This window comes from Trachemys scripta, chromosome 11 (assembly GCF_013100865.1).
Source record: "Trachemys scripta elegans isolate TJP31775 chromosome 11, CAS_Tse_1.0, whole genome shotgun sequence".
Classification (NCBI taxonomy): Eukaryota; Metazoa; Chordata; order Testudines; family Emydidae; genus Trachemys; species Trachemys scripta.
The window spans coordinates 59,297,001-59,574,793 of NC_048308.1; the positions used below are offsets into that span (position 1 = coordinate 59,297,001).

General features: G+C 45.4%; 2 protein-coding genes across 8 annotated transcripts in view; both read left to right on the forward strand.

Annotated features, from left to right (window-relative positions):
* The window catches only part of PARD3B (par-3 family cell polarity regulator beta), a 647,317-nt gene extending 607,894 nt beyond the window's left edge, over positions 1-39,423 (forward strand). For both annotated transcript variants that reach the window (XM_034786262.1, XM_034786263.1), the window contains 2 exons: positions 3,685-3,764; positions 34,906-39,423. In XM_034786262.1, coding sequence (XP_034642153.1) covers positions 3,685-3,764; positions 34,906-35,266 — 441 coding nt within the window. In that variant the 3' untranslated portion in view covers positions 35,267-39,423. The remainder of the gene's footprint in view (positions 1-3,684; positions 3,765-34,905) is intronic.
* A 36,502-nt stretch (positions 39,424-75,925) lies between these two features.
* NRP2 (neuropilin 2) lies at positions 75,926-198,260 on the forward strand. Of its 6 annotated transcripts, none has more exons than XM_034786308.1 (17): positions 75,927-76,707; positions 95,752-95,929; positions 114,194-114,375; positions 120,408-120,638; positions 121,339-121,494; positions 124,384-124,553; positions 128,239-128,394; positions 138,562-138,706; positions 139,289-139,638; positions 141,546-141,690; positions 147,008-147,124; positions 149,467-149,619; positions 161,123-161,385; positions 163,087-163,183; positions 167,590-167,631; positions 192,521-192,589; positions 194,369-194,646. In XM_034786308.1, exons 1-17 carry the CDS (start codon positions 76,635-76,637, stop codon positions 194,476-194,478), a joined length of 2,637 nt encoding a protein of 878 aa, XP_034642199.1. In that variant the 5' UTR covers positions 75,927-76,634; the 3' UTR covers positions 194,479-194,646. The 6 variants fall into 6 exon arrangements, with proteins under 6 accessions (XP_034642198.1, XP_034642199.1, XP_034642201.1 ...); XM_034786310.1 differs by having other exon boundaries at positions 167,590-167,610; XM_034786304.1 differs by lacking the exon at positions 194,369-194,646 and adding an exon at positions 194,707-198,260 and having other exon boundaries at positions 75,928-76,707.
* Positions 198,261-277,793: the final 79,533 nt, after the last annotated feature.

Genomic DNA, 277,793 nt, shown 5'->3' on the forward strand with positions numbered 1-277,793 from the left:
ACCCTTGACTTGGGAATGGCGGAGGATAAGTGAGTTATAAAGGGAAGGGATCTCAATTTAAACCAGAAATGACTTAAATACATCTTTGACTGGATCTATGAATAAATCTATGACTGGGTTTGGACAGTACTTGCTTTTTAGGCAAAACAATGAATGATGCAATCTGAAGCTGGTATTGCATCATACATGATATGAATTGTATCATGTTATTCCTAGAAGTCATGGATGATGCAATCATAACGAAGCTTACATCACTCTGCTGAACAAATTGCCCTATATCAGCTCTAGAAATCATACAGTGTCATGCTCTCTTATTTGTCAGTGTTTGATTTTGCAAAGGGACACATTTCTGTTTAGCCAAAGTGAGCAGAGATGCCTCGTACTTGTGTGAACAGTGCAGATAACTTCTGCTATGTTTGTGGTGAAGTGACTTGTGCATCACAAAAGTGCAGTATAACCACTATGGTTAAGAAAGCCTATCACCTTTATTTTGGCTGCAAAATTGGAGATCAGGACAAGAGGTGGGCCCCACACATATGCTGCAACACTTGTGCAACAAATCTTCGCCAGTGCTTGAACAGGAAAAGGAAATCTATGCCTTTTGCAGTGCCGATGATTTGGAGAGAGCCAACAGATCATACCAGCAATTGTCACTTCTGCATGGTGCCTCCAGTTGGGAAAGGTGTGTCAAAGAAGAAAAAGTGGACTGTGCATTATCCAAACATTCCATCAGCTATACGCCCAGTACCCCACGGAGAAGGACTGCCGGTTCCTGATGCATCAGAATCATTCTCACTTGAGTGAGACGAGGAAGAGGATGAAACTTCTGGTCCTGAACCATCAATGTCACAGGACCCACATTTTCTCCCATCCTCCTCCTCTGAACCACACCTCATAACACAAGGTGAACTGAATGACCTTGTCAGGGATTTGGAACTACCCAAGAGTAAGGCAGAGCTGTTGGGCTCCAAACTACAGCAGTGGAATCTCCTGGCAGGTGATGTTAGGGTTTCCATGTTCCGTGACCGTCAAAAGGATCTTGTCCCATTCTTCTTCATGGAAGGTGATCTTGTAGCCTGCAACAACATCAATGGTGTGATGGCAGCCCTCAACATCGTTCACGATCCAGATGAGTGGAGACTGTTCATTGATTCATCGAAGACGAGTCTTAAAGCTGTTTTATTGCATAATGGCAAAGTTTTGCCATCAATTCCAGTTGGTCATGCAGTCCATATGAAGGTAACCTATGACAACATGAAACAACTTTTGAGGTGCATAAACTATGACCAACATCAGTAGCAGCTTTGTGGCGATTTGAAGGTTGTTGCTCTCTTGCTTGGTCTGCAGACTGGATACACAAAGTACTGCTGTTTTCTCTGCGAATGGGATAGTCGTGCAAGAGCTTCCCACTACATCAAGAAAGATTGGCCACTCCAACAGTCATTGGAGCCTGGGAGGAAAAGTGTTCAGCATCCACCACTTGTTGAATCAAGGAAGATTTTGTTACCACCCTTACACATCAAGCTGGGTCTGATGAAGAACTTCGTCAAGGCCATTGACAAAACACAAGCAGCTTTCAAGTACCTCCGTGGAAAATTTCCAAGGTTAAGTGAAGCTAAAATAAAGGAAGGTGTCTTTGTTGGTCCTCAGATTCGTGAACTTCTTCGAGATGATGCATTTGACCATGCACTGCGTGGCAAGGAAAAGACGGCATGGAAAGCCTTCCAGTTGGTGGCAATAAATTTTCTCGGAAACAACAAGGCAGACAACTACAGGTTGTTGGTGGAAAACCTCTTCGAGGCATACAAAAGCCTTGGTTGCAACATGTCACTAAAGATACATTTTTTGCAGATTTTTTTCCACCGAACTGTGGAGCAGTGAGCAACGAGCACGGCGAGCGATTTCACCAGGACATTGCAACAATAGAGAAACGCTATCAGGGCAAATGGAGCCCATCAATGCTTGCAGACTATTGCTGGACAGTGACAAGAGATGCTCCATTTAATGAATACAAGAGACAAGCCAAGAAGCGTCAAGTAGACACTGAATAGGAGTAAACTATGTACATAATAGTTTTTTGCCTTTTGTTTCATAATAAATTTTATTTATATAATCCTTTTGCTGATTTTTAAAGTGTTACATCAACAGGACAGGTGACATATTATAATGTAAAGCAACCATAAACACATGAAAAGACCTAGGTTTACAATTTATGATTAAAACTCTACTATCTACACAATATACATAGACGTAAAATGTAAAAACTTAACTGTCTTAGAAACAGTAGCCAATCAGTTGTTTTAATTGTCATATTTAAATTCAGCACATCAAAATACATAATAAATAGCACATTTTATCTCTGAAGCAGACGACTTCTCAAAAATTGTAGACCAGTGTAATACATCTGTTTACACTGGACTTGGTTTTTGTTATGGATCTCTCTAAGAGATATTTTACATGAAAACATTATATACAGGTGAATAAGCCTAATTAACTCACTGCACAAACTTTCCATCACGACAGATTTTAAATCTCTTTAGTGAAACTGATGCATTGTGCATAAATGCCAAGATTGACAGAAGGGTGCTCTCTAACCTGTAGAATGTGAAAAACATGTTACTTTTAGTTTGTGTTTCCTCTTTTTATAATCAGACATTTACAGAAAGCTGAGTGTGATTTATTCTTTTCTTCTTAATGAATTGTTAAGAAGTGTTTGAAAAGGCATTAAATCTTCCCTTCTGCCATGAATCTGTAAAAGGGGAAGAGGATTTTAAATGGCCTCACGGTATATTGCTTTATAAAACTGCTGATTCTAGCAGTGCCAGAATAGGACTACATACTAATGTAGGAAACACTGAATGCAGTCAGTGAGCCTTCTGCATTTCTGGAGGAAAAGACTAATAGCTACATTTGAACAAGGCTCTTAACACTTGGGCCATCAGCAGGCATTGAGTGAGTGAAATTGGGAAAACTCCTATGAGCTAAAAGCATCTAAGTTCAGCATTCTTCCCTTAGTTTGAGTCTTCCTGATAGGATTTCACACTCCAGCCAACTCGAGCTGCCATCTTGAAAACAAACCAAGTAGAGAACTGATGTTTTCACTGAGCGCATTAATGCTTCACTTCTGAAATGACACTAGAGCATGATAAATGCACCGACGTCCCTGTTGGATATTCAGCTTTACAACAGTGTTAGGGAAAGCTTCTAGATTTGTGTTGTGAGTGAAAGCAAAGATTGTTTATATCACCTTTTTTACTGTAGAAAACTTAACAGATGATAAACAGATCTGGAACTAGTATGTAAACTCATTCTTTCCTTTGAATAATGTGTGCATTACTCAGCAATATTAAAATGCTTTTATTTAATCAGGTTTATCTCCTGATTTTACTGAATTACAGGTGGGAGACTAACCAAAAACGTTTACAGTATCCCTGCTGGCCTACTGCCAAGGGAACCGCACTGAGGAAGGTACCTGTTCTAAACAGTCCTTTGATATGGAACCCTTTCTTGTTAGCAGTGATAAGATTAAGTATGGGATTTGTGGATTCTCTGAGCCTCTGCCTTTCTTTTGTTGATTTTGGCACCCTGCAGCATCATTTGTTCTCTGATTATCATTTTGAGATGCATTGTCAGTAACCAGGGTGTATAATTGATCTTCATCTCTAATTACTCTTCTCTCCACAGGTGCCTGGAAAAGGTCCAGATGGGAGTTCACACAATCTCCACTTTGAAGGGATGGAAAGGCAATATGCATCCTTACCCAGGTACATCATTGAGGCTTCCTCATGCACTGATTTTATCTGCATAGAACAGCCGTCTGGCTCTGAAATGAGAGATTATGTTGCAGTTTTGTCTCGCTGCCTTCTGCTGATGATTTAGTGCCATCTTTATAACTGTATTAATAATTTAGACAGTTGATTTAAAAAAAAATAAAGTCGTTCTCATTGAACATGTCAGCAAGAGTCATGATCCACAGGGGAAGAACATGACATTGAGGAAGCTTAGTGTGCTAGAGTTATAGCAGGTCTTAGCAGGGCATAACTGTGACAAAGTTTATAGTGCTAAAATCATAGCTGGCAATGACAGAGCATTGCTGTGAGGCGTTTGCACTGCAGCAGTGACAGCTCCTACAGTCCCACCATTGCTGGAAGGAAAATTTGACTAGCAATCCTGTTCCAGTATGGTAACTATATACTGTAATTCAACCCTATTGGAAATGAGAGAGAATTCTTAGGGGTTTGGGGGGCTTTTTTATGAATAATTTTAGTCTGGAATCAGCAGGGCATGACAAAGAGGAAACCTTTCAAAGATTACAATCCAGATTCTGTGGGAGTTATAATAGTAGAGTGTGAGAATTAGCAAACTAGAAAAAGAAATGAAGAAAGGTTAGAGCAGTGGGGAGAAAATGAAAATAGAGAATATTTATCCTCCAAGCATGCTAAGCAAGAAAGTGGCTCTTAGGTAGATATGTGGAGGAGCAAGTTTTCCTAAATGAGGGTGAGACAATCAACTAGTGCCACATTTCCTGGGGACCCCAAAGGGCATGGCACATCGGTGCTGGTATTTTTAGGAAATAAATGAATGTGCATTCTAGCTATATCTTTTCTTCTATTTTTTCCATTTGACTGTTTGTTTCTAAATGTGTTATTGCAAAGGCTGATTGACCTTAATGTAATATGACATACCACTATGAACTAGAATATAGAGAATAGCTCAATGCTTGAAAATAATGAGATCTCGCTAAGAAAAGCTGTTTCACAAACTTCAGCATTGTTGGACTTAAGTAAGAACTTTTTAATGCATGATGTGTTGTTTAAACCACAGAATGCATCTGTGGTTCAATGACTGCCTTTTATCAACTTGTATTGGTGGTTGTTTGCAGTGGTGGTCTAGTGATGTTGGTCCCAGGATATTAGACAGACAAGGTGGGTGAGTTAATATCTTTTATTGGACCAACTTCTGTTGGTGGAGGAATATGCTTTCAAGCTTCACAAAGCCTCAAAGGACCTGATGAAAAGTTCTTTGAAGCTTGAAACTGTGTCTCTTCCGTCAACAGAAGCCGGTCCAATAAAAGTCTCACCCACTTGTCTCTCATATACTGGGACCAACACTGCTGCAGCAACACAGCTTAACAGAGTGCTGTTTGATTCCCAGCAATGTTTTTTATATTTTTTCCTGTTCTCATTATCCATAATATATGTCCAATTCTTTTTTCTGAATCCTACTAAGTTCTTGTCCTCAGTTATCTTTTAGCAGCAAGTTCCACAGGTTAAATATATGTAGAGTTAAAAAAAATTGCCTTTTTATCAGTTTTAAAATTTACTGCCTTTCAGTTTTATTGATCATCCACTTGTTCTTGAATCACGAGAAAAACTTGAACAGTAATACCCAATATACCTTCTCTGCACCATTCATTGTTTTGCATTCCTCTTTCATGTCCTCTCTTATTCATCTGCTCTCCAAACTAAACAATCCTATTCTTTTCAATCTCTCTTAATATGGTAGTCTTCCTATGCCGCTAATCACTTTAATTACCCATCTCTGAATTCCCTCTTATTTCAGCTATATCTTTTTTTGAGATAGGATGACCAGAACTGATCACAGTGTTCCAGATATGAGCATACCATTCTTTTATATGACATTAGACTGTTTTCACTACTATTTTCCATCCTATTCTTTTTGCATCCTATGTCTTGTTTGCTTTTGTGAGTGCTGCTACATCCTTAGTAGGCAATTCCTGTGAGCTATTCACAATGACACCCAATTGTTTTTTTCCCAAGTAGTTCCATCTGATTCAACCCATTAATCTCCCCATGTTCTTCTCAAAACCTCAATTTCGGCTAGTGGAAACTAGACTCCACACCCTAAATCTCGACAGGGCTTGGAGGGTTTAGCTGGATAGGATGGGGAATTTAGGAAGTTATCAAGACTTTCTATAGCCTTTGGGGATCCGTGTAAAGAGGGAGTCACTTCTGCTCAGTGCCTGTCTAAGAAGATTAGGCTGTACCATGAGTCACACTGTACTTTAGTTGGGGTGTCTCATGGTTTTAGCACCCACACTGTCAGGGTTCATGCAATATCAGTAGTTTGCCTCCATAATGTTTCTATTATGGAGAGAGCAGAGCACTGGAGTGATGTGCTGTCGACTGCATGTGTTGTTCAGCAGACGGGCTGCTGTGTTCTGAACCAATTCTAAAGAGCTCTTGTAAGTTTACTTCTCTGAAACCACCATAGTAATCAAGCCCAGAGCTCATAAATGAGTGGGTGACCGGGGCAAAGTCTGAATCCAGCAGAAGAGACTGCAGTCTTCCTGGCAGCCGCTAATGGAAATGCGGATTTTTTGCAGAGCTGGCCATTTGAATATCTGGAAGTACAGAGGAGTCCGGGTGAAAACCAAGGCCGAGAACTCTGGAAATCTGCCTTCAAATTATTAATAATCTATTTTACATGGAAAGCACTCGGATACTATGAGGAATGGGCAGCAGTCCAAAACCCTAAGATAGATAGATGTCCTTATCAAGATGGCATGTTCTTCAATGTACTTCCCTCTCCCCATCGGTATCGCCTCCTTCTTTCCAGGGCTTAGCTTTTCTTCATCCAGTTCTCCATCCTGTTCTTCATCCAGTTGTTGAACTCAATCAAACCATTGGACACCTGTGGGAGGGTGCTGTTTCCGTCTGCTCTGGATGTGATGTATAGCTGAATGTTGTCCACACACTGCTGGCATTTTAGTCTATGCTGTTCACATTCTCCATTAGAGATCTCGCTCCGCTGCCCATCGCTGACTGCAGCCTGACTGGTCTGCAATAGGCTAGCGTTTTCCCCAAGCTCGTCATGGGAAGTACGATCAAACTGAGCATCTTGAACATTGTGGGAAATTTGTAAAAAATGTGGCTAGTCTGATCTAACGGTAAATTATCAAAATCCTTCTCACCTTCCTTTTATCAGCCAATCAATGCAAAAAGGTGTAATTGAATGTAAACAACTGGCTTTTAGGACTAGACAGGGGTGGTGGAATCGGGTTGCAGAGACCATTTCCTAACAAATTAAGCACATTTCTAATCTTACACAGTTTTATAAAAGTAAGTCTCTGTCACCAGCACGTGGGACTTACCTAAATTTGCCAAGCTTCAAAAGTCCCAGGGAGGAAGGGAGAACACTTCTGCAACAGAAAGGAGAGCATCCGGGCTTGGGCTGTGGCTGATTTCTCTTGGGAAAAAAATCAGCACAATAGCTGGAATAATGAGATGCCCATGCAATAAAACTGTTACTGCTACCTGGCAACAAGAAGGAGCCATGTTGGAGGGCATGAGAGATTGGAATGAACGAATGAATAGGAGAGCTTTGGCATCCCTCTGAAACGGGCAAGCGAGAACTAGGGTTACCATCACATTATTTTGAAAAATAAGCTGTACGTTCCCAGGGCGCCCGTTCAGCTCTGAAGGTGTGCGAGGCTACCTACAAAGAAGGCATGATTGTCACTGGTAGCATACCCAAGCTCTCCTGCTATATCTTTCATTAAAGTTCAAATCCCAGCTTTAAAACACCGTGGCACTTTGCCCTATGGCCTTATGTTTTCATTTCCCTTCCCTGTGGGTGCTGAGAAGTTTAACCAAAGCACAATGGATCAGATTCTTAGCTGGTGTAAATCAATGTAGCTTCACTGGCTCATGACCTCTATTTTATAGCAGAATTAGAGAAAACGCGGTTCTGTACGTGTGCTTTGCCTTGTCAACAAAAGAAGCAAAGAATTTAAAATATAGGGAGGTAATCCTGCTCCTATTGAACGCAGTGACAAAACCCTGCTGGCTTTGATGGGAGCAGGATCTGTTCTATGTAAGGTTATTTTTTAATTAAAAGTTGAAATACTTCTGTCTGTTTTAAAAAAAAAAAAAAAAAAAATAGGCAACAGCCTTAAAGGAAGCTTTAATATGTGACTAGCTTAATCAGTAGCCAACTGAGTTACGTGGTCAAGTTTTTATCGAAGCTAGTATCAGATTATGGGCTTTATTTGAAAACATCTAGAGAGAGGCAAATGTTATCTACTGAGTTATTGGTGTGTTACTATGGCAGGCTAGTGACAGGTCCCCGTCTCATACTGCACTGTGCTATATCATCTCCTGAAGGGAAGCAAAATGGTAAAGGCAGAACATAAAGCTTTGCAAGAAAGATACAGTTCTTGGCACTCAGTAGTTATGCAATGCCCCAGGGCTAAGGCTGAGTAGTGCTGAATGGTATTATTAAGCAATGTTAAATCCTCCCTCTTAGAAGGAAAAGGGCTTGATTCTTAGGCTCCTCAGGGTACTATTTGGGAAATAGGAGCATGGCTATAATATGAGGAGCTAGAAAAATATTTGTGGTCGTTTGTTTGTCTTCAGTAACTCACCTCTCTCTCACACACACATTTAGTTAAACCAGTGGACAAATATGAACTTGAAGCTGGTTTATTTGCTCACAGGTTTGTTTTTTTTCCACTTCAATTTCATTGCAGTCTGTCATAGTGTAAGCTATAATTTTGCTCATGGCAGCCCCAATTGGAGAAATATTGTGTCCTAAGCACGAAGAGTTATTCCGTTCTCCTAATGGATTCGATAGTAGGCTCTGACTAGTAACTGGGCTGACAGTCACTAAGACAGGCCCAGGGATTGGTGATGCTGTGATATATACCACAAATCTCAGTCCCCTTGCTAGTAAGAAATGCTGATGCCAAAAAAAGTCAATGTTTCAGTTCCTCTCATGATTCAAGAACAAGTGTTTGTGGCAAAAAGAGCATTAAAAAATAACTGTAAAGACTAAAAAATGAATTCAGATTGTATCGATCATTTCCATGGCCAAGGAGAAGAGGGCTGAGCAGAATGGAACTTTACATTCACAAGAGTGTTTAAGTTCAGTATAATATGTGCCATAAAGATGGGAAATCTATTAATGTATTAATTAAAGAAGTGGCAGCACAATGTCTTGCCATTGTCAGGAGACTCATGTTCAGGATCCACTCTGCAACTTGCACCTCCTAGGTCAGTAAATAAAAGGGTTATCGTAGATTCCAAGGCCAGACAGGACCATTGTGACCACCTAGTCTGACCTGCTTAATAACACAGGCCCCTAGAACCTTACCCAGTAGTTTCTGCATCAAGATCATAACTTCTGTTTGAGCTATGCATGGGTAGCCAAACTGTGGCTCACGAGCCACATGCAGCTCTTTACCATTAACGTGCGGCTCACTGAGCCCCCTATGCCACCCACCTCATTCTTCACCCACCACACTTGGGGAGGAGCTCAGGACCTCCACCTTGCAGCGGGGTAGTGTAGGGTAGGGACTTCTGCCCAGTGGGGAGGTGGGCCTTGGGGCTTGAGCCCCACAGCGCACCAGCCGGGCCTCATGGCTTCAGCAGGAGTGGGGCTGAAGCCCCAAGCCCCAGCAGGCATCTCTTGTGGGGCTGAAGCCCCAAGCCCCAGCAGATGTTCCCCAGCTCTCGAACTTCTGAAGATTGTCGTATGAAGCTTAGAGGGTCAGTAAGTTTGGCCATCCCGGAGCTATGGAATGTCTTCTACAAAGATATCTAGTCTTGATTTTAAGACTTCACTGATGGAGAATCCACCACTTCTCTAGATAAATTGTTCCACAGGTTATTCACCCTCGGGATTAAAAAATTGTGCCTTGTTTCTAGTCTGAATTTATCTAGCTTCAGTTTCCATTCATTGGATCTTGTTGTGCCTTTTTTGGCTAGATTAAAGAGCTGCCTACTGTCAGAAATCTCTGCTCAAGTAGGTGCTTGTACTCTGTGATCACTTCATCTCTTAACCTTCTCTTGGATAAATTAAAGAGGCTGAGCTGCTTACGTTTCTCACTAAAGGCATGAAGACAGCATTGTCAAAGGGGCTGGAGCCTTCCCTGCCGGACAGTTTGTGAGGCAGCATTGACAGTCATGTAGGCAAAAGCCATTTCCCACCATTCTGGGCAAAAGAAGAGTTTCCATAACAGTTGCCCTCATAAAGGAGGCTCTCAAAGAGACAAATAGGAGGCGTAGGTTCCTCACCAAGCTCTACTGGCTTCCTCATCAAGTTCACGCTAGTTGCCATCATTTCGAGATTGTGAAGTCTGCTTTTGCCTACAAGTCTGCTCTCATTTTACAGCTCCATTGTTTTTCCCTTGTGCACTGCAAATAACTCCCCACCTCGCCTGGCCCTTCATAACCTTCAACTCTCATCTCATCTGCTCTTCCATGCTGCCTTCATCTTCTGGAAATACCTCTCACTCCCACTGTAAGGCAACGACCCTCTTTCCATGCAAATAATTCCTTAAAATTCTTTTTTGAAACCTGCATCAGTATTAACCTGCTTCAGTAAAAATGTCACCTGCCAATTAAAAATGGCTCCCTTCTTGGATAGAACCGCCATCTGGCTCATCCAGTGCATTCTGTGTTTGATTTGTATTGTCTGTCCCATTTAAACTGTTCTCCTTGGGTACACAGCTAACCAAAAAATAATCACTCTGTCCTATGATATTATTCCTGTGATGGTCTACCTAGTTATCTTCTAAAAAAAGAAGAACAGGAGTACTTGTGGCACCTTAGAGACTAACAAATTTATTAGAGCATAAGCTTTCGTGGACTACAGCCCACTTCTTCGGATGCATATAGAATGGAACATATATTGAGGAGATATATATACACACATACAGAGAGCATAAACAGGTGGGAGTTGTCTTACCAACTCTGAGAGGCCAATTAATTAAGAGAAAAAAACTTTTGAAGTGATAATCAAGCTAGCCCAGTACAGACAGTTTGATAATAAGTGTGAGAGTACTTACAAGGGGAGATAGAGTCAATGTTTGTAATGGCTCAGCCATTCCCAGATCTTGGGAGACAGACCTGTCCTCGCTTACAGACAACCCCCCAACCTAAAGCAAATACTCACCAGCAACCACACATCACTGAACAAAACCACTAACCCAGGAACCTATCCTTGTAACAAACCCCGATGCCAGCTCTGTCCACATATCTATTCAAGTGACATCATCATAGGACCTAATCACATCAGCCATACCATCAGGGGCTCGTTCACCTGCACATCTACCAATGTGATATATGCCATCATGTGCCAGCAATGCCCCTCTGCCATGTACGTTGGCCAAACCGGACAGTCTCTACGCAAAAGAATTAATGGACACAAATCTGACATCAGGAATCAAAATACTCAAAAACCAGTGGGAGTGTAGGGTACACTTTAACCTGTCTGGTCATTCAGTGACAGACCTGCGGGTGGCTATATTACAACAGAAAAACTTCAAAAACAGACTCCAAAGAGAGACTGCAGAGCTAGAATTGATATGCAAACTAGACACAATCAACTCCGGTTTGAATAAGGACTGGGAATGGCTGAGCCATTACAAACATTGACTCTATCTCCCCTTGTAAGTACTCTCACACTTATTATCAAACTGTCTGTACTGGGCTAGCTTGATTATCACTTCAAAAGTTTTTTTTCTCTTAATTAATTGGCCTCTCAGAGTTGGAAAGACAACTCCCACCTGTTTATGCTCTCTGTATGTGTGTATATATATCTCCTCAATATATGTTCCATTCTATATGCATCCGAAGAAGTGGGCTGTAGTCCACGAAAGCTTATGCTCTAATAAATTTGTTAGTCTCTAAGGTGCCACAAGTACTCCTGTTCTTCTTTTTGCGGATACAGACTAACACAGCTGTTACTCTGAAACCTTTCTTATGTGCGAAACAGTGAGGAATAAGGCACCACCATGTGGTCACTCCAGCTGCAGTCCAGCATAAGGGTTGAGTGATGCAGGAAAAACTCTGCTGGCCCCTCTACTCCAGTGTAAACTTCCTTAGGGAAGAAATAAATCTTTTGATACTGAAAATATCTAAAATGATGGTTCTTCAGTATCTGGAGCCTTGAATCCTCCTGAGTTGGTACCAGCTACGTGTCAGTTTCCTGACTGTAATGTTTGTATGTACTTCCCCATTTGCTCCCAAAAGGGGGTTATTTCATAGCTAGGTTGATGCTTAGGAAAGTCCAGATCTCTCTCATTTCTTATATTATTCTCCGAGCTCTCAATGTTTTTCTTTTTTATTGTCACTCTCCCATCTGCCTCCTATTGCTTATTGCTGTGGGAATCATTGTTGTGCTGAGTTTCTTGACTGTGCTCAAATGTTTTGCTCAATACGCCACTCTCATTCTGCATACTTCTCTCTTCTGTCCTCATCTTGGCACACTGTCAACCATTGTTTCTCAATCAGGGAGCTTCTATTCATTGTATTCTATGTGGTGGTCTCATGAAGTCATCCTAATGTGATACTTGTCTGATCTCCACTCTGCCTAGCTCCTTCTCTATTACTTTTGTTTTCTGCCACATCAAATAGCAGTTTTACAATACAAAAGGGGGAAAAAAGATGACGATGATATGGTGGAACTTCTTGTAAGAATTAAAATGCTTTCAAAGTCAAGGAAAGGATACTTAACTGTGCTAATTAAATGTGAGTTTACAAAAATAACACTTAATTTTAGATTGGCATTTTAAATCTGCCTTTGGTAAAAAAAAGTACCCAATGATTAGTGGTTCATGGCAATTACAAAACGTGGCCCTTTTATTGAAAATACAGCAAAATCTTAAAATCTGATATCTTCCCATGCAATGATCTCATTATAAGTGAAATATGTGTAGGGTTTTAGTTGGTTTTAAAGTCCTGACAGGTGCGTTTTGAATCAGTTTTAATGGGAATATTGGTCTTCCCAAGGATCTCCAGGAAAAAAGTTGTCATAAAACAGCCAAGATGAAATACACGCAGAGAAAAAAAAGAGATTGTTCCTCCCTGATAGAGCACTAGCTTGGGAACTGAGCTGATGTGCTCATTTAAAGATTAGCTAAATCCAAAATCATAGTGGAGTCTAACTACCTTACTGTACTTACCACTGCCAGGTAATAAAACTGATTACTACAAAAACTGCCTAAAAGCCAGAGCTATCAAGAAAGTCATTATGCTTCGAGGAGGACAGAGTCTAAATCCTGAATGGAATTTCTCATACCAATGATCGTTCCATACATGTCAACCATTCAAAGCAGAAACGTGGAGATTCTCTCATTTCTGCATATTGGTACATGCAGCATTTTATGGTGAAATCGTGACCCAGTATCACACTGATAGCTTCAGTCTTATTTTGAAACACAGAGTCAAAATCTAATCCCAAAAAGTGCGTAGAGATCATAAACAAGTGTATTTACTATCTTAAATAAATAAAGCAGGCAGCGAAGTGGGAAGGTTGGTGTTTATTTTAAAGACATCTCACAAAATGGGCTTGCATCTAAGCAGACATGACTTCTCCAAAACTCTTGTCTAAAAGGAGGGGTTAAAGATTGTAAACAGGATCATAGTTACAAAAACCTTATCGTAGAATTTGAAAGTGAAGACGGTTTGTTTTTAGGTGTAATTTCAGCTTCCTTAAAAATAGAGTGGAACATTAGTTGAAATTAACAAGATGCTTCCTATCTAAGCCAAATTAGGTCTTTACTACTGAAAGGCATTCTTTAAGAAGTCAAGAAGGTCAAGGGTCAAGACATCAAGTCACGAAGTGCAGCTGTCAGGCCACCTCTGCAATTTCCATGGGAGTAACTAAAGAAAATTTAGCAAAGAAAATATCTACAGCAGCAGGGATATTTCTTACAAAAAAACAAAAACTAAAAAACAGATCTCCCAGAAGAATACTTTGGAGGTGGACAGGGGGGCTGACAGAGGTGGGTTTTGTCAGTTTTTCTAATAAAGCCTCTCAACTCCTCATAGCGAAGAGCCAGTTGATGCAATATGGAATGGTTTAAAAGTCAATTAATTTTTTGAAACTAAACAGCTGGCCTCGGTTGTAAGTAGATATTAGTTGGGATAAATAAATATTCTTTAAAGTGTCACGTGAACAAAAAGCATGAGTCTTGTAGAGAATTTAATGTATGTTGAGGCATAAGGGCCTCCTACTAAATATAAGGGTACTAAATTCTGCTAAAAAAATATTAGAGATCTAGAAAAAAGGCTGTCTCCAAGGAGAAGCATTTGAGTTAATATTATATTACACATAGTGAAATTATGGAGACATGGCCTCATTAACAGAAAAAGAAGCACTATTAGCCAGCCCTCCAATGAGTACAAGAACAAAACAAATTTTCAGCAACAAAACATTAATGAAAGAAATAAGTGTCAGTAAAAACGTTTTAGGTTGAGATGAAGGATCTGTGGAAAAAAGATAAGTGAATGCAAATTAAAAAGAGTAAGCTCAAATTAAAAAACAAAGAGTATGTCCCACAGAATACATCAACAGAGTGACATGCTGAGTGAAACCTGGGGAATGAGATGTGCTACGAAATGCAAATGTATCCTCTGCATTATCAACATTGATGTTGAAATCGCCCAGGAGACCAACAGATTGGGAAACTCAACTGGCTGGTTTATAAATAGAAGATCTGTATACATAGGGTGAAAACATAGCTGCTTAAGATGTATTATAAATGAAATCTGAAAAAGTGTAGACCTTGGATTTTTAAAGTGAGGAAATGGCACTTTGTTTTTCCTTGAGGTTCACTTAAAATAAGTTGAGGAAGAGACAACTCTTCCAGCCCAAGCTCTTGAGATTCACTTTCTCTATATAAATAGACCTGGAGGTAAGGTTGAGAGACAGGCCTTCACCAGTGAAAAGTGGCAGTAATACCCAATAGATACCGCCAGCAAAGGAGGAAGGAAAGAATCCATCAATACATAGCTCTGACACACAGAACGTAGTAGGTCCAGTTTTGTAGTTGGCTCCATCAATATTCTTCAGCAAGCTTCTAACAGCATAATCCATGAATGTCTTACCCCTTCTATCAAGTTTCAGCTAGACTCCAATAAACAAATAGCTGTTCAACCATTGTACTGTTGGTGTCCACTAGTAAGGCAAGCTGCTGTTGGTTTTTATAACCTCCGCCCGTCCCCTAGCCTTTATCCAATCTTTACAGGACAGATGTGGTAGTTTAATTATAGTAAAGAAGGTTTTATCACAGAGTTATGCTGTCATAGTATCAAGATGCTGGCTCTCATAATAAACATATAACGCGCCCTTAGCAACTATGCTATTATGGAACAGGAAAGAAGAAAATATGATAAGAAAATAGAAAGGTAAGTTTTTTGTGGGCCATCTTAATTGGACAGCTTACGAAATTTACAGGCCATGTAAACCTCAGCGACTGAAATATAGTTCTGGTTCATTAGCAAATATGCAGCACACATACTACAAGCACAAATGATACCACATACTAAGAAAGCAAAATAAAATGGAATGCCAGGAGGGATAAACCGAGCCATATAGAAGCAGTAGGGCCAGACTTCTTAACAAAAATGAAGTCAGTGGTCACTAGTGTTCTCAGTGAAACCATGGCCACCTTGTGTGGAGAGAGTTTCACAATATTAAAAAGCAACAGAGGGTCCTGTGGCACCTTTAAGACTAACAGAAGTATTGGAGCATAAGCTCCAATAAGCTTTCGTGGTGAATGCCCACTTCATCAGACCTAATTTGGGATTGAGAGAGATCACTGAAGAAGTTAATAGTAAAAGCAGTTGGTAGTGCAGCTGTTACCACACAGCTCATACAGGTGGCAGCCAGATTGCTTCCATTGCATGAGTGAGGGATGTATTTCTCTGAACAGTTTAGATATCGGCCTACTAAAAACATGTCAAGACAGTTTTCTAAATTTCATTTTTCATCCATCTTTCTCTTCTTCCATTTATCCATCCAAGGTTCTTTTATTGCACGCATCAGCATAGTATCCAAGTGTGATATTTTCTAAGGACCTGATAATGTCATACATTGAGTAATAGCAAGAAGTGACATTCAAGTCAATATGGGCATGAATTAATGGCAGTTGAAATCACTGGAAATATTCCCATTGACTTCAGCAGGTGTTGGGTCAGACCTAAATGCAATCATGGAACTCATGAATAAATTCCTTCATTTCTTCAACCACATGGTAAATTCCATAATAATGTGATTAAACTCTGGAGCTGTGGAATACACAGAATTTACTCATTTGATTTTCTTATCTATACTCTGCCCACCGACCCAGGACTGCTCCTAGCATTCCAACCTTTCAAATAGCAACTATTTTGGTTTTTTAAACAAAAGAACCTTCCACAGCATTCTATCTATCTTCTCCCCAAATATGAATCAAGTAAAACCTGGACTGGAAAATTATTGTGGTCCAAGCTCCTATCTAGGATTGGTAGTGTTCAGACCAGTAACACTATTGGAGGTTATGGTTAACATTAAGATCCCATATCTCCTGACAACTTGGAGCTAGTAACACCTGTTGTGTCCCATGATGCCATTAGAAAAATTTAAGTCCCTGCTTACCTGAAACGTGCAACATTCATTTCTAGCCCTGGAAAAATTTTGATTGTTTATATTTTATATATTATATATATATATAATATATATATATTAAAAGCTCAAGAAACAATCAAAATTTGTCAAGAGATATGGGATCTTAATATTAACCTTAACCTCCAATACTGTTACTGGTCTGAACATTACCAATCCTATATATATTTATATATATGTTTGGATTCATTCTTATATCATTTGATGCCTGTACAAAATGTTCTGCTGAAGGTTTTCTTTGTGGCATAAACAAAATTCAAGATGGTGTAAAATGGCACAAAGGTTTTATTCACCCTAATTTGGGAGGATTTGCATAACGCTCTTCTGGCTTCACCACAAGTAATGTTAATAAGTAATGTGCCCATGCCAATAAAAACTTTATACATGTGTGCATGTGAGTATATATAATACATATACCATTAGACTGGAGTTTTAAATAACTTTGGAAACAGTAAAGATATTAAAAGCTTAGCTGTGTCTTTAAGCCGTGTTAGTATCTTGTTGCACTTAAAATCTTTGTGCCACAGAGCAAAGTTTAAAATACAACTGTATATGATTAAGTAGGTGTTAACAAAATTCATACTTGCTACTGACTTTAATCTATATTAATGTGGGCCTCACTTTGCTAGCATACTGCTCCTTTTTGGTGTGTTAAAAAATGAGCAGGAAGTATCCCATTGTGGAAAATACTACTTTAAAAAGGGTTAATCCACTCTGATGAGACATTTAATGGAAAAAGGGAGAGAGAGCTCTGCTTCGAGAAGACTCAAATAAGCATTAATTTAAATGTTACAGCAATTGATAGAGAGGTGAGAAGTAATGTGAGCTAGGAGCCGTTCCTCTGGTCAGCATCCTCTGTGCACGAAGTAATTGATATCCCATACTCTTGCAACAGCTGAAAAAACAAAACAGAACATGGAAACATGTCCACTACATAATAGCCATAGGAAGTGAGAGAAGGCGGGTGTTACGCTTTATCGAAAGTGAATTACCTACCATTTTTGTTCCACTTCAGATGTAATTCGACAAAGAGAATGTGAAATGTGTCTTAGATTCTGTCAGACCAAGCTTTGGAAATTGACAGCCATGCATGGTGGAAGAGAGAAGAACTAGTGGTAGCAAGCCTGTGTAAAAATCCCCCATGTTAACAGTGGGCCTTGAGTCAGTGGGAGGTCCTCACGTATTTAATAGTAGAAGCTTTTTTCCTTTCAAGAAGAAAAATAGCCTTTGTTGTTGAGGTCAAAAAAGGTATTTTGCCGTGCAATCTACTGTAGGACGCAACAAAATCTGGCAAGCAAAAACAATCTCAGCGGGATTTCACAGCTGAAAATCCATGCGAATGACTTTTTACATGGATCAAGGTACCAGCACACTGTGTTCATATGACAATATTTCACCCTTTTGTTGAGACGGATTTGGCATTTTCATTATGAATTTTGACTCCATTTATTGAAAAACGGAGAAGCAATATATGCAAACAGAATGGTGTGTGCACGTTTACAAGACTGTATGAGTCTCAGTTAAAAAAAAAAAAAAAAACTCAGCCAATCAGGAGCAAATGTATTGTTATGCTGTACAACCAACAGCAAGTAATAATTCATACTGCAGATACAGCGCAAAACCAAAATAAAACTGTAGAAAATTAACCTCAGAATGTTCTAATGTAAGAAAAATTGACATTTACATAGTGCCTTTCATCTAACAATCCCAAAACAGTCAACATACTTTACAACTACATGTAAAGAGAATAAAATTTTCAGCATCGCTTCTTTGCGGTATTGTTGTAACCATGTTGGTTCAGGATATTAGAGAAACCTGAAGAAGAGCTCCGTGTAAGCTCAAAAGCTTGTCTCTTTCATCAATAGAAGTTGATCCAATAAAAGAAATCACTTAACACACCTTGCCTCTCCATCACTTATGTTACTAAGGCATTTCTGAAAATTGTATCCAGGGATCACTTTACCTGTGGCTATAATGCAGCCACCTATGGAGTGAAATGTGAAAGTTGTTTAAAAGTACATACTAATGCTACCCAATAGCTTGTGGCAGAAAGTGAAGAACAGTGGAGCTTATCCAATTGAAACTACAGGGAATTTTGAGTAGGTAGAATGTAATTACCCAATTGGAATTGAGCTAGAGCTAACAACTAGGATTTTTAGGCCCAGCAAAGTAATTAAGCATCTGCTTAACTTTGATATTTGGTAGGAATTGGGTGCCTACTTCTCTTAGGCTCCTTTGAAAATCCCAGCCTAAATGCACGCTAAGGCCCTTCATTTTCAGTTTTTATTGATTTTTACTGAAAAATTCCTGGGTTCTACAATGCTATTATTTGCTTTGTATTGATTTTCACCCAAAATTTGGAACACTCAAATACATGAAAATATTAATTTTGTTAAGAAAATCCAAGACATTACATTAGGTAGATGTGTTCATGTTAATAATAAGTTAGTCTAAGTGCAAATGTGAGGCCGTCTGTTAAAGTAAGGCAACGTAAAGGAAGACGTGTACACATGCATATGTGTATTTACAGTTCATGAAATAAACCACATTATTGAACTTCTTTTATTTTCAATACTCTTATTTTTTTTCTTTGTTGCTTTTTTTCTATCTCCCATCCTCCAATATTAACACAGTAAAATGTGATGTTAATTTTTTGCACTTTTTTTTTTTTACCATGTTTTAATTTTTGTAAGAAACACTGATAAATTCCCAGGAAATGTTAAAATAAAAACTGAAAAAAGGAGAGCCTGTTTGCGGACTATAAAACACACAGGAGGTGCAACGTGGCTGAATCAATGTTGCTTGCTGAAACTTAGCTTTTGCATCTCCTAGTTTTTTTGCAATTTGAACTGTGCCTCCTTAACATTGCATTAATGCAGTATTTTCGACTTAACATTGTAAACAATAATGAAACAAATTATTTGCTGAATTCTACAACTGTTTTTCTCAGCCACTTGTTAGCACTCTTAACACAGAATTTCTTTGATATTATTGGAGCGAGTATCAACCCTAATGTCATTTTAACGTAATTCTTTTGTGTGACGAGCTGGCTGCTCTCCCTTCTCTTTTGTTATCGAACATCTAAGGAAAGCTCTGTTAGTGAGAGATTACTCCAGTGGTTCCTTGGTCTTACAGAGATTTCATCAGAAATGTTTCTTCTTTTTTAATGGACAATGGAAAATGTTCGACTGTCCGTTATTACACTTCTTTGTACACAGTCTACAAATATAAATGGAAATTATAATTACATCTAGTGTTGGGTCACAATGGAAATCACTTTAATCCCAGTGTGGAGGTAGGAGGGGGAGAATCAATAAAAAACCCTTAACCCTGATCTTTTCTTCTTAGACATTTCATTTTGAGTTGCATCAGCTTGCACCAGTAGTGTTAAAAGTTTAAAGGACGACTTCTTCGGTACACAGAGAACCATTTTGCATCCTTAGAAAAGTAACGCTGTCTTGCCTTATTCCCATGTACAAAACATCAAGAGGATTCTTTTTAAGCGTTTATCAAGTGTTTCGTATTATGTAGAATGCTCCACATGTTCATCCTTCGCTTATTTCAAAAAAAAAAAAAAAAAAAAACGGGGGGGAGGCCATCAAACATTTAAACTTTTCTACTGGAAATAGCACTTACTATGTTTGTACTATAGAATGGTAGAAGATTAGGGTTGGAAGAGACCTCAAGAGGTCATTCTAGTCCAATCCCATGCTCAAAGCTGGACCAACACCAACTAGATCATCCCAGCCAGGCCTTTGTCAAGTCGGGCCTTAAAAACCTCTAAGGATGGAGATTCCACCACCTCCATTCCAGTGCTTCACCACCCTCCTAGTGAAATAGTGTTTCCTAATATCCAACCTAGACCTCCCCCACTGCAATTTGAGTCCAGTGCTTCTTGTTCTGTCATCTGCCACCACTGAGAATAGCCTAGCTCCATCCTCTTTGGAACCCCCCTTCAGGTAGTTGAAGGCTGCTGTAGATGGGTGTGAGCCAAAATCGCAGATCAGAACAGTCCTGAACTTTGGAAAAGTACAGACCTGGGTGTAAACATCACAGCCGGCACTTATTTCTATGATGGGCTTTGACAATTCCCAAAACTCAGACCTTTGAACTTTGGGGATGGATGCTCAATTCAGGATCTGAATTTTATCTTGGCTCATCTCAAGATCTTGCATTGAAAATCTTTAAAACTGAATTTTGATAACTTCCAATAGCATAGGCTCTGCACCAAGTGTTCTGTTGTTCTGCAGCTTTGGATCCACCTCTTACTGCAGAATTGTGTTCTAGAACCAATGGCTTCATTTTTTACAATTGTTTGTTTGGATTTTTAAAAATATTTTCTTTATGCTTTGAGGCATAAGCCAACAACTAACTGATGAGGTTGGGAAGAAGCTTCCTTATTTGGTGGGTTATGCCATAATTGTCCACAATGGAATTTTGTGAAACTTTCTCAGAAAGGTCTGATTCTGGCCACTGTCAGAGACAACATATTGAAATACATAGCCCACTGGTCTGATACCTGTGTTCCTAATTAGATACAACATCTACAGAATGTAATTAAGATCCATTCCGTGCAATATCCTGTTCCTTCCTGATTGCATGCAGAATTCAGAGTTCTCTTTGGACAATGAAAATTTATTTGAAAGTATGAAAATCATTTTATTCCAGTCTTTCTTTTCTTAGAAGAAAATAATCTAACAGAACTTTTCAATATGTACAATGGGTTTTCTTAGTAATCCAAACCTAGTACTTTGGGGGGTTCACTTTCTCCATTAGGTTGTTGATTTTGAGCCTTAACTACAGTACTTGCTGGGGACTCCCTGGATACAGATATTTCGTGAATTTATTTTGTTCTTCTATTCTTAATGTAATTTCCCTTTAAAAAGGCCTAATCCAAAATTTATTGAAGTCTTTGGACGAAACCGCAATTAATTTATGCCACCATGTTTCTCATTTCATTGCATTGTTGCCCTTCCTGCCTCTGTTGTATTCAGCCATGGTAAAGCATTCTTTCTGTTCTACCTCCCTCTGGGAAGCATCCTGATTCTTTTTACAAACATCCTGCACAAAGATACATTGCACTATATGGTCTAAAAATACATTGCACTGTGTTGTATCGAAGTGACCTTTGTTATTCATTAGTGAATCAGCAGCCTGGGGAACTGTGGCTTTCAATGAGCTATTTTAATAGGTCTTTATTGTCAGTGATGATTTCCTTGATTTAAATATACTGGAGCAAGGATAATTCTTTGATTGATTCATTATGTAAAATATTTGTTTCAGTGTTAGAATTTAATTCTTTACATACTAGTTGGCCAAATTGAGAGATTCCTTCTTTAAACCACTCTGAAATATCTTCCAGATTCTCAACAGGTTCCACTAAGGAGGTACTGTTTCTTCTATTTCCCTCACTTCTGGGCAAATCCTACCACTCCTGTTGGCAGGAGGTTCCCTTATGCAGTGGTTCAGGGGGTGCACATCTTATACATGAAATATATATCCAAGGTGGGCAAGGACTGGAGGATGTGTCTGGGACCAGTGCATTCACTCCTACACGTATTCATTGGCCTCTATTGCACCATGTGGACATGGCCCTCTGCAGTTCCCCTACACACACACACCCTGTGGAAATCCCCCTCTACCCCCCGCCCCCCGCACGCAGCCTAATACCTAGGAATATGCACTAAATTGTTTATGTGCATTTTACTCTTTTAAACAAGGAAATTAAATGCAGCAAAATGAAAAAAATACTTCCACAATGTTAATGTGGAGATTTTTAAGCACATAAAAGTCAGCAATTATGGTTTCCACATCTGTGAACAGGCCACATTGCTCATATATATCTAAAAGCATTAAAGTTAATGCCATGTATAGTAATAAAAATACTACATATGCACAAAGGGCTGAGTTACAGTTGCTTGTGGGAACTATATCTTGAATTTCCTGAATTTTGTGCAGTTAATGTCTCAACTTAACATCGCATTGATGTTTCTCTCTCTCTCTCTCTCTCTCTCTCACACACACACACACACACACACACACACACACACACACACACACACACACACACACACACACACACACACTGTATGTGTTGAGATGGCGTTTGAAGAATTAAATGGATTCACAGCAGTTTCTCACTTTTCAGTACAATATGCTTCCTGCTACTAGAATTGGGTTCATTAAACCTTCTTAATCTAATCAAATAAGCAGACCATCCTAGGCTGCCATTTTGGAGAATAGCAAGGACTTTGTAAACAAGTAAAACAATTGAATGGTAAGTTCACACTTCATCACATTGCTTAACAGCCTGATAACAGTTAATTACATACAGTATTTATAAAATGCATGCAAGAGACAGAGAATTTAGATAGAGATGGGGCACAAACACTCATTCCACAGAGCCATGGGTTAACCTCTCAGTAGCCATCTACAACAGGATTACAGCCTTCTAGTTCTGAATCCTGCCAGTATTACACATTTACTTTTAGCTAACTTTTTACAATACCTGCGGCCATATCTTGGCTCTTCCTCAACTGCAGTTATGCTGTGGAAAGGAATGGGGGGGAGACTGCTTAAGTACTCTACATCCTCAGTGATCTTCAGAACTCTGTTCTGTGGAGGTTTCCTGTTTCCCTAGAGGCATGGGGAAGGGTTGAGATGTGGAAGAGCTTGGATCCATGACTAGGCAGATCTATTGACCATTTCCCTTCCACAGAAGGTGGTGGTGTTTACACTGTCATTTTTCTTTAAATCATCTTGTGTACTGCACTGTCTCTAGTGTAAAAAGAGGGCTTCACCTGGTCTGATCTGAATTAGGCAAAATGGTGGTAAAAACCCCACGCCCTGCTCAGTTTTGAGCCAGAAAGGGGACAAATGGCAGAGACTCCCTGAAGTCCACTGCAGACTTTGCTATTGACTTTACATGGAAGATGCTAAGATACTACGGTGATGGGCAGCAATATAAAAAAAGGTAATTCTGTAGGCAATGTCAAACCTTTAGCTAGAGTATGTCCAATCTACAGTTGTTCCCCAGATGCAGCTGCACTTACGCTAGTGTAACAGTGGGAGATTTTAAGAATAAACCAGCATAAACACAGCTCAAATGTACCCCAGCTCCAAGGGTTATTGCAGCTATAATGTTGTTGTAGTAACCTCTAGGCAACGCTACAGCTACTCTATGCACCGTGTAGTATTCCTATGCACCATGCAGGATTCCTGTCCCCTCGGCCTGGGAGATTACCAGCTCACAAGTGTGCACGGGTTCCAGGATTTGACCCCTGTTATTTAGGGCCAAACTTGAGGAGCCCCACAACATTTGTAACCTTGCTTGTGGCTGCAAATTGAGTAGTTGTCAGGTATAATTACCTGATTTGCCTTCACAAATATGGAGATTTACACACTTTGTAAGTGCCTTAACTGCAGCTGTAAAATTATATGTTCAGTCACTTATCCTATTATAAACCTTTAGATTTATATTATATAAATTATTGCAGCTGATGTTTCCTGACTAGCTGAAGAGGGGGTGGTTAGTGGAGTATTAATGGAGCGCAGTATGTTGAGAAATCTATAGCCTACACCAGCAGTTCTCAAACTGTGGGTCAGGACCCCAAAGTTGCTACCCTGGTATAATGGGGTCACCAGGGCTCGCGTTAGACTTGCTGGAGTCCGGGGCGGAAGCTGACGCCTGAGCCGCACTGCCCAGGGTTGAAGCCCTAGGGCAGGGGTTGGCAACCTTTGAGAAGTGGTGTGCCAAGTCTTCATTAATTTATGGTTTTGCATGCTAGTAAAATGTTTCGCGTTCCAGACCGGCAGCGCAGACAGCAGATGGAACCCCAGACTGGCTGCGGGCTGAGCCGCTCAGCCCGTTGCCGGTCTGGGGCTCCTTCTGCCCCTGCCAGCCAGTGTCCATCCAGGCCGGCAGCGGGCTGAGCGGGGCCGGCCACTGGGACCCCGGTGGGCAATGGGCTGGCGGCCGGAACCCCAGACCAGCAGCGGGCTGAGCAGCTCATCCCGCTACTGGTCTGAGGTTCCATAATCCAGGTCAGCAGCGGGCTGAGGAGGCAGCAGCGTGCCACTAAAAATCAGCCCACGTGCCACAGGTTGCCGACCCCTGCCCTAGGGCTTCAGGTTACAGGCTCCCTGCCTGGAGCTGAAGCCCTTGGGCTTCAGATTTGGCCACCCCACTCAGGGTGGTGGGGCTTGGGTGGGTTCAAGCTTTGGTCCTCCCTTCTGGGGTTGTGTAGAAATTTTTGTTGTCAGAAGGGAGTCAGGGCGCAAGGAAGATTGAGAACCCCGGTCTACCAGCATATGTAAATGTGTGTAGAAGTAAATGTCTAGATTCAAACAAAATACAAATAGGGAATAAAGAATGAATTTACAGTTTCTTTGAGTTGTTTAGGAACAAATCACTAAATCAGAGGCTTGGAGACAATGCAGGTTGAAATAGCATCTAAAGAAAGACGACAAAAGCTTTTATGCAAAAGCAACTGTCAGCTTCCTTAGGACTTTTAGCTTTGGTTTTACTGCAAGGAAGAAAAAACAAAACAGGACGTCTCAGTGAATTTAACTGAATCCAGAAATAAAAAGAAATGAAGAGGAAAATAACCAGCTACCATTAATTCCAACTGTATATCTCCTTTATGTATTGAAGCATGATTTTACCACCCAGTTTGTACCATGGGAGGTAGAGCTGACAGCCGTACTCCATCATGGCAATGGGGGGAAAACTGCTAGGAATGCTTTAATTTAGATGAAGAATGATTTTTTTAAAAAATAAAAGCTTGGTAATAACATTAATAACCCATTCTTACAGGTTTTTACTAGCCTGCTGAAGATCAGACAGTATGTTCAGATCCCAGTGGCTGAATAGTGAAAACCTCAGCTTGGGTTGTTATTACTTCGAAAGACTCTTTTAATGACTTCTATTATTTGTTGAAAATCATTTTAACAACACAGCTGAATAATCACTGTGCTTTAAATTCATTTCATGTGACGAATGGAATGGAATTTGGTTTTAGTGTCTTTCAAAGCGCTGTGCAAAATGAGTTGGATACTGTAGTTCAGCGAGTGTACAGGCAAAAGGAGGAACTATTATATGTTCAGCAATAGCTCTCATGTGGCCCTGGACATTACACACAACCTGTGAGCTTTTTTTAAGAGAAGAAATTTTGAATGGGGCACTGGGATTAGGTTTTTTAGAACACCGTGGGACCTTTAATTTCCACCTTGGAAGCACTCAGAAAAGTAGCAGTACTGGGTAGGACACTGGACTAACCTGTGTTCTAGTCTTGGTTCTTCCACTGACTTGCTGGGTAACCTTGGTCAAGTTACCTTACGCCCTCTCTGCTTCTCTTTCCCCGTTACCCTTTGTCTGATTTGGCTAGCTAGATAGTAATCTTTTGGGGGCAGTCACTGTCTCTTACAGTGCCTAGCACAATGGGGTCCCAGTTTTAACTGGAAGCCTCTAGGAGCTCATGTAATACAAATAACATCAGCTAGAGAGACTTGGGTGTAACCTGGCTCACAGTAGTGGCAGTGTTGCACCTGTTCAGTATTTGTCATTCTTGGGTATGAGTCTAAATCTAAAGGTAGTATTCAGCGGGATCCTGAACTTACTTTTCTTTTGCCGGGTTCAGATGTGTGAGCCTGATTTTTTTTTCTTCTAAATATTGAGTGACTTTTAGTGTATTGAGCTGATATTACTGAAAATAACCCTCTTACACAGGCTTCATTTGTTTAAGGTTTGAAAATACAAGATTCCTCATATAAAAATGGATTTTTCTACACTCAGAATGTAACTTGATTCCCCCTCCGCCTCCCCCCCAGCCCTCCCCAGACACAAAATCTTCCCTTGGTTCACACCTGCCCACAGGTCATAAGACCCCCGTGTTACAATAGTCAAGACAAGTTGGATAGGATTCCCATTAGTGCATAACTCCCTTGATTGGTCAGAGAAGTTATTGCAGTGTGATGCAAGACAGTCTTACAAAAGGCTTTCGTCTCTATAGTGAGCTTTCAGCGCATGCTGATCTAGGAAACAAAAGGCCAAGGGAACCTGAAAATCTAATCCAGGCCTTTCACATGATAGCACATGGAGGTTCCCAGTGCAAGAGACACGACTGCCTAGTATTGAGACCGGGTTGCTTATGCTAAGAGGTTAATGACTCACAAGGCATTATGCAGTGTCGAATAATGAGTAACATTCGAAATGACATATGTGGTAACGACTCACCACGTAAGTTACCGATCTATTTAAGACCCCTGTAAGCTTGAAAAGATCACAGAATAGAAATGTCTTGCTCAACGGGCAATTCTTTATTCCATATACCCCACCAGAGGAGATGTTCCACGCTTGAGAGCATATGAACAAAAAAATGTAATGCGACCTAGGGAAGATTACCAGAGCAGTTGTCTTGTTTCCGTATCAGGTACTTATAAAATACCAACCACTGTGCTTGGAGTTTTTTAGGTTTTTAACCTAATTTCTTAATTATCATGGCTCCTGATATTTGTAGGCAGGGTTTTTTGCATGGGGGGGGGGGGAGGAGGAGGAGCTTTTGCGTGGAGGGTGGGATTTTCAAAAGTTGGCCTAATTCCTTCCACTGAAATCAATTGGAGTTTTACACTTGCTTTCAATAGGAGCAGAATTTAGCCAGTGCTGAGTATTTTGAGAAAATCCCTCCCTAAATTCTGATGTTGGCCAGACTAAAGCACAGTTCATTCCTATTTTCTATAAGAGGCTCAGTACAGTTGCCGTTACGGTGGTGCTCATATGTACAAAAGGAATCATTAAGCTCCCTAAGGAAAGCCTCACATCATGTGTTATTGTCATCTCATGGTAGACGTTTAAAACATTTTTTCAGGTTACTAAATTGCATTTTTTTAATTCTTTCTGTACCTCTTTTGACCTATGTGGAGAGTTGTCATCAGTAGCTAAATTCCCTGATTTGATCCCAGTTTTGAGAGGCACTGAGCACCTGATAAATATCTTCAACTCCTAATAAGTTCAGGCGTCCAGCACCTCTCAAAATGAGCCCCTATGCTGCTGCTTCTGTGGCGTCTGCATTACAGAAAGTTTGCAATCATGGCAGTCCATTCTGTATGATCCTCTGCTAGTCTCTTTATGGATGAATAGTCCTTTTAATCCACCCAGGATACCACATTGTCCATCCAAGACTTTATTTTTCTGCCTCATGTTCTTCTGCCATCAAGTTTCCCTTCCAGTGCCCATAAACATGCATCACCTGCTGAACCCCTTAAAATGTGTCCTGCAAACAGAAGCTATGTTTTCATAAGATCTCTGACTAGCATTTGCTGAGTTCGTCATCTCCAATACTTTTTATTGGCTAGAGGCTATCCATGATATGCTTTCAAAATGAAAAAGGCCTGATTTTCCAGTCACTTAAGGCTGGTCTACACACCATTTTTGTCCTGCTATAACCAGGAGTAGGCAACCTATGGCACGTGTGCCGAAGGCAGCATGCAAGCTGATTTTCAGTGGCACTCACACTGCCCGGGTCCTGGCCACCGGTCTGGGGAGCTCCGCATTTTAATTTAATTTTAAATGAAGCTTCTTAAACATTTTAAAAACTTTATTTACTTTACATACAACAATAGTTTAGTTATATATTATAGACTTATAGAAAGAGACCTTCTAAAAACGTTAAAATGTGTCCCTGACACGCGAAACCTTAAATTAGAGTGAATAAATGAAGACTCGGCACCCCACTTCTGAAAGGTTGCTGACCCCTGAACTATACCAATATGAAGAACAGGAGTACTTGTGGCACCTTATATACCAATATGAGCATCCTTATATGGTCTAACTGCACACATATTTGGGAATTAACTACTTTATACTGGTTTCTAAACTATATTCAAAACGTTAACTCTTTTGTTATAGTAGCACAAAAACTGTGCAGACAAGCTCTTACACTAGGATCAGTCAGGGGTAACTGTTGAAGTTAGAGGAGTTTCAACAGTGTAAAACTGCTGTGAACGGAGGATCAGGCCCTAGGTATCTGCTTCGTGTCTGTAATTTATCCCTGCTTGAATTCCCAGCAAACTGTGAGGGACCTCTCTGCCTTGCAATCCAAAGCAAACACAAGTAGCAAAAGTAGATGTTTTTCCATTTCCCCCCCAGTAATATAGGTCATGAAATGATCGTTATTTTTATGGGTCCGCAAATCCTATAGAAATCAAAGCTATGTAATATACATTGCAAAGTGTTCTGCTAATCCTGTCCAACCGCATTCGTGCCTTCACTGGGGATGAGGGGTCTGGTAACTGGAAACCTGACACTGAAGGAATTCCAAACAACAGTCCTCCAACTAAAAACAGCTCTCTCTGCATGGCATGTGCTACATGAGACACTAGGATTGTATTAGTTTACATTATCTGATTTTTTAGTTGTGCATTGTTGATAAAAGAACAGGAGGAGAAAGCACCTCCACCAGCTCTGCCCATAAATAATCTGTGTGGGGTGTGTTTGAGGTTAGTATGACATTGCTAGACATCTGCCTTCTGCTGAGAGGTACAACCATCTCTCACTGACAGCAGCAACAGAGCAATGCCTTGTGCTGCAGTTTCCTCCTTGTCATAGGATACAAAATTTGGTTTCATTCAGCTTTTTATATGCAAAAAACATGATCTTAATTGATAAAGGTTGGTTTGAAATGACACAGAAAATTTGTTTTAGGAGTAACCAGCCTGCAAATGAGAGACTTTAATGAAACTCAGAACCATGCAGTGACTTTTTTAAAAACCTGCAATTGACTTTTTAGGTATCGCACCCTGAATATTAAGCTGCTGACGTTTTTGGTGCTACTGCCTAGAACCAGCACTTCTTTCTCTATTAGGTGCCATGACTTTAAATATCAGAGAGCGAGACTACATAACCACTGAGCCAGGATTTTTAAAAATATAAGTCAGAAACAGTTTTATAAGATCCGCTCTCAGAAGAAACACTTTGTATATTTGTTGTAAGATTGTTTGCCTCATTTAATTCCTAGATCTGTTCTTGGTTTTTATCTTCTTCTTTAAATGTAGTTAGGGCCCTTATCACAGAGAACAGGCAGCACTCCATTGTGATGCATATATAGAGAATGCTTTGCTGACATCCTAGGACACAGACAGGACTCTGTTCTCTTTGGCCCTCTAATCACCCCCTTTGTTGCCTCATGCCATCACCCAGGATCTCTCTAAGGCTACATCTACACTACAGGGGGGGGTCGATTTAAGATACGCAAATTCAGCTACGCGAATAGCGTAGCTGAATTCGACGTATCGCAGCCGACTTACCCCGCTGTAGGGACGGCGGCAAAATCGACCTCTGCGGCTTCCCGTCGACGGCGCTTACTCCCACCTCCGCTGGTGGAGTAAGAGCGTCGATTCGGGGATTGATTGTCGTGTCCCAACGGGACGCGATAAATCGATCCCCGAGAGGTCGATTTCTACCCGCCGATTCAGGCGGGTAGTGTAGACCCAGCCTAAGTCTTGCATAGACTAAACAGTCATGGAAGAGGATGCAAAAGAGGCTGCAGCCAAGTATGAGTTTCCATTAGCTACAAAGTATGTGACTTCTTTGGGTGTATTTCAACAAGTACTTCCCCTCAGAGTAGGAGAAATTCTTTTTTCTGATAACTGGAGAACTACTGAAATGGGGACATCACAAGACCCAAGAGAGCAGAAGTTGAGCAAGTGAGAAGAGAAACAATTTGTAATCCATTTTTTATTGACGCCCATTTAACGTCAATCACTAATTGGAAAGAGGAAGATCTTCCTTAAAGAGTCTGCTCCTTTCAGTTAGGTTGTAAACAACCCTGAAAGCTCTCTGAGCTTCGTGGCAAAACCAGGGAATATCAGACTTGACATTCTTGATATTTCTAAGGTAAAAACAAGCAGGAAAAGAAAAAATGTTCAGGCCGCCTTTATCCATCAGCAAGAAGTAAAAAAGGGCACAAGCATAATATTTTAATCATCCTTTGCAGGTCACCTTTAAAACAAGGGTTATATTGGGCAATTTGGGCTCCTAATTACAGAAATGGATCAGAGTTCCTAACTGATCAGTGTCTTGAAGATCAACCAGCACAGCTCCGAACCAGTAGGTTAAGGTGGAAACAAGTTGGCAGGAAGTGTGGGGAAGTTTGCATTACTTCTATCTGTGCCATACCTCCTCTGTGGGGATGGGTATTTCCCATCATCACAATTCAATACACAGGCTTTTGGAAGGCACCTACCTCAGGTCACTATTTGGGGAGAGAGTTTTCACGCGGCTCTAATGGCTTTGATTCCTTCCTTGAAGTCAGTGCTCCCGCCTTCTCTCTTTCCACAACTTCCTTAACAAGAAGTATGTTAACGTAGCTGGTCCTGCATCTTCTGCTCCCAACTCCTGCACTGGGAAAAGGCAAAAGTGAGCCACTCAGTAAAAGGCTGAGCTACAAGATCAGCTCCTTCCCGTGCTGTTGTGTAAGTTCCCTATCTGCAGCCAGACATTGAGCCCACTGGCCCCCTAGGTCAAACAACTGACCAGAAAGCAAACAGCTGACGGTCAGAGCAGTTCATGCCCAGCGTGTCCTCTTAAAGGGCACGCTCCTAATCAGGCCCTTTGGAGTGGCTGGACCTGCTTGACCCAATTTGTGGGGTTTGGATGGGTCCCATGGGTCAGTGATTTTCCACTTCTAGTTGTTGGTCTGACCCACAAGCTGTGGGTCACTGGGGAGGTGTGAGCCAGCCTTCTGAACTCTGAACCCACCAGGAGCTAACAAAAACAGAGCGGGAGGGGGAAAGAATTTCATTAGGGCCTCTGCCGAGAGAAAATGCAGAGTTGTTTTGCTTCTACTCAGAAATGAACACCGTGTCCAAGGGGCTGCAATTGAAAAGGTGTTTGGTTTGGCTTATGGGTTGTTTTTTTTTTTTTTAAAGAAAAGTAATAACATACACAAGCAGACTGTATAAGGTCAGATGAAAATTGAGGTGCTTCAAAGTGGCAATGCATTCGCTCTCCGGAATCACCATTATTAGAAATTGCCCCCAAATCTCCCTTTATTCGTGTGAGTCCAGCTTTTCCTGGTGACGGCATTTCTGATGCTGCAGGTTGCCTTAGAAATACTGACTTTCTGTCCACTTAAAAAAATAATAAAAGGGACGTTCAGGGTTGGTCAAGCACCAGCCATTCTTTCCTTTTCTTCATCTTACAAATTCTTAGCTGCTGGTTAATGTGATGTGGGGACTGGGGGCTTCGAACCACACTCTGACTCCCTTTTAAAATCACTAATGCCAGCAGGCCTGGATTTGGGAGGAAATCATCCATAATAAACCAACAAGCATGAGGCAGGGGAGGGGAGAGAGTAATAGAAACATAGAGCTTAAGGCCGGTAGGGATCATGAGATGATCTAGAATGAATCATCAGGGAATAGTTCAGTTTCAACATCCAGGGCTTATTATAAATAGGAACAATGGCCTGGGTCATCCCCTCCCCTCCTTTCAGAAATACCCTGGGGAAGTGAGCTGGGCAAGGGGGGCTGACACATCCACAAGGACCCTTTGTTGAGTTTCCCTCAGCTCGTTCTCCTCAGGGGTCGCCAGCGGAGCAGAATTGCCAGGGCTCCCCCAGCCTTCCCTGCCCACAGAAACTCCCTTGAAGTGTTCGTGGCTTTGTATCCGAAGGGTGGCGGAAGCTGCAGAAGTATTAACACGCTGACTTTTCCGAAGCCTCTGTGTGAAGTGGAACCATGCCCGGCTCTACCCACTCCTTCCCCAGCCTGACCATCCTCCAGCTGCCAATCCCGACCCCATAGGCATAGCTGAGCCATTTGTACTCCACCCCCAGAAGAGGTGAAGAGGGGCCTGGAGAGGGAACGCTCTGCATGGGTAAAATTGGCCATCATACCTGATCCCAATATTTTTTCAGTGGAACCTGGTTTCTTCCTTCCCAAGTGTTACTCTAAAGGGTTCCACATCCCCAGCACACTCAACTCTCCTGAAAAGAAGCCATTCCCTATAGGCGCCGACTCCGTGGGTGCGCAGGAGCACCCACCAGCAGCCCCGCCAATCAGCTCCTACCCCTCCTTCCCAGTGCCTCCTGCCTGCCTTGATCAGCTATTCAGCAGGGTGCAGGAGGCACTGGGGGGAGGAGGAGTGGGGGCGAGGGTGGAACGAGGCGGGGGCTTGTGGGAAGGGGTGGAGTGGGGGTAGAGCCCCCTCCCAGAAACAGAGAAAGTCAGCGCCTATGCTCTACAGCCTCCTGCCCCTCCTCCACGCTGTGCGGACACGTAATGCTGCTCCTTTGCCACATCCAGACCCTGAAGAGTGAGGGTCTGTTGAGGTGCCACTGGTGATCACAGCAGCTTGTTCCAAGAGCAACTCTAACTGCAGCTTTAACAGAATCTGTTTTCCACCAATTACATTTGAAATACTTTAAAATCATAAATTCAGCTTTCCATTAAGGGCTCAATTCAAAGCTGCCCAGATTCCCACTGGACTTTGCATCTGTCCTAAGCACGTTTGCATTATTTTGATTTTTTTAAAACACGATTAGCAAAAATTCTGTCTAATGATAACAGCTAAGAAAAATTACATTAAAACATATGACCATTATCTTGACAAATATCCTTTTAAGCATTGCACGTCTCTCGAGTCTTGAAAAAGGAAACTAAAGCCAAGTATGACACACTAACATTTGTTCCCTTTGTTTTATTCCTTGACACACAACTGCTTCCTCTTTTAATTTCTCTTGCACATAAACACAAGCTTCCAGTTGCAAGATATGGTGTGGATGGCTCGTCCACCAGTCTTGTCATCGTTCCGGCCACCTCTGATAGAAACACACGGCGCAACCCTTTGGCTTGCTGTGGAAGTTAGACTTTGTTGCAAGGCCTATGTGTGAGAGTAGAGATACCAGTTGTCTGAACACATGTGGGTTAAGAGTCCTTTTAGTATCTCAGAGGGTGGTTTGAACCCCTTCAGCACTTTGCCTGGACTGTCTCATGAACAAAACAGGAGGGCCTGTCTTTTATAACGTTCTGTTTTTAAAGCAAAATGTCTCTGGGGACCGTAGGGTCCTAAAAGTCCAAGGCCTGGAATTCTTCCTTTCTCTCTTTCCATTTTAAACAGGAAACATTTGCACTAAGCGATTCCAGGGGGAGTGTTGTAGGTTCATTTCAAGGCAGATAATGTTTGTTCATTGCCTATGTCTGTGATTTACCCCATGGGCTTAAACGAGTGCAGCAGAAAACCACATGTTGTGTTTCACTTCATGCAAAACAATTTTCGATGGCATCTGGGAGGGGAGCCCCGGTTAAGAAATGAGAAGCATGCTTATAAAATCCCTGTGTGAACAAAAGAGAGAGTTTGGTGGAGGAAGTGAAAGTCATCAGCAAATTGGACACCTGATATCTTTTACAATAGAGATTTTTTTTTTAATAAATCCACAAAAATGTATTTCAACAACAGCTGATGAATGTAGTCCTGTGCCCCTAGGGCAGGTGTGTCTAATTTACATTTTCAGTCTTCTCTTTGGGTCAAAATCCTGCAGTTCCTTCAGCTTGTCCTCGGGCAAAAAATTCAGTGGGAGGTTTTGCCCTAGTGAAGTATAAGGACATTTGCAGTCACAACAGTAAAACTCCTAATTGTGCTGAACTGTTGTGGATGCTGCAGTGACATATCTATGCAGAACAATTATTTTTGCCATTTAGAAGTATCACATGTTAAACTATTCTAGGGAGAAATATCAATCCCTCATTAGTGTAAATCATGGCATTTAAGACACTGAAAGGTACAGAGGGGACTTTATAGCACATCCTCTGGGATTACATGTTCACATGTTGCTTTTCACATGCACCAGAGCTTGCCAAACCCTTATGGATGCAGACAAGTTACAGAGCAGACTTAACATCAGGCTCTCCAGCTCACAGGGGGGTTTTGAAACCTCACTGGCGGCTAGCCCATTAAACACAGATACTGTATCCTAACATCCCTGTTGTTTCTTCCAGGAGTTCCAAGATTTCCAACTATGGTGTTTTGAGAGTTTTACAGTCTGACATGTTAGAAGAAAAAAGTGGGCCAGGGCTGGGAGGTGTGATTATTTGTGCACATACGGCTTATGGGATTTGCAAAGCTGTAGCCCAAACTCATCTGTTTATCCTCAGGCTAGATAAGACACAGTCAAACACACACTGTTTGAAGGATCTTTGTTTCCATTATGACAAATGGATCAAAGGAGGCTGGCTTTGTGAGCTGCAGAGCTCTTCCTTTGTCAGTGGGCTGTGATGGGCGCAGGACCCTTGCGCCCAGTATCCTGTGAATTAGAAATACTGCATCATGTAGCTGGGAGGGTTTTTTTTACTCTCAAGTTCTGTTTTGACTCATCAGGTCAAGTTACTGCTGAGGTGGCGTTTCCTGTCCCACATTAAATGTAGAATTTTAACGACAGTGTGTTGCTGGCTTGGAATACTGCTTTATTTATCTAGATGTATTTTCTTCCTTCCCAGGTGTGGCCCAGCAGAACCAATGGAGTATTTAACAGGGCCCCGAGTGATATACAAAGAGCGAGATCTTCCATACTACCAAGGAGGGCAGCCTGCTGTCCACCCCTCTAAAGGAAACTACTCTCGTGCACAAGACATGAGGGCAGCAGAATTGCGGTATCCCCAGTATTACCCCGGCCAACAACTAACCACCCAGCACAAGGGACCCCTCCGCCAGGATGTCCCACCTTCACCTCCCCAACCACACAGAGTGCCAGCTTATAATGAAATGGGCCGAACAGGACAGCGTGGGAGCAGCCCGGATCAATACCAATATAGACATCAGGATTCCAGGCAGAAGAATCCCATGACTGCAGCTGTATAGCCTGAAACTGGACTTTGTCAACATGGGCTGGGATGGAGGATTCCTGACATTCCCTTTTTTACAGTTGGTCCTGGCAAGCTTAACAGCATGTAGGAATGGCACCTTAACTGGCATCATTCTTACTGTACCTGCCTCAGGATAGGCTCGTTTTCATAGGAATCTTGGGCCATATCAAATTAAGAGACTGTGTCTTTTAGGTACGTGCGTTGCCAGACATTCAAGTGTTTTTAACACCAGTTAAAAATAGAAAGTGATGGCTGAAAAGTAAGTGTAACTGTTAGTACAGCTCAGGGCTATTTACCACATCTGGCTACACACACACACACACACACAGCGAGCCCTCTGTACAAGACCAGTCGTGATACCACCAGAGTCCATTTTGGATCCACACCACAGGAGTATTATATCACAGAAGCCTTCTGGTGACCTGACACTGTGTTCAGGGCAGTGCTGCTCTTCTTGGGGTCAGAGAGTCTTGTGTAATCTAGTGCCGTGTGCAGTGGTGACTTTACCAATGACTTCCCTGCTGTCCCACTCCCACTCGGACCAGCAGTTTTATATTTTGAGAATGCCGTAGTCATTGGTTTTTAATCTTGCCTGTATCTTCCTCTTTCTGCTTGTTTGCTGGAGCATGCCTCTGGGAGCCCTCATTTTTGGTAGTTCTGCATCAAGCTTATCCTCTTTTCATATTGCAAATAACACAGTTGGGCTAAAATGAACTAAACTTCCTCAGCTGTACTTGGGCAGTTTAGAGAGTATTCATAGAACTGTCCTACAGGATCATTAGGGGATGAGGCAACCATCTGAAAAATGTCTCTGTCTGTTCCCATTTGTACGTATATTATGCAGTGCACAGCTCTTAAATGTAAGGCCTAGGGGCCAGGTGCGCAGCAGCTTTCAATGAGTGTAGCTTCCTTGACTTCAGTGGAGCTAATCCTATTTATACCTGCTGAGGATCTGGCCCGAGGTGTGAAGTACAGTAAGTGCTATTAAAGTTGTTACTCCATCACGTATTCAGATGGATCAAGGAGGGCAGAGCCTGTACTTGCCCCCACTCTAGTTAGGTTTGCATAAAGGTGTCTGCTGGCGTATCAGTTAATGAATTCTGAGCCTGCAGTTGTAAGCTTCTATCCTATTCTTCTGCTGTCACTATGGATGGCTCCTGCTGTTCGAATTGTCACCTGTTAATGCAGGGCCCGCTGCTGATCATGGCAAGGAAGCTCAGGCTCTGGCAGTGCCGGTACTGTGCGAAGTGCCAAACAATGCCAATTCGCCTGGCAATGCTCCGCACGGCAACTGGAAAAGGGAGGTGGGTGGGAGGCGTTAGGCTTTTAAAAGCAACAGGGGATGGAGAAGAGAATGAGGATAACAGAGGAGAGATTGCTTTAGAAACGTTGGGGGCGAAAAGAAAAGGAATGAGGAGAATGGTTTAAACAATTAAGGTTTTTTAAAACAATTAGGCAAGGAGAGACGCTGAGGTTGATGGAGAAAGAGAAGAGAAGGGGAAGGACAAGTGGGGCGGGAGGGGGAGAAGGTAGGAGAAGGACCTAGCTTCTTTCCCCCAGCTCTCTGCAGACATTAGCTCAGGGCTGCTCTGGCCTTAAGGAGGTAAATGATGCTCTGAGGCAGTTTGAAATGTGCCTCCCAGCCATGTGACTTCCCAACTCCACAGACATTTGCTGCGCAGTCTAACCGGGCTTCAGATGCTTGGATGCTTTGCTCAATGATTTGTCATGCTAAGCATTGCTTAGGGAACCACAGAGCCTGTAACTAGGAACACATTTTAAGTAGCTTCTGAGTGTCCATAATTCTTCAAGCCCTGCCTTTGGAAGCAACAGAAGCTCGTTTGGGCCCCTCTCCTCTGAGGGAGAGGTCTGGGACCTGGCCTGGCTGACGCCCTTTGGTATGCAGCAAATGCATCAGGATTCATTGCACAGGTCACCTCCCAGTTATAGATCACACGAAGGGTCCATTCATCTGGTGCATATCCCTTTATCAGGACTGGTAAGGATTCATTTGATCTCTAGAGACTGGCGCATGGTGTATCTGAGTCTCACACAGGTTTGCACAGCTGCATTCCAAGGGGCTCTTCCAACTACTAGATGCATTCCCATTCCACTGTAAACACTGTGTAGGGTACATGCCACACACAGCCTTGTACTGAACAAGCTTTCTGTACTGGGTGGTATACTCGGTTAATAAAGATTTGGCAGCCACAGGGTAGCTGCTAGTGACATGAACATCCACCTAAAGCGAAGTGAAAACAAATTAAAATACTTTCCTTTCCTCTTTTGAAATACAGCCCCAGATACATTTGATCCAGCTGTAAAGAAACTAATACGTTTGTGACAGTGGCTTGATCAAGCCAGACCACAATTAAGAACAGCTCTGAATATAAGCTACTGCCTTATCATTCATTATCTACTAACCCTTCAAATGCTCTGCAGCACAGCTTACAGAACTCATTTAGAGTATTTCACGAGCCAGGGCCAAATAAAAACAGGATGGAAACAGCTTCTGGGTTATTTATGGCCTTTGAAGGGCTTGCTCAATTGTGTCTCTGTAACCTGAAACCTCCCGTGGAGGCTCACATTGACTGCACTGGCACCGCTTGGTTTGGGCCGACAGATCAAACGAGCACCTTCCGAGTTGTTAATCTTACCCAACAGGTTACACAGACGAGACTTAACAAAAAGTAGTGGAGACTATTATAATCTATGGACACATCGTACACTGCTGGAAGCTATGAAGGAGAAAACTTCTGACCTTGCTGGGGGACAGGAGCAAAAGGTATTACAGACCATCTCATTAATCTGTGGTGCCGGTCTAGGAGAAAATTGCAATTTGCTGGTTTAATATCTTGTAGAGGTACGGTATTTGCAAAGCATGATATATAACTACTGTATATATAGTCTGCTTCTGTGCAATGTAAAATGTATGATTTTAGCACCATATTGTGGAAAATATGTACCGTGCAAATTTCACGAGGTGCTACAACTGACAGTTGAAAATACACCACTTGCAAAATCCAAAAGAGCCGTTCAGTAACAGGTTGCTCTTTTCCCCATATGTCCATATGTTTTGGAGTGTTACGTGTCTGAAATGCTCTTGACACATAGTTGCCTCACACTCCTTCATCAGAAATGTGCCAATCCAGCAAAAACCTTCCTGCCGTGCTCTGGGTTTGCCAGGAGCGCCCAGGTTGCTGCTGGAGCCGGAACATGGTACATTTGCACGGTGGCATGAGTCAAGATTAAACAAGAGCAACCTGCTTGCATGCCAGGAGGGCTGCTGTGACTCCCCAAGCTGCTGTGCTGGCTGAGTTGCATCATCGGTTTCTGATTCTGGTAAAGGGGCAGGTGGGCAGTGAAGGATTTAGAGACACAAATAGAAACGGGTGACTTGCTGAGTGACCGAGCACTAGTGATCCACTGACATTGGCCTGTGAGGAACCATTACCACTGTGATAACTACTATTATAAGGAGGCTCTGTGGGCACTCCTGCAAAGATGTCTTTGTGAAAAACGGAGGGGACCCAAGAATAAAAACAACCACTGTCCCTAAATAATGCCTGCAGCTCTGAACACCAGCTCACACAAACGTCCTAAACTAGAAATAGCTTCACATGCTGCCTAATTTTTGTACAGAGTGAAAGTGCTACCTCCTCCTCATCATCATCATCATCACAAGCAGCCTCAAAGATTTGCTTTTCAGACAGAGAGAGTTCTGCGTAAATCCCATTACTCTTCTGGGGTCTGATCCTTTCCACCGAATTGAAGTTGTTTATCTCCTCCCAGGGTGAGGCCCTATCCTGCAGTCTCGATTGCAGTTGTTTGCGAGAGTATTCTAACCTTACACGCACTGTCTGGAGAGCGCCGTTTACTATCAACATATAATAAACCAGGACGTTTTGTTTCTAAGTCACTTTTCTATTATTTCTTCGCTTTTTTATGATACTTGACTATGGTTGTGTGTGTTGAATAAAAAAATATAGTGAAATCAGTGGGGGGGAGGATTCAACACCAAATTTGAGAAAAAATTTTGGTACCATAAATGATTTTGCATTTTTTTGTTATATATAACTGTATAAATTTTACCTGTTTTATTTTGCATTAAAATAAAGGCTTTAAGACTACAAACTACCATCTATTTGCATATTGATTCTCTCACTTCTTTGCATTTCTGAAGGCATCATCTTTTTGGGTTGTGATCTGGCGTGGTCAGGATTAGTGGGAGAACTTCAAGGAAAACCCACCATTGCTGCAGAAAATGGTGATAATGACTCATTACACTTAAGTTGGATTCCCTCAGAGCCAGCTTTGAATCAGTGCTCCAGCTTTGTGGTACGGGATGCTCTGCTGTTGGACATTCCATGTTCCAGATGAGTTGTAAAACCAAGGTCCTGATCCCATGGCACCTTTCACAGAGATGTTAGCTTCTGTCACCTGCTGACTGACCCCTTTAAGAGGGGACAGGCTCCAGCGCACCTGTGACTGATTACCTGCTGCCCGGTTGGGCTTAAGAGAAGGCACCTGAGCCTTGTAGAGGAAGCTGTGGCAGAGGCTGCAGAAGAGTTGCAGCAAGCAGGAGGTGCCTGTAGGAGACCCTTGACTGGAGGAAGGGTTTTGAGGCTGGAAGCCAGACCTAGAAATCTGAGCTCCAGCTAGGAAGGGCTAGGAGTGGCTTCGTGAACAGCAGGCTGGGACGGAACAAGAGCTCTGGATGTGGTAGAAAACTCCAGAGAATGAACTTTGCAGATGTGGAGACAGCCTATATTTTGGAACCTTGGGTCTTGCTTTTGAACTGTTCCTGTAATTCAACCAGCCCCAGGCAGGGGTGATGTCAGCCATAAAAAAGTCTGTGTGGAGTTCCTAAGGGCCCAGAAGATGGGGAAACTCAGGCAGGGCTCGACAGGGGGCACATAAGAGATGGTCAACTCTGTTACAGCCATGACCAAATTCCAGTTTCGGCAGCTACATTTGGCCTACCTAAATTCCCCCCACCATTTCAATTCAAAGCAGAATTCATCATTTCCTGTTCTCAACTGAAGCGTAGTGGTGCTGTGTCTTATGTAACAGCTACCCCATTCCACCCCAGCTGAGGATGCATTTCAATGCGATGGGTGCAGTGCTTCCTTTACATACATTTCAGAACCCTTGAAACTCTGATGCAGGTGCTTAACTTGAAGTATGAGAATCGTCCTATTAAAGTCAATGGCAAACTACTTACATGCTCAACGTTATGCACACATGGAAGCATCAGGGCCATAGTTTGTATAGTACATTGGCATCTGTTCAGATGTAATAACGAAATTCTCCAAACCGAATATAAAGATGTTCAGTGTTTAGGAGGAAAGTCACTAGGCCAGGGAGCCACTAAAGATGTATCACTTCTATGAATAATGTTCTCTGTGTTGCTTCTAAGAAACATAGGAAATGGAGAAAGAGGACAATGAGACAGGGGAAATGAAGGACTGAAAATAGGAAGGGCTTACAAAATGGGGTATATCAAAAGTCATGACTGTTGTTTATTAAAAACATGTGCAACACTCAAGAAAATTCAGTACAAGTAAATGCAGATTGTCATGTATATCCATGTGGATGGAGTAAACACCCTATACAGGCCCTGAATGGGTTAATACAGGCCAGAGAGGCCAGTTATGTTATCTGGCTGCACCTGGAGAGAGTGTCAGGCTTAATCATCCTGAAGCCCAGATGGGCAGGAGCAGGCTCCTTAAAAGAGAAGAGGCCTGTAGCAGGACGGGTGCTGCAGTCACCCTCCAGAAATAGAGATGTGGTGAGAAGGAAGCCCCGGGGGGAGAATAAGCCCTGGGATCCTAGCCTAACTCGCAAACAGCTGAGAAAGTGTAAAGCAGCCCCTGAGATGGAGCAGGCCCTGGTGGTGCGCCCTGAAAGAAGGGCAGAATTTGGACTGCTAGGGAGCGAGAGTCCTGGGAGGTGTTCTGTGGAGGAACAGAATAGGGGGAACTGACAAGGCTTAGTAGGAAGGAGCCCAGGGAAACAGCAGCAAGGAATGGGAGTGTGCAGTCCTTGGCTGCTGGTGATACGGTCCCTGGGTTTGAACCCAGTATAGTGGGAGGGCCTGGGTTCCTCTTCCTCCGTGGCAAGATGGCATGAGTCCGGAGATGGGAACAAGGACATTGGAAAGCCCTGAGGTAAGGGTGTGAGGACCAGGGACCTGGATTTGGGGCCAAAGACCCTCTGGTGAGGACATTGGACTGTTTCATGTTGGGCTTTCTGTTATCCTGGAGGTGACTGACTAAATTGTGAGGTGGCCAGAGGGCTGAGTTTCAGGAAGAGACACAGACCACCGCAGCACCAGAGTGACCATCAGCAGGGGGAGAGAACTGCTTTGTCACACCTGGGCACAAAGAGATGCTCCTGTGGTGAGTGAACCTCTTCACACCAACACAGTCATCAAGCCACACTGAGTCAACTTTAGCACATATTAAATTCTAATCCATGCAGACACCAGGTTTGAAAGGGATCCGGCCAAAGAAGAGGGACCTTTCGCTAAAGCTGGATGAGTAGATAAAGTTTTGATGTCTTAATTCCTCCTTTGCTAATGATAACCAGAGAGCTCGCTAGAGATAGTTAGAAGGCAAGGTAAGAGCTGAAAACTCAGTAATCATGATTTCAAAATAGTTCTCTTGCTCCCTGGCTATTTGTTTTCCAAGGCTTCCCAACTGCAGCACTCTCCTCACCTGGGAACTGTGCTCCCAGGATGTCGAGCCGAGTGTCTGTCCTCCAATCACTGCTGCCCTTTGCATAAAGAGCTATGTGGCGTTTTAGCCAGGTGAGGCCCATCCATTTTAATGAACCGTGCAACTAAAACCTAGCACAGATCTTTATTCTAATACTAATAACATTATTTTCTGTCAAGCCTTTCAGTGTAGAGGATCCCAAATGGGTGTGTTTGTGGGTGTGGACTACTCACACAGCACTGCAATGCAGTCACCTCCAGGTAGGGTGACCAGATGTCCCGATTTTATAGGGACAGTCCCGATTTTTGGGTCTTTTTCTTATATAGGCTCCTATTACCCCCCACCCCCTGTCCCGATTTTTCACATTTGCTGTCTGGTCACCCTACCTCCAGGGTGGAATGTGACAACACTGTGGTGCAACACTGCATAACCTGCTTCAATGTACGAAGGACAACTTCAGCTGAGACTTGGGAGACTTTCAGGAAGCAAAGTGTAATTATCTAAGCTGGAATTTGGCAAGGGTTGATATAATGAATGATTACAAGTGGCCAGGAGCTCACCTTTCTGTCTTATCCAACACTCAGCAGTTCCAGAGCCTCGTGTTGAGGTTGCATGTGCTTTACTCTCCTTTGCAATGCTGTGATATAACGAAAGAAAAAATTCTGGGGCAGGAAGAATGTATTGGACTGTGCTGGGGGAAGGGGAACGTTGCTAGAGACGGCAAATGTGGCAGAATGGATTTATCCAAACACAAATTACTTGTGGGCAGCCAAGAAGTAAGCTGGGGGCTCCCAGGTAATCTGATGTCGCTGCCCAGGTAATTTTTGCATTTGCCTCAGAAGTTGCCTAGTGCCCACTGGAGCCATTCAGGTTAGGTACCTTTTTAAAGTACAAAATAACCATTGCCACTTTAAGAGGTGGAGGGGGTATAGAATGGAGTGGCAGAGCCAAGCTAGCTACCAGCTAGCTCTAAGCAATGGGTAATAAAGGAATTTGGCTGGGAGGGATAGTTCCTCTTATGGAAACGAAGTGCTTCTCTTCACCACATAATTATGCTGAGTCAGAACACATGCTCGGGGATTGGTGGTAACTAACTCAACATGGACTCTCATTGAGTAGTCACTGTAGACAGAGAGAATGCTGAATATAACTTGTATCAGCTGGTTGTGGGTCAAATTGGAACCAAGCGGCTGATTGGTCTCTCATAAGATCCTTCTCTCTTAGATGTGAGTCTGTATGATTTAAAGTGAGTCAAAGCTTCATCATCTCCGACCTGTCTAAATATCCCCAAGCAGCTCCTGGGAACAATGGTGTGATCACAGTGTTTAAGAGGAAAATAACTTTTGAATGGGCCTGAAAAGGAACTTGACAAGCCATCCACCCAAAAAGCCAATGCTGGCAGCGCTCGCAGCAGAAAACCTCGCACAGAGGGGCTCTAAGTGGAAACTGCCTTGCATCACTTTTCCAGAAGAACATCTGCATCTGAAAGAAAATAATATCTTGGGAAACATGTACAGTGGAGTAAAACTGCAAAATAAGACATTCAATTGAGAATTCTATATAAAACCCATGCCCTTTGCCTCCAGCAAGTAATGAATAAAAATGCTATAAAGAAGCAATGAACATTCAATGTTTTATATTTAAAATATGTTTTGTGAGGAAAACAATGCGCCATAGAAATGGGACTGAAAGGTTCTCAGAGATAATGCCAGAAACTGCAAGATGTTAACTGCATTGTCATATAAGTTTCAAGGTAGGATTTTAATTTTCTCATATGAATCATAGACACATAGTGAAAGCTGCCATTAAAATTCATTAGAAGAAACGTAAACTTACATTAAAATCTACCCCATTCTTCTCTGAATTCTTGGTCCTATTAGTATGAGCTGTCTGCCAGTCTGCCAAACCTTACCTACGCCGTGTGATTTAATCTAAGAGGTTCTGCGAAATTGGAGTTTTTCATGCATCACATCCTTGAATCCAAGGTAAAACAAAAACAAAACAAAACAAAAATACCCCACAAAACACTGCTCTAAATTGCAGCCTATATTTTAAAAACAGCAAGCTCATGTTTTAAGAGACTGGGTATGTCAGTGTTTTTCTGTGCATATGAAAGAACGGCAGGTTTGAAAAGGTGGCTTGAAAATAAAAGGGGAAACGTGTCTCTGCATATTTGTGCCTGTTCGCCCCAAATCTAATTGGCTTGTCCCAGCAATTTTCTCCATGACATAATGAACCCAGTTCAGGGATGTAAGATGCACATCTGGGGATCTGGCAAAATGGTGCCTAGTGCACTGATTTGGTATTGAGTGGTGTGTAAATGAGTGTGATCACACACCCAGCGCATGGCGGGGGGCCGTTTAGCAGCAAGAGGTAAAGATGAAGCAGACTTTCCCCATGCTGTGCGGACCCCTGCACTTCCACTGAGCACCGAATGGAGGTAAGGGACACGCATGCTCCACAAGCAGGGCCTGATTCTCTCTTGTGGGGTGGCTCGTGGACACTGCTTGAGTCATGTCAATGGGCCTCACAGGCAACATATCTTGCCACCATCCCTGCCTGGGGACATTCCCCTGGTAGCATAGGGCTGCTGCTCTGTGCTTGATTCTCTTGCCAGGTGCAGTGTGGATGAGGAGGAAGAGAGCAAGGATGGACTGCAGTGCACTCCAGCTACTCTCGCCTGGCAGATAGTGCCTGTGGGGCTATTATAGTCAGTGCAACCCTGAGGCTGCTCTACTATATAGCGGGGGTGGGAGGGAGCTGAACAGTTCCCTTACTGCCCTGGATAGGGCATATAAAGGCCTTTAAATGGAGGCACAGATCGCCATGACCCTGCTCAGTGCTAATCCAGCTGCCGTTTTGTATCTAAGGTGCAGAATATTAGAGAATGGGTCACTGTGAGCTTGCGCTCTCTCGTTCTGTAGGTCGCTGTGCACTTTCGTGCTCTCTCTCTTTCTGGGTCGCTGTGCGCTTGCGCGCTCTCACTCTGCGGGTCACTGCTAGATCTAAAGATGAAGCCATAATTGCTGAGATCACAGCTGTTTTGATTACACGAGATGATGGGGGAGGGGGGAGGGAGTCAATCACCTGCTGCGTTTTTTTAACTATTTATTTAGGAAGTTTTAGCAAGTTTACAAATCCTTCCCATGTAAATATCAGAAACAAAACAGCATCATTACAACTGTGAGCTTTTGTTCAAAGAGACATTACACAGGAGTATAGTCGGCGGATCTTTCTGCTTAACAGGGTGTCACCATATTACAGAGTAAGCATCATTGCAACACCTATAATAAGTTGTTTCTAGTGATTTTATTAAATTGACTGCAATTTCTGTATGCACATACTTAACAGACCAGGTATGTCGATCAAATGTTGTTAATCAAAAAAATTGGACAGGTTGCTGGCTTTCTTGCAGGTGAATATACTTTGTGTGAGTACTGAATAAAAGGTATCCAAAATATCTAAGTATTTATCTGTCCTCTATCTGTTTTGCTGGGTAATAATTGGTGTGTTAATTTTTCCATAACCACAACCTCCTCTATTTCTGTTGTGAACCATTCCTCAATGATAGGGCTATTTTTCTTTTTCCAGTGGGAGGCCACCAAAAGTCAAGCAGCTACTGGCCGATGAGAGATGAATTCTTCATTCCCTTTTATGTGACCATTTCCACTAGGATGTCCCAGGATGATTACCAACGGCTCATTTGGTAATAAAGATCCAACCATTTGTGATGTTTGGTGACAAATTGTATCCCCAAACTCTTGAATGACTGGACATGGCCACCATATATGCATAAAATCTTTCACACGATTTTTGCAACGTTTATACCCATTCAATCGCTCTGTATTTTTCAACTTGACAGTTGTGAGGTACCATTAAACAGTATCTTAAAGAAATTTTCTTTTATTGTGCTACAGACTGAGGTTGCTGGTCCTTTTTTCCGGATCAAATCCCATTCCTCTGGGGTAATTTGTTTATCCAGTGTGTCACCTTTTTGTTAGAAAAGCTGCCTGCAAAGATTGATATAAATTAGTTGTAATTGTTTTGTTTCCTAATTGACCAAATGCCATCACTTCTATTAAGTTAGGTTTCTGTATAAAACAGGTTTTCTAGAAAGTCGAAAAACATAATGTCTAACTTGAACATACTTGTACCGGGGAGAGTGGGCCAGTTAAAGTTAGTTAGAAGTTTCTTTTGAGAATAGCTGGCCAACCGGTGGACTGCATGGCTCTCCCAATCTTTGAACCTCTCTGGTTTGCGATTTGGAGTAAGATCTGGGTGACATTGGCAAGGGAAAAGAACTGATCTTGTCTCTAGTTCTATCCCAGACTCAGAGAGTAGGCTTTGCTAAAGGATTTGTGTAAATTTCTGTGGGGGCGTGATTTTTTTTTTTTAATTAATCCATGGTAGCCTAGTGATGCCACAATTTTCTTGTTCAATGAAGACCTGGCGTTTGGCTGAGTAATAGGGCCCCCAATCTGTTACTGCTTTGAGCTGGCTGGCTTGATAGACATGCTGCATTTTTAATTAATATAATTAGGAAGGCCTCTGAATAATGGACAGCTTGACATGGAGCCAGATCCTGCAGGCCAGTTATTAACCTGTGTGCTTTGCAGGTTCACTACTGTCTATACCCTTGTAACTCCTGTCACTGACGTCCATGCGCAGCGGGGGTGAAATTCCACCGCTCTGATTTGGTACCATTTTACACCCAGTGGCACGCGGCTAAATGACAACGCAAGATGCAGGGCAATGGAGTATCCAGCCCTACGCCTTCCAAGGAGGAATGATGGCAAGGTGCCAAGCTCCTCGGTTAATAAACCCGCCTTTCGTTCTCAGCGCTCCTGTACTTCTGTGTTGTTGTTTGTAAATCAGACCCGCTAAGTCGAAACAGAAAATGAAGGATTTGTGTTTTCACTGCACCTTTTGTCCTGGGATCTGAGTGGCTTTACAGCACTGATGAATTAGGCCCTGATCCAAAGCCCATGGAAGACAATGAGAGTCTTGCCACTGACTCCAGTGGGCTTTGTGTGACTCGCTGGCCAGTGGGTTACACGACGTCCCCACTCCGTGCCCGGTCCCCAGGGATGTGAGTCAGGTACAGCCCCCAGCTTCCATAGAAACTCTAGAGTTCCGGGTGTCAGCCAGCAGCCACCACCTCAATGGGGATCAGGCTTTTAAGCCTAAGAACAACCCTGTGAGGAGGGAGCTGCCGTGTCCATTTTACAGACCAGGACATTGGTGATGCTGAGAGATTAATGCCAATATATTGTCAGAGGTGCTGAGCCCCCACAGACTTCACCCAGCATTGTGGGTACTCAGCACTGCTGAAAAACCAGGCCCAAAGTGTCTCAGGCGGAGCACTCAGCATCAAAGACTCTCTTTGAAAGCCCATCAGCACCACGCCTGGTCAGTGGCAAAGCCAACAATGGAGCTGAGGCTCCCTTTGGTGTGAGGCCACGAGGATCCCGGCTTCTGCCTCAGAACAGAGCCACATCTATTACAAATCAAGCACATCTCTTTAAAGCAGACCAACCTCTGTCATGCAGCAGTTTTGCCGCCCTGTAATTGTTAGTATTCATTTCGTGCCAACAATGTGCCCTGCGCTGTGCCGGCAGCAGGGAAAGAATGGGAAATCCTGCTGTATTTGGCTGGGGTGTTTATCCCTGACTCGTAATGACACTGCTCTGACAGGGATGGATGTGGGCTTTGCAGAGAGATGGGGGAGGGAGGCAGGGGCTGAGGTTCTACGGCATTTGCCAGGCTGGCGATTCTGATCCTGGGGGTGTCTGTACGGAGTGAGTCAAGCATATGTAAAGTGGGTGTGCCTTTGTTGTGGTGCACATGAGTCTTGCATGTGTTTTATGTCATGCACGTTTGTGACTGTATTGAGAGGACGGTTCTATTTGATGGCCATGCTGGGTGTGGGCTCTGTTCACATCTACCCCTTCTCGGAGCGCTCTCAAATGAAGATGTTTCAGCTTGTTCTCATGGTCTGATGACTAGTGTGACACTGTGGGAGTGTAAACACAGGAAAAGAACAAGACAAAAAAACACCCACAAAAATTTCAGGCTGGTGTTGTGCAGCCAGGATATTTCTCTTCCTAACAGGATATGGGATCTCAAGAAAATATATGTGCTTGTTCTGTGGGTTTTTTTTTCTTTTCTTTTCGGAAAGATGAGCTGGAAAATAAAACTCCAGAAAACAAATGAAACTAGACCATGCAGCATCAGACCCTTGCAGCTGTAGGCCTGTGGCTGACCCAGCTCAGATAAGTGAACATTTCTGGGGCTGAACAGTGATGCATGTATAAGGTTTCTGACAATCTCCCACCCTCACCCACACTGTTGGCACACGGAGCCACTATAGGGCAGCACTGAGGGTGCACGGCTACTTGTGGTGATGGGTTCTTACCCCACCATGTCAGCTGACACAGTGATAAAAAATGTCAACAGCCTGGCCAGCGCTCTTACCACTGCTATCCCTGGTGGAGCTGCACCAGGTGACGGTGGGAAACTTCCGCAAGTTTACCAGTGTAGAGTGGGTCCTTGTTTACTACCGTAATCTCAGATTGTCCCAGAACAAAAAAAAAAAAAAAAAAACATCCCACCCCTCACCCCAGTGACCTGTTAAATCCCAGCAGGTAGGAGAAGGGAAAACAAGGAAGAGTTTGCAGAAAGGGTGTTTATTAAAATCAGAGCCAGTAGCTGACCATGGGAAATCTTGCTTCCTTGTTCTCATGCACACACGCCCTTCCCTAGGGCATCAGGGAAGTGTCGCTGCCTTCACCCAGAGGGTAGGAGGACTGGAACTCAGCAAACATCCTGTCTTCCGTAGGGAGAAGAGCAAGAGATGGCAGGAAAAGCCTCACACCCTGCCACTGGGTTATGAATACTGACTGCCCTACAGAGAGGCCGTGCGCTGGCGGGGGGGAGAGAAGCCAAACTCGTGGTATTTCTGCCCTGGTTGGAAGGAAGGAGTCCTGGGACTCAGTTCCCAGGGGGGTTCCAGCCCAGTATTGATTTTGCAAAGAGGCTCAGGTAGTGTGAGTGAGCTCTGGATAAACCCCAAGTGTCTGATTCCTCACTGCTAGCTTGCATTGGAGTCTCACCAGTGTGACACTTGGGAGAATCAGGCCCTCAGCTTATTACCCAAACGCCTGAGCTGCAGCCACCACCAGTCTCTCGCTGGACAGTCTGGCTTCTGCTGAATGGGAGTTGCTAGAGAACTAAGGGTACGTCTACACTTACCTCCGGGTCCGGTGGCAGGCAATCGATGATCTGGGATCGATTTATCGCATCTGGTCTAGACATGATAAATCGATCCCGGAAGTGCTCGCTGTCGATGCTGGTACTCCAGCTCGGCGAGAGGAGTACGCGACATCGACGGGGGAGCCTCCCTCTGCGTCTGGACCCGCGGTAAGTTCGGACTAAGGTACTTCGAATTCAGCTACGTTAATAACGTAGCTGAATTTACATACCTTAGTCTGAAGTGGGGGGTTAGTGTGGACCAGGCCTAACAGTGCTAGGGACTCTTTTAATAATTTTTTTTTTTAATTAATGAAGATATCCCATCTCCTAGAAATGTAAGGGACCCTGAAAGGTCATCGAGTCCAGCCCCCTGCTTTCACTAGACTAGCAGGACCAAGTACTGATTTTGCCCCAGTTCCCTAAATGGCCCCCTCAAGGATTGAACTCACAACCCTGGGTTTAGCAGGCCAGTGCTAATCCCTCCCCCGCAAACTTTTGAGTGAGTTCGTCCTTTTCCTTCATCTGGGATCAATTCCAGAAGCACATCACCTCCACCTAATACTAAACACTGCTTGAGCTCTGCGGCTTGTCCTTCTCGTGGAAGATGGTGATATATGGACCTTGTTACTGATGAACCTTCTTTCAACCAGCCTCGATCCCCAGTGAAATTCTCCCTGCATGTGCTAAAGCAAAGCACATCTGCTGATCAAGAATGACTGATGCCAGGTTTCCCAATCTCGTCTAGAGGTACAAAAAGCCAATATGGTGGTGGGGGTCCAGAGATGTATGGGGGAGACACAGCTGAAGGAGGGGTGGATTCCAGTCAGCTGAACCCAGACAAAGCCAGGAAGCTGATCCCACTCAGCCAGTTCAGGGAGAGCAAGATTTCCACAACAATAAACACATCTGATTACCAGGAAAACATGGTCTTTGAGCAGGGCCTTGCACACAAAGGGAGACTAGCTCCTGCGCCCTCTGAATGGGAAGTGGCCGCTGTGACAGAGCAGGAAAGAGAAGTGCGCTGTCTCTTAGAAACTTTGATCAGCCACTCTTAATTATGCAGGCTCCGAAAACTGATGGCAACAACAAGATTCCCACTGGGGAGAGTTGGAATGTCTCTCTCCCACCTACCAGGCTCTCCGCTCTGCCTCTTTGAAATCCCTCACTGCCACCGGCATGGGGTTCCAGCAGCTGGCCATTCAGCCACCTGCGAAGTTCCTTCCTTCCAGCCCCTCGCCAGTCTCAGCGAGCTCCCTTCTAATCCACTGCTGCAGGCAAACACCGTCAGGGTGGGACTCTGTTCCCCCCACACACACACAGGGCATCACAGAGTGCCTTGTGTTTCTGAAGTGTACTCATCTGGGTCTCCCTGCAAACAAGCCTGAGCAAAACAGGCCCTTTCATCCACTCAATATCCGTAGACCAGACCGTCAGACAGAGAGACTTCATAGTGCCAGGCGAAGTTTGATTCTAATTTGGTAACAGATTGCGGATGAGCAAAGGCGGCAAAGGGCAAGTAATGAGAGCATCTTCCAATTCCACCTCTCGCGGCGCTTCAGTCGTCTGTTCACAGTAACAGGCAGTCTGGTGTTTTCCTTCTTTTTTGGATCTCTCTGTTATTGTGTCTATTCGAAAAACAAGAGTCCCAGAGACGGGGTCCCCGCAGAGCTATAATATCGGCTCAGTCTGGTGAGAATCCTTTATTTAGCGGGACATTTCGAACGGCTCCTTCGCCTTGCGCGGTGGACTTGCCAATAGTTATGGAGAGGCCTCTGCTGCGGTGCCTGCATTTTGATGGATTAGTATAACCCTCCTCTTGGTTTGTATAAGGCTAATAATTATCCTGCGTGAGCACTTCACTGGGAAAGGATATCATTTGGCTGTTGTTGATAGATTTTGCATCTTTGCAACTTTCAGTGGTCTGCAGCCAGGGCCGGCTCCAGGCACCAGCTTGCCAAGCAGGTGCTTGGGGCGGCCACTCCGGAGAGGGGCAGCACGTCCAGCTATTCGGCGGCAATTCGGCGGACCATCCCTCACTCCCGTTTGGAGCGAAGGACCTCCCGCCGAATTGCTGCCGAAGATCGTGATCGCGGATTTTTTTTTTTTTTTTTTTGCGCCGCTTGGGGTGGCAAAAACCCTGGAACCGGCTCTGTCTGCAGCAGCTAACAACCAAAGCCTTCCTGCTGTAAATACCTATGCATGAGTAACTTTATACATGGGAGTAGTCCCATCTTACCCCAAGGGATTACTCGTGTGTGTAAAGATTTGCAGGATTAGGGCTCACATATATATTCCATCAGACTGCACTACAATAAACTGCAAAGGTGACCCTTCATGTAACTGTATTTGGCCCAGGGCATCATAGTATCTGAAAGTAATAACAATGCTTGACACTTAAAGTGCTGCTCATCTGAGGATTTCAAAGCACTTTACAAATGTAAATTAATGAATTAAACCTCACACACTTTTGTAAGAGAATTATACATTAGTGCACCTGGAATGGAAGTGGGCAAACAACATGGAAAAATGCACTGACGCTCCAAGGCAAATTCAGCTAAACCAAAAAAGATCACTGTTCTTCTGAGTAAGAGTGTTCACATGGGGAGTTATAGTGGTATAATTATATAGAGCTAGTAATGCCAGTAAGTTTTCCCATGTAGACAAACCTTGAAGGTCTTGTCTAGGTTATGTTTCACAGTTTCGATAATTAAATCTGAAAACATATATTAAAAATCAACTCCAGTCTTCACTTCTTATTCTGGGAGTTTGCTTTCTGAAGAACTCTCAGCTTGGATGAATTGCAGAACAGATGCAGTAGCTACAGTTTAACTGAAATGCAGCTTTTTGCTCTTGGCTTGGATGAGATGCAGAATAAGCCATTACAAAGTCATTTTTATTTGCAATTGTTTTTTAATCAGTTTCATTTTCTGGTCTCTGGTAGGAGCACAGAGCCGGTGAATGTTTGCAGCCATTGCTACTTGCACGATCCTGCTGACGCACATGCAGGGAAGAGGAATGGTAGACGTATTCGGTCTCCCCTCTGGTTGTCAGAAATAATCTGAACCGTTCAGTTGCTGGGGAATGATGCTGCTGCATGTGCTCACAAATGGAAAACAGAGCCTCACATCAGTGTAGGTAGGTAATCCACCTCCCCAAAAGCTGGTAGCAAGGTCAGTGGAAGAAAACGTGAATTAACCTAGCACTGTCTACATAGAGACTTAGGTTGGCTTAACTATGTCACTCAGGGGTGTGAATTTTTCATACCCCTGAATGACATAGTTAAGATAACTAGGGTTACCATACATCCTCTTTTTCCCAGACATGTCCGGCTTTTCGGCAGTCAAACCCCCGTCCGGGGGGAATTGCCAAAAAGCCGAACACGTCCGGGAAAATGGCGGCTCTGCTCCTCCCCTGACTCTTCGGCTCTGTTTAAGAGCCGAGCTGTCCGAGTGCTATGGGCTTCAGGCAGCCCCCTTGCCTTCAGACCCCGCACCGCCAGCCGGGCACTTCCCCTCCCGGGCTCCAGTTGCGCTGGGGAAGCGCCGGCCGGGGGCGCAGAGTCTGGGGGCTGCCTGGCAAACTGTGAAGCCGGTAGCGCTTGGGCAGCCCTTTCCGCGTGGCTGGGAGTGGGAGGGAGGAGGGGGTGGAGTTAGGGCGGGGAAGGGATGGAGTTGGGGTGGGGTTGGGGAAATGGGCGGGGCCAGGGCCCGTGGAGGGTCCTCTTTTTTTATTTATTAGATATGGTAACCCTAAGATAACCTACTTTTCTAGTGTAGACCAAGCCCTACTGCCATTTTCAGAGTACAGCAGAACCTCAGAGTTATGAACACCTCGGGAATGGAGGTGGTTCGTAACTCTGAAATGTTCGTAACTCTGAACAAAACGTTATGGTTCTTTCAAATGTTTACAACTGAACATTGATGTAATACAGCTTTGAAACTTTACTATGCAGAAGAAAAACGCTGCTTTCCTTTTATTTTTGTAGTAGTTTACATTTAACACTGTACTATACTGTATTTGTTTTGTTGTTGTTGTTTTTGTGTCTGCTGCTGCCTGATTACATACTGCTGGTTCCAAATGAGGTGTGTGGTTGACTGCTCAGTTCGTAACTCTGGTGTTCATAACTCTGAGGTTCGACTGTACTTGGCACTGTACAGTCCCTGCCCAAAGGACTTCACATCCTAAAATGCTCTTTGGTGGGTCTCATGACTTTTCAAGCCGTTTCTTAACTGAGGGCGAGGGTGACCCAGGAGGTGGGTGATGGAACAGGGGATGTGGTGAAAACAGGTTTCCTTGGTAAAGACTGAATGAAAGATAGGACCCTACCAAATTCATGGTCCATTTTGGTCAATTTTCACGGTCATAGGATTTGAAAAATTGCAAATTTCATGATTTCAGCTATTTAAATCTGAAATGTCATGGTGTTGTCATTGTAGGGGTCCTGACCCAAAAAAGGGAGTTGAGGGGAGTTCACAAGGTTATTGTAGGGGGGTTGCAGTGCTGCCACCCTTACTTCTGCGCTGCTGTTGGAGGCGGCGCTGCCTTCGGAGCTGGGCAACTGGAGAGCGTCAGCTGCTGGCCAGGCACCCAGCTCTGAAGGCAGAGTCGCTGCCAGCAGCAGCACAGAAGTAAGGGTGGCATGATATGATATTGCCACCCCTTTCTTCTGAGCTGCTGCTGGCAGGGTGCTGCCTAGGGTGACCAGATGTCCCGTTTTTAAAGGGACAGTCCCATTTTGGGGGATTTTTTTCTTATATAGGCACCTATTACCCCCCACTCCCTGTCCTGTTTTTTCACAGTTGCTATCTGGGCACCACAGTGCTGCCGGCCAACAGCCGCCACTCTCCAGCCACCCAGCTCTGAAGGCAGCGCAGAAATAAGGGTGGCAATACTGTAACCCCCTAAAATAACCTTGTGACCCTCCTGCAACTCCCTCTTGGGTCAGGACCCCCAATTTGAGAAATGCTGGTCTCTCCCATGAAATCTGTTCTAGAATAGGGTAAAAGCACCCAAAAGACCAGATCTCACGGGTGGGACACCAGATCTCACGGTCCGTGATGCATTTTTCAGGGCTGTGAATTTGGTAGGGCCCTAATGACAGAGGAACACAGGATTTTGGTGCTCTCCTGTCTCAGCTTTGAGATGTTAAATCAGACAGAGATCTACAGGGCTGTGGTTAATAGTGTGACTGAAAACCATTTCTCTAGCCTGATCCTAGTTAGAGGATACTCTGAACCTTGGACAATCCCAGGGGAATCCCCGGCTGGGGAGCTGTGTCTAGCCACAAAAAGGAAAAAGAGAGCGAAGATTTCCAGATACAGCCTGTCCCTGCTCAGTGTCATCTCTGTACATAAAAAAATGGGGGGGGGGGAGAGGGAGGAGCCTACAGCAATGCCCATTTGGCCTAGACCAGCCTACTGCATTGCTTTCCTAGGTTACATTCAAGGAATTATATATTTTCAGTAGGGTTAGTCAGAATTGTCTAGCACAGCAACATCAGCAGCCATTAATCCTCAGCAGTGACTGCTGCATAGAGGCAGAGCAGGCACTAAAAACATGGTTTCTGCCCCAATTACAATATTTCTAATAGATCATGGGGGAATTGCTTACACGTCACGTGGCCCTTGTACGGCCTGTGTTGATTGTTTACTGTTTATAATAGCGTAACTCCAACAACCAGCCCTGGGAAATCTGCACTCCACATTCTCCAAGAACCAGAAAAAATTGAAGCGGGAGTTAAAAAGAAAGAGTGTGTTGTGTCATCTCCTCAGCAACTGTGAGCTCTGAAAAGAGGAAATACAGAATGAATGGTTGTTTATCCGCAAAAGTAGAGGGCCCAATTCCCATCTGCTCTGCATCTCTGCTGTCATTTATATGAGTGCAAAGCAGGCAAAAAAAACCCACCACCTCCAAATTCTCCACTCACCCCAGTAGTAGTATTTTACATCCACTTGGCACAGTCTAACTGACTTCACTCGATACAAGGCAGTGGGGAGTCAGGCAAATAATGTGGAAGCAGCACGGGATTTAGATTTGGCAAAGGAAACTCTGATAGCTCAGATCTTATAAGAAGTTTGTGCCTCAAAGCAGCAAAATATATCCCCAATTTGAGTCTTGAAAAATTGTGGGAGAGAAATCAGAATAACAGCATCTTACAGGTATACAGTCAGTGCATTTCATCTCAAAGTAATTAACAACTCTAACAGAACTCTACAGAAGGATTGTTTACTCCATTTCTTTACTTCGATTGTAAGATCTTTGGGGGCATGGATTGTCTCTGTTAGATGTTTACACAGTGCCTGGCACACTCGGGCTCTGATCCGGGATTGGAGCATCCAGGTACTACCACAATACAAATAATAAATGATGATAAGATGCAGCTGCCTCTGGGGTGAAACATGGCAGATATTTAACAGTGCACAGCAACCCACTATAACACTTCATGACAAGAAGTGAAAAAACACAGAATCCACTTAAAACTGGTAGACAGAATGTAATGTGACCCAAGCTGGAATATGGCTAGCACACTGGAACTAACATCCCTGTTCCTATGAAAAGTGCCCAAAGATCCTTAATAACTACAAATAGTCAGGAGCTTAATTGTGTGTCTCATTGGCCAGATGACATTTCCAGTAGCAAGAGCTCCCTAACACAATGCATTCATTCAGTACAACACCCCGTGAGGGGCATTAGCATTATCCCCTTTTTTCCAGCTAAGGAAAGCAGAGAGGCTTGCTTAAAGTCACACACAGGCAATCTGGCCACAGCGTATAGGACTAAGTTAATGTCTCTTTAAATAATTTGTGAGCCCTCTAGTGACTCTCAGCATGTTCTAGGTTTAGAAGCCACCAGAACCTGGTCCCAGCTGAATGTAGGTAGGCCTTGTATGTTGGTATATATTTTGTTAACATGGTTATTTGGGAACCAGCTCTTTCTGTGTTGGGTCTTCAAGTTGCTTTTGTTGAATAACGAGCAAAAGAAATCAGTGACTCACAAGCTTGTGCCTTTAGCTGCTCCTTTCCTTGGAGTGGGGGGATGTTTACAGAGTTTACAGAGTGACAACGGACAAGTCTTTACTTCTCCTTTTTCTTTCTGGAAATCGCGATGGATGGATTTGTGTGGCGTTAGTTCCAGGACTCATGATTCTATGGAGAGGAAGGCATGAGAGCAGCAAAGTAAGGACAAATGGACTTCAAAAAAAGCAGACTTTAACAAACTCATGAAAAGTGGCACTGTAGGTAGGATCCCCTGGGAAGAAAATCTAAGGGATAATGGAGTTCAGGAGAGCTGGCAGTTTCTCACGGAGACAATATTTAAGGCACATCTGCAAGTTATTCAGATGTGAAGGAAAGAGAGGAAGAATAGTAAAGGCCAATGCAGCTGTATCGGGAGTTCTTTAATGATCTGAAAATCAAAAAAGAATCCTACAAAAAGTGGAAATATGGAGGAGTACAAAAGACTAGCACAAGCATACAGGACAAAATAAGAAAGAAAAAGGCACCAAATGAGTTAAAAGGCAGTAAGAAGAGGTTCTATAACTACATTAGGAGCTAAGGAAAGATGACGGAAAGTGTGTCTGTTAACTACTTGGTGGGGAAGAAGAGCTAATAACAGAGGTGGTTTTTAATGCAAATTTTGTTTGTCTTCACTGAAAAGAGAAACTGTGACTAAATGCTTAACACAATTAATATAAACAACAAGGAGGAAGGAACACAAGCCAGAGTAGGGAAGGAACAGGTTAAATCATATTTAGATAAGTTGATGTATTCAAGTTGGCAAGGCCTGACAAAACTCACCCTAGGGTACTTAAGGAACGAGCTGAAGCAATATCAGAACCATTAGTGATTATCTTTGAGAACTCAGGGAGGATGGGTGAGGTCCCAAAGGACTGGAAAAGGGCATATGTAGTACTTTGTCTTTAAAAAGGGGAACAGAGAGAACCTGTGGAATTATAGACCTGTCAGCCTAACTTCAATACCTGGAAAGATACAGGAACAAATTATTAAACAATCAATTTGAAAGCACCTAGAGGATAATAGGGTGATAAGTAACAGCCAATATGGATTTGTCAAGAACAAATCATGCCAGACCAACCTAATTTCTTTCTTTAGCAGGTTACTGGCCTAGTGGATAGGGGGAAGCAATAGACATGATATATCTTGATTTTATTAAGACTTTTGACGCAGTTCCACATGACATTCTCATGAGCAAACTAGGGAAATGGAATCTAGATGAAATTACTAAAAGGTGGATGCACAACTGGTTAAAAGACCATACTCAAAGAGTAGTTATCAATGGTTTGCTGTCAAAATGGGAGGGTGTACCTAGTGGGGTCCCTCAGCAGTCAGTCAGCAGCAGTCCCGGGTCCAATACTAGCCAAAATTTTCGTTAATGACTTGTGTCATGAAGTGGAGAATATGCTTATAAAATTTGCTGTGAGGGGTGACAAGCATTTAGGAGGCCTAGAATTCAAAACAACCTGGACAAACTAGAGAATTGGTCTGAAATCAACAAGATGAAATTCAATAAAGAGCAGTGCAAAGTACTACACTTAGGAAGAAAAATCAAATACAGCTACAAAATGGGGAATAACTGGCTAGGTAGTAGTACTGTTGAAAAGGATCTGAAGGTTATAGTGGATCACAAATTGAACACGAGTCAATGATGTGTCAACGATGTAGTTGCTAAAAAGGCTAATATCATCCTAGGTCCTAGGATGTGTTTAGCAGGAGTACTGTACATAAGACGCAGGAGGTAATTGACCTGAGCTACTAAGCACTGGTGAGGCCTCAGCTGGAGTATTGTGTCAGTTCTGGATGCTGTACTTTGACAGATGACAAACTGGAGACAGTCCAGAGGAGAGCAACAAGAATGATAAAAGGTTTAGAAAACTGGACCTATGAGAAAAGGTTAAAAAACTGGTTATGTTTAGAAAAGAAGAGAAAAGAAGACTGAGTGGGGACTTGATAGGAGTCTTCTAATATGTTAAGGGGAGTTATAAAGAGGACAGTGATCAATAGTTTTCCATATCTAGAGAAGGTAGGACAAGAAGTAATCAGCTTAATCTACAGTAAGGGAGATTTAGGTTAGATATTAAGAAAAACGTTTTATCTCTAAGGATAGTTAAGTACTGGAATAGGTTACCAAGGGAGGTTGTAGAATCTCCATCCTTGGAGGTGTTTATGAACAAGTTAGACAAATAGGGATGGCCTATGTTTATTTGGCCCTGCCTCAGCGTGGGTGGACGGACTAGATTAGAGGTTCTCAAACTGTGGTCCGCAGACCACCAGAGGTCCGCGAGCTCCATTCAGGTGGTCCGCGGATAGTTCCTGCTAAGGTGCACACTTGGGTGGCCACACACCTAATTAGTGGACCACGCCTGGAACCTGGAGAAGATGCACATGTAAGGTGAGGTGGCGGCCTTGGGGGGAGTAGGAGGTAGGTGGGAGGGGGCAGTGGGGTGAAGTATGGGGAATAGGGGGTAGGTGGGGGAGGAAGTGGGGGTAGGGGGAATTTGGGATGTGCAGGGCTGCAGCGGCCAGAGAAAAAGGTGACTTTCCCCAGCTCCAGGGCTGCAGCTGCCAGGGAGAGACGGCCCTTCTTCCCAGCCCCAGCTTGGGGGTTGCCACGGCGGGGCAGAGACTACTGATATTAAAATACGAGTTGTGTGCTTTTATTTGTAGAACAAAAACATGTTAATTATTATTTAGTTTTTTTTATATAGCCCTTTTATCCAAAGCGCTTTACAATAGTTAGCTAACGGTACAAACAACATTTGGAAAGATCATTAGGTGGTCCGCCAAGACCCTCAGCAATTTTCAAGTCGTCCTTGGAAAAAAAAAGTTGAGAACCACTGGACTAGATCACAGAATCATAGATTAGGATTAGAAGAGACCTCAGAAGGTCATCTAGTCCAACTCCCTGCACAAAGCAGGACCAACCAACTAAATCATCCCAGCCAGGGCTTTGTCAAGCCAGGCCTTAAAAACCTCTAAGAATGAAGATTCCACCACCTCCCTAGGTAACCCATTCCAGTGCTTCACCACCCTCCTAGTGAAATAGTGTTTCCTAATAGCAGGAGTGGTGCCAGGGTTTTTGCCGCCCTAGGTGGCAGCGCTCCTCCGCTGAGCATTCGGTGGCCGGGGTCCTTCTGCTCTGCGACTTTGGGGCACTTCAGCGGCAGGTCCTGGAGTGAGTGAAGGACCCACCGCCGAATTTCCGCCAAAGATCTGGAGCGGAAGGACCCACTGCCGCCGAATTTCCATCGAGGGTGGCAAAATGCCACCCTAGGCGACCACCTAGGGTCGCCTAGTGGAAGCCCCGGCCCTGCCTAATAGCCAACCTCGACCTCCCCCACTGCAACTTGAGCCCATTGCTCCTTGTTCTGTCATCTGCCACCACTGAGAACAGCCGAGCTCCATCCTCTCTGGAACCCCACTTCAGGTAGTTGAAGGCTGTTATCAAATCCCCCCTCATTCTTCTCTTCTGCAGACTAAATAACCCCCATTCCCTCAGCCTCTCCTTGTAAGTCATGTCCCCCAGCCCCCTAATCCTTTTTGTTGCCCTCTGCTGGACTCTCTCCAATGTATCCGTATCCTTTCTGTAGATGATCCCTTCCAGCCCTACATTTCAAAAATTCTGTTCTCTCAGAAGTTCTCTGGAGTCATGAGTCAGCAGCTAGGCATACTGAAGCATTTCTCTGCCTTTGAGGAGCCATTTTTCTTTTCTGGACCCTACTGGATTCCAAATAAGACTCCTCTGTCTCCTCTCCTAGCCTCACTCCCACCACCTTCCCCCTCTCACCTCCAGCACCCTGATTTGGATCCAATACACAATACCCTGAAATTCTGACTTCCATTTACATGTTGCACAGAAGTTCCTCCTTCCTGGAATCTCATTTCCCAATGATTGATAGAGGAGGGGAGGAATCTAAAATATACATTAACAAAGCAGAGATCCAGGAAGCAACTGGTTACACTGATTTTTAAAGTGAAAGTCCAGGTGCAATCTCTCCAGTGTGGATACTATCTGCCTTTCAACCAGATGTCTTCATGTAAAGCTCCTGCTGGCGTCCCGTTCCCTTTGTGTATCGGTGCACAGAGAACTAGAATGAGAGACAATATAAATTAATATCCATTGGAATGACAGCTGCTTGTGCCTCGCATAGCTCTGAACACGTGCCCTAGAAGTAGAGGGATTAGTAGTAGAGCTGGATATTTGTGCTTGATCAATTACAGAAAAACAACAAAGAGAACAGGAGTACTTGTGGCACCTTAGAGACTAACAAATTTATTAGAGCATAAGCTTTCGTGGGCTACAACCCACTTCTTCGGATGCATATAGAGTGAGACTATATGCATCCGAAGAAGTGGGTTGTAGCCCACGAAAGCTTATGCTCTAATAAATTTGTTAGTCTCTAAGGTGCCACAAGTACTCCTGTTCTTTTTGAGGATACAGACTAACACGGCTGCTACCCTGAAACATAACATTAGTTAGGTGCTCAGGGACTGAGGTGATAAGGATTATAAGTGCATAGAGAGAAACTTTAATTTTGAACTGTGAATACTGAATTCTCAAAAAGGCGGAAGATTACTTGTGGCACCTTAGAGACTAACAAATTTATTAGAGCATAAGCTTTCGTGGGCTACAACCCACTTCTTCGGATGCATATAGAGTGAAACTATATGCATCCGAAGAAGTGGGTTGTAGCCCACGAAAGCTTATGCTCTAATAAATTTGTTAGTCTCTAAGGTGCCACAAGTACTCCTGTTCTTTTTGAGGATACAAACTAACACGGCTGCTACCCTGAAAGAAAAACAACAGATTGTTTTTTCCCTACCAGGGCCGGGGTAATAGCATTTTCAATAGCCACAAACAATTTGGGACCGGACTTGCAGAGGGGGTGGGAACCAGTGGCTCCCAGCAAAGTCAGTGATTGCTGGGAATCCACAGGACCTCTGAAAATTAGTCCTGGGTTTATTCTACAAGCATCCTAATGCAGTAGAGCTGTAGATGCAAACACCCAAGGCTAGGCTTAGCTGATGCCTCATGATATCCAAGTAGATAACAATGCAAAACATTAGGCACTAGTACCTGTAGCCATAAGGAGTTGTTTCATTTTGTTTTGTCCCTAATTATCTTTTTTCTCCCAGTTAAGCAATAAGGTGCTTGTCAGATGAGTGTCCAATTAGTAGCTGTAATGAGTTACAGTAATATGACGATGACTTCAATTCCAATTCCTTAGCAACTGTAATTGCAGAAACAGATTGCGTTCCCCTTCCCCAAAGAAGTTGAGTTACATGTAGCAATATTTTTAATGGAAATACCAATGGGGTGAACAGTAATATTCAGCCAGTCAATGACCAAGCAATTGCATTTGTGCTGGCAACAGAGGACCCTCTAAACACTGCTCAGGTAATTCTTCCTCTCATTAGGAGCACAATAATTCATAGGCATAAATCTATAGGCATTTGCTTTATTGTTAAAACATCCATGGAAATAAAAAGAAATACATACAGCTTTCAAGTGGTACAGCATGTGCTAGTCATAAATCAATCCACAAGGGGGCTGGTTCAGCTCCCACTGAAGCCAGTGGGGATTTTGCCATTGACTTCAGTGGAAGCGGGCTAGGGTTTTAAGTCATTTTTTTTTTTTTTGGACTTATTTTAAGCTGGGACTTTGTTGCTGTGGGAAGCATTCAGTCCACAGATATATTTCAGTCCTAGGTTTGAACTCCGGTCTGTTCACCTTCCATGTGCTTACAATATGGGGCTTCTCACCGCTCCCCTGCTGTTTAACTCCACAATGCAGCCATCGGGCTGTAAGGGTGACGGCACCATTGTATCTATGCCATCAGACGCAGAACGGGGGCTGCAATGTGGAACCAATATGTGGAGGAGAATAAATAAGAATGCGGCGCCTTTACGGGATGCCTTCCACCTGAGAGCGTCAGAGACTTCTGAAGGGAGAAAGCCCCCCCATTCAAACTCAAAGGGACCACAGGGAAGAAATGCTTTTAACGTGAAAAGGGATTAGTGTGGTCTACTAAGGGGAGGTCAGGAGATTTATGTTCTGACCAGACAGTGCTAATAACTGTCTGCGTGGTGCATATAAGGATTCCATGCCTCAGTTTCCCCATCTCTAAAATGGCAGTATTACTATGACTGGCCCACCCTCCCAAACCACTCTGAGCCCTGCAGATGAAAGGCGCAATGGATGTTCCCACTGTCATTAATGAATGTCCTTGTACTGGTATTGGTTTTTGTTTGCCCCAGTGTGAAGGCCCCCTCATCCAGCCTTAGCCACTTTTTCTCCTCAGAGCGTTTACTCCCAGTCAGCTCCTTTCCACTGGGGCTCCTTCGTCCCGCCACCCCCGCCTGCCTTTCTCTCCTTGCTGTTCCTGCTCCTGCCTCCCAACCTCGGCCTGCTGCTCCAGCTGCCCACTCCTGCCATAACTCTCGTACTGCAGCTCTCTGCGATACCTCCTTCCCCCGGCGCCTCTCTAAGTCCCCTCTTGCATTATTCACCCACGACACCCTGCTCTGCTCTCGCTACCCTCCCAGCCCCCCTCCCAGCTGCTGCTGATTTACCACCACCACCCCCCAAACACACTTCCTAAATTTTCCACCACAACAAAAAACTCAGGAATGAGGCAATTAATATGTATTATTTCAATAGGAGAGTTAAAAACAAAGAGCTTATGCGACAACTTCCCAGTCAGAACTGCAGAGACTATTGTGAGGCAGAAAACCTATGAAATGGCAGCTGTAAAATATATTAAAAAGCCTTTATTCACTGCTATCACAATGGGGCAAAAGAGACTAAATACAGCTTTTCATTTGTTTAACTAAAAGCTGCCATTCCTCAGTCTCTCTGATGATAATAATCCCCACGGTTACCATCAAACTCGCACTCACTCACAAGACACTGAGTTTCATACTAACTTTGCTCGGTATCTCCTTGTTAGCGAGGTTCACAGAACCGCCCGCTCCAGACGCGGTCAGAGCGACCGAGTTCTGAACGCATTACAGCTGTGGCTGATGCATGGAATGTCTCACACTGAGAGATGAGGCACGAAGAAGACACTACAATTGTTATTATCTGTCTTATGGTAGCACGTGTGCTAGGCGCTGTACAGGCAATAGAATAAGAGACAGTCCCTGACAGGAGCCGCCCATCTAATAAAGACAGACAACAGGTGAGAGAGGAAGTAGTATTACCCCTAGTGTACAGATGGGGAACTGAGACACAGAGAGATTAAGGGTCCAATCCAGAGCTGATTGATTTCAATTGGATTGGGCCCCAGGTGACATGACCAAGTCACTCATGGAGTCTTGGCCATTAAACTCAGCTCTCCTGGTTCCCACCCCAGTGCCTTAGCTTTCTTCCTCTCAAGGTACCCTTTCTCCCTTAGTTGTAATTTTATTTTATTTTTGTTTACAAGTTCCAAGCGCTTACGGGCAACATTTTAAAATGTGGGCACCCAAAACTAGACCCCTAAATCCGCATTAAGACACTTAAATAAATGGCCTGAATTTCAGAGGGGCCGAGTGCCTGCAGTTCCCCTTGGAGTCAGCTTTAGGGACTTGGATTGGAAAACATTGGGCCTATGATAAAATAACATTAAAGGGGCGGCCTGCTTGTTCTGTGCTATAAAGAGAGACAGGCATGGTTCCCAATCCCAGCACCCCAGAGTACTGTGCATTGAGTCCAGTATGACATAGCTCTCGATGCCTGGGAGCCATATCATGCTATTGAGGGTTAAGCAGGCTTCACCATTAATCTCAATGAGAAGTTCTGCTGACAAATCGATGACGTAACATGGGCCTAGGTTTGGCATGTTAAGAGATGGTGCACGTTCACCTCTGGGGGTGAAGGAACCACTCAGCAGTGCTTAAGGAGCAGCACTGACTGGGAGCCACATAACATCCACCTTGACAAATGGGGGGTGATGTCTCAGGGCCTTCGAGTTGGGAGGCAGGAAAACAGGCAAAATGTGGGGCTGTGTCAGGGATGAAGTCTCTTTATGTGGGTGGGGCATAATATTCGGGGCCTGATTGAAGGGGCTTGCACTTGTCAGAGAAACTCTTACCAGGGGGACCTTTACTCTGAAACATCAGAGCTGTCTCATGTCAGACCCCAGCATGGAGTTGGTGTAACATGCAGGTTCAGGCTGCTGAGATCAGCCCCAAATGTGGGACCAAACTTTCCCAACACCAAATCCGTTTGCACCTCAGGGCCTCCTGTTCTCTGCCTGTGTCACACAGTAGCTGACTCTGCTGAGGGCAGTAATGCTTTGGTCTAACTCTGGTTGTTGGGTTTGGTGTGGGGGTGGCAGGGTGGTGTTTAGAGGCCTGTGCTATACAGGAGGTCAGATTAGATAATCTGATCATCCTATGACTTTGAAACTAACCGGTTCTTAGATTGTGAGGTTCTCAGGGCAGGGACCATCCCTCCTTGAGTAGCTGGAAAGTGCCTAGTGTGCTGTGGGTACCTCTACACAGGGGTAAAAGACCCACCGCAAAGCTGCATCTGGCCCGGATCAGCTGACTCACGCTTGCAGGGCTCAGGCTCCAGGATGGAAAAATCACTGTGTAGAGGTTCAGGCTCAGACTTATCTACACAGCAATTTTTTTCAGCTCTGGAGCCTGACCCCTGTGAGCCTGAATCAGTTGAAAAGATCCTAACATCATGGACCTTTCCAGACCACTCTGCATTAATGTTTGTGAACCTGCCACAGTGATCAACCAAGCCTTGCAACACTGTGGAGAAATATCCCTTTCTGTTTATAGACTTGAGGCCTGGTGGGGGGCAAATGGCAGGCACATAGATCCCATTAGTTGCCCGTGCATGCAAAGCTATCAATAACCTGAGCATTGGCAAGCCAGCCGCAGGTTTTTTATCCCTGTGTAGACGTACCCTGTGACACAACTATAAACTAATACAATTCTGTACTTTCCCCCTATTGTTGTTGTTTGTATTGTGGCCTCAGCTGAGATTAAGGCCCCCTATGTACTAGGCACTGCACATACATAACAAAAAGACTGCAAACTCCTGGGGCAGAGGCTATCTATGTAAATGTTGCAAGTATAATTGATGCACATGTCGCATAGTTTTTGGTTGGCTATTAGTTTCTATCTGGTCTATTTAGATTGTAAACTCTTTGGGATTGTCTTTTATTTGGTGTTGGTACGGTGCCTAGCACAATGAAATCCCAATCTTTATTGAGGCGCTACTGTAATACAAATAATAATAATATAGGGAGCAAATGAAATATTTTTTTCAAAAATCATATAAAGAAACCCAAACCTAAAAGATCGCTTTTCCTAATGGTCCAGAAGAGGGCATTATCTTCTAGAGGGGTGTATATGAATCTATTTGTAGCTGTGAGAACTATGTGACTGCATCACAAAGAGAATACACTGCAGAATGCGCATGAATATTAGAGCAGAGGAGAGGTCAAAAGCTAAAACATGATAAGAAAAGAAAAAGCATCTTTAAATATACACATGCATTTTCTTGCCAGGATCTATCAAACCAAGTGCCAAAATAATGGTAATGACATTTTGTTTATAAGAAAGAAGAAATTGCTTCTGGCTGAGACTTTGTTTGCCAAGTTTCAGGCAGGAGACCCTGTGATAATGGGGTTTAGGAATGCATGTGTTTTAAAGAGGTGTGATAATGGGATTGCTTGCAACCCCCCTGTAACACTGTTAGGGACCAGTCCTGCACCAGCACTTACTACCCATGTATAGTGCTTATGTCCATGAACAGCCCTGCTGAAGTCAATGGCACGGCTTATAATTAGTATTATTTATTATTTGTATTATTGTAGTACCTAGAGACCCCAGTCATGGACCCAGACCCCATTGTGCTAGGCTCTATACAAACACGGAACAAAAAGACAGTCCCAACCCCAAGGGGTTTACAGTCTAAGTATAAGACAAGGGACAACAGATGGAGACAGGCAGATGAGGGAACACAAGGAAACAATGAGATAATATTGGTCAGCATGATAGCACTGGTCTCTGCACACCAGCAGCTGAACTATTATCAAGTTTTTAGTAGGCAACACAGCAAAGGAGAGTTTTGAGGTGGGATTTGGAGGTGATTAAAGAGGTAGCTTTGCTTACAGTGATCGGCTCTATGCTTTGTAGTGTTTCAGGTCTGACCCCTATGAGTCTGACCCAAATCTCAATGACGTCAATGGACGACACCCGCTCTCCCCCCCCCCCACGTCCCCCCCGAAATCAATGGCCCTCGGATAAGGCCCTTAGTTTGTGACTGTAGTTGACTGGGTGCCCAATCCGACTCCTGTTCAATTCACTATGTGGAAGTTTTGCCATTGACACTATTGGGAGCAGAGTCCGGCCCTAGTTGTTCACAGGCAGGAGGGGATAAGGTGAGGCCCATCGAACACTGCAACGTGGCTACTGAACTTCATCAGCATCATGTTCCTATTATGCCTCTGGCGTTTAGGGCAGTAACGAAGCTCCTCCACTCCTGTCTGTTTCTGGCAAATCTTTCAACGGTTCCCCAGCTATGCCCCAGGTTTTTCAGCTCGGCTTCCACAGCTCTTCGCCATGTTGTTTTCGGGCAGCCTAGTTTTCGCTTGCCTTCAGGTGTCCATCTTATTGCTACTCTGGTGATGGAATCAGTTTCCATCCGAAGCACGTGACCGATCCATCTCCAACCCCTCCTGGCCATGATGGTGCTCAGATCCTCTTGGCTGCACTGTGTCAATAGATCTTGGTTTGAGATTGTTCTGAGCCAAAAGATATGGAGGATTTTTCTGAGGCAGGTTGTATGTAGTGACCTTACTCATCATTAAAACAGAGGTGCTGTCTGTGGAGACCACGGGTCCCAGCAGGCAATGCACCATCTTGGATCCACTCAAAGGCTGGATATGTGGGGCCCAATTCTCCTCTCAATCATGCTGGGGTAATTCTGACTTTGAGGGAGTTAGCTGCACCTGAGTTACAGTGGCGTAAGAAAGTCAAGGCCATGTCAAAGCCACAACACTTGGCAATGGAACTACTTGGTTGAGAGTCAGAGAGGAATCAGCAGTTGAGTCTCTGCAAGTCACCCTTCCCCATTACTGAGGAAAATCTCTGCTACATACACCATTTCCTGTAAATGAGGGCCTGATCCAAAGTCTGGTGACATTATTGGGAGCCTTGCCATTGACCTCAGTAGGCTTTAGATTAGTCCCGTAATGTGGTCCTTGGGCTCCTGGCAAGTTGCCTCTGCAGCCCTTGGTTGGGCAAACTCAGATGTCCCCTCTTTAAGGGAATTGGGGAATTCAGAATCCAGAAGGGAAACCCCACTCCCATCATCTGCAGAAAACAGTCCCCAGGGGATAAATATCACTTCCTGGCATCAGCTGCTGTACAGAGAAAGGGGAACTAAAGAAACCCTGTAACCACTTCAACTGTTCATCACAAAGAGATCAGGGGCAGCAGGAAAGTTCAGCTCCAGCCCCAAACTTCCCTATGGTTTGGTCTGGCCTGAGGTTTTGGTTCCATGACCACCCTAACCATCAGTGTAGCGCCAGGTCCTTGCTTGCTATTACAGTAGCTGCGGAGGGAGCCCCTACATCCCAGGCTCTGTGTTCCCTCTTCATTCCACTTTCCATGCAAACCATCAACTTACAATCATCCCACTGGGGGTTGTTGCTGCCTAATGCACCCACCCAGTGGGGAGCCCATCAAACATTAAAGCAGTGGATGGAGCCTTTAATGAAGTTAACCTGCTGAAACCAGGAGAGTGCATTTGGCTGAAGTACACCCGAAAGCCCTGGATTATACTGCAGCTGCTTCAAAAGAAATCCATTCCCTCCTTTCACAGTGCTGCTGTATTGAGAAATAATACGGCACCTTTATATTCACAGCCTAATTTAGTCAGCTTGCTGAAGTCTGAAAGCTTTTTTATTAACTCTGAAGATGCAGCTTTTTTCCTCTAGTATCACAAACCCTTCCCATGCACACCAGCTCAGAGCAGGCTTTGAACAGCCGGGCTCAGAGTAGAACCTCAGGGTTTAAAGTCCTCTCAGAGAGAGAGAGAGACATCTCCTAGAGCAAGGATGAATCATTTCCTCTGCTAATCCGATTATGTATTTTAACTCTATTAGTTCATTTTCTTTCTTCTCTTTCACATTTCTTTTTATTGGTTCATTTTCCTATTCCCTTGTTGTGGTTTTGACTATTCTCTTTTTCTTCATTTCCCTTTTCTGCTTTCTTCATGTTTTGCTCTCATTATATTTTTTCCCTTCTTTTTCCTCTTTCATGTCTTTCCTGACTTGCCTCCGTATTTCCTTAATTTCCTCCTTCGTCTCTTCTTTTCCTTTCCCCTTTGTTTTCTCTTGCTGTGTTCTTTTTTGGTCACAGCTGCCCCCTGATGGTTCCCAGGAACATTGCAGCTCAATGCTAAAGGAAAAACAGAGCAATGCCTAATATGGGTAATAATGATGAATGTGAATAGGGGTGGGAAATGCGTGAATTCAGTTTTAGTTTAAACACAATAAAGGCAGAGAAGCAAAAAGTAAGACTGTCCTCTCCAGACAAGTAACTTTGTTAATTACAAAGTGAGCAGAAGAGGAGGAGACTCAACCCCAACCCCACAGTCTGAAGTTTGACTGACATCTTAGTAAACTGTGTAGGAGTACATATTGGAAGGAAGACTGTGAACTAATGACTAAAGTGGGTGTGAGTTGACCCACCCTGAAGCATCTTCAGTAGCAAAAGGTCAACGTCCCCAGCCCTACCCTTTCAATCACTATTTTCAGACTCAAATTAGCAGCAATTGCACTGGCAATGAAACAATAACCAGATTGCTAACTATAGTTTGAAAGGTTATCCGCTTAGAAAAACTAGTTCACAAATTGAATTGGAGTTGGTCTCTATATAACTAGGAGTACAACTTCCCAGATGAGATTTTGACCCTATTTAAGTTCATACTCATAGGACATTTGGTTAATTATTATTTGTGGCCATAAATTGAGACAGACACAGATCTGATAGACAAATAGTAGTAATTAATGTTTTGCACTTGTATAGTGCTTTTCATCTGTGGACCTCAAAGTGCTTTACAAAGGTAGGGAAGCATTATTTTATAATGGGAGGATTGAGGCACAGACAGCTTAAGTTCCAGGCCTAATGTCACAGTGCATCAGTAAGAGAACGCAGGTCTCCTGACCCAGTCCTGTGCTCTAACTGCTAGGTTATGTGGCCCCAGAATCTTTGAATCATCTCTCTTTTGCTATTGGCACAATCTCTGTTTATATTCTCATGCAAGCCCAGGTATCATGAGATGGCAGGGGGCTGGACGCAATGATCTTTCAAGGTCCCTTCCAGTTATAGGAGATGGGATATCTCCATTAATTTATTTATTAATTTATTTATTTATTATCAGTTTTTAGTCTCAATTCTAACAGTGTTTCAGCCCTGCCATTTTGTTTGTTTGCTTTGCAAAATTGTCAAGTGTCTGATGGAAATATGTCCTGATATAAAGGTGGAAAGAACCTGTTTTGTCTCACTGCTCTGGGGCCCTGAGAGTGGTATAAAAATACATGACACACCTTTGATTAATTATTTAAATAAGGGTGAAGAGAGGTGTTAAGGTAAGGCTGAAGATTTCCTATCTTACTAGCACCTCCTGTTGGCCAGTTCACGGAGTAACATGGCATCAGTCAGGGTGAAAGCTGCTGCACCAATCAAAGAAAAAGTGATTGGATGGCTGCTATTGAAAAGATGGGATAATTAGGGGAAAGGGCAAAGCTAACGAGTGCCAGGGAAATCCTACCTATATTAGTCCTTAGGTCAGGAGCAGAAAAAACGAGGAAGAGTCAATATTTGAGGAAGCCAATGTTCTCGGCTACAGAGGAGTGGGAGGGAGAGAATTCCATTACATCTAAACTGTAACCAACACTTCGTCTGTGAAATTCTTTCAACCAAATCTAATGCAGATGGTGCAATAAATGATATATTAAAGTACAATTAAATTACATATTGTCTCATTTTCAGTGAGGTTTTGTGGCTGTTTCTTATAGTCAAATATGGAAAAAACGTTGCTATGCCCACTACGCCTGGTGAATACTTGCTGAGCCTTAAAACTCCAGGGAAATGGCATAACGAGCCTGATGCTAAGAAAGAGCCTTCTATGAGCAGAGCCTTCGGTGAAGTAAAGGGGGGGGTTCTACATGTTGGAGAGCTTGCAAAATCCAGCCCTAAATTTTGCACTGAGCCATGCTCACTGTTGTGAACAACTATTGGCAAGTGATACACAGGAGGGCAGACTAGATGGTCTGGGGTCCCTTCTAACCTTTAAATCCATGTTAGGACTAAACAGCTTCAGCTCAAAGTAGGTACCTTCAAAGGGCCTGGTCCCGTATTTTGCGGGAATCAATGGCAAAGCTCCCAGTGGCTTTTGGTCCAAAGCTAATATTTGACCCATCCCTGTCCTAACTCCAAACTGGTAGATGCCACCAACTTGGTTGTCTTCATCTCCTGAAGTCACATAAGAACGGCCATATTGGGTCAGACCAAAGGTCCATCCAGCCCAGTATCTTGTCTTCTGACAGTGGCCAATGCCAGGTGCCCCAGAGGGAATGAACAGAACAGGTAATCATCAAGTGACCCATCCCCTGTCACTCATTCCCAGCTTCTGGCAAACAGAAACTGGGGACACCATCCCTGCCCATCCTGGCTAATAGCCATTGATGGACCTATCCTCCATGAATTTATCTAGTTCTTTTTTGAACCTTGTTGTAGTCTTGGCCTTCACAACATCCTCTGCCAAGGAGTTCCACAGGTTGACTGTGCATTGTGTGAAAAAATACTTCCTTTTGTTTGTTTTAAACCTGCTACCTATTAATTTCATTTGGTGACCCCTAATTCTTGTGTTATGAGAAAGAGTAAATAACACTTCCTTGTTTACTTTCTCCACACCAGTAATGATTTTATAGACCTCTATCACAGTTGTCTTTTTTCCAAGCTGAAAAGCCCCAGTCTTATTAATCTCTCCTCATATGGCAGCCATTCCTTACCCCTAATCATTTGTGTAGCCTTTTTCTGAACCTTTTTCAATTCCAATTCCAATATATCTTTTTTGAGATGGAGTGACCACATTTGCACGCGATATTCCACATAGTGGAAAGTGGAGCTTAAAGGAATTACTACATTGGGCAATGCTGATTGGTATTCTAATTCTGCCTTTAGTAGAAATAGCACATTCTGGAGAGGATACTTCCAGGGATGATATTATTAAACCCTTGACAGCCCCCACTGGTGTGTAGTGTCCATGGAGAGGTACTGAAAAGTGATTGGGAGAAATCTCTAAGGAGCAGCAGGTAACTTCAGATTTGACCACTGATATTTTTTTACTTAAGTTTATCGTCTTCTCTTACCCCGTGGCAGAAGAGTGCTGCAACAGCAAAAACTCATTTACAAATGTAGCTTTCCCTTAGACTGTAAAGAACCCAATCAGACAACAACCCCTAGCCAGATAAAACACCCAATGAAATCAGTGGGAATTTTGCTCACATACTGTAACTCTGCAAGATCAGAACCAAAGCAAAGTCAGCTTTCTCTCTGATTAGGACTTGGTAACCTTTCCTTTTTCTATGCTCTTTTGATACACATCTCAAGAGAGGAATGATTCATTCTGTGGATTTTTGTAACACTCTGATATCTGTGTTATGGTTTGTGACAACTATTTATATACTAAAAATCACACTTTGCTAGTTTGCTAGTCATCTAACCATTAGCAAGTAGTAAATAATAGTCATATATTTTCAAACTGGAAATGCAATAAATACGGGAGCTAGTTCTGCTCCCGCTGAAGTAAATGGGAATCTTTTCATTGACTTCAATGGGAATTTGATCAGGGCTAAGATGAAGTCTCAAAATGAGGTATCAAAACACACAGATGAAACCAGCACTGCATAGCACTGAAGGTAACACTCATTATAGATGCCGTACCAAGTGGGCCCAATCCAGCACCCACTGGTGTCAATGGAAAGACTCTCAGGCCTGGACCTACAAAGGGACTTAGGCATCTCTCTCAGGCCTAATGACTATTTAAGTATTTATCCAAAATGGGCCAGAGAGAAAGCAAGAGAATGGCACTATAGGCCTGTGGTTAGGGCACCCCCCTGGGAGGTAGGAGACTGTGGGTCCAGTCCCCCTGCTCCAATCACTCTTCCATTATTTATCCACAGTGGAACAGCTTCAACAGGAGCAACTGAGGGAGCCCCACATCAGACTATCCTCTAGCTCAGTGGTTAGAGCAGCCTCCTGAGAGACCCCCTGTTTAAATTGCTTCTCCTGAACAGGCGGGGGTGGGGGTGGTGGAATTGAATGTGAGTCTTCTACATCCCAGATGAATGCTCTAACCACTGGGCAGTGACAACAGCTCTTCCTCTGGCTGGATTTCCAAGAGGACTCGACAGAGGGCAAGTCTACACTACAGTGCTACATTGGTGCAACTGTGATAGAGCGTCGCCTGCCAACATAGTGCCAGTGTGGACAGCACTTAAGCCAATGTAACTTACGTCGCTCAGGGGATCTCTTTCACACCCCTGAGTGCCATAAGTTGCATCGACTTAAGCAGTAGTGTACACCAGCCCTGAGTGGTCTTTGAGCATGTCTCCCAGATCGGGCCCCACAAGATAGGTGAGCAAACACCTATCTTCCCCAGGTTTGTGAATCGCTCTGGGGCTTAGGTGGCAGATAGGTGTCCGAACATCTAGTGAGAGGCAGCAGTGCACATACCCAGCGACAGGAACTTAGGCTCTGAGAGAACTTTCACGGCAAGAACATAGGCACTGAGTCAGTTTAGGCATGTATAGGGTTTGGCAGGAGTCTTGTGGATGGCATTGGAGCCTATAAGTGGGACTTTGGCGCCTAAACCTGAAAGTTAGGCACCTGTCATTTATGATCAGGGCCTCATTGATTTCCATGATAACGGAATCAGTCCCCATTTATGTATGTGTGTTCACATTGTATTGTAAAGATTCTATTGGCACGAATTGATAAAATTACATATAAATTATAAGCGGTGGAACTCAAGTAAATTATGCCCATCACCCTAAACAAATTCTGATGAAACTTTTATACCCCCCCACACACAGACGCACCCATTATGTAGTCCTGTGGCACCTTTAAGACTAACAGAAGTATTGGGAGCATAAGCTTTCGTGAGTAAGAACCTCACTGCATCTGAAGAAGTGAGGTTCTTACCCACGAAAGCTTATGCTCCCAATACTTCTGTTAGTCTTAAAGGTGCCACAGGACCCTCTGTTGTTTTTTACAGATTCAGACTAACACAGCTACACCTCTGATACTTGACATTATGTATTTTGTTTCTGTTGCCTTTTAGTGACCAACTTTTTTATAATTGGAGCATTTTGGTATTTTTCAGTCCACCTGCCTCAGGTAAACCGAGGTTTACCTTAAATTACCATATACAAACTTGTGAGTGTTAGGAAATATAGCCTAGACTGTTTAAATGACTCTATAAATAGCTTTTCTACATATCAGAGTGTCATGACTGTAGAGTTCACTCTTTGTCCTCTTAGCCTGAAATTCCAGCTCTCAGGGCTTGTCTACACTTTCAGCACTGCAACTGCACTCATGCAGCTGCACCACTGTAGCACCTATTCTTCTTCTTCTGTAGGCATAGGTACCCCACCTCCTCAAGAGGCAGTAGTTAAATAGACTTTTGTGGCATTCTTTTTTTTTTTTTTTTTTTTTTTTAAGATGACTTTAAAAGTTGCTCTGAAGTTTGGAATGTTAAAGTCCTGCTGCAGAGCAGGGAGATGAATGCAGGTGAAACAGTCAAAGGTGTGAAATAACAGCAGTTTAATGGTTGTAGAATGAATGGGATTCTTCATGTAGCTATCATTGCCACCTACGTGATATAATGTATATGGGATGAGGAAGAGATTTTTTATTTTCTCGGTTTTATTTAATTTGTATTATATACGGATGGCCTTAAGCATAGGCGAAGGAAGCAGTCACTTGGATTCTTATGTTATGGAAGCACTGGATTTTCCCCTCCAGCAGCAGATGTAGAGAGGAAGCAATTTGCCCTCAGAATTGCCCAGGGGCATAAGAAATTCTTGTCCTGATGCTTCCCCATCTGACATTTTTTCCGTGTCCTACTTTTGCATGGAGTCACACCAAAAGCCAGGCTAGCCCTGGTGTTGTGTCATTATTTTAATCATTTTGGCTATTTACAGCCTTTGTGATAATGCAGTAATGAATGTTTACTGAAGTAAGACAACTTGGAACCCACAAGCTCATCCTAAAATACAAGGTGCAGCCGATGTGTTTCAGAAACTGTTAGCCTGGGGCTCTATGTAAACATTTTTTCCCCATCTTGCTTTAAAAATAGTTAGTTCGCATAAATTGTCTGCTTCTTGGAACATTTGTGACTGTGCTACCATCAGGATAAAAGTTTCTTCACTTCTTCCTGTCTTCGTTTCTCCTCCTTTCCAACTGGCTTCTTTCTGGTTTTTTGCTTGTTTGTTTTCCCTTGCACTGACCATTTTATACCTAGCTAAAATCCCACAAAAATTTTTAATTCCAAAAAAGTATTTACACATCAGCATGTGTAGTTATTTTAAAAAAAATCTAACCATCAATTAATGCTTTCCTGATCATTATGAAAAATACGTATTTTAATTATGTGATTATTTAGCAGCCAGTGCAACATTTTTTTTCTTTCATGGTATAAGGAAAAGTATAATTAACTTCTGAGTGTTTTGGTTTGATTTAAATCAGAATGTCTGATGAATTCAAGGCTGCTGCACCGTTACCTTTCTTTGGACGTTGACCTAGCTTCATCTGTTCATCTGCTGCAGCATTGTATTGGGTGCCTGCTAACCTTGGGTATAGTTGAGGTTACATCAAAGCAGTCCCTGCATCTTCATATGCCCATATCTTTGTGAGGAATTCTCTTTTTGGGGACTAAACTTTGTCATGCTCGGTCTCAGCCTAGAGGCTCTGTATGTATTTATTTTGCTGGCGAGTTTGAGCAAAATCCTTTCAGCTATTTGAAGAATGGCGGTTAGGCCCTGATGGTCAGGGATGCAACCCCATGCTCTGGATGTCCCTAAGCCTCTCACTGCCAGGTGTTGGGACTGGAGGGCAGGGGACCGATCACTTGATAACTGCCCTGTTCGATTTATTCCCTCTGAAGCATCTAGCATTGGCCACGGGCGGGAGACTGGATGCTGGGCTCGATGGGCCATTAGTCTGACCCAGTGTGGCTGTTATGTTGTAGCTAGTATGGCTCCAGCCTGTAGCTGCTATTGGGAGGGAGGGGCGCATTGGGAGCCCAGGGGGTTGCTGGAGGAAGCTGTGATGTCCACTAGCTCCCAGGGGCCAGGTCCTGGTTAGCTAGTTAGTAGCTAGTTAGTTACTAACCTGGTTAGTAACCTCCCCCTCCCCCTTCCCCTTGAGTGGGGCTTGGGGTCAGTGAGGGGACCCAGGTGTGGCTCTTGGATGGGGCAAGTCTTAGGTCTGCTCCAGCCCTGTCGGGAGAGGAGGGGCGGTGCGGCTGGCGGCTGGCTGCGCGCTGGGTGCCCGCCGGGTGGCCGCTTTCCTGGGGAACACAGAAGGGGCGGGCCCTGGGCGAGCGTGTAATCGGATAGCTCTGCCTCTCCGCGCTGACATGCACGCGCGGCGGCCTGAAAAGGCTGCGAGGAGCCGGGAGGGAGGCACAGGCAGGCTCCCAGCGCTGCGCGCCTGAACCTCTCCAGAGAGAGACGCAGGCGGGAGCGGGGTGTGTGCGTGTGTGTGTGTGGGGCTAGGGAGACACGCGCGCACACACACCACTCGCGGCCCGGCCAGCGGCACGTGAACCCTCCGCCTCTCCCAGTGCCACTGCCCGGAGCCCCGGCCACAGCCACACAGGGCAGGGAAACCACGCGCCGCGGCGCCACCCTGCAGCCTCCAGCCCCGGGGCGGTGCGATGCCCCGGGCGAGTCATTTCTGCCGCTGGCTCTCGGGAAGTGGGGGCGATGGTACGTTGAAGGAAATGACCCGCTGAGGGACTGTGGCGATCACACACACACGCGCGTTTGCAGGCACGCGCGATTTGTAGACTAGATTTTGGGGGTGGAGGGGAAGCAGCAGCCGGCTTCCCTCGCTTCTGCATTAAAGGAGTTCCTGGGCTTCTGCTCCTGCTAGTGGGTTTGTACAAGGCAGCGGAGCGGGGGCAAGGCAGGACGCCAAGGCACGGAGGAGGAGGAGGAGGAGAAGCGAAAGACAACTCGGAACATTTGCCGAGGAAATTCTAAGGTGCGGGGTGAAGACCAGCGTGACTTCCAGTTCCCGAGGAAAGCCCCTAGCAAACCCAGCGGGGGAGAAAACCACCCTTTCCCCGCTAAACATGGATACATTGCCTCTCGTTTGGGGATTTTTAGCTCTGTCCTTGGCTGGATCCGGAGTGCTAGGCGAAGCAGGTAAGACACACAAAAGTTAATTTCCTCAGCTGTACATGTTAATCATTTGCCTTTGAAAGCAGGCAGGGGATGAGGCGTCCTCTCTTCCCGTTACACAATTCCACAGCAGGTTTGCTTAGCTAGAGCCAGGACTCTCTCCCCTTGCTGGAAACACAACTTTTCTCTCCCTGGATGCAGTGTGCTGAGATCTGGGTGTCTATGTTTTGAAACACACTCACACGGAGACAGGCTTTGGCTGTGTTCAGATGTCACATATGGAATAAATCAAAAGGTTTTTTTTACCAAAAAAAAAAAAAAAAACTACAAAGCCTTTGCATTACAGTATTCGGGAGATTTTTTTTTTTTTAATGTTTTGAAGCAGAACATATCTCCCTGGAGTTTTTTTCCCCAACCCAGCCAGAAAGGCATAAATAATTTATAGCCACTCGGTTGTAGATACATTTACCAAGTCTAATTAAATAAGGTTTGAATGGGCAAGGGAGGAAAGCAACCTACTTTTGCATCTGAAAAAGTTCGTATTTTTTTAAGACGGGGTGGCGGTTTCAAAAAACACCCCCATGGCTCTTAGCAGATCATTTCGTGCCTACTGTCTAATAAAATACACCGCTCTGTAGCAGCTGGGGATGCCCCCCTCCTCCCTTCAGTGTCTGTGTTTCCAGGGAAAGAGAAGCTAGTGCATATACATTTTTATTAATAAAACAAACAGCGCGGACCTCAGAGGTCTAAGGAGTCCTCTGAAGTGGTTAGAAACTTTTCTTGATGGAATTCGGTCCTAAGCAGTGGCCAAAAGAGAGAAAAAAAATGAGGGGTGTAGGGGGAGTGGAGAGAGGAGTGGAGGGATGAGGACAAACTGTGTTGAGATAAGGGAAACAAAGAGACTCTGATCAAATTCCAAATCCCCGGTTTAATTCGGACAAGCGGTAAATACATTTTGGGCTGCGCAGAACAGCCGTGGAGGGACTGGCGTGTGGCTGGCTAACTCCCTGCTCGCTGGCGAAGGGCACACTAAACCCATTCTGCTTAATTACTCCGCCGGAGATCTGACAGAGCCTTTTCCAGCTCATTAACCGCTGGGCAGGGAGTGAAACCCTGATAAGACAGATCGGGGGGGAGGGAGAACCCGCAAGAATAAATATACAAACCTCACATGTCCTACTGTTTAGCGTCGTTCTTAAAAGATGTGCAAGTCCTGGAAGCCGCTAGCTAACAGCCGGGAGGCGGGGTGAGCCGAGGCGAAGCTAGCATCATGCTCCCCCATGGCTCCGCGTGGAGGCACTCGCTATATGTCAGTGAACATCATTATTTCATTGAGAGCGGAGCCTTCGTGCCACCACAGGCTGCGGATCCTGTCACTTCTGATTCCCCCGGGCGTGTGCCGAGGCGGAAGGAGCCTCTCTCCTTCAGAACCAGTGCCTGGCGCTGGGAAGCCCGGACACCTCCTGGCACGTTATGTGGGGCGGTAAAGTCCGGCTAAGGTGACACCGGTGCCAGGGTTTTGCATTTGAAAGTGCAGCTCGGCGCCTGGTCGGGGCTGCAGGCCGGGGGGTGCCCCTGGCCTGTCACAGAGCTCAGCCGGGCAGAAATGCAGCGTGCAAGGCGCCCTGAGCGATGCACCTCACACAAACGCACCGAGGCCAGCTCGGACTGAGAAACCTCCGCGCCTGCCCCCGGGGGGCCGTGCACCGAAAGCAGCGGGGGCCCGGGGGCATCTCCCTCGGCTGGGGCCGGATCCTGCTGCCGGCGAAGCCAACGGGAAGCAGGATCGGGGCCGCAGCGGAGGGCGCCTTCCTCCCGTAGACGTGTTTGTGCTGCCACCTCCTACACCCAGCGTCCGCCTGCTGCCATGTCCCCCCTTCACCTCTCCCTCCCCGATCCGGGGCCAGGCGCGCCGCGGGGGAAGATCTAGCGCAATCGGCAGCGGGGGAGAAACTTTCAAGGGAAACCCTTTGAATGGGATTTACACTCAGACCAGCTCCGAGGGGGGGGGGGGGTCCAGCTAAAGCGTGTGCCGCACACACCCCAGCCTCTCCAATGCAGCGGCGGCGGTGCAGAAACAAGCGGGGATGGGAACTGAGCCACACACCCCGTCTCCTTCCTCCAGCGAGACAGGGCTTTCTGGTCGCTCCCTCCCTCCCCCGCCTCCAGCCGGCGGCGGCTGCGGCTCTCGTGTGCACGGGCAGCCTCGCTCCCACTTGGCATCGATCTGCTTGGGCCGGTGGAGCGGAGAGAAAGGCGGGGCGATCCGTACCAGTCCTGCCAGCACAGCGCTTCCCCCGCCTAAGCCGGAGGCGAGACCGCTCAGCCAGAGACGCCCATTGACTGGAGGGAACCTCTGCTCGCTTCCACCGCGCCCTGCCACCACCCCCTCCTGGTCCGGGCTCTCTGGAGGGGCTGCCTGCATTGGGGGGGGGGGTGCATATGTCTCTCCCCTCCCAGTCGGAGAGTGAGACTCTCTCATTCGCTCCACCAGAAGTGATTTCAGTTGCAACTGAGCCTGGGGGTGTTGTTGCTTTTCCCACGTGAGGAGGAAATGCTGCTGGCTAATGCTTCATTTCAGCTGCCTGATTCCTCCCTAAAACCAACAGCAGGTAATAGGGGAGATCAGAGCTGTGGTTAATTAAGCTCCCGTTTGCCAGAGCTGGGCTGAACTGCAGTTCTTCCCCGGCACCAAAGAACCTGAACCTAGTTTGGATCAGCACAGCAGTGACTGGTCTGTGGATGCATTAGTGTTGCCCCCTTAAGGGGAAGTGCCATGGTAGAGGAAACTAGATCATTTATACCAAAGGGATTGGACGCCGACAGCCCCGTTAGGTTTCTTTTGCTATTATTTAAGATTCTTTTTTTGGTGAATTTAGTGCTCATGAAAGGTAGGCGCCGGCTTTCACAGCCCTGGCCTGACCCAGGCAGAACACTTCTAAGGGAGAGTGTGTGGGAGTTCACAGTCCCTGCCCGTTCAGGCCTGGGCCTTTCTGAAGAGCTTGCCAATTAGCGCTGGTGATGATGTTTGATGTGGACATCTGTTCACTTAGGAACTAGGCTGACACTGTAAAGAAAATATGTGCTGCAGGGAGCGGGCACAAGTACTGAATCACACACACTTGCAGCGGTAGGACTAGAACATGGCCCTTCAGCTCCAGCTTGTCCGCTGAAAGGAATCCATAGCTGATTGTAGTAGTAGGTTCTTTCCCCTACCTCTGGACAAGCCATGAGAGGGCAAAACCACACCCACCCACTACTAGAGGGCAAATGTATTCATTCTTTTGCAACCCTCCCTACTAGAGGGCCCCCTCCCTCCAACTATAGGACCATCTAACTCAGGGGTTCTCAAACTTCATTGCACCGCGACCCCTTTCTGACAACAAAAATTACTACACAACCCCAGGAGGGGGGACTGAAGCCTGAGCCCACCCAACCCCACCACCCAAGATGGAGGGTGGGGGGGTCCAAAGCCAAAGCCTGAGCCCCGCTGCCCCTGGTGGTGATGGTGGTGGGGTCAAAGCTGAAGCCAGAAGGCCTCAGCCCCAGACAGAGGGCCTGTAAACTGAGCCTCACTGCCCAGGACTTGGGCTTCGGAGCCAGGTGGTTGGGCTTGGGCTTTGGCCCCAGCAAGTCTAAGCCAACCCTGGCGACCCCATTAAAACAGGGTCCCAACCCACTTTTGGGTCCCAACCCACAGTTTGAGAATGCCAGGTCTAACTCATACAGCATATGCCACCAAGCAGCTCAGATGATGCCGTGGTGGGGATTTTAGCAGTCTGCCCCTGACTGACTGAGTTCATCCCTGTCCTCGACATCTCTGTCAGAGCAGATTTATCCCTGGAATTTCATAACGCTCCTAAAGAAGACATTTATTGCCTTTGTTATGGACCAGATGACAGTTGTTTTTCTTAAAAAAAAGTCTCGTGAAGAAATCCACAGGCCCCTCCTGCACGTTCTCCTGCTTCGCCTCACCCTCTGCCCCACAAGACTTGCACTTCAAATTACAAAATGGGAAGACTTTGCTATCTGGGAGATTCAGTGGATGTTACTGGAATGATGCATACTTCACTCTCTCCTATGCCGGCACAGGCATGTGTGGGAAAAGGGTTTTTTCACAGTCTGAAAGGGGGCATTGTGCGGGACACCCTTATTTGATGAAACAAGTCTCAGTACTTTCCCTAGGAACTGAAATTAGAGGGGTGTTCGAATTTACAGGGGCATTGGAAAACAGCTAAATTGGCAACAACACACACAACTCTGATTCTGTTAGGTGTTGTGTGCCCTCATGTCCTTGAGTAGATACAGAATCAGGTTCCTAGAGGTGAAGGGCTCTGTATCCATTCCCATTCCCTGGTGCCATGCAGTTCAATAAAAATATTTGGGTGAGTGCCTTCCTCCTCCCCGCAATCCAGCCTCCGGTGCTGTTTGCGTTCGCAATGAAGTTCTCATCCTGTTTGACATGAGACTTTTTGTTGTCAAGGAAGTGGTTGTGATATCACAAATACTGGAATATGACATCATTGTGTAATCCAATAAGAGACAATAAACTGTGACAGGGCGCACACTCTGATTTATATTCAAGTAGTTTTAGTAATTAGCAAACATGGTAAGAAAAACATGTCAGAGGTGGATGGATTTATATTGGAAGTCTGGTGTATTTGAAAGCTTTCCCCCATTATGAGAGTCCCTCTTTAAGCTCCCCCAAGGGATGTAAATAGAGAGGGGAGAGATTTTTTAATAGACAATAATATGATAATCCACACAGAAAAAAACCTCTTCCAGTCATTTTTACTGTAAGAGATAAACACTGCAGCTGCCAATTTATTTGTAGTCAAGCAAAGACTAAGATAACTATGTAGGGAGTGGGTTGGAGACCCTGGAAAGATAAATCTGATGGTTGGACGTCTGTGTGTTTTTCATCTTCCCTCAGCTAGTTGCAAAACCAATCATATAAGAAAGTAAAGGTTTTGAGTGACCCAAGTACAGAGTGATTCAGATGATGTTTATGCAACTCTGAGCAATGCTCACTTGTAAAGACTTTCAAATATTTTCCTAAAAGCTGGTATTTTTAGAAATGACTTCTGTAATCTAGCAGAACCAACAACCCACTTGCATGCACACACGCGTGGGCGGCACACAAACTCTCATTGCTTTGCCTTTTAAATCCTGTTATGCTGTTAACTGAAAACTTACTGGGAGAGAGAGGATTTTTAGACTAGGAATCTGGCAGTTGCCAAGAGCTTCATTAAAACATACGAGTATGTGCTCAGTGAGGGACTATAACCCATGTCAAGGGGGTATTTGTTTTTCTAACTTTTTTCTGGCACAGAATTATCATTGTTTGTGGCGTCTGCTGTAGCAGGCAGACATGCTTTTCCCCAGAGGGCTCGAGGAGACACTTTCCATCTCCATCTCCCGGCTTTCCCTCCTCCCATTATTTACTCTTTGCTTTAGGTACATTGTGCCAGGCTAAGGGGGCTGAGATCAGAAAGCAAACTAGTTCCGTTCTGGGAAGCTGTGCTGGAGAAGAAGCTCTCCCCCACTTCAACAGTATGTCACTTTGCACAGGCCATTGGATTGGCTTCCTAACCGGATCTAGTGCAGTTGGGTTCCCGGACACAGTGGCCTTGTATCACGGATAGCCTTAGAGGAGAAAGCATCCTTCACAGGGTTTAGGAAGCTGTCAGGTTCAGATAAGGCTGGGATCCTATCCTGTGGGACCCCCAGTTGTATTAATAAGGAAAAATTAATTTTTAAGCTCTGGGACGGCTGCCAAATTATGTGACCTCTGACAGACCAGCTGTGCTGTATAAATACATCGTATGTATCTGAACACCGTGATCCGATCTGAAGTTGAAATATTGAAGTAAGCATTTAGCAGTTTTGGTGGGGGCCATTTGCAGCAGTGTGAGAGAAAACTGCAAGCTGCTAAACTCTCTTCCATTGTGATATGAAGTCGCAGAGGCAAGCCTCACATCTTGGGGTCTCCCGCTTGGGGTCTCTAATCCAGAAAGCAGGGAAAGATGACAGAATTTACACACTGGGGAGTGAGGGGGAGGCGTGAACAGCTCCAGTTTTACCCTCATCATACAAGAGCCCTTTGACACATTTCTAATTGAAACAAAGGGACAACTAGGTTATTTTCAAAATCCCTCTTCACACACTCCGGTTTAAACTGTGGTAGCGGCATACACACAGATCAGGGTTGTTGCTAGCACAGTTTTGCAGTGGTTTGGGCTACAGTGGCATGGTTTTAATCACAATCAGAATCAAATGGTCATCTCCCAGAAGTCAAAGTCACATCAAAGTCTCAAAGGGCCAAGTTGTTCTCCAGAGATAGACACAAGAACTGACTTCAGTGGGAGTTTTGTCTGAAGGAGGAGTTCAGGAATTGGTCCAGATTGATCAGCCTGTTCGGCTCCCCTCAAAAACAGGGACTCATCCCAGTAAGCCTTTATTCACACAAGTAGTCCAGCTGAATTCAATGGGACTGCTTACATAAGGGCATGTAGGACTGGGCCCCAATCCTGGCTGTTAAACAAAGACTTAGTGTTTAAAAAAAAATTCCAGGTGACCTTCTGTCATTTTGACTTCATCTACAAATTTTGTTTTGGGGAAAGGATTTTCCTTTGTGCCTTTAGTTTTTTTTTAAATAGTCTTTTAGAGCTGTTCCTTTTCCTAAGAGGGATGTAGAGGAAGTGATCCAAGTGTCGTGGGGAGGAATCGATCGTGATAAAGATTGCATTAGCTGGCATGCAAAGTGAACCCACATATTAATAGAAGAGGGTGGACAGCACTGGAACCTTTTATCTGAATTGCCCCTTTCCTCTCCAGACTTGATGGTTCAAGAAAAATTGGATCCAAAGCTTGAACCACCCATGTTTTGGGTCTTTTCTGATTTGCCCATTATGTAGGTAAGACAAAAGTGATAGCTCGTATACAGACACGCTGAGCTCTGAACCACTCTTGGTTTGGGTTTTGAAAACCTGGCCTTCTCTGGCCCACCTCTACATGATAGGACTAATAAGCCAATAGGCTTCCATGCCAATGCCATTCATTTTCAGTTTGCATGTGTTTCTTAGAGGGATCCCTCAGAACCTAGCCCTGGCCTGGAATTCTCTCTTCCAGAGTGGGGAGGGCGAGAGAGAACTGTAAAGAAACATGTTCATGTGCAAGCCACACCCACCCTTCCTTTCCTCCCTGACCACTGAATGTTTGCTCAGCAGGAAACAATGTATTTAAGACATTTTCCAGAATGTGTAATAACTTCTGCTCTGGTATGAAGGCTTAGCAGTAGCTGCATTTGAGAGAGCCCTCAGAAAGACAAAATAGCTTTTGCCCAGCAAGGCTCTTAAATAATACCATCTCCTCCTGTGTCTCCATAAAAGAACCACGATCTAATCCAGAAGAGTGGGGGAAGACGACAGCAGGGGGATTGTGTCCAGTGTGGCGGTGCACATTAGCATGCTACTGACATGCCTGTTGGACAGCACAGTGCCAAATGCTCAGTGTAAAGCCGTTTAACTTGCTCTGTAGCTTCAGCAGGTCCTCTGATAAGGATCCTTCTTGGAGAGCCTGGCCCCGTGAAGGGGAGGAAGGGAACGAAGGGAACGGTAGTTGACTGGATGGGGATTGCAACAATAAGTGTTGGATACAGAAGGCGTTATGAGGTGGGGGTGAGGGGGTAAGATGCAGGATCTCCTTCTTGGCATTGTAGTAATAATAATAATAATAAATAATTTCAGATTTATATAACACCTGTCATCAAAAGAGATCAAAGCTCTTTACACATGTATCCTAGGTGAATGCACGGTCCCTTCCTTAATTCATGAAAGTCAATTGCCTCTTAATCTTCTTCCACTATCCCCCCACCTGCCTTTTTGCAGGGGGAAGATGATCACAGTATTTTGCTTATTATGTGTTTTGTGGCTAAGTGGATAGGGGACCTGGGTTCTACTCCCAGTGCTGCTGTGTGACCCTGGGCAAGTCATTTCACTACTCTGTGCCTCAGTTTCCCCATCTGTAAAGCAGAGGTTATGATACCTCCTGTGCAAAGTGCTTTGAGATCTACAGATGAAAAGCACTCTGCAGGCCCTAGATATCATTATGAAACAGTAGTAGTCCTTTCTGCAATTTCAGTTGCTCGGAATTATAATACAAAAGCAAGTGGAAACAGACGCTGTTCCTTGTTGACCTGAAAGTTCTAATGTTGTTTGTTCCTCCACTCAAATGACTATTGGAGTAGCCATGAATTGTAATTCCAGACCTATCACCAATGGTTCCAGAATTACATTTGCAGTAAGGCCTGGAGAAGAGTGGACATAAATATAAACTAACACTATTAGATCAGTTGCCCTATTGGAATTGCATTTGTTTATGATATCAGATGACAAATAATGAGGTTAGTGCAGGTGGCATTATGTGAAATGGCTATGATGTGAAATCTCATCAAAGTAACATTTTTTAAAAATGAAATGAGAATTTTTAAAGGCTAGGGGTCAGATCCTCAACTATTGTAAATCAATCTAGCTGCATTGATTTACACCAGCTGAGGTTCTGGCCCTGTGATTTTTCAGGGAGTTTCTAGTTGTCCCAGTGTTAGGTTTCTATTTCAAGTTCCTCCCTGGATTAAGGTAGCAAGGAAGGGTGCAAAGATTGGAAATCTTTTAATTTGTCACTTTTAAAAAAAGTTAATATGATTTTTCCTTGTAGAAGTTCACTGGGAACAATTCCATTTGATCAGTTACCAGGAGGTCACCGTTCACTGCTGTCCAGTGCTAGGAAGTAAATATATTGTATCCCTTGCAGTTGCCTTAGGAAGTGGTCGAACGTCTGCATTCCTAGCCTGATGGATTGGCTCGTTTCTTTTTTGCTTAAGCCCAGACAGAGTTTTTATGAGGCTGTCTCGTGACAGGCTGAAGTCACTCTGAATAAAACAAAATCCTAGTTCAGATCACAGACAGAGCCCTTACAATCGGCTTAGCTGTGGCTCTAGCATGAAATTTAGTTAAACTCTGAGTGCAGCTTGGAGGGACTCAGATGAGACGGGATGGCATCTGGGGCACTTCCTGTTTTATAAAATCCTGAAAAGTGTGTGCGTGTGCTTAATCACTTGGTGATCATCTTACAGAAGGCGCTGTATAGCTAAATAAGTGTATTTACATGTGTGTGTATATCTGTATCTATTAAGTTGTTCAGGAAGCCTTTGAAACTTTATCCCACAACAGAAATCAAACCAATGTGACACCTCAGTTAAATATGACCTCCACTTTTGGGCTAAAATAGCTAACCTTATTAGCTCTCCCCTGTGCTATGTGTCTTTCCTTGACAGATCATTAAGCAATGTTTAAATCAGAGATACCACATTTGTGGTGTTTGATCCCTGTTCATATTCCTAGATTGGAAACTCCCTGGGGCAGGTTTCAGAGTAGCAGCCGTGTTAGTCTGTATCCGCAAAAAGAACAGGAGTCCTTGTGGCATCTTAGAGACTAACAAATTTATTTGAGCATAAGCTTTCGTGGGCTTTCGTGCATCTGAAGAAGTGAGCTGTAGCCCACAAAAGCTTATGCTCAAATAAATTTGTTAGTCTCTAAGGTGCCACAAGTACTCCTGTTCTTTTTCCCTGGGGCAAGGATTTTATCTTATGGTAGGGGTTCAAATAGCACTGTGATGTGGAACCCTATAAAAACCTGTATAGATACTTCAAAAGCCCTGTGGATGGTGGTAATAATAATGAATCCATCAAGATGTTAGAACTCTAGTTTTTCCTACCCAGGCAAAGGACTTAAGCACGTGCTTAAGTGCTTTACTGAATGGGGATGGTTTGCTGAATTGGGGCTGAAGGTCTGATCCTGGGAGGCGCTGAGCACCCTCAACTCTCATTCACGTCCCTGGGAGCTGAGGGCACTCTGCTCTTCACAAGGGGCACTCAGCCTGTGGCAGGATCCCTTCGTTACTGAGCTATACGTGGATATGTGCTGGCATGAAAAGGAGCCGTTAGGGCAAGGATTCTCACAACACATTTTTTGGTGGTCTCAGAGTGCAGCCACCAACTCTTGCTGATGGCCGCACTGACATTTTCCCCTATAATACATAATTAACTTTAGGAAAAACAAATAAATACACACAGATATACATCTAAATCATTGTCATTTATTTATGTGGGTGGTTTTTTGTGTGTGGCCTCAATAATAAAAATAATTCTGTGAAAAGTGATATTTGTATGTTCATTAATATTGCTTTTCCCACAGCACACTTTTTCTCAGGAAGCCCCAGGACAAATTAAGCCCTAAATCGGGAGTCAGAACGGGAGGTAGCAGGGACCAGGATGATGATGGAATGGATGTGGGGCCAGGAAGGCAGTGGGAGTCCAGGGGGATGGATAGGGAGCCTGGGGAGGCAGCAAGGGTCTGGGGCAATGGGGTGGGGGGAGCCTACATGGCCGGAGCCAAGGGTCAGCACCCGCTGCTGCATGGTCAGAGCCAGAGGCTGCACAGTTGAAGCCGGGGGTTGGAGCCCGCTGCCTCGTGGCTGGAGCCAGGGGTCAGTACCCAGGGCTGACTCCTGCTGCCACACAGCTGGAGCCCGGGACCTGAGCCAGGGGCCAGCGTCCAGAGCCAGGGGCTGGAGCCCAAAGCTGAGGCCACATGGCCAGAAAAGCCATGCAGCCAGGCTCCCAAAGTCCCGCCACTGGAGCCTGCCGCCTAACCACTGAGTGCCACCAAGATGGGTCGAGAATTCACCTTGCTCCTGCAGCGTTGTGCCCCACGTGTCTCCAGAGGTGGTGCAAGGCAGCAACAGGAAGGGAGGGAGGGGAAGAAGCCAATAGTTTGCTTCCCTTCCCATCACCACCCAGGAGGCTGTCATGGCTGCAGGTGGCCGCATTTGAGAAACACTGCTTTAGGGCATCTCTCCTTTGTGCTGAATTCCGAGGAGCAGAGATCTTTGGGCCTGTGAGGGAGGAGGGAGTGGAGCGCGGGCTGCAGTGTTCATGGCATTTAAAAAAAAGTACATAACGAATGCAGCTTGAGGGGATGGAGCCCTGACCACCAATAAGCAACCGCTGCTCATCCTCCCCTCCTGTCTCTTTGCCCTCGGACAGAGATCTCACAGCCTGCTTCGCGCATCCTTCTTTCTCCCTGGCTGTGGTTTCAGGGAATACTGGCTCTTTGATCTCATTTATTCCTAACTCAGATGTACTTGAGTGATACTCCTGACCCAGATAAAGCTCATTTGTTTTCTGTGGGCCAGATGACAGGCACAGTTTGTAGGGGTGGGCACCACGGAAACAGCCTACGGCTCCGTGCCTGGGCAGCCCTGATGTTTTGCAGATGCTCCCAATTTGGCTGCAAGGAGCTTTGACTCTCACTCTCCTTGGACTCTGACATTCAACAAACGGACTCAAAGGGTCTGCATGTCGCCCAGCTACTGGGAGCTCCTTAAATCAAGGCATTGGGACTTGGTAGGGAGGTACATAAACTTCATAGTTCATTCATGTCTGCTCAGAGTGTGTGTTGACATGGCTCTGGTTACGCCCCCAAAGTCCTGTCCCAGCATGCACTGGGCTCAGCCAAAGGATTCTCTGGGCAGCAGCCTCCTCTTTGGTGGTTCTAAAGTCCTGGTTGTGACTCTCCACAAAATGTTATCTAGTCTGGTCCTCACTCTTGTTGCAGGCAGAACTCCCACTACCTACCTGGTGCTGGAATGTCTCAGCTCTGTCTCCTTCCTTGAATGGGTATGAGAGCAGGAGCTGCTCCTATGTCATGTGCTATTTTTGCATGAATGCATCGTAACCAAATATGACCCTAGTGAATCAAAAAGATTTATTGGTGGTTTCTTGTTGGAAGCCACCAACTCTGAGCGGCTGCAGCATGTGTGTTTGTTTTGAAATGTACCTCTTTGGCCAGGGTAAGTTTAAGTTACATTTGGAGTTGGCCGTTGCTTTTTGCATCCAAGATCAGAGGATGCATTGAACCCTGCTCTTCTGATGTCAGCAAAATCTGGTGTGATTTAATTGGCAGAAAACTCACTCAGTGGGAGAACACCCTCTCTCTCAAGATTTCAGAGCGTTCGAAGGCGGCAGGACACTCTCATATCATCTCTTAGGCAGATCCCTGGGCCCAACCATCTGCTTTGATCCACTTGTGTAATGCTTGCCAGGCCAACTTCAAAGGGAGTGGTGTGCACATGCACGTGAGGGGCTGATCTTGGCCAGTGAATTTCAGCAAGGAGAGGTTTCTCCTAATTTTCCCATGGGGAGATGAGGGGAAATATGTTCTGCACCACAGAGTGGGCAAGGATCTCGGCTCTCCAAACCCAGCTGTGTGGGGAAACCTTGCAGTTCTCAGAACACCTTTGGAGGGCTGGAGCCTTTGTGCTGTGTCCAATGTTTTTATGTGATGCCTCAGGCCTTTGGTTCCCCACCATTACATTGCACAGTACTCAGGGAGCTGTATTACCATGGGCTTCCCATCAACCTTCCAGGGTCAGTCCCAGACTCCCAGTGTGGCGGAGGAAGCAGTGTAAGGTCATGCTGGAAAGATCTTACTCCCCTGGGGATCTGAGGGCGGATGATGCCCAGGAGAGCAGCTGCCCCCGCCCCAATCCAGAGCCATGGCAGCACTGTAGAGTTGGTTTAGAGAAGTTTCCCTGTGATTGAGGGCAGGGGAGGAGCAAGCCAGAGATCTGCTGCTTCCCCTGCTGACCCACCACCCTAGATCTAGCTCCCCTCCTCCAGCAAGCCTGGGAGGGAGCACAGGAGAGAGGTTTCCAAACAGCGCATTTAGCTACTGAGTGGCGGAACATACTGGGCCCCTAGCAGACCTGGCTAATATTTAACGTTTCATTTTAATTTTATTAAGTGAATTTAAGGCTGGTGAAAGCTTCCAGGGCATGCTGAAGACTGACGTCTTCTGTTTAATCCATACAACACACATAGCTTGTGCGGCAGCAGTTCCTGCTTCCTTCACCCTGCCCCAGCCCACGTGGCTCAAGTCCTGACCTGTGTGGACAGACCTGGGCTGGAAGTTCTGCTCAGGCCTTGTCCACACACAAACTTGCACCGGTTTAGTTAAACCAGCTTGAGTGGATTCTGTGATTTCGGTTTAAGAGTGTCTTATTTCTGTTTAGCTTAAGCCTGTGGGCTAGCTTGCCTTTATTATATTCACTACTTTGCATTATATTCTGCTTTGCATTATATTCAGCAGTAATGCAAGAAACCCACAGGCCTGTATTCTGTAAGACGTTAGCTTCAGCAAGTTAGCATAAGGCTTGAGGCCTCTGAAAGTTGAACAGATAAACTTTGCACAGATAAATGGCCCAACAGAAAACCCAAAGTATTTGGGGAGCTGATAATAGAGTTAAAGGGGAAGTTCTGACCACAGATACATGAGTCACCACAGAAGTGTCCTGGCAATGAACTGACGTACATAACAGGTACATGAGATACATCTAAGGCTAACCTGCTTACTTGCCTAGACATCTTTTCTTCTAAGTTTCTTATTTTCTTATGGGGTTGATTATTTGTTTTATAGGTTTATATTACAGTATATTTTGGTTGTAACACAAGGGACCTACAGGCTACATCCTGTATGTTGAGCTAAGGCAAAGTTCACATACATGTTTGGCCCTTTCACCTAGAGAGATGGTGATGAGCTAAAGCATAAGGTCCATATATGGCTGCAACCTTTAACATAGAGGATGCATTGAAATAGGTTGGTATGGGACACAGGCGCCGGCTTCTAATTTTCCCTGGGGTGCTCAACCCCCACTCAGTTCCAGGCCATCCCCACCACCCCACCCCTTTCCCTAAACCCCCCTCCTGCCCAGCCTCTTCCCACCCCCGCTCCACCCCTTTCCCCAAGATCCCACCTCCGCCCAGCCTCTTCCCGCCTCTGCTCCAACTCCACCCCGCCTCTTTCCGCCCCCTCCCCCAAGTGCACCCCCTCCCTGCTCCTCCCCCTCCCTCCCAGCACCTCCTGCACTCTGCAAAACATCTGATCTGCAGCGTTCAGGAGGCGCTGGGAGGGAGGGAGAGGAGTTGATCGGTGGGGGCTACTGGTGGGGGGCAGGGAGGGGAGCTGGCTGCCAGTGGGTGCTAAGCACAAGCTAATTTTTCTCTGTGGGTGCTCCAGCCCTGGCGCCTATGCATAGGGGGCTTCCTAAGTTCATGATGGATCACAACTTGGAATTTGGAAAGAACCAAAAAACCTGGTTAGGACAGAAATAACAAATGTGATACCTACCCACAAAAGGGCCATGGTAACGAATTGACGTATACGATAATAAGTTGAGATCATTGATATACTAACCTATAGGAAAAAGCCGCTTCGATATTAGTAAAGTGAGGAAATACAAATAAGGAAATAGGGAAAAATCCCCTACAGAATATGCATCAAACATAACGGCAGCGTAACATATTATAAAAGTGGCATCGCAGCCGAGAGGCAGTAGGAGAAGGAGATGTAGTCCTTGGGAGGTGCCAGAATGAGGCCACTGGTGATGAAGGGAAGGTGATGGTGATGAGGAAGGTGATGGCTAACACTTCAGGGGATGATGTGAGTATATGGACGTGCAGATCTACATTCTGTAGTATCTCTATCTACCTTACTGAGTTGGGGTGTTGTCACTGTGCTAAATGTATTCATAAACTATATTTATAAATAGAGAAGAGTTCCTATAGTGTGAGTGTTGCAACTGTGCACATCGGGGTTCCCAACTATATCATAATTTGAATAATACTGGGCCTGATCTTGGGGCAAGGACCTGTCAACCCTCAAAGTGATAACTGGGGATTCTTAAATAATCAATATAATTAATACATAATCTAAAGATCAGGCAACTTAATTGACTTAAGCTAAATTGAAACAAGCCTGATTTTTGCTGAAATGCAAACACCCACACAGCCTTTTGCACCAAGTAAGCTGAACTGGCTTAAAATGACACTGTTATTTCAATGCGGTATGTAAACTAGCCTTCAGTTTTCATGCACATCAGTACTTGGCCGCTCCGCTGGGGCTGCCAACAAGGGGTGACCATTCTGGTGGTGCATTTTTGTTGTGAGGGTATTTGTCCACTGGAAGCTGGACTGACACCAGCGCCAAATTGTCTAGCCCTCCTCCTACACCCCCCCAAGGAGCCATTAGATCATTTGGTCAGACAGGATTGCTTTATGAGGCCTCATCTAGCTGATGTAATATCTGCCGTCATAGTATCTAAGTGCTGATTATGGACCAGCTGCTGCTGTGGTGTATACCCTTTGCAACCCTGTTTATTTCAACGGGGCTGCTAAGGGAGGAATGCCACAGCAGCCTCTGGCCTGTTAGAGTAGCAGGTGACATGTTCCTGCAGGTGAGGTGTTCTAACAGTAACAAAGAGAAACACAGTTGTCGATCTCCCTAGTATCTATGGAGCTGAGAAATGCAGCTCCCCACCCCATCTGTTTGTTTGTTTCATTCAGTTCAATTACATTTTGTCTTTTAGACTGTAATCATAAAAGGAATTTGGGTGTAAAACCTTTGGGCCTGATTGTGATCTCACCTACCTGGTATAAATCAGGAGTATCTCCACTGAAGTCAGTGAAAATGCTCAGAGTCAAAACTGGTGGGAGATAAGAATCAAGCCCATGGGATCAGTCAGTCCCGCCCTGTCTACCTGGTATGGGTTTACACAGAAATGTGTGAACCCAAGATTTGGGGTGAAAGTAGATTTCTGCACCTCATTTTATCAGCCAAGAATAAAAGAAGAAAGGTCAGATTCTGATACCTATGTTCACATGGTGGATCTCCTTAATGCATGAGTTGTCTTATTGACTTTATTGGGACTGCCTCTGGAGTATTCATTCTGTTGTTCAGCATGAGTAAGGGTGCGAGAATCCTGTGACTAGTTGGTGATACCAGACTAGTGAGTAAGCATGTTGAAAAAGCTGGAGAGAGGATGATGATGTGTGGAAGGATTGAATTTGTTTTCATTGCTTCAAGACTTCACCCTTTCCAAGAAAAGCAGTCTGCAGCTTGAATATTTATCTTCATTAGCAGGGTGTACAAGTGTGCAAATGATGTGTGGATTTTTATGGGAGGGTGTGGAAGTGTGTACATGAGTGAAGTGTGAATCACACATATATATCTCGGCATCAACAGATAGTGCGCGCCGATGTGTCTGCCTATCTGTCTAAAATCCACACAGCCACATGTAGGTGCATGTGCTTCAGAAGAGAGGGAAAGAGATCTGCGCAAGAATGTGCGTTTGTAAATATTTTTGTATTGAGCAAGCTCTCTGTGGAACAAAACCAGATGTTTTTATGAGTCCTCAGCTCTTAACTGTTTTGATGTGCTTTTTTTTTTTTTAGGATTTTGTTTTATTTGGGGAAAGGGAAAGTCACAGCGATGCCCTTTAAGGTGCGAGGAGAAAGCTATTTTTAAGGAGGAATATGGTTTAGAACATCAACAAGTAGGAGGGGATAAAAATAGTCCTGTTTTGTGGCAAAGGAAGTGATTACTCCATTGTGGGAAGGACAGAGCACCCCTCCTCCTTTGAGGAGGCTTCCTGTCGCTATTGTTCACCGCTGGGTCTGCATGCAGCACAGGCTTTTTCTTTTTTCCAGGGAATTTGCAGGGAAGAGGCAGCGGGTTAAGTTGAAGTGATGTCTTAAGAACCATCCCACCTGGCTGCATGGTTCTCATTGCAGAAAGACCGGCACGGAGCAAGTCGATTGCTGGGCTGTGGTTTTCCTGCAAAGAGCTCTGGCAGAGGAGCATACAAATTGGAAAATCACACCCTCTGCAGCCTATAAGGCAGCTGCTGCTCCACGTTCAGACACCTTTAAGGCCAGATCCTCAGCTGGCGTAAATCAGAATAGTTCCATTGGCATCAATGGAGTTAGGCCGGTTTGCACCAGCTAAGGATCTTGGCCTTAAATCTTCCCAAAGGATAAGCCTATATTTCCAGTTGCACTGACTAACAAGATGTTACAAAACCTGTATGAGTGCTGTCCTGCAGTGTATGCAGTACACAGAGCACCCAGAGGAATGTAATTTAGTTTGCTTAAAGAGACGAGGGAGTAACTTTCAGAAGTGGGCTCATTTGTGATGGGCTAATTATCTCTGCCTTTGTGTAAGACCTGGTGTAATTGTTCATCTGTGCTAGAGATCAGGCTCCCTCCTGTGCTTTGTCAGTGAGTACAAGATTGTGCATCCCCCTTAAAGGAAACGGCCTGGCTCTGTTTTGTGATCTAATGCAGATTAGCACATCAGAGCTGGAACAAGTGGAGGAGGCATGGCTTTAGTGCAGTGCTGCACGCGTGCCCTTTCTTTCCCCTGTGCATTTGAACTCTAGACAAGCTGTTTGTTTGTCTAAGATGGAAATGGCGCAGACAATAATATTGCCAGGCTGGGGAATGGCTGAACTGCACCTGTAGCGAAGAAGATCCGGTCCTGATGGGTGGCTGCTGAGAGGTAATCTATAATTCACAAGGCCTTGCTGCTTCATGCAGATGGTGATATTGAAGCATGACTGATGCCAGCGGCGCAAAATCTCGGAGGCATTTCCTTCCGCCACCCCACCCCCCTTTTGTCTTATTCTTTCCTCCTGGTTTGCTGTGGCTCTTAAATTAAAACCTTCCCAAGGCTAAGTGCGCCTGGTGCTGAGGAATTTCAGCCTTTGCTCACAAACATCCCACATTTTCAGTGGCGGGTGGTACACTTCCCACATATGGCTTCACTGACAACTGAGGTCACTCAGTCTGTTAACAAGAGTGGGCTTGGGCTGGTTTATAGCTTGGGAATGAGTGGGGACACACATGCACTTGCGTCCACTAAGTCTATTTCATTGTTCTAGTCCAGGCTGGGTGTGGCAGGGAGGAGGAAGCCTGTCTCTGAACCAGGAATCAGGCTACAAGAGTGACTTAACTATTGTCTGAATAGTGTCTGCATCTGGGAAGGCGACACAAGCACTTTCCGTAGCCACTTGATGCTGTTGGCTTAGCATCATCTGGTTGGCAGCCCCCATTGGATTGCTATGGAGCAGCACGATTGGCTGAATGGAGCCAGCGGCGGCACACAGTGGTGGCAGTGATGGCCGCTCTGCTGGGATTGAGGGAATCAAGGAATGTAAACTATAGATGTCTATTGTAGAAAGATACTTTGTTAGGAATCTTAGTATGTTATCAATTGACTCTATGATGCAGATTTTCCTCCCAGCGAGTAATGAAATAATAAATCAGATTTGTGGTGTTCATAAGATTAAATGTTTTTTTGAAGATGAAATCGCCCTCTAGGGCCTGTTATAACCCAAAGCTGAAAGTGCTTCCTTTGCTCAACATGTAATTGTTACCAGGCTATTTCTGGGCCACAAAACCACCATTGTTGATTATTGGAGTCTGTAATTCCAACTGCTCCGTGGCTTGAAGTGTTTCAAGAGGAGAGAGACAAAACTGAGAGGAGAGATACTTAGAAGAGGGGAAGGAAGAAGGGAGTGGAAAGACTGTCTTGTGCTTTAAAGCACGGGGCAGGGAGTCAGGCGATTGGGGATCTATTCCTGTCTCTGTCACATACTTCCTGTATGAACTTGGGCAAGTCACTTAACCCTCTGTGCCTCAGTTTCCTTACCTGCAACGTTAGGATGATGCTACTTCCCTAAGTTGCAGGGGTATTTTGTGCATTTTCATCCAGCAATGTTTGTACAGTGCCTTTGTGGTTTCTATGGAAGAGTGCCATAGGAAGCTTGTAAAAGAGCCAATAGAGAGAGAAAATAAAGGCTGCTCCAAATGATCTGATATCTCACTGCCTCTTTTTTAATAAATCTGTAATTGCATAGGGAGGAGCGTTTATGGCTCTTTTCTGGTCTGTCTAAAATGTGGTATGTGTGTGTGTATCCGGGGGGGGGGGGGGGGGTTGCGGTATATAATAATCGCCTTCACTGTAAGCACCCAGTGATTAGCTTTGTAGTTGCAGACCGCACTGCCGTAAAGGCCTGTTAAACATTCTTTATCAGACAACCAAAGGCATAAATGTGAATGTTTTGAAGTTCATAGCCAGTTTCAGCCACTTGTTCTCTTGATTGTTTTTGCAGTTCAGTCGTGTGGGGGTCGTTTGAATTCAAAGGATGCTGGTTACATCACTTCACCAGAATACCCACAGGACTACCCCTCCCACCAGAACTGCGAGTGGGTCATTTACGCCCCGGAAGCAAATCAGAAGATTATCCTCAACTTCAACCCTCATTTTGAAATTGAGAAACATGACTGCAAGTAAGAGCCTTCCTCTTCTTCTTTACTAGATAATCTGCTCCTCCTCCTCTTCCTCTCTTAATCTAGAAATGTCAGGACCAAGCACTCCCGGAAACAGGAAACTGGGTGGTGGCCCCAGTCTCCAAAGCAGACCTCGTTATGTCACCCTCCTTCAGAGTAAGCAAAAGTCTGGCTTACCTTGTAGCAGGCTGTCACACTCAAAAGGAAAGGCTCTGAATCCCAGCCTTGGGTAGCGATCCTTGGCACATAGACGGTGTTGGGTTCTATTCCCTGCATCGCTGCTGATTCTGCCACACTTGGTGAATTGTGATTTTGAAGGAGAGACCAGGAAGCGGGATATCCAGGAAAATCAATTAGCAGCTAGTAAATAATTAACAGCATCAGTGGGCACCATTAAAGGTTGAATTAATGATGTGGTCTCTGTGGATTTATAATCGGTATGTGCCCTCCGGAGTCCATGACTAACTATTGAGATGTCTGAAATGTGGAAAAGTTTAGGGTCTCCTAAAATGGGGCTGATTCTGCAATCTTTCCACACACAGTATTTCCTTTGATTTATGAAAGCATCCACATATGAGACTCTAGGATCAGGCCCACTGACACAAAACAATCAGCAAAATCTTAGGTGAAGATTAAAAATTATGGCGCCAGATCCTCAGCCGGTGTAAATCAGCGTAGCTCCATTGATTTCAATGGAAGCACACTGCTTTACACCAGTTGAGGATGTGGCCCATTATATACACATGGGCCTTGATCCAACCAGTGCTGAAGTCGGTGAGTGTTGAGGGAATTCAGCACTTTTGCAGGATCAGGCCCATGTACAGTGTGGGGAGTGGGGCTGAACATGGACATAAAGGGACCCAGGTGATCTAAGCAAAATTGTGAGGGAGTGATCCTGGTTTTATTGTTGTGCGTTTAGGCAGAGCTGCTTAACTTACTGGCAGTTAAATGCAGTCACCCAAAACTCATGGTAATAAAATATTATAGTTCCACTGGAGTGTGACTCAGGAGACTTGGAGTCTATTTCTGGCTCTGCAACTGGCGTATTGGGTGACCTTGGGCAAGTCATTTCCCCTCTCTGGGTGCCAGTTTCCCCTTTTGTAAAATGGGTACTGATCTCCCTTGTAAAACACTTTGAGATCTACTGATGAAAACCCTGTAAGAGCTTGGTAATATTAGCTTTGAGTATATAGAGGGGAGTGTGCTATGGTAGTAGGAGTTAAGAGTCCTGGTTCTGACATTGGCTCGTTCTGTTGCCTTGGGCAAGTTAAGGCCAATATTGCAAAAGTGCTTCACTCCCACAGGCAGCCCCAGCTTTCAGAAGAACTGAGTATGTTGGAAGCTGAATGCTTTTGGAAATCTGGCCCTTTAGCAGTCTGTGGGAGCTGAGCTTTTTTTGAAAAGCTGTCCCCAGCTGCGGGTGTAAGCACTTGAAAATCTGACCCTGAAACTGTTGCCTCACGTCTTGCCTGTTTTCCCATCTATAAAATGGGGATAAGAATGCAGTTGTGGCAAGCACCACCAGCTGTCATTATTACAGCTAGTTATCCAAGTTCTTTTTCTTATTGTGTGTGAGCAATTTTGTTGCCTGAGAAGAAAGGTTGGTGTTGGTACTTTTGGTTGCATAAGGCTCTAGGTGGAGGGAGTTTTGTGAGCAGCAAGAGAATTTGCTGTCCGCAGTGGTCTCTGGTTAGAATCAATTCTTGAGGCAGAGTAGCTCCCTAGGAACTAGGGATCAGTGCTGGGCTGAGAGTGCTGAAGTTGGAGATTACCTGCATCTCTGTTCTAGGACTAGTGCATGTGTGTAATTAATGCAAGTTACACTTTTGGAATATGCCCACACCACTGATTCCGCCTCCTCCTTCTTTGAGCTGCAAGGGCCTGGATGCCTACTTCAGCTCCACAAGGGTGCAAGGCTGGTGTTAGAATGGGATATTGGTGTTGGAAGGGGCACTAAATATGTGTTAATTCCTGGGTAAGGCTCAGTCAGTGAGCTTTCTGAGATCACTGCAAAGAAGTTTCTCCCACGGTGCTGATTATTTTAATTATTTTCTCTTTTGCCAGGTTTTTTTTTTTTTTGGAGGCACATCTGTTCAGTCCCATATTTCTTTTTCTTTTTTTAAGCGTGTCCAGCCACATTGGGAAGTAACTGGGCCTTCCCCCTCACTCCCCCCATCATGAAAGGAATAATTTGGTGTAATTGAAGCCCTCGAAGGCCTTTCTCTCTCTCTGCTTCATCCCTGCTCCAAAGAAGCTCCTTAGTTTGGAAAGCACTTCAAAACAAAGAAAATTGGCCGTCTTCTGTTATTTTCTCCTCCTGTGTATTAGTCACAGCCAGGATCTTAATGCTTGTAGGGTGGGCGCTTTCTAAGATGAAGCTTGGAAAAAACAGGCCATTGTCTGTGCTGCCCTTCCGACGCAATAATGCAGCAGTAAAGCCGGGAGCAAAAGGGGAAAGGGAAAGAGAGATGCTCTCGTTAAGACCAGCCAAACTATTCGGAAATAATTGTAATAGCCCGTCTGCTCGCCATTTCTTCCTCTCAGCACTGCGAGTGCAGCTGCCGTTTTCCTACTGCTGCTCTTCAGTCCCATGCAGTGGGATTGGGTGTCTGCTATCTGAACCGGGAAGCGGTATCCAGTTTGAAAAGAGCATGCTGCTTTTGTGAAAGGTTGCCATTCTGTCACATTGCATTGCGTAAGCCCTGCAGTCCTGCACATGCCAAGTTTTATTTTGATCTCAGGAGAGACTTGAACCAGCCTCCCATAGATGAGAAATGAAGATTTTCTCTATAAGTGGCTGTTCTACCCCATCCTTCGTAATTGCCATTTCTCTGTTCAGTCTGTGCTGTTTGCTTGGAAAATCCAACTCAGAAGCTTCAGTGTTGCGTGAATCACTGCATTCTATAGCCACCTTTTCCAGTCACGTGTCCCTTCTCCAGCTACGTTTCTCCTTGGACCGTTAAAAGCCCCTTCCAGAGATTGTCTCCTGAAATCTACCATCCACTGCTCTGCTGAACTAATGGTGCTGAAGGATTAGACTGGGTAGAGCTGCCTTTGAATTCCAAGTCTTTTCTGTATAAACAAGGTGGAGGCAGATTCATTTCACATCATAGTGGAACAGTCTTGCTCCCACTACAAACAAAAGAACCTCTCATTCGAGTCATAACAGCTTAACCAGGAAAGCATTATCTAAAAATATACATACATAAAAAACAGCCCAGCATGTTTTTTCTGTCGACTTTTTCTGAACATGAAATGCAGTTGAATTATGAATAACCCAATGGACATGCTGTCTCTGGCTGTGATGATTTCACATACAGTATTGGCTTCAACAAGAGTACTTGTAGCCCCCTCTGGTGGTACCATGCCAAACAAGGCATATATCTCAAGAGAGTTTGGACCTTGTGAGAGGTGGCTGTTCAGAGAGCTGGCAGAATGAAAACCAAAGATGAGCCTGAGCCACAGAGTTTGGACCTTCCACCGAATTTGGATCCAAAGGAGTGGCCTCATCGTGAATGAAAACTGTTTTTAGAAAAAGGGTATGGTAGAAAGTACTATGGGAAATTCATGCACATTTACCCTGCTGTGAGGAGAACAGAACTTAAAGGGACAGTGCTCCCAGTCTTGTGCTGACCTGCCCATAATTTAACTCACCTTACACATATCTCATATTTTGTTTTAAAGCTACTCTGCTGCTCTTGGAAAATATCAGTTTCCCCAAAGCGGGGTAGCAGCATTGACTGATAGCCAAATTCTCTGCTGCTGATTAATTATTTGTATTACAGTAGCACCTAGTGTTCCCAACTAAGATCGGAACACCATGGTGCTTAGACTGTACCAACACAGAAGGAGAGACAGTCCCACCCCCAAAGAGTGGCTGCTCTAAATAGACAAGACACACAACCGGTGGGAGGGGAAAGAGAGGTGAAGTTTCTTGCCTAGGGTCATATAGTTCATCAGTCAGGAAGCCAAGAGTAGAACCCAGGGCTCATGACTCCTAGATCAACCAAAACACATCTCCTTTGCTACTAGACACCAATGATAACAACCATGCTGCTGTGTGTTCCATGGAAGCCGTGGGTGTTTGATGTGGGATAGGATCCCATTAGACGCATCAAGCTAGAGTCCAGTTAGCCTGCAAGGTCTTGTTGTGGTTGCATGAACCTCTCAGTATTTCTAGCAACCTGGGCACTGAAACAAGCAAACAAAAATATTCTGCTTTCCGGGCTGAGTCCTGTAGATTTAATATTCTGTGTGCTCACAAGAAAAGAGCAGGGCAGAGTCAATGCAAAGTGGGGGTGAGTGCCCACAAACCAAACCACAGCTTGCAACTATAATTTTAGGCCCAGCACCCTTGACCAAATCCCTTCACACAAGAACATAACATTGCAAGAAATCTTCCTTCCATCAGCAGAGGTTAAAGAGCAGACAAGACAGCAATTATAGGTGACTAATTAGTAAATGTTTTGAAAAAATATGCAGAATTAGCTCAATAGTAAACATTTTAGAAACAATGCCATTTCTTTCTGAATTGGGAAAATCCCTAGAAAATAGAAATATATGAATAATGTTAGAGAGAGATGTGTTTTGAGGGGACGTAGTAAGCAACCAAACTGTATCTTCTGTGAATGAAACAATGGGGAGAGTTCAACTTTAAGCATGAAGGGAAGAGAAATCGTAGAGGAAACATTCGTGAAGGCATTTGGTTGCTTGTAGGTTTATGGGCTGGACAAGCAGAAACAGTGTTTTGAGCTGGAGCTGTTCGGACATCAGCACTGTCTGCAGTGGAATCTGTGGTTAAACTGGGGCATACTGTAACCTAACTCTGCCACCATCCCAATCTCCATTCATAATCCCTGGGTAGGTGGGCGCATTTGCCAGAACAATCAACAGCAAATGAGTCAACCATGTTGACATTTAAACATTGCATTAGTCTTCAGAGTTAACAGCCACTGAATTGAATGGAACAGCCCACCTGACTCTTTGAGTTATTGTGGCCCGTTGACTGTCAACCGAAGCATACAGCCAGCTCTGAATCAGTTTGTGCTTGTGTTCTCAGTCATAAATCCTTAAAGGATAGTTTGAATTCTTCAGACACTGATGATGCAGAAGAAGTGCTGCTATGTTTATCCCACCACACTATTTTACCCAGCCTGCTGGGCGCAGGAAGGTCATGATTTGGTTATGTACAGTGTATCCCTGCTGGAACTGTTAGAAATTAAGGGCCAAATTGTGGCTTTAGACACTGACCCTGTGGGCCTCAGAGACATACATCTGAGTCACCGTTCTGCCCCTGTTTCATCCTGGCACCTGGGGGGTAGTGATTTACTGCTAGCCTATCTCCTCAATAAATTACTACTCACACTGCACTCGCTCAGCTTGTCTGGGTAGAGAGGAAGGGGACAGAGCCAAGGCACTGGTCACCTATTGCAAGGAGGGAGTAGGCAAATGAATAGCCCTGCTTATTCCTGTGTACCTGGACCCAAGATCCAGACAGCCCAATGGAAGAATAAGGGGGATTCCTGCTGCCCGACACAGTCACTCTCTAGCCTGACGGTATTTCTTCTGTATTTCCTCCTGTATCCTGTATTGACCGCACGTAATGAAAATCCAATGTAAAAGTAATGAAGCAGTCTAATTAAAACAAATGGACAATAACCACAAGGAGTGAAATACTAGTGGCTGTGGGTCAGCATGCTTGGGTTCTGTTGGTGGCAATGCTCCAGACTTGCTGTGTAGCCTTGAGAATATCACTTGTCTCGTCTTTTTATGTCAGTTTCTCCTTCTACAAAATGGGGATAATAATGCTTACACATTTCAGAGGATTGTTATGAGGATTAGTGAATTATTATTTGTGGAGAACTTTGAGGCTGTATGAAAGGTGCCATATGTATAAAAATGTATTCTTTAAGGGCCTGATACAAAGCCTACTGCTATCAGTATAAGCCTTTCCACTGACTTTTAGGGGCATTGGAGCTGTCCTTTAATGAGATTCCAGCTACCTTTGCTGCATGTAGTTTCTTAATTTATGTTATTCAGACATTTATTTATGTATGGGAGAAAGGAGGGGCCAGCAGCTAATATCTAGGACTGGGAGTTAAGAGATCTGGATTCTATTCCTGCCTGCTGCCTCCATCTTTGGCTTACTGTGTGGCCTGGGGCAAATCACATAGGGTGCTTTAGTTTCCCCATATGTAAAATGGGAGACACTATTTAACTCATAGCCCACTCCAAGCATAAGGAGAGGTGGAGTTCCTGCAATGGGGGAATTCTGTACAAAGGATACCATGTCATAACAACACACAGCATCAGGTCAGAATGCTAAGCACCAGACACATTGTTCATCTAAGAACAGAGGCCAAGAAGTCCTCTTCTGACCAGACATGAGTTTCACCATCAAGTGTGAAATCTGCAATAAACAAAGGCAGCAGAATGCAAAAGAGTCACTGGAACCACAGGAGATTTTTGATTTTCCAAGGTTGGCACTGATCTATTTGAATTAAAAGAGAGAGATTATCTCTTATTAGGAGACTAGCATTCAACATTTATTTGAAATGCAGCTGTTGCACAACACATCGAGTAGCAATGTAATAACACAGAGTGTAAATCAGTTTGTTTGCTGTGCAATTCCTGATGGGCTAATAATAGGTATGACCTACAGTTCATGACTAGCTCATTTTAGCCACACTGACATTTGTGATCATTTCCTGCCATGCGCCTTCCAGTTTCAGGCAGGTGGTCAAGGAGTGAGACATCTTTCTGTCTCTTTAATTATGGCAGCTTGGGGTACCCCGACCCCCCCATGCCCCCTCCTTCTTCTCCCTTTTCATCTGGAATCTGGAGATGTGAGGCTATAGTATAATAGAGTGTCAGAGGAAGTAATTGATTCCTCATACACACAGAGAATTCTCTTGCCTTTAGTGTCAATGGAGCTGAACCAAAGCCTTGGAGGGTGAGAAAGGCGTGTAATGCTCCCTGGCTGAGTTGTCAGGGCAAAACAGACATGCTGGGGGAGACTGAGTGAGAGAGTGAAACAAAGGATTGTTTTAATAGTAAAGGAAATAAATATCTCTGAACAAAGAAGTAGCAGGGCATTGTTTGTGGGGGGAGCAGGGAGATTTCAGTTGCCTAGATTGATAGATTATAGTCACCCTACTTCCAAATCGTTCCTCAATAAGAGGAAATATATCGATCCACTTCACATTCCCACCCACTGCTCCTTCTGCTTTTCCCCAAGTTTGTTCCTCTCAGGCCTTGCTTCCATTAGACTGTGTTATCACTCATGCAGAAGCTGTACTCACATGGTATGTGACTCGGCAGTAAAAATGCTTATCTCTAGTCTGCGCTAGTTCTTGGCCCAGTGCTAGAATCTGTGGAGCACTAACCATTGGGAATAGTGGGCAAGAACATTTCTAGTGCAGACACAACCTTTGAGGAAGTTGCAGTTTCGGCTATTCTGCTAAGGGTGGATTTCAACTGGCACAGGAGATCTACTTTCTACTGTAGGACTATTGAGAAGGGACACGCTTTCTCCCCACTGCAGGTCCTATCCTCATCCAGCTTCTTCTCCTGTGATACAGATCCCGGTGTTCTTGCCTGCTTTCTGGTGAATGGCCTGTATTTCTAGCTGGTGTGCAAAATTAACATTTGAAAATTGTACTCTAGCCAGGCCAAACTGCAGGATATTTACCAGACAAGTCAGGATGCTTTTAGCATCTGAGTCACCCTGGCTTGATCCATCCCTTCATTGCACTGTATCTAATTGGCTGGGATGTGCAGGTTTATATGCAAATTATCAAATACATGATGGTGCTCTAGGATATGGTGGAATACAGTAAGTAGCTTTCCTAATGTATAGACATTGTCAATTGCACAACCAGTCCAGCCCCTAAGAAGGAGGGAGAAAGAGTAGAACTTCAGTCCAGCCTTACTGTAACAGGGTTGCTTTTAAACTGAGCAATGTCTTCATAATTCCTCTGACAGAAAAGGAGCCAGAATATAAACTAGAGGAGAGTGAAAAACTACTGAGCAAAAGAAGTCAGCTTAGCAGACCAGCCATTGGAAGACCTTCCCATACCATCATTAAGGACAGGACTATTACAGGGAAGGTGGGAAACAAACTGCTAGGAGGATTAGGGTGAGCAGATCATTTTTGGGTTCTCATAGTTTTAGGTTAATGTGGCTGGTGCTATATTTGTTCCAAGAGTGAAACAAACAAAAGGCTGCGCAGTAAGCAACAAAGTGTGAATGGGTTCGAGGTAGTAGTGGGCCTGAGCGACAAACTTCCCACCTGACTCTGATTGTGAACTAGGTGAGGAATCAGGCCCAGGTCTGTGGCTGTGATATGACACCAACTTGGTCTGTCGCTGAGCTTCTGCCTTGTACTTTCCTTCAGTGAACCTTCTGCTACTTATTATTATCTCTTATTTATTATATTTCTTCTGCTAGTGAGCAAGCGCCAGTGAGTGGTGACAGTAAAATGAAATAGAAAACAAAGTCCAATTTTCTCCACAAATGGATTGTAGCAGAAGCAGGGAGGTGCAAATGGAGTTTCTCAAGTGTCTGTGTGACATGACGGGCTGTGAGTTGTTTCAATTCTATTACAATATTAACAAAGTAGAACAGTGTGGAAGCTGGGGGTGATCCTTGAAGTATTTAATCCATTTTATTCCTGTTTTCATTCTGATTTACTTTTTTTTTTTGGAATACTAAAGACTTCTTGCAACAAAAGAGCCCCGAAGCTAAAGATAGAAAGGTGAGGAATGTATAGAGATGGCTTTAGAGACAGAAATAAAATTAAACAGCCACGTGTAACTCCTGAATAACAGCCTGCAGAAAACCCCTAACGTGCACATTAGCACATCTTATTTTCTTCTATAATGAACAGTTTTCCAGATATGTCCCAGATGCAAGCTCTTCTCTCCTCCAACGCTCCTTTCGGCTGAGATCTGCCACAGGAATGCAGCCTGAAGAAGGGATGGTAACAAATGTGGGGGAAGTATTCAGAGTTCATTTTGGCGAGGGGCAGTGAATGGGAAGCTGGAACTAAATTCTCATCTGAGTCTAAACTTGCCAAAGAAGCAGTTTTAAAAATCTTTGATTCTCCTTTCTGCAAGGTATATTTGGCTGGATTTCACGTAATGTACAGTAATTGCTGGAAGAATCTCTACATCGGCACTGTTATCATGGCAGTGAAAAAAAACAAAGATTATAAATAGATGTTATTTGTGGTTTCCATTTATTTATTTATTTTTGTCTCTGAGGCATTTTGGAAGCAGTCTTCCAATCTGTTTTGGGTTATTCTCTCTCTTTCTACTGCCTGAACTGGATGGCTAGTTTTTCTCTCTTCTCAGAAGTTCTGGTCATTTGGGTTAGGAAGAGTTGAGAGAATAACCCAAAACAGAGTGGAAGAATTGTTTGTTCATAAAACCCCATAATACCATGTACACACCACACAACTCTAGGCCTGATTCTCCTCTCACTTACACCAGTTTTAAACCACTGTAACTTCATTGACTCCAGTGAAGTCACTTCTGATTTGCACATTAGATGAGGATCAGGCCCTTTGGGCTTTGCTACTCCACTGCCCTGCAATGAGAGCAAAGTGGGCATAAAACACTACCATTCTGAATTAGTAGCATTCTATGGCCATTGTGCACTGCATGAATGAGTATACAAGCGGCAGACTAGAATCACACCCTTTATGTCTACACGCCAATTTATAGATACAAATACCGATATACATCAGGCCTGGTTCTGCTCTCAGACCTATGTAAATTAGGAGTGACTCCACATAAATTGATGAATTACACCCATGTAAAACCAATGTAAGTCAAATCCATCTGCCATATTTATAATTAATGGCTATAGATAAAATCCCACTGGCAGCAAATATAAGTTCTTTGCTATGATGTCATCAGAAAGATTACTTTCATGCCTCTGACATCATGACCGTAAATATGCCATTTAAAAATCCCCTGCACCTTTTGCAACAGTTTGACTTGTGTTATTTGTATGCTGCTATTGCTTAAGATTCTATAATCCTCACGCTTCCAAAATCCTCTGTTTGATTTGAAAGCGGTTTATGGAAAAGCACAATGTTGGGTGGTGACATCAGAGCAACTGACAGAGCCAACCAGCATGCAGTTGACATTAATTCTGCCTGCTGCAAAACATCAGTGTTAGACTGAGTTGCTGGTTCACCTACCTCTTTCCCCACCTAATGCTGAACTGTTCCGTAACCATTTTTAATAAAACTATTGATTCTCAGCTCTGACATCATCACCATGAAATAGGATATTCTTAAAGCATGTTTAAAAACCACCCACAACTTTCGGAGGATTTTATAAAAGGGATATTGTGAACAGGACCGCCCAGAGGATTCAGGGAACCTGGGGTCTTCGGCGGCGGGGGACCCCGGGGCGGAAGGACCCCCCGCCGCTGAATTGCCACTGAAGACCCAGAGCAGAAGAAGCTCTGGGGGCCCGGAGCCCGCGAGAGTTTTCCGGGCCTCCCGGAGCAAATGAAGGACCCCACTCCAGGGGCCCTGAAAAACTCTCGTGGGGGCCCCTGTGGGGCCCGGGGCCTGGGGCAAATTGCCCCACTTGCCGGCCCGGCCCCCCCCCCGGGCGGCCCTGATTGTGAAAGAGGCAATTAAATTGGCTGGCAAAAGTTCTGGCTAAGCAGTCTGCCAATATACCTGCACTAGCTGGCAGTATATTAGCCCTTTCGGGCGAGAATTTGCAATATAATAGTGATTCACACACACACCCTTTCAATTTTTTCCTATTATGAGCACTTACAGTAGGACATGCTGTGCTAAACAGGACAAAGGAGTGAGTGCAGGGCTGGGAGGCCTAAATCAACATTGACCATTCCCAAATTTGAGAATGTTTGGATTTAATCTAAGTATCTATTTGTCTGTCTTTCTGTTGGTCTGTCTGTGTAGCCTAGACTAGTCTAATATAATGTAATCTGTTTAATCAAGTCTGGATCCTATTCCTGGCTCCATTGCAAACTTCCTGTGTGACCTTGGGCAAGTCACCAATCCTCTCGACTTTCCTACCTCCCAGGGTCTTCTGAGGATACATTCATTAATGTTTGCCAGGTGCTGAGATATTGCAGTCACGAGCACCATGGAAATGCTTCTACTATAAATAAAACTAATAATAAAATCTGGGGAAAGTTGAGATTATAACTTTGCGGCTAGTTCTCATCTCTAGATCACAAGCGTGGTTTCATGAGATAAACGGCAAATAGGGTCGGTTTTATCTAATCTCTCTCCTTTTTAAAAAGGTGAAAGTAAAAAATGTAGAGAAAATACCATCCGAGCTAAAGTTTTGCATGTGACTATTGCAGTTGGGAAACTAATGGTTTGAGCATTGGCCTGCTAAACCCAGGGTTGTGAGTTCAATCCTAGAGGGGGCCACTTAGGGATCTGGGGCAAAATCAGTACTTGGCCCTGCTAGTGAAGGCAGGGGGCTGGACTCGATGCTTTCAGGGTCCCTTCCAGTTCTATAATATAGCTATATCTCCATATATTATAATTCAGGCTTTTGTGGTAAGCACGGGGGTTACGCTGGGCAGTCATGAGGGTCTATAGACCCTCTGTTGCTTTTCATGAGGGTCTATGTGTTTTTCTTTGTCCTGCTTTAAGCTCTGCCTTCCATTCCCAGTGACTGCATCCCCTCCTCCTCCTGCTACCACTTGCTTACATGTCCCTGCAGTGTTATCTTACCATGTTTGAATGACTCTGGCCTCAGCAGCTAGGAGGATGTGGTTGACAGTAGGTTCGTTGATCTTTGCTTTTGCACTGAGCAGCATGAATTTAGGCTCTGCACTTTTGGCTGTGTTGCTCAGCATGGTAGCTGCAGGGTGAGTCTGCTGGAGAGCCCAGAGGTATCTGGTTACATTCTTGCTAGGTGTATACTGATGTTTCTGGACTTTGTCTCTTCCTGGGACCATGCCAGGGTGGAGGTGTATGTTGCCTCAGGTCGATTGTGAGGAGGAAGCACTGGTGTATCTACATCCCAAGGAGCAGCATAGCTCTTTGCCTGTCTGGGTGCCATTTTGGGGCCAAGCTGCAAGAAAGAACCGAGGTGCAAACCGGGGCAGCAGGACTTTGGTTGGTTTGTGATAGTCACACACTGATTCCACTTAGACTACTCCTGTGAGTGAGGCAAGCTGGATTCACTCCAGCATATGAACTGGTTGCCAGTGTAACCTTACAGTACTACAATACTAATGCCTGCAACCCCAAACCTGGCCTTCAGTGTTCTAAGGACTAACACCAAAGCTGCTTACAAACCGGAGAAAACACAGAGTAGCAAGATACTGAGCAATAGACAGGGCTGGCAATAAGAAAAAAGAAAGTAGTAGAGACATTAAAAGGCCTTATACTGAATTATAAAAACTCTCTTAACACCGGTAAAGCAAGGTCGCTTTCTGTTAAGAAAGAATCTTTAATAAATTGCAACACCATTTGTAAGTGATAGATGTTTTCTGGCTCACTTTGTTACACAATTTCAAGAAGAATAGCTAAGCATGTATTCCCTGCTCTCTCTGCTCTCTCCCCCCATTGCCTAGGTAGGCAGAAGCACTTCGACTTTCACTCCCTGCATCACAAAACACCCAATGATGTGTGTACAATGCTGAGAATAAACAAAACCCTGTGTTTGAGACTGTTTCAAGCCCAGTAACCCCCCTTCCTCCTTTAGCTGCTGTTGCAAGTAGTTGTTCCATTGGTGTAGACTGTGGTCTGCATCCATGTAAAAAAACATACTTAATCCCTTGACCACGTTTTCTTGTAATGGGTGTTGATTGCTGGGCCAACCGTTTGCATCGCTGTCTTGTTGGGGATTGGAATAGGAATTGGTTATGGTATTTGACAGTAGTTTCCTCTGTGCAGATATGACTTAGGAGTTCAGCTAACCAGTAAAATTGTGCCTTGTGTTGGGCTATGTTTACTTAACCAATGGAATTATAGTATTGCATATGAATGAAAACCAGCTGTTTTGTGATTGGCTGAGATAGTTCAAATGCCATCATGCCATTATGCTGCCCCACCCAACAATGAGCTGTTCCATAACCGTCTGGAAATGAAACTGTAAGTGCTGAAAAAGTCCAAAGGGTTCCACCCCCTCCAACCCCCAACACACTGGAAAAGGAACCAAGTTTGGAAATTGTGCTTAAACTTGATGTAAACAAAATTCTAGCAAAACCAGATTTTAACATGGTTTGGCCAGTGACCCCAGCATAACAGAAGTACATTTAACAACGTACTTGAGCTTGGGCCAGTGTGTGGGCAGAACCTAAGTGTGAAAGAAAATGAGCAGTCTCCATTGCGGAAGTTAGCCTAGATTCTCAATTTAGTATGTGAATTCTTGGAATGAACATATTTGCTCTTTCACTTTTAAGGAATCAAGCATGAAGTCTAACTTGCTCTTATAGTGCATTCTGGCAGAAGTAATCTCCTGGTGTGAATACTGTCCCACTTTGCAGATCTGTTTATGAGTACTGTAAAAACATAATGAGAATTTTGCCTGAGTAAGGACTGCAGGGTTTGGGCCAAGATTTTTAACAACAACAACAAAAATCCCTTATGTGTTTATATTAATTCCCCATTTGGCAAAAACGATCTCTCGACCTCCCGCAGACTTATTTAGTTGGTTGTAAGATTTGATTTATTAAGGATTAGTTTCATGAGGAGAAAACTCCTCTTTAAATGCTTGGATGAGGCCAAATGTTTTAATGTAGAGAGGAGCAATTATTCCCCAATGAATAACTCATTAGATGAATTTAGCCTTTTTTTTTTTCTATTTGCAAATTGTCTTTGAGCAGATTGCAAAATTCACGAGTTTTATTTGTTTTTTGAAATTATTCACTAATTCTTGGTCTACAGGATGTTATAGATCTTGTCATTTCATAATGTGTTGCTTGATTTCATAAGTCATGTATCTTTTCTTCTGGATACTGATTGGTTGATTTATGTCACGGAGACAGCATGAACTCACAATTCCTGCTGTGCTGTTGAGTTACATAAACGAGAGAACAGAAACGACGCGATTTGACTTACGGGGATGTAAACCAGCCTATTCAGCACAAATGGCAAATTTTATAATCAAATGTACAATTTGAAATTCACTTTTGATGAATTTTCAAGAATTCGTGCTAGTTAACTTGGGAGCACACAGATATTCACTGAATGTGAAAGGGCTGCAAAGGTGGTTAGAAAAAAAAAGTCTTTTGAATTTGAGTAGATATTCACTAGAAAAAAAAGGTCTCCTTTGATTGCTGGGCTCTGGTTGAAACAAACAGAGAAACAAAACCCTACCAAAACAAAGCATTGCTCGGCACATACAATTTTTCCCCTGGGGAGAGGATGAGAGAGAGAACAAACCACATGTAAGAGATGTTAATCATGTTGCTTAATGCGCTAATGGAAGCTGCTTAGATATCCCGTGTGAGGCCAGATCCTCGGCTGGTGTAAATCAGTGTAGCTCCATACACCAGCTGAGGTTCTAGCCCCATGCACACTCTTCTTTTGGTAGATCACTCTTTTTAAAGGAGGTTTAAAATGTGATTTGGTTTCTTTCACGCTGGCCAGCCAAATTGTGTTTGTCACCAAATTATAGGCTGGCTAGTTATTGCTAACTCAGTGCCTGGCCAAGTATAGATAGCACTTTAGCTTCAGGCATTTTTCAGTTGGAGTCCAGCCTGATTAACTCCCTGAAAGGAGTGAGACCTGGCCTATCCGGACTGCGGTCCTTTCTGAGCAGCACATTTAGTTCTGGGGTTGTTGCTTAATGATGTATGTGTGTCTTGCAGAACAGGAATGAGTCACATGAGAATCCTTCTGTGTCCAACAAGCTACTTCTGCTTTCAACTCTCAGTTTCCAAATAGAGGATCTTGTGACGAAGTGGAAAGTAAGAAGCCTGGCAGTGTGTAACATTTCTGCGTTCTCCTGTCCCCCGGAGGAGAAGATGCATAGCATGTTGTTTTCACAGGTTGATGCTAAGCAAATAAACAGAGAAAGAAAGATGGGTAGTTTTCTGTAAATAATGGTAGGCTGGTCAGAGACTAAACACAGAAAGGAGAGAGAAAGTGTGTAAAGATTGCATGATGTTCATGTAAAAACTACTTATCTGCCACACAGAGATACCAATGCTACCCTGCCACTAGACATGCGGCAAGAGGAACACTCCAAGGGCTTTAGTGGGAGTTTTAGATTCAGATGAGAATTTCACAGTGGGCTTTTATCTCTAATGGGCCATACTAAAACCAGAATTATTATTTATTTGTAGCACCTAAGAGCCCTAGTCGTGGACCAGGACTCCATTGTGCCAGGCTCTGTACAAACACTGAACAGAGAGACAGTCCCTGCCCCCAAAAGCTTACAATGTAAGTGTAAGAGAAGAAAAACAGGTGGATACAGACAGACAGGGGAATGCAAAGAAACAATAAGATTAAATTGGTCATTATATAATAGACAGAGTGGTCTTGGCACACTGGTAAGGATCCAACACCATTAAGCTTTGGATGATTTGAAATCTGGCTGTAGATCTGAATTCTCAGAAACAACAAGGAGTCCGGTGGATAGTAGACTAACTATCTGGATACAGACTAACGGCTATCCCCGATCTGAATTCTATGACTTGGGCCCATCTCTAATAGCCTTGAGGGTTTCATTTCTCTCTCTCTCTCTCTCTCTATATATATATACTTAGCATGGTGTCTGCCCAAGTGCTGATCACAGCAAGGTTCTGTATGTGATTAATTAGACCTCGTTATCAGCAGTCACTTTTATGTTGCTTCTCTCAGCAGTGTGTGCGCCTGATGATGATGATGTGAATTACAGAGTGCAGTTTCCAAACTTTGGCACCCACACTGAGCGCCCAAATGCCTCATCTGGGCTTACAAATGTCCAGTTAGGCATGTCAAATAGAATTTGGGCATCTATGATGCCAAACAGCACCAGGATACAGGCTGCAGGTGCTTAATTTAGGCATAAATTTGCAATTCGTTCCCCAATATTTGCATTTAGGGTTTCACCCAGTGCTTTAGGAGGAGTTGGTAGAGTAATGATAATAATACGGAGCTCTTATCTAGCACTTTTGATCCATAGTCCTCAAAGCGCTTTACAAAGATAAATATCATTATCCTGGATTTACAGATGAGGAAACTGAGGCACCGAGCAGTGACATCACCTGACAGGCCAGAGGCAGAGCCAGGAGTAGAACCCGAGTCCTAGGGCAGAGCTCTGATCACTAGGCCACACTGCCTCTATTTGTTATAATGTCACATTTGGTATGATATATATGTTGAACTAAATGGTTACATGGCCATGTTGTTTGAGCATTTACTGCTTGTCTAACTTTTGTACGCCTACAGCTACATACTATTTGATGGGCGTGTAATAAATCAACATATAAATAAATATATATATATTTCCTTCCAGTTACTTCAATTACTGGTTAATTAGAGCTTCTATTTAATTGGATCAAAACCTAAAGAAATAAATAATTGTGGTAAAAATAACCCAAATTCCACCCTTTATTCGGATCAGTTTAAAGAGGTAGCAGATTATTCAATCCGTATCCTTGGGATATTCTGTTTAATTAATACAGGAGGGTAAACATTCTGAATGAAATCAAAGAAGGAGCACCAGGAAGTCCCTTCTGATGACAAAAGATGGCTAAAATGAAAAGATGTGTTGTTCAGCCACTGTTATCCATGTTGTTACAGATGGCTTTCAACTACTAAATTTAGGGGGTCAGGTCCTAAACTGGTGTAAACTGACATACATCTGTTGATGGCAGTTGAGGATCTCCTTCCGGATATGGACCCAAATTGCTCAAGTTCTGAAGGTGTTTGGATCTGGAGTTTTGTCTTGGGCCCATCTCTGCCTTCTGTGGACTGAGCTGGTGGTGTGTGTGTGTGTGTGTGTGTGTGTGTGTTAACTAATCCTTAAATTGTTACATGAACTTCCTTTGAAACCAACAGGGGATGCGTGTAAAGACTTCAGGGTTAGGCACAAGATTTCTCCACCCCTACTTGATGGTCATATGGATAATGCCATAACCCACTTAAGTCAATCAAAGTGAGAGGTATGGAAAACTGTGTATAGAGAGTGTTAAAATGGAAACTCTTACCAAGTAGGCTAGAGGAATAATCATGGGTCTGGGGGTTAAGAGTGTTTTATTCCTGTCTTTGTCACTGCCCTCCTGTGTGCCCTTGGGTAAGTCATCTAGGGAGGGATTGTCAAATCCCTTGGGATTTATGCTCCTAAATCACTTAGGTGCATTTGAAAATCCCATCGTTACCTCTCTGGCAAGTGTGAAATAGGGATAATGATAGTAACGTACCTACTGTGCAGGAGTGCTTGGAGAGTGAATGATCATTTGGACAGAGAGCGATATCTGAGAGCTGAATATAAATAACAAATAATACAACTTACTAGAGAGAACAAGGGAAGGAATTGAGGGAAAGGAAACACACAAGCTAGTTATGGAATGGGAGGTAGGTCTAGGAGCAAAGTTTCAGTAGAGGGAGGTGTTTGTTATAATTAAGATTGCTTATTATTTGTATCGTGGGTAGCACCTAGAGGCCTCAGTCCCATTGTGCCAGGGGCTGTTCAGACTATAACAAAGAGATGACCCAGGCCCCAATGTTTAAGATGAAAGACAACAGGTGGATACAGCAAACTGCTGGGAGACAAGGAAGCAGTGAGGCCATTATGAACAGTGGAATAAGCAGTGATCACCGCACACCAGCTGTCTAAGAATTGTCAAGTGTTTTGTAGGCATCATGAGACAGTGCCTTTTAAGAAGAGATGTAAAGGAGGATAATGGCCTGGAAGATTTTTATAGGGTGCTTCTCCTTCGCATAAGTGGTAGCACGGGAGACTGCATGATGATCGCTTGTCTGAAAATTTGGCAAATGGGCAATCAAGGGTGACATTGTGGGCAAAGTGGAGGTGAGAGTTTACACCTGTCTAGCGGATTGGAGATCCTAGGTAGGACAGGCATAAGCCATAAAGGGCCTAAAAGGTGAAGACAAGTAGCTTGTGCTTACTGCAGTGGAAATGGAGAGATGCAAGCAAGGGGGTGATATGGTCGAAGCACGCAGCCTGGTAGATGCTTCTGTGAAGTATGTAAGCACGTATAGGGTGGGAAGAAGGACGCATTGTGTTTGTGCTATACATTCTGTAACATGACCCTGTTTGTCATGTGTCTCTTCTGTCTCCCTTTTCACTCCTTGGACAGATATGACTTTATCGAGATACGGGACGGAGACAGCGAGTCGGCAGACCTGCTGGGCAAACACTGTGGGAACATCGCTCCTCCGACCATCATCTCCTCAGGCTCCTCTCTCTACATTAAGTTCACCTCGGACTACGCACGGCAAGGCGCTGGCTTCTCTTTGCGCTATGAGATCTACAAGACAGGTCAGTGTCAAAAGCAGACTTCGGACTGGCAGACCTACAGCACCTATCTTCCCAGCAGTTGACACGGGGATCATCACAGGGCAAATCCCATAAGCCACATTTTCAGTAGGGTTTTTAGCATGTGCTCAGTACAAAGGGTATTATTTTTTGGCAAGTCTGTTTCATCACATTTCCAAGAAGGTAAAGATTTTAGTGGTGCGTTATAGTGCTTTTTGATTCGTATCTTGGCATGAAAAGCAGGTTTCCTCATTAAATTCTCTTGCATTCCAGAACTACAAACAGTCTATCTTTTCTTCATGGCATGTAAGCGCTTGTTAAGTCAGGGCTAAGTGAAGATTGTCCCTCCTTTAGAACTGTGTAGAGCTCCTGTGGATATACAACTTCAGCACTGATCAATGACTCTTGTTTTCTCTTTCTGGAAGGCAAGGGTTTTTGTAACGGGTGGACTTCTCGTTTAAAGGGGCTGCTGCCTGCAGTGTCAGCAGGGGAGTCAGACAGGCGGCTGTTGAATTCAGTATAACAGGAACTATTCATAATTCTGTTTTATACAAAACTATTCTGGAAGAAAGTAAAGGCTGCTCAAAAGGCCTTTTTATATTAGCTCTGTCTAAATATTTGTCAGAACTGTATGCATGAGAACAAGTAGTCTCAAGAAAATACGAAACTCTGTTTGTGTGTGCACACGCATGAGTATGTGTGTGAGAGAGAGAGAGGAGAGATTGAGGGGTTGTACATACTTCCACTTATGTCGGTATAACTTATGTCGCTCAGGGGTGTGAATAATGTCTTCCCCTCCTGCTCTGCCCCCCGTGCAATATAGCCGGTGTGGACAGCGCTATGTCGGTAGGATTGCTTCTCCCACGGACATAGCTACCACCTCTCACGGAGATGGCTTACGTCGATGGGAGAGCGCTCTCCCATCGGCATAAAGCGTCTTCTCTAGACACGCTACAGCGGCGCAGCTGCATACAGAAGCCCTGAGAGAGAGAGAAAGAGAGAGCTTGTGTGCACATGAACGGCATAAGTATGTTTTGCACAAGGATACCCGAAGCTATCTGTCATAGGACCAGGCCCTCTGCCCACATTCCATTGCTAGAGTAGTGGAAGAAAACACACGACTGTCACATCATCAGCAGAATATGAAACAAATACATGAATATACTGGAGAATCAAAAATAGACGCAGCTTTGTTTGTTTCTTTTTCAGAATCTTAATACAAGCACATAAGTATTTAGTGTTTTTGAGCACAGTTATATATTATTTAGAGACAGATGCTTGTAAATACACAGAGACATACTCACATACAGACTCGGGTGCTGATGACGGGCTGCCTGGGGATGGGAATACAAATGAAATAGGACTTCCTGATTTTAATTTAGAAGGGGAGAGGGTGGATTAAAAAAATCTATCAGTGTATCTATCTATTCCTGGGGTGACTCGTTAAAATGGAGAATCGTTATGAGGGTGTGGCCATGTAAAGCCTCTGGCACACAGTTGAGCAGTTCTTTTTCCATCCAGTAGAGGGCAGTGGTGCACATACACACCAGCCAGTTCATGACATGATTGTCTCACTTAATGGTTGAACATTGATTAATCCTGAAGGGGTTAGTTAACCCATCAGGACTGGCAGTTTTCGTGGGATTTGCTGAGGGAATAGTGGACACTGAGGCAGGGATCAGGATGAGTCTTTGTACAGGTGGAAAGATAGTTGACTCAAACCAGGGCTGTCTTGCCTCTTCCTACCCATAACCCTTAATCCTATCCCAGTCCCTCCTGTGTGCCTTGTCCCACTTGCCCTTGCTGCCAGTCCCAGGCCCTGACTTTTATGTCATGAAGCAGGACTGGGAGTAGTCCAGGATGCAGCAGTGGCCAGGATGAGGCTGAGCTGACACAAAACCAGGCAGTGACGCTGTGCCGAGAGGCCGGCTGGCAGGGAGGTACAACGGGCAGGGAGTGAGAAGCACTCTGTCCATTGAGTACGAACCAGGAAGGGGCTAACGTCATGGGAAAAGACCATCGGAGGAAGAGGAAGTAAGGGCTGCGTCACAGAGGCAGAAGGAGTAGGAGGAAGGCAGGCACTGAGTTTTCTCATTTCCTGTCCCTCAGCTTGGATTCCCTAGACAAATATACTTCCCTTCAGGTAGAAGACCTCGGGCTGGGGCTTCATCAAGTACAGGCCTCCTTGTTGGTACTGAGTGCTGTTAAAATGCTCACTGTCCTCTCTGAAGAGGGCTTTTGGCTTGAAACCACTCTAGACAAAATTCAAAACATAAGCAAGGTTTCAGTTCCTGGAGGGTGGGAGGCACTGAAGCCAGTTGTTTACCCAATCTCAGAGTGCACACAGCCCACCTAGAGAGATCAGTGTCCCCTGAAACCATCTTTAGGGGTAGGAGGGTCTCTGGCCTCAGATCTGTGGGGTAAACAAATCCTGCCTTTTGTGTGTAGACAAATAAATAGGGCGGATGGATCAGCACTAAGGTTTAGTCGGAACTGGTGATTAGCCTGAAGTTCCACTGGCTTTAAAGGGCATCCAATTAAGATACTCCATGTCACTCACTCACTCACACACACACACACACACACACACACACACACACACACACACACACACACACACACACACACACACACAAAATTAAGAGAGGCACTTGGCATATAAACAGCTGCTTCCTAATGGTTAAGTCCCCTGGTTTTGTATTGGTCAGTTTTGCTGTGACACCCCAAAAGATGACATCCAGGTCACAATTTTCAAACATGTCTAATGAGTTTGAGCACCCTACTCAAGCAATACAGCTTAACAGAGCCTGAATTTCAGAAAATGCTGAGCACACCCGTCCTCTGAAAATCAGGCCTCATTAAGGGTGTCTCAAGTTTGGCCCCCAGAATCATTACGCTTTTGAAAAGTTTGGCCCCATGACACCCCCTCATACTAAGGAAACTCTGCTGCCAGGTACATCCCAGGTTAGTTCTTATTTCTTTTACTACCTGGTAGAGTTTTCAAAGCTCCTTTTTATTATTAAAAATGGAAGAAGAATAAATTAAGCACACTTTGAAAACTATTCCAAAAAAAGAAAAACAACCCACTCCCCTTTATGCAGGAGTTCATGTATATAGCCATGATATTGATGCCTTCCAGGAGAGATGAGTCCAAACCAACACCCTCTCGCCAAATGCCACTATACTTTGGGAGAGATCAGATCTGAACTTCATGGCTCCAGCCATCCCTACCTCTGGGGCGTGACAGTGAGAGCAGTTGGACAAGCCTGTTTTTAAGGGCATGTCTACACTGCCCACGTTACAGCGTGGCAACGCGGCCACACTGTGACGTGGGCAGCGTAGTCACACTTTATCGCCGGGGGAGAACTCTCCTGGCAATAAAAAATAACTACCCGGAACAAGGGGTAGTAGCTTTATCACCGGGAGTGCGGCTCCTGGCGATAAAGCACTGTCTATACTGGCGCTTTTCAGCACTAAAACGTTTGTTGCTTCTGGGTGTGTTTTTTCACACCCTTGACCGAGAAAGTTGCAGCTCTGTAAAGTGCCAGTTAGACAAGCCCTAAGTGGTTTCCTTTTAGTTGTTTATGTGCTGAATTGTTCCCTCAGCCTGGTGAGTGGGAGCATTTAGCACATATTGCTGAAGTAAACATGATTTCCATTTATAATTTGCAGGTTACCTGTAAAGCCAGTCATTGTTTGCTGGTTACAGTCAAGCTATTGACAAAGATACTAACCACTACAAGCGACCCAAATGAGGAAATCGTTGCTATCTAACAGTATCACAGTTACATTTCTGTACAGTCCCTAGGGGACATTTCCTGACAGTCAACATCTGGTTTATTGAATATTTCTGTGCTTTCCTCCTTGGCTTGGAGTGTGTATTAGTCTCTTCATAAATCTGGCTGCCTTTTTATTTGATCAGGAGTAAATACATTCTTATTCTTGTTCATTGTGTTGTCTTGCGATTTGTGCTTGGCCTCTTCTATTTCCCTCTGCATTATCACACCAGAGAAGCTGGCTGCTCTCCTATAGTCAGTTAAGAAATTCCTCTCAATGTTACTCCACCTAGGGGTACTACAGTACCAGTGGTCCAGCTGTTATCTCAAGTTGCTCTCCTAACTTGCGTAGGCTAGTGCAGATCTTAATAACAAGGTCCAATTGGTCCCAAGAAGACTTGCACCAACTCGGTGAGTGGGAGCAGTGAGTTTATAGAGAAGTGCAGCATCCCTATAAAACAAAAGTCAAAGCCTTAGTGAATGTTAACCCTCTGTTACAGTCATGGAGATAAAGGCCTCTGTAACACCCTCTTTGCCCCTCCGATGGCCCACAGGCTGGAGATTTCCATTGTCAATTGTCCAGCCTCTAAAGAACAGTGGTTTTAAAGCAGCCATGGTATGAATAGGACACAACCTCCTCTTCTCCCCCACCACCCTGAGGCACCTTGAGCAGGCTGTGGTACGAGGGAGGCCAGCGTCAAGGTCAGCAATAAATAAGTGGCAACATTGTCTGCCCTGTTGGCAATCAGAAAGTCTTCCTCAAGAATAGAAATAACTAACATTTCTGGTGCAGACAGCTGAATAAGAGAGAAAGAGCGCTCTGTTCCTCCTGTCAACAGAATCTCTCTCACACACGCATGTGCGCGCACACACACACACACCAGTCCTCCGACCCCCGAAATCTTTCAGCAGCCACTGTCTGGAGACATAGGCTGGACCAGCCATTCATACGCTCTACAGCTAAGGTCCTAGGCTTTGGGTGAAGTTGCGGAGAGGTTGCTCTGCTAATTGCCACTCCAATGGAAAATAAAATACATAATAGCGATAATGAATCATTGATCATTTATACTTCGCTAGCAATTGCCCATGTGAGGATTTCAGAATGCTTTATAAGCAGTACTGAAGTAAGCCTCACAGCAGCATTGTTTCTAGGTAAACATTAGTATCCCTATTTTGCTGATAGGGAAACTGAGGTACAGAAAGGTTAAGTGACTTGCCCAAAGCCTTGCAGGAAGTCTGTGCCACAGCTGAGAAAATAACCCAGATCTCATGACTCTCAAGAGGAAATTTTAGCTCAGATACCGCAGTGATGGGTGCTAGTGCTAAGTTCTAAGATAGATAAGCAGACAGACACAAAATCAGTAAGTCAGGGAGATCTCTTTTAAAAATTAGACAATTCCTTGGCCCTGCCAGATTCCATTCCTTTCTCCTTCCTCCCTTTGTCAGTCACCCTCCCTGATTGTGGGTCATGATTCCCTCAATTAGTTCCCCAAATATAGCCCTAGAGAGCTAGATCTTTAGTCTGGCCATATATGTGTTTTACTCTTTATGCCCATTTCTCCCCCTGCCTCCCCACAATATGCTGGGGGAACCGGTATATTATTTACACTAACCCAATTGCAGTCTGCTGAGTTGACCCCAAACATGCTGAGTCCAGGTCCATTTTTGGTGATGGTGTGTCACAAGAATGGTTGCATCTTGGTTGCATTCATGTCACAGTGCCAGCTAAGAAGACCCTGTGCTCCAAGAGCCCATCGGTAGACTGTAGGAATGGGGTGAAAAAGAACAGCAAACTCTTCCTCATGCCTGACCCACTACTGCTGATCGTGCTGTTGCCTCAGAGCATAACCCCTGTACTGCTGGCATGGTGACATTATAACATTGTGTTGCAACAGGTGTTGGCACATTGCAGTGCAGCTTGGGCTTCCAACCTTTTGGGCTTTCCTATTCCCTTAATACCATTTTCAGAGTATTTGCAGCGGGATTAGCTATCGATTCTGAGTGAGGTTTTCAAAGCAGTCTAGGCACACGTCTACAGTGAACGTGAGATGTTCAGTCCAAAGCCCGTCGGAATTATTTAAAAAGCTCACCCTCTGTCTTTATGAAATGTACAAAGCTCTTGTATCCCAAGAAGTTGCTAGCAAAAATCTTGACAACGCTCTGGATACAGAGTGAATATTGCCAAGCGCACAAGGAGGCGAGAGCTGTCAATGTCAGCCATGTTGTTGTTAGTTACGTCCACTTTTTCTACCCCTGCAGGCTCTGAAGACTGTTCTAGAAACTTCACCAGCTCCAATGGCACTATTGAGTCCCCAGGATTCCCTGATAAGTATCCCCACAACTTGGACTGCACTTTCACCATCATGGCCAAGCCAAAGATGGAAATCATCCTTCAGTTTCTGACCTTTGACCTGGAGCATGACCCCTTGCAGGTCGGAGAGGGAGATTGCAAGTATGATTGGCTGGACATCTGGGATGGCATTCCTCAAGGTAAGCACTGGGGCGATGTATCACCAAGGCTTTTCTCTATGTCTGACTAGTCTCCCATTAACCAGCTGTAATGATGAGTCTGGAAAATTCCATAGCGGGGCATGACTTGTTGGTATTCTGCAGCACTAACAAATGCAAAATATTGTTGGCCTTTTCTCAGCTGTTAGGATTTGCATCATCACCATATTTATCTGTATTTATCCATATTTATCCAATACTGGGTTTGTCCCCATGGAGTGTCAACATAGACTTCATATTACTGATGAACCTACACTTTTAATTTTCTAATTCTATCATTGGATCATTTGAGTTAGAGATGAAAAAGATCTATTGATCACTGAGTCCATCTCCCTGCAAGTACAGAATAACATCTGTCCTATAGAGGATGTATCAGATGTGTTATATAGTACATGCAGTAGAAATGCAGATAGATGGACACACAAATGTGCACTAGAAATTCGGAGAGGTGAACAAACTGATATTACACTTGATCTACCTCTGTTCTTGTAAAAATATAAGTGATAGAAACTAAACAATCAAAATGCCTTCATTTCATCCGGATTGGTTCTGTAGGGTTGATTATTACTCGCTTTCCACTACCAATGTATTCTTGCCAAGTAGTGCTGACTTGTCAGGTTAGATAAAGACTAACGAGTCCAACCAAAAGGCTGGAGCTACTTTGCTGCTCTTTCTTTTGCAGTTGGCCCTTTGATAGGCAGGTACTGTGGCACTAGGACACCTTCTGAGATCCGCTCAGCTACTGGTATTCTCTCGCTTACCTTCCATACTGATCTGGCAGTGGCTAAAGATGGCTTCTCTGCCCGCTACTACTTGGTCCAGCAGGAGATCCCGGAAAGTAAGTTGGAAATTTTACAGTCAAGCCTGTTGGTGGGACTCATGCAGTCATGTGGGATTTTTATTGAATTTCTGGGAGTGTTTCCATCATTCAGTGTGTCGGTGTATGCAAGCATTTGTATGAGTGAGCCAGGATGAGGGTTTTCAAGAGGTTGTTTTCCCAGACAGCCGTACAGAGAGAAAGGAAACTATGTATATTTTAGCTTCTGCATGGAAACTATAGTTACTGATTGTGACGGGTTGGACCCCCATTCTGGGACGCCACCTGATATACAGGTATTTCACTGAGCCTTCCCTGCACAATCAGCCTGCGTTCCCTCTCCCTGCTTTGAGGATTAGGCTGTCTGACCTCTTGCAGCACACACACAGGTAGGTCCACACCCCACTGCAGACACAGACTGAAGTCAGCTCTGTGTGAGAGGACTCCCCCAGCACTCACGTGCACACCCCTTTTGGGAGAGAAACCCAAAATAATACTGTCTTGCATTGTATAGAAAAATCTGCCCAGTGCAAGCTCATAAAAATCCACCCTCTTCCTCAATCTGAAGAGAGATGTGCACACTTTTTGCCCCCCCCAGTTAGAAATGGCATAAACTGGGTTTTATTATAAACAAGAAATAAGTTTATTAACTACCAAAGGTGGATTTTAAGTGAATATAAGAGATAACAGACAGAACAAAGCAGATTACTAAGCAAATGAAACCAAACACGCAAACTAAGCTAATTTCACTAAAGAAATTGGTTACAAACAATATTTCTCACCCTAGATATTGTTGCAGGCAGATTACAGAAAGTCTTGAAAGGCAGCTGCACTGGTCTCCCACTTGAGACCTCAGGTATTATTACTCACAAGCTAGACGCCCTCCCAGCTTGGGCTCAACTCTTCCCCCCACAGTTCAGTTCTTGCTTCCAGGTCTTTTTACAGTGTCTCTTTTGGTGGGGAGGCAGAGGAGAACCCATGATAATGTCACTCCCCTGCCTTATATAGCTCTAGTGTAAGGCGGGAACCCTTTGTCTTCAGTGGAACCCACTGGCATTCCAAAAGAGGAGGAGGGGTATCCAGGGCCAGGTGACTTGGACTCATGTCTCTGCAAAGCTGTGGCAGCCATTGCTCGTAAGCTGTCTCCAGCCTCCACAGGAAGACTAAGCCCTTTCACAGTCCATTGTCTCTGCTAATGGCCCCTGAGCCCTGTCTGGCTTTTCCATTGTTGTACCTCAAGGGCTGGTTGGGGGTGACACCCAAAATAAGACATTTGAAATACAGATACATAGTTAATATTCTCAACTTCAGATTCAGAAATGATACAGGCATACAAATTGGATAATCACATTCAGTAAATCATAACCTTCCCAATGATATCTCACATGAGCCATCTTGCATAAAGTGTATCTTAGTTATGTCAGATTCATATCATAAGCATATCTTTTTATTTTTCTTCGTGGCATCCTCCACCTAAGACCCTGGTCAAAACCTTTCTGTAGTGTGATGCCATGTTACAACCGAAAATAGTTTCAGGACACCCCTCTCAAAAGTTTCAAGGCCCCCCCCCCACCCCCCAAAAAAAGAAAGAAAGGGAGGCTGGCTGTTGAGAACCCATGACCTAGAGCAGTTTAGAAGTTTAGAATACTGGACATGCACAGTCAGGGTCTGCTCTGCTAAGGACATTTGCATTATGGCTGCCTTTGTGCAGTAGTCTTGCGTTCAATATATCTCAGTTAGGAATGCCTCAGCTAGGGTTGCATGAGTTAAGGATGCCTCAGTTAAGGACACTTCAGTTTTTCATTTTTCCCCCCTCCCCCCCCTGTTTTTGTCCCCTTTTTATTCTCTTCTTTAAAAAAACAAGGACATTAAATGTACACGCTAATGGTCAAGTTTGAAAAATCAAGGGGACTAAAGTTAGAAAATGAAGAAGGTTAGCGTCAAATCCTGCTCTCACTCGCGCTGGTGTAAATTGAGACTTTAATGGCACCACTTAGAGCATAATTTGGCCCAGTTTCTAGTGCAGCGTTAACTCAGCCGTGTTCAACATATGGGACGTTAGTAGAGCTATATCAGTTTACACCAGCTTAGGGTCTGGCCCATGTAGTACTTGCTACTGATGTGTTCTTTGTGGAATGTATCTTACTGTTTCTTAGGAAACATATGCCGTAAAATATACAAGACATGACCCATGGCTGAGTTAATGTGGATTTAAAAGCCTTAAAAGTGAGGAAATTCAAAAAGTTGAATTCTAGATTTCTCACTCTTAATGGTAGCGACCTTTTAAGCCAGTCTACCCTATGCAGCCACCTATGGACCCATACTTTCCCATAGGGCAACACATACCTACACATAGACATCTTTCAAACCTGCGCACCATTCTTGATCACTCATGTATGTTCCCATCTGTCTCTGGCATCTGTGGGATATGGCAGAGAGTGCATTCCTTGGTGTATTACTTTCCTGCTTTCCCAGCTTTGGCTAGAATTCACCTCTTGGCTTCAAGAGGTTATAAGTTGCCAAGCAGCTTCACAATCAGGTAGGGGGCTTGGCACACCTTGAAAAGAGACTGGGGGAGTCGTAAACAGGGTATGGCCAGGGGGAGAGTTGTGGGTCTGCAAAGGTGGAAGAACCCTATTATAGAGGGGAAAGGATTTGGACTGAGCCCCCCACATGTGTTAATTTACAGAGGGTCTTGCAAACCTAAGGCCAGTCCTGTACTTAATGTTGAATAGTTTTTTGCATTGGATGTGTGCACCGATATTTCTATATAAATCCGATCATCATCGTGACAGACATATGGGTTTGATCTAGGATGCTGGGGAGTAATTCATGGCTTACTTCCAGCTGGGAGTGAAAGATACAGAATTTGTAATTGTCTGTGTGTTTGTGTGTGCGCGTCTGCTCCAGACTTCCAGTGCAACGTTCCTTTGGGGATGGAATCTGGCAGAATCTCCAATGAACAGATCAGTGCCTCCTCCACCTACTCGGATGGAAGGTGGACCCCACAGCAGAGCCGGCTCAACAGTGATGACAACGGATGGACCCCCAACCTGGATTCCAACAAGGAGTTCCTCCAGGTTCGTACAGGTCCCCGTGACAGGAAGAGGAAATCATCGAGGATAAATATTAGATCTTGATTTTATTAAGGCATTTGACACAGTCCCACATGACAAACTAAGCAAACTAGGGAAATGTGGACTAAATGAAAATACCATAAGGTGGGCACAAGTGCGTGAAGGATTGTATTCAAAGAGTAATTATCAATGGTTCACTCTCAAACTAGGAGGAAAGGTTTCAAAGGGGTAGCCGTGTTAGTCTCTATCAGTAAAAACAACGAGGAGTCCTTGTGGCACCTTAGAGACTAACAAATTCATTTGGGCATAAGCTTTTGTGGGCTATAAGTGGGTTATAGCCCATGAAAACTGGGAGGATGTATCTACTGGGGATGCACAAGGGTCTGTCCTGCATCCGGAACTAGTCAACATTTTCATTAATGACTTGAAACATGGAGTGGAGAGTACGCTTATAAAATTTTCTGGGAGGGATAGCAAGCATTTTGGAGGACAGGATTAGAATTTAAAACTACCTTGACAAATTGGAGAATTGGTCTGAAATCAACAAGATGAAATTCAGTAAAGACAAGTGCAAAGTACTACACTTAAGAAGGCAAAATAAAATGCACAACTACAAAATGGGGAATAACTAGATAGGCAGTGGTATTGCTTAAAAGGATCTGGGGTTAATAGTCATAAATTGAATATGACCCAACAATGTGATACAGTTGTGAAAAAGTCTAATATCTTTCTGGGGTGTATTAACTGGAGGGTCGTATGTAGGATATGGGAGGTAATTGTCCTGCTCCACTGCAGTATTGTGTCCAGTTTTGGGCTCCACACTTTAAGAAAGATGTGGACAAATTGGAGAGAGTCCAGAGGAGAGCAACAAAATGATAAAAGGTTTAGAAAACCTGACCTATGAGGAAAGATTTAACAAAAATGGATTTGTTTAGTCTTCAGAAAAGAAGACGGGGAGGGGACCTGATAAGAGCCTTCAAATATGTTAAGGGCTGCTATAAAGAGGACAGTGATCAATAGTTTTCCATGCCTGCAGAAGGTAGGACAAGAAGTAATCAGCTTAATCTGCAGTAAGGGAGATTTAGGTTAGATATTAGGAAAAACTTTTTATCTCTAAGGATAGTTAAGTACCGGAATAGGTTACCAAACGAGGTTGTAGAACAGGGTTAGGCAACCTATGGCATGCATGCCGAAGGCGGCACACGAGCTGATTTTCAGTGGCACTCACACTGCCCGGGTCCTGGCCACCGGTCCGGGGGGCTCTGCATTTTAATTTAATTTAATTTTAAATGAAGCTTCTTAAACATTTTAAAATCCTTATTTACTTTACATACAACAATAGTTTAGTTATATATTATAGGCTTATAGAAAGAGACCTTCTAAAAACGTTACAATGTATTACTGGCATGCGAAACCCTAAATTAGAGTGAATAAATGAAGACTCGGCACACCACTTCTGAAAGGTTGCCGACCCCGTTGTAGAATCTCCATCCTTGGAGGTTTTTAAGAACAGGTCAGACAGACATCTTGCTGGGATGGTCTGTGTTTACTTGGTTTTACCTGGCCTTGCTGCATCATGGGGGGGGGGGCTGGTCTAGATGACCTCTCAAGATCCCTTCCAGCCCTACATGTCTATGATTCTATGATTAATGTGCTGTGGAGATGGGGAATTGGGGCTATAATACTGGGCTTAGCAACAGTTTTGTGTTGCCAGGCAGCTGCTGCAGTGTGCAGTATTGAACTGACCTCCAGATCACTTTTGTCAAAAGCATGGTCTGCTAGAGGCCCAGCCAGCATTGTCCTCTGAGCAAGTGCTGAAAGGGCTCACTGGCACTGGCAGGCACTGCTGTGCGGGCCTGGTAGCCAGCACTGGCAGAGTGACGCTGTGAGAAAGCATCTCTGCTGGACGCCAAGCCAGCATTGGCAAAGCCCCACCATTGCACTCCAAACCTTCAGCTTTCCTCCCTCCCCCACTTTGAGCCACATTTGAGTGTCCTGCTGTTAAACTGACCCTTGAACATAATAAGGCTTGTGGGCTCTTTTATTGCCTTTGTGACATGCAGAGAGTCAGCGGTGGCTGAGCTGCTGTTTAGGGATGTCAGGATGACTCTGCCTTTGTGAAAGGAGCCAGCCCTGCTGCTGGCCCATTAACATTCCTGCACAAGTCCTGATTTGACCTTATGCCCCCTGAACCTCCATGGACTTTCGAGAGAGCTGAGAGAGAGAGAGAGAGAGAGTCTCCTGCTACTTACAAGGACCATTGACTCTGCAGCCACCCTGATGGCTGGAATCTTAAAAAAATGTTGTGAATGTGCAGCTAGAATAATATTGATTGTGCTGGAGATGTAGTGAGCATTGTCAGTGTGGATTTCAATTCGGGACTTCAGAGCAAAGGCTTTCCTTAGGCCCTTCGTTAGAAACACATTGTCTCTCCACAAAGGGTTTCTGAGGGGCTATAGCGCAGATGGTGCTTGCTAATGGGCATTAAGAACTGTAGGTACGGAAGTGTCATTGCCTGAAGCAGATGTCCAAGGGCTTGTCTACACTACTGCGCGGGTTCGATCTAAGATACGCAACTTCAGCTATGTGAATAGCGTAGCTGAAGTCGACGTACTTAGATCTACTTACCGCTGTGTCTGTAAATCGACAGCTGATGCTCTCCCATCTACTCCGCTTGAGCACCTCATTCTGGTGGAGTCGATGGGAGAGTGTTCAGTGATTGATTTATCGTGTCTATACTAGACGCGATAAATCGACACCCGCTGGATCGATCGCTGCCCGCCGAGCTAGCGGGTAGTGTAGACAAGCCCTAAGGCTACATTCATGGCAGTGCTAGCAAGCCAGATTGCGTGATCTTTTTTAACCCACATAACTAAAATAAACATTAAAAACATTGAAAACTGCTGCTCTTGCTAATTGGCCATCATGACTTTATTTTACATGGGAAAGCTCTGTCCGGTGGCTTCTGTCCCATTTAAAAGGACACAAGCATTCAATTTTAGTGATGATCCTGTTGTCTGGTCTGAGGGGAGACTTTGTACTTTAATTTATGGCCAAACTTCAAAGTCCTTAATCAGTTTCACCCAGTCTTCACACTAGCTAAATTCCTGCTGAGGTCAAACCCTGCTTTTTTCCCATTGAAATCAATGGGAGTTTACTTAAAGACTGAGTACAAACTGCAAAAGGGCATCAAGATTTTGCCCCTTGTGATCAATCACACATTCGTACACAGTCACTTGGCCTGTTTCATACTTAAACAGACAGAGACACTTGCAACATACTTTCCCCTCGCTTTCCCCCGAAAGTATAAAATTGCTTGAAAACTGCAGAGCATGAAACATTTTTTCTCTGTGGCATGTTCTTCGGTTAAGTGGTCTGAAAATCAGCCCTGGGACAGTACTGCTGAGTTTACAAACCAGTGTGACCCTTGTTGCACAGAACTCTCAAGCAATGCAGTGGCAAAACCCACAGCTGTGTCTACAGGCTCTAACAAAGGCAAATGGGATATTAGATCCGCTGCTGGTATAAATCAACAAAGCTCCAATCGAGCCAGGCTGGTTTGCACCCTCTGAGCAACTGGCCCTTAGTTTTTAAAAATGAGGGGATGATCCCGTCTATCGTGGGACGGATGGTAGTCACCATTTTCTTCCTTGTCCTCCTTTCCCTTCTCTCCTCACCTCCCGATCAGGTGGACCTTCGTTTCCTGACCATGTTGACGGCCATTGCTACCCAGGGTGCCATCTCCAGAGAAACGCAGAATGGCTACTATGTCCGCTCCTACAAGCTGGAGGTCAGCACCAATGGCGAGGACTGGATGATGTACCGGCATGGTAAAAACCATAAGGTAAATGCATTGTCCCTTAACAGCTGCACCCGTGGGAGCCTTGCCATCAGCGGAGGAGCGGGAGGGAAAAGGCGAGAATACATTTTACGGACTTAGGGATTTATTTTGCAAGGCCTGTTTTGCTGCCGCTGCTTGGTCGGGTCTGACAGGCTGCGTGGAGAGGCCTTCCCCAGAAATGATCTTTCTCATCGATAGAGCGATCACTGTTCCTTAGAAAACCTGGCTGCTGTTGAGTCTTGCTCAGTAGAGAGAGCCTGCAGTATGTTCTTTGACTGCAAATGAAGGAGAAAATGCTTTTCACAGCCCGTGTTTTGCCATACAAGATTCATTGAGAATTTATGGCTGCAGCCCCATCCCCATGCTGGGTTAACAATCACAAAACCACATGAAACTGCAATTCAGGAGTTATTGAGGCCTGGAAATGAAAGGGCAGAAATCCTAGGAGGGGATCACTATGTCCCGGAGAATAAAGCGAACAATAAATAACGAGGGGCAATTCAGTTTGTCAGGCACACGGGATCTGCAGTAGCAATCACAGTTGGCAGTGCTGCTTGTGCCTGCTGTAGCCGCAGCTCCTGGAGGTGTGTAGTGGGGTGGGGAGGTGGATTGTGTGTAATATGGATGTTTGACCCTTGGAGATCTTTGAGCCTCCAGATGCACCATGAATGCACAATGAAGGGAACGCTCGTGTGGTGCTGTGTTTTTGAGAGTGGGTAGGGGAACAGCTGACTGCACAGAGTGCAGCTGTATATAAAACAGACGTGGCTTTAGGAAGGTGCGGCACTGTAATTTGCCTGGGCTGTGCAGGTGCCCTTTAATTAAAGGAACTTCTGAAATGCCCCTGAAAGCATTGGCACTGAAGTTGGCTGCTGTGTTGGCGTCCCCTAGTGGACCGTGTACATAGGCACTATACAGTGCGTGGAACAGGAGCAGTTATGCCACAAACAAGAATTTCGTCTGCACAATCTGTTCTGTTACATTAACTGCTGAGGGTTGGGCACAAAACTGAGATGAAGGTGAAGTGAGTTCGCTGGGACTTTATTTATTTCTTTTTCATTTTCCTGAGTGAGGCTTTCAGCCCTCCATTGGCAGAGGGCGTGAAACCCTTTGGCTCAACTTTGCAGCCATTCGTCCAAACATTTTCTTTCCTCTGTGTCCTCGTGGTTTCACCTACCCCACAAGTGTCTTTCAGTGTGTGTCTCAGGTTCAAACTAACTGTCTAAGGTGCTTATTTGATCCCCATTACCATTGTATTTGAGCACCTCACACTGACGTATTTGTCCCCAGAACAACCCTGGTGAGGCACGGAGGGGAAACTGAGGCAGAGAGAGGCTAAGTGACTTGCCCAGGTCACACAGAAAGTCTGTGGCAGAGCAGGGAATTGAATGCAGGTCTCCTGTGTCCTATGATAATGCCCTAACCATTGACCGACCCGTCCTCTCAAAGCTCACTGCAAATCAACTAGCACCCCTTGGATTCACACTGAAAGCATGAAACTCCACATTTTCTGAAGATGGGCCTGACCCAGACTCCCAGATCCAAACACCTTTGGGCAAATTGGCTCTGGAGCTGCACGTGGCGGCTAGGGCCCATCTCTTAAATGTCACATCATCAGGGCTGGTGCTACCATTAAGGCAAACTAGGTGGTTGCCTAGGGCGCCAAGATTTGGGGGCGCCAAAAAGCGGTGCCCCCAATTTTTTTTAAAGCGTTCCTACGCCCCCTCCCCGAGCGCGCGGTCGCCACTCCACTTCTCCCGCCTTCCAGGCTTGCAGCGCCAATCAGCTTTTTGGCACCGCAAGCCTGGGAGGGGAGGAGAATTAGAGCGGGGGTGGCATGCTCGGGAAGGAGGCGGAGCAGAGGTGAGCTGGGGTGGGGAGCTGCCGCACGGCTCCCCGGGGGGGAGCTGCCGTGGGGGGGACGCCTCAGGGCAGAAGTGGGGGAGCTGCCACGGGGGGGGGGGGGGGGGGGCGGCCGCGGGGGGGGGGGGGGGGCGCAAGGTGGAAGTTTCGCCCAGGGCATGAAACTTCCTTGCACCGGCCCTGCACAGCATTCCAGTACAAAATTATCCGGCGTCTGTGGCTGCCTCCCAGCTGGGCCCAGGTTATCTCTGAAGGCTCCTAGGCCTTAGCAGACCTCTTGATGAGCGTTGGCTGAGTTTCCAGACTGCAACAAAACATACAATCAGAGGAATTTGAAGTTTCATTGGGACCATTTTTGCGCAGCATACAGAGAATGGGCAAAACTATGGTTAGAAAGATGTGCTCTGAAAAAACAAGTTGGTCAGGCTGGTGTTTAAATTGCCATTTGCAGGAATTTGCAAGTCAGGGTCAGTTTCAGTGTGAAGCAGATTTAGATAGTGATTTTTGTCACCTCTGAATTTATCCTTCCCTGCCACAGGACTCTGTAGACATGAAACCAGATCCTCAGCTGGTGTCAATTAGGGCAGCTGGGTTGACTTCAATGGAGCTAAGTTGTTCTACACCGGCTGGAGATCTAGTCCACAAAGCGTGAGATCCGTCAGCCCAGATCCTCCGCTGGGGTCACTCGGTGCAGTTCACGGCAGTCAGTGGAGCTGTACTCATTGACACCAGCTGAAGATCTGGCCCCTTTGTATGTAGAAAGACCAGCTCAGCTACACAACCTCCTTCAAGCCCATTCTCTGCCTTAGTTTTTAAATATAAATCTCTCCCTCTTTACTCCTTTATGCTCATTCCAGTCTCTCTCCCTCTCCCTTGTGCTGGACTCAATTTAGCAGACACCTCCTGAGGCTGGTGGAGAAGTAATTGCTTTTTGGTGACCTGCCTAGCCTGAAATGAGGGGGACTGGTTTGTTCCCCTCCCCTTTAAACGTTCAGCCTCCAGCAGCTGAACAGTAGCAGGATGAGTGCGGAACCATCTGATCGGACTGTACATCCCTGAGCCCTGTAGCACAGCTCTGTGCCTGGAGCACGAGCGAGCTGCCCGTGCTTCCCGTTTAACGTTAATCACTGCTGGTCTTTCATCAGGAAACCTCCCAGATGTCTGTATTTAATGTGCAGATTCCACACTGTTCCTGGTGCGTCAGTGCAGCTCTCCGCACAGTTCAAAGTGAAATAGTTGAGCGAACCGTGCCAAACAGATTTGTCAAGTCTGCCGCAGTTTGATTTGATGCCACGAGGAGTGGGGAGGGGCGGGGGACTTGATATTCCTGTGTATACACGTATAGATGGATCAGCCCATCTCCCTCTTGCCTGTGTAAGGTGGGCAGGGAGCCAAGTTTAACTGGCGCTACCCGCGAGTCGGCTAACATCTACATCTTCCTCCGAGAGAGATACAAAAGAGGAGAAGGAGTGAGCATAGGAGGGGTGGATGGCAGATAATGTTCTCTCCAGAAAGTGGAGGGCAGGTATGACCTCCCCTCCAGTGCTTATGGTGCCAAGGAAGAGGAAAGGGTGGGTAGATGTGGTGTTTACTGCAGAATTTGAAGGCTAGACTTCAATTCCCTGGCTGCTGTCAGCGTTGATACAGTGTACCAAAGGCAAGGGAACAGGAAAAAAGGAGAATAAATTGGAGGAAAACAAGATTAATGAGAGCTCAAGGCAGTGGGGGACGACTGTTGTTGTCTTGCAGAGTGCTAATATATTTGGGGGAGAGGGAAGGGAGGGTAGCCAAATTGCAGACATGCTGCCGGAATGAGATCAGGACTAATCAGAGTCTTTCTGTTTCCACTCCTGTCCACCAACCTGCCTCCTCAGCCCAGCTGCTCCCAGTCAACAGGTGAGGGAGGCTGTGTTGTGCAGAGGAAAGCGATTACAGCTTAGTCTGGGGCATTGCAGGCATGCTTCTCTCCAGATTTAGCCTAGAAAATTGTACACATAGGCAATACGTCCACAGTCATCTACATGAATATGGAACAGACGTGCCTGTTATACATTAGTCCATTAGTGTCTCTCTCTCGTACACACACACACACACGTATGAGACATGGGCCCAGGGAGGAAAATATGGATGCGAATTTCCAACGCTCCCAAATACATGGTTTATCTCTGTAACAGAGAGAAGGGGCAGAGTTGGGGGCTTCCTCTCTGCCATGCACACACACTGTGTATAATTACACCACAGAACAGAGAATCAATGGACCCAATGGGCCATATTTCTAAGTGCAGTATAGTGTCCATTTACACCAGTCCCTTGTTAGGCATTTTTTTAAGATGTAACAAAAAGAACTTGAACTCTCACTTTGGACATCTGGGTGGAAGCTCAGTCTTGTGGCTTCTTTATCTAGAGAGCTGCAGGGAAGATCTAGCCCTCAGCCCACACTCTCCTCTGCACTAAAGTACCTGTCTCCCAAATCCTGACTTGCTTTCTCTGTTTGTGCAGACGAAACAAGGATCACTTCGGATTTGTCCATATTTGGAAAATTAGGACTTAGAATTTGCCCCTGGATCTGCACCTGTGGAGAACTACAGGTCCCAGCTCTCCTAGCATAGCTACAATCCTATGCTTATGGGGCCCAATTCATCCTTTGTAGCATACCAGTAGCTCCCATTGCCCTTGGGTACCAGCTGACTCTTTGATCCAGGATTGGTGTAGTATATAGGATCCTATACACCTCTACCCCGATATAACACGGCCTGATACAACATGAATTCGGATATAACGCGGTAAAGCAGCGTTCCAGGGCGGGCGGGGCTGCGCACTCCGGCGGATCAAAGCTAGTTCGATATAACTCGGTTTCACCTCTAGCACGGTAAGATTTTTTGGCTCCCTAGGACAGCGTTATATCGGGGTAGAGGTGTATTATATCTTTAATGGGAATAACTTTTGATCCAGTAAAGGGCACACTCAAATGCAGAGATTCCGCCCCAGCGATGGCTCTCTGCCCAGTCTACACAGAGCCCAGTCTTGCATGCATTCCTCAGGCAATGCTCCCATGGCAGGCAATGGGAGTGAAGTGTAGAGGCTGAGGTGCACTGTCTGGCTGCAGGAGCATTTCTCTCCCCTCCCCCCCACTTCGCTGTTCCTGGATTTAATAAATGCAGAACTATCCATCTCCTCTTTTCCAGGATCCTCACGCCACCAAGCTGCCCTGCTCCTCATTTCAAGTCCTCCCTATCTGGCAAGAAAAATAATCTCCCCGACTTTTCTCCTTCATGCTTCTCTGTCTCAAATCCTGAAACCCTAATCCCGTTAACGCGCTCTGTTCCAGGCCTCTGTCTCCATGGGGTAACCTAATCCTGCCGTAAATCTAGTCCGTGCAGAGAGAGAGACACACGCAGCTGGGGGAGGAGCGGCTGCTATTCCCACCCCCACCCTAGAAAACACAAAACCTGTCTCTGGAATGTCCCAAGAAATTGCATGATGACAAAAACAGCACTAAAAATAAATAAGGCAAGAGACTGTCCCCAGCCATAAACTGCTTTTTGGATTTAATGGTGCTTTTCTCACCTTTGCTTCACTTCTGACTTGGCAGCTGGCAGGATTCCCACACCCGCTGGAACTAATGCAGCTTAAAAAAATCCCCTAGCCGACAAGGGGAAGTTTTAAAGTGAAGAGTGTCCTGGGTATGATTTACAAGTGGAGGCAGGAGGTGGAAAACCCACCCTGGCATCCTCCAGCCCCGGCTTCCTCCCCTTTCCCTGTGTTTCTGCAGCAAATTAATTAAGCGAGTCAGCTCTCATTGATTATCAATTTAATTTTACATGTAGACCTGTTGGCTGGACTAAAACGGAAGTAAAAATAAAAGTGTAGGGAGGGGACAGGCAGGCCTTTGATGCTGCAGTGAAAGTGTGCCGCCTTGGTCGCTGCTTAGAAGATGCTTTTAATTTGTTAATGGTTTTTACATTTGTCTTCCAACTCTGCCACCCTTGTGTGTGTACTTTCATTGATCACAGCCAGCTCCTTGGATTGTGTAAATCATTGCAGATCCATATAAGTCAATGGATCTACCTGGATTTACACCAGCTCTGGATCTGGCGCGTCATGTGTGTTGAGTGGCTTGCGATGTACAAAAGGTAGGGAGACAATGTGCTGTTCTCATTGTGTAACAAAACATATCTGCTTCCTTGGAGCGCTGGGTTTCACCAGTTCTCCTGCTGGTCCTTCCTGGGCTATGAAAGTGAACTCCGGGCATGATTCAAAGCTACTGAAATCAATAGAAATCTTTCCCTGGATCTCAAGGGGCTTTGGATCAGACTTTTAGTTAAAACAAATTCGATCAACAATAGATTTCTCACCAACAGGTCAGCATCCAGCAGCTCAAAAGAAGGAAGGGGGCCAAGGTTTCCAGAAGGGATCAGGGATGGTGGGTGTCTCAATTTGGGGAGGGGGCGTTCCAGTTGAGACACCTTAAGGGGCCTGATTTTCTGAAAGTGCTGAGCACCCACCCTCTGAAAATCTGGCCCCTTAAAGGTGTTCCACGCTGGACACCCAAACCCCCCAAATGCAGGCCATGTGCGGGTCTGAGGCTGATCCCGTCAATGCCGACGATAGGAAAATTAGAGGTAACGTGTAGCAATGCAATCAGCTTCAAAAGGGGTTGAGTGTTTAGGGGACTGGCAAAAAACATCTCCTCGAGTAACGCAAAGTAAGTAACCTTGGAGCAAATAGCCAAAGTTAAGGGATCTGATCAGGGCAAGGATCTGGGACTTAGGGCAGGTCTACACTAACCCCCCAATTCGAACTAAGGTACGCAACATCAGCTACGTGAATAACGTAGCTGAAGTTCAAAGTACCTTAGTTCGAACTTACCTCAGTCCAGATGCGGCAGGCAGGCTCCCTCGTCGACTTCGCAGTACTCCTCTCGCTGAGCTGTCGACGGCGAGCACTTCCGGGTTCGACTTATCTCGTCCAGACAAGACGCGATAAGTCGAACCCAGAAGTTCGATTTGCTTGCCGCCGAACTACCGGGTAGTGTAGACCTACCCTTATTATGGAAAAAACATTAAAACTGTCAGCCCAGAGCAGAGGTACAGTAATAAAGGCGCGGGAGATGCTAGGGCCAGGTCTGCACTACAGAGACTAGAGCAGCATAGCTCTGGTGCGGTAGCTGTGCCGGCATAACCACTTAACACAGACTCCGCCCACACCAACAGAAGGGATTTTTCCATCACTGTAGGGACACCACCTCCCCAAGCAATGAGAGCGAGGTTAACCAAGCTGCCTCTACACCTGGGGGTAGGTCTCCCCCGGGTGCCATAGCTACGTCGACCTCAGTGTTAAGTGTAGACCAGGCCTCGGTCCTATAGTATATAAGAGGTGGTATTGTTACTGATTAAAGCGCTTAAAAGACATACCGCAAGTGCTGCCTCCTGTCTGCTCTGTTTAGTATTAATCTCTGCACAGTACCAAAGGGAGGATGCAGCAAAGGCAACAAAGATGCCATCTGGCTTTAAAAAACAAATTGGGGTCACTTCGGGCCTGCACATCCTTACCAGCCGCTCCTATTGATGGGAGTTGCACATAACTCATAACCAAGGTCCGGATTCAGCACAGTTCTTGCATGCGTGCCTAACTTGAAGCACATGCTGAAGTGCTTCCCTGAATCGGGTTCTGTCTGGGGAAGAAACGTGGCCCTAAGTTCTGAAGCCAAATGTAAGGGCAAGGGACTCGTCTCATTAGAAACAGGAGGAGGATTTCAGGCAACCTAAGAGATGTTTTCAGCATTACAAAAGAGACTGATAAAGTTATAAGGCCCAATACTGGAATTTATTTCATGGGTGTAAATCCAGAGTCACTCTGCTGAAGTCCATGGCACCCTATACTGAAGTAAATTCAGAATTAGGCCCATGTTTTTCATACTGCAAAGGGAGTTCAAAAATTAGGTAACATAAACCAGGAAACAAGCCAGAATGGGAGTAATCAGCAAATGGGCCAGAGTGGGGGTAATCCTCAAATGGAATAAATTATCAGGAAAGGTGCCTGAAACGAGGAGAATAAATACATCTAAAAGAGAGACGTAGATGTGTTTGGAGAAGGACGGGATTGATGCACAGGGTGAAAAAGCAAGAAACTGGGATTATATTTAAACCAAATAAAAGGTGGTTACATTAGAGCCGGATAAACATTTCCCGTTCTCCTGTCTTATGTTCTTAGGTGATTTGCTGCACATCAGCTTTTCAGGTGACATAAAGCTTGAGCCTTTGGTTTAGGGTGGAAATATATCCTCTCACTCAGAGTGTGGGCCTTCTCTCTCTCTCTCTCTGTCTCACACACACACTGAGCCTTCTCTCTCTCTCTCTCTGTCTCACACACACACTGAGCCTTCTCTCTCTCACACATACACACATACAGCCTTCTCTCTCTCTCACACACACACACAGCCTTCTCTCTCTCTCTCTCTCTCTCTCTCTCACACACACACACACACACACACACACCCTTCTCTCTCTCACACACACACACACACTCTCTCTCTCTTTCTCACACACACACACACTGAGCCTTCTCTCTCTCTCTCACACACACAGAGCCTTCTCTCTCTCACACACACACTTTCTCTCTCTCTCTCTCTCACACACACACACACACACTGAGCCTTCTCTTTCTCTCTCTCTCTCTCTCTCTCACACACACACACACACACACACACACACACACACACACATACTCACTCACTCACAACAGCCACCATTTGTCTAGCCCTCCTGCTGGAAAAAGGGTGTTTGGTGACTGCTGAGCAAGGAAAGGATGGGACGTGGGGGTCGGACAGGGATAAAATAGGATATTAAAAACCTATAAACCATGCTGTGTTGCTAAACAGTACCAGCATGATCTATAGTCTCTGGATTAGCATTTCTGTTGAAGTTCATATCTACTCCAAATCCCAATTATCAACCAGATTTGCAGACAGAGCCTTGCACAGCCCCCATCTCCTCACCACCCCATAACTAATGCCGTAACTTCCTAGAGGCAGGATCCCAGCACTTTGCATGGAGCGCAGAGTTCAGGTTGCGGCGCTGTGAACACTGACAGCAGCCGTCACGGGTTTGGTGCTGAATTACTCTCTCCCTGCTGTAACAATCTCCATGCCCCAGTGTGTTGGATTCCAGGAGAGCTGCATTAATGTGTCCTGTCTGCAGGCTTTTAAAAAAATATGTCAGTGGGAGCCTTGCTCCTGTTCAAGGCAACGGGCCAGGTTACAGCCTCACTTGCTTTTCTCCGAATCGCAGGGATCTATGGTTGAATTATTTAACTCTTGCCTCTGACAGAGGTGAGCCAGTGCCAGGCATTTTCTTTCTCCTCCCTCCTGGTTTACTCTCAGATAAACTTCATGGAAGCTCTTGTGCTTAGCAAAGCATATGCAGGGTAGGAGAGAGCATAAAGCGTAGCCAGCGTTGCAGTGTCTATGCAGTTCCTGGCTTGCAACAGATGATGCGCTAACCCTGAAAGCCTGGCATGCTCAGAAAGGAGAGCATCAGCTTCTCTCTGGAAGTAATGACTTCAGCGCCCCAGGGTGGGCAGTTGTAGGGCACAGAGAACCCGTTTAAAACTGCACTCAAGTTGGATGTTTCCTTTTTCACTTGTTCCACCCGATGGCACTGAAAACTAAGACAGACCCACGAGTATACCGTATAATGGAAGAGCGAGCCAGCGAGAAAAAACGCCACATGGTAGTTATTGATTATGGCCATCTGGTAAGACAGTAGCTTGTTTGTACCATGCTGGATCACAGACTGCCCCTGAAAGCTTTCTTTTACGTGAGTGGCACGGGTGGTCATTGATTATAAAGAGGCAGCCACAGCGTGGTCCTAAATAAAGATGCTTCGAACTTGCACACTGATGTTCTCTGTAGATCTCGGTACACGTCACAAAGATGGGAAAGGGCTATTATCTCCACTTTAGAAATGAGGAAACTCAGGCACAGAAAAGTTAAGGTCAAAATTGGCCTTTTATTTTATTTATTCAGGTTTTTAGGGCCAAACATCCACTGGTCCAGATGAAGCCAATGGGAAAGGACGCCCAACTGGGCACCCAAAATCAGAGGCCATTTTTGGCCTAAGCGACTTCCCCAAGGTCACACAATGAATCAATGGCAGCGCACCCTGCCCACTCCAGCCAGTCCAGCTCCCTGTGCACTGCTCCTCAAAGCTTCCTGCTGGTCGGGCACTATCCCATCTTAGAAAGCTTTTGCTTTGGGTGATTATTTTGCTTAGCCAAGGACATCCTGATATTTTCTCCCCATTGCAGGTATTTCAAGCTAACACCGATGTCACTGAAGTGGTCCTGAACAAGATCCACGCTCCGGTGCTGACTCGGTTTGTCCGGATCCGTCCCCAAGTCTGGCACAATGGGATTGCTCTCAGACTTGAGCTCTATGGCTGCCGCATCACAGGTTAGGAGATTTCTAGTTCTTTCCCTTCTTCCTCCCCCCTCCTGTTCCTCTTGCCTGTGTGAGCCTCTCCTATGTAAAGCAGAGCAAAGGACATTAATTCTTCAATACTCCTTCGGGACAGGTCACAGACACACCCTGCCCCTTATTCTGCCTGCCTTAGCCTCCTCAGGGGCAGTGCCGAAGTCCTGGCCTTGCAGAGGGAGGACACACCCAGACTTTTTGACAGGACATACCTTTTGTAAAGGAAGCTGTGATCATATGATCAGCAGCCAGGACTCTGCTGTGAAAGAGATGTTTTTAACAGACTCAGAAGTAGATGTGGGTGAGAAGCCAGCAATTGGAGGCAGGGGATGATTTGCACAGAGCTTCCAAAAATGAGGATGTTCTGAACGTCCGTTGAGAGGTTCCTGCAGCCTCTGAGGGCGGCAATAAAGGGAATTACAGCTGGTGTAAGTGTTTTGACATTTCAGTACCTAGCAGTTAAGTGCAGTGGGACGTTGCCCTGTTAGCATAACGCTGACACACTTCAATGTGTTATTGTATGGTTTCCCTCTCTCCCCTGCTCCTTTTCTCTCCACGCAGATTCACCGTGCTCCAACATGCTGGGGATGCTTTCCGGCCTTATCTCAGACTCCCAGATCTCTGCCTCCTCAATCAGAGGGTACGACTGGTCCCCTAGCATGGCGCGGCTGGTCAGCAGCCGCTCTGGATGGTTCCCACGAATCCCCCAAGCCCAGCCAGGGGAAGAGTGGCTGCAGGTGGACCTGGGAGTCCCTAAGAATGTGAAAGGAGTGGTTATCCAAGGGGCCCGAGGAGGAGACAGCATCACCATGGTAGAGGCTCGATCCTTCGTGAAGAAGTTTAAAGTGGCCTACAGCATGAATGGCAAGGACTGGGAGTATATACAGGACACCAAAACCATGCAACCCAAGGTAGGGCCCGTCTATCGGAATAAGACCTTTGAGGACGATAATACTGGTTTGGATAGCTCCACATCCAGCTTTGCCCCACTCACTGTCCCTGCTGGCCTGTTTTTCTTCACAGTGGGGTTGGTTAGTCCTCAGAGCAAGCACAGCATGCAAGGGCTGTGGTGGTGTGGGGATTGGGCCATCAGCCCCAGGCTTTCACGACATTATCCCCATATTATTGCACTCCATACCTGCTCTGCCTGGGGAAGGTCTGATTCCCTTCATCTCTTGCACCAGCCACTGAGAATGGAGAGCTCTTTCTGGAGCTCCCATCCAGTGCCTGGTAGGAGCAGGCAGAGCTGCTGGTACATCAGGAGGAACCTTCCCCTCCAGGAGGTGTGACCATCACCCATGCGATCCTCCCAGCTCCTACAAGTAGGAGGATGAAGGAACCCATTGGATAGTGTGTGGTTTCCCTGCAGAGAGGCTAAATACACCTTTTAAAGGAAGATGCCTTCTAGGTGTTACTTAGGATACGTCTTCACTACCCGCCGTATCGGCGGGTAGCAATCAATTTATCCGGGATCGATATATCGCGTCTCGTTAAGACGCAATATATCGATCCCCGAACGCGCTCCCCGTTGCCTCCGGAACTCCACCGGAGCGAGCGGCAGTAGCGCAGTCGACGGGGGAGCCACGGCCGTCAATCCCGCGCCGTGTGGACCCCAGGTAATTCGATCTAAGATACTTCGACTTCAGCTACACTATTCACGTAGCTGAAGTTGCGTATCTTAGATCGATTCGCCCCTACCCCCCAGTGTAGACCAGCCCTTACCCTCTGAGACAAGAAGGTGATGTAGGACACATGATGTTCTCCACCTTTTCTATACCACAAATCTCTTTTTGCCTATTGGGACAATCCTGGAACCTCCCTTTCCCATCTACGTGGGACTCCCACTGCCCCCAGATGTAGCACTTACGGGACAGGCAGGATGATTGTGATCCCCCTGCTCTAAAGAATTAAGTCATTGGATTCTAGTGAACTTCTTCGTGCATGTGTGTGTGAATGTTTCTCATCTTGAAGGCTTGAAAGCGTTGAACTTTTTGCAACACTAACAATCCCAATCCCACAAATGAGTTTTGCAGGACTAGCTGCGACAATAAACTTAAATTTGATCCCAATACACAGGCAACCGAAAGGGGAGATGTCTGCAATGCTTGTTCAGTAGCCACTGCTTAGACACGGGAAAAATGAGAATTCAAATGATCCCAGACAATAGCCTCTCTATAAAAGCCAGGGACAAAATGTGATGTCATTTATGCTGGAAGCCAGTGGAGTAACGCCAGCCTTGCACCAGCGTGTAGCTTGGATGGGAATCTGGCATGGGCGATTTAAAGTTTGGGCCGAGGCATGTGGTATGGTTTCATTAGAAACAGACTCTGTGGTTCTCTTGAGACTGAGTTGGGGACAGCATATGTTCACTCACAGAACTACAAATTGGAAATAAGACCCAGAGTAGTACAGCCAAAACTGTCTGTTTCAGGTAACACAGGACATTGCCAGATCTGCGCTGTCTAGGCTGAACCTGAGCTACCTTCTAATGCAAGAGTGTTTTAACCTCTTGTTTTCCTGCACTTCCTTCCCCATTTTCATACTTCGTCCCTGATCTGTCATACATGCATGGACTGTAGGATAGCCCCAAGTCTGGAAATCCTCCTCATGCTTCTGTAGCTTACTGCTACAGATACCTTGTTGTATCTACTGTGCTTCAAGTTCTTTTGCTTTATGACAATGGACAGTGATTTTGGACTGTGGAACAAAAGGTTCAAATGAACATGAACTAGTAATTGGTTTGCCAGAATGCTTCATGTTCCAGGTTTGTTGGTGGATAATAGACATGATGCATAGAGTAGCTTCTCTCTCTTTGCAGCTTTTTGAAGGTAACATGCATTATGACATCCCTGAAGTCCGAAGGTTTGACCCTGTTCCTGCACAGTACATCCGGGTTCACCCAGAACGGTGGTCTCCAGCAGGGATTGGGATGCGTTTGGAGGTGTTGGGCTGCGATTGGACAGGTATGAACCTTGCTTTCATTTCTATACCTGGTCAGTAGGACATGGTGCTATTTCTTGAAATAATAAAGTAGGTGGGATATAGTTATTTCTGTCTCCCTACATTCCCACAGGAGGTGGTGTTCTAATTCTGCAACCTCAGCAGAAGTGAACCTGAGCTGTGAAGCTACAATTTAGAGCATGATCCAAATCCAAACTTTTCCATACTAAAATGTGGTCAGATTTGGTGCTCCGCTTGAGACCAGATCTAGTTGCAAAGTTTGGACCCAGATTCAAGCTATCCCAAAGTTTTGCAGGATTCAGATGTGGGGTTTGGGCGCAGGCCTGTCTCTGATTCTCATTTACTATCTAAAGGGCGATCATTTCCCATTTTTAATGTTAATAATTATACTACATACGTGTTTAGAGGCCCTAACCAAGATCAAGGCCTTGTGCTAGTCATTGTACAGACATGTAGAAAGAAACAGTCTCTCTCCTGAAGATACAGGAGATACAGCAAGGTGCAGAGTGACTATACAAGGTCACAGAGCAGGTCATTGCCAGAGGCAGGAATATAGCCATGGTGACTTGATTCCCAGCCCAGTGTCCTGTCTGCTAGATCTCTGCTAAGGAATTTTTTCTCTGCCGTGGAGTACCACAGAAATCCTGATGCTGATGCATCTTGAGACAGTTCTAGAACTTGTAGGACAGAGGTGGGCAAACTACGGCCCGTAGGCCACATCCGGCCCGTGGGACTGTCTTGCCTGGCCCCTGAGCTCCCGGCCGGGGAAGTTAGCCCCTGCTCCCCGCCCTCCCGCAGCCTCACCTCGCTTCGCCGCGCCACCAGTGCTCTGGCCTGCCGCTCCTGCCGGGCAGCACAGGCGGCGGGGCTGGCTCCAGCTGGGTGGCGAGGCTGCAAGCTCCAGCTGCTCTGAACAGCATGGTAAGGGGGCAGGGCGGGGGGGGGAATGGATAAGGGGCAGGGAGTCCCCGGGGGGCAGTCAGGGGACAGGGAGCAGGGGGGGTTGGATAGGGGGTGGGGTCCCAGGGGGTGGTTAGGGGCAGGGGTCCCGGGAGGGGGCAGTCAGGGGACAAGGAGCAGGAGGGGTTGGATGGGTCAGGGGTTCTGAGGGGGGCAGTCAGGGGGCAGGAAGTGGGAGGGGGCGGATAGGTGGCGGAGGCCAGGCTGTTTGGGGAGGCACAGCCTTCCCTACCCAGCCCTCCATACAGTTTTGCAACCCAATGTGGTCCTCGGGCCAAAAAGTTTGCCCACCCCTGTTCTAGGACCAGGGAACCAAAAGTTTATCCACCTCATTTTCATAACTGGAGCAGCTGCTCTTGCCTTGAATGCAGACGTATGGCCCATGAAACCTGCAGAACAAATTCACAGAGGTCATGGGGAGTTGTGCTTGATGCTGTCCCTTTGGGCTAGAGGAATATCCCTGTGTTTTTCGGGTTTTTCTAAATAATACAATGATCTGTTTAAATCTGGATCTGGTCTCCAGATGTCAGTGATAAAGAGGTATGATTTCCATGTAAAACAACATCTGTATGAGGCATTTTCTTGTAAGAATTCCTGCTCCAAGAAGCTTAAATGACGTATAGCCCACTGCTAGCCTTTCACTGGGTTTTTACTACCCCTTTCTTCTATTATGTATACAAAATATGTTACGATCATTTACCAGCAAATTATAAAACAAACAAAAAACAGTAAGGGTGAAATCTTGCCTCCATAGAAATCAATGGCAAAAGGTCCCATTGAGTTCAGTGGGGCCAGGGTCTCACCCTAAATTATTTAACTTTAAATCAAGACAGGATATCTTTCTAAAAGATAAGTAATAGGACAAACTGAAATTCCAGGCTTGATGCGGACACCTCATGCTGAAGTTTTATGGCCTGTGATATGCAGTGGTCAAACCACATAGTCATAATGGTCCCTTCTGGCCTTAAGATCTATGACATTTTGAAAACATTGATTCGTAGCCTGCGGCAGGTTTTCAGCAGAGCAACCTCCCTTTTGGCAGGTATAAATTGCACCCTCAGTTGAATTGTGGAGGCAGATCTGAGTACTTTTGTCTTTGCCTGTTATATATTTAGTAAGGTGACCAGATGTCCCGAATTTACAGGGACAGTCCCGATATTCAGGGCTTTGTCTTATATAGGCGCCTGTTACCCCCCACTCCCTGTCCTGATTTTTCACATTTGCTGTCTGGTCACCCTAGTACTTAGACATCCACATACTCAGACGTGCTCTGGCGATTCATTTTGTGTGTACAAATTTTTTAGATGTAACCCCCAGGTCAGCATGTGTTGCGTGTCGCCCTCTGTGCCTGATCCACAGTGGATGTGAGTCTGTTACAGCATCCAGCTAGAGCCTGGCTCTTTGAGGCAAGCTGTAGAGATTCTTGCTTTTAACTAGGGAGATCCCTGCTCCAATCCCTGGTGTGTCCGTCAAGATAGCAGGCTCAGACAGCCACAGTTTATACCCAGAAAAGAGAGAACAGGCCTTAGAGTAGCTGAAGATGTACTCATTCTGGGCCAGATTTTCTCCTCTGCTCCATCACTTGTGTGCTGCTCTGGCAGTGCCAAGGGAACAGGGACTGGTGCAATCCCCGTTGAGACCTCCCCTAGCACGGAGGAGTCAACAATGGGTGTAGAGTCAGCAGAGCAAGCTTCTATGCCTCCTTCCCTCTACAGCTTTCTGCTATCCCCAGATGACAGACAGTCCCTTGGGGACCATTGCCAGCTAGTGTAGCTTAGAGCAGCCCCCAGGCTACTCTAACCCGTGCTAAGTCAGGCAGAGAATTGACTCCATGATGTATCTCCCACCTTCCCCCACAGCTCACTCTGTTGCAGCAAAGAATCCAGACCATACTCTACAGTGCAGCTGTCTCAATCCTTTCTGCTTTTTGTGTAAGTTCACCTGCATGGCTCTGTCCACAGTGAGCTTTGAACTTGTGCTAGCAACAACCTTGTTAAAAAAGGATCGTCAAGCACAGTTTTTCCAAGTAATGTCCTTGACCATCATTTCCCAACATGACTGTGTAGTCCTTTGTAGTTTGCAACTTTTAAAAGGAAAAACTGCTGGCCACAAATGCGCTTAACTTAATTTATTTACAAGAATTCATCGCTGTAACGGTAACATGGTTTGTAATTCTGGAAGTGTGGGAGCAAACCTTGTTACAATTGCTTTTTCAAGCAATCTGGGGAGCAGAGAGTACTGGGGTTTCATGTAAACTACAAAACCCAACCGGTTACAATGAGGCAATCCCTCGGTGTGACTAACGGCTTGTCTACACAAACAATTAGAGTGTGAGAAGGTGGGGTGTGAATCCACGCTGCGCTACCCTGCCTCGGTCTGGCTATCCATGTGCACTCTGCTGATCCTTGGAGCTAGTCCTATTTCAAAGAGGACTAGATCAAAGTGCTCTAACAGCTGTCAGCAGGGTGCACATGGTTAGTCTGCAGCAAGGTAGCGTGGGGTAGATTCACCCCCCCTGCTTGCTGCAACCTACTCGTTCGTGTAGCTGAGCCTTAAGACATGGCTCTGTTCAGTAGGTGAGACCCAAACATGTTACCGAGCTGTGCTTAAGTCTGGCTGTGAAGCCCAAGGCTGTAGCACTTGCTTGGGAACAAGGTCAGGAGCGTGGTTAAAACACAACGAGTGAAAATGTTTTCAAATAGGGTTACACATTGTAGAGTGGACCCTGCCCAACTGCCACTGTTTCTATCAATATCTAGTGACTTTATCCGATTCAAACAGGTAACTAATAGCAACTAGGGTCAAAAATGGGTTGTTGGCAGGTAGCTAAAAAAAAGCTGAAGTGACCGGTCAGCAACTGGCTCATATCAAAGACGTGCTAACATTTTTCCTCTGAAGACTGGAGATTGATGAACATGAGCTTGTGATTGCTCTTCTCTCCTTTGAAGTTCCACACATCTGGTTTCAGTTGCCCAACAACTCTGCACCATGATCAGCAGGTACCTCTCGCCGCACGGACACTGCCCGGTGGAAGAGAGACCTTCTCCTTCTCACTACATTTCACACCCCACGTTGGCCCCACGATTTTCATTATCTCGTCTCACCATCTTGTCATGCTCCACCATAGTCACTGATTCTCAGGGTACACAGTGCTGGGCAGTGGAACGATACCAATTGACAACAGCCGAGCATCTGGACTGCATATAGTACTTTGCCTTTCAAGGTCCTTTCCCATTGTCACATTCCTACTATAAATCTCAAAGCCCAAGAACAGCAACAACAAAAACACATACCAAGTGGAAGTAACTTGCAGCTTTTGACGTGTTGCCTTCAGCTGATGGTTTTTTGTTTTTTTTTTTTAATGACCGTTTTTGTGCCTTGCTGCTTGCAATTTGCTTCTCGGTAACATTTTGCAGTTTTACGGGGTAGTAACAAATTTGGACTTAAATATTAGGAGGCTTTGAGGTTGTTCAGTATTTTACCGTGAATAAAAGGCAGCTGAAAGGAAAAAAGGAACCCAAGAGTTTATGTGCAATATGTTCAATCACAGAAGCTGGGAAGCAGTGTATGGAAACTATTCAATGTATTTAGCCATTTCCTTCAGCTCCTGGCTTTATTAAATAATATCCTGAAGGGTGCCGATAAAGAATCCTAATCACATGTAATAGAGCAAAGAAACCTTTTTAAAACTGGGAAGAATGCTGGACTCTGCTGACTGCTCTACTCCCCATGTAAATGGAGAGGAAGATGGAACTTAATGTCATGTACCATTGATCTTAATATCTTCTTGCTTAAATTTCCTTGCCACCTGCTTTTAGGTAGGTTCCCAGAGTCTATATGGAGGAGAGGGAAATAGGACAGAGCCACTTTAAATTGTCAGGAAGATGGAGCATGAAACCAGATGCTTTCTGCTTTGAGCCAGAGCGTGCTAGGGATTCTCTGGGTCCATTTGTGGTTACATCATTTGTGGTGTCGAGTGACTTGTTTTTATAAAACTGGCACAATTGGTGGGAATATGTTTTTATGTAGTTATGTCTTTATGAAAGAAAGGAATGTGCTGCCTGGGATCTCTGTTATCCAGCGTAACAACAAACCTGCTGGAGCTAGTATATACATACATAGTAAAAAAACAGCCTGTCGGTTTAAAGGCGATCCTTATCCTACAGGGTCCACAGCTCAGAGAATTCCGTATTTCCACTTCGGGTGTAAAAGAAGCCTCACAAGTGATTCAAGCCATGCTGATATTTCTTGCCCTCTGGTGATAAGATTCAGAAAGAAGAGTTCTGTTTGGTTTCCTCTGTTGGGCTCTCTGAGGATGAGGCTCATTATCACCTGTTCTCCTTCATTGTCTTTATGCAGATGTAAAACCCACTTCAGAGACACTGAAGCCCACCTTGAAGAGTGAGGAGACCACGTCTCCATTCCCTACTGATGAGGAGACAACAGAGTGTGGTGATGGCTGTGGAGAAGGTGATGGTACGTACCAGACCCAGGCACCCTTAGCGCAGTAAATGATTGGTTAACAGTTAAGTGAACACTCTTGTCTTTCCATTGGCTCCTACCCAGTGGGACTCAGTCCTGGAAACCTGTAGAATGATAGTACTCCTAAGACTCAGGATCAAAGTCTGATCTGTTATACCAGGGAAGGATAATACAGTGAGGGAGAAAGGAAGGATAATACAGTGGTAAGGACACTAGCCTGGGACTTGGGCGATCTGGGTTCAATTCCCTGCTCTACCACAGATTCCCTGTGGTCTCTCCATGCCTCAGTTTCCCATCTGTAACATGGGGATAGTAGCACTGCCCTACCTCAAACACGTGTTGAGAGGATAAAAGCATTAAAGGTTGTGGGATGCTCATATACTATGTTAAAGGGACCACATAAGCACCATAAATATGTAGGGCACTGAATTCAATGGGCTTACTCCGTTGTAATTGGAAGCAGAGTTTGACCCTTAGAGTTGAGGGTTTGGATAAGTACCCTACAGCATGGACATTTATTCAGACCTCATGATTTGGCAAACTTTGACTAGAAATTGCATCAGAAGAGGCTTCCAGGTGAGATTTCTGCCAGTGTTTTGACCCATCAGCTTTAAGGCCTGGATGGAAACATAAAAGGGGAACCTAATGAGATCTTGAAAACAAGTTAACAATTTCACACCGTTCATAATGATTCAGTTCTAGAAATGTGAGCCGCAGCACAAAGGGCCTGATCCTCACTGCACCAGTGTTACACCTGTTGAACTCCTCTGACGTCAGTGGAGTGACTTTGGAATTCAGGATGCCATTTTTCGTTAAAGCCACAGAAATCAGGAGTGCCATGCAGTGCAGTGTGAGACGTACTTTCTACCCTGGTGATACGTTTTAACGTGTGGAGCCAGTACCCAAGATGGTCCCCTTCATATTTTGCTGTGATTTTCATCCTCCAACTTCACAAGCAGTGAGGCATATTTCTCTGGACCATCAGATTTATGAGACTTCAACAGAAAGAGTCCTTCTCCCTGGGGAGCTAGATTAGGTTGCAATAAAAGGAGCCAGGTCCACACTGCTTTATTCTAACCTGGGACTGGGTAGGGAATGGCTCTTTCCACCGCACAGCAGTGTTCACCTGATGGCTATTGCCTGGGTCACTGAGCTCTTGCTGACTGTCATTAACTTTGGGGGCGTGATGATGTAAAATTTCCTCTTCGTTCAGGAAAGCTACAAACAAGCCTTTGCTATATTTGGCCCCTCCACTGGTGCTTCCCAGTCAGGAGCGTATCCTCTGACATTCTCAGCGTGCTGCTTTAGAACCTAAGTCCCTTCTTCTAGCCTTCATGCAGTGACTGCCCTGCTCAGATGGCATTGCAGCCTCTTCTCTCCGAGACTAAGCCTCCTCCGGGACGTTCATTGTGCTATAGCGGTGTCCATACGGGATGTTGCTGCACAGCAAGTTGGCATGCTGTAGAGTCACACACTGGCTTGCCACACGGTGTTAGACATGGCCTGAGCTTCAAGCCTCCTCTGACACCTGCCCCTGTGGCCCAAGAGCTATCCCTGTCCAAAGTTCTGCTACTGAGGGCTCTGTTCACTTCATATAATAATGCTTTGAGCTGAGAATGAAATCTGTCCAGAGGTTTCAAAGCACTATGCAAAGGTAGGCAAGCATTGTCCTCATTTTATAGATGGGAAAACTGAGAGGTTAAGTGACTTGCTCAGGGTCACAAAGTGAGTCAGTGGTGGAGCTGGGAATAGAACCTAGCTCTCTTAACTCGGATTATTCCACTAGACCACTGCTGCCCCATAGCTGCATAGGTAGCATTTTCATTAGTGGATGGTGACCCAGGGGTGACCATTCATAATTCCAGGCATCCTGTTCTCTTCTGGCACGAATGCTTAGATCTATCACTCGATAGCTGGGCTTTTGAGGCACTTGAAATTCTTCTTTTTTTGGAGCCAGAGTGGAACTACACTGCACCACAAGGGCACTTGGGAAACATTCGTCTCTGACATTTAAGAAGGAATTTAATATTTGGCCACTCCAGGGGATGAAGAGAAGGTGCTGATTAGAGCCTGGAAGCATTTGGTGCCTGCATTTATATTTGCTTAGTTTGGTGGATTAGCTGAAGGACTTGATGTGAGCATTTTGATGATGCAGAATTTAAGGCTGATCCTCAGAGCTGACGAAACATGAGATAGGTTGAAAGCATCCGTGAGAGAGAGATTTCATGCTTTCTTCAGTATTTATGACTTGCCAGCTATTTTAGTTTTTAAATAGCATCCCTCTATTGCAGGTTGTTCTTTAATCAAATTTTATTTTGTTATGTTCCTTTTATAAGATGCTCAGCTTCCTGTAGGATTCAATTGCAACTTTGACCTCCCTGAAGACCTGTGTGGTTGGTCTAATGACCCTGAAACAGATTATACGTGGTCTTTCCATTCTAGAAGCACCTGGTTCAGCAATTCAGGACCAAGCACTGGGTCCTTACCTGGTAAGCCATTTCATACATTATAAGGGGAAAGGGGGAAAGGCTATGGCATTTTCTCCATGGAAAAGATTATTGCAATGCTGCTTAACAGTGGTAGAGATTCTGGAGAAGTGGAGGTTTTCCTTTGTTAATTCTTTGGATATTCTGCTTTGTGGTCCGATAACCATGTCACTGAATTACACTAACTCTCCACTAGAGATGGGCTTGAACCAAGCAGCTTGGTGCTGAATCTCCTCCCCCACCCTATATAGGGAAGTTTGGACTTGCATCAAAAACCTGATCCAGTTTCCTCACGGGGGCCCATCAGTACTCCCCACCGTGTGTTTCCCTTCTTGCTATGGGCACACACATCATAATAAGTCCATGGCTGGACAGAGCTTGACTTCAGCTATTCTGCACCCTGTGGTTGCATGGGATAGACTTAAGTCATCTGTCGGGATTGAACTTGCCAGGACCTAAAGATACAAAAAATTCTGCTTAAGTTTTACTCTTGATCCGTTCCAGCATAGGCCTGTGTTGTGGGAACAGAGGATTTGGTGTTCTAACTAGAGCTGAGGGAGCCTTGCAGGGCTTAGCTGAAGAGAGTTTTGCTAAGATTTGTTTGCAGAGATTGGAATGAGACAACCCCTGCAAGTTTGCTTGGAGGCAGAAGTTCCCTATCCCTGTATCTTGGAACCAGACCTGGGACCTGTGCCATCTTCTTACCTGAGATGACATTGGAGGAGTGTTGTTGGGGGTACAAAGCAGGTTCACCAGCTTCCAAATAACTTGAACCTATGTTCACTTAATTTTGATGAACATGGACTGAGTTTTGTGCAGGAAATTCAAAGGTCCCACTGAGTCAGCTTGAGGTTCAGATGAATATTTCACGCAGCTTTACTTCCGTTCCAGATGCCACATGGAGGCACAAGGACTTTAATGCCTGTATCTAAAGAGCATGAGGATTTGATGGATCGAGTTGACCCCTCCCATTAGCTCTTACCAATAGATTTGAGTGTTGAAACCAAAACATTCAACCTGTCAGCCACATGACAGAGGCACTGGCCAGAGTGACAGTTCTAACAGCCAACTAGAAGACAGCATAGGGAGCACCTGGCAGGCAAAGCCAAAGAGGAATGCATATATATATATGAAATACATTGACCGATGAGAGTCCACTACACCTCTACAGACACCTCACTCTTAAACACACACATGCGTGCACACACACTTTTACTTATACACACACACGCACACTTTTTCCCATTGATCAATGGGGCGCCCAGATCTCTTACAACCCCCATCAGCGCTGTATTAAGCACAGGCTCTCTGGACATCTGACAGATTCTTTGGCTTGACACAGGTTACAGTGTGAAAAACGGAGAAACACATTTTCATATTTTGAGTGTTTATCTCTTCAGCCTTTGAGTGCTTGAGAAGATTAATATCTGAAGATCACTGGGGCCTCAGGCAACAGGAGAGAACACTTACCGCCAGTCCCAGGCTTAATAACCCTCCCCATCTCATTCGCTGTAATAATGTTTAATTAATGTAATAAGCCTCCTGCAAGTAGGAAAAAAAATTACTTATTTTTATAACTCAGACTCAATTTTTCATTTCATTTCCTCTCCCCCGAGTCTTCCTACAATTAATTGCCCTTTTTTTCCTTAAAAGACTCGTGTGTGTTTGTTTAGGGACAATCTGGGATGAGTGATGCTCCTGCAGAGGATATGGCCTTCTCTGTGTGTCTGCAACATTAGTGGAGTTTTCTTCCTCTGTCCTTCAGTTTCTTACCCTGCCTCTCTTTTTCTCTGCTACTTCTGAATTGCAGGTCCCTCTAGTCCTTAGGGCCTGTTCCCCAGCCCACTGAAGCCGGTGGGAGTCTTTCCGTTGATTTAGTGAGCTTTGCAGCTGGCCACCACAGAGAGATTTCTCTGAGTAGTTGTTGTTTGCATTACAGTGGCAGCTAGAGTGTAGCGGTGGCCAGGTTGGTCCCAGGATACTAGAGAGACAAGGTGGGTGTTGTCTCTCCAGTAGAGCCTAGAGTCCCCCACGCAGTTTGGAGCACCATTGTGCTAGATCCTCTACAGACACATAGGACAAGAGAGTCCCTGCCCTGAAGAGCTTACAGTCTAAACAGACAGGACAGACAGGGAGGAAACAGAGGCATCGAGGGAGGAAGTGATTTGCCCAAGATCACACAGCAGATCAGTGGCAGAGCTTCGAATAGAGCCTAGGTCTCTTTCTGAGCCTGGAATGCTTCATGACGACAAAGGCTGCTGAAAGGCGAGCTGGCTCCCCAAAGTGGTGCTGGCCCCTTCTCCTCCCTCTGCCGCCACTCTCACCTGAAGCATCGAGTCCGTGAGAAGAGCTAGTGGCTTTAGAATCACAGCTGGCCTTGCCACGTTGCTCAGTTACACCCTGTTGTTTTGAGAAGAAAGTCAGACACGATCATGTATGAGCCCGGCTGGCTGTGAGCGTGTCTAGCTTTTCACTGCATTGAAGAAATATAAAGGGATTTATACAAAAAAGGACCATTGGGTCTAACTTTGTTCCCACTTTAAGAAATTAGGAAGGAAAACACAACACAAAGGGAAACAACTATTTGCTTTTTCCAGCTTTAAAAAGAGACCTGTAATGTTAAAAAGAGCCTCTTGTAGCCTGCTGACTGGGAGCAGAATAACTATATTGTTAGTTCACGCTCCTTCATTCCTCTGATGGTTTTCTAGTCACCCCCTCCGGCATTTTGCTTCTACTTATAAAACTCATCATCAGATACCAGGCAAGAAAGGATGAAAAGTCCTTTCTGTTCAGGGTGGTCTTTCCTTCTGAACCCCTGCTCCTACAAAGGGTGAGCAGTTGGGTGAAGGAGAGAAGCTGAGCTTAGTTTAGGGGCAGGGCACATGCTAATGAGGGGTTCAGAGTTGTTGGAGATCCTTAAAATTTTAAGGTGCTGAACTGGAACATTTGGCTCTCCCATGATAGAAAGAAATGTACTGTGCCTTTAAGAGGTATTTGGAATGTGTTTCTGTTTCTTCTTCAGATGGCAAAACAAAAAAATTAAATTAGAAGGAGGGGCCCTGGCTGAGTGAGCATGGGAAGGAGGAAGTGGCCGTGCCGAAATATCATCTGAAAGGCATTTAAAGTCTGTTGAAAAACAGGCTCAGATTCCTTAGATATCTTCCCATTTCATTGTGTGTGTGTGTGCTCACAATTATTTCTCTTCTTTAGCCTGGGTAATGGCTCCTCGAGACTGCCAAGACATCCTCTGCTTTCATTCCACTAGTTTTATTTCCAAGATACTCTCACAGGCACCTTGGAGTTTCTTTTATCAGCACCATGTTCCTTGTGCTTTAAGCGACATGGATTGTCTCTATTTCATTCCTTAAAACCTCCTATGACAAATTCAGCTATCCCTATTGGTGAAAGTGGAGCCAAGCTGCTCAACTCAGCAGAAGCCTGTTCTTACTCCAGCTGCTATTTGCCTTTTTGTGGGGCAAAGGAACCCAGTTTCTTCCACAGTCGTGCCCCGAAGAGGGATTGCAATTTTTTCTCTATGGATTTTCACATGCTTCCCAGATTTCCCCCGTTAGCTGCCTTGATGGAATTTATCACAATTTGCAACAAGATCAGGTTTCAATGAGGTTCTGGTCCTACTCCCCCAGAAGTCAATGGCAAAACGCCCATTGGTGTCAGCGGAGCAGGATCCAGGCCCTGAGAGACCTGAAGATAAACCCACTTATTCCAGTTGTTAAGCTGAGTGTCTTGAGACGGATAGGTGCTGACGAGCCCTGCCAAAGTCATCATCTTCACTGACTGCCAGGAGTCTGAAAAGACACTGGGCATCATATTTCCAACTGGTATAAATCGGTCTTGTTCCATTGCCATCAGCGGAATACACCAGCTGAGAATCTGGACCACGGATGTTTAGACTTTTTTACGGTTGTTAAGGAAATGATTAGAAGATGTTACAAGAACACTGTCAGTTTAGAAATCCTAGGGCTGCATCGTCCCTCCCAGGGCCGGCTTTAGGCCAATTCCACCAATTCCCCCGAATCGGGCCCTGCACCTAAGAGGGCCCCGCGCCCTGTGGCAGAGCCGCCAGGGTGGGGGCAAGTGGCTGAGAATCCCTTCCCTGGCTAGAGGCTCCTTTTTAATTTTTACTCACCTGGCAGCGCTCTGGGTCTTCGGCAGCACTTCGGCGGCGGGTCCTTCACTCGCTCCGGGTCTTCGGCAGCACTTCAGCGGCAGGTCCTTCAGTGCCACCAAAGACCCGGAGCGAGTGAAGGACCCACCGCCGAAGACTAGGAGCGCCGCCCGGTGAGTACAAGCCCCACGTGTTTGTTTACGTGGTTTTTATTTTTTTTAGTCATCCCTGCTGGGGCCCCATCAAAACTGTTCGAATAGGGCCCCGCACTTCCTAAAGCCGGCCCCCTGGTCCCTCCCTTATACGTCCACTCCTATCTAGCCAAGTGAGCAAAGGTTTTTCAGACCTACGTATGGGAAATAAGCACCTGTATGAATCCACCATTGCTAACCACACCTGTGACTCTACAAAACTAAAATTTTACAATGTATCTTTCCCCCTATTGTTGTACTTTCTCTGAGACTGAGCCATGAAATCAATGGAGAGAATTTCACTGTATTTTTTGGTCTGTAGCCTGCTTCACTTTGGGGGGCAGAAGTGCTGCCGTACTTGGGTTGCAGACCCAGCAGGGGAAGGTTTATTTGTTTAAAAATGTTTCCAATGGGGAAATGTTTGCATTGCTCTGAGGTTTTGCAAGAGCTCATTTTGTAAAAATAACACACATATTGGGCCATACTTAAGCTGCTAGTGACCCTTTTACCATCCTTGTGTTATTCCTCTGGAGTTTTTAAGGGCTAATTTTTTATCGCAGTCCATGAGAATTTAGGCACTCGGACCCCAATCCTGCCCCACTGAATCAATAAAAGCCAGGACGGGTCCCAGTGAGGTTCGGGGCAGAATTTGCAGTGTTACGTCCTGCTCAGTGTCACTAAGGGTGACACAGTTTAACCCTTTGAGGCCAAGCCCCATCGCTTTGAAGTCAGTGGGAGTTTTGCCATTGATTCAGTTGGAGCCGAGTGAGCCGTCCAGTCCTAACTTCCGTGAATACACCTTGATCCTTGCGAGCTTTGCCAACACCCCAGCTAAGAAGGAGGTAAGTTGCACCGCCCAAAGAACAGACCCCGAACCACATAGTGAGTTACAGTGTGATTGCTGATTCTTCCCTTGCTCCCAGCCCTACACCTGGTGCTGATCCCTTCACCTGGTGCACCAACGAAGCTGCTCAAGCCACTCCCCACGCCCATGCACAAGAGGAGAGCAGCAGCCCGGCAATGGTGGTTCTTCGGCCCCTCCCTTCCCCCTGTGATGCAGGTAGCCTGAGCCAGGGAGAAAGGGAGTCCTTATGGCCCTTACCCCCCTGCACTGCAGCACAGCCAGTGCTGTGTCCACACTCTGTCCTTGAAGGCCTGGCAGAACTCCCGTTAACTTCAGTGACGGTAGTACTTGGCCCTAGGCTTATCCACAGAGGCCAGTCTTCCTTTCGTGGCGTATACATGGACGTTTGCATTCCTTTGCTGGTGTTTGGCTCCACGTACAAACACCCACATATTGCCTGTAAAACTGGGCGGGAGTATTCTTTGGAAAGCAAAGAGGATTTTTTAAAATGTTAGGTAGTGGACTGGCTCGCCCCATGAATTCATGAAAATGGCTCAACGGCGAGTGACTCCCAGGGCCAGGTTTTGAAACGTGTGCGTGCCCAACATGGGTCAACAAAAACGGATGCCCGGATTGTGCATGGCATGTCTTTATTTGTGGGTTGATGGCTTTCGTTGTGCATGCATAAAAGTGTGTAGGCACACAGATCGGTGTGTGGGAGCCTGGGCACACGCACATCCAATTCATACAAAAGTGCGACGTTTCCATTGGTTTGTAGGTGATCCTCATACAAATACTGAGAACATTTATCATAAACATCTGGCTCTAACTACTACTTGAGCGTCTGAGGGACTGAGCACCCACCACCAGAATTCATATGGCCCTCATCACCATATTGGAGAACCCCACAATCAGTATGAATTTTTAGCATACCAACACCCTGCGAGGTAGGGGAGGATTTCACAGATGGAGAGCTAAGTACAGGGTCACACAGCAGGTCAGTAGCATAGCTCGGAATTGAACCTCAGATCAGTGCCCCGTCCACTGGACCATTTACTGCAAGCTTGGAAGAGCAGGAGCTAGCTATAGATACATAGATACAGATGGACTTGGTAGTTGTGAATATGACCTAGTGATGGAAATCACAGACAACAAAGCTCTGCAGCTAGCAGCAGGACATGAAGACCTAAAGGAGTGGGAGAATGTATTTGCTTTAGCCAATATGAGGCAGGTGTTGGTGAGGTGCGGTGCTTTCACTGAAAGTCCCAGAGGAATTAGCTTGGTAATAATTATCAGTGCAGTGACTTGTGAAAGAGGTCTAGGTGAATGCAAAGATCCTGCATAAGAGTAGCAGTTGTAAGTCAACAATGTCCAGTGAAGAGGAAACTCTATGACCTTTGACTGAGAATTGTGGTAATTGATTGTCTATATCCGACCCAATGTGTTCTGTTGGAACACCTCCAGATGTGCTGCTGTGACCAGTCATTGTATCTGTTTTTCTTGGGAGCCAATTGTTGTGTATTCAGGAACCAAGTACAGATAGATTGACCTTGTGAGATAAACTGCTGTACCAACTCATGATTTAAGCATGACCTGAGCTGTGAGACTTCATCTCCTGCTGCACCTAATACTCTCTCAGATGGCTCGCTAGTAGGAGGGGAAGGTGCTTGCCAAAAGAAGTGTGTGTTGGCCAGATGGTTTGTTTGGATTTCCAGATGGTTTGTTTGGAGGATCAGTCTTCTGATTGATCTGGGGCTCACTAAGGTGCACATATAATTGATTATGCTGTTGTCTGGTCGGTGACGGTTGCATGTTCACGCTGCTCTTGCTCTACTAAATCCAGATGCATCCATAAATCTCCATGGGAAGTGACAGAAGGACCGATTGCAGAAACAGCAGTAGGCTAACATGCCTGAACATATTTGTCCTGCGAGCTGGCCTTTTGAACCTCTGATCCCAGTTCTGTGGGAGCCTTATCGACTGTGTCATTAGCAAGAACAGATGCTTTGAATCAAAGATCCAGGGAAGTGGCTGAAGTGCATTTTTTGATCCTGAAAGGATTGATCAAATCTTCTGTATAGTCTTTCTTCAAATGTTTTAGCAACACAAGAGATTTTCTTTCAGGTGTCTTCTCTGCGCTGCAAGCCTTCCATTAACTGTGTCAAAAATATCAACTACTGGAACAGCAAGGCTCAGACATGCTGAGTCAGCAATTAGCTCTGCGGTGGCCTTGTTTAGTTGGTCTCAGCATGTTCACAAGGCTTTTCATTAAGGTCCCTCCAGCCATTAGAATGACCCACTAGCTTCATGTTCAAATGGCATAGCAAGTAATGTCTGCCTTTGCTCAACTAGTCTCTCTAAACTGCATTATAAAGCACAAAAACACATCCCAACAAAACCCGCTGTCCGCTGCAGGGGAGCAGTTGGTGGAATTGCCCAAAGAATGAGCACACCTGTGAATCATACTACTTGGTATTGTTCAGATAGGTCAAGGCAGCACTTTATCACTCCAAAAAGAGATCAGCCGAGAGTCCTTATAAACACAGGGAACTTAGAGTTTCAGCAGGCTGCTACATCTCTGAAAGAGGTTGTGTTGAGGCGATATTGGATTGTTTTTGGCAGCATTTCAGAAGATTCTTTGATTACACACACTGCTGGAAATGGGAAGAGTTAACAGGTCAGATCAGCCCTGCTATATAAGTAGACACAATTCTACTGAAGTCAACATATTTTCTCCAGAGCTGGATTTAGCCCAGGCGGTTTTCCTGGCCCAGCGGTGGCGTGATGCACAGCCAGATCAATGTGTGCATGTGCACAAAGCAAGGTGCCGGTGCCATGTTTTCTTCAACTGTGTAATTTGTGCAACCTCCTGGTTTTTTCAGAGCCTTTGACCGTCTTCAAGACCTTCAGTGAGAGCTAGGGTTGCTCAGCACCTCACTCGATGAGGCCACTTTTATTTAGATGCCTAAATGAGGATTGACTCTAGCTTTGGGAAGCTAGGTATACAGAGGCCACATTTAGGATCGAGGCCCCATTGTGCTAGGTGCTGTACAAACGCATAGGAAGACATCCCTACCCCAAACAGCTTACAGTTCAAGGCACCAGTTCAGCAATTGGATCCACCAGACAGCCCCTGGTACCAGACAGCGCCCCGTTGACTTGACTGGATCTCTCCAGGGACACAAGGATCTCATGGCAGGATCAAAGTCTAAGAAGTCAAGCAACACATGGAGGATGATGATACAGTCAAATATACTCCATTTTCAGAAAGTGCTAAAAACTCAGAAATCCAAGTGGTGTTTTTTATTCATGACGGGGTGACTTGCCTGGGAAGCAGTTTTAACTTCAAGATAATTATACTGTTGCTGTTTGTTTTTTTCTTTTGAGGATATTTTTTTGGTTGGTTGGTTGGTTTTGTTTTTCTTTTGAAAAGACTGGTGGTGAATTACAGAAAGAGAATTTGAATTCTGGAGACCTTGGCGACTGATTATATCTTATCACTGCTTATGCGTGAAGTACAGCTTGTTCTCTTTGCTTCCTCCACTTGTTTATCTCTTGCATCTTCTCCTCCTCCACCACCACTCTGTAGTGAATCACTAGTCCCCTCCTCCATTAGAGAACAGCATGGTACTTTTTCAAATGATTTTCATTCAGCTGGGACTTGGCAAACACTCTTTGATCTTTTCTTTGCTGATGTTTGCATTAAAGTGGACAAAGTAGACAAATTCATGTGAAGTCATTGGAATTTCTCAAGGAATGAATGTGTCTCTGTTACTTTTTGATCATATGTCCAGGAAGTACACAAAAGTTTGGTATTTTGGTCAGACAAAATTTGACTTTAACTTCATTTAGCTGTTACAATCAATTTTCTACTGTTGCTGCATGGGTTTTTTTGGGTGGGAGGGGAGGGATCTGCCTTTTGGTGTTTTGAAACCTGAGTTCAGTCAATCAACAGGTCTCTGTTTTAAGTTCTGGAGATGCATTTGGTCTGATTTTCAAATTGCTCAGTGTTGAACTAATTCTTCTGTTGATATTGGTGGTAAAACTTCAATGGGAGCAGACTTAGGCCAATTAAGAGCTTTTCAAAATCCCACCCCATCAAGGTCAAAGGAGCTAAGACAGCAGAAGTGCAGTAGGGAGAGGAAACTACACATCACTAAGCCTGGTGGTATCCGTGTCAGAGTGAAGGAAAGGAGAAAAGGGCTGCCACATGTATGCTAATGACAAATACCAGCTATAGAGTTCATTTTTGTATTGGATAGGCAGAAGAACTGGCACATAAAGTACAGTAATAGCCGCAATAACTTTCCTTCTAAATTCAATGTATTTCAGAATTCCAGGGCTTCCTCATATTGTATTACAGGAGTAGCGCATAGAGGGGACCACATGGTTCTTTTGTGGAATTTATTTTAATGCCATGGGTTAGATAAAGATATCGAGTAGTCTAGATCAACCCAGCCAAGTGCCATGCTAAAGGCCTTTTGCTGCTACATGCATTTCCGAGTCCCGTTACATCTGTGGACTTCGTCGGTGTGATCAGATGTGGTTGGCCTTTATAAGTACTGCTATCTGTTCCTCCTCCCTAGGGATTGTTATATGGTTATAGTCTGAAAAGTGACTTGTGTGTTTTAAAAAAGCATCACTGTACTCAACACACCTGTTCCTGGTGTTTAATGCTGTCTGAGTCATATTTGCTTATTTTTCTTACAAAAACAAGTTTGATCTCTTATTTGCACTTCAGGGCCAATCCAGCTACAGCATGGAAAAACGGAGAGCTGGGTTTATTCTGCCTCACGTATCATCAACAAAATTGTCAGCTAGGTTTTGATTGCAAAGTACTTACCGCTGGTGATGAAAAGAGTCACAAAGAACACAGCTTGATAAGCTTGATATCCAGATAGTAAGATGCGTTTGCAATGCTGGCAGTTAGAAAAATCAACTTCAAGCTTGTAAGCTAAGCAAATTTCAGGCAGAATAAATATGAACCCCCCCACAGTGTCATTATTATAGAATCATTTTTTCTGACGATAACTGCACTGAAACTTGTCCTAATTACGTCAATCTTTGGCTTATGCTTTCCAGTGTCATTATTGGTATCCTACTGCACTATGGCTGCTGGTGAAAAAGACATCTCCCTTACTGCTCAGGCTTTTTATTTATACAGTGGGTATTTCTCTTTCAAACACTAAACTCCACAGAAGTACTGAGTGTATGCTTGGTACAGCCCAGGTTTTCTAACTCCCAGTAATATCTCTTGATTTATCTGGATTGTTTGCAATGTTGCCCTTGGCAGGGCTAGTTTTGTCTCAGTCCCTGTAAAATCCTGATCTTGTCACAGAATTCTTTTCTCTAGAATGTTTCTGTCACTATTGGTTTTCACTTCACAGACATACGTCTCAGATTTCCCAACAGCAGGAACAAAGTTTTCAGTTTATTTGTTATTCCAGTCTCTCCCTCCCAACAGCTACCACCCTGTGTATCTCCCCTCCATGAAACGGTGCTGAATGAATGTGCAGCAGTGTTTTTGTTTGTTTTTAAAATGAGAAACACCTCAGGATTGCCCTAAGTATTGCCCAGGGTATTTTGTTGGGATCCCTGTTGTGAATCCTCTGAGGCTATGTTCTGAGCTAGTTCATGCTGGACGTACAGCAAGAATGGACACACTTATTCTTTCTGCCCATTTTTTGATTCAGCACCAGTAGAAATTAAGCCCAGTATTCATGTTCCAAATAAAAAGGAAATCCCAGTTTGGGGATATGTTTGAATCTGAATATGAAGTTCACCTGGCTCTATACAGCAAATGACTCGCTAAACAATTGTGTGTGAGTTTCAATTACTATATGATACTCAAAAAGGGTGCCCCTTAATGTCCACAGTGTAGGTTCTAAGGACCAGCATACTCCATGAAGCAAAATATGAGTTGATGTCCTTTAGAAGAACCAAGACATGAAGCATCACACAAAGAATGTATTGTGGGCTCCGTTTTCAAACCTGAATACCTAAGTTAGAGCACCCAACTTTGCCCGTGGGTACTCAAATCAACATGGGCACCCAAAGACCCATTTAGGGCTCTTGTTCCCATTTGAGCATCCAGGTATAGATCCAAGTGCCGTAACTTAACTACCTGGGTTTGAAAATTGGTCCAACTAACAGGTGGAAAAGTAATCAACCCTCTGGGACAACAACGTTGGGTTCCTATTGGAGAACTTCTCCTCTGGATGAGAACTATGAAGTGCCCTCAGCTGTGCTTGCTATCCTCTCCAACTGAGAACTGGAAGGTGTAACATTCATTACAAATGCTAAGAGGTGATCTGATCAGGTTTTACTTCTTTTCTCCTTGAACAGAGAGTAAAAGCTACTTGCGGCCGCAGAGCAGTGGAGGGAGAGAGGAACAGCACACCCGGCTCCTCAGCCCCATGATCTACTTGCCCAGGAGTGCTGTCTGCATGGTGTTCCAGTACCAAGCATCGGGCGGGAGTGGGATAATGCTGCAGGTGTGGCGGGAAGCGAGCCAGGAGAAAAAGCTGTTGTGGATCATCTCGGAAGACCAAGGGGATGAGTGGAAAGAGGGACGGATCATTCTGCCAAGCTACGATATGGCCTATCGAGTAAGATGATAAAGGGCCATTTGTTCTGAGCTTCCAGTGGCTTTTAGTGATAGTTATGTCAATATTTCAAAGGGCTGTGCCCATTCATCATTAGGGAACGTTGTCGAGCGGAGCAGTTTTCATTGTATTTCTTATGTTGCTATAGTAACTAAATAACACTCTATTTGTTATTCAGAATGTGCCTGTCTTTATACACAGACTTAGGTCTTTGTTCATCCTGTTGCCTTTTATATTCCTGAAATCTCCCCTTTTACAAATATTTTCCTCCCTTTTCTTTTAGATGATTATCAGGTAATCTGACAAGAGACACAAAGCCCGAAGGAGCAAACACAAACAAATCCTGCCAGCAGAAAGGTGGGGAGGTGGGAGGGAGGGAGCCCACTTTGAAAAAGTGAATGAAAAAAAAGCAAACACCACTTTCCTGACATTGGCTCCAAGTCGGGGTGTTGCGGATGGGGGAGGGTGAAATAAGGTCTGTGTGCATCTTGAGACCAGAAGGCATTCAAGGCAAGCAAACTTAAGTGCCCGATCCTGCCTCCATTGTGTCAGTGGGAAGAGGATCGGGCCCACATAGATATGACCCATGTGCCCAGTCCTGCAAAATCTCTTCAAAACTGCCAGCACCCCATTGTGAAGTTAATGAAAGGGTTTGCAGAACAGCGTATCAATCTCTTCTCCAGCCAAAGAGCAGCTACGGTTGGCTGGTAAGGCAAGCCAAAACTCAGCCAGCTAGCCAGAGAACATGTGCTGCCTATTCTTACTTATTATTGAGTCACTGTGCTCAGCATTGTCCAAAACAGAAGGGAAAACATGGTCCCCGCCCTGTGGAACTTAGGGTCTGACCCTGCAGTCTCGACTCCTGCAAAACTCCCAGTTGAGGTCAGGAGGGGTTTTGCTTCTGTGAGGACTGCAGGATTGGGCTTCAAGTTATCAGTGAAAAGGAAGCAGTGGCTACAAACATGAAGCAAAGGTCTTTGCGCCGGTGTCCCTGGAGATGAGTTGCTGGTTTGTGTGCGTTCCTTTGGCTTTTTAATAAAATACCAGTGCACGCAATGTGCTTACAGATAGGGTACTTGGCATTTGGATAGTACTTTGCATGTTAAAAATGATGTACAGCCATTAACTAACTGAATATTACTTAAATAATGCAGGTATTTTCACTCAGCATTTTTCACAACTAACTATTATCACTTTAAACTTACTCCAGGTATTAAACCTCTTTTTTATCATGTCCTGTGTCCAGTATTAACTCAGTCAGCTGGCACCTCAGCTGGTATAAATCCATGTTGCTCCATTGACTTCACTGGAACTATGCTGATTCAGTCCTGCTGAGCCCAGGATAACCAATGAAACCCCAAGTCCATCGCCGTGTTTTGTAGTCCCAGAAAAATGCGTTTTATTCAAATAAACTGCGAGTTGGGAATCCAGCTGTCAATTGATGGGCCAAATGATGAACTCCCTGAATTTTTACTCAGTCCCTACTCAGACAGAACTCTCACTGCCAATGGAAGTTTTGCCGCAGTGAGGACTGGTAAAACCGGGTAAGGATGCCAACATTTGGCCCCTGGCCATTAGCTTCTCAGGTGTGACTGAAAAGTGGGGAGCACATTTTCAGCTCTTTCTCCCAGGGGAACGAGGACTGCGTGCACTGCTTGGGAGTGGAAGCCTAACGGTGACATTTCTGTTCTTATTTGCTCGTAGATTGTGTTCGACGGTGTTATACGCAAAGGAGATTCGGGAGAAATTGCCATTGATGACATCCGGATTGGCTCCGATATCTCCCTAGAGAATTGTATGGGTATGTAAACATCTGTCTCGCAGACTTATAGATTTTTAGGGCCAGAATGGATCTTTGTGACATCTAGTCTGACCTCCAGCATAACGCAGCTCATGGAATTACACCCGGTGATTCTGGTATCCTCTCGGCTGCACATAATGAGACAAGGAATCACTGTTGCATGCAGCAAAAGTAGTCCAGTTCATGAGAGCCTTTGTTTCTAGGATTCTGCCAAGGGACTGGAACTCTTCTCCTGCCTGAGCTATAGTGATTTTCTGGATTTCAATAAAGCTACTCTTTGCATCTGAAGGAAATCAGGGAAAATAAGTCCCTAGGGAACATAGGTACTGGTGTCAAAGGCATCAAGGGGAATATATATGTCTACAGAGGAGGGCTGAAACAATAGGTGGGGTTATTAAAGAATACTCTGTATAAAAAGGACATACACAAAATTTAAAAGGAAAGTGCTAGACACAGGAAACCAGCTGCCAGTCAGCATTACATGCTTGGAGGGGCTGATGGGTTCAATAGGAGTCTTTTCTAATGAGAAATAAATAGCAGAGGGGTTTTATAGCAGTGTTAACACAATAATGAAAGAGGAGCTTGTGCTAGAATTCATCATTTCCCAGTCCAGGGCAAAAGTCAGGTAGACAGGTTCATTAAACATGAAAGCTACATAAGCTTTAAAAACGTTTATTAGAGGAATGGTAATTCAACCGTTTATCCATCTAGCCTACCCATCCCTCTATTGTATTTAGATAATGGCAGTCCCCAGATAATGAACATGGGATAGAGTCTGCCAAGATGTCCCGGCAGGGTCTGGCCCTAGAGGAGCAGTGGGTGGAGTTGGACTACGTAAAATATCTAATTAGCAGGGTCTGTGTTGGCAGATGTCCATGGGAGTGGGCCTCCTATTCTGTACAGCGGCAGGAGAAGAGCTTGGCTGTTACACACCTCCTAAAGGGCCACACCCAACCGGACTGAAATCAGAGTCTTTCCATTGGAGCTGGCCGTAGCCCAAGGTGGACTTAAAAAGGTTCACATCAGCAAGATGTCTCTGCACAGGTTGCCAGGGGCCTCCTAAATTCAGCAAGATAGGGCACTAGGATGAGCGAGAAAATGAACCACACATGACAGTTGTTAGTCACGTTGCTTAATGCACCACTGGAAGGCTTAGATACTGCGGTGATGAGGGCAGTACAAGAACCTGAATAGAATAGAATAGAATAGAATAGAATAGAATAGAATAGAGGTCAACTGCTTGTCCTGGAGTGGTTCTGAGCTCCGTGGGTCCAAGTTTCTTTGAAGCTTTGAACTCTATTGACCGCTTGCCCTCGTGCCAGAAGAGCTAATGTTGCATGTGAAAAATTCTGTGCTGGCATTTGACAAACATGGCCTGGCGTCCATAGCATAAGAAAGAAACACGAATGATGAATAATGCTAATATCTTTTCTTTTCTAGCTTTTTTAAAATACTCAAACTTGCCTGATTAGCTAACATTTTGCTTTTATCTACATGTAAGAAAAGCTTTAAGTGTTAAAACAAAGCCCTTTGTAAGTCATACAGGTCCAAAAAATGTTAGACACTAGCTCTAAAAATTGCTTCAAACTGCTACATAGATTTACTTGTATCTTTTCAGGAACTTAAATCTGGACCTATGAACCTAATAGTAAATGGTGATATTTTGGTTTTGATCATGCCTGACAAAGGGATTTTTAAATGGTTTTAACTGAAAAATGTAACGCTATTTCAGCTGTAAGGTCACTTCTGAAGCCACCATAGTAATACGAAACAATATGCGCATACCACATTCCCTCTTTGTCAGCACCATAAAAATAACTGACAAGGGTAACAGGCTACTGTTTTTAAAATGTAATCCTGGGAAGTAATCGGATTCCTTTTTAGCCTGAAAAGAACTCTAACTCTCAATAATTTTTTCCTTTCGAAAACCTGTCACTAGTGTTCTGAACTTGAGCGATGATTTCACAGTGCTCTATACAGCCACAGCCTGGTTCTGTGACTCACAGGCGTAATGCAGAAGTAATCTAAAAATACTCAGAAGTCTATTACTTTTGAGAGCAAGTAATCACTAATAAGCACTGATTATTGCTTTTCAGATCCAGTAATTTGTAACAGATCACTTCTTCAAAGTAACTGCAAAAATCACACTCCTTTGTTTATTGGTATTGTAAGACAGAGGGATGCATGGCTAGCCAGAAGTGACGTGGCCTGTGAAAATTGAAACTAGAGATGGGCTGGAACCCAGACCCCAGATCCAAACACCGCCCACCTTTCAGGGTGTTTTGGAATCTGAACACTGATTCAGATTGGGATTTGGTAGCAGGCTCCTATTTCTATGATGAGTGAATCCCTGAATTCAAACACTTCTGAACTTGGGGCATATTGTACCCTGAAGTCTGGATCTAAATCCAACTTTTTAGCTCAGGCCAATCTCAGACTGCCTATGATGGCATGTGGCCCATGGGTAATGGCCAGTAGCAAAAATTCCCAATGGCTGGAGACGGGACACTAGATGGGAGGGCTCTGAGTTACTACAGAGAATTCTTTCCCAGGTATCTGCCTGGTAGATCTTGCCTACATGCTTGGGGTCTAACTGATCACCATATTTGGGGTTGGGAAGGAATTTTGCTCCAGGTCAGATTGGCAGAGACCCTGAGGTTGTTTTTTTTGCCTTCCCCTGCAGCATGGGGCCCAAGTCATTTGCAGGTTTAAACTAGTGTAAATGGTGGATTCTCTGTAACTTGAAGTCTTTAAACCATGATTTGAGGACTCAGTAACTCAGCCAGACGTGAGGGGTTGATTTCAGGAGTGGGTGGGTGAGGTTCTGTGGCCTGCAATGTGCAGGAGGTGAGACGAGATGATCATGATGGTCTCTTCTGGCCTTAAAGTCTATAAGTCTATGGAAGAGGGGCCTCTGCAATATTGTGAAATCCACACCCCTGCTTCCATTGAGGGGTTCCTGTGAGTTATCGCAGTGTTTCCTAGATAGGGTTACCACCTTTTAAATGCAAAAAAACCCCTATCCCCCCTGGCCCGCCAAGGCAAGCCTACCACAACCCCAACAACAAGGTAACTCCACAACACCCCCTTCAACAGCCACTTATAGTATCTAGATAGAGAGGTAATGATTGATAACGTCATTGATAACAAATGGGCATTTGTTTTATCAGCACATTTTGCAAGCCAATCTTTGTAGTCTGTTTAGTTTAGCCCATTGTCACTGAATGTGCAGTTTCTGATTCAAACTTTTTTTTTTCCGTGCGTGTAGTAGGATCACTTGCACCATTGCCTTGATCGTCCATATATCATCCATATGTCTCGCATATCTCATGACTCAAACCCTCTCTAACACACGCGCTTGCGTGTTGGTGGGCAGACAGCTGCTGTATTTTCAACAATTTTGATCTGTTATCACTTAAACTGCAGAAGTGGGAATACTGCAGCATCTTTAGCTGGACACAGAAACTTTTAACGTCAGCTATCCCAGTGTATTGTGATAATAATGCAAATCTTTAGACCCACATTAAAAAAAACGTGGCAGATTACATTATTTTTCTGGCAACTGGCAAATCCATAAAAAAACAGCCAGACCAGTCAAATTCTGGCCAGGTGGTAACCCTGTCCCAGACAGTGGCTTGTGGGGCCCAGTGCGGAGGAGGCCTGGACAAGTGGTTTGGAGAGCAAGCCCACCCGCACTCACCCCACAGCCTCAGCTTCTGTCCTGCTTCAGCAGCCAGGCCAAAACTGAGTGGCGCTGCGACCCAGCAGGCCAGGTCACAACACCCAGTATGGGGAGCTGGGCCCAATCCCGTGGGCAAGAGCTGCTATTGCCAGGTGGGTGCAGGGCAGGCTTGCTCTCCAAAACCTTCCTCCTCCACCCCACCCTGGGCCTCTCCTCGACCCCAGCCCAGGATTAGGGCTGCAGTGCCGGGGCAGTGTAGCTGCAGGTGGTGAGTGCCTCCTAACATGGCCAGAAGAACGCAGCGGAGGAGGAGAAGGACGCTGGTGTATGATTTTGGGCCCCACCCAGGAATTTATATACAGTTAAATTAAATTAATGGAGATATCCCATCTCCTAGAACTGGAAGGGACCTTGAAAGGTCATCAAGTCCAGCCCCCTGCCTTCACTAGCAGGACCAAGTACTGATTTTGCCCCAGATCCCTAAATGGCCCCCTCAAGGATTGAACTCACAACCCTGGGTTTAGCAGGCCAATGCTCAAACCACTGAGCTATAGTTTGGGAACCATTGGATTAGGGCTCGCCATTTAGTCACAGGGGTCACAGATACCAATGTCGGGCCTGAGGAGATGTGACTGATAAGTAACTAGGGACGCATCCGATGTGATCTTCTGTTTGTTTTAAACATTCTCCTTACTAAAATCAGAATATTATTTTCCCTTTGCAGAACCCATCACAGCTTTCCCAGGTGAGAACTTCTACATTCCAGGTAAAATGGCACTTATTTGAGTAATTTCTCTGATGGCATGATTTCATTTTTGGTTTTTATTTTTTTTTTTAATCCGTGTGCGTGCATATGAAAATAATGTGTGCTGTTACGAGACAAGAGAAACTGTAAATGTGCAATATGCCTTCCCATCAGCAGATGGCACTAGCCTATGCACTCTTTGGGGAGGGGAGGGGAGGGAAGAGGATAGCAGAGCAGGCTTTGCTACCTCATGTCTAATTAAAGTTCAGAAACCCATAATCAAGACAAATAAGACCAGATAAAGTGCTCTGCTTTGCAATGCCCAGTGAGGCGCAATAAAGCTTAAATGTAGGACCCAGGAGCAAAGAGAAACCACCAACAGATTTAACCAAAAAATTGGTAGTGAATTAAGAGTAAAAGGGGTGGCAGTGATTTATTTTAGCATGAAGATGGGTGCTTTCCAGCGTACAGATGCCAAAGCTATTAGTGAGGTACAGTGGCAGCAGGCCTGCTTGCAAGGAGAAGGAAATTAGGCGGTAGAATTGGAAGAACAACTGCCACCAGGAGTTTGGAAGTTGACATTCAATAAAAGGGAAACAAGGTGAAATGGTGCATTTAATAGCGTAATGCTAGTCTAAAGAATAGCAAATGGGATTCTTCTCTTTGATAAAACCTACAGAGTAAAACAAAAGGAAGCGGAATTCAGAGATAGTGCCTGCTCATTAAACATGTTTCTGGTTCAGCAGGGATGCTGTTTTCTACACTGAAAAAATGTGAGCTGTCCTCTTTTGGGGAAGATTTTTCATCTCTTTTTCAGTGTCTAAGGCTGACTACCTCTCCAGGAGTGAATGTGTAGGTTGTCAAACTCCAAAAAAGGAAAAGCAGGACTCCTTAGTTTTAAAAGGCGTTCTTCCTATTTAAAAATGGCCCCTTTATAATCAGCTGGTAGATTCTCCATCACCTGATGGTGGTAGATTCTCTCCATCATTAAAAATGGATGTCAGTCTAGCTCTAGGTCAACCAGCAGGTATGGGCTTGATGCTGGAGTCATTTGGTTGAAATACTATGGCCTGTGTTATACAGGAGGTCAGACTAGATAGTCAGAATGGCCCTTTCTGGCCTTAGAATCTATGAAAAACATTGCCATGTTAATAGTCCATATTGGCATATTTTTCAGTGTTTTCTAAGAGGACTGTGTATCTGTGACATGGTTGTGGCACAGGGCCACAGACTTAGGGGTTCTAGACATATTATTTTCTACTTTTGTCCTTTATGATTTTTGTTCTTACCTAACTAAATCTTTGGTTTTAATGTTAAATCCTGAAATTGCTGTGTGGCTGGGAGGGTGGGGTGGTAGTGTGTAGACAGCACAAGGGTGAACATCAGCACACATTGCACACACACAAAATGTCCCAGAGCCTGTAGTCTGAATCAGACTTACAATGATATGCATCCCAAGTCATGCATAAAACAAAGTGCACACAAACCTGACGGAAACAGAAAGGCCTTTTTTTTAGAACTAGGGCTCTAATGAATGAAAGAAAGGCGAGAGCGTGGGATATGTGGGAGAACGTAAGGGAGACCAGAAAAGTGATGCAGTTAAGAGGATGGGTTTTTTTAATCTTAGCAGAGCACTTTTCTATGTATAAAATAAACTTCCAGAAAACAAAGAGCCAATAAAAACAGAGCGGATAACATCAGTGTACTGTATGCATGTACTGAATGACTGGCAGCTATTTTTAGCAGTTGACAGCATAAGGAAGAACTACATTTAATGCTAGAAGTTGGTTTTGTTAATGCTTAAAGACAAATGAGTGGGATTCCTTAACTAGTTGAGTTGCTAAATTGACTTTCCAGACCTCTGCTATCTCCTCAGCCTACCTTGGGCCAGTGTGATGTAGTAATTAAAGCAAGAGACCTGGTGCTAGATCCTTGGGACTGGGCTGCAGTAGAGCAGAGGTGGCTTGAAGCCATCTTTATGCCCTCCCAGTTCTGAGCTGGCCCTGGCCTGGCTCAGTTTCTGGAGCAAGTTAGAGTAGCGTACGGGTTGCTCTAAGTTGCACTGGGCCTTAGCCTCGAAGGTGCTAGGTATCTTTGGAGTCCAATGGTGCTCTAGTCACACTCTCTCTCGCCCTTTCCCCCAACCATGCCAGCTGCACCAGTGGGGCTGGGAAGGAGTGGTATAGAGTTGACTGCACAGGCCCTATACCATCCGGGATCCCCCTCTACTTGGGGGAATAAGAGCTAACCTAGTTTTGTAGCTGCTGGGGTCAGGACTTCTAGTTTCTCTTCACATTTCTGGCCCCACCTAATGTACAGCCCTGGGCGTTAACTTCTCTATGCCTCAGTGTGCTTCTCAAATAAATGCATAGGATAATGAATTCATGTCTGGTAGTCAGGGCCCCCTGGATTCCATTTCACAGGGAGACCAAACTCTGTAGCCACAACCCCTAAAATTCACTGTGACATTAACTGATCACCTTTTGTTCCCCTCTCCTCAATCCCCACACATGCACTGGCCCAGACCTGAAGATGCTCACGGCTGTGAAATTCATGGACAATAGTTTTCAAGGATGGGTTCTTTCTCTGTACTCTCCCAAGAGGTTTAGTTCCCACAGAGTTCTTCGGCAGCCAGGCTCAGCACCTCCTTTCCCCCTCATGTGTGCCAGGGAAGGGGACGCTTATACCTATCTTCAGCAGCTCATTACCCTGGCTCCCAAGGTCCTGGTGGCTGTACTGTTTGTTCTCCAGGCCGCCTAGCTTGCCAGCCTATGCTTCTGGCTCCCCTTTGCCTGGCTGTAAGATGGCCTCCCGCTCTGCTTCCCAACCCCCTGCTGCCCAGTTGCATGGTACAGTGCAGAACATGAATTCCAATAAATGCCCTCTTGTGGAGAAATCTGGAGAGCAAGAGGCAGGTTCCAGAAGGGTGGAGAGACAGACTCAAAATCAGGTGCTTGGCTGCAACCAAATGGCAAACTCTCCAGCAAAACTGCTGAACTTCAGGGGATCTTAGGAAAATGCCAAATTCCACAGATACAGAATTGCAGAGTCCCCTGGGCCCTGACTGAGGTGAATGGTTCAGTTCACACCTCTCAACGCAATTGTTTCAGACTCTCTGCAGACTCAGGCAGGCATTGCTATCTTGGTTTACATTGTTCACATTTTAAGATTATGTCTGCAAGCATAAAGGGACAAAACTTTCTTTGAATGAACATTGAGATTCTGGGCATGATTTCTGAGGCCAGGAGCAAATTCAGTGGTAAATTCCATGATGTACCTGGGGTCGTAGCTCAGAGTAGCTATGTGAGGCGAAGTTAATTGTTTGTAAAGCTCTCTTCAATGGAAAGTGTTAGGTAAGCACATCATATTGTTATCCAGGCTATGTACTACTGGCCTTTGCACCCAGAATTGAGCCTTCAGTGTTTGAGAGGCAGCTGCTGTATTGCTACTTCTCATGCCCCATCTAGCTGTCAGATTAAGAGTAGGTGTTTTTGAGCAAGCAAGGATGGTGATTAGACATACGTAAATTTGTTAGGGCTCAGCTAAGTGGATTTGCTTTTGGAAACAGTGACTGGTTATCTCTGAGACTCGCTGGTATATTATACACCCTCACAGAGCTCTGGCAAAGCCCCCGTCATTTAAAATTAAATAACTGTCCAGGTCCATTTGGCAGAGGGAAGGCAAGTTTCTTTCACACACTTCCGCAGCCTTCACCTAAAGAAAGCGCAATCCTTGATTTTAAAGAGAAGAAAGCAGCAAGCCTTCGGGAACGGAGAAGAGACGACTACTCTCTTTTCCAGCCAGGGCATGAATTTAAGGTATTTGGGGCCAGATCCTCAGCTGGTGTGAGAAGGCCTCACTCCTCCCATTTCGATAGTGCTATGCTGATATACACCAGCTGAGAATCTGGGCCTTGAAGTGCCAGTTAGCGCCAAACAGCCATAATTAAAACGTCTGTACGTTTCCATTCCTGTGCTGCCTGGGCGGCAAGCAGAGATCTAGTGGAGATATTTGCATCGTTTGTCATTTTGCAGGACAGTTTGTACTTTTACACCCTCCCCAAAGAGATCAGCAGTTTATTACTTGGGTATTGTTTTATGACCACATTGTAAACTCTCTTCTCAGCGCACCAGCCAGCTTGAAATAAGGCAGTTTTTCTACAAGAACATTAAATAAACATTCTCATTTGGAATTTTTTTCCGTCGGCACTTGTGTGCACTTCCGTTTAGCTCAGTGTAGTCAGTAATCTCCTCTTACGCATCCCCTCACACTTTGCACACCGCCTATCAACGACAACACACTGCCATCGGATAGCCACATGTGCCCACATGGGGCGCAGAACTGTGCTAGCTACAGCGGTGTGCAGAGCATCTGTGCCCCTACCTTTGCGTGTCAGAAATAACCTAATATGGGTCTATTTAAAGACAAAAAACTGGGGTGGGGGGATTTTAGGACCCCCCTCCAAATATCCCTCATGGTAGCAACTATGGGAAGGAGCAAGGAGCCCCTGCAGTGGCGTGAGGTGACAACAGCGCCCAGGGCCCCTTATAGCCAGGTATGTGGGGAGGAGGGGGCAGATTGGCCAACCCCATCCAGGAGTCTTGGAGAGTCAAGACTGGCACCACCACCACTACTCACCCCTCAGGAACTGGCTCAGGGAGAGTGGCCAGGAGGACGATAGTCAAATGGTGTTTTATTATTTAGCATGTGTATTATTGTAGCTCCTAGTCATGTTGTGCTTTTCTTTCCTTGTCTTTCATGGCCCCCCACTATCATAGCATCTGAGCACATCACAATCTGTGATGTATTTATCCTCACTTAGGAGCTAGGGCAGTGCTGTTATCCCCATTGTACACAAGGCCGTCCTTACCCATATGCAAAGTACGCAGCTGTGTAGGGCACCAGGGGCACCAAATTTCCTGGTGCCCTGCGCAGCTGCGTGCTGCTCCAGCCCCTGCTCCGGCAATTCCCCGGGGCCCCCGCCCCTGCTCCGCCCCAGCCCCACCTCTTCCCACTCCTGCTTCGTCCCCACTCCCCTGAGGACTCCAGAAGCTGTCGGGCCTGCACTCACCGGTAAGTGGAGCGACCCGGCCCCAGCCTGCTCTGGTTCCCTGGCTCCCAGCCGCGCCGCTGGTGAGTGCTGGGGGGCGGTTCCCCCTCCCCCCCGAGCCTGGGAGCCAGGGGAGCAGAACAGGCTGGGGCTGGGTCACTCCACTTCCCCCAGGAAGTGGCCATCCTCCATTCCCCACAGAGGCCTGGGGCCAGCCTCCCTCCTTCCCCCCGTTACTCCCCACGGAGGCCTAGGGCCCCACACAGCTCCCCCACGGGGGGGCTGCATGGGGCACCAAAATAGCTAGGGACAGCTCTGATTGTACAGATGGGGAACTGAGGCACAGAGAGGCTCAATGACTTGTCCAACGTCACGTAGGTCAGACATTCTTGGCATCTCTGCTTATGCCCAGAATAGGTGCAGCATGGGCAGCCACACTACAGGCTTCTCCCATGCTGCCCCCCCCCCCATGTCCCTCCACTCTATTCTGGAGAGACTGCCTCTGGGGGAGGGTGAAAGGAAAGTTCATCCTTCTGTTACCATCCAGTAAATGGCCTCTCTGCTGAGACAGAGGCCAGTTAATGATGGTTGAGACAGTGTGTGTATCATGGGAGGAACGTACATTTCTTCTGACAAAGGAGACTCTTTCTTGCCTGGAATTACAAACGTGTTGGTCGTTTCCAATCTCCTGCGCCGAAGAAGCAGGATGTACCCTATCAATCTTTACCAAGCTCTCTGAATGTAGTTTTGATCCCTGTTTTTCACTCCCATCACTTTTTGTGACTAAGAAGCAACTGATCTCCTATGTAGGCTACAGCAAAACAAAACTCTGCAGACCTACCACATAGATCACCACCTCCATCTCGTAGGACACCTGGGGGAGGTGGGGACTGTTATGGGAAACATCCTTGTTGTGTGCATAGCAGGACTCATCATTCAGTATTTCGTTTTCCCCTTGGAATCTTCTGCGCATGCACTGAAAACAGACACAGAACAGAGTTGGTTGCCAAGCAGCAGTTATTATCAGTGAGCTGAATAATAAGTTGACACCAATTCACAGAAGCCCACAAACTATCCACTTTAAGACGCTCCTGGCAACTCCGTCTGTGTGGGAAGAGTCCTTCTATTGCAGAAACGATAGCAAAATGAGAGGAGCGTCAGGCTGCCTCCAGAGAAATACTAAAATGTCTTTGTTCAACAACAGAACAAGTGATCTGGAAAGTTTCCTCAGAGACTCTCGCCCATGGACCAGCCAATCAATAAATTCCAAAAGTGCATCCCCAGTTAGATAGGACTTGTCTCCAAAAGCAACATTTGAGCAGTCTGAGTAATAGTTGCGTGAGCATTAGTGCCGCCCTGCTTTAGTGAGATAGGTGGGTTTTAGCCTAAACATACCACTTAGCATCTTCTGAGTCTGTTGGAGGACGTATGTGCGCGGGGTCTGGCAGTAAAACAGAATTCGTATGTATGCCGTATTGTCTGGACATGACCTTTAAAACAAATAGCTCGGCCACAAAACGATACATGCCTCCCCCCACCTTCCTTTTTTGTGTGAGATATGTGCTGGCACAAAAAGGGTTAAACATGGCGGAACAGGGAGACACTTAACCAAGCCTGAATTCAGCGACACAGGTGGCTGACAGTAGTTTAGTTTTCAGCAGCGTGGATTGTGCATCCCTGGCTTGCTAGACGATCATCATGGTCCCATCTCTGTATAGGTGTCTAAGGCACTCTGGGTGAGAGATCTTTTTCACGGTTTTTCCCTTAACAATGAAGAATATTTCTCCCTCTGATTTCTTTCCCGGCATTCTACTGCGACTTCCTTTTTGCTTTCCTATAAAACTCTACCTCCAGTTAAAACGGTGACGTTTTGTCATTGCCTGACACAACTGTCATGTGGAGACAAGACCAAGCTGATTCGGGGAAGGTCTCCCCCTCCCCCCCCAAAAATAAAAAAAAAATCCTGGATTTTGTTCATATCAAAAGTGCTGGAATTTGTATTTAAGTCCAGGTTGGCTAATTAATAATCTGCTTTAATATGTCTGCTCATCAAACACCCAAATTGTGTTTCTCCCAAAGAGGAAGTTTTGTATCTGGAGCTGGGTCACATAACCTCACTTAATGCTGCGCTGTACTCTTGAAAGCATGTGTGTTTCTTTTTATTAGTCTGCATGCATCCCACCTAGCAACACTCTTCTATGTCTCTCCACCAGGGGGCACCCTTCTGCCAGGGAGCGAGCCCACAGTGGACACGGTGTCAGTGCAGCCCATCCCAGCCTACTGGTATTACGTTATGGCCGCCGGAGGTGCTGTTCTGGTGCTGGTCTCCGTCGCGCTGGCCCTTGTGCTCCACTACCACCGGTTCCGCTATGCGGCCAAGAAGAGTGATCACGCCATCACCTACAAAACCTCCCACTATACCAACGGGGCCCCTTTGGCAGTGGAGCCCACCTTAACAATAAAACTAGAGCAAGACCACAGCTCGCGCTGCTGAGAGCCGAACAGGAGCAAGAACAAAACAAACAAAAACAAAAATTCAGACTTCAAATACGTTGCCTCGATTTTTGCACTTTTCTCCTCACCTAGCGTCTGTGTGAACTCTAGACATCTCTGTCCCTGTCCCCTACCTTCCCAGCCCTTCCTGTTCTTTTACAACCTCTAAACTAATGCTGCAGCTTGGAGCGCCAGACGAGAGATCCCGCCCATGTCACTTTGAGAGGGAACGCTCCTCTTTATTGTTTTCAAAGACTGATTCTCCCAGTAGGCAACCTGCAAGGAAACTTGATGGCAAGTCGAGAAGCTGGTGTGCGTGCGTGCGTGTGTCTGTATAAATATATGTATGTACGTGTGCATGGGAGTGTGTGAGGCTGACTGACTGAATGTATATTTAAAAGAGGCCCCTTTTTAACTTGCTTGTATTGCTTCTGCTTACACAGGGAATGCGTTATCCCTGTGGAAGGCCTGGGATACCATTTGCGATAAATATACTGATTTGTTTACTTGGGGAAGAAAACAATGCTTTTTGTTGCCTTATCTAGCTTTGGCTGGGTTTATATTTCATATCGTAATGTCAGCGGGTGCATAATGAAAAGAACAGGCCATGCTGGACAGTCCAAAAGACCCCCTTGGATGGTGGGAAGAATCCAGAGAGGTTCATAGCCATTCAAAATTAAGACCTGTCTTATTATTTCTTCAGCCAGCATGATAACACAGCCATTGTTTGGTAGCGGAAACCACCTCCCACCCCACCCCTGTCCAGAAGTGAAGCTATTTCAAGTTGCCTTATAACAGAGAAGCTCATAAAGAATGTTTAGTTTATATTTGTTAAACCCAGCCTTGGAGTAATGTGTAGACTTAAAGCAAATCTAAGGTGGATGTTAAATACTGTAGTTTCTTGAATCTGAGGTTTATTTATTTTTTAAGGAACCTCACTCCGGATGCTGATGTTTTTATGTTTATCTTTTTGCAGGGGAAGTGGGAATCCTCTTCCTTGTCATTTTACTAGAAATTTACAAAAGACGAGTCTAATTTACCTTCTGTTTTCTCTGCCCAAGTTCGTAGCTGCTGGATCATAAAATGGCTAATTGACTTTCTAGAATGTCAATTAGTTTTGCATTTGCTAATGTTCTGCTTCTTAGAGCATCAGTAACATCTAGCAAACAAAGCACTAGCAGACAGGCCTGGTGCAATCCAGATATTGCTGCATCTTTAACTAAGGAGAAATAATGGAAACCAAGAAAAGCCTCCACCTATTGATTGGCTCTGAAGTAATGCAGTGAAAATGCCTTATATAAATTACCAAGCGATGACACGCAAAGGTGGTTTGAATCATTAAGTCTGATCTATTTGTGCAGAATGCGCCTCCATGGAACAAAGTTCAGGCTTTTTCATGTTCGGTTGTGGCAAGTGATCAGATTCCCCCCATTAAGACCTCCAGCCACCCTTTCTGCCCCCTGCCCCCAGAAAAAAAGATAACAGTTCTACTAACTGTTTGCAGTCTTGCTCATTCTGTCAGATCAGGAAAGTATGTCCTACACATGCAGGCTTGGCACGTATCACAACAGAGACCAAGGCTGCTCGAGTCTTAGCCAATCCCCAATGGCGCACGTCCATGGGGATGTCACTCTTGTTCTCTCCTTCCCAGCCTTAGTCAGTAGCATGCTTCAGTGCACGCGGCAGTTTACTCTGCCGATTTCGGAGATGCCCGCTTAGCTGGTAACATCACACAGTGCTGCTTTGGTAGGGAGATAGTTTTTAAAGTGCACAACGTCTAAAACCGATTCTCCACATTGAGCGCATGTGGTGGTGGATGCATCTAGAAAGAGAGAGATGTGCAGAGTAAACACACATCTGGGATTGCAAGCCTGGGGGCCAGGGGACTAAGTGCCTTCAACTCCCATTGAAGTCAGGAGGCACTCAGGGGCATCCATCACCTCTCAGGATACGTTCAGTACCACGTGAGCCCTAGGAGAGCTTCTTCCAGCATGGAAGTCATTTATTAGTGAGCATCTTCATTATGTAGCACTAGCAGGATCGAACATATCACTTCTGCTATGAAATCCCCAATGCTAAGTTATCAGAGATAATAATGGACATAAAATATTGAAAGACTGTTGCTGCGTTTTCAGATCAAACCTACAGTTTCAATCGGGTAGGGAAGCCTCTAGTAATATTTCCGAAGTTGGTACGACATCCCTGTGTAAAATTTTCCTCTCGGCTACAGCAAGGCAAGCCTGCTGACGTTAGGGAGGGTGCTTTGGTGTACGTGAGAGGAGGATTTGAGGGCCAATCTTAAAAATAAAAATCACCAAAGACGACAACAACAAAAATCACTTAAAAGATTTTTACTCCCGATTCTCCTCCTCCTAGAACTGTGACATCCCCAGCATCGCGCAGTTGCCTGTGTGTGAAAATAACTTGTGGAAATTTGAAACTCTTTAAAGATGTATTGTGTGGAATGTAATAAAAGGATAATATTTTTATACAAACATCTGGGAAGGGTTTCTTTGTTTGTTTATGAGAACAACATTGGGCAAACTGACGTTTCATTACACGTTCCCTTCAGAGTTGTAGGGCTCTTTCCTTTAGCAACTCAAAGCTTGATTATGCTTCCATTCAAGTCACTAACAAAAACCTCATGGCCAGATCCCCAGCTGGTGTACATGAAGTCACTGTAGGTGTGCCAAGATTATAATCAGCTGAGAATCTGACCCCCCTATCCTCAGGATCAGGTCCTTAACAGTGGCTTTTAGACTCTCTTGTACCATTCCTAGGTTAGGAGTTTGGGACAGCTGAGCCAACACATGATTGTTTGGGGATTTTGCTAAAGTTACTTAAGTGCTAAATTGCTACATGTGATTATATGGAATTTCTCGGGATGGTAATCCTGGGACCTATAATTTCATAGTGCCCCAGGGGAAGCTGGCTAGCTCAACTAAATTGTGCACTTAGTCCCTACATGAGATACACACAATATACCATTAAAAAAAATTGCAACGTTTTTTTTTTTTTTTATCTTTCTGCTCCTCTGAATGTCAGCTGTACAGAAAAGTGGCAGCGGTTTGTTCACCGTTGCCAGGAGTTTGTCACATGGACTGGCACAGTGTTTAGAATTAAATGGTCAAGGCAGCGTGGGCCAGACCCTTGCTGGGGTCTGTGGGCACCACTCCAGTAACACCAGTTGAATTGCGCCATTTTACACCAACCGAGGACCTCGGCCCCCCTGCCTTTTGTGCTCAAAAGCACCAAAAGAGGCCGATGGCTACTGTGGAGATGGCTCTGGGCGTGAGGGGTAAAGTTTTGTAGTTAAAGGACTCTGTCATGTAATGGTTATAAACCAAAGCTAAAATAGGAAGTGAGGGCCAGAGCCTCAGCTAGCGTTAGTCAACACAGCACAGTTGCTTTCAGTGCAGCTTATTGGAGCCGCAGGCAGGTGGGGCGGGAGGGGGAGTGAGTCTCAGCTCACAGAGATGTACCTCTGCTCGAGCTAGCTTGCTAAAAATAGCAATGTAGCCTGCATAGCAGGGTGATGGCTCAGGAGAGCCGCCCCAGTACAAAAGAAGAGGCGCTCAGCAGCCCTTGGGTTTAGGGTACATCTAGGCTGCAGCTGGGAGGCGGAATTTCCAGCTCAGGTAGCCATAGATACTCTCACTCTGATTAAGCCAGCAGCTAAAAAATAGCATGACCAGGGCAGCTTGGGCTAGCTACCCAAGCCCAGAGACCCTCGGTACGTATGTGGGTGACTAGCTTGAGCTGCTGAAGCCATTCTTCTGTTCTTAGCGCCAGGGCCGGCTCCAGGTACCAGCTGAGCAAGCGGGTGCTTGGGGAGGCCAAGGGGAAGGGGCGGCACGTCGGGCTCTTCGGCGGCAATTCGGCGGAGGGTCCCTCGGTCCCTCTCGGAGGGAATGACCTGCCGCCGAAGAAGAAAGCGGTGTGGTGGCGCTGCCGCGAATCGCGATCGCGGCTTTTTTTTTTTTTTTTCCGCCGCTTGGGGCGGCAAAAACCCTGGAGACGGCCCTGCTTAGCGCTCTAGCTCCAGCCGAGCTAACGCGTGTCTTGTCTACCCACATTGGGAAGCAGGGGCCCAGCTGCACTGTAGAAAGCCCTAGGATTAATACAGATGCCTCTGGTGTAGTATTTCTCCTTGTCCTGGGCTTTATGTTGGCCTGTGCATCTTACGCTGTCTCAGAAGAGCCAGCAACTAGGCCTCTGATTTTAAATCTATTTTGACGCCAGTTCTATTTTTTTCTAAAGAGAACATTTATGTATATATTTATTTTTCTTCGGCATTAAGCTTTAGTCTGACATTCATATAGCTTTGCAGTGGCACTTCCTGGATTTACTTGGATTTTAGGCCAAAATCAAAGAATTCAGAGTTCAAATTTTGTCCTCTTGCTATGGCTATACAAATATAAGCATAGCCGAAGAGCTGTAGACCTTTTTTTTTTTTTTTTTTTTTTGCTTTAATTGTGCAGCTCACTGGAGCTCCAACACTCGTAATTTGCATTTTGTACACTTCAGTGACCATCCAAGCAAAATGCAAAACAAACATGCACAAAACAGAGAGCGGGCGAGAAAATGTCTGATGGTCTCACTATGAGCAAAAATCTTTTAAGTAAACAAATGAAAAGGGAGGGGTAGTGCGGGGGTTAATTACGCCTTATACACTTCACACACAAGTCAACCAAGATTCAAACAGGAGCACATACAGGCTGGATGGGGAGCATGTCGTGCACAAACAGCCAAAATTAGCACATGATTGCAAAAAACAAAGCGTACGTGCAATTCCAGTAAACTGTCTTTAGCAATAAATACGAAGCACAGAGTTCATCCCTAGAAAGCAATCTCAAAACTGTAGAGCAGGGATGGTCAATAGGCAGCCAAATCCAGCCCGCCAGAGACTTCTGAATGGACTCTGCACTCTTTTTATTTACTTATCATTAGTGTTGGGGTTTTTTTTTATTATTTTCTCTGGAATCTAGACCTTTCCCATACCTTGACCAGGAAATTTGGCCCTTGACAAAAAATAATTGACTCCGTCTGTGGTAGAGCTTTCCTGGGCAGGGCCAGCTGACCAGTGAAGGATCAGCATTCCAATATGCAGCATTCCCCTCCTTTAGAGCAAAGAATGGAAGCAGGTCATATCTATTGTGCAATAGGCAGAAGACCCAGCGGCAGCCTCCGCAGTTATATACACAAAGTGATTGTGAGTATCTTTGTCATCATAAGCACACCTTTGTGGATGTAACCCGGCGCTCTACCCATGGAGACGTACCCTGAGCATGCTGACAGATAAAGAAATACAGTCAGCCATTGTGTGATTGAAGGAAGACTTGAGGGGCTTGTGTTAGTGACGCAGGGCTTTGCTTACACTTTAAACACTACAGTAGTGCTTCAGTGTAGACACTACCTACGCCAAGGGGCGACTCCCATCAGTGCAGGTAATCCACTTCCCCCAGAGGTGGTAGCTACATCACCAGGCAAATTCTTCCATCAGCCTAGCGCTGTCTACTCAGGGACTTTGGTCGGCGTCACTACGGCACTCAGGGAGGTGGATTTTTTCAAACTCCAACCAACACAGTTAAACCAACCTAGTTCGCTAGTGTAGATCTGGCCGTTGGACAATAACTGCAATAGGTTCATGGCGTTCAGGTCTCAGCTTCAGTATCAGTCCTGTAGTATGAGTAGTATAGCGGCTGGTCACACAAGGCACCCGTGTATATGCTTGAGGAAAAGCATCTCACTCTCCTGTAGCATCAAAGAACACAGGTGATTTAAAGCAAGTGGTTAAGTTCTAATACATAAAACTATCTTAGGTCTGGTCTATACTACCCGCCTGAATCGGCGGGTAGAAATCGACCTCTCGGGGATCAATTTATCGCGTCCCGTTGGGACGCGACAATCGATCCCCGAATCGGCGCTCTAACTCCACCAGCGGAGGTGGTAGTAAGCGCCGCCGACAAAAAGCGGCAGAAGTCGATTTTGCCGCCGTCCTCACAACGGGGTAAGTCGGCTGTAATACGTCGAATTCAGCTACGCTATTCACGTAGCTGAATTTGCGTATCTTAAATCGACTCCCCGCTGTAGTGTAGATGTACCCTTAGCTACAAAACTACTAGGTAGTTAACTTAGGTATCAGGGTCTGATTGGTTGGCTAAGCCAATTTATACCAGCTGAAGAGCTGGTCCTTAAAATCCCACTGGTCCTTCAGGAAAGGAAGGAGGGTTTTTTGGTTTGCTTGCTTTTTACAGGAACTCAAGGTTATTCAATGAAATTCACCCTGCAGGACAAATAGAATTTTAAAGTGCTAGGATTCCAAGTTGATCTAAATCTAAGTTAAGTGGAGTTGACAAGTGTAAGTGAGATCAGAAGCAGAACTACTGTCTGTACACGGCCCTCAAAAATATGCCAGAAAGGTTCATTTAAATGCTAGTATAGTGGTGGGGCTGTTTCAGTGTATATAATATATAAGTACTTATTTAGTTTTTACTCTAATTTAAAATAGCTCCATTTGTAGGGACATGGTGGGTGAGTTTCTTTGGTGCGTTTGTTGCCTGTGAAACATACCAGATTAACTGTCTTGGAGGCTGAAGCTGCCTGGGCATTTTCTGTCCTTGGCCTCTTTGCTGAGAGTGCCATTGTATGGCAATTCTGACAGTAGCTTTTGGTTGCTCTATGATTAATTGTGAAGGATCATATTTATGCCAGAAAAGTATGTTCACGGTAATCAGCCTTTATGGGTGACTCTGGACACCAAAGTGAAGCCAAGGCATCTGATGATTTTATTTGTATTATGGAAGCACTTATAGGCTGCAGCTCCATTGTACTAGGCACAATCAAAACAAACACCATGAATAGTAAGTGTGCATCTGCCTGAATATTCTACCCATTGTAGGACAGGACAAAAGAAGTAGCAACAAATCACAGCATTAAAGAAGAAAAAGATTGTGTGTTGTGCTGTGCTGTTGAAAGTTCTGGGCTGCTTCCTTCTTGGGCTACCCCTTCACATCGAGGGTGTGACTTAGATGAAGAATTGCTCAGAAGAGGTCCAGAAGGTGCAATAATTATTCAATGAGCAGCATGACTGGACACACACTGGGCCACATGCCTTGCTGGGAGAATTCCATTGATTTCAGGGCAGCTCCCCCAGGAGTGCCTATGGCAGATAGCATCAATAATTGGATTTTGTTTCTCATTTGAGAGGGTGCATTTGCTTTTCCTGAGCTGTGAACTGAGGAGGCGAGAGTCTGCTCTCCTCGACACCGGTTTTACACTGCCAGACTTACAAGACTTCAGCACAGCTTTTCCTGATTTACACCAGAGTAAGTGGCAGCAGACTCAGGCTCAAAGATTCTAGGAAGGGACCAGAAGCGAGACAGCATCCTGGCTCTTGGCCACAGCACTTCCATTAGTGGCTTGAGACACCAATAGCAATCACAGGCGTGACTGCCGGTTTGAGGGATAGCGGCATTACCCATTATCCAAAAAAAAGGCAACAAGGAGGGAGATGAAAAGATCAAGAGGTAGTAGAGCAGCTCATTCCTTTTCTCCTCACCATTTTTAGTGTTCATGAAAGGTGGCGGCTTGGCAGCTCTAGCCACCAAACATGGCCAAGCTGTCTTCAGCCCTGTTCTGCAGGTAGCACCTGTCAGTGCGAGATGGTAGGTCAGTCTCCACGCTCATTCAACATTCGGCCTCTCGGCTGGAAATGACAACTGGCAGCACCAACTTAGAGAGTTCTGTTTTGTCACCTGGACAACTTATTCCTCACCAGACATCAGATTGGAAACAACTTTCTCTGATCACCGCCCTTGGATGGCATCGAACAAGTGACCTGCAAGTGAAGGGCTCCATTATGAATCACTTCACTCAGCCAGTTGCCTAGATAGCTCAGCACAGCAGCACCACTGGCACACCAGCAGCGTAGTCTGTTGCTTACTCCGTACGTTAGAAGGAGTGAGAGCAAAATATCTGTTAGGTATCTGGTCGCCTCGACTCAGGAGACGAGGCAGTTTCCGATTATACTGTTTGTGTGTGAGCACACCAGGGCAGGAGACAGTCAATCTATAGTCTAACACTGGGTAGCATAATACAGATGTTGGTACATCTGCTCATCATTAGACACATCTGCAATCTGCATCATTTCACCACAGCTTTCACTGGTGATATGCAAAAATCAGAAGCCTTCCAGGATCCTATGTGGAACGGCTTAAGGCTCTAATGATGGGGGTCTTCGTTTGCTACATACCTGCTAAAGTCAGCCCTGGCGTGACATCATCGCTGAATCTCTCACATCCACTTTGTTCTTATTGCTTCCTGTGCCAATCTGTTAGGTAAAATGTATGACCAACCCCCTGTCTAGAGACCTGATCCCATACCATTGAAATGGTTGGGACTCTTGAGATTGACTTCAATGGGAGCAGGTTGAGGCCATAGGGGAGGAAGCTTTCTGAAGAAAGAGGGATATGACTATATGTCCCCCATGCTCTCGTCCCCTCCTGTTTATCCTTGCACCTTTTTTTCTGAATCGCCATTCTTTAGTTTTTCTTTTTTAGTGAAAATCCCTCTTTCTATATTTAACTGAAAATGCAAACTGACCCTGAGGTTCGCATGGATTCAGAATGTAGCATACAGCAAGAGCACGAGAATGTCCCTCTAGATCAGTGGTTTCCAAACTTTAACAACCTGTGAACCCCTTTCACTAAAATGCCAAGTCTCACAAACCCCCTCCTAAAAATGAATATTTCCAGGGATTTTCTCCTTTACCTGAGTATAAATTATAAAAGCACTGATCTTGGAAATATAAAATTTGTTTTTATGACATGCTTATTACACTATTAATTATTAATTATTATTTATAATTACACTATTTTTATTACATTATGAAAATGGCAACACTCTTCCAAGATCTCACTTCCGTAGCTTGTATCACTTTGAATAAGCCTGTTATAAGACAAAGCTCCTATGTTTCATCAAGGAGTATCAGATTTGAAACAGCATGAAGGTATTTAAGAAGCCAACTCAAAGAGTTCCTCCTGCATAAGCATTCAGGTCTTGAGTAGTCAAAGGCAAACAACGCACGTTACAACAAAGCTTAAACTTGTTCTTCATAATAATTTTAAAAACAATACTACCTGCCTATTTAATTTTAAAAACAGCAAAAAATATCCACCTCCCTTTTCCATTTCTTATAAGGAGTCTTGAAGTTTAAATCTCCTCAGTCTGATAGATATGCTTGCTTTGATCTGCTTAGCTCTTGGAAGTCCAGGGGCTCTGGGCTGCTGGCCCCGTGCTGTCTGGGGATCCTAGGGACAGCTCTGTCCGCCATTAGGGAATTTTTTCCTGAGAACCCCCTGTAACATTACACGAACCCCAGTTTGGGAACCACTGCTCTAGATACATCTGCACAGCAGCTAACGGGTGTAATTCCCAGCTTGGGTGACATACTGAAGCCAGCTCTGCTCGAGCTACCATGCAAACAACAGTAGTGTTGCTGGGCGGCACAGTTGGTGGCTAGGGCTAGCCACCCAAGTACCACCCCATCTGACATCCTATGTACAGACTTGGGCAGCTAGCCCAAGCCACCTCCCTGTGCCACCACGGCCACGTGGCTATTTTTAACATGCTAACTAGAGCAGAGCTAGTGCATGCATGTTGATCCAAGCTCGGAAGGACTCCTCCAGCTGCTGTATAGGTGTGTCCATAGTGACATACACTGTCACGTGCCCCACACCTTTCTGAGTTCTGAGGTTAGTCCCAAGCCAGGGCTTCCTGGGAGGTGGTTTAAATACAAAGTACAGAAGTTACAATATCAAGCAGGACAGTCAAGCTGATACTAGGGGCTTTTTTCCTTTTACGTTAAGCTCTATCCAAAACACGGCTTTCCTTTAAAATTGGGCAGGGATTTAGTCTGTGTGTAAACTAAATGTGTTTAGTGTTCGGGGGTAAAAATTGTTTAGAAATGGTGAGGATATTTCATTTAGAAAAACAGCTACTAAGCGTATGAGATAATAACCCTTCCTGCGGTGCGTGTGTTTAAGTGTTTTTCCATTCGCTCGCACTGGGACCTATCAACCGCACAACAACCGATCACATCTATAGAGACAACACTGCAGTGGGGAAGGGAAACAAAGCAATGGCAAGGAGGGTCCATACAGGCTGCTTCACAATGACAAAACAAAATGACGTCCATTTGAGTTGTTATTCCGTTATTTTAAAAAAAGAGCTAGAAATAAACAACTAAAGGAAGTAAAAGGCTAGTTAAAAGGATGTTAAAGTTGGAGCCCTTATTCCTTATGGACAGATAAATTCTAGTTTCCACCACAGCATTTTTGATAGAGCATGCAAGTACCGGCGCACTGCTTTATATGCTGTATATGGAATCTAGACCACCCAACGCTACACACTGTTACAGGCCTTTGGGGGACATATTTCTGCAGTGTGGTCTCCTTGTGTGCCTTGTACTAGTACTGCACTCTATGTGCAGGGCCGGCTCTGGCTTTTTTGCCGCCCCAGGCAAAAAAGCCTCCGGCCGCCCCCACCCCTCCCCAGCGCGGCAGGGGAGGGTGGCCAGAGCCCCGGGGGGAGGGCGGTGAGCCCCGGCCGGGGCACCGAGGGGGAGGGCGGCCGGAGCCCTGGGAGGAGGGCGGAGTGCCCGGCCGGGGCTCCGCTCTCCCTGGCGGCCAGAGCGCCGGGGGGAGGGCGGCGAGCCCAGCCGTGGCCCCGCTCTCCCCGGCGGCCGGAGCAGCACACCGCGCCGCCCCCCTCCAGGTGCCGCCCCAAGCACAAGCTTGGTGGGCTGGTGCCTGGAGCCGGCCCTGTCAGTGTGTAAAGAACCATAGAGATTACATGATATCACCCAGTAATGTGCGACATTCAGAGTAGAGGACCAAAGGTGTTGCAATGTCTAGATACAATGGAGCTGAGCGTATGGGTGCATGGAAATGACAGATAGAAAGAGTGCGCACTGTGATGACCTTTAAAAGCTTGCTATGTTAGCTTACCTCACGCTGGTTCTGAGTCAGGAAAATACTTAAGCACACACTCTACCCCAACTCTAGTCAGCAAAACACATAAGGACTTATTTAACGTTAAGCTTTGCTGTCCTGGGCTGCTTTCCTGAATCAGGCCCTTAATCAATACCACTACTAACAATCCCTAGCTCATACATAGCACTGGGCATCCATAGATCCCAAAGCGCTTACAAAGGAAGTCAGTATCATTATCTCCATTTACAGGGAGGGAAGTGACTTGCATCCCTCGTAGGATGGTGGCAGAGCTGGGACTAGGACCGAGGTCTCCTGAGTTCCAGGCCATTGCTCTGTCCACTAGGCCACACTACCTCCTTAATAACTATAACACATACCTAGGAAATACCAAAAACACAAAGGCAATTGACAGATTCTAAAGATAATTGTTGTCGGTCAGTTAGTCCATTTCTGGCCAACGCAAGGATTATTCTCTGCAGTACATTTCCAGCCTTTCCTTTATGAAAATATTACAGTAGCCTATGATAGTCCATTTTTCTGCTAGCACAAGGCTGGTCCCTACCGTACATTGCCCAGTGCTCCCTTTTTTAAAATACTGGAGTGGTCCACGCTCCTACTAAGGCAAGAGTGAATTGGCCCAAAATACTTGTAAACTGTAGGGCTTCAGATCATTCCTCTAAATCTTTTTAAAAGAAATGGCTCGGTTTTAAATGGCTAAGGCAATAAAAGTTCCCAGGTGGGCAGGACAACTTTAACCCTGAGTGTCCATGCATGTCCGAGTTTAATATATCAAGCTGTCCTGTGCATTATTGTTTGGTCACGTGGTGGTATTCAGTCTCTCTGGTCACCAATACTCCATTATAATCACTCATTTACAATTGCACTCATGCTGCGCTGCCCACTCAACATGTTCTCTCTCCAGCGGATGGGGTAGTGATAAGTGTGTAAGTGGGAGTGATGAATATGTAGGTGTATTTCTTTCTTTGGGGAAATTCCCAGTGCACTATGTCAGCAAATAACCTGCTGTTATTTTAAGCGATCACTTTGGCACTCGGTCAGATTTCAAAGTACACCAAGCATGCAAAATAAACTAGAGTCATTCAGATACGTTCTAAAAAAAAGAAAGAAATAGATGTTTGCATACATCGCTGATGAGTGAAATGCAGTGAAAAACAGGAGTTATGTATGAGTCACCCTCATGGAGCTCTGACAGGTCACCTCAGTCCCGGCGTCTACAAAATCCCTACAAGGTTCTTCTAAGTAAAGTGTGTTATGTATACGGTAGCTGTAGTATTTGGGAGCAGACAACCCAAAGCAGCTCAGGTTCTGATTACGTGCAAACGTCAGTGAACCTGGAACCTTTCCTGCGTTGGAAAATAGTAGTGTTTGCATCATGACACTGCCACATTGTGAGCCCATGTTCTGGGAGCCCAGCCTCAGAGCACCAGCAGGGTTCCACAGGGAAAGCAGCCTGTCAAGATGAGCCCTGCAGTCTAGGAGCCCGTCCTTAGACCTATCTAGACCTTAGTCTAACTGAATGTGAGCTCCCAAGGCAATGTTGTAGCTAAGAAAGCAAATGCAAACTTTGGATCCCTGAGCAGAGGGATATCAAATGGGAGGAGGGAGGTAATATTAACTCTGTATAGGGCATTAGTGAGACCATTACTGGAACACTGTGTTCAGTTCGGGGTCCACACTTCAAAAAGGATGTTGACAAATTGGAAAGAGTTCAGAAAATAACTACAAGAATGATTTGAGGTCTGGAAAACTGGCCTTCTAGACAGAGAAACAGGCCCCCTAGAGAGAAATATATGGGCATGATGCAAAATTTACGGCGCGTGGTTCTGTTGTGGCCCATGTTGTAGGTAGACTCTGCTAGGCACTCTGGTTTTGAGATGTCAATGTGGTTTGAACAAGTGTCGTTCCCTCAACAATGCCACTGCACTGAAACCAAACTTCATAGACCGAAGCGGAGCTGGTTGGGTGGGCTTAAAGCCATTTAGCCAGCACACTGACCGAAACATACACATGCATATCGGCTCCAGACTACTCTGACATCTCTATGCTGTTTTCACTTACAACGTAAGCCCAATCTGAGTGAAAGCAGCAAAAAAGGTCAGCACATTACCTCCTATGTCACATCCCCTGCGATCATTATGTTCAGTCACTTTTTTAATGTAGCGTACATTAAACCTCCTAATGTCTCTGAAAATACCAACCTCTGTCCTGCTAGCCCCATGTCTTGAGCTTCTATGTTCATTCTATTTAAGATGTTTCAACTACATTGATTAAAACCTCCTCATCTTCCTTTTTCAGGATTCATAAATTAGCCTTTTAGCTTGCTGGCGGTGATCTCAGATACAATAGATAACAGGCTCTGCTAGGCATCCGGCCATTTCGAAAGCCATCACTTACGTTGGCTTCACCTTTACTGCTTTTCAGCGTGAATAGCTGGAGGTTTGTAGCCATAATTCAACACATTTTTCTTAAAAAGGGCCTTTCACACTGGGCAAAGCTTTCAAATGCATCATACTTAAATAGAGTTTCACTTAACTTTCTTGCATAACTTTCCTTAATGATTTTTTCATTTAACATTTTCAAGTAACTTTAGTACATGTGAAAGATAGCAGATGGATAGCCCTTGAAGAATGAAAGCCCTCTGTTTATGCACAGGAGAGGTGCATTAAATCCTGTTTATGCACACGATGGGTGTGGCACAACACATGGGCAAGTCATGGTTCCGCCAACGTGCCTGGAACCTGACTTAGAGGGAGTACGTCCAAGGGGTCAGTTTTCATGGCCCACCCAGGTCTTCACATCTGTGCTGAGACTTGTCAACAAAGGTGCTAATTAATGCCAAATGCAGGGCTGTTTTCTGCGATGGGAGCACATAGCTACTAGGAACTGGATGTGAGTCTGGTGGTCTCAGCGCCACAGGCCACCAAAAAGCCAAGGCTGATTTTGCTAATTACTTATGGAAAAAAGAAGGGGGTTTTTTTGGTTTCATCCATAGACAGCGCATTGGAGCAGATGCATGACATCACAAACAAGTCGATGGCAATAGCATGCTGTGTGATAAATAGAGGATCCTGGCTCTGCTACAGAACTAAGCTGAAAGAGGAAATGGATTGTGTAGGAGAAAGCTCTTAAAACACAAATATCAGCAATATTAGCAAAGGGAGTAGAGAAAATTGCTAGCAGAGTAAATAGCATTTTGTATAAATGTTCTCTTTATTCAAGTTTTCCCCAGTGCTCAGTCCTCCCTTTAAGGCTTGGAGAATTGATGTTCTTTTAAAAGCGTTGATTATCCGATACGCTTTTAGTTCCTTCCTGCTCACCAAAACTAACTGAGAAGAAACTAAAACAGAGTTGAGTTTCTCATGCGTTTTCGGACAAAATGAATAGCCTTTGGAATAGCCCAAGGCAGGCACCTACTCTGCTGTCTCAGTGGAGTCCAGAGATTCCCTTTCCAGGCAGTTGGCCAAATTCTAGCTTAATTTATGCTCATGCTCTCTATGTTTTCAAAATGGTTGCATGGATGAAACTGACAGCAGAATTTGACCTCTTGTCTCCTGATTGATGATTAGCTTGAAGCACTTTCTGAGTGATTTTTGGACAGGAACAATTCCAAATACTTGCACGAGGCCCTCAGGCAGTTCTTCAGATCCTAAAAGGTTTCCATCTGGGTGGGTCATGTCCTAGAAGTGCTCAGAAATCAGGTGAACTTGCTCCTTCTTTTTTGAAAAACTACTGATAGAAGAGCCTCCGCTTAATTAATTGGGTCTCTCATCGCTGATCATTATGAGGGACACAAACAATCCCTTCTGTGTTCATATTCCCATCTTCACTTGAAAATTAAAAGAAACATTTTTAACTACTTGAATAATGAGGGTGAAGGGAAATGCTGTGCTCATGACTATGTGGGAAAGTAATAGCATTAACACCAGTGTTAAGGATACTGCAGTCAGTCTCCAATCTTTCCTTGGGAGCTGAAGAAATGCCGAGACAAAGACCTAAGTTCAGCCTAGCCTGAGCCTATAGAGCTCAAACCTGCATTGACTCCATCTGAAAAACATTCGATCTGATCTTCCCCAACGTTTAGGGTGATTTGGACCTGGGGTTTTATATTGGGCTTATCTCTAGGTCTGGAGTGAGAGACCTGTAGACGGTGAACCACTCCATTCTACATCCTTATGCTATGAAAGTTAAATTCCAAACTCACAGGCTTTTCCAAGTATCTGTGTTGTTGTTTCCTCTAATAAGGCACCTGATCCAAAACCCAGTTAAGTCAATGAAAAACTCTCGTTGACTTTAGTAGGTTCTGGGATCAGGCCCAAACGTCTGCTCCATCCAGGTCTCTCACTCTCCCTTTATGCCCGATTCAAACAGAGCATCTGAATTACCATCTAGAAGTGCCTCTCTGCATTCTGTGACCTCTCCAGGCAGGAGCTTTCTATTTAAAGCCATGATGCCCAATAAACGATACCATTTTGATGTGGAGATCATTGCACTGACGATCATGATGGTGGTACTGAACGTTCTTGGCAGGATTGCCACAGTGGCCTAGTGGTGGTGCTTTCCCATGTAAACACCCACTGTTAAATTCCCAGTTCTGGATTCATTTCTTCTGAAGAGGCCAAGAACTATGAGGAGAGACAGTGGAACAAACTGCTTACACCAGCAGTGAATTTGGTCCACCAGGCCCTTTAAGGAAGGCGTGTCTCATGCTGCTTAATGGCCCAGTGAGCTCCATTTACTCATATTGCCTTTAAAGAAGCCTGATTTACATAGGGTGAGTGCTCAGTAATTCTGGCCTCTTTAAGGCACCCCAACATTGAGGCATCTCAACATGTACTCATTTGGCCCGGTAGGAGCAACATTGATGTGTTCGGAAGGCGAATTGCACCCAGTCTCTCCTTAACCAGAACGATGGTGGGGCTTCAATGGCGTGGTGGGAATCTAGGGTTCGGGCGGGGACAGAGAGGCGCTCTTGAGGGGGACAGTGCTGCTGATATACACCCAGGCTTCTAGGGTAATGCACATGGAGGCAGTGATGGATAGACTATTGATTTTGTTTGCTAAGACACTGAAGTTCTTTCCCTCTTGATAAGTGTTGATGGGGTAACAGTTCAAACTACTCAATGGATGTGTGTATGTCTTTCCCCCTTCTTGTCAAGCTTAGTCATTCTGCAATATAAATTGCCCTAACTCAATAAATGAATAGTATTAAGCTGGAGGTCTTGAAAACAGTAGAGTCCTATACAAATTTCTGAACAGGGGCACCTGTGTAACAGTCTCATGGCAAACACATTAATTCAGGTTTAATCAGTAGCTTGCAATTTTTGGAAAGGCGAGATTTTGCTTTTTAGGCACATTACACTTCTTTGACCTTGTCATTTTTAGGTGATTTTTTTTTAATTACATTGATCTCTTTCTTCTTTTGCAACTCGTGTAAGATACACAACAGTAGCTTATATTCTCAAAAGTGACTCTTTTTTGGAGTGCGTAACTTGAGATGCTTTCGAGGAGTCTGATTTTCAGATGGCTGGGTGCTCAGCAAGTTTGGTCTTCTTTAAGTGTCTCCAGGTGGGCACCCAAAAAAACATAGTTTTGAAAAATGTAGGCAGTGTAAATAGAAAGGCATTTATCCTAGAATAGAGCTAATACTGGAAAGATTACATGGAAAAGTAACTTAGCTCTACTCCGACTGCAGCAAGCACATTTGGTTAGTAGGGTTTGATCTATGCTGAACAATAAAAAGAAATGTCACCACTAAAAGGCGTTTGGATCAGAGAGATGTTAACATAAATGCCTGAATATGGACACCTAGTTACAAATCTCCCCGTCTCGCTCGGTCTCAACCAGCTTTTACATTAAAACTTGTAATGATGATACATGACTTCCTTAAATTACTATGAATTTATTTGAAACCAAAGAGAAAGTGGGTCATTGAGGCTTTGTGTCCACTAAGATGTATGTGGGATGATGAAATGTAGAGTGTGTTAAATGGATCTACCATTAATGGCAACTAATGATGGGCACTAAGATACTATTGAAAGTTATAAGTATAATACCCATGACCATGTTAATAATGAGTTATGGCCATTACGAAGACAGTAGTGACAATATTTCAATGGTATGCAGATTCTCCAGTTTCTTTCTTTTTCCTCTGTTTCGTTTTCTTAAAAGCTGGTCATTTAGTGGGGAAAAAATGTGATGCGAATGCCCATGAAGCACCTGTTCTGTTGTACACTCGAGATAATTCGTTGGCTTTGGCCATAGCTATGGAAAACTTTGCAATAGTTCAAACCTGGCAGGTCTCATAACAAAGTGACCGTTTTCAATACTCCAAAAACATGTTTTGTCTTTCTAGTGGACTTCCCAAGGTTAGAGGACGGCTTTGCAATCCCTGGGCGAGACACTGGAGATGACAATGAAGCTGGTAAGTATAAAACGGACAATTTAGGGGAAAACTTATGTTGCAGGTTCTGGTTCATGCCTATCTCTAATTATTACGTGGTTCCAATCCCCAAGGGGCCCATTCATCTCAGTTCCCCCTTCCTGATCCTAACAACCCTCCAGAAACCACCTTACCCCTCAACTCCTGTTCCCCAATCCCAAACCGACTCTCTATATTTGGTAATAAACCATCATTGGGAGGGTAGACAGACAGTGTCACACCTGACAATCACAGTGATTCTCAACCAGGAGTACATGTACCCCTGGGGGTACACTGAGGTCTTTCAGGGGGTACATCAACTCATCTAGATATTTGCCTAGTTTTACAACAGGCTACATAAAAAGCATTAATGAAGTCAGTACAAACTAAAATGTCATACAATGATTTGTTTATACTGCTCTATATACTATACACTGAAATGTAAGTACAATATTTATATTCCAGTTGATTTATTTTATAATGATATCATTAAAAATGAGAAAGTCAGCAATTTTTCAGTAATACTGTGCTTTTGTTAGGTGAAACTTGGGGGTACACAAGACAAATCAGATTCCTTAAAGGGGTACAGTTGTCTGGAAAGATTGAGAGCCACTGGTCTATCGGGTGGGTTCTGAATGGCTGGTCTGTTAAAATCTCACATGCTCCAACTCTTCCCCCAGATCATAGCAGAATCCTCTGCTCTGAACTAGGAGCAGTGTACATTGTTTACAAAATTTGAAGAAGCAGTGTGGTCTAGTGGTCACAGCCAAGGACTTGGCATCAGGAGAGCGGAGTTTTAGTTCAACTCTGCTACTGGCTCTTTGTGTGGCCTTGGACCAGTCATCAATCTCTCTGTGTTTTGGTTTCCCCTTCTCCAAAGTGGGGGTAATAATACTCTTCTCTCCTTAGCAAAGTACTTTGAGATCTGCAGAGTATTACAATTGAGACAGCAGCCGGACGGTTTAAGAGACACTGGCTGATTTCAGCAAAGGAAGGAGACACCTCTTCAGGCAGAAAGAGCTGGGCCTTAAATATAATTGAACTTTACAAATCTTCAAAAATTCTTAGGGATTCATTTCAGGATTTGGGATGAGGTTTGGCCATTTTTTTTTTTTAATCAAAATAACGGGCCAGATCTTCAACTGGTGAATCAGCGTAGTTCCACTGAACCCAGCTCATGGCCCTGAGAATCTGCCCCTTATGTCTTTATGGAGCCTATGACTAAAGTTCACCTGAGCATAGGGTTTGAAGTCTGGGAGTCCTCACTAGGCAGCCTTGGGATGATAATACTTATCCCCCTGCCTCACAGGGGCTGTTGTGAGAATTAACAAATGTGTGTGCCTACAGGGTTTTGAACACGTCCCAGTTACTGATGGAAATGTACTACAATAGTAGTTACAAGTAACACTCTTGCCTTCAGTGAAACCCAACAATGATATTGCATAGGAAGTATGGGCCTGATCCTGTGCCCATTGTCATAAATAACAAAGCTCCGATTGACACCAGTGGTGCAGGATAAGGCCCTGTTGGAAGAGTGCTTTCTATAGATGAAGCGTCCTTTCAGTCAAGACCGATGTACTTAGTATAGGAACGTTTATAGTGATGTTGCTTAACACCTTCTCTGTTTATTTCTCAAGGACTTAAAATGTGGTATGGTAAAAAAAAGTGGTTATATAAAAGCAGATACTAAATCTGTGCTGACCCTATTACTGTATATGTGCCATTCAAGTGGCATCTAAGTTTCTAAAAAATACAAATTTTCCCTTTTTTTACTCCTATCAGCACTGCAAAGTCGACAAACTGTTTTTGTGGTGGCACCAACAGAACTGAACGTTCAAACATTAATTGGAGCTCACATTGCATCTTGTCTTGTAAATGGAGCAAAGCTTTGACAGGTCACAGAGACCCTGAGAGGTGATTCCCACAGAACCAGATTTCTGACTACAACTGCACTTGAAAAGTCAGATCCTCAGCTGGTTTAAACTGTTATAGTTCCATTGACTTAAAGCTCTGCTGATTTATGCCAGCCGAGGATCTGGCCCTAAATCTGACCATCGCAGATTTCGTTATTTACAAATAAGTTTAAGGTGAATAAATGATCTCTGTCAATTATATTGCAGATTATTTTGATCTGGATAACAACACCACGCTGTTCTCTACTAACTCTCCAGTAGCCCCAAAGCTGGACAAAGACAAGAGCTGGCTCTACACTCTGGATCCAATCCTAGTCACCATCATAGCTATGAGTTCGCTTGGAGTTCTCCTAGGGGCCATTTGTGCTGGGTTATTGCTCTACTGTACATGCTCCTATACTGGTCTTTCCTCTCGAAGCTCCACTACTCTGGAGAACTACAACTTTGAGCTGTATGATGGCATCAAGCACAAAGTCAAAATGAACCACCAGAAGTGCTGTTCTGAGGCATGACTGATTGCACCGGAATCACATGTGACATTTCATTCCAGCGAGAGTAGCTGGTGAAGATTACTTGTTGTCTATGGGAATGGAATGCCATAATCTCAAACCAATCTGGAATACAGAAGGGGGCATGGGCATGAGGCCCCTGTCGTAAACTACAGTTGTAGACTCCAGTAAGCGGATTACAATCTGCAAGGACTATGGTAGCTGAATAATTATTTTAACGATGAGAACTTGTGTTGGAACAAGGAAAGGAGCTCAGATGCTCCCCTGCCCCTTTATGTGAATGATTGAGACGTGTCCAAGGAAATGTTGCTTTATCTTTTGGATGTGAGAAATAAAATGTTGATCATTATTTCCCACTTCCTTTCCCGAATACGTGGCTGAAAATTCCTCAGCAATTCTGTCTTTAGAAATAACACACACACAAAAGCCCATCCCGCTTCTCTCCCCATTCAGATATTCTTTTGAGTTAAGGGATTTGTTCTTGGTGCAGGTTATACAAACCTGGCGATCTGCACTTTCTACACCTAAAATGAAAGCAGTTTGTTGCCTTTAACTTTCCATATCCAGGCGGCGTAGGGGGTGGAAAGAATTACACCAATTTTAGGGTCAATGGAAACAGCCGTGCTGTCTTAAGAGATTAAGAAGCAAAATGGAAAGGAAACCTTACATGTAGATGCACCCCTCAGAGAGAAGCTGAAGAGCCTTAAAGTGATTTATGAATAAGAGCCATTTATTAAATCCAGAACTTGGATTGAAACAGCAGTGACCTTCCTCAGAAGGGCTCTTTTTATTTCTTTTATCCTTTTTTAAAGTATATATATATATATATAAGAAAATTGCAGCAAACAAAAGACACACAATTGTAAGGTTCCCAAGACTCTGGAGATGGTTTTTTTGAGAGAATGGTCTGCTATATATATAGCTATATATTTAAATTCTTTGATAATGTGATGGCCACTCAGAATAAGAAGGAAAAAATTAACTATTATCATGCACCATTCCGTGGAGTGGGATGCGGCGCGGGGTGAGACCTAACACACTTAGATTAATTGACTGCCCTACTAAGACAGTAACCATTCTTTCTCCTTTGGGTTATGGTAACTTCCTCTGCTTTCCACGGAGTCAGGTATGAGCTGCAAGACTCCAGTCTGGATATCAAGTAAACAGTTTAGACCAAAATGCGGTCATCTTCTCATCCCTTCAGAGCGAAGTGCTCTGCTTCTGACCTGTTGCCAACACCAACAACAAAATTATGTGGTGGTTTGTTTTGTTTGTTAATCAAGTGCCTTAGAAAAACATAGTGTTTCTATGTCTAGAGATCAGTGATGTATCAGACTACAAGCAAGGTGTTCATCCTTCCCCTCTTCGTAATATAGTCTTCATGGGCGCTCTACTGAGTAGAGCCTAATTGAAGAGTCTTGTCTTTGTACTTGCAAATGGTCTGGCTATATTTTCTCTCTGTGTCTGTGTGATCATGCCACACAAGAGATGTATGATATCCATAGTGTAGTAAATGAAAAGGTTTAAAATCCCTGGTTTCACATCAATGATGTTATTTCAGTTTTAATACAGCTGGGTTATCTATATGAATGTTTCCATATTACTGCACATGGGTTATCCATATGCCAGCAAGAACCCAACACCCAATTTTATTCCTAAAGGGTCCATATATCCTGTTGTTTTCATATGATCTTCCAGGATCTTCTTGTGAGAACCTGACGTAGCTTCGCTTTTCATTTCAGATATCAACATTTTTGGAGTTTTTTTGTTTTTTTTTTTACACAGTCTCAGAGTTTTCTGGGCATAACGCTACATGGAGCAGCATTTGCTGTGTGTACTAGGAACAAACCAGCCAATAGAACAAGTGCTCAGTGTGATGAGCAGCATTTGGAGTGAAGAAGTAGACTGACTGTGGGCACAATTCACGGGTTCTTTAGCTCACCATGAATGTTAATGGCTCTTGTTGAGAGTTTCATGAAAAGCTCACTTGGAAAAATCCGCCTGAAAAATAAGCATGAACCCTTGTTGAGTTGGAAGCTGGCAGGTGTGACACTTACACACACTTTTTGAAAAGTGCATTCTTATCTAGTATGTGACTATTTCATGTCCCTAAAAAAAAAAAAAACCACTGGCACAAAACCATCCCGTTTTTTTTATTTTGAAAAATTGGTCACTTTAGCGTGGTCCTTCTCCACACACAAACTACCCATTACTCTGCCCCCCCACCCAAAAAAACTAAACCCACCAACCATACACACAGTGATAGTAAAATGTATCAGACCATTTCAAAGATGGATTGCTGCTACTCATCAACTTTATCCCTCTTCTAAATCACACAAAAGGGGAAGGGTGAATGGAAAATGACCATAGTCACCCACCTGTAAAAGTCAACTTATAGAAACAATAGTCACTAATATATGGTAATGTTACAGTGTCTAGTAGGCAGCTAGAGGGGGAGAGGTCGTATATACATAGAGTCAGTTTGATGTGTGTTTAGGCACACGTGAATTCTCTGTATGTATTGTGTATGTGAATGATTACGTGGGACTGAATAGTGTTACTGTAGCTCTGGTCTGGGGCAGGAGAGTACTGCTGTTCGTGGCACTAATTTGGGAGGGACCTAGCCAAGCTGTGCTTAATGGAAAAGCACACCCCATAAGAGTCCTGCATTTCAAGTCCACGTGGGTTGGTACAGGGACCTGAATGTGCACACTTGCTGAGCAGAAACAGGCCAATAATGCTGCATAGCTGATACCTCACTTACCGCTGCTGTGTGCTTTACTGTTCTAATACAGTATAATAACTGTGTTTGCTTGTAACTTTAACAGGAAAAATAAAATTGGTGCAGTCTCATCTGCAAATACAAACTATTTGTTAACCCATGTTCTCAAGCAACGCCCTTTCCAAAATACACTAATAACGCAGTGTTAATAATGCCTTTGCTGATGTATGTTATCTCCACACCCTCCCAGTGTCAGCTAATCATTACTAACAGGCATGTTTGTCATGTTGCTGATTTCATTTTGCAGGGAGGTGAGCATGGGAATTAACCCTTAAGAAACTGTATGCAGAAGCTGAACTTTTCCAAGGTTTGCAGTGCAAGGTAGTCAACCATTCACTGGCTGAGCCAGGACATATGAGCTTCAGCTCTTTTACTGTGATTCTTCAGTGTAAAAAGACAAATCAAACTGTGTTTATATGATTTGTATAAAAACCCTTTAAAAATGCCTATTTAATAAACATTACAGTAGAGAGGCTGTTCCAGTTTGTTTTGTAAAAGGAAAACTTAAAAGTAAGGGGTGGGGAGTATGCTGGTGTCTTTATGTGGGTGTGTTGTGAGCCCCCAGTTATTGGTGGCTTGGCCTGTTAACGCAAAGGAACCCAAGGAAATGTAGTTTTGAGGCAGGGCTGAGGAGTGATGTAACCCCAGATGGAAATCACATGCTTTCGGGAATGTCTACAAGGCAAGGCTATGGCTCACTCTAGTGAAGTTTGGGTAGCAGTAAAACCAAGATCTCCATCAGGGCCAGCTAGCTGGCCTGAGGCATGGAGCTTGGGAGGGTTCTTAGAGCAGGCAGGAGAAAGACATTAAGGAGGTGGTAGAAGGAAAAGTCCTGAGGCAGTACGGTGCAGCTTGGCTGGAGGCCCACTGATGGAACTAGCATTCATTTAGAGGCAGGAGGCGTCCCAAGGAGGAAGGACATCCTGCTTTCCTGCCCTCTCAAATCCAGCCCTGCAGGAATCTTTACCCTGATTAGGCCTGGTAAGGACAAAAGACTATTGATTGACTCCACGAAGATCAAATCGTTACTAATGTGCTCTGGGGAGGGTGAAGCTGCAGGGTAAGGCTGAGAGGGTTCACCAGAGTGAAACACGCCTCCAGCTGAGGTGGGTTGAACGTCCAGCTTGTGTTTCCATTGGACTGTCCTTTAAACTCTGGAAAGAGGCGGGGGGAGGGGGGAGGGGGACTTCTTGGGTTTTCAACAGAGGATCCAAAGTATCCCATCGACCCACATGCCTGAGGCAAACTGTCAGCAGCAGGGAAACAAAGGCAAAGCTGCAGGACTCATGCTGGAGTGGTAAATCGCTTGTCTCAAGGGAGACTGGATAGAGCAGGAGATTGGCTCTTCTGCCTCGATATTGCTAGTTTAAATTGCCCCAGGTCAGTAGTAACCAAAACTTCCTAGTATGGTGATATTTGTTGTAGGTGAAGTAAGCTGCTGGGCTCAGTTAACAGCTGTAGATGTCACCAGTGATCTTCACCACTGGCACTAATCCCACTCGAATTGTCACACCCAGTCCCTGAAGTCAGCAAGGAAATGGCCAGGAGGGTTTGACTGCCTCCTCAGCCCTCTAGCAACTCTAGCTCAGGGAGGAGGGAGGGTGGTGAGGCATTGTAGGACAGCGTCCAATGCAGTTGCCCTAACTGCCCATTCCATGGATAGACCTGTGAAGCCTGATTTCATTGGTGATCCTGTTATAGACACAACCCCCAGTGTGAGCCTGCAGTCACCTTTTACACAATTCCACAAGCCTGGAAGCTGTTTGACTGTTGGCCTAGTTACTAATCTTCAGGACAAAAATAAGGTTCAGAAAAAGAAAACAAGTTACGAGTCTTGCATTTTTTGCAGCTCGGTGTCCTTGGGGCAGGAGCTTTGACATTTCCACTGAATTAAAAAAATGCCTCCTGGCATGCCGCACTCCATTGTTTACGGAGAACTTTTCCTTCTTATCTGCGTCCTGCTGAAGATGTTGACACAGGCAGGGTGGAAGGCTGAGCCAGCTTCAGGAATGGCAGAGGTCTGAAAGTGGACCCAGTGCAGACATGATTAGGCCAAAACATGGTCCAGCTGCATTCTGGGGCCAGTCTGGGCCCTGGTGGCGGGGATGGTGATGAAGTGATGAAAGTGACAATTTGCCTTTCCATTCCCACATATTTCATGCGGTTATCTCAGCTGGTGCCAGAACAAATGGCTAGTTCTTGGGGGTGGAATGCTCAGCTATGCTGTTACCGCCTGCGTGTTTGACAGAGGTTGTTACAACCAGCCCCTTGCCAGGGAGGCCTATACTAATCACACACACCCCTTCATTAGAAATCTTCTCTCTTTTGTTATCCCTCCTCCGCCTCCCCCAACCACATACACTGTGGGTCCTTGGTGTGACTGAAAGATGGATCAAAACAAAAAGTCTATGACCATTTCACAGCTTACGCCCCCCGCCCCCTCCCGAAAGAGTGTAGACAAACTCTGCTTATCAGCACAGAAGGAAGAACACTCTTGAAGGGGGTAAACTCAAGTCTTCCTCCATGCTCACCTCTGCTCAGAGCAATTATTCCCTGAGCCAGTTTTCCTGTGGTTTGGAATAGGAGCAGGGCCGGCTTAACCTTTTGTGGACCCAGCGCCAAACATTTGTGGGCCCCCATGGGGCAATGAAGCATGGCATGGGGGGAGGGGGAGGTGTCGGTCAGGGGCATGGCATAGCAGGGGTGGCCCAGCCCAGTGCAAGGGCACTATTTACAAACTGGCAGTTGCCAGACGCACAGTGACTGCCAGGCCCTGTGCTGTCAGCCTGCCCCTTCCCCTCGGGGGTGGGCCCATGCTGGGCCACATGCCCGCCCCCCGCTCAACACCGGAACACACACACCCAATTTCCTATGGCCAGAGTCCCCTGAGACTCGCTGTGCCCAGCATTCCCCTGCCACAAATGCACAGCGCCCTGCACAGCACCCCACAGCAACTGCCCAGCACCCCACACAGAACCCCCACTCCCTAGTGCCCCAGCACACACAGCTCTTCCCACCCCGACACCCCTCCCAGCCCAGCACCCCTCCCCCAGACCCACACCCCCAAGCTCTGCCTCCCGGCTGCACTCACCAGCCCCGCTGGGAGGCGACTGCGTCTGCCGGACTGAGCCAACAGTGCAGCCAGGGCTGGACCCGGGGTGGGGAAATCGCTCCGGCCCTCAGGAGTGGTGCGATCAGCCAGCCCAGGGCCTGTTCCAGCTGGGCTCCCTGAGGCCCCACTTGCTTAGCGGGGCCCAGCCAAGCCCCCCCACACTGCACCCCCCCTCCCCAAACTGACCGAGACTGGCCAGGCTTCTGCACCGCCTGCTTACACAATGGAGCAGACTGCGACATACGCATTAACTGGGCACATGGCTGTCTGGCCTACATTTGCACCCGGGACAGATGGGGTGGCGGGGTTTCAATGTAGCACAGTGAAGGACTTTTAGCTACCTAATCAACCAGGCTATGGTTAAAATAATTCATTGTTGCCCCTTCTTCTGCCGCTAATGTACCTTTGCCAAGTGGTAGCAGGCATCAGGGCCCTGGCAGGTTGGCTTCCTAGCAGAGGAGAAATTAGTGACATAAATGCTGCATCCATTCAAAGTAACTTACATGCACCCCAGTTCGGAAGCAGAGGCAGTCACAGACACAGGCAGTGCCCTCTTCCAGGCATACCAGCCCACACGCCAATACCCGCGGCCGAGGAAGCTGCTGTGTGCCCAAAGGGCTGCCAAATATAGAGAAGAAGAATGAGATTAAACTATCTGCCACAGCATCTCTGAAGGATTTCTGTCTCACACCACAGCAAGACAACACTGCTTTAAAGACTATATTTGCTGGCATGCTAAGACTCCAACAGCACCATCTGGTGACACCTGGCAGAACATCTTGATTACATTCCGAGCCGGTGTAAACAGGTAACACATTACTCCCATGCTTACACCCTATCAGAGCACCTGCCTAGATCTGGCAAGTTTATGCCATAGTTTTTAATGTCAAGTCTCCCATTATGTTAATAGTACAAATATTAGATTCCACTCATTAATATTCCCCACCGACGATTGCTGCCCATATTAAAGGCTCATTTGCCTTATGTGGAAGGTCACCAAGGAGTCGGTCAACAATCTGCAGCTGGATCGAGCAAGAGTCACTCCTTAAAAGGGATTTCTCCCCTTCTCCGCTTCCCTAAATGTCATTCGTGTGTACATGGGCTGATAGCTAAACCTGGCGTCAAAGTCAAACGCAAAGGCAACCTTTGTTTTGTCAGAGCATGAGACAGATGAACTTTTACTGGTACATTCTCCAAGACTCCTGGTACTTGTCGCTGATTCTGCTAACCGCCACACTGTCTCTCGCCTTTGCAAATCAGCCCCTAGAGTGTTCCTGTTCCAAACTTCAGCCTAAGGTGCGGCTGAACAGACGAACTCCTCACACTGTAAAATGTTCAGTGTTGGGGCTGTTATGACGTGATCATGACCAACTACCCTGTAATATGGTTTGGCATTGTGTATGTACACAGGAGCCCAAGCTGCCATGACAATGCCAAGGAGCTTTGTTACAGCTGGGGGCAGTGGGGCCTGTTTACAAAGAAATTCTACGGACTTAAATGGAGTTACTCTGGATTTCTAGTGGCATAGCTGAGATTAGAATTTGTCCCTAGTTTTCAAAAGGAACATGTCATTTCTCCCCACCCTGGTTACTAGAACTACTTGCCTTATAGTGTTACCAAAGGCCAACCAACATCGAGGGATCCAGGACCTTTTTCACCAGGCGCTGGGCAAAACGCATTCCCCTGCCACAAGGAGCTTACAGTCTAAATAGACAGGAGTGACAACGGAATTATTCCTTTCCCACTTTAGAGTGGAAACGGAGATCCTGGCTTCCCCGCAGTCTGTGGCAGCTCTAGAAATTGAATCCCAAAGTGACTGTGTCCCAGTTTTGGGCTTTAATCACACCCACATAATACAGGAGGGGCCCAAGTGTGCTAGGACGTGGCTTGGTCTAACCTGTGTGGATAATACCACATCATATTCTAATTCTAGTACGGTCACTACACTGGTCCCAAACACTGCAGCCAAGACTAGCTCTTACCCACAGTCCAATGATGTGCGATCAAACCACCTAGCAAAGTGCCCGTGCTGGACCTGACCATTCCATCATGCACTGGTCCTTGGGCGTAAGGCGATTGTAGCTCTTGACGGGTAACGCCCCAGAGCCTTGCACTGCCTTTTCAGTGCTTTGGAAGCCTTCTACAACATGCAGATTGTCTAAAGCCCATCCAGCGTTAGTGTCAGCGTGTTCATTTTTCAGTACAGTGAAAGAAAAGCGTCATTGCAGTTGGGCCTGAGCTGAAAGCCAGGCTCATGCACAGAGCGGATTCTTTCTTCCCCTCCCTTTACAGTGGGAGGACGTCCTGGCCGCTGCCTACTGGCATTTTAAATCGTCTTGCTGGCTCTGTTTGTTCCAAGACATTTGCATGTCTAGCCTCTCTTCAGCATCTCACAGCAGTAATGACATCACAATTGTTTCGGCTGCATCAGCCTGTCAATGACCGAGTTAGGGCGAAGATTGCAGCCATTACCATGACAGGGGGAAGCAGGGCTGAGGAAAATTCCTGTTTACTTATAGATGGCCTCACAAATTAAAGCCAATCAGGCCCAGCCACCTCCAAAGCAAATGAAATTTTGCAGAAGTTGTGACTCTCGCCATGTTCAAAGCGTTGGCCCTCTGGGCGTAAAAGACCCTCTTTAAGCAATGAAGGGCAGCTGGCAGTTTAGATGAAGATGACAGTCAGAATGCAACCCTGACAGCTCTTCCCTCACCTAGGAATAAAGAACTGATGCGCTGATTGATACCTGAGGGACAGGCTGTCATCTAGCGGGACACAGAAGGGAGATAAGCAACTCCATCAGTGTCAGACCTGTCCTGCCATAACACAGCCTGTAAATCACTGCTGTTCAAGAGTCCCCACTGCTAAAGTGGAGAGCAAAAAGCAGGTAATAGAAAAATGGGAGGCAAAGCAGTTGCATTTAAAATGTAATAGATGGGGATACAGCCCTGCCAATACTCCAGGGAGCATTAACCATTGACTCCAGAAAACCAAAATCCTCTCATTGTTACCAGAAGCTAGGCTCGGCCTGTTGTTGTTACGGTTTTGTTTTTTTAATGGAGGTTTGAAACCAGGTGATGCCCCTTTTCTGTTGTGTTTGCACTCTGGAGAACAATGATGATGTACCACAGCCTAATCCTGACACCATCTGCAAGTGACAGGGAAGTGGCGGGGAGGGGGCTTTTATTGTGATACAAGAGTAATCAGAGGCCTAATGCAATAGATTTCCCCATTTTCAGATTGCTGAGAGACTGGGCTCCAGCCACTCCAGAACACATGCAAGAGCCGATTCCAATCTAACATGCATTTTTGTTTAAAAAAAAAAAATGCTCTGAGTTTTGTTTCAATGAGAAATTTTTAAATAAAACACATTCTCTAAGGAATGAGGGGGGACAGTGAGGAGACGGGGACCCAACTCCAGGTCTGAACTAATGAATGGATTAGTAATTAATTAATTACTGGCAGGAGCAGGTAGCACAGCCTGTGGCTCTCCCCTGCTTATTCACTTTCTCTCCCCTAAGATCTTGTCTTTCTGATTTTTAATTAGTTTCTTGTCACCCAGGCACTTCTTCTATCAAATATTCAAATGAATTAAACAAATACATTATGGCTATACTGGCTTTTATGCCAAAAAATACCTACCATTAACACTACTGGTGAAGTCACAGTCCTGCCTATGAGACCAACAACAGGAACACCAGAGGAGATGGGACAGAGGTGGGTGGAGGTTTTTTTTACCCCTATGTAAGCTAAGGGTTTGTCTGCAATTAAGTTCCTTAACTCAAGTTAAATGATTGCTAATGAACCGAGTTATCTAATATGTGGGTCTAGTCTGGACAACCCACAAATGTTTATTCTTGGGCACCTACATCTGTAGGCAAAGCCCCGAGTAATAGCCGCTGGCTGCCTTCATTGTGCTCTAGTAAACCACAAACATACGGCACTTGAGTTAACTGGCACTCCATTAATTGGAGTTAAACTCAAGTGTAGACAGACTCTTGTAAGCAGGAGTTAGAATGTTGCACAGGGCATGGAAGTCCTCCAAGGCTCTGCACCAATTAGCCATGACCTATCTTTGAGATCATGGGTCTTATAGCTACAGTAACACCCACCTTCACGATTCCCAGCTATCCCATACACACACATAGCTTGTGCTATGTCATGCCATCCCTGTGCTTGGGAAAGACTCCGAAAAATGGTTTCTCAGACCACTGTAACTGCTAACTTAAGCCTTCACCTGGCTCTCCTGTTACAGTGTCTGTAACAATTTAGAACTACAGTATCTTGACTGGATCATTATGTTCTCTGTACGTATAGCGTGTGTTCATTCACTAGCTGATTTGCCAGGATTTGCACCCAGAAAGTGAGAATGGGTCCCAATATTCACATCCCTTCCTGGCAAACTTTTCAAGAGATAAGACACAATACAGAGCCCTCAGCTTTGAAGTGTATCTCGATCACTCAGCTGGTATCACCAGGCACAGGACAGAACCAAGACCATTGGCTGGTTTAAAAAGAGAGTCCCTGAAGGGGACCTAGGGGTTACAGTGGATGAGAAGCTGGATATGAGTCAACAGTGTGCCCTTGTTGCCAAAAAGGATAATGGTATTTTGGGCTGTATAAGCAGGAGCATTGCCAGCAGATCGAGGTGATCATTCCCCTCTATTCGACATTGGTGAGGCCTCATCTGGAGTACTGTGTCCAGTTTTGGGCCCCATGCTACAAGAAGGATGTGGAAAAATTGGAAAGAGTCCAATGGAGGGCAACAAAAATGATGAGGGGGCTGGAGCACATGAGTTATGAGGAGAGGCTGAGGGAACTGGGATTGTTTAGTCTGCAGAAGAGAAGAGTGAGGGGGGATTTAGGGTGACCAGATCACCCAAGTCAAATATCGAGATGCGGGGGGGGGGGGGGGGGGGGGGGGGGGGGGGGGGGGGGGGNCCCTTCCTCCACAAGCGCTGGAGGGAGGCAGGGGAAGCGCGGGGCCAGGGTGAGTAAGAGTCCGGCCTGGCCCCGAGCAGGCAGGACTCAGTTGGGTGATAGGGAGAGGAGGGGGGCGGCCCACGGTGCCAGGCGGCGGCTGTTCTCTCCCCCGGGCAGCGGGACTCGGGAGCAGCCGCTGCTGCAGCTCCCACTGCCGCGAGGGGAGGAAGCGGCCGATGGCCAAGCTCGGTGGCTGCGGCTCTGGCACCCGGGCCCGCACCCCCCAAGCCTGGGCCTGCTGCGGGAACCCAGCAGTGCGCACGCTGCACCCAGCCCCTGGCCAGTTGCATCTGGGCTGCTGCCCAGCTGGTGCAATCCCACGGCGGCCCCGGAGTGGGGGCAGCAGGCCCCAGCCCCCCCGTCTCGCTCGGGTCCCGCAGGGGAACGAACGGGGCTGGGCTGCCGATGCCTTCTCTCCCTACCACCCAACTGAGTCCTGCCTGCTCGGGGCCAGGCCGGACTCTTATTCACCCCAGCCCCGCGCTTCCTCTGAGTCTCCTGGGCCTCCCTCCAGCACTTGCGGAGGGAGGAAGAATGGTGAGCCTGGGGAAGAGGCGGGGATTCAGGGAGCGAGCCAATCGGGGGAGGAGGGGGCGGAGTCGGGGTGGGGGGGTGCGAGCACTTCCGGGCTCCAGGCTCCGGCGCATTTCCTTGTTTGTCCAGTGTCCCGACCGCACGTCGGTCGGGACGCGGGACAAACAAGGAAATATCGGGACAGTCCCGATAAAATCGGGACGTCTGGTCACCCTAGGGGGATTTGATAGCTGGTTTTTTTTGAACTACCTAAAAGGGGGTTCCAAAGAGGATGGAGCTCGGCTGTTCTCAGTGGTACCAGATGGCAGAAAAAGGAGCAATGGTCTCAAGTTGCAGTGCGGGAGGTTTAGGATATTAGGAAAAACTTTTTCACTAGGAGGGTGGTGAAGCACTGGAATGGGTTACCTAGGGAGGTGGTGGAATCTCCTTCCTTAGAGGTTTTTAAGGCCCGGCTTGACAAAGCCCTGGCTGGGATGATTTAGTGGGGATTAGGTCCTGCTTTGAGTAGGGGGTTGGACTAGATGACCTCCTGAGGTCCCTTCCAATCCTGATAGTCTATGATTCTAAGGACAGGAGGTAAGACTAGGGCAGAGGCTGTTGAGAGGCAGACTACCGGTAGCAGCACCCAGACCCCAAGGCAGGTCAATAAGATAGACATATAGATTTTTTGATTTTTTTTTAAACAAAACTCTTGACTTATGCTTTGCCTCTTTCCTATTGTTAAGAATAAAGAATACTTTGTTTTAAGAAGGCTATTTTAGGTCTCTGAATTCATTATTGGTTACAGCTCCCAAGGGGAAGAACCGTAGGTAGCGGCTCCAGTAGGACCTGCTGGGGGCAAGGTCTTTAGATGCTACCACGATAATAACAACAACTGTTGATGACTGTGACTCCTGTTCACACTAGTGCACCCACCATAGTTGTTCCCCGGCAGTTGTAGCTACCAGGGAAGTCTTACTGTTTTCCCCCCGACTGTAGACCAGGCCATAGGGCATAGCAAAACCAAGTGACTTGCTATGATATTTAATTGGAATTTCAACCCCTTTTTTTTTTAAAGCAGGCATGAATCCCTGGGTTTGCTGAAGCTTTCATGTCTATCCTTGGAGTTTTCTTTTGCCACCTGGCTAATCACTCCCATATGCGTCAAGGGGAAGGGGGGAGAGAGATTTCTTTTTTTATGCTGCCTGATTGGGTTAAGTCTCTGATCTTGTTGATTGCTTAACAGGCTGTGTCAGAAAACAAGCCTTGTACAACATCCAAGAACAAAGCAGGCTCCTTTACCCCCAGCAGCCTCTCGTCCTATCACTCCTCGCTGTAACTGAGACTCTCCCACCCCCAGGCCTCCCCCCAATGTTCTGGCTTCTTTATAGGCTGCCCATTTGTTTGCAGCCATCCCTTGATCTGCCAGGTTTTTTGTTTGTTTTTTCCTTGATCTCTGTAATAACCATTTTAGCCCCTACATTAGTACAGCCAAGCAGCAGCAACAAAAAAGGAAGCAGACATTCGAAGAGAAGGAGATACACAGGAGATATGTTTTCTTAGGCCAACTCTAAACATCACTGCAGAATGAATTTTAGCCAAAAGGTTCACAATTAGCTGCCTAAAGCTGCCCCTGAAAGCCACATTTAAGCCCCTAAATAACCTGTAACAGTGCTGCAACAAACCGCTCCCATCGATTTCCAAGCCACTTACATAGGTGCTTAACATTCGGGCACCTACATCATTTTGGGCTCAGTGCGGAGACACTAATATTGTCCTCTGTTTTCTTTCCTGTGGCAAGTGAAAGGCACCTGGAAAATGTGAACACCCATCTCAAGACACAAGCTGTTCACGTCAAGCTGTTGTAAGGGCTTGTTTATACGGAGACTTAGCGCATAGCAAGCTGTGGTGTGACTTCAACGTGCTAGCCAGCCGCGCATTAAGTGGCCATGTGGACCCTGCTACCATGCACTAAATGTTCAGTAGCGTGCACAGATGCATAGGCATTTCAAACAACAGTAGAAAGAAGAACAGGAGGACTTGTGGCACCTTAGTGATGACCTTTCAAAGTCCCTTCCAGTTCTAGGAGATAGGATATCTCCATTAATTTATTTTGGGGAGGGATAGCTCAGTGGTTTGAGCATTGGCCTGCTAAACCAAGGGTTGTGAGTTCAATCCTTGAGGGGGCCATTTAGGGAACTGGGATAAAAATCTGTCTGGGGATTGGCCCTGCTTTGAGCAGGGGGTTGGACTAGATGACCTCCTGAGGTCCCTTCCAACCCTGATATTCTCTGATTCTATGGATGCAGCTTATACTGGCCCAAACTGTGCTTTTGCTGGCATAGCTTATTACAGCCAGCCTCCTCCCCCTCCCCCTCCAAAGTCAAATAAACTACGCTGGTAAAAGTGCACTTTGGCCAGTATAACTTCATCTATGTGTCGGTCACAGATCACACCTCTTCAGCCCAGGCTGGCGAAGGTTTGTAGTGTACAGTTGGCTTTGGGCCAGAGAGCTACATTCTGCCTATAGGTCATGCCCAGTCGGCCTCCAAGCACTCTCCTGTTCCCAGTGAAAACAATAGTTAAACTTTCATAGGTTAGGACACATGTGTTCTATTCTTGGCGCTACCACTTACCCGATGGGTGACTTGGAACAAGTCACATGAGTTCTCTGTGCCTAAGGTCCCCCATCTGTAGCGAGCTACTTTATACAGCACTGTGGTATCTACAGATGAAGAATGCCACTTAAGTACATTATACCATGCACTCTTACTTACAGATTCTGCTTACAGACTTCAGAGGTGTTATAATAGCGTAACTGAGGACAGAAACTTTATTACTACATTTATGATCCAAACCACTACAACTCACAATAGTGATGTTACAGTGTTTTGGGACAGTCCTATTGATGATTGAGAGAAGTTACACTTGTCCTGTTCTTGCAAGAGCACATGAAACATGTCACGTGCTGGCTATGTTTGTCATCCCCCCTGCCCCTCATGTCTAGCAGCAGATTCAGATAAAGGATAAGAGCTTACTACTACTACTACTATCAGTTAGTGGGTTTTTTGTTTAGAGCCAGTGGCCTGTGCCTTTGTCCACTGCCCCAACGGCTGGAGATACACCTTTAACTCTAGTGGAAGCAGCCAGTGCTCCAGGACCCATGCTGGAGTTCATTATGCTGATTTCAATCCCATCTCCTTCTTGCTCCCCTAGACTCTTGGAGAGCATCCAGGAGACGGCCCACTGCAATCGTCGAGCAATACGGGACAGAGGTGGTGAGCCCTTTAGCACCCTTCAAGGACAGCGATTGCCAATTGAATTTCAAAACCATGTTTTAGGAAGACATCCAGTGTGCTTAACAGCGCGGGGGAGCCCTTTATATGTCGGCAATAATCCGGCATTCTTCAACGAAATCCCAAGCACAATGGCGCTTCTATCCTTTTCAGTGGGGAAGCTTTATTAACTTCTGGTGTGGCAAGCTTCTAAAAGCCAAAGTCTTGCTACCTCAGAGAGAAATCAGGATGATTTAAGCAGAGTCTGTGTATAATTGAGGGGGAGAAAGAGTCCCCGTCCCTCCCCCGCTGACACAGAGAGGAAAAAATGTAAGCCTAAGATGCATTTATTAAAGAAAGAAGTTAGGGATCTGCAAAGCCAACCATTTTAAGCACTCTCTGCTAGTATGTTAATAAAAAACACAACAATTCCACAGCAAATCATGGCTTTGAAGAAAAAAACGTCAATCCCTGTCAAGTTTTGAAGAATTGTCTGAGTCTATGGAAAACTAAATTCATCAGTAATGCTTTGCTTCCCCCCCCCCTTCTTTCTCCCCCAGTCATATGAAACGAACAAATCCACTGCAAAATAGTTCAAGAGAACAGCTGCAGATCACAGTGTACGTTGGGGGTGGGGGGAAATATTATCAAATACCTGAAAGTTCTACGGAAGGACCAAAGCCGAAAGAAAATAAAAGCTATAGTCTCAGTATTACAATATTAAAGGACCTGAAGAACGGCAGTGAATCGGGTTGGGGGGGGGGGGGGGGGGAGGATCTGTCATCAGTCAGAGACATATGGCAGGAGTTCTTGACAACTCATAAATCTGACACAGGAGAAGAAATACAGTCCAATCAGACCCAAAATAAGAAAAGGGCAATAAAAAGATTTTAAGTCATTTGGGGGGGGGGAGTGGAGATGGAAAAGGAGAGAGAGCAAAGGAGGATTAGAGCAGTGAAAGCAGCGATGAGATAAAAATAGGAGCAGCTATGGAGGGTGTGTGTGTAAAATTGTCAAGAGTGCCTAAATGTTTTCGGCACCTAAATCCCATTAGAAATCAATGAGAATTAGGCACCTATCACTTAGGTACTTTTCACAAGTTTTCCCAACATGGCGTCTTCTTATTTTTATTACACTAGTGCCTAAAGGCCCCAAATGACTTAGGTACTGCATAGACACAGTCCCTGCCACAGAGAGTGTGCAATTTAAATAGACAAGACAGTCAGGGAGGAAATATTAACCCCATTTTACAGCTGGGGAACCAAGGCATGAGAAATTAAGTGACTTATTCAAGGTCACACAGAACGACTGTGGCAAAACTGGGAGTTGAACCTCATTTTCCTGAGTAGTGCTTAACTACAGGACCACCTGAGGCTACTGTACGTCTTAGAGAGACCCAGAATCAAATAGACTCAGCAAGGAGTGAATACAGGGAGAATAAACCTACCTAATATTCCTTTTTAATCACCGAATACTCGTAGTTTACTGGGGCTTTCATCTTGGGAAAGCAGCATTTCCATACACGGAAATACACTAATACATGATTCATAGATAGTGCTTTCCATTGATAGATCCCAAGGGCTAGACTCTGACTATGCATCCAAGGAAGAAGGGATAAGAACTCCCTTTATATCCTTCATGGACTACCTGGCTTTTGGTTCTGCACACATAGGGTTAAGTGGGGCAGCTTCCCCACTTCCTCCCTCCCTGGAGCCAGAGTCTTGGTTCCCTCCTTCTGCTTACTAGCCAGGGTGAGCCAAAGCAAACAATCTACTGCGATGGCTAGCACTAAAACACCATCTCCCGGGGACAAGCCAAAAGAAGGGGAGGGATTGTGACAAGGACGTGGATGTCTGTAGGCTAAATGCCTCCCGGGGCTATTCCGGGGGTAATAGTATTTACACACTACCCCTTGCTCAAGGCTATGCCTAGAGTCAGAGTCCAGCCCAAAGTGCTTCACAGAGGTGGGTAAATACTATCCCCATTTGACTGATGGGAAAATTGAACTGAATCCTGCACCACGCTGAGCACCCTCAACTCCCACTGAACCCAAGGCAAAACCTGTATTGTGCAAACTAGCACCCACACATGCAAATCTAGTAACTGAATGTGCAAATTGGTGCTCAAAAGTGCAATACTTAACGTGGGTACTCAGATGCTAGGGGCATGCATGCATTTTGCCTCATCTGTTGCATTAGGCTTTGAAAATAAATTGGTCCTTAGCACATTACAAAAGCTTTCACAAGGCCATTCGGCTAATTGCACGGCTTATTAACACTGCTGGAGACAAGGATTTTGCAGCAGTCCAGGCTCAATGTGCACGCCAACTCCTGCTGTAATTTTATGGCTTTCTCCCCTCATTGTCAGTGCTAGACACAAAATTAATGACTTTCAAGGAAGTTTCCTCATTGGCCAACGCCTGGCCGAGGTGCCTGAGAACAAAGCTGTCAAGTCAGCTCTGTTTGCTGCCCTTACCCTTTCACATGGAATGACTGATTCGGAATGAAAACTAAAGCAGGACACATGAGAGGAATTAAACGGCCTGCTTTCGCAGTGGGCTCATTTACATGAGGATGAGGAGAGATTTCAAATCACGATGGAAACTGCAGCCAAAACTATTAGTAAGTTGGGAAACAGGGCTCAGGGCAGACCATATTTATGAAATATTGTCTTTTAGCCAAACCCTCTGAAACACTAAACAAAAACAACGTTCAGATATATTTCAGAGGAAAACAAGAAGCATCTGGTCCCCCTAGCTGGTGTACATAGCAAGGGAAGAGTTGGCAGTACATCTGATTACCATAAAAGAGAGAGCTATGCAGAAAAAGCCACATTAGAGTAGCGTCGACCAAAACAAAGTCAAATGTCTGAATTGTGAATACATTTATGGTAGACATTTGAATAAAGGTCAGCCCAAATTAACAAGAACTGCAAATGAATTGGCTCGGTGGTAGCTGGTTCCTTGCCATGACATTTCACCTTGTGATTTTTGTTGTTGTTGTTGGGTGATTAAATGACCGACAACATGCAGAAATACTTTATGGGGGTTTCCCCTATCAGCAATCTTAGCAGCTTCTGAAGCAGGGCTCAGGAATCACTTGTTCGCATATCTTCACTTATGGCCTGTGTTATACAGGAGAAGGAGATCAGACTAGATGACCATGATGGTCCCCTTCTGGCTTGAAGTCTCTTTCCCCTCTCCTGCTTTTCTCTTCCCAAGGAAGCACCATTTCCAAGGCAACTGCTTCTGCCAAATTGGTCCATGGCTAATAGCAGTAGACATTCATCTGCCTGCGATTTCATTGAGTCAGGGAAGCAGCACATGTAGGGGACTAAGAGACAAGGAGAACTTGACTCTTCCTGATTCTGCCACGGACACATTGCGTGAGGTTGAGCAAGTCACCCGACTGCCCAGTGCCTCAGTTTCTTCATCTGTAAAATGGAAAGCGTCAGACGAAAAGCACGATAGCTACAGAGTGTTGGTATTATCGCGAGGCAACACGGTCTAGGGCCCTCAGCTGGCACCCAAGGACCTGGGGGTCCATTCCTTAATCTGCCACTGAGCTGCAGTGTGACTTGGAGCAAGTCACTTCACCTCTGTCCATCCCACACCCTTTTTCTGTCTTCTCTACTGAGAACGTTAGGGTAGGAACTGTCACCTACTATGTGTCTGGTCCCAGTATCCACTGGGATCGCTAGGTGCTAGTATCATACAAATAAAAATCATTATCACAAAAATAAACCACTGGATTTGACACCTCTTCTAAAGAAGTACAACAGGCTCCTCACTTTCAGAATAACACAGCCATTTTTAAGCCCCCTGTCCAGGTCGCTCTATACCGTAAAGGGTTTTCCTGTCTTTATTTCTGATCCTCTAGCAGGGATTGACAGCGAAAACTGTTAAAAACATTCTTTTAAAGAAAACAACCCTTGACAGCTGAGCCTCCTGCAAAGGAAATGCTAGCAAGTCAAACCTTGATTTTGCTGAACTTCAAATATACAAACACCTCCTCTGTCCAAATAGCTCCTTCCAACTTTGCATAGCAACACATGCTAAAAAGAGCTGAGTAAACAAGCCAAGGAGAAAATGATTAAAAGTCCAAAGAGAAAGGGGAAGGAGAGGAAAAGGTCTACTATTCTATTAACCCTTCTGGAATTGCAAATGGCACCAGTCTGGATGTTAATGTACCTTGGGATCTTCATAAGGGGGTGAGGAACTCAATAAATATTGTGGTTTTATATCATTACTAGGCAGTAAAGGGGATCATTCTGCCACTGAAGGCCAGCCAGTGATTCCTTTTACCTCCATCAGAAGGAGAATATTTTATGCACCCTTTATCCAAAAGGAGGGAAAATCTTGGGGTTAAGGCACTGGGACCCGGAAAGTCTGGCTCTGCCACAGCTATCTGAATGATTTTGGGCAAGTCACTTAGCAATGGCAGGATCTTTATTTAGAAGTGCCTAGGTAGGGAGGATGTATTCAGCCACTCAGCCTGGGTCTCCAAGAACAGGCGTTGCAAACAGACAGCTTCACCGGTTGTAAAGAGAACTGGAATGATAAAAACAGCAAGAGCAGAATGACACGGCGACAGATTTGCTGAAGAACTAAAAATGGAATGAACCGCCTACAAGTTACGCCAATATCAATCTGGAGTGACTCCATTCAGGAGAATCCAGCCCTGTGCTGTCCAGCTCAAAGGGGCTGCAGAGAGGCAGTTAGATCACCCGGGGGGAATATCCCTGGTGCCAGAGACCTTCTGCAGGAGCCGGAGTGAGCACTGACACAAGGGGCTTGTCTAGATGAGAAAACAGCCAGTTTAAATGTAAATCACGCTGACCCCACACGAGGGGTTACATTGAGTCAGTTATAGCCATTTCTAAACAGTTGTAATTTAACTAGCACAAAAACAAAAACAAAAACCAGTGTTTAGACCAGCCCTAAATCATTAAAAAAAACCTACACCAATCGTTAAACGATTGCAACATGGTGTGTAGCTCAGGCCTATGGAACCCCAGAGCAGGGGACCATTCCACAGCAGGATGGGCCAGCAAGGGGGTTTGCCCTAGTCTGTTCCAGAGGCTGAACCAGCTCCCTGCAACCCAGAGCACGGAAGGTGCAAACTGCCAGCATTCTGTCCCTAGTGCCCCCATAAACCTGGCCCCACTGCAAATAGAGATCTAAGGGTATGTCTCTACCGCAACTGCTACAGCAACACACCTACCATGCTGCAGCTATGCCGCTGTAGTGTAGACACTTCCTACATTAGTGGAAGGGGTTTTCTCATCAATGTAGTTAATCCATCTCTCCAAGAGGTGATAACCAGGTCGACAGACGAATTCTTCTGTTGACCTAGATGCATCAACACCAGGGGTATGTAATTACGGCACTCAGGACACTACATTTTTCACAGTCCTGAATCCACAGCTTTCCAGAGGCCATGACAAATATCTACCTGGCCACATACAACACCTCGCTGCCGCACAAGGGGGCCTGATCTCAGCTGAGATCGAAAGGCAGTATGGCTCAGCTTCTTCACAGGGACTCAGATGTGCCTAACTCCCAGTTTAGGTGCCTAAATGCCTTTGAGGATCTGACCCCACCATACTACTACTGCTAATAACACCACACGTTTTCCGCCCTTTATACCATAGCCAAGCATAGTTAGAGTATTAATTTGTCCTGCTTTGCAGAAAGAAACACCTAGATGGATACAAAAGGGAACAAGAGAGACGGAGAAAGGAAAAGAAAATGAAGACCATTCGTTGCCATCTTAGGCCCATTAAACACTGAGATTTGAAATTGTGTTAGCACATAGCTAAAGAACCATGTTTAAACAGGTACTGACACTGTTGCCCATCTCTGTGCATCCAGGGGCTACCTGTGTTATAAAATGGATTTTTACAGACCCTCGCTATGGGCTCCCATCCCCTCTAACATTGTTTCATAAACAAGCTTTTTAAAAGCTAAGCCCTGTGGACTTTGAGATCTGAAACTGCGTCAGCATCATTGTAGAGAGAAAGCCACATTTCAGGGAAAGAGTCACAATTCTCTAACATCATTTCAAATCTTGGCTGTAGCCAAAAAGTGCTATCAGTGTTAATCCAGCAGGGGCACCAAACAGCCAATACACTCTGTACACACAACAGATTAATTAGCCTCGCTGACCGCTTTAAAAAACCCAATTCCACATCATTGATCTAATCTAAAAAGCTCATTAAAACATGCCAATGTCATACCCAGCAAAGATCTGCCTTAAAGCTTTTGGGTGCCATGTTAAAAACATTAAAACAGAGAGCCATAATCCATGAAGGATGCTGCCGTCTACATATGCTGGAGCATGTGGTGGAAAGGATATAAAGCAACCTGCAACGGAGCTGGTATAAATTGTGATCTGTTTCGAGGGACAGAGATGATAATAATGCTGCCCAAATGGCAAAGAATTCTGCAGATGGCTCTAGGGGAGAAAAAGCTTGGTGTGCATGTGATATTTTTGGATGTGCACAGTATGATAAACAGGACATTGCTCAATGACTTAAGAAATGAACAACTCTGCCTTAGGTTATCATCTCCTGGATAACGACAAGGTTATGAATGCAGCCATGTTGCCGAAATTGAACAGATTCAGTATTCTGACTCTGGAATAAGTTCTGATGATTCCCCCAGATACTCAGGGTGAAGTAGAGATAATGCTGATAAAATGCATGGCGTGGAGTGAGCAGTGTGAAAACAGTGACTCAATTGCAGCTGCCTCTGCCACTTGGCAACCTATAAAATATTTTAACTCACTTAAACGAGCCACCATCCATGTTTTCCTGATGCCTACAGGATATCCCTGTGAGTGCTGCTCTGATCTGGACAGGAACAAGAGAAAACTGGGGTTTCCCTGACTGTGAGGCCTGTTCAGGACTTCGATAGTTTTTTGTTTGTTTGTTTGTTTGTTTGTTTGCAGCATTCAATCCTTCATAGAGACAAAGGGTGATCTGGGGTTAAAGCACTAGACGGTGGCTCAGGAGATGTGGGTTCAGTTCTCACTCTGCCACTGCCTCCCCGTGCGACTTTCCCCAAGTCATTTAATCTCTGTGCCTCAGTTCCCTCCCCGTAGATCGGGCTAATCGTAATCATATCCCTTACTATGTGTCTGTACAACACCAGCCACAGTAGGGCCCAAGTTCCCTAGGCCTGGCTGTAATCCATGTAATAAATAATATCGTTTCCAGCTCTTTCCAGAGATAACCAACACAATTCAGGCTGTAAACCATGACATTCCTGCCCATGCCTGCACCAAAACTACATCCAGACAAAGAGCAGCACAGCTGTGAATTAATTCTCCCTCCCTGTTCACTTCAGGTAGGTGCTAGCATTTCCAATTAGGCTTTGAAATTAGCATTATTGATCAGGGCAGACTAATCACCCTGCATAGGCTGCAAGCAAGTTACCTGCGTGGCCCTAGTTCCTTCCATGACAGCTGCGCTCTCCGGGAACCAGGCTTGTGAGAGCTGGAAACTAAGCGGTTTCTCACTACTGTGAGCCACTCTTGAGCAGCTGATATGACCATTAACCTATCCGATCCCAATGCAGGGCTCACCTCTGTGTTCCAGCTTTCCCTGCTACTGAGTCAGACCCTCCGCTGGTACAAATCAGCATAAATGACTGCAACGGAGTGACACTGATTTACACCAACTGAGGATGTGGCCCACTCTATTTAATGTCTCCCCAGACCCTGGACCTCAGGTATGACGAACACTCCTTACTTTTGGAAGCCAGTTGCTTTTAAATTAACTCAAGGGATTGGGTCAGATCCTCAGTTTGTGTGACTGGGAAGACTCCACTGGAAAGTGGTGTCACTCCATTGACCTCACCAGCTGAGTACCTGGCCCAGTCTCTTTAAAGCAAACATTCCACCATTGCTTCACAAAACGCAGGCTGACCTGACAAAGCGACATCCGGCTTCCATTATGGGTCCGTGATCATTTAATTAATGAACATAATCACTGAGCCTGCTTTAACCCTTACTACCTTGTATACTCTAAATCCAGTTATAATAACCACCTTGGATCAAGCTAGCAGATAGAAACTCAGGATTAGCGTTCGTCAGTGCCCATTGTCCAAGGAAATAGGGGGTTCTCACCCTTCTGAACTGGAAACCCCTGTAACTATGCATCATGACTACTGGCAACACTTCAAATCTAGCATCAAACGATTCAACAGGATACGATTTCTTCTGTTAGAATGAGTTCTTTAGCCTCCTTTCTAAAATCAGAATGACCTAATATAGCTAAAACACAATCTGATTAGAACTCTACCCTGGCAATAACAACAACAAAAAGAAAGAAGTGAAGAGGCTTAAATATAAAATACCATTTTATGACTACCACACTTATTATAAGACTTATCAGCCTGCAAATGAAAACAACATTCCAAGCCCTGGGCTCTTTGCACTATTGTTACCCTAAATGAATGACTTCCCCACACCCCCACCCTGCCAGAATATACTCTGGCCTTCTTCAGTCCACTATAGAAACAAGTTCCCATGTCCATACAATTAAGGGACTGTATAACTAAAGGCTGGATCCAGCTCATTACTGGTATTTCATGCAACAGACATAGAGGAGACACCTTCACTGTATGCCAGCTCTGAGCTTGTTGGGTGTCAGCACCGAGGATAATGTCAGTGAGTGCGAAACTGATGCTATCAACACGTTTTCACTGATAGCTGATCTAAACTGGCAGATGTCGAAAGCAAAACCCGTGTCTGACAACTGGAAATTTGAAATAATTAATTATCTTAAGCGTACATACTATCTACAAGGGCAACACAGCAAATCTGCTGGCATATGCTTCACTTATTCAGAGCATGCAAGCTTTGGCTAGATCAGTACTCATCCCACACAGCCAGGTTTCTCCCACGCCTTACTGTACCAGTGAATATGAAAACTGTCCCAAGTTGGGACAAGCCCTCCAGATCTACCATAGACTAATTCCCAATGTGAGCTTGGCACCTGAATATCTTTAAAAATGTGGCCCTCAGTGTCCAATATCTTACTAGGTGTGAGTATGTAACAACATGGAACTTGGCACGTAATGGGTTAATTATTTCATAAATACTTACCCTGCCTTCCTGATTCTTAAATAGTCTGTATTCCCTTCAAGGACAGTAAATTCTAATTAGTGCAAGTGGAAATTAAGGACCTTCTCCCCAATTCAGCATAGCATCTAGGTAGGTGCTTTGCTGAATCAGTGCCAAAATTGTTAAACCTAAACATTCATATGTTATCTTTATTTAATTTACTTCTCCTTTATTCTTGTCTTTGTTGTTTTGTACAATAATTAGCATTCACACCCAGGAGTGCGTGTGCACTTAGTTAATCAGGAAACAGTAACAATACCATGTAACAGACCCGGCCAAGCACAACTAGCCAATTCAGCTCAAAATAAATTCAAGGTCAATCTAGAGAGTTTTAAATATGTGACAATTGGGGCCTTTCCTAATCAGAAATATTGGAACCAGTGCGCTGACATAGTTTCACCAGTGCAAACCCCTAATGCTGATGTGCTGGACTAGTTTATAAATGGGGTTTATACTGATGCAGCTTAATCCAGTAACTTTCTGGAGTCAACCACGCAGAGTAAACCCTGCCAGGCATTGATGTGGGCACATCTATGTGAGGGGTTTTCACTGCACCAGCACTGCTCCATCAGTGCAACCATTTTGTCTAATGTGGACTGAGTCTTAATTTCCAATGCAGAGTACATCTGAGGGAACTGCAATCTGGTCATGGATATTCTGTGAGCAGGAAAAGATGCTAAATTCATTTGATAAATTATTCACTGTGAATTGTTCGCTCGTCTCTAAACGTGAGCCCCGCACACAAGTCTGGCTGACTGATCTGCTGGGAGAGGTTGCCTGCAACAGAGTTTGATCCTTGAAAAGATCTACAGTCTGCTCAGAAGAAAGAGACTAACAGCGACATCTGTGAGAGGAAAGCTCTGTGCAAAAGGGCGGCAGGGTTTTTTAGCTTCCATTTTAAGCGTCTTTAAAGCGTAGTCGAGAATAGCCCTCGGCTGTTTAGACTGAACTCTTCGAGCCTTTTCAACTGAATTTAGTGCCAGTGAGAAGGGCCCCATTTGACAGCTGTGAATCAGAAGTTCTCTACACAGCGGTAGTGATGTGCTAGCCAGCACCAAACTGTACTAACCAATGCACCAAAAAGGAATAAAATGGATCCCTAACTAGAATAAGAAACATTGGAGCAGATCTTCAGCTGGTGTAAATTGGCTGATTTCAGTGGAGCTAAGCCAATTTCCACCAGCTGAGGGAGGATCTGGCCCACCATGCAGGAGCAGTATACTGACCATTCACATACAGGTTTGCCTCCAGGCATATTGGGAAGCAGACGAAGGGTGCTGAAGGACCCACAATCCAGCACTGGAGTGAGTGTAGACAGACACCATCCTCATGGGAGCCTGTGAAGGGGAACACTCACTGCCTGTACTGCCTAGGGGCCAGGCAGGGGTGCAGCAGGTAGCCTTCCTCCCAGGCTTCCCTCACTATAGCTCCGCCCTGTGGTGATCCATCCCTTGTTTGTGACTCATCCCTCAGGCCAAGTCAAACGTTCCAGTCCACCCCTTTCGGGGTACACACACACACACACAAAAAGTCCAATAACGGGAAAATCTTCAGCTGCCTGCAAGGGCTTCCTCCTTAGGTCAGGGACTTTGGGCATGGACCCTTGTGTGTTCAGGGCCTTCCCCAGCTGGGTTCCCTGCTGAGGGAACTGGCTCCTATCATTGTCCCCTCTTTCAGGTTTGGTAGGGGAGCCTAGGCCCACCCTCTCCACTGGGTGCCAAGCCAGGCCCAATGGTGGGCAACTAAGTCCTGCACCTAGGGGCACTAAGAGTCTGCTTTCCTGGATCACTTCCTAGCAGAGTCCCCTTTTTCCCACAGGATAAATTAGAGCATGGAACATGAGATGAAGTTTCTGACCTTCCAGAGCCATCACCAGTCCCTCCTTCACAGGCTTGCTTCAGTATTGCCAGCCAGGTCTCAGGCAACAACCACAGCTCATTCCCAAGCACACAGATCTGCTCCCTTCCACTGGCTGCCTGCCTCTGAGCTGCTTCTGCTTCCCTTTGTCAGCTCCCCCTCCAGCATGTGCAGACACAGCCGGACAGGACCACCTGGGGCCAGAGCAGCTCATTAACTCCACGGCCTCCAGTGTGAGGTTTGTATGCCCCACCCCAGAGCCCCAAGAGGAGTTCTGCCTCAGGCAGCCCTGCGGGAGGCACAGTGTTCACAGGAGCCCCCGGGGGGAGAAGGGCACACACAAGAATTAGGCTGCCGGGGCGCAGGGGGATGAGGGTGAAGGCACAAAAGTCAGGCTTCCAGGGTAGCGAGGTGGGGGGCACAAGGGCTACTCGATTCCTGAGAAGAAGGAGGGAGCCCAAAGATTAGTCTCCTCCTACCCCCTCCCCGCTCACACACCAGGAGAGAGAACAAGACTCGTCTGGCTGGAAGTCAGCAAGCAATTCTTGTCTGTGCTTTCAATGTGTAAGAAAATGTTACTGAAGGCACCAACGTAGGAGTGGATGCATGGAAACAATGGCCACCAAAATCTAGTTACGTACGTCACGAGAACTAAACCACCTCGAATGGACTCATTGTCCCCAATGGATAGGCCATGTTTCCAACACCACGCAGCACTCTGTTCCCCATGGCTTTCTGACTAGGGCTGAGCAGGAAAATGCAGTTTTCCCATCTCACAAAAATCTTATAAATTGTAAAAAAAAAAAATCCTGCCCAAATCAGGATGGAAAGTTGAAATTCTGAAAATTTTCATGAAGTGACAAATAAAAAAAAATAATGTGGTTCCACTCCATCAAAGCGTTTCATTTCCAGTTTTTCTTTTAAGGGTTTTTTTTTTTTTTTTTGGTCTAGAGATTTACTCAACTTTCAAAACCAAAAGTCATTTCAACTCAAAGACCCAAAACTGCTCATTTAGAAAAATGTCAAAACCGAATGTTTGAACAAATAAAAAAAAAAAAAAAATTCCCCCCCAAAAAGTGTTTTTGAATTCAGAGATTCATCAAAACCAACGCTGCTTTACAAATAGTTTCGGTTTCAACAAGTTGGCATTTTTCAGCCCTCCTCCCTACCCCCTCAAAAAAACCAGTTTGTCAAAAAATTCCTCACCAGCTCTGTTTCTGAGCAACAAGGCTTGACCACTTGCTTTCCTTAATGGGAGGATATGGCTTTTAGGCCTTGATCCAATATCCACTGAAGTCAATGTGGAGGCTTAACAGAATAAGAAGAGTTATTAAGCGTTTTTAAAAGCAAAATCCCTGTTTATGTTGTCTTAGAAGAAGAAAACACACCTACGAATAAAAAATACATGGAAACAAATATATTAATTAATGAAATTCAATAAAAGAGTGGCTAGGAACTGGACGAGTCATGATGCATATGCTCTTCTGAGTCGTGTTGCCTTTACTACCATTGGGACACATCCTGATGACAGTATAATGGAGATTGAGATATTTACCTTACTTTGCAAAATACTTTGCGATCTGCAGATGCAAAGCTTTACATAAGAGCTATTATTCCTCCATCATCACAGGCAAACTTCCCATGGAAGTCTATGGGAAGGCTTGTCTGCGCTAGAAATGCTTTGCTTGTATAGCTGCAATGCCAGAGCCCTCTAGTAGCGACGCAGCGTGAGCTGACAGGAGGAAGAGCTCCGCTGGCATACTTAAAAACCACCTGCTCAAAGGACACTAGCTAAAAGTTGCAACTACATCGGGGGTGTTGCCAGGCTAGCTATGTCAGCGAGGGGGTGTGGTTTCTTCACACTCCTAGGCGACTATGCCAGCAGAACTTTGTAGTGGAAACTAAGCTAGAGTTTTGCCTAGGGATTGGTTAGCATAATCAATAGATGACATATTTTTGGTGACATTGAGAGGAAAAGCATTCATACAAGAAGAGTTGTGAGCCACGGAACCACGCCAAAAGTCTCTCCCTTTGTACAGTATGTAAAGCAACATGTGGCACTCTGCCAGCTGTGCCTTCTTTCTAACCAGGGAGGTTTTGCATAATTAATCATGAAAACACATTCTGTGACCTGAACAAAAAATCTGGCCTCTTCCCAGGTGCCATATGTCAAGCGGTTATGTACAGTCTGTGACACTGTACAAAATCCAGGACTCTGCCAGCACGCTGTGCAGAGCAATCAAAGTGGGTGTGAGTCATCACGGCCACATTATGCAAAATCCAGGATTCTGCCAGTTTGTTGCACAGACCAATTGGAATGCCCATTAGGGAATCACGAAAACCCATCTGCAAGTGTTGAAAAGGATTCGGGACCCTGCTGGTGGTGCAGCGCCAGCTAATCAGAACATGCATAACCAATCAGGAAAACACATCCCGTGATCTGAGCAAACCTCTGGGCCCCTCCACTATGCTAACATGTCAACCAGTGACAGCGTGCATGACAAATCCTGAAACACATTCTGTGACAGGGTATGAAATGCTGGACACTGCCAGTGCCCCACGCGTACCATGCACAGCGAGCATGACTAATCGTGAAGCAGATGTTGTGACATTGCTGGGCTCTGCCAGAGTCCCGTGCAAGCCAACCGGGATGTGCCAGTGAATAATGAATCAAGGGGCTGCATTTGGTGAGTATCTTGCACTCTGCCAGCGGCCTGTGCCAGTCAATCAAAGGGGCATGACAAATCGTGATACACGGTCCATGACACGTTTTTAAAATATCCTGGATTCACAATCCAGAATTCGGCGGTTTTGCTTGTTCTTGTTCTTTTTTCCTTTCCTTTTTTTTTAAACTTGCCATGGAATGTGCTTTTTGATTCGTCACGCTCACTTTGCTACCACATCTGCTACCAAACTGAAAACGCACTGCTGGACAGCTATACAGGACAACAATATTCTAGTCCTATTCTCATCGGTTACCTTTCCCAAGTAATCTCAGCACTAACATCATAGACCTTAAGGCCAGAAAGGACCATCGTGACCATCTAGTCTCACCTCCTGCACATTGCAGGCCACAGAACCTCGCCCACCCACTCCTGAAATAGACCCCTAACCTCTGGCTGAGTGACTGAAGTCCTCAAATTATGATTTAAAGACTTCAAGTTACAGAGAATCCACATTTACACTCATTTAAACCTGTGAGTGACCCATGCTCCATGCTGCAAAGGAAAGTGAAAACCCCCAGGGTCTCTACCAATCTGACCCAAGGGAAAATACCTTCCTGACCCCAAATATGGCGATCAGTTAGACCCTGAGCATGTGGGCAAGACTCACCAGACAGATACCTGGGAAAGAATTCTCTGAAGTAACTCAGAGCCCTCCCATCTAGTGTCCCATCACCGGCCGTTGGAGATATTTGCTGCTAGCAGTCACAGATCGGGTATATGCCATGGTAGGCAGTCTCATCATACCATGCCCTCCATAAGCTTAGCAAGCTCAGACTTGAAGCCAGTTAGGTTTTTTGCCCCCACCGCTCCCCTTGAAAGACTGTTCCAGAACTTCACTCTTCTGATGGTTAGACACCATTCTGCTATAAGGGGCCAAATCTGGAGGTCCACACTCAGGCTTTCGTCAATCCTTCCTCAACTAAACTTCCTTTGAAGTCAAGGTCTGTTAGGTTTGGGCTGATATTTTCAAAGCTGGGTGCCCAAAACTAGGAACCTAAAGACTAATTAAAGAGGCCCTAAATTAAAGAGACCCAATTTTCAGACGCACTAAGGGGAGAGTTTTGAAGGCACAAAGCAGACTTTCAATGGGAATTGAGGGCCAGATTTTTAAAGGTATTTAGGAACCTAACTCTCATTGATTTCAATGGGAGTTCAGCACCTACATAGCTTGAAAAAATCTAGCCCTGGGTGCCTTTGAAAAATCATCCCAAGCCCATTTGTCTCTTCTCTCTTTTATGGGCCAGCCTTTAAAGAAGCTATAAGCATCACAGCTGGGAACCTCTTAATTCCTAGTGCCTGCATTAACCCTTTCCTTACTTCTCCAGTGCATCTCAGAACGTCACAAAAGTAATTAATGGGGGTCATTGCCCATGAGAAGAGGGAATGTATCCCATCACATTGTGCAACTGCAGTCCCAGCATGACCTCGACAATGGTGAAGAGAAGTTGGGAGGATGGTCTGGGGCAGGCAGGTGGGGGGGAGAGAGCGGGAGGCTGTGGGTTATAGGTGGAGTAGGCCACCTTGGATTAGATAAGCAGGACCAGATTCTCTGTGCACGCAGTTTATGCTGGGTGGAGAGCGGGGCTGTCACGGGGCCAGTTACAACCCTTGTTTGCTGCCTCGCCCCTGGTCCTGAGAGCAGGTTAGAGCAGCCATGGGAGCTGCACCAGTTGGCAATGACTTGTAAAGGACCAGCCACTAGCTGGAGATTGCCAGAGCACATTGCTCTTCCCAGCCCCCGACACATGCATTCCCCAGTGCCTGGAGAACCGCCACCAAGAGACTTGCAGACAAGCCTCCACTCCCTTTGTGCTGCCTGAGTGAGCAGGGCAGGGAATGTGCCGCAACAGGGTTCAAACCACAGCCCTTTAAAAGCACTAAGCTAAGAAGGAGAAAAAGGAAGAGCACCCTGAGCAGTGCTCAGCGGTTACAGCAAAAATGATCACCTGCTAACAGCAGCCTGTGTGCGGCCGGGAAAGCCGCAGGGGCACGCAGACACCAGCGTGGCACATTGTGCTTTGTGTGCAAGGAAGCAGATTTCAATTTCTTACACACCGCGTATGTACCGCACGAGCACGAGAACAGCGAGTGCGTGACCCCCACGAGGGAGCACACAAGCATCTGTGGCCCGGCAGGCAGCAGAGCTAGTGGACTGGAAGGGCCCATGTGCCACATTGTTTGAAGGCAAAACATTCGAATAGAAGAATTTCTCCAGAAAACAGACTGACCCATTCCCAAAGCAGAAGGGAAGTGCAGTGTGGCCCTACACATCCCTCACACTAGCTGTGTGAGTAGCGCCCTCCCCTCCTCCCCCCGAAAGATACAACTCATTTTCACTCCACCATCACGTTCTTGTTTTGGGGGAGCCAGTGGATTTCATGCCACTTCCTTGGAGAGTCCTTCTATGTACCCACACACATTTGGCATTGCTCCAGCCTTTTAGCACCAAATTAGGCCTTCCTTTCTGCTCCCACACAATGTAGAGGTACAGGAATTGTGGGTGTAGTCTTCCACTCACATCACAATTCTCTTCAGGCAATTACCATCCCTTGGACTTCTGTGGACTTGACTGAACTTGCGAACCAGGTTTTCAGACAGTTCCATGCAACCAGTTTGCCAGCACAAATGGAGGTCAGCTTTTAAACACTTGGCAGGCGAGCCCAGATCTTCCAAGGTGTGTAGGCATCTCACTCCCACCTTTGCTGGAATTGTATTGATCCCAACTGGTGGCTTTTATTGGCTAGAACCTGAGCTGGGCCAAAGTTACACTCAGTGCAGCTTAGGTGAGAGAAGGGGGATGGTGACTCTAAACCACCTTTCTGCTCCCCTGACCCTACGCTGACAGGCGACCAAAATGGCCTCAGGGAGATTTAAATCACACCTATTGTAGTGCTGTGCCAGCTGGGGAATGGGTCAAATGCCATGTGCTCTTCCCCATCTGCTCCGATCCCTGGCACACCCCTTATCCCACAGTTGACACAACCCCTGTACTGAGAGGCCAGCTGTGTCAGATCTCCAGCATCAGAGAATTGCTGCTCCCAGAGGAACCTTCTGGCAGCTTTCCTCAAAACTGGTGGTGTCAAGGCCAAGAACGGGGCCTATGTCTGATCTGCAGTACTAGTTCCTGTGTCATGACACATTAGGTTCCTTTATCTGTGAGTGGGTGTTTGCTTTATGTGAGAGTCACACACTCAGTCCTCGGATGGCACGAGGGGAGGTAGGACCTTGCCCTTATTTTGTTCCGCTTTACCATGAAAATGACTTTTGAAAGAGTATTATTAAAAAATCCCACACTCTTATTTTTTTCCGCCAGCAGCAGCGATCCAGGATAATGAACTGCTGAGACTGTCATTCAAAGAGTTCTTAATGACAGTATTCACTGTCTGTGTGTGTGTGGAGCAACGGCGGCTCTCAAACCTCTCATTATGAATCGTTTTCAAGATGTTTTGACTATTATCCGCTACACAGAGAAACTCACTGTTAATTGCCTATTTCCAGAGCCCGAACTGTCCAATACAGGATATAGACTCTAGCTAGATTATGGGAACCAAGACCCAGCAGTGAGATCCTCAACATTACCCCCAGACCTTTAAGGTCACATAAAAGGGCCGGAATGGTGTCAAAGCCCATGCTCCAGCCAGGGGAGGACTCTGCAGAGACAGCCATACTCTGTCTTCCACCACTCTCCTGGCATAGGGAGTGAGGGGGTGGGACGGGGGTGTCAGGGCAGGGCCATGGCACACAGCAACTGGAGATTGTGGACAGCATTGTGGTCCATAGGGCAGCGCCAGGGAGGCTGCAATGATTTAGGCTCCTAGGGATGTCTATGTTATGCCCAGAGCCTTCCCAGCCTCTGAAGCAGCCCAGGATTGCGAGGGTGCAAAGGTGACTTAAAAAGACACCTTCTCCACCCTCCCCCCTGAGCTGCAGATCCTGGGTCACAGAAGCTCATGCCACAGTTTCAAACCTGCGTACATAGAGTTAGGCACCTATATCCATTTAGTCACCTAAAAATCAATGGCCCCATTTTTAGAAGTGCTGAGCACAGACAAATTCTGTTGAAGCCAATGAGCGCTATAGGTGCCAAGTACTTTTGAAAACCAGGCTATTTTATGTAATAAATCATGAAGAATAATAAATAAATATATAATATTTTATTCTTACATAGCACTTTCATCCAAAGATCTCAAAGCACTTGCCAAAGGAAGGTCACTATCCTTATGCCCATTTTATAGATAGGGAAACTGAAGCATGGTTGACGTGACCGAGGTCACCCTGCGAGTCAGTGTGAGAGCCAGGAGTAGCATGTTGGCACCCTGACCGAGGTATCTTGGTGTGAGATTTTCAAGAGGGCTCAGAAGCCATCTTTTTGACTAGTCAGTGTTACAAATTGTTCCCACTGAATGCAATGATAAAACTTCCCTGGGGAGCAGAGTTAGATCAACACTGAGCACTTCTGAAAATCCTCCCTTAATGTGGATATAGGAACTTAACTATAGGCATCACTGTTTGGACATTTTGTCCTGTCTTCCTTGTTGTTCTTTTGTGGGGGATATGTCCTTTGAGCTGTCCTCCCCTAGTCATCCATCCTTTTCCTCTCCTTTGGGTCCTTGTTTCAGGATCACAGTCCTTTCATCTCAACATCGGTAATTGGCAGCCCAACAGTGCATCTTCTGAACCGCCAGCAAGTTCGCCTTCTCCTCTAGGGCCGAGGGAGGAACGATGCCTTTTATTTCATACTGAAGTATGTGACAATGTGATGTGGTTGGGAAAGTTCAGGATTCCAGTAGAAGGTAATTCTCTTGGTGGGGAATAAAGGACTGGGCTGCTCGGTCCTGTTGTTTAGTCTATTTAGGGTATGGCCACAGTGCCACTTACCATTTTCAGCCAGGACTGATATTAAATAGCAAAAGCAGCAGGACAGCTTGCTGAGCTCCAGAGAGTAGCCGCATTCAAACCTCCAGCCAACCAGCAAACTCTGGCCCAAACTGCTGTGTCACCCTCTTGCTCTTCCCCATGCACATTCAGATCCTGGGGACCCGAGCTGGCGAGGTTTAAAATCATACACTGTCCCCTCCCAGGGCTTGATCCCATGGACTGCCAGGTGCCGATGAAGGCGGGGTGGTGAGGCAAAGCGCTAGCAATGAACACACGGCTTTGAGACATGCAGTGTGAGACACAACGTTCCGTCCCCATGTGCACCAGCTAGCAGAGAGGCGGGTGGCCTGCTGGGATGGAGGGAGAGAAATGGGGGGTAGGAGACAAGGTGTGGACAGGGCAAGGGGCCTGAAATGCTATCCTGGGCACAGGGCCACAAGTGCAAATGGCAGGTGCAGCAGCCAGGTTCATTATCCCAAGACCTGAGTGCCAGGAAGAGCTGACCTGGGGCCACGAAGCCTTGTTCCTCACCACTAGCCGCTCAGTGCTTCCCGGTGCATGCTGGGTAGTGGGTATACACCCAGTATCCCCCAGATGCCAGTTCATCATCATCATTCTGAAGCATCCACTCGCCTCACCCCCGCTTTGCTTTAGTGCAGGGATTCTCAACCTAGGGCTTGCAAACAGGTTTTGGAGGGTGGGGGGCTTGATGTCCCTCAATACTTTATGGTTAGGTGGAAGGCAAGTCCCAAAGCTTTCTTCCTTTGTGTTATGGAACTGTGGTATGGAAAAAGTTGAGAACCTCGGCCTGGGCTATTTGGATTGCAAGTAACAAACCGTCATGCACAACAGCCCTACTGATGGGATAGCCTTATTCTAAAACACTCATCCACACCCCAAATCCATGAGCTGGATGTAGGTTCACATCCCATCCCAGAGATAACATAAATATATGTTCCACATCTTCTTCACTTTTGCTATGAGTGCCGGGGTCTCTTGGCCACTCTGACATCCAGGCTGTTAGTACCATGCTCTAAGCTGCTAAAAGTCTTCCAGATGAGGAGAGTGCATTCATGATTTGCACTGATTCTGGTCCAACTATCAGCTACAGAGTAAGTGATACCATCTAGCTACTGTTGTTTTCTTCCCCAGCCCCTAAGGACAGAGCGAGAAGCATGCCACCACGTCATCCACCGATTTTACTCAGAAAGTCACAGGATGCAGCTTCAGACCCCAAAAGATCCATACAGACTTGTTTGTTGTGTTTTGGCTTCTGGGGCCTGTGTCTAATGAACACTGTCAGGCATGTTAATGAGTCAGGAAGCGAGTCTGCCTAGAGGTCTGCTCATTTGGAAGTCACCTCAGATTGCTATTAAAAATTAGCAGCAAAAGCTACAAGGTATCTGTGACATGTTTCAAGATAGATCAGGAGGCCAGAAGTTGATATATTATTTTTTCTGCTTATTTGCTAATTTTGGATTTGCATCCAAACAGCTGTTGTAACAGCCTCAGATTACCCAGGAGAAAGCTCCCAGACAGCAGAACATATTTAACACGTAAGACTGAATAACCATTCCATAATATTTATTCCCACCACCTTTGATGGCTGGAGGTATCAGGGGCCACATGATGACATTTGTGACTGTAAAACCCGTGACTGTTGCATTGGTGGTAACACACAGCATGCAGGAAGTGAACTTTCATTTTTGGGAGCTGTATAACGATGCAAACACAGCAGAATTATTAATTAATGGGCAATTGTAGCAGCAGCAATGTTGGGGCAGTGGACACAGATATATTTCATATACCCACTTGGCAGAAGGAGCAACAGTGTGGTACCAGCACCTCCAATAGTAACAATGACTGGAGGAGTAGTGGTTATGCCACTTCCAACTAGAACTGTGGTGTATTCATTTCTCTCCTAGTACCAAGAGATATCTAGCACTGATAGCCTGCCAGGCTAATATCTTTACTTTGCATTTCTTTGGTTACCATTAGAGCTATGGAAATGTATTGACTTTGTCAACATTTTCAACAGAAAATTATCAAAAGGATTAGTTTAAATAAAGCTATTTCATTTCGACTATCGAAATGTTGCATTTCAACATTATCTTTTTGCCTTTTATGTCACATGATATTTTATCGTAGAACAGTCAAAATATTTCAACTTTTATATCATAAATTATATGATAATGTAAAAGTAAAGTCAAGTTGATAAAGTCAAAACCAACTGTCATTTTGATGTTTCTGAAACAATTTTGGAATTTTCATTCTGCAAGAAATTTGGAATTTTCATTTAGATTCAGAATGAGGAAAAAATTAAAATATCAGAATTTCCTACAGAACAAGAATTCTGGGTTCCAGCCAACTCTACCTATTATTTTCCTTTAGCTCTTACCTTGTTGCTCCTTCTCAAAACAGCTCTGCAGTCTTGAAAAGATCATGCATATATCACCCAGCTGGGGATATTTTCTTTCCAATTCGTATTTCCCCAAGCTACCTCTCAGCTTCACAGAGACCACAAAACACAGCAAGAACACCCATTCACAATTCTACCACAATCCATTAAAACCAATAGCTCGACTACAACTCCAATCAGCTTTCCAATGGACTATGAGAGACAACTCACATCTCTCTCACCACCAGTGGCATCATTGGTAGCGTAGCAAAGAGAGCAGATGGCTCTACTCAGAGTTTTTTGTGTTGTACCTAGGTTGTACCACTTAAATACAGTGGGCCAGAGCCTCAGCAGTGTGGTCTCCAACCCTTTTAAGCACAAGATCACTTTTTGAATTTAAGTGTAACCCAGGATCTACCCCGTCCCTTCCCTGAGGCCTTGCCCCCTCTCCAAGGCCCCGCCCCACTCCCTCCATCGCCCCTCCCTCCATCGCTCACTCTCCCCCACTCTCACTCACTTTCACCAGGCTGGGGCAGGGGGTTGGAGTGTGGGAGGGGATGCAGGAGGGGTGCGGGGTGCAAGCTCTGGCAGGGAGTTTGGGTACAGGAGGGGGTTCCAGGCTGGGGCAGGGGGTTGGGGTGCAGGAGGGTGTTCAGGGTGTGGGAGGGAGTATGGGGTGCTGGTTCCGGGAGGGGGTTCAGGGCTGGGGCAGGCAGTTGGGAGAGGGGAGGGGTGTGGGCTCCTGCTGGGTGGCGCTTACCTCGGGCAGCGGCATGACAGGGGTAAGGCAGGCTCTCTGCCTGCCCCGGGCCCGCGCTGCTCCCAGAAACGGCCAGCAGCACATCACCGTGGCCCCTGGGCTGGGGGCACATGGCTCCGCGTGCTGCCCCTCCCTGCAGGCACCGCCCCCACAGCTCCCATTGGCCGTAGTTCCCCGTTCCCGGCCAATGGGAGCTGTGGTGGTGGTACCTGCAGGCAGGAGCAGTGCACGGAGACCCCCTGCCACTCTCCCTTCCCAGGGGCCGCAGGGACATGCTGCTGGCCGCTTCTGGGAGCAGCGTGGGGTCAGGGCAGGTAGGGAGCCTGCCTTAGCTCCACTGCACCGCCAGACTTTTAGCAGCCAGAGACTGTGATCGACTGGCAGAAGCTCCACGATTAATCAATCGCAATCTTCCAGTTGGTGACCACCGGCCTAGCAGATAGAACATTGGACTCGGACTTAGGGGACCTGCGTTCTATTCCTGGCACTACAGCTGGCCTGTTGGGTGACCATAGCTTAATCACTTCCCCAATTTGTGCCTTGATTTCCCCATCTGTGGCATGGGAATTATGATACTGATCTTCTTTGTAAAGCATTGTGTGGGAAGGAGGATAAAGGAGTTTGAGGTGTAAGTGGTGTTCTCATCCATCCTCCCTGTGGAAGGAAAAGGCCCGGGTAGAGACCTTCGAATCGTGGAAGTCAACGAATGGCTATGCAGGTGGTGTCGAAGAAAAGGTTTTGGATTCTTTGACCATGGAAAGGTATTCCAAGAAGGAGGATTGCTAGGCAGAGATAGTCTCCACCTAAGGAAGAGAGGGAAGAGCATCTTCGCAAGCAAGCTGGCTAACCTAGTGAGGAGGGCTTTAAACTAGGTTCACCGGGGGAAGGAGACCAAAGCCCTGAGGTAAGTGGGGAAGTGGGATGCCGGGGGGAAGCATGAGCAGGAGAGCGCAAGAGGGGAGGACTCTTGCCTCATACTGAGAAAACAGGACAATCAGCGAGTTATCTTAAGTGCCTATACACAAATGCAAGAAGCCTGGGAAACAATCAAGGAGAACTGGAAGTCTTGGCACAGTCAAGGAATTATGATGTGATTGGAATAACAGAGACTTGGTGGGATAACTCACATGACTGGAGTACTGTCATGGATGGATATAAACTGTTCAGGAAGGACAGGCAGGGCAGAAAAGGTGGGGGAGTTGCACTGTATGTAAGAGAGCAGTATGACTGTTCAGAGCTCCGGTATGAAACTGCAGAAAAACCTGAGAGTCTCTGGATTAAGTTTAGAAGTGTGAGCAACAAGGGTGATGTCGTGGTGGGAGTCTGCTATAGACCACCAGACCAGGGAGATGAGGTAGATGAGGCTTTCTTCCGGAAACTAACAGAAGTTACTAGATCGCAGGCCCTGGTTCTCATGGGGGACTTCAATCACCCCGATATCTACTGGGAGAGCAATACAGTGGTATAGACAATCCAGGAAGTTTTTGGAAAGTGTAGGGGACAATTTCTTGGTGCAAGTGCTGGAGGAACCAACTAGGGGCAGAGCTCTTCTTGATCTGCTGCTCACAAACAGGGAAGAATTAGTAGTGGAAGCAAAAGTGGATGGGAACCTGGGAGGCAGTGACCATGAGATGGTCGAGTTCAGGATCCTGACACAAGGACGAAGGGAGAGCAGCAGAATACGGACCCTGGACTTCAGAAAAGCAGACTTTGACTCCCTCAGGGAACTAATAGGCAGGATCCCCTGGGAGAGTAACATGAGGGGAAAAGGAGTCCAGGAGATTAGCTGTATTTTAAAGAATCCTTATTGAGGTTGCATGAACAAACCATCCTGCTGTATAGAAAGAATAGTAAATATGGCAGGTGATCAGCTTGGTTTAACAGTGAAATCCTTGCTGATCTTAAACACAAAAAAGAAGCTTACAAGAAGTGGAAGATTGGACAAATGACCAGGGAGGAGTATAAAAATATTGCTCAGGCATGCAGGAGCGAAATCAGGAAGGCCAAATCACACTTGGAGTTACAGCTAGCAAGAGAGGTTAAGAGTAACAGGAACGGTTTCTTCAGGTATGTTAGCAACAAAAAGAAGGTCAAGGAAAGTGTGGGCCCCTTACTGAATGAGGGAGGCAGCCTAGTGACAGAGGATGTGGAAAAAGCTAATGTACTCAATGTTTTTTTTGCCTCTGTCTTCACAAACGAGGTCAGCTCCCAGACTGCTGCACTGGGCAGCACAGTATGGGGAGGAGGTGACCAGCCCTCTGTGGAGAAAGAAGTGGTTCGGGACTATTTAGAAAAGCTGGACAAGCACAAGTCCATGGGGCCGGATGCGCTGCATCCGAGGATGCTAAAGGAGTTGGCGGATGTGATTGCAGAGCCATTGGCCATTATCTTTGAAAACTCATGGCGATCGGGGGAGGTCCCGGATGACTGGAAAAAGGCCAATGTAGTGCCCATCTTTAAAAAAGGGAAGAAGGAGAATCCGGAGAACTACAGGCCAGTCAGCCTCACCTCAATCCCTGGAAAAATCATGGAGCAGGTCCTCAAGGAATCAATTCTGAAGCACTTAGAGGAGAGGAAAGTGATCAGGAACAGTCAGCATGGATTCACCAAGGGGAAGTCACACCTGACTAACCTAATTGCCTTCTATGACGAGATAACTGGCTCTGCGGATGAAGGGAAAGCCGTGGACGTGTTATTCCTTGACTTAGCAAAGCTTTTGATACCATCTCCCATAGTATTCTTGCGGCAAGTTAAAGAAGTATGGGCGGAATGAATGGACTATAAGGTGGATAGAAAGCTGGCTAGATCGTTGGGCTCAATGGATAGTGATCAATGGCTTCATGTCTATTTGGCAGCCAGTATCAAGCAGAGTGCCCCCAGGGTTGGTCCTGGGCCGGTTTGTTCAATATCTTCATTAATGACCTGGAAGATGGCGTGGACTGCACTCTCAGCAAGTTTGCAGATGACACTAAACTGGGAGGAGTGGTAGATACGCTGGAGGGTAGGGATAGGATACAGAGGGACCTAGACAAATTAGAGGATTGGGCCAAAAGAAATCTGATGAGGTTCAACAAGGACAAGTGCAGAGTCCTGCGCTTAGGATGGAAGAATCCCATGCACTGCTACAGACTAGGGACCGAATGGCTATGCAGCAGTTCTGCAGAAAAGGACCTAGGGGTTACAGTGGACGAGAAGCTGGATATGAGTCGACAGTGTGCCCTTGTTGCCAAGAAGGCTAACGGCATTTTGGGCTGTATAAGTAGGGCATTGCCAGCAGATCGAGGGACGTGATCGTTCCCCTCTATTCAACATTGGTGAGGCCTCATCTGGAATACTGTGTCCAGTTTTGGGCCCCACACTACAAGAAGGATGTGGAAAAATTGGAAAGAGTCCAGTGCAGGGCAACAAAAACAATTAGGGGTCTGGAGCACATGATTTATGAGGAGAGGCTGAGGGAACTGGGATTGTTTAGTCTGCAGAAGAGAAGAATGAGGGGGGATTTGATAGCTGCTTTCAACTACCTGAAAGGGGGTTCCAAAGAGGATGGATCTAGAATGTTCTCAGTGGTAGCAGATGACAGAAAAAGGAGTAATGGTCTCAAGTTGCAGTGGGGGAGGTTTAGGTTGGATATTAGGAAAAACTATTTCACTAGGAGGGTGGTGAAGCACTGGAATGGGTTACCTAGGGAGGTGGTGGAATCTCCTTCCTTAGAGGTTTTTAAGGTCAGGCATGACAAAGCCCTGGCTGGGATGATTTAGTTGAGGATTGGTCCTGCTTTGAGCAGGATTTTGAACTAGATGACCTCCTGAGTTCCCTTCCATCCCTGATATTCTATGATTCTATAATCTATGGATGAAAGGCAGTGTATAAGAGCTAGGTGTTATTATTAGCTTTTGTGAACTGGCATATCTCTATTGACGCCAGTGGAGTGGCACCAGTTCACACCAGCTGAAGATCTGGCTCATTATTCCTGCAATTCCACTGTTTCTGTTTTCGAGTGCCACCTGCCAGCTTGCAGTACCACTGTTGGCCCTACACACCCTGAACCTGTTTGTTTGTTTCCCACGCACTGGCAGGTTACCAGCAATAGTGTTAACACGCTGCGGAAAGCGTTGCTTGCGTTCACATACAGGGCAACTGGGAACGGCACTCAAAGCACTCTACAGCCTGTCACCCCCCGCTGACTGCCGGCGGGCCAGTGATGCAGAGGGAATGAGAACATGAAGAGGCTCCAGAGCCTTGAGGACTCAGCTAGGAGAACTGGAGATGCTCCTGCTCCACATACCAAACCAACCGAGTTCAACAATGGCTATTAAACTGTATTGTGGCTGAATCGGGTTATAAACCAGTTTACCCAGTAAGTGTGAATGCGGCAAGCCTAAGTGCCTACCAGCCTCTCTCCCTGGCTTGGCTACTTTGGCTGTGTCTATACTAATCTTTTTTGGGCAGACCCACCAGTGATGGCAATGTAGTACTAGGGGAGACAGGTACTGCTACCTTCACCACCTTGTCATCTAACCCCTTTGGAGCAGCTCTAGATGACACAATAGTCACAACACAAGTGGCCTGCTGAGCCTTGTCTACACTAGCACCTCCACGGTTGTTAGCACTGGTGGAGCTGCACGCATGGGAGATTCCACCCCAAAATCTAGTGTGAACAAAGCCAACACCATGCAGCTGGACCAAACCATGTTATACTCCAGTTCAGCCACAGTCAAACATCACTTGTTTTCATGGTGTAAATAAAACCATGGAGAGAGGTGGGTTGATACCTAGATGGGAAGGGCAGAGTCAATGCTAAGAAAGGGACATGAGGAGCAACATCTCAGGACTGAGCTAATCATTCCAGCTACTGGGACACTGAGACACTGTGTGTAGCCTGGCAGCTTCTGTTCTCATACTTTTATCTGCATTACCATCGTGTCCAGGAGCCTCAGGGTTGGACCAGGAACCCATTGTGCCAGGCACTGTGCACACGCAGAGCAAGGAGACGGTGCCTGCCCCAAAGAGCTTACAATCTCCGTAATCACGTCTTCGATGTTTATACTGGAGAGCAGTTCTGAGCACTATCGCCCTCTGGCAACATCATCATCTTCCTTGTGGGCATGTCCTTCCCCCCCCAACCTTTACCTTTCCACCTCTACAATCTATTACCCCCTCCACAGAAGCCATGACCAACACACAAAGCTGCGTAGGCTCCAAAAAAGCACGTCACAGCCATGTTCCCTGACTAGGACAAGGAGGCCCCGTAGATTTGCTTCCAGACAGGCATAAAGTCTGTCATTCAAAATCAAATATTCCCCATCGTCTGGTCCTAATGCGCTTCTCTCCTGGAAATGCCACTGCACTGAAAGAGTTAACAGAGAAGAGAGAGGGAAAAAAACCCAAAAGCTCCTTGTCAGCCTGTCAGAGCACTTCACAGGGATAATGTAAAGTCTGGCATTTCTTTTAGATAGCAGAGTCTAAGGTAACAATTATAGAGACAGTCTGAAGGAAAAAAATACAGCTGGTGTTATCGCCACGTCGCCTACCACACAGCCCGTCGCACACCTGCCTCTGAATAACCATGCCAGGGATTCTTAGCAATCAGTTCCATCGGGCAGGGCGAGGTTATGCAATCCAGGCCCTGAGGCACCCCAGCTGTGTGTCATGGCCCTGCCCCTGGTTGGGGAGGCAACGGAGTGGCAACTCACACAGAAGCAATTTATCATCACTCCTCTTTGGGCAGGCTAGGGCCTGGATACGCCTCTGGCCCCTACTCTCCATCTTCAAGGCTCCATTCCCGAGGAGGGAGAACTCACCCTATGTGTAAGTGGTACCAACACCACCCCACCAGGGCCATGACTGTGGTGACAGCAAGAGTCCCACACACAGGGCGTCCTCTGCTGGGGTTGTGTCAGAGCAGCAGGATACAGAGCTAGCAGCCCATGCGATACTGGGGCTCTTCTGTAATATAGAGAACAATGCTACTAAATGTCCCCGCCCTTTCCTAATGTCCTTGCCACGAGAGGTGAGCAGATTGCCAAGGGGGCAGTTTAAATCACTTCTTGGAGACTGATCAGTTCCAGGTTTTGCTGTGCTCTATGTCGTAGGCTGGTTTGCTCTTTGTTGTTAGGCAGTAAACATGTTTTGTGGCTTCCTTTTTGAAAACGCTGCTTTAAAAAAAGGAAAAGAAACAGATGTCAGCTTCCAACATCCAAGGGGGGGCATGAAAACTACAGCGACGGGGAGTAAATCATTATTTAAATATTACGAAAAACACCTTGAACAGCATCTTTTGACTAAGAGCCCTTTGAACACTTGTTGCTTTGCTGAACAAGACCAAATCTAAGGCTGCTATTCGCACAGCTCAATAAAAACCCCATGGGATAGTTTGTGGTTCATTTTGGCAACTTGCTCAATATTCATGCTGTTTTCTTCATGTTTTTAAACCAATTACAAAGGGATGTTGTTTGAATGAGAAAAATCCTCCGCTTTCTCTCCTTGTTCTCCACTCAGTGGGTTCCCTTTCCAGCCAGGTGAGAAAACGATGTCATTTGAATGTAGAGGTCTCTTTGAACGCCGCACAGGAGGTATAACGAACATGCCTAACTCAGACCTGGACCCAGACCCAAAACGAATGAACACCATGGTGTCTAAACAGAAGTCTGGCTTTCTTTCAGTCCAGGGACTTATTAGGTTTGATGCTTCCCTACGACGCTTTGTTCTGCCTCTCTAAATCCTCCTTCTGAAGTATTATGTAGCAAATACTGAGGAGCATCGTCCCTCTGTCGCCATAGTAACCTGAGTGCACTCTAGCAAGCACTATGCTCTGGATGAAATGTGCAAACAACCCACAGTACCCCCAGCTAATGCACAGAACCTCACCCTCTGAGCAACGGAACAGGGTAATTCTATTAAGCAAGAGTTGGCAAGAGCTGAAGAGACTGCATCCAATTTAGGGAAATACCCTGCATCAAGATTAACCTTATGTTCCCTCTTCAGAGGTATGTAGCTCTGTTTCTCTGCACCTCACTTATCAGAACCCCCCAGCTACTCACATCAGGGTCAAGTCCATCGTCTTTAGCTGAGGCTAGGACCCTGTGTCAGAGAACAGAGGGGTTTCAGAGAAGTGATGCCTGGTTAATCAGGAAACCCAAGAGTCTGGATTGTGAGGGAAACATTTAGTTAAATCAATCTCACTCAAAATGTTGTGTTAAAGACCCTCTGCTAAAGCGTTTGTGTTGGACTGTGGCTTAAGCACTGCACATCAGTTTGCACATGCTCTTCGTCACATTTGGCCCTTAAACTGCCCACTGTTCCCTGGTTTCCTCTTCTTAGGCGTCTCCTGCCAGATAATCAGGAACACCTGGGTTTCCTATCATCGAGTTTGCCCTTCACTTTGGGCCAGATCCGCAGCTGGTGTTAACTAGCCTAGGCCCATGAAAGTCGAAGGAGTTGTGCTGGTTGATACCAGCTTTCAGGGTCTGGCCCATATGCACTAATCTTTAGGTTCAAATTGCCATCATCAGGAAGATACTCCACCCACTAAAATTTACACAGAGCCGATCTTGTGACTGGGGAGGTGAATGGGGACATAGGTACTTTCTGTCGAAATAATGTTTCGTTTTGATTACGTTAAACAACAAGGAAGTCAAGGCTCAGTGAGACAGCATGGCGTCTCCTCTGATACGCTGCACTAACTGTGAGGACAAAATGGCTGCTGAACTCTGACCACCAGTAAAGTTTTCAGACACTTAAACAGAGTACACACACACACAAACCCCCACCAGGCATCACAGTGTCATAGCTACGTACATCTCATGTACCTCTAGAACAGCCCATAAAACAGGAAAACAAAGTTCATGAACATTTCAGCATGTCCTAGATGTTTACACGTCTGAAATGGACCCATTTGTCCTGACATTTTTAAGACATCCTTTTTGAAATCATGATCAACATTTTGCCAAAACCACGTACTCATAACATTAGGACTCCATGGATCCAAATACCAATCCGCAGTTTTCAGAAGGCTTTCGGACAATTTCAGATGAAGTTTCACAATCTCTCTAGGTCCTTTTATGTCCCCCATCACCACAGAATCTGAGTGCCTCAAAATCCTGAAGTGACTTTACCCTCCCAAAACCTCTGTGGTGTAGGGATGTATGATCTCCATCTGACAGCTGGGGAATGGAAGTACAGGGTAGATTCAGAGAAGCATGGATTTTAAAGCCAGAAGGAACCATTATGATAATCTAAACTGACCTGCACAGCACAGGCCCCATGACTTGTCCAAGGTCATGGGAAGTTTCTGGCTGGGTTGAGAACTGAACCCAGGGCTTCTGAGCCCCAAACCAACCTTCTTCCACCACTCCAATGTGGCACAAAAGTTTCTAAAATTCATGACACAGCTTGACATATTCTTTGTAGTTTTAAATGGTGTCAGCTCATCCAAACACCTCACTTCTAGGAGGATAGTGTCAATGAATGCTGGTCACAGAATAATAAACAGACACTGAATTCTGCTGGAGTCAACACCTAGATTTATTGACTGAGACAAACTTAATCGACCTAGGCTTCACCTCGCTCAATATGTATCTGGAGAGACAATAAATCTTGACGCCGACCTAAACTGAAAGTTAATATATGTGCACTGTAACATACTTTCCATTCCCACAAGTGATATGGATTTCAATATAGTTTCATTCTAAATTATCAACTGGGCACAGCTTACTAATGCATGTGGGAAATGCAGAGCTGGGAACACGATGGCTGTGTTTGTTCACTGTAATCCCATTGTCAGTGCAGGCAGGGCCGGCTCCAGGCACCAGCCCACCAAGCTTGTGCTTGGGGCGGCACCTGGAGGGGGGCGGCGCGGTGCAGTGCTCCGGCTCCGGCCGCCGGGGAGAGCGGGGCCACGGCCGGGCTCACTGCCCTCCCCGTGGCGCTCTGGCCGCCGGGGAGAGCGGAGCCCCGGCCGGGCACTCCGCTCCTCCCCCCGGCGCTCTGGCCGCCGGGGAGAACGGAGCCCTGGCCAGGCACTCCGCCCTCCTCCCAGGGCTCCAGCTGCTCTCCCCCCCCCCGGCGCCCTCCCCCCGACTGCCGGGGAGAGTGGAGCCCCAGCCAGGGCTCGCCGCCCTCCCCGCGGCGCTCTAGCCGCCGGGGAGAACGGAGCCCCAGCCGGGCACTCCGCCCTCCTCCCAGGGCTCCAGCTGCCCTCCCCCCCGGCGCCCTCCCCCCGGCCGCCGGGGAGAGCGGAGCCCCGGCCAGGGCTCGCCGCCCTCCCCCCGGCGCTCTGGCCGCCGTGGAGAGCGGAGCCCTGGCCGGGCAGTCTGCCCCTTCCCCCGGCGCTCTGGCCGCCGGGGAGAATGGAGCCCCGGCTGGGCACCCTGCCCTCCTCCCAGGGCTCCAGCTGCCCTCCCCCCGGCGCCCTCCCCCCAGCCGCTGGGGAGAGCGGATCCCTGGCCGGGGCTTGCTGCCCTCCCCCCGGGGCTCCGCCCGCCCTCCCCCCTCCTCGCCGTCCCCTGCCGCGCTCGGGGCGGGGCGGCCGGAGGCTTTTTTGCCTGGGGCGGCAAAAAAGCCAGAGCCGGCCCTGAGTGCAGGGTAGCTGTGTTTTGAACGATGCATTTTTACAGACAGCCGACTATCAGGCATTGGTCTGCAGCAGGACCATTTCTTGCACAATGATGTCATTCTTGTTGGGAGAGTTCGTTGAGTCCCTTGTGAATACCCACTGGATATCTGTCCTTACAGAAAAAACAAATGGTGTATTATAATTGTCGCTCGGCATACATTTCAGTTGGGAGCAATGCTTCTCCTGCTAAGCAACAACTGAAAGAAACCTCCAGGAGGTCACATTCCACTGGAGATTTTTTTTATTATGTGGGCAGTGACCATCTTGACAATGGTAACAACTAGTTGGCAGAAAATTGTAAACACTTTTCTCCAAAAGGGCCAGACCTACACAGGTTTCTTGGTCTCAGTTTCATCCCTGTAATATCTTGGTGTGTTCCCAAGAACAGTCATTATAGCCAGGTGATAAAAAGACTAGTATTTGTGAAGAATGATTGCCTTCATAAAAGCTCCCAACAGAAGTTTCATTCTGCACAGTGGATAATAACTGTCTTGGGCTTGATTCCCAAAGCAGATGCATTTTCCAAGGCTACAAAAGTTACTAAGATCCCTGGCGCCACATTTTTCAAGTGTCACTTACTGGCAGTCACAAAGCTTCTGAATGTTGAAGTTAAGGCTCCTAGATGATTCTGAATATCATCAGGTTTTTCTACTTCTACAGACCAATTTTTTCTGGACTTCCTCGAGGCTCCTTCTGGCATCTTGGCAATGGAGAGGGGTAGTTGCGTGACCTCAAACAAGAGACTTCTTTAGGCACCTAAGCTTTTTTTATATATATCTTTTTCTTTTCCCAGTTGCAACTAGGAGAGAGAACTTTTTAAGCCCTCTTCTCTGAGACAAAACCTTCCTGTCCATGACTAGCTGTTTGCATTATGACATCATGCGATACATCACCACATCATGAGGCATATATTGTCGCCACCTCAGTGCTACATGATATCACCACATGAGACCATATCACAGGGCCCAGCAACATTTTACAGTTTTACCATGTCCTGCAATCAACAGAACAGTGTTGTCAACGCTTGGACTGTTGACAGGCTGACAGCCACAACTGTGCACCTTCCTTACCTTGACCTGATCATTTCTGAGGTCAGGGATAGGTTATGCCGGGCTAATCTACTCTGACCTTCCTGTATTTACTGGCAGAAAACGCACTTTTAAGGGCCCGTTCCCAACCAAGGACAGATACAAATCACACAGAAGTCAATGGGAATCTTTCCACTGACTTCAATGGGCCTTGGAGGTATTGCAGTTCTCCCATTGACTTCAACAGGAATAGGAGCCAGCTCACATTGGCTTTGTGATCAATGAAAAATCCCTTCTACACCAGTCTCCTGGAAATGAGACGTCAGCACAAACGTCTGGCCATGTCACAATGTGCTGGCGATCTGGATATCGTCATTTTGGGAGGGTGACTGTTTTCTCTCTTTAAAATTCTGTTTAAAGGTTTCCGAAAGAAGCCGTTACATCTCTCCATCTTAAGTGACTTCAGGCCTCAGAACACAGGGGTCAACATTTTAGAAAAACATCTCGGTGTTGGGAGTACTGGGTTAGAGATTCCCAGCCCCCTGAGAGTCAGTCTGGGCTTTCGATTCATGTGAATCACATAAGTAAACAGTGATCCAGGGAGAGCTCGATGACAGAAAATGTATGAAATGTGTGTCCCTGCATCATCCTTCTCTTCTATTTCCTTCGCTTCCTTGCCTATGCGAGGAGGCCTGATCCAAAACCTACTGAAATCAATAGGAGTCTTTCCCTAGACTTCAGTGCGCTCTGGATCAGGCCCTAACAGCAGCATGTCAGTGGCAGAGCAGAACACTTGAAAAACGGAGATTATATTCAATTTCGCTGACATTGCTGCTAAGCTGCGGTGAAATTCTCCCCTCTGCAAGAACCTGCTCAAGGGGCCACCAATTAAATCCCATTTAAACCCTTAAAATAGGATTTAAGTGGTGCCCTGGATGCAGAGGTGATCCTTATCCATGGAAAGAGACAGGATAGAAAAGGGGGGGTAAGAGGGAGCAGGAGTACTCTGTGTGTGTGTGGGGGGGGAACCAATGGAAGGTTGGGGGAGAGAGATCCAACAAGAAAATGGAAATGGGGGAGTGGAGGAGACATAATCAGTGTTGCCGTCTTTCGCAATCTCACTGGGAGCCTTGTGATATTTGGAGTTTTTTCTTAAATCCCCAGCTCCTGGAGTCTGGTGATTACATAAGAATCTCAGCTTTCGTATATATATATATATATTTTTTTTAAAGGAACTCTCTAGCACTTCAAAGTTGTGATCCCCCTCAGGGCTCAGAAACCAGAGGATAAATAAAAACACCCCAAATTTATTATTTTTTAAAAAATCTCATGATTTTTAAGCCAATTTCATGACTTTTGCAGACCTGATTCATGATTTTTGAACACTTGGGATCAGCAGCAATGGTCTTTCCCTCTGTAACCATGTAGTCATTCTTCTCCTGCACTGCTTCCCCTCCCAGCACTTGTTCCTGCCCCCTGCTCCTGTCCAGACCTCCTGATCCGCTCTCCTAGATCCCCCAACCCATGTATCCATCCCAGTCCCCTTTCCTGGCTGCAAACTCTTACTATCGGTTCTGGCGACAGTACCTGTAGCCTCGCACCATGCTCAATTCCATACGAAATTCAGAGTTGGGGTTTCTCAAGTATTAGCCACTCAAGACAATAACTTGCGGCACTTGCACTGCTCTATGCAGATGGGCGGTGTTTGCATTTGTCATTAGCACCCGGTGCATGTCTCGTAATTCATTTCAGGGAATGCACTTTGGCAGTGCAAAACCAGAATGAGACAGTACAGCACTGAAGGGCGCTGTGAATGTATTGTTCCTACATGATGGATAGGGATCTTATAGGTTTCAACTTATTTTTTATCGTATAAATCCCATATACCAGTGTCATTTCCACTCAGCCCTTCCATCTATTCACCCGATCCAAGCACTTTACCATGTTGTACATTTCTGCCTTTTTTCCCCGGGTGCTAGGATTTTCTGAATATAGCAGCCTTTGCTTGCTTCCCTTTTTAACCTTTTGAAATTCCTCATTGAATGAAGTTCTCATCATCTCCTACATATTCAGATACCAGTCTCAGCAGCTTGATGACTGTGAAGATCTGGAGGGGGGTGGGGTTGGGAAGGGGAGCTTTTTAAAAAAAAAGATGGGCTTTGATGCTATTTACATGTTAAAAACTTCATTTGATCTTAAATTCATCTCAGTATAAAAGTTGCATTAGTAGAGAACATGCTTAATATCCTAGAAAACATGCTGCCTAGCGATGATGAATGCCAAGGTCAGAACACTGGGGCTGGTGTTTTCCAAAGGGCCCGAGGTAGGTAGGCGCCCACCTGCCCCAGAATTTCAATGCACTTTAGGCTTTGTCGAAACTCCCAGCCAGGGCCAACGTCATCCCTTACTGAAGTTCATGGTGTTACATCAATGATGAATCTGAACCATTACCTATTGAATGAAGCCAGGTCTGCTTCTACTCAGAGTACAGTAGGTCTGGGTCCACTGAACACAGTTATTGCACTGGATCAGATGACTGCTCCAGCCTGCCCTTTAGCAGGGGCTAGTATCCTCCACTTCGGATACAGAAAAAAATCCTCCTTTTCTTATAGTTTCCTACATGCTGCTTCCAGCCCACTCCTATGCAGCACATCTTCAGCTAGGAACTCACTTTCTGCAGAGCACAGGAACAGACAGTCCCTCGCCCTATTCCCGTGCCTCTAAATATTGTTTTCCAAGCAGTTGGGGGTGACCGTTCTCAGCGGAACTACCATTTACCCCCTGGCTGTTGGGATTTGGGATTTCAGGACAGTAAGCACGGACGTTAAATGCCTGAGTGCTTAGTGGCAGAAGCTTCTGGCTGCTGGTGTCAAAAGAGGTTAAATAAGCATATTAACTAGATCCAGTCTGACATATCATGTTTACGGATAGGATGTTTGCCATGTTCTTTGATGACTTCAATAAGAGATTCTTTAAAGCTGAAGCCTCCACTTGGGAAATATATTTTCCAGCAGTTGTTCCAAACCGAAGAGTGCTTCATAGGCCTTTTGTCAATATGATTTTATGGTTTGTTTACAAATGGTTAAATGGCTATTGAATTTCTCTCACTGCCCTATCAAATCCCTCTTCAGCACCCACCCCTGCCACCAACTAAAAGTAATGACAAGGTAGACGGTAGTCAGGACTTCTGCTATTTCTCAGATGTGTTTACTTATAGCTCATCACTGATAAAAAAAAAAATTGTTTTTTTTTTAAAGTAAAATGTAACGGACTCAAACACACGTGGACAGTCCCAGCGGCGTGCCTGGCACTTTGCACTCCAGGCTGAGCGAGGGGCTGCCTGGCGCTGTGCTGTCTGAGGAGCCGGGCCAGGACCAGACTGTGACTTCTGGTGTGTCGGCTCTGCAAGCAGAGGGGTGGCTGCAGCACACGGAGCCAATCCAAGCCAGCTTGGAGCTAGCTAGCTCAGGTACCAACAGCAGCCACGGCCACTCGGGTGGCAGCTCAGGCTGTACAAGCCCACCCAGGACAGTGGGTGTGCACTCAAGCAGCTACTGCACCTTCGTTGCTATTGCTAGATCAAAGCTAGCTCCAGTAAATCTCCACGTGCCACCATCAGACCTCTGACGGCAGTGCAGACTTGCCCTTAGGGTATGTCTATGCTGCAACTAAAAACCTGCGGCTGGCCCGGAACAGCTGACTGCCAGTTGGCGGGGCTCGGCCTAAGGGATCATTGTATTGCAGTGTAGACGTCCAGGCTTGGTCTGGAGCCCAGGCCCTGTGAGGTGGGAGGGTCCCAGAGCTTGGGCTCCAGCCCAAGCCCCAATTAAACAGCCCCTTAGCCCGCACCCTGCGAGCCTGAGTCAGCTGGCACCGGCCAACTGCGGGTGTCCAACTGAAATGTAGTCATACCCCCAGACTCCAGAGTCAGCCTCTGCATCCCCTTTGCTCCTTGAGGGAAGGAAGCAGAGTCATTTCTATTGCTGGCACAGGTTACTTCCCCCTCTGCACTGGACCAGCCTGCTAGGGAATGGGCGGGGCCAATGGGAATGGAAGCTACCCTCTCCTTGTGCAGGGGCTGGAGGATGGGAGTAGCTCATACAGGGGGATAAGGGAATCCTTACTCCCCTGTGTGGGCATGCAGGGTGAGCCCATAGCTGGCCTACATACACACATGTTCTGATTACTGTTTCCCTCAACCTCCCGCCCCCATTGCCTCCAATGGCTTGTTACGCCCACCTGTTGTCTCTGGTCTCGCAAGTTCTCCGAGGCAGGGACTGTCTTTTGTGCAGCACCCAGCACAATGGGTCTCTGATCCCAACTAGAGCATCCAAGCGCTTCTGAAATACATATAGCGAATCATAGACACCCTTAGACCCACCCTGCAACTGGGTTATTTTGCTGCAGAGAGACACAACTATTGTTCATCATCCATCATATCCATCGCCTGCGACGTCCAAGGAGTTTAACTCTGGCTTACAAGCATTTTCTCTGCACTGAATTACAGTGCATAGCAACGGTGTGGAAATTCTCTCCTGCAAGATGCTCACGTACAGATCGCTTTGCCTGGTAATCCCATCCACATTCCAATCTATTTTATGTTGTGTTAGCAATAAATTGGGCAGCAGAGTTGTTAACCAAGTTTATTAGGACGTTCCCTTGCAGCTAAAGCTATAGTTAAGGCTCTGGTGAGACTTCCATTACTTCCTCTTTTCACATGGTTGTAACTTGCTGAAAAAATTGCTTCTGGCAGAAATGTTCCCTGCTTGGCTCCAAGTCCAAACCTGGTGGTTGTTTTTTTAACGTTTGAGAAAATCTATTTCTGAGTTGTGGGGAAGTGAATAAAATGGGCTCTTTTGGGCTGTGAAAGGGTTACGATCTTTTTGTTGGTGTTCACGCATAACTCAAAACCAGCTGAAGTGACCCGGATGGGCTCTGAGCCTCGCTGAGGACTAGTCTGCAGGCCAAGCTAAGAGATCAAACTTTTCAAACTGGCCATTTTAAAGCAGTTGGATAGCCCATTCTGCACATGAGCTGTGAGAGAAATCACAGTAGTGCTGTGAACATCTAGAAACTTGCTGGTCCGGAGCCCAAGCTGCAGCCAAAGAGGTACCTCAGGAGGAAAACTATTGTAAGCTCTTTGGGGCAAGGACTGTCTTTTTGTTCTGTGTTTGTCCAGCGCATGGCACAATGGGGTCTTGGTCCGTGTTTGGGGCTCCTAGATGTGGCCACAGTGCAAATAGTAAATAAATAAATCAACAACAGGCACCATGATGCAGAAGTTCAGGAGAGGGATGCTATCCTGAAACCTGGGTCTTCTGTGCACCAAGCCAGTCCCTCAGTGTCATTTAGAGCAGCCTGAAAGCTGCCCTAGATTATACTGGCTGCAAATGGCCTCAAGGGACATTCATAACAGTCAGGAATTACTGGGGAATAGGGAAGACCTGGCCACACCCCCTGCAGTAGCTGCAGGATAGCATAGGAGCCACTACGCCAGCTCTATACCACCAGAGGGTGCCCCTTCCCTGGGGTAGGTCTCCCATGGTCAGCTATGCCAGCTTTAGGGGCACTTTAGCCCTGTATCCTGGTAGAAAGTAGCCCTAGCCCAGGGGAGAATTTGGGCCATATTATGTATAATAATATCATGCTTATGTTAATAGTTATAGAGGTTGATTTTCAGCTTTTGTTTCATTATCAAGTCCTGGATTGGCGCATGCATTTGATTATAATGGAATATGTGCAGTAACACTGATTGCAGTTTGGTTATAGTGGATGTGGGCATTTAACATTAGGTGCATGTTTTATGGCTCCTCTGGGCCCTAATTCAGCAAAGCACATAAGTGTGGTATTGGGGACTCTGCCTTTAAGGGCTAAACTTCCTAGACTAAGACGCTGAGTGGGGCACTGTGAAACTCTTGTTGCTCCGCACGGGCAGCTGGAATCAGACACAGAATTAAGGAGGTCACTTGCAAACCCCTTAAGCACTGCGGGATCACTCAACAGCCCGTTAAGCACCCACTTACTTCAATGGAATTTAAGCACATGCTTAATTCTATCCCAAACAGAGGCCATAAAACATTTGGGTTTGGAAGAGAAGATGGATCACTGGCCAGGTCCACTATAATAATAATTAATGGAGACATCCCATCTCCTAGAACTGGAAGGGACTTTGAAAGGTCATCAAAGTCCAGCCCCCTACCTTCACTAGCAGGAGCAAGTACTGATTTTGCCCCAGATCCCTAAGTGGCCCCCTCAAGGATTGAACTAACAACCCTGGGTTTAGCTGGCCAATGCTCAAACCACTAAGCTATCCCTCCTCCTATGGCAATCCCTCAGTTCTTATTTAACAGAGATGTTTCAGTAATACATGGGCTTAGCATGTATGGTCATGTGTCCCTCTAGTAGCTGGTTCAAACCATTGTAACAGCTTGCTACATCTTTGTAGCTAAATGAGTTTATCTTTAGCTCAAATGGTAGAGACCTAGGACAAACTCCTGGCCCCTTTAAAATCAATGGGGATTTTGCCATTGACTTCAATTTGTCATTGACTTCAATGGGGCCAGGATTTCTCCTTGCAGGTTTTGATGTCTGAGTTTATGTGCCCAGTTACTGTTCTAGTTAATTAATACTTTGTTACATTTTCAGAGTAAGTCGCTTGTAATTTCTGATTTTTGCAATTTTTCCCATTTATAGATATCCATGCAATTATACATATCTGTTCATAAAACAACACTGCTCAGAGCAAACAAAGCAGAAACCTGGTTTTGCTAATTTAAATGCTTTTCCTATTGACTAAGGAATTAACTAGGGGAAAAAAAACATGATTTTCAAAAAAGCATCCCTTTAAGCAAACAGAACTATTAAAGGCTTTTCCACTCTCTCTCAGCCGCACTTCTTACACTTCATCAGCAATTTAATTTAAAGGTGACTGTGATCTGAAGTTGAAGTTTCACAGTTTATTTGGAGGATAATCTACTTTTCTTTCAAAAACCATCATTCTTACAAGTCACCCCTGTCTGAGAAAGCAAAGCACTGACTCCCCATCCAAAAACATTTGCTCGTGATAGTAAATATTTTGTTTCAGAGTAGCAGCCGTGTTAGTCTGTATCCGCAAAAAGAACAGGAGTACTTGTGGCACCTTAGAGACTAACAAATTTATTAGAGCATAAGAAGTGGGCTGTAGTCCACGAAAGCTTATGCTCTAATAAATTTGTTAGTCTCTAAGGTGCCACAAGTACTCCTGGTTTTTTTTGTAAATATTTTGTATCATGCTGATCTAATTTACAGTCTGCGTGCGAGCAGTTTAGGGAGTCAGTATGCACACAACACTAAATGAAGCCATATATGCTGTGAGAATTCTACCCTCTTCCTGAGTCAGCACTTTCCTGGTCATTTACATTCTGCCATTTTGGACTGCGGCCATCACCTCACCTTTACCACTTCGGTATGGTGGAGTGGATTCTCAGTCGGTGTAAAATGGAGTACTTCCATTTACCTCAATGGAGTGATGCCAGTTTCCACCAGCTCAGGATCTGGCCCTTCATATTGTCTTTTACCACTTAGGAACATTTTCAAAGCAGCTGGGAATATCACCCTCCAGTAACACAGTATCCATTCCCAGCCCCTTGGCACCTCCTTCTTCCCAGCATGGTCTGTTATGACATACAGCAAATGCCATTTCGGCATCAATCCCTGTGGACCAACTCCAGATCCCAACAACATCAAGGGAAGTTTTGGTCACTGACTTCAACAGAAGGAGGAAATGGTCCTTTGTTCTTGGGGCCAGAGTGTTGGCTGGTGTAAAGGAGACACTCCAATTTACATCAGCTGAGGATCTGGCTCTTCAAATTTAGTTTTTTCTTAATTAGCTCTTGTGCCTAGAGATGGGCTCATACAAGATGTATTCCAAGATCTCCTGCAGCACATGGGCAAACGGAGTAAGTGGAAGACCTAGTGGCATTCTTACCCATTACTGGGGTTCATTTGACCTTTAATTGCTTCTTTATGTTTGCCCCAGAGACCCTCTAAATCCCTCATCATCCCGCTTTCCCCACTTTAAAAGTCTCTCTACCAAGGCCCAGCCAACACTGTGGCTTTCTTTCTCCTAACAGAGGACAAGTGGACAAGGGTCCCTTTGGAGCCCAACTGTGCAGTGGTAGGCCATTTGGAAATGTTGATTTTCATTTGTCTGGCAGCCCAGAAAGGACATGATCCCATAGAACAGAGAGCTCATAAAACCAGAATAGCTATACGTCCACTGCCTGCTGAAATACTCCTCTTCCAAGTGTTCCTTATCCGGGGTTTATAAGTTGGTTGAGTGCGGCGGGAAGGAGTGGGTGTTGATCTTCTGCCAGTGGCTTGTGGAGTCTGCAGTTTTATGGACTTTGGCACAACAGACATGTCTGCTTTCGACTAGATGAAAGCTGGTGTTTGCATGGTTGCACAGTGTCTTCTAAATATCTTTGGCATCACTCCTGCTTCTTAATCAGCTGTGGGAATGGCTGGCTTGCTAACAGCTGTGGGTGTTTGTGATGTTCCCCTCTGGTGTTGTCCGGACCGGTGATCTGCTAGGTCACTCCTATCCTTGACTCTGGGAGCCAGCCTTAGCCTGCTGTGCTGTGAGAACCCCCACTCCTGGGCTGTTCACACACAGCCTCTGGCATGTAAGCTGCTCCCAGCTACTTGCAACCGATTGACACTAGACAATATCTCCGGTCCCAGACACAACCCTAGGAACCTCCATCTTGCAGTGTCCAGTTATGCCCGCTGGACGCTGCAAGCTTATATAAGTTTGTCAATTTAACAAAGAGATTTATATGTACCAGGCTTGTTATCCCAAGGGGAGCCTCTGACACACTTCAAACCAAATGCACTGCTTCAGGTAGAATAAACAGATTTATTAACTATAAAGATAGATTTTAAGTGATTATAAGTCAAAGCATAACAAGTCAGATTTGGTCAAATGAAATAAAAGCAAAACACATTCTAAGCTGATCTTAACACTTTCAATGTCCATACAAACTTAGATGCTTCTCACCACAGGCTGGCTAATTGCTTTTCAGCCAGGCTCTCCCTTTTGATCAGCGCTTCAGTCACTTGGTGTGGTGTCTGTGGTGTAGATGGAGGAGAGAGGAAGAGCATGGCAAACATCTCTGCCTTTTATTATGTCCTTTCCTTCCTCTTGGCTTTGCCCCCCCCCCCACCCTTTAGAGTCAGATGAGTATTCCTGAGTCTCTCCAAGAAAGGTTGAGCAATTCCTCTGCTGTGGCCTCATACAGGCAGGGCCGGCTCCAGGCACCAGTCGACCAAGCACGTGCTTGGGGCGGCACCTTAGAAGGGGTGGCCAATGTTGGGCGGTGTTTTTGTTTTTTTGTTCGGCGGGGCGGCGCTTGAGGGGTTTTTTTTGTTTGTTTTGGCCGGCAGCGCGGGGAGCGTTTCGGCGGTGCGGTGCTGGGGGGGGTTGAGCGGCCCGGTGCACCGGGGGTTTGGCCGGCCCGGCCCGGTGCTGGGGGGTTTGGGCGGCGTGGCACGGCGCTCAGGGGTGGGGGGTTTGAGCAGCACAGTGCTCCGGGGGTTTGGGCGGCCTGGCCCTGCGCTCGGGGAGGGGCGGGGGGTTCGGCAGCCTGGCCCAGCGCAGTGTGGCGCTCGGGGGGGGGGGGGGGGGGGAGTTGAGCGGCCCAGCGCTCTGGGGGTTTGGGCAGCCCGGCCCGGCCCAGCACTGTGGGCGGGAGTTACGGCAGGGCGGCACTCTTCTTTTTTGCCTGGGGCGGCAAAAAAGTTAGAGCCGGCCCTGCATACAGATGAGTCATTGCATTGTAGTTCCCTTGCTGGACAATGGTTGTTGATGGGTTGTTTGACACCCTGCCCGGGCGTTGGTTACTTTCCTTGCTGTTGCCTTTGGGGAGCTAATATCTGGCTGATTTCCCCAACATACAGCATGTTTTAGTGACAACCATACTACACATTTCTTATAACTTCATATGCATTAATGATACACATATATGGATAGAGAAATGACTTTCAGCAGATCATAACTTTTCCCCTGATACCTTACAAGGCATGCTTTATATGTAAGATCACAATTACGTGAAAATGAGGAATATGGAGGTTGCAGTACGTTCCCTCAAGGTATAGAACCTCACAGTGTTGCAGTCACAGGGCCCCCCACCCCCATCCTCTGTCTGGGGAGTAAGATGCTGGAGATGGAGAAGTCAGATGTTCTACTGCATTATGACAGTTCTATGCTGCTGTTATTCCATTTAAATCAATGGAGTTTCACCAGTTGAAGACTGGAGTAATGAGCAGTAGAGAACCTGGGTATTCTGTATGGCACTGCTGAATGCTATGACTAAGCCAGTGACCAACCTCTTAACTTGATTTTAAAGGACTGCAAGTGTATTCAGTGTGAAATAAGGCAGATTAGGGTATTTCAGCAAGGTTTTCAGTCAAAAGCAAAGTAAGTAGATACCAGAGCAAGGCACAGACCTCTGCCGTAAGGAAAAATTCAAAATTGGGAGCAGATACAGGGTTGAAGTAAGAAAAGAAAACTATCCCGAGGTAAAGACACAAAGGATTATAGCTACATTCCATGGTCTTTGTTTGACAAAGAGTAATCTCACTCATTTAAATTCATTTGGCAATACACTTGATGAGCATGCACTTACCTTCATGGGAAGTGGTTGAAACATCTTGTGTTTATGCGTTAGATCGAAATAACTCTCTTAGCGCAACAGAAGATGCAATGGACAGAATTCAGCACATAATGTCACTGGCAATGTGACTAAATGAAATCCCATCTCAAGCAGCAAAGCGGTAATCAGCCAGATGTATCGTTCTTTCATGTAATTTCTCCCTCCACATTTTCCTCCCAGACCACTTATAAATAAAGTGACTTCATTCTCAGCTAGTTGTGGCCAGCTCAGTTTTACGATACAATACCGGAACCAGCTTCTATTACCATTTAAGTCAGGGCCTCAATCAGTACCAATGGACCACCATCTCCTCACCAATTTTGGATCCAGATCCAGACTACCCTTTGCAAAACCAAAAAGCCACCGAGAAAGTCTTGCTAAGCCAGAAAAGCCAGCTAGTCCTGCCTAGCTCCACTCATCAGCAGAGGGTGCATCGCAAACTAAGGTGCTCAAATTTCCTTTACTGTTGATTTGAGGTTAACAGGCTTTTTGGGAGCACTGGACATTCCCACAGCCTGTCCCAGACTTCGCCACACTGATTAAGCACTCAACAAGGGACGATGAGGTGTTCAATAAAATCAGCCCCTTCACCCTCACAGATTTCAAAGCACCACTGAAGAATCTTTTCTTCCATAATTGGAAATACAGTGAGCCCTTCATTAAAAAATTATTGGCAAATATCGCTTCCCTTAGGTGAGGCTGCCACACCATGGCAAACCCTTCAGCCCATCAACAGAGTATAACCTACTGACCTGACAAAGACTGCATCAATCCCTTTCACATTAGCCCTAGTAAATCTTTATCACTTCCTGTGCCTTTGCTTTGGACCACATTAATCACCAATATTGCAGCACTCCCCATATCCCATAATGTAGAAAATCATTTGTTTGGAGGATTAACCAGTATAAATGGCAATTTAGCCATTTCCAGCATCAGACTATTCGTATTATTATGTTTATTACAGTAACACACACCAAGATCAGGGCCCCATTATCCCAGGCACAATGCAAAGACTGAAAGATAATCCCTGTCCCAAAGAGTCTAAATCGACAAGAGAGTGATTTATTTGTCCAGCTCTGTAGTAGAAATGGGACTAGAACGAATGTCTTACTGCGTGCTAGGCCAGTTCTCTAGCTCTGGACCACACTGCCTCCCAACGCAAATTGTAAAATATACAGCTATAGTGAGGTGAGGGTTTTTGTCTGTCTACTGTAGCCTAATCTCTAGATATCAAAGAGTATCATTCATCACATGATAAAAAACTAGCCGTCAACTCCGTTTGCAGCCATCCAAATTTCAGCAGGCTCGGAAAACTCATTGTGCCTCAAGATTTGCACAAGTTCGGTTATTTTTATTTTTAGTGTTCTGGTCTGTCATAAAAAAAATTACTGAGTGCAAATCCTTGTGTTTCTTTTCTGCCGGCATCATAACTTTCAAATGTATTATTGCTGAGAGATTCCACTCTCTCTGCCAGCAAGTCCCTGGAGAGACGCACTAGCAGAAGAAAAGAACTTTGTACAGCTTCTTCATAAGAGAAAGTCAGCAATCCACTGGACCTAATCAAGTTTTCCTAGACATGAGGGGGTGCGATCCTCAGCTAGTGTAAACTGGTGTAACCTCATTTAAATCAACTGCGTTCTGTCAATTTACAGCTGAGGATCTAGCCCTTGATCTCATAAGAGAAGGACAGAAGAAGGTTCCAGCTGTGTTCTTCCCCTTTGTTTTCTTTCTTCTTGGTAGAAATTTGTTACTTCTCCCACTGCAAACTGTGATGGGCGATAGTGATGGATTGATATTGCAGCCTAGGAAGCACTAATAGAAAAAGAGTAGTGTGTAAGTAAAAACACTTACCAGGACTATAGATCTACTTAACGGGTCAGCCTGATAATGTATCAGCACAGCTGGAAGATGTGAATAAAAGAACCCATGGTTGAACAGTCTGGTGGCTTTTAGACTGCTCTTCTTGCTCAATAGCAGAGCACTAGTGCTAGAAATTTCAGCTCTAGCCCCATTAGTGACTGATCTCTGCCTTTAGGAGCTGTGTGATGTACAGGAGCAGAGTTCCATTTAGAAAGTGCACCATGGCCTCTAGGGTCATTTCACTTACTTTTAGAGCTAAAGGCATCCGCGGATGTGGTTACAACTTAGAATGTCAAAAATCATTTGAGAATGTTTCTCATCAGAGAGGAACCTCTTGGAAATTGTTGGCTTATGTATAGTCAATTTCGCTGGCAGGCTAAAAAAGGCCAGCATACTAAGAGTTAATAATAGACAGAGTCATGGAATATGGTATAAAGCCAAGCTATTAGATAGAAAACTGTCACCCTTGTAAAACAAACACTGGTGCAGGCTGCAGGAATCACCAAAAAACTGCAAAAGCTCTATTGTAAAATGTTCATTGTGATTCACCCCAGGGCTGCAGGCTGGATGGGGATGCCATGAATGAACCCAAGCAAGGATTTACCTCCAGGGAGTGGGTCGGCAGTGGTACAGCACCACTCTCCACCATAGTGGATAACTTTAAATTGGGTTCTGTTCCCACTCTGCCACTGCCCTTCTGGGCAGCCTTGGGCAAGTCCCTTCACCTCTGTTCCCCAGTTTTGCCATCTATAAAACAGGGACACTGATATTTGTCTTCCTTTGTCAAGCACATTGAGATCTATGGACAAAGAGTGCTACATGGGTCCGATCCAGTGATCAATTATTTCACTGAAAGCTGGATCACGACTTCAGGAACTGAGTATTATCCTCAAACTGGAGCTGGAGCCCTGGACACTGTGCAGGAGACGGACTGAATCAACACTTCTTACCAGCCACTTGATGGGTGCCACGGGCCAGCTGCAGTGGAGCAGGGCCTGGGGCAGCTTGCACCTCCCACAGCAGGACATTCCCCTCCAGGCCCAGTTATGGATCTGGCATGTGGTCTATTGGTCTACAAGTTAAGATAGATTATGTAGCTCTCTCTCCTTCCTTGTGTGATGCCTACAACACCTTGATCGCTGCTAGTGGACAAGGTAAGCAGCAGGCGGGTATAGCTGATGTGTATTTATTTAGTATGAAAGCTCCCAAAACCGCCACAAAAATGGATCGCTTCCCTCGCCCTATATTTGGCTGGCAGTCTGTGTGCTGACTGGCCATGTATTATGCTTGTCTTCTTAGGGACACATTGCGGTACACTTACTAACACCGAAAGGCACCTTTTGCCCTGAGCAGTCCCACTGACATCTATTGGGTCACCTGCACAGGAAGGCGTTATTCAGGATAAGTAAGGGTGTCACCATCTGGCCTGTGGGACATATACCACTTTGGGGACAGGGAATTTGTCTTCCTGGATGTAGCTCATTATAATGTGCAGGAGTTAGGAATCCAGAATGTGACAAATGGAACCCCGGAGAGCTAGTGAACGCAAAGGCTAAACAAACAGGGCAAGATCTCAGCTGGAGTAAACCAACAGCGCTTCGTTGACATCCATCTCCAAATTTCTCTTGCCCAAACAGATTCCTTTGGTGGTAGACATTGTCCATGCTTGGTGTCTGTCCAAAGGTGACTTTTGTGTCTGTGTGGAAAGGGAACCTGATGGAATACCAATGTCAATGGAACTACAGCCATTTACAACAGCTGAGGAGTTAGCCCAGAGCATAAATAACAAAGCCGAGTTATTCAAGGAAGGCATCTCAAATGCAAAAGTAATAGGAGTACTTGTGGCACCTTAGAGACTAACAAATTTATTAGAGCATAAGCTTTCGTGGGCTACAGCCAAATGCAAAAGTGAGTGTCAATACAACATGAAGGTTGCGAAATCAAGGACTCAGCAAGTTGAGGGTTTTCCAGTGTACCTAGAGGAGATCCAAAAATGGGGAGATTTTGCCACATAAACTTGGAGTTTTAATCTGAGAAACAAAAGTCAAATTTGCACTTCATCAACCAAATCTCCCCCGCCTGCCCCCCCTAAAAAAATTCAGTGGAAAACGGCATCTTTGTGGCTTTCTGATACAAAGATTGAACATTTTTAGGAATTCAGACACTTGCCATGAAAATTTTCATTTAATCTAAAACCCAATTTTCTAGCAAAAAAGTTTTGAAAGAAAAATTTTGACCAGCCCTAAATGCACCCTTAGATCAAGCCATACTGTAGGACTTATTTAGCTTCTGGCACACATTTAATTACCAGTCGTGCCCATGACAGCCGCACCCCTCACGACCTATGCGGTCTGTTCAAGCTCCATGACTCAAACTTTTCACATACGAAAAATTCATCTCTGGGTAAAACCAAACATGGAAAATTTCTGCTACAAAGGAATCTGTCCGTGAAAGTATGAGCCATCGAAAAATGAGGGTTCGAATGGAAACTACCCGTGTACAGTGTAACAAATGACATGACATACAGGATTGGTTTCTAGAGAGAGAAAGAGTTGTGGAGTGTGGAGCAAAAAACCCAGAATCTGGGATTATCTTCATCCAGAAACTGACAGCCAAATTGAGCAGCTCTGCAGCAACAGTCCACTATCAAGAATAAATCAAGAGTAGATGCAATAGATGTCACGTCCAGAAGGGACTATTACGCTGACCTCCTGTGTAACAGGCCACAGCAGCTCAAGCCCAGAGCATATCTTTTAGGAAGACGGCCAATCTTGATTTCAAGTCTTCAGGGGATGGAGAATCCACTGTGTTTCTAGATAAGTTGTTCTAATGTTCACTGTTAAAAATTTGTTCCTTATTTCTAGTCTGAATTTGTCTAGCTTCAGCTTCCAACCACTAAGTCTAGTTATGCCTTTATCTGCTAGATTAAAGAGCCCTCTGCTATCAGAAATATCTTCCCCAGGTATATATCTTCCCCAAGGCCCTACCTCTCCCCTCTGTCTGCTGGAGCCCCTAGCGCCCGCCCCCACCATTCACCAAAGCCCTGAGCAACCCCCATCCCAAGACAAGGGGATCCCCGGCTGAACTGCCCAGTGCCCCCAGCCAGCACCAGCACTGGGCCATTGGGCCATCCCAGCGCCGGTCCCCAGTGCCGGGCCGCCATCGCACCAGCTCCCAGTGCCAGGTTGGCCTCAGCGCCAGCCCCCAGCACCAGGCCACCAGCCAGTCTCAGCACTAGGTGGCCCCCAGCGCCGGCCACCCCCAGTGCTGACCCGCTAGCCTCTGACCAGCAGTGGAGCTGAGCGCCTGCTGGCTTGGGCCCCGGCATGGGGGAGAGGGCAGAGCATAGGTGGAGCCAGGGCATGGCTTAGGGGAGGCTTATCCTCCCCTGGCCTATTATACCCACTGCCCATGCCAGGTAGTTACTTTTAGGGTCTAGCTACCCTGAGATAAGAGACCCACAGCACAGCCTGGGTCAGCTGACTTGGGTTCACGGGCCTATACAATTGCAATGCAGCTGTTCAGGCTCTGCCTGGAGCCCAGGCTTTGAGACGCCGTGAAGAGGGGAGGGCCTCAGAGCCTGGCCCCGAACATCTACACTGCAATATCTAGCCCTGCAGCCCGAGCCCACGTCACCTGACCCAGCGTCTCAGACTCAGTGCCGTGGGGTTTTATTGCAGTGTAGACATACCCTCTGGTGATCAAGCCACTTTTTCAGCTTCTCTTTCTTCTGCTAATATTAATTTTCGCTTCCTCGCTGTAAGGCAGGTTTTCAAAACCTCAGAACATTCCCGCAGCTCTTTTCTGAGCCCTTTTCAATTTGTCAATATCCTTTGAACAGTGTGGGCACTGGAACTGGACCCAGTGTTGCAGTAAGGTCTCACTAATGCCATAAAGTGGTAATAATGGTATAAAAGATGTTGAGATTAAACAGGAAGTTGAGACTATAATTATCTGGTAGGCAAGTAAGGACATGTTCTTATCCTGTTCCCAACACTTTCCCCAAAGCTATTTACAAGAATATATTGGCTTCCAACCTGGACATACTAAGCGATCCATCTGAGAGGGGCAATGGAAAGGAAATGTCATTCATTCTCTACTTAACAAACATTGCATTTCTAATGCTGGAGGCATCAGCATGAGCAGCTGATCTTGGTCCGATTCTCTGCCTGAGCACCCTCGTCTCTCTTAAGGATGCCTGACAGCAAGTTGACAGCTCAAGCAATAATATCAGTTAGTTAACAGCAGGGAGAGCTCATGGGCGGTTTTTATATGTGGCTCACCAAAATTCTGAATGTTCGTTTCATTTGTTCACTGCTTCCTTGGCAACTGACTGATGGATTTCAACAAATATCTCCTGTTGCTGACTAGATAATATTTTGGGGGCCAAAAAAAATAGATAAGCGTCCCTTTATCCTCGCTTTGAAGAAAAGGTTCCAGCAAAAATCTTTGTGCTTTCTCCTCTGCCTCCACTTACTTATGCATAGAAGGAGGTCCCATAAATATTCACAAAGCCACCTCACCATCCTCCTTCACACTCTCCTCTGCGGTGACTACAAAGCACTCAGCATTGGTCAGGCAGCTGATGCACTGTTTTTCATATTAAATTAAATTAATGGAGATATCTCCTAGAACTGGAAGGGACCTTGAAATGTCATTGAGTCCAGCCCCCTGCCTTCACTAGCAGGACCAAGTACTGTTTTTGCCCAGTATCAGAGGGATAGCCGTGTTAGTCTGAATCTGTAAAAAGCAACAGAGGGTCCTGTGGCACCTTTGAGACTAACAGAAGTATTGGGAGCATAAGCTTTCATGGGTAAGAACCTCACTTGCATCTGAAGAAGTGAGGTTCTTACCCACGAAAGCTTATGCTCCCAATACTTCTGTTAGTCTCAAAGGTGCCACAGGACCCTCTGTTGTTTTTGCCCCAGATCCCTAAGTGGCCCCCTCAAGGATTGAACTCACAACCCTAGGTTTAGGAGGCCAATGCTCAAACCACTGAGCTATCCCTGCCCTCCTCATGCTTTCCTTGTGCTGTGTCATCTCCATTTCTCACAGCTACCTGTTGTCTATTAGATTGTGAGCTCTTCAGGGCAAGGAGACTGTCTCTTTGTTTGTACAGTGCCTAACACAATGAGTGTTGCCTCTTGGCCCTAGTGTGATACATATATTTAATACTGTAAATAGGGCAGAATAAGGAAGGCAGAAGTCGACAAAATATCACTTACAATAAAGTTTCTCCCATTTACCCAGAGGCTCCTATATTTTTATATCTCCTCCTCGGAAAAATATCATCATGACAACAGCTTGCACCAGATAATGCATTTTTTATCAGCATTACCTTACCCTGCTCCATGACTGCTGACACAAGCTGGTCAATATGCCCCATGGGCAAGTCAGTCTGTAGAAACCGGGGAAGGTGGCAACGAAGATCATCTTAGCCTTTAAACTCATTTGTAGGGTTGTCATAGCCGTGTCGGGCCCAGGATATTAGAGAGACAAGGTGGGTGAGGTAATATCTTTTATTGGACCAGCTTCTATTGGTGAGAGACAAGCTCTCGAGCTATACAGAGCTCTTCTTCAGGGCTGGGAACAGAGCGTCACAGTGAAATACCTGGTGGAACAGATTGTTTAGCATAAGCGGATAACACTTATTCTAAGGGACCATTCAAGGTGAAGTTGCCCATTAACACCTCTGCAATGACCATAACAACCCTGTGATGACTGTGTCAATGAGAACAGGAGTACTTGTGGCACCTTAGAGACTAACAAATTGATTAGAGCATAAGCTTTCGTGGACTACAGCCCACTTCTTCGGATGCATATAGAGTGGAATAAATATTGAGGAGATATATATACACTCATACAGAGAGCATAAACAGGTGGGAGTTGTCTTACCAACTCTGAGAGGCCAGTTAAGTAAGAGAAAAAAAACTTTTGAAGTGATAATCAAGATAGCCCAGTACAGACAGTTTGATAAGAAGTGTGAGAATACTTACAAGGGGAGATACAAACATTGAATCTAATGGCTCAGCCATTCCCAGTCCTTATTCAATCCTGAGTTGATTGTGTCTAGTTTGCATATCAATTCCAGCTCAGCAGTCTCTCGCTGGAGTCTGTTTTTGAAGTTTTTCTGTTGTAATATAGCCACCCGCAGGTCTGTCATTGAATGACCAGACAGGTTAAAGTGTTCTCCCACTGGTTTTTGAGTATTATGATTCCTGATGTCAGATTTGTGTCCATTAATTCTTTTGCGTAGAGACTGTCCGGTTTGGCCAATGTACATGGCGGAGGGGCATTGCTAGCACATGATGGCATATATCACATTGGTAGATGTGCAGGTGAACGAGCCCCTGATGGTATGGCTGATGTGATTAGGTCCTATGATGATGTCACTTGAATAGATATGTGGACAGAGTTGGCATCAGGCTTTGTTACAAGGATAGGTTCCTGGGTCAGTGGTTTTGTTCAGTGATGTGTGGTTGCTGGTGAGTATTTGCTTTAGGTTGGGGGTTGTCTGTAAGCGAGACATGTGTCAATGAGGCCAACCGACAACTCTCCTACACCACCTGCTTTAAAAAGAACTCAAAGAAGACCTCACACCATAATTTATGCAGAAATTTAAGAATACTGTCAAATCCTTTCCCAAACAACTCCAAGAGAAACTCTACAACCTCATCCCTCACAAACCCCCTCCAGGGACCTTCTCCATGCTTCCCAAGATACACAAACAAGAGAACCCAGGCACACCCGTCATATCTGGCCACGACACTCTGACTGAAGGAATATCTTCAGGACTCATAGAAACCATCCTCAAACCACTCACCACACAAAGGGCCAGCTTCCTCCATGACACAACCAACTTTCTCCAGAAACTCCGCAGCATTAACAACCTCCCTCAGAAGACCATCCTTGCCACCATGGATGTCACTTCCCTGTACACCAACATCCCTCACAATGACGACATTGCTGCCTGCCTCAAATATTTACAAGATAATGGACAGTCCTCAGATATCCACCCCAAACACATCGCCAAACTCATCCATTTCATCCTCGCCCATAGCAATTTTACATTCAACAACAAACACTTTGTCCAATGCATGGGTATTGCCATGGGTACTAGGATGGTTCCTCAATATGCCAACCTCTTCATGGGCCACCTTGAGGGAGAGTTTCTGGACAATTGCACCATGAAATAAATGATATACGTGGGATACATCAATACTATTTTCATCCTCTGGACAGACAACCTAAATGCCATCATGGATTTCCACCACAGGTTCAACAATCACCACCCATCCATCAGATTCTCTCTAGAACATTCTCACACCAGCACCAACTTCCTAGACACCGTGATCAGATTCAACAATGCAACCTTACAGACCACTCTATACAAAAACCCACAGATCACCATGTCTACCTTCACAGATTCAGTAACCACCCCAAACACACCTAGATATCTTAGATACCACAGCATAAGCTCTGAGGAGAAAGTCCAGGATATACACAGTAACACTCTTAAAACCACCTTCACCAAACAAGAACATTCCATCAGAGAAGTAGATTGCGTCATGGAATGGATCACCCAAATACCCCCAGGGAACCTGCTTCAATACAGAAAAAAAAAAAAAAAAAAAAAAACTCTCCAGCCATCCACATCTAGTTGTCACCTACCACCCCACACTGGAACCCATTCAGGAGATCACTAAACAATTACAGCCCATAGCTCAATGGGGACTACTATCTGAAAGAAATCTTTCCTGAACCCCTTTTTCTGGCCTTCAAACAACCCTCCAACCTCACCAATCTCATCATCCAAAGCAAGCTTCCCTCAGATCAGGACACACCAACTCAAAATGGCACCAGACCCTGCCATAACAACAGATGCAAAACCTATAGACATATCTCCACTCTACAATGATCAATACCCTCTCAACACATCTTACCAGATCCCTGGGTCCTACACATGCCCATCACAACATGTGGTGTACCTCATCCAAAGCACTGAATGTCCCAGTAACAACTGTGTGGGTGAAGCCAGGCAATCACTGTGCTCTCAGATGGGAAAATGATAAGAGACAGAAACACCCTATCACCAATGGGCGAACACTTTTCACAGAATGATCCCTCTATATCTGACCTCTCAGTCCTCATCCTCAAACGAAACCTGCACAGCACTTTCAAAAGACACGCCTGGGAGCTTCAATTCATCACTTTGCTAGACACTGACCATCACGGTTTTCATAAAGGCACTGGATTTATGACTCATTGCAACAATCTGTAGCCCACTAACCTGTCCCCCTCGCCCCCACCCCCTTTTTTTTGTCCTATGATTAGGCCTTTCATTTCTGTCCACAGAGGGCTAGACAAGCCAACTGGAGTGTGCTGCATCCCACTTTAGCCCATTTAATGGCCACTTCACCTTGAATGGCTCCCTTAGAGTACGTTTTAACTACTTATGCTAAATAATCTGTTCCACCTTGTGTTTAGTTGTGACTCTGGGTATGGCTACACAGCAATTAAACACCCATGGCTGGCCATGTCAGCTAACGCAGGCTCGCAGGGCTGTAAAATCACAGTGTAGACGTTCAGGCTCGGGCTGGAGCCCGAGCTCTGGGACCCCATGGGAGGCGGGGCGGGGGTCTCTTTCAAATGCAGTCAGTTCAATAACAAATATTATCTCACACACTTTGTCTCTTTAAACTGGTGACATTTCTCCAAAAGGTGAAGGAGAGCAGACAGGCCTAGTGAGGTCAGCGGCACTGTTCTTTCACCCCGGCCAAACCACCTGGGAAGAATGGTTCGTTAGGCCCTGCCTTTGCAGCTAGTCACAGCTTTACTTCCAGGGCTTCTTTTCACTGCAAGAGTTGGCTCAAATTAGTACTAACTCCGCTAGCTGGAGCGAGAGCAACCACCCTGGGAGACAAGACTCTGCACAGAGCGATTAGCAGCACAGTGTGACTGGATTAGCATGGGCATGAGTTGTTGTAGTAACTCAAGCTGCCGCTTCCCCACTCCATTGCTAGCTCTAGCAGCAGCAGCAGAGTTACACGCACACCCCCATCACACCTCTGATAGGCCATCTAGCTTCCGTTTAAAGCACTATTTAGCTCAAGCTAGAGATTTTTGGTGTGTGAAGGGGAGTCTGGTTAGTGGCAAAACTTGAGTGATACCATGAGCTAACACTGCAGGAAAGCCCTGTGGCTTTTAGGTACATGATCTCATCTCTGCATACTTCCCAACATTTCAAGTGGCTAAGCGGGAAGCAGCACCACTCCAGTTTGGCTTGTCTACCCCCCCGTAGATGGAGACGGAAGCTGAGACAGGCCAAATTTGACTGGCATCATGACCTAATGCACATACAAATGCTAATTAAGTTTGGCCTGGTCACCCATCTGTAAATGGAGATAGGGCAAGCAGGCCAAACCTGAGTGGCGCTGCAGCCCTGTGCACCAGGTCGCAATGCCCCTCAAGTTGGGGTCCCTATCATATGGCGGGCCCCAGGAAATTACCCTTTTTCCTTTCCCCTCCTCTGGGCAGCCGTGAACGTGGGAAATGTTTTGCTTCAAGTGGGACAGGAGTCTTGGGGGTGGAAAACGGAACAATTGGGAGATCTGGCCCCTGGATGCAAATTAGCTGCCGTAATAAACTGCTGGGAAATGTTCCTTGTTCACTGTTAAACCTCCTGCCTAATGAAGTGATCAGGAGATCACTGCTTCTCTGGGATTTGGAATTAACACTAATATCTGTTAAAGAGACACGGTGAGGGAGGTAATATCTTTTATTGGACCAACTTCTGTGAGAGAGAGACCAGCTTTCGAGCCACACAGAGCATTTCTCCAGGTCACCAATACCTGTTGAAATGCTTCACTCCAGCTTCCGCCAATGCTCATTCACTCCCCACTGTCAGGACTGATAGTGAAAAACAATGACGACCAGTTTCCCCCCACCACCACCACCTTGCATGTATCAAAAGGCATGAGCATGACTGGGGGAGCAGTCAGTCAGGGGATGAAAGCACCATCACCTGCTCTTTGGAGGCTGTGCTTCTCTTCAGTGCAATGGCAAAGGAAACAAGAGACGCAGCTGGCTAGTCAACTCAGCCTTCACCTGTTCATGAACTCAGAGCTCCATCTAGTGGAGTGATCAGAGAAAAACAAGAATATTAAAAAAAAAATTAATTAAGTTTTAGGCACTGAATTAAAGTTTGCTGCATCCTGACGTGTTCCCTTCTGCGAGATGCTTCTGAGTCATGGCAAACAACTCTTCCTAAAATGTGCAGTCAAACTCAGAGACTTTCCAGGGGCATGGTTCCTGCCCTGTTCAATGAGGCTGACGTATTTTGTGGATTTCTAGCAAGAAAATGGATGTGACAGAGAATGTGTTGCAGATTATTACAAAAGCCAACCCCTGAATGTTTTTGCTCAAAGCTGGCGATGCCATGACAAATGGCTCCTGATATACCGTATATCAGCAGTCTGCAGAAAACACAATCCAAGCTAGGAAGGAGTTTAGCTCCACAATTCCCATCTGCTCCAGGCATGTGCATGAGCATCTCATGTAGTGATGCCAGAAGGTTCTGGCAAAAGAAGCAATCGGACCTGATCCAGATCTTCCTGACACAGGTGTAAATCGTAGCAATGGCATTGAGTCAATGGAGTTAGAGTGGTGTGAAGCGAATCAGAATGAGATCAGAATCTGGCCAAGAGTTTGTGTTTCCCACTTTAAAAAGACACCATAAAAATAGATCTCTCAGTATGGACTAGCACAAAGTGAAATGAAAAAAGCTTGATTGGGGAGATTCACTTGAGTTGGCAATGATGGAATTTTCCTACACATCAAATTTAATCACTTCTGAAATGTACCAGAGATGACAACAAACAAAACAGTATCTTCCACAGCATCTTTCGTGCCAAGTGTCCCAAAGAGGCCTTACAGAACAGAACTGAAGCGAGTGCTGAAATGAGAATCCATGCACCCTGGAAAAGAACCTTGTGCAGAGAAGCACTCCAGCCAAGATGGTTCATGCAGTCAGAGATATGTAAGTCCCATTATGTGAATGAGGTAAGAGTTCAGGGCGGGGGCAGCTACTGAAGGGTGACGAAGGAATGGATTTCCCCTCCTTCCTAAATTCCAATGCTTTTAGCATTTGGCAGTGTTGTTGGAGTTATACTACGGCTCTTGTAAATTGCACCTTGCCTCTTCCCCTCCACATACCCCAATGCCACCTCCCTCAAAGGTTTCTCTCATTAAAACTATTCAGCGCTGCTTTTCATGTGTTTATAGGTTAGTTATGATCTGCTGCCTACAAAGGTACAGTTCCTTGAACATCTTTAGATTTTCTCTATTTGTAGGGGCATGGAAACCCATGGATTCCTGGTCTAGGCCCAGGGGAGCTTGTTGAACAGTGCTCATCCCTGGAAAGTGCACAGCTCTTGTTCTGCAGTTGAATCCCTGTGTGGAATTACAAGGGCATGTCCCTACCACCAAATCCATTGGTTAGCCGGGGTGATAATTACCTAGGGGAATGTCCATTGCCTGAGGAACAGAGTGTTCTGACAGCCAGCTGGATTGCAGATTAATGTTTTTTCTAGAGATAAGCCCAATTCAGGAGTAGGGGCTGGAGTCCAAGGTTTGCATTCAAGAGCCCAGGGTCCTTTACCCTGATTTCTACAAAAAACTTGACAATGATTAGGCTGTGGTGTGCTGAGAGCACAGCCTGTCATGCTGACCAATATTGTCTCATTGTTTCCTTGTGCTCCCCCGTCTGTCTGTATCCACCTGTTGTGTCTTGTCTTACGCTTAGATTGTTAAGCTTTTTGGGGCAGGGCCTGTCTTTCTGTTCTGTGTTTATCCAGCACCAATGGTCCCGGTCCATGACTAGGGCTCCTAGGTGTGACAATACTACAAATAATAAAATAACGATGAAATCCGCCATCACTGGCACTTCTCCAGTAGACTTGATGAAAAACCATTTGTAAGGAACTAAACATTAGCAGATTCTGCGAGGAGGGAGCACTGATTTCACAACATTGTCTACATGCTTAAGTGTTTTCAGCAATTACTGACAGCTATACAGCTACCTCATGACTTGTATTTTAGAGCTGATTGGCTAAGTCACTGTCTGCCCCTGAAACTGAAACAAATGTAGCTGATTCAGTTACCTGGATGGAATTGCTATTTTGGTTTCTCGACACCCCGTATTCACACACGCATTTCAGATTCTAGCCAACTCCCACTTGCTCCTCCCCCTTGTGAAACCAGTTTAAATCGCCTCTTGTTATTTCTGACAGATTACATATATTTACCTAGCATATATGTATATGCCAGGAGTGATGCAGCTAACCCAAATGAGTATCAGTAAAACCTTTTGCCACCCTACCACTCAGTATATCCACAGACAAACTCTTTTAATAACATTTTAGTGAGTGTACATTTTTTGATTGGTGCTATATTATGTATCCTTCCACCTATAATGCCCAAGTACTTTGAGCTTGATCCAGTCCTGTTAAAGTCAACTGGAAACTTTCCATTGTTTTTCATGGCTGCTAGATCAGAAAATTAGTTACCATGGGTAGGATTTCTAAAGGGGCTGAAAGGAATCAGGTCTCTAATTCCCAATGAATTTCAATGGGATTTGGCTACCTAACTTCTTTAAGCTCCTTTGAAAATCCTAGCTCCTGAGTCCAACTGGGCAGGATTCTGGGGAGCCAAATGACCTACAACAGCTGCCCTAGACCTAAATATGTCACAACTTTGAAGTCCTTTATCCAGGGTCATATTTAGGGGCAGGTGACCCACGCAACTGGCTAGGGTGCTGGGCCCAGGGGGAGCTGGGCTCTAGGTGCTGTTTTTGTTGTTAGCGACAAAAGGGAAAATAGAATGTTGGAAGTAATATGTTTCAGGTGTTCCGTATGTGGATTCATTTTTCACTAACTTCCTAGAATGTTCTGGACCTTTGCAGAATCTCATGGAACCTTCCAGACTTTCTGAGAACTACATTTTCCTCAAACCTCCTAGAATGTTTTCAGCCATGCCCCCCGCGGGTATATAAGGGGCAGGGCGTCGCCAGTCAGTCAGTGAGTTATAAGAATGAAGTGAAGTCAAGTAAGAGCCAAGCTGAGATACTGTGAACCTTGTTTTATTGTGTAATTGTGAAAGTATATTTGTGTTTTAAGACTTGAAGAGTGTAAGCACTGACTAATAAAGGACATATTTAGTGAGATGCCAGAGATATCTATCAAACCCCTATCTATGCAACAATATAAAGGAAATAGTTACTTCTTTTGCCATGCTTAACACATAACGTTTGATGAATTTCTAAGATTGCGGAACATACTTTTGCTCTCACTAATACTGTTTGTTTTCCCCTGCAGACAATAAAAGATACCCCCAAAGAAGCCTTCAGGTGCTCAGTATAGGAAGTGAGATGCTCAGTTGCAATCTAGTTTGCAGCAAGGGCAAATTTGATGGGAAAATATCTGAAACAGAACAACATAGCCTGGACTTCAGGCAGTAGCGATTGTCCCAGTGCAGAAGAAATTGAGGAGCAAAGCGTAAATGATGGAAGTCCTAACACCAAGGAATTAGCAGATTTACTTGAAGATAAGGAATGGAAAGCTGAGAAAAGTGATGGAGAATCATCCGGTTTTCCTGGTGGTATAAAGGAGAGTGATGATAAAGAAGAATGTGGCTCACATGAAAAAGAGAGAAATGACAAAGAAAAATCTAGTTTACATGAAAAGAAGAGAAATGATAAAGAAGAATCAGCCTTGCATGATGACAGAAACAGCAGTGAGAAAAATGGCACTCCACAAATTGATACATCAGATCCTGCTTTATGGCTGGCGATCCTAAACTCTGCCAATATTGATTGGGCTGGGCAAAATCAAGGATATGACGTTTCCAGTAAATGAGCAGAAGGGACAACTCTCAAAGTCAAACTGCGGAAGAGTGCTCGAGCATGGTGAGAAACAGAACTGGCGCATTATTAATGTAGAAACCCAGCATTGGAGGAGTGTGATCGAGTGTCTGATCTCAATTACCCTCTTCCTTGGAAAGAATAATTCGGCTTTCCAGGGCTCGTCGGATAAATTGTTCACTGAACATAACGGTAATTTCCTCAGTTTGGTATTGCTGCTTGGGAAATACAATGATGTCATGCATGAGTACCTACTCCCAGTAGTTCCTAAAGAAGCTATGGACCATTACTGCAGCAAAACAATTCAAAACGAATTGATTGACCTTATGGCAAGGAAGGTGCTTGATAACATATTGACGCGACTTGGCAAATCGAAGTACTAAACTGTAATAATGGACTGTACTCCCGATATTAGTCACAGTGAAAAGATGTCATTTACAGTAAGGTTTGTTGTCGACAAGGATGGCCGTATCCAAATAGAGGAACACTTTATCTGTTTCCGGTCTGTGGAGGACTCTACTGTGGAGACCTAACAAAACTGTTCATGAATATTTTGAATGAGAAGAAAATAAAGTGTCAGGACTGCTGCGGCCAAGGCTCTGACAACGGCATGAACATGAAGGGAAGAAACAGTGGCATCTAGGTCAGGGATCCTTGCGCTGAATCCAACAGCTTTCTTCATGCCTTGTGGCTGCCATTCACTCAACCTGGTTGTGTCAGATGCAGTGTCATCTTCTTTAGATTCAGTATCTCTCTTCGGAGTGCTGCAAAGCATACATGTCCTGTTTTCAGCATCGACTATCAGGTAGAAGATCCTCATGGACAACGTTACAAACCTGATCGTGAAGCCACTAAGTGACACTTGCTGGGAGAGCCGCATTGACAGCATAAGGCCAGTGAGGTGCCAAGTGACTGAGGTTTATGATGCCCTAATGGACCTGGCAGAGTAGAGTAAAGCCGAGGCTGGACTCAGACACGAGGCGCAAAGCCTGGCAAACCAGTCACTGACTTAAAATTTCTGGTCTCAGTTGTGGTTTGGCATGATATCCTGTTCCAAGTAGAGGCTCAACTTAAATGTATTCCCCAAATTAAAAAATATAGTAAGAGAACCAAAAAAAGTTCCACTGTGACTAAACAACAAACTAAAAGAAGCAGTGAGACGCAAAAAGGCATCCTTTAAAAAGTGGAAGTTAAATCCTAGTGAGGAAATTAGAAAAGAGCATAAACTCTGGCAAATGAAGTACAAAAGTATAATTAGGAAGGCCAAAAAAGAATTTGAAGAATACCTAGCCAAAGACTCAAAAAGTAATAGCAAAAAAAATTGTAAGTACATCAGAAGCAGGAAGCCTGCTAAACAACCAGTGGGGCCACTGGATGATCGAGGTGCTAAAGGAGCACTCAAGGACGATAAGGCCATTGCAGAGAAACTAAATGAAATCTTTGCATCGGTCTTCACAGCTGAGGACATGAGGGAGATTCCCAAACCTGAGCCAGTCTTTTTAAGTGACATATCTGAGGAATTGTCCCAGATTGAGGTGTCATTAGAGGAGGTTTTGGAACAAATTGATAAACTAAACAGTAATAAGTCACCAGGACCAGATGGTATTCACCCAAGAATTCTGAAGGAACTCAAATGTGAAATTGCAGGACTACTAACTGTCGTCTGTAACCTATCACTTAAATCAGCTTCTGTACCAAATGACTGGAGGATAGCTAATGTGACACCAATTTTTAAAAGGGACTCCAGAGATGATCCCGGCAATTACAGGCTGGTAAGCCTGACTTCAGTACTGGGCAAACTGGCTGAAACTATAGTCAAGAACAAAATTGTTAGACACATAGATGAACATAATTTGTTGGAGAAGAGTCAACATGGTTTTTGTAACCGGAAATCATGCCTCACCAATCTGCTAGAATTCTTTGAGGGGGTCAACAAGCATGTGGACAAGGGGGATCCAGTGGATATAGTGTACTTAGATTTTCAGAAAGCCTTTTGACAAAGTCCCTCATCAAAGGCTCTTAAGAAAAGTAAGCTGTCGTGGGATAAGAGGGAAGGTCCTCTCATGGATTGGTAACTGGTTAAAAGATAGGAAACAAAGGATAGGAATAAAATGGTCAGTTTTCAGAATGGAGAAAGGTAAACAGTGGTGTCCCCCAGGGTCTGTACTGGGACCAGTCCTATTCAACATGTTCATAAGTGATCTGGAAAAAGGGGTAACAGTGCAGTGGCAAAATTTGCAGATGATACAAAATTACTCCAGACAGTTAAATCCCAGGCAGATTCCAAAAAGCTACAAAAGGATCTCTCAAAACTGGGTGACTGGGCAACAAAATGGCAGATGAAATTCAATGTTGATAAATGCAAAGTAATGCACATTGGAAAACAATCCCAACCACACATAAATGATGGGGTCTAAATTAGCTGTTACCACTCAAGAAAGATCTTGGAGTCACTGTGGATAGTTCTCTGAAAACATCCACTCAATGTGCAGCAGCAGTCAACAAAGTGAGCAGAATGTTGAGAATCATTAAGAAAGGGATAGATAAGAAGACAGAAAATATATTGCCTCTCTATAAATCCACGGTATGCCCACATCTTCAATACTGTATGCAGATGTGGTCACGCCATCTCAAAAAAGATATATTGGAATTGGAAAAAGTTCAGAAAAGAGCAACAAAAATGATTAGGAGTATGGAATGGCTTCCTTATGAGGGGAGATTAATAGGACTGGGACTTTTCAGCTTGGAAAAGAGATGGCTAAGGGAGGATATGATTGAGGTCTATAAAATCATGACTGGCATGGAGAAAGTCAATAAGGAAGTGTTATTTATGCCTCATAACACAAGAACTAGGGGTCACCAAATGAAATTAATAGACAGAAGTTGTTAAAACAAACAAAAGGAAGTATTTCTTCACACAACGCACAGTCAACCTGTGGAACTCTTTGCCAAAGGATGCTGTGAAGACCAAGACTATAACAGGGTTCAAAAAAGAACTAGATAAATTCATGGAGGATAGATCCATCAGTGGCTATTAGTCAGGATGGGCAGGGATGGTCTCCCTAACCTCTGTTTGCCAGAAGCTGGGAATGAGCAACGGAATGGATCACTTGATGATTACCTGTTCATTCCCTCTGGGGCACCTGGCACTGGCCACTGTTAGAAGACAGGATCCTGGGCTAGATGGACCTTTGGACTGACCCGGTATGGCTGTTCTTAAGTAAACATTGTAAGCAAGGCATTATAAATTCAGTCAGTAGACATCACAACCACTACTACTTTGATAAGAAGCTGACTTGATTTTGTTGTGGCCTACAGAGACAACATATTTGAAGATGCCATCACTGCTGTCAAAGAAATGGCAGAAAACTTAGGAGTTGAGCCAGTCTTCAAGGAAACTTGCATTCATCAGAAGAAGAGACAGTTTGGTCAAGAGGACAAAGATGAGGTGATGGGATGCTCAGAAGAAAAATTCAAGACGGAGCTTTTTTGCTCGCTCATTGACACTGCTCGAGTGTCCATTGAAGAAAGGTTTGGACAAATGAAGCACCACAAAAGGACCTGGGGTGTTTTGCATGAGCTTAGTAAGCTGCTGATGGACAGGAAAACGCTCTTGAACAATTGTACGGACCTTCGCTGGACACTGACACATGGGGAATGTTCAGACGTCAATGATAAAGACCTCTATGTTGACCTGGACAATATCCATCACATTTTGCAACACGGGAAGCATTCTCCACTTCAAGTTCTCCAATTCATTCATGATGCCGAGCTGAAGGACACTTTTCCTAATGTGTGGATAGTTCTGAGGATTCTGCTCACGCTGCTGGTCACAGTCTCGAGTGGTGAGTGCAGCTTTTCGAAGCTCAGGATCATTAAAACATATCTTCAATCAACGATGGCCGACGAGAGACTGACATCGCTATTTTATCCCTTGAAAATGCCATTGGCCAGCCTTCGGATCTCTCTGACACTGTGCTTCAGTTTGCAAGGGCATAAACTTAGAGGAAACAAATGTTTTTTATTTGCTTATATATGGCATGAATAAATACAGATTTACAGATCCTAGCGTGCAAATTTATTATCTTATATGACAGGGATAAATTATGCATGCAAATCATGCATCAAAGTTGTGAAATGGGCTACAAATGCAACAAAATATAAGGTATTCAAAAGCTTAACAAATGGAGGGGGGGCACCGAAGATGCTCCTCGCCTAGGGCACCATTTGGTCTAGGGCCGGCCATGCCTTTATCTCAGACCTTTGAATGTTAGAGGCAAGTGGGTTCTATCGGGAATCTGAAACGCCCCTTTCCAAGAGCATAAAACTGCCCTTTCTACCCCTCCAGGGTCACAAGATTTTGAACTTTAAAATCACACCATCGTTATGTGAAGAAAAATCTAGCATTGTCCTCAGACTGAATTTTGCCCATTCTGGGCCCTGGGTAGGTGTAATCTAGAAGGGAAAGTCCATATTTGAGAGGAGGAGGAAGAAACATTTCTGTGACAGGCTGGTTTTTGAGAAATGGCAGTGGTTTATTACTAGTATTGTCATACTACTTTCCCAGATGGTGCAGATTTACATGGACACGCCTGTGCACACACCTAACCAAATTCATCCCTGGCTTTTACATCTAGGTCATCAAATTTAAACATTACATATGCCCACTAGACTACAATTTGCTCAGTTACATTTGAGCAGTCTCCCTGAAGTCGACATGGGCACCGCCACGTAACTGAGCATCTGAGTGTGTGTATGTCTTGTCTAGGTAACCCACACCAATTTCAGTGTGGTGCTCTGTCGCCCTCTAGTGGTAGCTGGGATACAGAGGGTGATGAACTTGCTAATAGAACTGGGTCTTTTAGCTTAGGTAATAGAGGCTCATGTTGGTAGATGACCCACCCAGGGGTATGGCATTACATGTAGTTATTAGAAGTGATTGCTATTTCAGATAGAATTACACCTGCACCTGCTTTGATATCATACTGCGTGCTTCCAAAGCTGTGCCTGGATGACAGGCATGGAAAGCATAGCTATTCTGCCTATGTCTCAAACGCGCTCTCAAGTGTTTTTCTTGATTAGCAATTTCCTGTGGCCTGTTAGTTCAATGCAGATTGTCACTGCATGGAATCTTCACTTTCATTTCTTCTGCTTCATACTTTAAAGCATCTACATTCCAGCTGCCTGGGATCCAAAGGGTGAGAGTAAATGCGCCTATTTACCGGCTTGGTCACTGTGTGAAATTCAGCAAAACTCGGCAGGAATTAGGGTTCTGGTCTCTCTGGAGAGTCTGAAGTAGCTCTTTCCTCTCAAATAAAAACTCTATGCAGCTAAATCAACTAAAATGTACCTGCAGAATATCCCTGTCAATAGATCCCCTGTTCTAGGGGTAGAGATGGCACAATATCAAACAGTTGCTTGTCTGGGGTGAGCTGATGACCTCGGACTGGTGCCCTCATCCCCTCCCACACACCACTAACAAAATATTCCTCCAGCAGTGAACAAATCATTCATTTCACAGACAGTCACAAAAAAAAAAATCAAAAGCTCAAGCCAGTTATTAATATCCTAGCGCTTCTTCCCCGGAGAAGGCTAATGTTGAGCTCTTTATCTCCTCTGCGTTCCTGCTTTCCCCGAGACTCTTTGATTTTTCTCAGTTGCAGGTAATTCCGCTCTGTTTGATCAGGGCTCACTCAGGTGTCTAATGACTTCAAATTATCTATTTATTCAGCTAGCCAACCAGATTTCACCGCACCAGTTCCGCTAAGGACTCCCAGATGCCTGGCCTCGTCTCTTGTCAGCAATTTAGCCAGAGATACTTTCTGCCACTGGGGAAAATGGAAAAAAGAATGAATTCGAAAGCTGGGAAAGGCTTAATTCATTGTGCATCCCAAGTATCTCTCTGTCTAGTCATTTCTAAGAGTGTTTCCATAACTGTTACTTTCACCAACCCTAATCTTCAGCTGTATCAGCCTCCTGAACAGTGCAGTGGGACAGATTCTTAACACAGACACACCAGTCTACGTCCCACATCATCCCATTGAATCAAGTCCATTGAAGTTACATTGGGCTAAAAGTCAGATCAGAATCCAGTCTGGAGGGCCCTCTCCAGTCCCCAGTGAAACCAACTAAAGGGCTCCATCCCATTGATTTCTAGAGGCGCTGGCATGGGCACTTTGTATTTCTGAGGAGCTGAGTAGTAGCACTGGCTGGAGCCTGCAGACAACATGCAAGTTTCCTTCCACAGATTTGTGAACACAAATATCTTGGCTTGTCCTGTCTTGATCTTTCATAATTAATGATTACCAAGTGGGCCTGCCCATGTAATAATTTGGTCATGTGCACATAAATTAATAATAATGCCTAGCTCTTGGATAGCATTTTCTTCAGTAGCTCTCAAAGCGCTTTACAAAGGCGGTCAGTATCATCAGCATTAAACAGATGGGGAAACTGAGGCCCAAACCAGGGAAGTGACTTGCACATGGTCAGCCAGCAAAGCAGTAGCAAAGCCAGGCATAGTAACCAGGTCTTCTGAGTCCCGTCCATGAACTCCTAGGCCATCCTGCCTCTCTAAAGGGGCTAGGATAAGACCACCAACCTGTTTCACTACAAACCACAGGCACGATTTTAATTCAAGTCTCCAGGGGTGAACGGCTAGTGGCGCTACCTACTGCACCATCATATACTTGTTAAGAAAGTAATCGTTACTATTGTGAAGCACTATGTGCCTGAGTGCCACATATCACTAACATGTTCAAAATACTGAGAAAACAACAGTGACTCAATCCCCTGTGCAGGGCGCCCACTGAAGTCAATTGGAGTGGTGGACACCCAGCACCTGCAAAAAGCAAGCCCAGTGCCTCCATTTTACATATGGGGAAACTGAGGCAGACTAGCAGGGACGGTTGGACACAGTACAGATCTAGCCTAAGCATTTCTGACACTGGCCATTATGGATCTCTAAGGACTCCAATCAAATCTGGACAGATCACCTGTAGCTGTGAGTCTTCAGAATCAGGCCCATTCAGTCTTGTCTCCCAAGCGGGGTGCCAGCTATTATTGGTGCTTGTGACGCCCGTGTGACACTGCACCCCATATTCTTCATAGAGATGGGCTGAGCAAATCTGCACTATTCCATATGTTGGCGTCCCATGGATTCATATAGAGACAATATGATATTTTTCTCTTATTATCTATTCCTTTCCTAATGATTCCCAATATTCTGTTGGCTTTTTAATTGCCACTGCACATGGAGCAGATGCTTTCGGAGAACTATCCACAAATGACTCCAAGTTCTCTTTATTGACGGGTTCAGCTAATTTAGACCCCCTCATTTTGTATGAATAGTTGGGATTATATTTTGCCAAGTGCATTACTTTGCATTTATCAACATTGAATTTCTTCTCCCATTGTGTTGCCCAGTCACCCAGTTTTGTGAGATCCCTTTGTAACTTTTCACAGTCTGTTTGGACTTAAGTATCAGAGGGGTAGCCGTGTTAGTCTGGATCTGTAAAAAGCCTTAATTATCTTGAGTAATTTTGTATCATCTGCAAATGTTGCCACCTCCCGCTTTACCCTTTTTCCAGATCATTTATGAATATGTTGAATAGAACTGGTCCCAGTACAGACCCCTGCTGGACTATTTACCGCTCTCCATTCTCACCTTTTATTCCTACCCTTTGTTTCCTATCTTTTAACTGAAGTGCCTGGCAGTGCTTTCAGGATCGTCTAAGGATCCTTAATTTACTTTAATAATAAGCCTTTTGTTACCTTAATTACACTCAAGCTGTTGCAGTTAAGAGCTCTGTCTGGGGCTAGGGTGAGTAGACGCCCCATCGAAACCTCGGGGGAGGGGGGGGGGACACTAAAGCCCTCCCCTGCCCCCTCCTAAATGGTGTCCCTGAAACACTGCAGCCCAGCTTATTAGGAATCCTTCAAAAGTGGATTTCTACAGCTTTGCAAAGAATTTTCAAACAAACTCCCATCCACCACCTTGCACAGTTGATGGATCACTGCTTTGTTTTTAAAACCATTTGTAACAAAGGGCCTGATTCAGCAGGAGACTTACTGAATGATGTCAGGCACAAGCTTAATCTCAATGGGAGTACTCGTGTGCATAAAGCAAGGTGTGTGCTTATGTACCCGCAGAATCAGGTCTAAGAAGCTAATAATGAAATTGGTGGGGGGGGGGGGGGAACAGTCACTTCATTGGCTCTGCCACTCTCTAAATAGTAGCTAGAAATGACCAACACTTCCATTTATTTTTAATCTGTTTGGTTCAAAGAGTCCTCTTGCAATGTTCCTCAAGGAAGTGTCCTATACATCTTCAATTGTATTTCCCATTAATGTGGGGAGTTGGGGAAGTGGCACTCTTTATTTATGCACTTCCTTGTATTTTCTCTCCAGTGATGTCTGATTGGACAGGCTTGAAAGAGATCTAGCTCCCTTACAGCAGTGAGCCGAAGAAAATGTCTGCAGCCTCAAATGCATTCTTTCTATTATTTACTACATCGGGTCCAAGACTGGAGAACGTCACCAAAGACATGCACTTTGCCCGTAAAAGCAGATGGGGTTTCCAGCTTCCCACATGCTTCCAGGACAATGAGTTTAAACTTACATTTTCCATATGCAAAGAGCAAAACATGTACGTTCTCGATGACTTTAAGCTAGATTAAGGAAAAATAAAGAATGCGCAAATAGAGAATCCCTGTTATTAGTTGTTAGGACGATGGTAAACCCCGGCTGATGTCAGGGCCCCATTGTGCTGAGCTTTGTACACGTAAGAGACACTCTCTGCCCTAAAATAGATGAGCCAGACAAAGGATGGGAGAAAGGAAAGATTATTGCCCCCATTGTCTATAGACAACTGAGATACAGAAGGACTGAGTGACTTGCCCAAAGACACACAGCAATGTCTATGGGTGGTGCTGTGATTAGAACCCAGAACCTCTTAAGTCCTTTTCCAGTTCCTTAACCACCAGGCCTTTCTTTGTCTCCAAAGAACAAACATAAAATCCTGACATCAGAGCAAAAACAGAGTCTCTCTAGAGCTTTCAGAGTAGCAGCAGTGTTAGTCTGTATCCACAAAAAGAACAGGAGAACTTGTGGCACCTTAGAGACTAACAAATTTATTAGAGCATAAGCTTTCGTGGACTACAGCCCACTTCTTCGGATGCATATCGAAGAAGTGGGCTGTAGTCCACGAAAGCTTATGCTCTAATAAATTTGTTAGTCTCTAAGGTGCCACAAGTACTCCTGTTCTT

What these genes read in the sequence shown, in the direction of transcription:
- NRP2 (XM_034786304.1), top strand. Translation starts at nt 76,635, where the DNA reads ATGGATACATTGCCTCTCGTTTGGGGATTTTTAGCTCTGTCCTTGGCT. An exon ending in CTATGGCTGCCGCATCACAG is followed by an intron (nt 138,707 to 139,288) that starts GTTAGGAGATTT and finishes CTCTCCACGCAG; the next exon opens with ATTCACCGTGCTCCAACATG. An exon ending in AAGCACTGGGTCCTTACCTG is followed by an intron (nt 149,620 to 161,122) that starts GTAAGCCATTTC and finishes CTCCTTGAACAG; the next exon opens with AGAGTAAAAGCTACTTGCGG.